General features: G+C 42.4%; 8 protein-coding genes and 5 long non-coding RNA genes across 19 annotated transcripts; 5 read left to right on the top strand and 8 right to left on the bottom strand.

Annotated features, from left to right (window-relative positions):
- Positions 1 to 2,038: 2,038 nt before the first annotated feature.
- PGBD5 (piggyBac transposable element derived 5) lies at positions 2,039 to 67,833 on the bottom strand. The gene is made up of 7 exons (XM_080997723.1): positions 67,137 to 67,833; positions 30,398 to 30,825; positions 21,470 to 21,604; positions 12,745 to 12,925; positions 9,692 to 9,889; positions 9,333 to 9,438; positions 2,039 to 3,053 (listed from the first exon to the last, which is right to left on the bottom strand). Exons 1-7 carry the CDS (start codon positions 67,810 to 67,812, stop codon positions 2,858 to 2,860), a joined length of 1,920 nt encoding a protein of 639 aa, XP_080853849.1. The 5' UTR covers positions 67,813 to 67,833; the 3' UTR covers positions 2,039 to 2,857.
- A 14,319-nt stretch (positions 67,834 to 82,152) lies between these two features.
- On the bottom strand, positions 82,153 to 101,353 carry LOC308472712. Of its 2 annotated transcripts, XR_013983658.1 has the most exons (5): positions 100,531 to 101,353; positions 98,278 to 98,304; positions 93,215 to 98,141; positions 84,324 to 84,442; positions 82,153 to 83,021 (listed from the first exon to the last, which is right to left on the bottom strand). It is a non-coding gene; the product is annotated as an uncharacterized lncRNA (long non-coding RNA). The 2 variants fall into 2 exon arrangements; XR_013983657.1 differs by having other exon boundaries at positions 93,215 to 98,304.
- LOC308473152 lies at positions 84,987 to 86,086 on the top strand. The gene is made up of 2 exons (XR_013983955.1): positions 84,987 to 85,441; positions 85,764 to 86,086. It is a non-coding gene; the product is annotated as an uncharacterized lncRNA (long non-coding RNA).
- A 106-nt stretch (positions 101,354 to 101,459) lies between the features above and the next one.
- Positions 101,460 to 126,219, top strand: COG2 (component of oligomeric golgi complex 2). Its single transcript, XM_080997696.1, has 18 exons — positions 101,460 to 101,653; positions 103,198 to 103,359; positions 104,461 to 104,526; positions 106,193 to 106,273; positions 107,434 to 107,537; positions 108,702 to 108,810; positions 110,431 to 110,610; positions 111,075 to 111,199; positions 114,470 to 114,596; positions 115,106 to 115,245; positions 117,048 to 117,109; positions 118,200 to 118,351; positions 118,658 to 118,855; positions 120,373 to 120,445; positions 122,058 to 122,200; positions 123,014 to 123,153; positions 124,429 to 124,609; positions 125,710 to 126,219. The coding sequence occupies exons 1-18, from the start codon at positions 101,582 to 101,584 to the stop codon at positions 125,809 to 125,811; spliced, it is 2,217 nt and encodes a 738-aa protein (XP_080853822.1). The 5' UTR covers positions 101,460 to 101,581; the 3' UTR covers positions 125,812 to 126,219.
- A 3,713-nt stretch (positions 126,220 to 129,932) lies between these two features.
- AGT (angiotensinogen) lies at positions 129,933 to 141,326 on the bottom strand. Its single transcript, XM_080997765.1, has 5 exons — positions 141,178 to 141,326; positions 137,104 to 137,896; positions 135,066 to 135,336; positions 133,260 to 133,404; positions 129,933 to 131,324 (listed from the first exon to the last, which is right to left on the bottom strand). The coding sequence occupies exons 2-5, from the start codon at positions 137,870 to 137,872 to the stop codon at positions 131,136 to 131,138; spliced, it is 1,374 nt and encodes a 457-aa protein (XP_080853891.1). The 5' UTR covers positions 137,873 to 137,896; positions 141,178 to 141,326; the 3' UTR covers positions 129,933 to 131,135.
- Positions 141,327 to 149,970: 8,644 nt separating this feature from the next.
- CAPN9 (calpain 9) lies at positions 149,971 to 174,420 on the top strand. Of its 2 annotated transcripts, none has more exons than XM_080997698.1 (20): positions 149,971 to 150,468; positions 156,122 to 156,191; positions 156,820 to 156,938; positions 157,297 to 157,430; positions 158,804 to 158,972; positions 160,356 to 160,439; positions 161,596 to 161,681; positions 163,030 to 163,107; positions 163,324 to 163,484; positions 164,508 to 164,665; positions 165,939 to 166,147; positions 167,041 to 167,077; positions 167,339 to 167,419; positions 167,761 to 167,818; positions 168,801 to 168,865; positions 170,014 to 170,082; positions 170,848 to 170,926; positions 171,684 to 171,800; positions 173,076 to 173,134; positions 174,008 to 174,420. In XM_080997698.1, exons 1-20 carry the CDS (start codon positions 150,121 to 150,123, stop codon positions 174,032 to 174,034), a joined length of 2,208 nt encoding a protein of 735 aa, XP_080853824.1. In that variant the 5' UTR covers positions 149,971 to 150,120; the 3' UTR covers positions 174,035 to 174,420. The 2 variants fall into 2 exon arrangements, with proteins under 2 accessions (XP_080853824.1, XP_080853825.1); XM_080997699.1 differs by lacking the exon at positions 149,971 to 150,468 and adding an exon at positions 151,460 to 151,537.
- On the bottom strand, positions 174,101 to 177,544 carry LOC308472724. Its single transcript, XR_013983674.1, has 3 exons — positions 177,359 to 177,544; positions 175,851 to 175,944; positions 174,101 to 174,216 (listed from the first exon to the last, which is right to left on the bottom strand). It is a non-coding gene; the product is annotated as an uncharacterized lncRNA (long non-coding RNA).
- Positions 177,545 to 189,203: 11,659 nt separating this feature from the next.
- Positions 189,204 to 216,743, bottom strand: LOC308473172 (uncharacterized protein C1orf198). Its single transcript, XM_080998455.1, has 4 exons — positions 216,314 to 216,743; positions 202,499 to 202,549; positions 193,538 to 194,065; positions 189,204 to 192,461 (listed from the first exon to the last, which is right to left on the bottom strand). The coding sequence occupies exons 1-4, from the start codon at positions 216,659 to 216,661 to the stop codon at positions 192,405 to 192,407; spliced, it is 984 nt and encodes a 327-aa protein (XP_080854581.1). The 5' UTR covers positions 216,662 to 216,743; the 3' UTR covers positions 189,204 to 192,404.
- Positions 216,744 to 220,403: 3,660 nt separating this feature from the next.
- On the bottom strand, positions 220,404 to 249,349 carry TTC13 (tetratricopeptide repeat domain 13). Of its 4 annotated transcripts, none has more exons than XM_080998622.1 (23): positions 249,093 to 249,349; positions 247,774 to 247,868; positions 247,214 to 247,289; positions 245,673 to 245,743; positions 244,136 to 244,201; positions 243,003 to 243,095; positions 242,023 to 242,139; positions 241,122 to 241,232; positions 240,227 to 240,309; positions 239,567 to 239,708; positions 238,264 to 238,438; positions 236,996 to 237,152; positions 234,422 to 234,552; positions 233,504 to 233,636; positions 232,346 to 232,438; positions 229,956 to 230,039; positions 227,226 to 227,310; positions 225,895 to 226,004; positions 224,899 to 225,034; positions 223,024 to 223,103; positions 222,447 to 222,525; positions 221,306 to 221,385; positions 220,404 to 220,564 (listed from the first exon to the last, which is right to left on the bottom strand). In XM_080998622.1, the coding sequence occupies exons 1-23, from the start codon at positions 249,340 to 249,342 to the stop codon at positions 220,453 to 220,455; spliced, it is 2,559 nt and encodes an 852-aa protein (XP_080854748.1). In that variant the 5' UTR covers positions 249,343 to 249,349; the 3' UTR covers positions 220,404 to 220,452. The 4 variants fall into 4 exon arrangements, with proteins under 4 accessions (XP_080854748.1, XP_080854749.1, XP_080854750.1 ...); XM_080998623.1 differs by having other exon boundaries at positions 225,895 to 226,001; XM_080998624.1 differs by lacking the exon at positions 249,093 to 249,349 and adding an exon at positions 248,179 to 248,953.
- A 247-nt stretch (positions 249,350 to 249,596) lies between these two features.
- On the top strand, positions 249,597 to 268,076 carry ARV1 (ARV1 homolog, fatty acid homeostasis modulator). 2 transcript variants are annotated; one of them, XM_080998661.1, is made up of 6 exons: positions 260,508 to 260,537; positions 261,370 to 261,432; positions 262,734 to 262,853; positions 263,490 to 263,643; positions 265,010 to 265,234; positions 266,497 to 268,076. In XM_080998661.1, exons 1-6 carry the CDS (start codon positions 260,523 to 260,525, stop codon positions 266,601 to 266,603), a joined length of 684 nt encoding a protein of 227 aa, XP_080854787.1. In that variant the 5' UTR covers positions 260,508 to 260,522; the 3' UTR covers positions 266,604 to 268,076. The 2 variants fall into 2 exon arrangements, with proteins under 2 accessions (XP_080854786.1, XP_080854787.1); XM_080998660.1 differs by lacking the exons at positions 260,508 to 260,537; positions 261,370 to 261,432 and adding an exon at positions 249,597 to 249,731.
- Positions 266,833 to 269,534, bottom strand: LOC308473279. The gene is made up of 2 exons (XR_013984004.1): positions 269,461 to 269,534; positions 266,833 to 269,427 (listed from the first exon to the last, which is right to left on the bottom strand). It is a non-coding gene; the product is annotated as an uncharacterized lncRNA (long non-coding RNA).
- Positions 269,535 to 274,624: 5,090 nt separating this feature from the next.
- FAM89A (family with sequence similarity 89 member A) lies at positions 274,625 to 282,862 on the bottom strand. The gene is made up of 2 exons (XM_080998662.1): positions 282,438 to 282,862; positions 274,625 to 275,734 (listed from the first exon to the last, which is right to left on the bottom strand). Exons 1-2 carry the CDS (start codon positions 282,717 to 282,719, stop codon positions 275,576 to 275,578), a joined length of 441 nt encoding a protein of 146 aa, XP_080854788.1. The 5' UTR covers positions 282,720 to 282,862; the 3' UTR covers positions 274,625 to 275,575.
- Positions 282,863 to 283,171: 309 nt separating this feature from the next.
- On the top strand, positions 283,172 to 287,071 carry LOC308473278. The gene is made up of 3 exons (XR_013984003.1): positions 283,172 to 283,836; positions 284,397 to 284,551; positions 284,967 to 287,071. It is a non-coding gene; the product is annotated as an uncharacterized lncRNA (long non-coding RNA).
- The last annotated feature ends 1,287 nt before the right edge of the window (positions 287,072 to 288,358 follow it).

Below are 288,358 nucleotides of genomic sequence, written 5' to 3'. Positions count from 1 at the left end.
AAACATTAGAAAACAGCAGTAAACCTCCAGTGGCTGACCTCCTCCTAAAGGAATCCAAGCGCTATACTGCTGGACCTTTTCACAACTTAGAATAGTTGGGTGAGTGTAATAATATATTTTGGAAACGCATTTAGGAAACCATCACATGCCAATGAGTAGAGTGTCTAGGTGGGAACTGAACAATATCTGGCTGCCATTTTGTTTTTTCTCACTCCAAAGCTGTAAAATCTAATAACCAGTGTTAACTACAAGGGGAAAAAATTATCAGGAGCCAATCCCTGAGGCCAAACTAAGACCTGGTGGAAATTTTTATACAAGAAAATAATTTTGTTAAAACATCTGACTGGCTGTTGCTATAGATTTCTAGTAAGTATATCTTGATCCTATGACCCACACTGAACTCTGTGGAGTCCTTAATTCCAGTGGGAATTTAACTTGTGTCTATGTAAGAGAGAAGCATTACTGGTTGGGTGCAACATATTTGGAAGATTATTTAATACAGAAACCTTCAGAATAAGTAGGGACTCTGCCATGAAGCCTTATTCGCTTCACTCACCTTTCAAATTGGTGCACTGTAGGACTCCAGGGGGAGGAAAAAGAGGGCAGAGGCAGGAATTGACCCTGGAATCAGACACCGCTGAGTTGAGCCTCATTTACTGAATTGAGAAAAACAGCAAGGAGAGCCTTTCTGCATTACTATTTTCTACAGGGAAATTCATATGTGTGTGTATACTCTCTAGTAATCTTATAGGGCTGAGAGGCTGCAAGAACAGCATCCTGTCAGGCTACATCCCTGACTATGCAAAGAATGGGAGGGTAGAACGTTCTCCATAGAAGAATGTTCCATATAATAGTACCACTGTTTTCCTTAAGGAGTTGTAATGCAGCCAGATTTCCTTGCTCTATGGTATGGCCTTTAGGAGAGGATGAGTTCTGGGTAAAACAAGCTACCCCTCCCCATCTCTCAGGAATGTTAGCCCTTAAAAACCACTAGTGCCAGTGAGTATAGAAGAATTCAGGCCCTCCTCGGAAAGCCCATGAATATACTTTCCCAGAGGAGATCTTGCCGCTCTGCTGATGGAAGGTGTTTATACTGAGCTCATGCTCTATGCAAGCGATGGGGAACCTATGGCCCTCCAGGTATTCGTGGTACTATAGCTCCCATCACCACTGGGGCTGATGGGAGCAGAGACCAACAGGTTGGCCATCCCTACCTTAATGAAAGCCTTTTATCGTGTCCTCTTGCAACTCTTGGCCACTAGTACCATAAACTTCCAAGTAGCCTCCCTACTCACAATAATAATAATAATAATAATAATAATTTATTATTTATACCCCGCCCATCTGGCTGGGTTTCCCCAGCCACTCTGGGCGGCTTCCAAAAGAATATTAAAATACTATGATACATCAAACATTAAAAGCTTCCCTAAACAGGGCTGCCTTCAGATGTCTTCTAAAAGTCTGGTAGTTGTTGTTCTCTTTGACATCTGGTGGGAGGGCGTTCCACAGGGAGGGCGCCACTACCGAGAAGGCCCTCTGCCTGGTTCAATCCAACAATCCACCTATTTGTCATGTTGCCCTTGTGAGAGCTATAGGTCCCTTGCTTGGATCGTGGTTGATTTCAAAACCTTGGTACATGGTTTTTACAGATGTGTAATTTCTGCAAATGTGTAACTATTATGGGAAGTCTCCACTTCAAAGAAGTCTTGCAGAACAACACCCTGAGCACACAACAAAACATGTCGAACTATTATTTCCTGCCAGGCTTGTGCAAATATTAACTAAAAGGTATATTAAAACAGTCTTGACCAGGAGGGTGGGGTGGAGGGGTAGTGCATTACATTATGGTCCAAATCCAAAGATGCTCTCGCACAATAGTGCATTATGTGCTGTCAGCAGTATTTTCATGGAAAATTCAGATATGGGATATGCATCTGAAAAGAGAGAGCAGTGGGAAGCCTCTGATTCTGCTTTTTTCATTGTTGCTTGTGCTGTGGGATCCTGTGTATGCTTGCAGATACTAAAAGTTAACGAAAAGTTAGATTATCTTTTGTATTAGTGTGCTTTGATAATGGGAAAAGAATATACTGTGTTTAAAATTAAATTAAATCTCTCGCATTATGGCATCACTGAAGTTAGCCTCAAAGCTCACACTGACTTTAAGGCGAAATGACATTAGCTTTGATAGGCAAAGCCACCAATTTCTGGCTAATCCTTTATATTTAAAAAAATTGTTTTTTTTCTTCCCCCTCCTAAATTATATTCCCTCCTACAATCCAAAAGCATTGCAAGAAAATAAAATCTTCGTCAGTCATCTAAGTCCCCGCTGCCGTTGCCTAACCATAGGCTTGCAAAATAGATTTATACATTTTCCGGTATCTCTTTTTAGTGACCTCTCTGTGACCCCTTGCCAGGCGCTGAGCATCTGCAATCACAGGACACCGCTTGTGTCTACACTGTGTGTGGATCACACATTTTTTTAAAAACTGAATATGCTTTACAGTAATGCCCCGTCTGAACAACTGAGCCACTTCAGTTTGGGAGAGGACAGGGAAAGGGGCCTCATGTGACAATTAACACCCTGTTTAACAAATAGTATTAAGAAACAGCTGCTAACTTAAATTTGCTTCTGATGCGTTAAGTGCCCATGACACTCTTTAGGGCCTTAGGGATACTGGTGGGGCCTTCATGAAAGCCCACCACCACCACCACGTTCATGGCTTCCCTGGTCACTTTGTCACATGGGGGAGCAGCATGGTTGCTGTGATTGCAAGGTCCTCACTTTGGCGTTCCAGAGTTGTCGTCGTCTTCCTCCTCCTCTTCCCCGCTCCTGACCTAAGCCACGGGGAATGGTGCATCAATGGCAAGGTGAAATATCCTCCAATCCCAGTAGCTCTTTGACAAGTCTCTCGCCGAACTGCACCCGGCTGTACTTTTTCACGTGGTAGGCGTCGGACATTTTGTATAGGATGTAGGCGTTGTTTATGGCAATGCTGATGGCAAACCAGAACACTTGCTGCCAGGTCTTGTTTGGTTTATGAGAGATGAAATACCTAGAAAGAACAAAAAAAGGGGGGGAGGGGAGGGAATCCAGCGGTCATGAAAACGTTTCTGAGATAAGGCAAAGGGTCTGTGCCCTAAAAACTACAGAATCTAGACACAAGACAGAAGAATGTTCTGTCTGTCTATGTCTTACACTTAAGAAATCTGGCAATCAATGGCAGTGGGAATAGGGAGTTTGTTGGTTGGTAAAAAAATATATAGAAATGAATCTTGCCGATTTCTCTATAAGCTGGCGAACTGGGAGAGAGGACTTTATTCTGCCACAGCAACATAGCCACCAGAAGGGACGGTATTTGTTTAACAATCCCAGGCGCCTAATGCTTTTTGGACCAACAGGCAGCTTAAACTGGCATGGCAGAGACTGAGAAAAATGATGTTTGATTTTGCTAGATTTTCTCATAGTGCACACTGGTGCATCGGCACTGCTGCTGAAGAGCAGTCCATTGAATTCTGCACCTGAGAAAGCACATTTTGTGTTGCCTGCAAAGCGTCAATGCAAAAACACTGTTCAGTGCCAACTGTTTTCATGTGATTGGCCTTGGACATTTCGTACAGGATTTAGGGATTGTTGGTGACGCTTATTTGACATCAACACAAAACCAAGCCTTCCGTGTTATTGACCCTCTCCTGTGGAATGCTTCTCCAACAGGGATTCCACAAGCACCTTCTGTACTAACTTCCACACGTTTGCCAGAGATTTTTCTTGGCAGCCAGGCTTATGCTGACAACTGAGAAAAGTATTTTCTGAAACAGTCGGCTGGTGATACGGTTTACATTTTTGTATTCATTTTAACTGGTAAACTGCTTTGATTTTTAAAAAATGGAATTGCAGTATACTAACATTTTTTAATAAATAAATATGGGAGAAGATTAAGACTATTTAAATGCCCCAAGGCAAATTATGCGGTTCCTGATCTCAGTGCCCAGCGCAGTACCTTAACTTTGTGCTGTGACTTGGAGAAGTAAAAGGAATCAATTCCCCCGTTAAACATAATTTATGAGCTTTTCTTCTAAACTGCAGTATCCTGACATGACATGTCCTCTCATGACAGTTTTCCTCTCTCGGTACAAAATGTTCTTCAGTCACCTTTCAACAAGCTCCATGTGTAAATAGGTCATGGAAGAGCTCTAGAATTGCAGCCCAACAAAGTCAGCCATGCCTCAAAAGTTCATCTAAAACCAGGATCTTCCTATGTGGTGTCTGACTAGGGATGCTTTCATGGTCAACTGAAAAAATCATGTGCGAAATAAACAGGAATGTTGTATACTGGTGGGTGTTGTGAGCTGCACTGATCTGCTGGGGAGATGAGATAGAGCTGTTATTAAATAACAAATTCATCAGAAGGGTTGAACTACTTCCATGCAATTGCTGTTCAATGTTAAGTTCTGTGTGCTCTCTCTCTCTCTCTCTCTCTCTCTCTCTCACACACACACACACACATATACACACACACACACACACACACACACAAAATATCTCCCTACTGTAAGTTTGTTTCCCCCCCCCCAACACTTTCTAGTTTTAATGTGAGTGAGATGGAGGGAACAAAATTTCCACGTGTCTACGCCCCACTATTTTATTTAAAATGAATGAAGATTTGCAGCAGTAGCACCTGGTACATTGGGTCCAAACTATACTTGCTTTTCGCTCAATATAAAGGATGACTCAAACACCTTTCTTCTATTTGCTTCCTAATTTGTGCAGATTTAGCATTTGCTTTCAAGCGTACTGGGCACACTGTTAACTATTTCGAAGGGCTGCTTTCGATTGCTTACATTGTGGCTCTTTCACTAAGAGGCTGAGGGTATTTTGATTACTAAAAAAATTGCTTCGGGGAAATACTTTAGAAACACACATTCAAGCCTACAAATTTCATTTAAATTGCACGAAATGGGTTCTTCCTTTGGCTGTTTTGAAAAAGTCTTCATCCAAACTCCTGCCATTTGCCTATAATGGGGCCAATACAGAAATCTGTGAGGACTCTTATAAAATGACTCTATAGTTGCTGACACACCATTCCTCTCCCAAAGAATCTTGGGAACTGTAGAGGCACAATTCTCAACTCTGTTGACAAACTACAGCTCCCAGAATTCTTTGGAGAAAGTAATGTGCCTGATGTATATGCAACCTATGTTTGGATATAATTCAACTGAAGTAGCCCATTTGTGAGAAGGTCTGGTCTCTCTTTAGATGAAGATGGCATATTTCTCTCTTTTTTCTAAGAGGCCTTTTTAGGGCATGGTAATGGATTGGTGAAAATAAAATGGCAACGCCATAAAACAAGAACACTTTTTCACTTTTCTACCACTTGTGTATTCCAGACCAATATTTTGGTTGGGACACACCTACTAAAGTGACCACAGGGGAACTGTTTTTTTGTTGGGGGGTTGGGATTCAGTTTCTAAGAGATTGGCATAATGGCCCTTGAAGAAGCAGCCTATAGAAAGGCTGCCCAAATTTGTTTTTGCCAAGTCCTTTCCCTTTCCTGTAGAACCTTGGGCCAAATGGACGCCTTTCCACCCCCATCCTCTGCCCCATTTCCCAGCCTGCAATCCTATTTTCTTCACAGAGTTTCCGGTTCCACTGGCTGTCTTTCACTGCTGTGCTGTCACTATTTGTGTCCTTTCTTTTTCAGTTAAGCCCCCAAGAAAAACAAACAAAACAACACTGAAGTTATGCCAAAGAAGACCCGAGTGAGAACTTTCCTCCCTTTTTTTTACTCCATGAAACAGGGAGGCTCCTGTACTTGGAAACTGCTTGCCGTGGCATTTTATTTGAATTGGGATAGGGAATAGCCTCTGAGCACAAAGGCTGGGCTTAACTGCCCCAGATACATCAAATAGCTAGTTCTTCTATATGAAAAGGGGATACTGGGTAGTTCTTTGAGGACTTTATCACTTTAGTGTGCAGGTAAAGAAACCTTATTTTCAAATTTGAAAACATAACATGCAAAACTAGACAGGAGAAAGAAAATACAAGCACTATGCACTTCCTTAAACACTAAACCACAAATATATCCTTTGTAGAAAAAGTTAACCAAAGTAGCCCTGTTAACAAACTATTACTTTGTTACTCGAGTAGGTTAGAAACCTTGTGAACAGAGAAGAGTGTCAAGTGTCAACTTGGAACTGTAATTCTGGAAGAGACTCAAGGTTTACCATCTCTGCATACAACATCTATTAAACAGATGAGCCTCTCTGACCTGCATGTAACATGTAAGCTTTAGTCATAATTGCCCACATCCACATTTTATTAAATCACCCAGAGAATGTGAAATATACTCAGAGTCGCAAAGTGATTTCATGCTCTTTATTCAGCTCATAGTGGTGAGGAGGAATGAATGAATGTCCCCTCACAGTATCTGCTTTATATACATTATTTACACAATGGGCTGCACATGATTGGCTAATTCTGGAATTCTACTGTAAGCCAATCAGGTTGTGGATTCACTTCTATCTGGAGCAGGATTGGGTGGTTCCTGCCAACCAATCATACTGCTGCATTGTTCTAGGACCAATCAGACTGCTGCATTCTGAATCCTATTGTTCTAGGACCAATCAGACTGCTGCCTTTTGGATCCTATTGTTCTAGGACCAATCAGACTGCTACAGTTTGGATCCTATTCAACTCAGTACATAACAGAATGATTAGGGAACAGTTGAGTTATGTGAACGTAATTTGGATTTTTGAATGAATACGATGGTCACCACTCTGGTCACTTCTCTCCCCATTCCTCATGGAAACAGAGATGAGCATGTGCACACACTTTGCTCTTCCAAAAGAAATGGGTGAAAGTCAGATCCGTAGGATTAATCTGAGTCTTGAACGACACATAGAGCTGAAAGAGGAAGTGGGAAAGAGTGCCACACTTCCAACTTCCTCCTTCAGCTCTATTTACTTTTCAGGAGAGAGAGAAAAGTAATCCTCCTCTCCACCTCATGACCAGTGGGGCAGCAAAAGAGGTAGAGGCTCTGATGCCTTGTGGACACCTGGTGATGGCCTTGGCGGTACCACTGACATCGCTGGTTGCTGTCTAAGTTAATGGCCATTTCTAAATCTGTGTCATCGATACAAAACTGTAAACAATGTAGGAAAATCGTGTCACATGTTCAAAAGATTTGCTGAAAGATTTCTTCCAGGCTTGTGTGGAAAACTGGCTAGACTTCGATACTGTTGTTACTGACTCTTGTGTTTTCACCTGCTCCTGTACTTATTGCTTGTTCATTGTTTGTAATTGATTTTTTAAAATAAAAAATCTTATCTCACCCTGAGTATGTGATGACAGGTGGGTTGGAAATAAGTTTAAATATATAATCACAGATTATTTAAATGAATAACAAGACAGCACCATGCTGGTAGCTCTTTTAGGGGGGCGCAATCCTATTCAGGATAAAACAGTGATCCCTTTAGATGGGAGAAAAGGGTAGGCTAGTTCTGCATGGAAACAAGTTGAAGCATGGAACAAAAATCAACTAATAAATAAAACTACACTCTCTAATAGTGATTATCTTGAGTTTGCATGTCATGTTTGCTGCCATTTTACAGTGCCTAAGCTCCATTTTGGGAGCCAGCAAACCTTACAAAGCAGCCAATTCTACTAATAGTGTATCTATATGTAGCATTTCTTTGATTTAATTCTTTCTGTCACAGCCAAGAAGCAAAACTGAATTCTGGCCAGGTTGCCTTTCCCTTCCTGGAATTCCCAATTGAAATGCTAATCAGCTTGTTGCCAGGCAGGGGTGTGTTTGCCAACCTTTGGGTACTGAGTGATTAACACCGTGGCCAGTTCCATTTGGCCTATCACAAGCTCCGGTTCTGACTTGTCATATAAATGGCCATAGGCACCCTTGGCTGAGTTGCAAAAGGTTTGCTTTGGTTTTGAAGAGCTATGCATTCTACCTGATAGCTTCTTGTGGTGACAAAGGTTGAGCTGAAGCTGCTCTGGAACCTAGACACCATGTGGCGGAAACCATCTTGTAACAATCTGAAAGAATTGCCCAGCTTGGTTCCTAGATTGTAGGACTAAGACAGTCAAAGATTCAATGCGTTTAAGAAGTCTGTTCGGTGGAAGGTTCGCAGGCTATGAAGGACTTGCTCACAAATTTATTGACAGCTACACAAATTATTATAGCTAGGAAGCGGAAAGGGCAAGCAGAATATAAAATGGAAGAATGGTATAAAGAGGTGTGGGATATAGCTATTAATGATAAATTAACATGTGCCATTGAGGTAAGATGGGGAATATGAAGGAGAAATGATTTTGAGGAGATATTGCAGAATTTGTACTGTTCAAATGGAAGTGGGTCAAACCATTGCAAGAGTTGTTGAAAATTTGGGAGGTTGGATAGTTACAATAGAATGGTCTTGGTGGTGGGGTGCACATTTTTATTCGTATTTATTTATGATTATTACGTCGTAAAAATAAATAAATAAGAAGCTGTCTATTTCCTCCTTTTAACAGCAGCAGCTGGGTTGGGAAGCAGTATTCGAACCATGGAGTGGGAAGGGGGGGGAGTGGCTTTTTAAAACCCCCTTGACAACTCCACCTCACAAATTGCTATAGGGCTCTGGAGGAAAACCACTAACAACACCAATGGAAGTTTCCATCTCAGAACAAAAAGGAACTGTAGTGCTGGTGAAAGCTTTAAATGCACTGTTTCCCTCTTCCTCTACTCTAAACAAAATTCAGATTCCCCATAACTTCTCCAAAGTGGGGAAAATGTTAGGAAACCCAGTCATGGATCTTCCACAGCATGCCTTGAGTCACCTCTGAGTATTTTTATCCTCAGAAACTGAAAAGCAGTTGAAAAGGGTAAAATTTCCTGACCCAATAGTTTTCCAACTACAATAAGCTTTTCACATGGGGGAACATGTAAAAATGTGGTCCCCCAGCTGCAGTGTGAAATAGTACACCCAGGGAGGGGTGTGCTATGTGCCATTTCTGCACATTGGAAATATGCTGTTTCTATGTGGTAGAAACCAATTTTTATTCTTAGCCACAAATCCACAGTGAAGCTCAGGGTATAGCTCTTGAGGGACAGTGCCTATATGTGGTTTTTAGATAAGCTGTTTGAAAAACATCCCCACCATGACCCATCCAGCTCTCTCAAGTTGGGAATGAAGTTCTAGGCTTGACTTCATTGCCCATGCTGGAGTCAGTGAAGGCAAAGTCAGGTATCTACTTTCTTCTGAAAAGCTGAAAGTAGTACCCTTATTCCAACAGTATGACATTCATCCTCAAGTCCCCACCACCCCATGACTTGCTTACTTGCTGTATTTGTCATCATATTTGCAGATATAACTAAGATGAGCGGCAAAGGCTTCTACTGCCAATGGGCAAGGGATCTCTCCACTTTTCCTCTTAATTATGACACCTGTTTCGATGAAAAAGAAACATGTTGATTGTCAATTGTGGTGAGCATGCCGTATGCTCTGATCCTGATAATTACCACCCCTCCAAAGCTGGTGCTATTCCCTTTTGGGGGGGAGGGGGGCAGAATTTGCATGTTAGCTGCAAAGACACAGTTAATGCCCTATCTAGTTTGACCCTTAATTGCCCTGGGTTTGTAACCTGTTTTGGGGGTCCAGGTCCCACCCCCAAGCAACGTAACATCTCTGAGCCCTTACCTTGTTGAATTGGAGAATAAGCGTTGGTCAGAAACCGAAAGTAGCCTTTATTGTACCAGCAGATCAAGGACATGTTTCCTTTCATCTTTATCCTATATTGTCCTCGAGACTGAGGAGCATCTGGGTTATTTAGCATAGATGGAGGCAGGCCTGTGCAGTCACTTTTTCTTGCACTTAACAACCCACAACAATAAATCTCTGCAAATGGAAGATGACAATACATATCTATTAGCAAGACTACCTTGAGGTTTGAGAGTTGAATGGAACGGTCATCTCCTGCCCTACCAGGCTTAGAGGGGGAAAGGTGGGGCAATGACTTACAGTTTCCATGAGGAAATATTTCTTGTCTCAATAAAGAAAGCCATATAAAAGGAAATCCCAGGAGAATTGTGTGCTGAATTGTCTACTGTATGAATGAGATTGCAATGCATTTCCAAGGGGGAAGATTAACTGGAAAAGGAAACTCCAAAGGAGGTGGATCTGCTTAGCTGTGCCATACATCACGACAGTAAAGGCCGCTTTGTCTATAGCAGGAACTGAGAACCTGTAGTTCTCCAGATGTTCAGATGATCTCAACATCTGGAGAACCACAGTGGTTCACCACCTCTAGTTTAGAACATTGCAATTTGACAAGTTTAAAGCATGACATTATCAGACTGCGGTCTGAAGCGCCAAGGATAGCTAACGCGATTCAACAAGACTTCCTGCCATTTTTATTCAGAAACACTAAAGCATTAAAACATAAAATAAAAACCTTAAACATCTTAGCTTTTAAGGACTAAAAGCTGAGTTCAATAGAGAACTGTCTTTCTGTGGCATCTTGTGGCTATATTTCATGTCTAGTGAGGCTTATAGATCACATTGCTAGTCCTACATTGCCCTTGGGGTCCCTTCCAACTCAAGATTCTACAAATCTATTCCTTTTGGTGTATTACTGTTCAAAAATCCAAGCTTTCTTAAGCTCCATTAGACTCTTAAATGGTCTGGTTGAGAAGGAGCCAGTGGGGGAAATTGGATTTGTTCATATTTGTAATTCCAAGTCATTAGAAGGATTTCCAGCTGCAGATCTAGCCACACCTGAACACAAAGATTCACATTTTAGTTCTGGGGCCCCTAAATGAGGGAAAGAACTAAGGAGGGTGGAGCAGATGGATTAACCACTGAGCCCAGTATCAGTTGAAGAACACTAGCTGGTTAATATCATTACTGATAGGCTTATTGAGTTCAAGTGCAACCTCTCTGAGGTTAAGAGAAGGCACAAAGACTCCTCTTGACAAAGACTCCATGAACAGTAGGGCCAGCACAACCATAACACTGGACCAGCAGGTGCAGTTCTGATCACCTCTTAAACCTCTTCTATTTGTCTTTCCTGCCACAGTTAAACTCATAAGCCGTTCACTCCTATTGCGCAGATCCAATTTTCTCCAGTAGTGTGAAGTCAATGCTATTGAGTTTGCTAAGGTGCCTTTAATTCAGAAGCACAAACACCAAAAGGTTAGAGGTAATTAAGGACAATCTTTCTTTCAGTCCAGACAGAGAACTTGTAAATGGAGCGTCACCTTACAAAGGGTAATGAGAACCATATGTCAGCTACCTCTCTAATGCAACAGAACAAATGAGGCATCCTAGATTTATGACCAAGACAAGTGACTGCTTTAACAGTGGCAGCAGATTTAGTGCCGGCACATGGCACATGTAACTTACACAGATTCTAAAAAATAAACCTGTGATGGAAGCTCACAGTTGCTAGGGCAGCAGGAAATAAAAATGAAATAAACATGAAATGAAATCCATCTGGGTCGATGGATCTGTTCTGTTTTCTTACGTCCAAATAACAAGTGCCTTTCTCTTATACAGTCATACCTTGGGATGAATATGCGTCAGCTTAAATATTTTTGGGTTGCGCTCCGTAGTGACCTGGAAGTAATGGAGCACATTACTTCCGGGTTTCGCCGCTCGCGCAGACACTCAAAATGACGTCACGCGCATGCGCGGAAGTGGAGAAATATGACCTGCGCATGCGCAGACGCACAGTCGTGTTTTGCGTTCACTTCAGGATGTGAACAGAGCTCCGGAACGGATCCCGTTCGCATCCAGAGGCAACGCTGTATATGATATACTTGTGTGGTGCAGGGGTGAAGCCCTGGCAGTGACAGCACGTAGGTCAGCCTGGGAGACAACAGAGGGTAGGGCTGCCTATGATGCCCCCAGACAGCTGCGTGACAATTTTTTAACGTTAAGATTTTTATGAAGAGATTCTAAAACGCCCCGAGAAGAAAGCAGAACAATGGAAGCTTCTGTTGAAGGGGAGGAAGGCTTCAAGAAATTCGGATGAGGCATTTCCCTGATTTATATCACACATGCCTCAGGACAGGTAATTTGGGCAAATGGTAGCTAGAGAGAGAGAGAGAAAGAGAGAGAATGAAAATAGGGGATTGGGATTTAAATTCGGACTCCATCATTCCTTTAAAGTGCAAATGGAAAGCTGGAAATCACATTCTCCCAGGTCACATCTGTTTTGACCCAAAATAGAGAGTGACATCTTTATTTGCTCATTTGAGAAAAAGTAACAAGTGCCTCCTAGAGAGACAGATTAGGTCACCACTACCTGCTTATCTGTCTGCATCTCCCACTTATGGGTACAAGTGAAATCTTTTAAAAGTCACACCATATATTCAAAGCATTCCTATATTACTTTAAATTTCCCAAACGTTCCTGTGTCCTGAAGTTTTTTTAAAAAAAATTATGGGCAATGTAGAATTAACACAGGCCATTTCTTTTCCCCATTAATTGCTGAAGGATGGTTGCGGGGGGGGGGGCAGGAGAAAATCTGCTACCCCTAAAATGCCACAGCAATTAAACAGCTATGAATTGCCTCTGAGGTCCACAGGGATACTCCACAGCAACCATGTCAGCCTGTTTTCAGTTAAACTGTCAAAGCAGAAGCAAAACAAGAGAGCTTTGTGCCCCCGAAAGACCAACAGTTCTATTGTTTTGTGAACCGGAGGCCAAACCCCCCCCCCCCACAGGTCAACACGTAGCCTGACACAAACCTTGTTTCTCAAACTCTTCAAAGAGATTCAAGCTGGTGATGCTGGGCCCAGTAAAAATGATGTAGTTCTTCCCTGCCGCGTTCTGACAAAGGCTCTTGGCCACCATGCTGTGGAGCTGGGTTTTGTTCTTCAAAGCATCCAGGCCTTCCGTGCCACTTCCTTCTTTCAGGTGGACATAGATCTTAACAAGCAAGCGGGGGCAGGGGCAGGGGCAGAACAGCAGGGAGAAAAGTCAGTGCGCAGAAAGGCCAGTGGCAACGCTCTCTCGTTCTTCGGGGAGATGAGCTGAATAGTACAAGTGCATACCTAATCAATGCTATAAGGCCTCTTGTGATGGACTATGCCAAAATGGCAAAATTAAGTGGGAAGATCGGAAATCAAGATTTTAATTTTAAGAAAGAATGGGGAAAGTTTATAAGTTCTTTACGAAACCACTGTAAACAGGTTAAAACAGTAGCAGGATTTTAGTCACACTTGTAAAGTAACAGAAAGTATGGATAATTTAGAAGGATAAAAATTTGGATAAGTACAGTGGTACCTTGGGTTACGAACTTAATTCATTCTGGAGGTCCATTCTTAACCCGAAACCATTCTTAACCTGAGGTACTACTTTAGCTAATGGGGCCTCCTGCTGCTGCTGCACCGCTGGCGCTCAATTTCCGTTCTCATTCTGGGGCAAAGTTTGTAACCCGAGGTACTACTTCTGGGTTACTGGAGTTTGTAACCCAAAGTGTTTGTAACCCGAGGTACCACTGTATTGATATGCAGTTGTAAATGTTATCATTAGGACCCATGGAAGGGATGGGGGGGTGGGGAGTCAGAAGATTCAGAATAATCTCAATATTTGGAAATTTTTTTTGTTATGTGTTTATACCTTTCAAAAATCAAATCAAATAATAATAATAATAAATGCTAAGGCCTCTTCAGTCCTGAAGGGGAGCAGTCCTATGCACAAGAAGCTGGCGAGAGGCAAGCTGGTGTAGCTTAAACTGGTGTAAAGTTACACTAGATGCAAGTCCTGTTCAGCAGTGGGACTACTGCTCTGCCTAAACCTGGCAGAGGTAATTTTATGTTGCCAGGTAATTTGATGGAACCGAATGGGCTCAAAATCCAGCCTAAGTTTCTCTTCTCTGGTTCTGCCTCCACCTCACCCCCAGAATGCCCCTTTGCGGGGACTTACTCCAGCCTCAGCTTAGCCAGCTTCTGCTCTGCTCCAGCTATGGCAGGATGAGGAAGTTATACCACTACGTCTGAGCCAGGATTGAAGATTTAATGCTGGCGGAGCATTTAATGCTGGAATTTGCTGCCAAGGAGTGTGGTGGAGTCTCCTTCTTTGGAGGTCTTTAAGCAGAGGCTTGACAACCATATGTCAGGAGTGCTCTGATGGTGTTTCCTGCTTGGCAGGGGGTTGGACTCGATGGCCCTTGTGGTCTCTTCCAACTCTATGATTCTATGATTCTATGATTCAGATGTGCTGCAATTCTAAGCTGCTCATCCTGGCTGCTCTTGCCACAGGCTTGTCCCCCTGAAACCTTTTGTTGGAACTGCAGTAAGAAATCCCATCCCAAAGCTGAATTAGCAAGCATCGTTGCAAGAAACAGCATGTTTAGAGCTGGACTGTTTTCAAAAATCATTAGGTATTCATCCACAGGAAAAGCTACAGAGTTTGAATTGTGAAAGAGACTGATTGTTCATGGTTGTGCAAAGAAAAAAGTGCACACTGGTACTGCTTTTGGACTACTATGGGAAACAAGGAGTGCTTCACCTTACTGTGCAGCTTGAAAAGACATTTGCTTGTCACTATATTTTGTGTCCTTCATTTCTAGAGATGTATCTCTTACTCTATACACACCCATAGTAACGAGACATCAGCCCCGTTCAGGCATTCTTAAGTTCTATCCATGGAGTCCTGTGCCCTGGCATCACTACCCAGCCTTTCCCATACTAAGGGAGAAGATCTGAAGTAGGACAGTAGATGAATTGGACTGAATGTCCAGTCCTCCTTGCAGCTGGTAACCCTGCACCATCAAGCAAACAATTCCTGTTGGTCAGGCATACAATTCCTATTTGGCCCATATGTGGTCAGCTGATCTTACACTGAGCCTGGATAAGGGTGGAGGGTGCATAAATAGCTCACTGAGCTCCCCCCTCTGCCAGCATTGGCACAACATGTTTCTGTGGACACGCTACTTCCACAGGATCTTAAGGCACAAGCCAACCCCAAGCAATTTTGCATTGGTTTCAGATTGAAGTATCAAGTTTTAAGAAAGGGTTAGGCTGTGGCAGAACCAAGGATCAGATACACCCAGAGGGAGCCTGATAGAGAGTTGTAAGCAGCCGGGAGAAATTTGATCATGTCCTAAGACACTCCAGTCCTGTTTGAACAGGAGCAGTTTATGGCATGACTGATCCTTCAGCAGAAACTGCAGATGCAATAAGGTCAGTTACATAGGAAATTATGGCAATCCTATCAGCCAAAACATCCACTGACCACCTTCCAAGCAGCCTGTAGTAAACCAGTTTTTCAGTCCCACTGATTAGACATTTGGATCTATGTAAATAGTTGTAGAGAGCCCTCTGTGTGCATGGCAGAATCACACTGACACAAGGAGATGTAGCTGCAGGCCCATCTGTACCCATCACATGAGAATAGGCCTGCAGCAGAAGGCAGCTATAATGGAAACTAGGAGAAAACCTAAGACACGTCTCACTTGGGAGCACAATTCAGTGGAAAGTTTTCTTGTGCAAACCTCAATTAAATGAACAGTGGTTTGTTTCAACTGGGTTTAGGGATGAGACCTCCTTTGTGGTTACTAGCCTAACTTCTCATGGGCTTGAGCACCCCTCCTCAACACCTCTAGTGTGGCTGCAATACTTCTGGTTTTGATTTACCACAGTTCACTATGTTGTCTAAACCCAACAACAACTGTGGTTCATCTTGCCAATTTCAGACCATGAGTCATGCGGCTGGCTTGTTTCTGCCAACCACTGCTCACATCACTGTTCAACTAACCATTGGTGAACCATAATTGAGGGGTCTGGAATGATGCTAAATTCCCGTTAACAGACAAACAAAAGCTTCAAAACTCCTTCTTGGGCCCACACCAGAGGAGGAGGTAGCAGAGGAGCACACACTCTCGGTGGGTGGGAGAGGTGTTAGGAGCATCCTACTCTCGTGTAGGACCCTGGCAGAGACACATGCCCGACTGGCATGTTCTCTCCCTCCTGGTCAATCGTTCGGGAGCTTCAAAAGCTTTCTTCTGCCCGAACATCACAGCGACTGATGCCAACAGACATCAGCACACTCAGGGATCCACAGAGTGTTCACAGTTTGTGTAACAGAATTCAGTAGCTCAGCATTTGGCTAATCTATGTTTATTTACATATAATACACTCGGAGCATTCTGACTTAGCTCCTTCCTCTTTCTCATCAGACAGCAGAGAGAAAGAACAAAGGACAATAGTCCCATTTCACGGAACACAGTAACACAAACATCCTGTCTCCGTCACTTCCCACTCTGTGAAATTAAAACATACACTGTCATGTGATAGACAGCAATCCCATGACTGCAGACACGGGGAATGAATCTCCAACATCCTCCCCTAATTCATGCACTGTGTTCCAGTCATCAGTGTAACTGCAACAACCATACAGATGTCATACACACAGCATACCCCTGTATCACCCATTCCGCTCTTGGAACTACCTGCAACTGGACTGGCCTTGGGCCTTACCATCTTGCACTTCTGACTAGTCTTGGCATCATAACCCTTCTGACTGTCAGGAAGTCTCACATCTGGCTTTGTTGGGACTCGAACTCTAGTCTCGTTCCTCTCTGAGGAATCGGTGTTCACCCTTACAGCCTTTGGGTGTGGTTTCCTGTCCCTTGAGGACAAATCCTGTACCCCTTTCAAGACTTTGGGTTCCAAGACCTGTGTCGAGCCACTAACCACAGCTAAATCTGCAACAGCCTAGGGTCAATGAATAAACCATGGTTTATAGTGACGTCTGGAGACAGCCATTATGTTTGCATCTATTTTTAGAATGAACACACAGAACTTCCCCGGCATGTAATTGTCCTATACAAAGCAGCCACCAGGAAAGCAACTCTGTCCTGAGTAATATTCCAAAAGCCTATTTTCACAGACGTTTGAGCTGTCTGCCTAACAGCTGCAATAATCTATGCACAAATTGATGTCCTGGCCCTGTGCTTGACAGGGAAGGTTTCCCACATGACCCTCATGAGTGGATATTCTTTAAGCCATGGCTTAATTAATACTTGGGAATGGATTTTTGGGATGCTCAAGGAGAAACAACAGTAAAGCAAGTATTATTTAAAAGAATTAAATGAAATATACTCTACGGGGTGTTGTGGAAGGGAGCTGTCTCAAAAATATGAACAAGGCAACTGATAAATTCAACTGGTTTTATTCCTACAAGCTTTGAACTTTCACAAATTTCAGAGAGAGAGAGAGAGAGAGAGAGAGAGAGAGAGAGAGAGAGAGAGAGAGATATGTTAAATACGGATACCCCTACAAAAACGACAGATGGCTAACCCTTCTGCAACTCTGCCCTTGAAAAGGAAATTCACCCCGGGCTTATATTTTGCTCTCTCAAAGTAGAATGAGTAAATCAATTAGGACTTAATGGGACATCAAATAAGCTTATTCACAACGTGAGGACAGCGAAAGTCATTCTAATTTTTAATGTGGCACCTTACTACTGTGCACAGTCCTGACATTCTCCAACATCAGAAATGGCTCTCTGTTTAGAACTGCCACAGGTTTATCGTGAATGAAAAACAAATGGGTAACAGGGTGACAGGGAGGAGAAAGGAAAGAAAGATGGAAAACTCCAACCCATTTGCATGCATTTACAGTGTGGCCTGATGCCATGTTAGATTGGATCAACATAAGCACATTTTAAGAGTCTAGAATCAAGGCTATTGACAAGACTCAAGATGCCAGCCCCTTTCAGCACCACCGGAACTATTAAGAAAAGACCATACTTGGGCCACAGCTAGGGATGGGTGAATCTGTCCATTTTGATTTCAGTTTTTAATTTCCCAATCTTCACTTCTCCACATTTCCACATCCATTTGCAATTTTCTTTTAAAGAGTCCTCACAACACCACCAGCTTTTACATATGAATTTCTCCTAATATACACATTTTTGTGCACAGTTTTGCCTTATACGCATTTTTGCCAAACAACTTCCCAAATTAGAAGGCATTTTGTGTGCTATTTTCACTAATGTATGCATTGTAAGGCACATTCATTTTTACCCTGTGTGTTTTTGTACACATCACTTGGGTTGAGAACTACACTGCAAAATTCAGAGAAGTGCATATTTTGAAAGTTACTGTATTTTGAGTCTCCTCCTGCTTCCCAGGCAAATTTGGTAAGTTCACCTTTAAATGCTGAATCAAATTTCTCCCCATCCCCAGTCATAGCTCTGACTTCCTGATTCAGTTTGGAAGCTGTGATTTGAGTGGCAGGACCATGAGATGATCTGTCTCCACACCTCTTCATGGCTTAATTAAACTGGAAGCATGCCGTGCCAGCCAGACTGCATTGGGAATGGAAAATTATTATCCCGGCTTATCATTTGGAAATTATTTTCCTCACTTCTGGACACCACGGTTAAAAGAAGGTTATTGATACAGAGTACAGAGATAAAGAGCAGAACTGCAAAGATGATAAAGAGTCCAGAAGGTAAATCCTATCAGAAAAGTGGTAAGTGTTTAGCTTAGGGAAAAGAACCTGGACGGGGGTGGGGGAGTTATTTAAATTATACCGACAAATGAAAAATCAGCTTTGTCTGCATTTTGAGATCTGATGGGCACAAGTTGACATCAAGAGAAGCAACAAGCCAAAAATCAGAATAAAAACACAATTAAAAAGAAAAAGATTAATTAAAATTAAAAGCAGCATAATGAAACAATTCAATCGCAAAGGCTAAAAGGTAAGGTCTATGTCAGGCAACATAGACACCAGGTGAGTTTCTACTGAGAGGGAAAGTGGTGCCATCACAGAAAAGGCCCTCTTCTATGGCTGCCATCTACCTCGCCTTAGTATGGCACCCAAAGGAGTGCCTCATCTGTTGGCTTCAGTGCACTGGTGTGTTGATGTGGGAGCAGACATTCCTACAGGCACCTGCATCCGAAGCTGTGATCCCCAGGTGCTAAGTAAAATAGCTAGTATGAAGGCTGGGCAGGGGGCTAAGAGGTCCCATTGCATGGCTAGAAGTTTCGCGGATGAGACTCATGAGTTGAATTCCACCCATAAATCCCACAGGCTATACCAGTTTTGGCTTTTGTGCAATGAATTGCTTTGCTTTGTCTTTTTTACTCATCTGAATTGCTTTGAGATTTCTTTAAGTGTAAGCTATATGGAAACATTATAAAATCAAAACATAAAGTACAATAAATGGCATTTTGGATTCAAGAACTTGGGGCTTCTACATTCGTAGAAACTGTTTTTGTTAGAAAGATGCTCTCATACAGATAGCTGCAGAGAGTTTACCATTTCTTCTCACTTAAGTCAATTATCTCCATGTTGGAACCAATCATTTAGACTAAACTAAAGCCTCCTTTTGGTGCATTGAGCAAATTATTGTTTTCCTCCTTCACAGAACAGCAGGCAGTCTCCAAATAAGTGATTGACTTCCACAGGGCCTTTGTATAAATGTACTGGAAAGGTCGTCAACATAAAGGTGAATGTGGTATTTAAGTCTCTAGCCACTGGGGGGGAAACATCACACCTGTTCTTGCAAGCTGTGATATTGATGGGTTCACACTTTTTGAAATGTTCATTTTCACAACTTCTTGAACTCCTTTCTCACCTGATCCTTTCAAATATGAACAGAGGGCTGTCAAGAGGTGCATAGACAAAGGCTCTTGAGATTACTTGGGAGTTATTTGGATGCAAGTCAAACGCAAGTGTCAAGTTCATTATTTTGTTCAAGCTGTTGAGCTTGATCCTGTGACATGCGGAGTGTCATCCATTCTCATTGACTTTGACAGTTTGAAGATGTATGTTAATGGAGATGGACTGAGGGCAGAAAATAAATTATATTTGGAGCCCAGAGTAGCTGGAATCTCTCCAGCAAGTCTACATTTGTAACAGTTTTCATTTTATGATCTATAGACCTTGCTCTTTCTCCTTCTTATCCTTCAGTGTGGTGAGAGCCAGTGTGGTGTAGTGGTTAAGAGCGGTAGTCTCGTAATCTGGGGAACCGGGTTCGCGTCTCCGCTCCTCCACATGCAGCTGCTGGGTGACCTTGGGCCAGTCATACTTCTTTGAAGTCTCTCAGCCCCACTCACCTCACAGAGTGTTTGTTGTGGGGGAGGAAGGGAAAGGAGAATGTTAGCCGCTTTGAGACTCCTTAAAGGGAGTGAAAGGCGGGATATCAAATCCAAACTCTTCTTCTTCTTCTTCAGTGCCAAAGTCCATGAAGGCCAAACAAAAAGTCTTATACCGTGGGAACTATCGCCCATGGCTTTTCCCCGTGATACTCCTGTAAGAATCCTGAGGCTGTTATGTAGGAGTTGAAGACGCAGCTACTATGCTAATGGGAAGTGCAGCAATGTCAGCATGGGAAGTAACTGGTTATGATGACAAATTTCAGAAATGGGGGTTTCAGAATGATTTCAACTCAGAAAACCATGATCCATCAGAAGCCAAGACCAAGCCCTCTCTGAAATCTGGGCCCAGTCCATAATGGCTTTACTGCTTGGATAGCTCAGTTGGTTAGAGCATGGTGCTGATAACACTAAGGTTGCAGGTTTGATCCCCGTATGGGACAGCTGCATATTCCTGCATTGCAGGGCGTTGGACTAGATGATCCACACGGTCCCTTCCAACTCTACAATTCTATGATTCTATGACCATCATCTAGTGCTCCCTCCAATGTCCCAAACCATGCAAATGGAAATGTGTGCATCCACTGGTTTTTGTGTTGCTGGGGGGTTTTTTTGGGGAGGGGGGGAGATGTGCAAAGTATTTATTTCATAAAATTGCTTGTTTTTTGTTTTTGTTTTTAAATCGAAGTAGAATACCAAAAAGGGGCAATAGGACTAATTTCTCACAAAAATTGAAAATAATACTTCCTGTCCAGTTTGTCTCAGGTGCTACAAGTGGTTGCAACATAGTGGGTTTTTTTTATGAAAGCTGGAAATATGAGGATTATGGTTCATCCTGGGATGGAGCACCCCCCCCCCTTCATTTTGTCTCTCCCCACCCACACCCTGAAATAGATACCCAGGATTTGTTGAAGGAAAAACTGTATGGGCCACATCTTTAAGGGATGGACAGAAATTGTATCTCTTGCTGAGGTACCTTAGGCTTGCAGTCTGAATTATTCAATAAAATTAGGAGGCATAGAAAACAACCATCTTGAGACTGGCAGAAAGGACAAGATGAACTTCCCTAGGATATTTTTTTTTAAAACCTGCCATACTTTTTCATATAAACAGTGTTAGCTTCGCCCATGCAGGGGGCTGTTGATGGACAGGAAACATTATTCTTGTTACCAGAGGGCTTGGGGAAGTTTCAATTTAACATAAATCATGCAAACAAAGACTTGGGACTAAGGCCTTTTTCTGTACAGGACAGACAGTGGCTCCCCTTCTACCCTCTTAGAAAATGCCTTAAAGTACAAATCAAGGAACTTTTCTGTGCAGATGCCTGACTCAGGGTTGAGGCCAATTCCACAGGCTCTTACCTGGCAGATAAAACCAGTTGATGAGCACTGCCGTACCCAGAGACTGAATTTCCGCTTTTTCCTCTTGCGTAACTCTCGCTCTGTGCAGGTGGCAATGAAAACTGGATCTTCGTCAATCAGAGGTTCATGGAGTACCTAAAATCACAATGGGGTTGTGTTATTCTATCACTGGGAAGGAAAACAGGGTTTTCAATTTCTCTAAAGCAAGCATGTCAAAGTGGATCAAGTGTCGTATTTCAACCAATACCCATTCAGCTGTGAAGCTTACCAGGTGACCAGTTGCTATCTCTGAGCCTAATCTACATCGCTGGGTTGTTGTGGAAATAAAATAACACAGGACTGCCACATTGTAAGCTAAAAAATAGCCAGCCAGAAGAAATGTCCAGAGGAGCAGGAAAACCCTGAAGGCTGTGGTGGACACAGGCGCAAGCTATTGAAAGAGCCAAGAAAGGGGCAACATCCTTAAAGACTTAAAGTGGAAGAGGTAAAAGATAGAATTAACCTGACTCAGCATCACCTGGCATTCGCCAATATTTCCATTGGAACAAACCGATCAATTGTTGAGTTGCACACATCTTTCCACCCCCATTATTTGAAGACCCAAAGGGTGGAGGATATTGAGTTGTATAATGTTGAGCTTCCCCCTGATATTCTGGCTCCGAGCTCCTTGGAAGGGAAAGGAAGACCATGGATGTGATGAAACAAATAAACATGTTCTCTCCTCAAACCCCAATCCATAGCGGAGAGTCAATTGCTGTCCTATGCAACAGAGATGATTGCAAGATGATAGATAGATGATAGATATAGATGATAGATAGATGATAGATAGATAGAATGATGAAAACTTCAGATTATCTAGATCCCAATACATTTTGGATTATAATTCATAGGGGGTTATACACAACCCATTCTAGCAAAACCATGTTGTTCATGTCTGAACAGTGTACCCTGGCCTATTTCAAACAAGCTATGGTGTTATCCAACCAAACCGTGTGTGGTGACTAAGGTTTGTTCTTACTGCCACTTAATGGTTTATTTGGGGAAAACAAATCACAAGCCTGGGTTTAGATGACACAACCCAGATTCTGGCTTCTTTCATTTATGCCATGGCAGGATTGCTGTGAGAACCTTTGAGCAGTGTACACCAGTAACTATGGTTTGTGCACCAACTATAGTTTAATGTGAACTTAATCCATGTTTCCAGGGCATACGTTAACAATCTCCCCAAATAGGAGGAGGTGGGGGGTCACCATCTTTGCTCAGCCCTTATTCCTCTGATTATCGCTAGTCGAAACATTTACTTTAGCCCTTGTGAATTTGTAGACTGCAAGCGGAGCAAAGAACAGCTTGCTTATAATGAACTTGTTGTTCCCTCCTGAGAGCTATGCCTTGGTAATTTTAATTCCCTCCAGAATGTTAATCTTTGGCCGAGTTCATGTTGCTTCTTGCCAGCCACGTTCCACTCCTCCGGCTACCCAACAGCATCAAGCCATCAAATGAGATTTATTTAAAAAAAATAAAATGAAAAGGTTGCTCATTTAAAACATAGGTCTGTTTTGGAAAGCATCTTCAACGCATCACAGGGCTCACCTGTGCAATTATCATTAAAAAGCGAATAGCAGAGAGAAAAGTTTGAAGCCACAAATGAATGTAGATTTTTTTTAAGCAACATATTTATTATGTTCCACATAACCCATGGAATTGGGACATACAATGCCACTTAAAACTGGTGACGAGAGGATCCTCACAGTCCACATGAAAGTTATTTGGAAAATGGGATTAATTCCAGTTGTTCAGCAAAACAATCTGTACATTAAATTGAATCTGTTGTGTACTGAGCCCACCTAAACATGGACATCACCTCATAGGAACGGATTACTTTTAGATGCAGATTGTGTATAGATAAATATAATGATACTTGCGAGTGTGTTTATAAAAATTATAACGACTTGCTAATAATTGTACACTTATTGGAATAACAGTATTATTCCATTGTATTACAGTTTCAAGCACCTTTTCCCTTTTTTTTTTATTTCTTTCACTTCATTTGTCCACTGAAAGTTTTCAAGAAAATATAAATAAATAAAAACGATTACAGGAGACTTCTCCATTGCTGGCAGTCACTGGGGGAACAACATGGTGGGCAACAGCAAATTTGGGGCGGGGGCAGAATTGTTGTGCTCCTTCAAACTGTCTCTTCCTTGTAATGGTTCGGACTAGATGACTCTTGGTGACCCTTCCAACCCCACAATTCTATGGCATACATGCTGTTCAGAATGCCTGAAGAGGACTTTAGGAGAACTCCCAAACTGCACACATTGATCCCTCAGGGGGAGTGCAATCCCATCTAGGACCAGCTGAAAAACAATACCCAGGGTATTTGGACTCCCAGCTTGCAGAACATCTGCCTGGTCTCACTGCAAGGGACATCTATAAGACGTGTAGTGTTTTCTTGAACCACCATGGGGGTATACTCTGAAAGTCGAGTGGAAGCGTGGCTCAGGGTTTCAATACTGAGAGTTTAAAATTCAAATATGCCTGCCTTCAAACATACTGGATATTGTTATAACAAAATTTCTCCCCGGCAGCCTTACATCTATCTACACATCTTCACCTCTAGAGCTGCTGCACGTCTTCATTTATGCAAGCCCTTAATAGCTCATAAAAGATTCACAGCACCACCTGAAAGCACCATAGCAAAACGTGCAGATTATACTAAAAAAACCCAAGAGGCACAGATGTGCGGAGCTGGGCAAAGTCTTTTTGATATCCTAAAGCAGACATGTATAACCAGTTGGCCGCGATCGACAGGTAGATCCCCTGTCAATCGTGGGATCCTTATCGATCGCTGGGTTAGAAAAACTTCAGAATGAATGCTTCCACCCCCCTCCCCCCTCATTCTGTCCCTCCATCGCATCAAGTGGGCAGAGTTTGGTGTTTTATCATTGCGATGTTGAATATGGCAATTGACTTAAGCGCTGTGTGCGTTTGTTATTGGCGGAGTGTGAGATGAGCGAAATACAGTGGTGCCCCGCAAGACGAATGCCTCGCAAGACGAAAAACTCGCTAGACGAAAGGGTTTTGCGGTTTTTGAGCTGCTTCGCAAGACGAATTTCCCTATGGGCTTGCTTCGCAAGACGAAAACGTCTTGCAAGTTTGTTTCCTAAGAGGTGCAGTTGCGACTTGACTTCGAGGAGCAACTCATAGCACGCGGTGTGGTAGCCTTTTTTGAGGTTTTTGAAGACTTTGGTGATTTTTGAAGCTTTTCCAAAACTTCTTTTGCAGCCATTTGGTAAGTTAAACTTTTAAAACTTTTTTGGGGGGTTTTGGATTTTGGGTTGGGGTGTTTGGAATTCAAGGACTTGGTGTTGGGGAGGGGTTTGCAAGAATCTGGAAGCTGGTGTGGTTTTTGTTTTTTTTTTGAATTTTTATGATTTTCTGTGACCATTGGGCCATGTTGGGTTTTTTTAAAAAAAAAAAATCTGGATTTGAATTTCTCTGTGGTGGCTGGCTGGGGGAACAGTTGAGGAGGGGTTTGCAAGAATCTGGGAGCTTGTGTGGGGTTTTTTTTTAATTTTTATGATTTTCTGTGACCATTGGGCCATGTTGTTGTTTTTTTAAAAAAATTCTGGATTTGAATTTCTGTGTGGTGGCTGGCTGGGGGAACAGTTGAGGAGGGGTTTGCAAGAATCTGGAAGCTTGTGTGGTCTTTTTGTGAATTTTTATGATTTTTATTGTTCCTTCAACTTTTGAATTTATTGTTCCTTCAATTTTTGAAATGCTCTTTACAGTATGTGTGACTTTAAAGAGCACTTAATAAACTCTTGTTGTACCAAATTTGGCTTTGTTTGGACTTTTTTTTACCATAGGAACGCATTAATTGAATTTCAATGCATTCCTATGGGATTTCGTGCTTCGCAAGACGAAAAATTCGCTAGACGAACAAACTCGCGGAACGAATTAATTTCGTCTTGCGAGGCACCACTGTATGTCACTCTCCCCTTAAAAAAGCTCAAAAACTGTGCCCACCCAAAGCTAAACAACTCTGTTCTCCCCCCCCCCGAAAATTCAACAACTCTGTTCTCCCCCAAAAAAGCTCAACAATTCAGGTCAATCCTCAATGACAATGAGTAGATCACTGCCAGTTTTTTTACACTGGGAGTAGATCACAGTCTCTTGGGTGTTGGACAGGCCTGTCCTAAAGAATATGGATGCTAAGCCCTGAGCCCCTAGCAATTCTCCTCAGTCACTTACCTCCTCAAGTTAGTTTTAATACTAGAATGGGGCACCTTAACGTTGACACCGCTTTGTACAAGTGGGTTATTGTGTTAAATTTGCCTTGAAGATATCCATCCATCCAACTGCTTATCTAAGAGGAGTTAGGACAAAGTGTTGTAGAAAAGGAGATTTAAAGGCAAATAATTGAAGGTGCTGGTGTTAACCAACAAAACCACACATAGTCTGGGACTCCAGTACCTTTTTCCTTTACCACCTGAACCTTACAAAGGCCTTCCTCAGGGTGGTTGCTCCATCAGAGTTACAGAGTGTGACAATGAGGGGGGTGGGGCTTGTCAGTGGTGCCCCCCCATACAGAATGCTCCCCAGGGAAATTTGCCTGGTGCCTTCTGTGCAATTTTCTTTCAGGGTCAAGCAAATACATTATTCCCTGCCTAGGTTTATAGTAAATTTTAGAAGTTTTATTGGTTTCAGCAGCAGCACAGTTTTAAAGCTTTTAGAGTTAACATCTTCCTTCTGATGACAATTTTAATATTGTTTATTCAGGTTGTTAAGTTTCATTGGTTTGGAAAGGGAAGTGTCTTCCATACAGCTTGGTATAAAGGAGGGGTGGGTTACTGGTGCATGCATGCCATTTTATGTTATTTTTAATTAACATTTTTATTTTTTATGTTGCAAGTTGCCTAGTGACTTTGGAGTAGGCCACACACACACACACACACACTTTCATAGTGGTGACAATGACGACATCAAAATGGTAACAATTTCTAGACTATAAGTGATCACAAAAGAATTCAACTAATTCCTTTAGTGAAATGCGGCGGGGGGGGGGGGAGTGTGGATTGCAAGGTTCAAGCTCAAGGGAATCTCAGCCTTTCGACATCCAGTAAGAGTTTTTCTTAAATCAGGAACAAACTGAAGTATCTTCTCTCACCCCCACCTTTGCTATTTTATGTACCACTTTTTGTATATTGTTAACCTTGGCACATTAGAAAATAAATTCAATAACCAAAATGCTGTCAAGGGAAAGAGGTGCCAAACTTAAAGGTCTCTGAATAATTCATTTGAAATCTGTGCTAAACTACCGCAAAAACAGCTATTTCAGCATCTGCCACTCTGAAATCTGCGTTCTTCCATTAGTACTGGAAGAGAGGCAGACCAAAGAGACAAAGACAATTTAATTTGCTTTAGCAAATCTTCAACATAGGGCCAAACACAGGTATATAGGCAGAGCCAGATGTTCAGCGTTATATAAGGCTGATTCCAGCCACATAAGTATTTCAAACAGGAGCAAAGTATTATTGGCAAAAGGACTTGGAAATGGGGAGATGGATTAGATGGCATTCAGAATTATAGCAGTCAGATATGATTAAGCTTTTAAGCCTTTGACATTCAATGCATTTAAAGGCCAGCTCACATGCATGGACGTCACTTAATGATATCTGCTGGTATCTGAATGCGTGAACTGACACCACTGAAAAACAACCAGCAGATTTGTTGTTGTTGTTTAGTCGTTTAGTCGTGTCCGACTCTTCATGACCCCATGGACCAGAGCATGCCAGGCATTCCTGTCTTCCACTGCCTCCTGCAGTTTGGTCAAACTCATCCTGGTAGCTTCAAGAACACTGTCCAACCATCTCGTCCTCTGTCGTCCCCTTCTCCTTGTGCCCTCCATCTTTCCCAACATCAGGGTCTTTCCCAGGAAGTCTTCTCTTCTCATGAGGTGGCCAGAGTATTGGAGCCTCAGCTTCAGGATCTGTCCTTCTAGTGAGCACTCAGGGCTGATTTCCTCAATAGTCTCCCTCCAGCACCATAATTCAAAAGCATCAATTTTTCAACGATCAGCCTTCTTTATGGTCCAGCTCTCACTTCGAGAGCCAGTGTGGTGTAGTGGTTAAGAGCGGTGGACTCGTAATCTGGGGAACCAGGTTCGCGTCTCCGCTCCTCCACATGCAGCTGCTGGGTGACCTTGGGCCAGTCACACTTCTCTGAAGTCTCTCAGCCCCACTCACCTCACAGAGTGTTTGTTGTGGGGGAGGAAGGGAAAGGAGAATGTTAGCCGCTTTGAGACTCCTTAAAGGGAGTGAAAGGCGGGATATCAAATCCAAACTCTTCTTCTTCTTCTTCTTCCATACATCACTACTGGGAAAACCATAGCTTTAACTATACAGCCCTTTGTCGGCAAGGTGATGTTTCTGCTTTTTAAGATGCTGTCTAGGTTTGTCATTGCTTTTCTCCCAAGAAGCAGGCGTCTTTTAATTTTGTGGCTGCTGTCACCATCTGCACTGATCATGGAGCCCAAGAAAGTAAAATCTCTTACTGCCTCCATTTCTTCCCCTTCTATTTGCCAGGTGGTGTTGGGACCAGTGGCCATGATCTTCGTTTTTTTGATGTTGTGCTTCAGAACATATTTTGCACTCTCCTCTTTCACCCTCATTAAGAGGTTCTTTAATTCCTCCTCACTTTCTGCCATCAAGGTTGTGTCATCTGCAACAAATTCCCACCGTGAGCAATGGGAACCTGGACAACGTCACGGCTAATTTAATTCCATTGATTTCCAGTTAATCTTAGGGTCAAACCAGACGTGATATTATGTTGAAGTAAAAACCTGGCCTCTGATCTCAAGTGGAGCAGCGCAGGTTGGGGGAGAAGGGCTTTAAGCCTTTGCCCCGGCCGTGATTGTCACCAGGGCAGGTGTGCATTGGCAGCCAGGTGATAATGAGGCAAGCTGAGACCATTGTCTTGGGCTGTGGATGAAGTGGAGCAGTAAACTGACACATCCTGCGTCCTCCAAGGCTCGTGCGCCCTTGTCATTGCCTGGTTCCAGTTATTGACACTGGGTGCCCACAGACATGGCAAGTCTCTCTGCTTCCATCTCCACCTCCTCCCTGCCTCACTCTAGTCCATGTATGGGGAACCAGCAGCCCATGGAATTAATTAGGCCCACCAGGGCTTTTAATTTGGTCCATGAAGCCATCCCCCCCCCCCAGCCATGCCCACCTGTCAGGATGTCAGCTGCGGCTGCAAAAAAAGTAAATAGAAGTCTTGGCTGTCCCTTCGCCTGCACAGGTTGAATTTGGCACTGTTTAAATTTGCACTGCTTTCAACAGACATCGGATCCACATGGGAGCAAACAAGTGGATCCACCCCCATCGCCATGGTCATGTTCAAAGAGTGCAGAATGCAATATGCTTCCCAATGAATGATTGGTAGCACACTCTAAGGCCCCTGATGGCGCCTTTGCAAGCACAACTTGTATTCCTTGCCATTTAAATTTGGCACCAAATGCAAGCCATGCTGCTTCAGTAGGGAGGTGTGCGTGTCAAATCCATCTGCTCTCCACCTGTGGAGGGTTGGTCACAATTGAATCCTCTCCACCAGCCGAAAGTAGTTCCTCACAGCCTCTGAAGAAGGGCCATGGGGAGTTCCTTCCTCAGAATAAGGCATTCTAGGCTCTAAGAGCATTTGCCTTGCTGCTCCAGTTTGTCAACGTGGCTAGAAATGTTGTTTTATTTGGGAAAGAAATGCTAAAGTAACAGCATCTTTAGATTTTTGTGGCGGTGGAGGCAGTGGAGAAGACACTTTCCCAGTCTTCTTATTAGCATATCTCTGGTGGCTAATTCTCACACCCGATGCTGCAGTCATCAAGTGGGGATAAAACACATTCCACTCTTTAGTCAGCAGAATATTCTCTCACTAACAGCCTTCCAAGAATATTCTTCACTTACAAAGCATGCTATACCTTCATGTTGGAAAGGGTTAACATTTAATGCTGGGTTCCAGTCTTCAATTCAATTAAACAATTAGCCATAAAGAGAAATAGTACAGACACAAGCTGAATTAATTTATCCCTCTGATTCACCACCTTCCAAAATGAAAACCAGTAGCTCCTACTGGCTAATTCTTTTGGTTTGTTGGTGACTGGTTTCATCTTAATTTGATTACAGCTAAGCTAATCAATTTACTGAAAAGAAATATCATATATGAACTTTAAACCTTAGTAGCATGGCTTATTTTGCGATTGAATTAAGTGCCTGCCTTAGCTCAGGATAGATTTGTACATACTGATCTTGATGTACCACAAAACTGTATGGCATGCATTCACAAACACACCGCTGCACATTCATGCTTTGCACTGCTGGGAGTGCGTGCTAAATGTGCACTTGAAAAAATTCTTTTTTTAATTTATTAAATTCATTAAATTTCTATACTGCCTTCATCTGAAGATCATAGGGCAGTTTACAATGTAAAAACACGAAAAGTGTAACATAGAAAAAATAATAATCTCAGCAGCCTCTTACATGATCCACTTTTATTTTGTATTATGAGAACCTATTACATTAATCAGCTGTTTACAGTAGTACCTCAGTTTTCGAGCATCGGAAGCCGAACATTTCGGTTTTCGAAAGCTGAAAACCCAGAAGTAATTTCTTCCATTTTCAAACGCACCTTGGAAGTCAAATGGCTTCCACTGCATTTTTTTTCAATTTTCTCAGTGGCCTTTGTGCCCCGGTTTTCAAACATTTCGGAAGCTGTCTGGTCTTCCGGAATGGATTACATTCGAAAACTGAGGTACCACAGTATCAGGAAAGTTGGATACATTTATGTTCTGCAGCTTTGGTATAAAAGAGCCTGTGACATAGTAGCATGGAGTAACCAAAGATCTCCCACAGCCAAGGAATCATATCTCACCTGGGTTTGGGAAGGCTTAAAGGCAGAGTCAAAGCTGTGTTGCAGGGAGTCCAGAAAGGGCTGGATTTTGTAGAGGCCATGCGTAGTCTGACTGGAACGGAAGGCCACAATATGGAAGTACTTGAGGATCTTCTCAAATCTCGGCTGAGTCATGATCAGTGCTATGCTCTTGTTGCTATAGAAACCACTACTCCAGATGCTGAGTACAGACTCGCAATGGTGAGTGCTGGTGGATATCATGTACGCGAGGAAAGCCTTGATTTCTGTCAGGGTGACGTCCACCCAGGCATCATCGCTCCCAAACCGCTCCTGGTACTTCTTGGCATACATATTGGTTTGCACGACCACGTTCTTCAGCAAGTTGTCAGGGACAAAGAGTTGGAAGAAGTCCATGGCACTGGCAGTTGGTGGCATTTTGCGAGTGGGGCCTAGAAAACACAAAAAGAAACATGTTGTGCTCATTTCCTTAGTAAGGGAACTGAGAATTATCAGTTAGGCCATCTGGCCCATGGACACTCAAATTCAGAGCTGTTTTCTTACAAGACATATTGTAATCAGTAGTCAGAGCAACATTAAAGGTAAAGGTAAAGGGACCCCTGACCATTAGGTCCAGTCGCGGATGACTCTGGGGTTGTGGTGCTCATCTCGCTTTATTGGCTGAGGGAGCCGGCGTACAGCTTCCGAGTCATGGGGCCAGCATGACTAAGCCACTTCTGGTGAACCAGAGCAGCGCACGGAAACGCCGTTTACCTTCCCGCTGGAGCGGTACCCATTTATCTACTTGCACTTTGTGCTTTCGAACTGCTAGGTTGGCAGGAGCAGGGACCGAGCAATGGGAGCTCACCCCATTGCGGGGATTCGAACTGCCGACCTTCTGATCGGCAAGCCCTAGGCTCTGTGGTTTAACCCACAGTGCCACCCGCGTCCCATTTAATAGGGTAGAACATTGTACCCTATTAAAAAGAAGAAAAATAAATAATTATGTACCAGGGCAATCCAACTTTGGTGCCACGGAAAGCTGGATTTTGTGGTATAAAAGATGCAGATTCAGCATGTTAACATAGCAGACAATCTTATTTTGTCTATTTTAGTCACAATCATCTTTTCTGAACATATATATAAGAACATAAGAGGAGCACTGCTGGATCAAACCAAAGGCCCACCTAGTCCAGGTTTATCTAATCTAATTCTCACAGTGGCTAGTCTATGTGAAGCCCATAAGCAGGACGTAAGCATGAAAGCACTCCCCTGATCATGAACCCACTATTCAAAGCCATTCTGCCTCCTATACTGGAGGAAATATATAGCCAACATATATATTGGCTTCTCTTCCATTTCTGGCTTTGCTAGATATTGAAGGGGGAAGAAACTCAACCCTCAACTGCTAAAATATGCAGGATGATCACTATTCCTGTTTATTTATTTTATGCATTTATATACCACCCTTCAACCAGATGGTTTGTAAGGTTGTCCACAGCAGAACAACAACAACAACAAAAAACAATCTAAAATCTGAATCAAAATCAAGAAGAAGAAAAAGCATCCCAATAAAAAACAATTCTACAGCATGTAGTCAGAAGTGAGTCTCACTAAGCTCAATAAGCAGAATCAGCCTCATATAACCAGCAGCTCTAGTTAATGCATGAAGGGGTTAAGAACACTGAGTAAACTGGTTTCCTAGACTTAGCTAAAAGGAGGCATTTTTAAGCCTATATTTCCACGCTTTACTTTCCTGCATGTTTTGTGATTTTAATCTCTGCTGGGGTTTTTTCACCAAGAGAGAATTGGCCCCCAAACCTGGATCAAGGCATCCAGGGAATTCTCCTTTTATCTTTTACTAAACTGTTAAATAACCACAAAAGTGGTTATCACACATCCATCAGCATTAGGAATACAGATAAAGGGGTGTGTTTTTTTGTTTTTTGTTTTTAAAAGGTAAAGGACCTCTGGATAGTTAAGTCCAGTCAAAGGTGACAATGGGGTTGCCGGCGCTCATCTTGCTTTCAGGTCAACGAAGCTGGCGTTTGTCCACAGACAGCTTCCCGGGCCATGTGCTAGCATGAACCGCTTCTGGTGCAGCATAAACCGCTTCTGGTGCAACAGGACACCGTGACGGAAACCAGAGCACATGGAAACACTGTTTACCTTCCCGCTACAGTAGTACCTATTTATCTACTTGCACTGGTGTACTTTCGAACTGCTAGGCTGGCAGGAGCTGGGACAGAGCAATGGGAGCTCACCCCGTCACGGGGATTTGAACCGCCAACCTTCTGATTGGCAAGCTCAAGAGGCTCAGTGGTTTAGACCACAGCACCACCCATGTCCCTGTTAGGAATACAGCAGTGATACAGGGAGATGGTATCTGGCCCTTCGGCATTTATCATTTTGGGTTGCATTTATATGTAAAATCAACTTACTTTGCTTCGAAGATACAGATAATGAAGTTTCCCAAAACAGCAAATTTCCATTCCTAATGCACAGCACCAAAGGCCAAAGAAATGAAGTAAATATATAAAAAGTACATGCTAGAAGTTTCAGAAAACCAGGTTGGTATAGAATATTCCATTATTATGATTTTTCGCACAATTATATTTTCAGCAGCTAGCACTCTTTAAAGTGCAATTTTTCTGAGAAGTGATTATGTTAAAGTGGTACTCATTTATTCAACAGACGCATTTCCTGAGTGCCGTTATCTGCTTTAATGCTCAAAAATATTTTTCCTTCTTATGTAATACAAGGGCATGTTCCACCCCAGCACAGGTAAAGCTTAACCCATTGTGGGCAACCAACATAGGCCTTATCTCTTCCCCCTTCTTCAGTCTTGAACAGCAAGAAGCAGCAAGAAACACATAGCGACCCACCAGCCATGGGTCCCTGGTCTGCAAGTTATTCTACAAGCAACTTGTTTGGCTGGGGCTCTGAAAAAGAAAGGAAACAGGCAAGACAAAAGGTGTGCCTGAGTTCTGGCCAGTGTGCTACAGCTTGCGTGTCTCCATATATGTCTTTTCATGCCCTCCAAATGTTTTGGACAACAACTTCCACCAGGCCCAGGCAGTATGATCAGAGATGATCAGGCTGGGGAAGACTGAAAAATTGTATTCTGTTGCTTCATATATTGCTGAACCTGTTCAGGTTAATGTGTGTGTGTGTGTGTGTGTGTGTGTGTGTGTGTGTAGGTATTTTGAACTTGCAAATGAAGCAATGCTTCTTTTCATGCTATCCGACAGATGTTTGAGTCCTCTCCAGCCCTCCTCCATACAAAATCCACCCAGCTGTGGTCAGCATTAAGTCACTTGCTATTGAAGTCTCTGGTGATTTAAATTCTGGAATAGACATGGCAGGAGTCTGGTATGCCTGTACTCGGCACACTGTGTTCCAGCTCTGATAAGCACGACTGCTTACTGCAGGAGTCTCGCTGAATCCAGCATCCAGAAACAGAGAACACGAGAGGAAACCACACATCCAATCTGCCAAACAGCATTACAGTTAAAAAAAAAGAAGTCAGTGCGTCATAGGGAGCTTAGAAGGATGCACATTCACAAATCATCAGAGTCAATCAAATGCTGCAACAACTTTGTCCTGCAAATTAAGGTCCTGCAAGTAGTTAGTTATTTTGCGCTATTATATTGCTTTGGCCAATCACTATTTGCTTCAAAACAAGACCGAAAGCAAAGAACTTTTGCTTAGCCTCCAGGTTCTCATTGGATTTTAAGAGTACCACAGATTCTCAAATTTTTAAATACATATGTTTTTTGCAATGATGAGCTTGGAAATAGGATGGAAACGCACCAAATCACATTTCTCAGATCAGAAGGGAACAATTTCAGAATAAAAAGAAATGCTGGTGAAGAGTGTCAAACTTTCCATTTACTGGGCTTACCCCAAAGAAAGACAGAGTCAGGGCACAGCTTCCATAAAAGAATAATAAGGTGGGCATCCTAAAAAAAATCCCAATGATTTCAGTAGCATTTAGACACACCATAGTATTTCTAGAGTGTGCCAAGATACACAATATTGTAAAAGGCCAATAATAAAGAAAACATTTTTATTTTCTTCTCTGGCAAGACCCAAACCACCCCTTATTTGAATATTCCCATTTGACTATTTACCATTTCTATTTCTAGGAGGCCACTGTGAAAACAAGATGCTGGACTTGGCCTGAAGCAGCAGCCTCTTATGCTCTTATTTTGGAAACACGGCACAAATTTCCTTCTTCAAAAGCAATCTAAGCATGGCTTCTGGGCCACAGGGCATCCCAGTTTGATCTGGGGGTGCTTATACAGATTGACTCTGAAGAAGAAAAACTGTATTTCTGAGATGTGTTTGGCTTTAACAAAAGAGGTGTCCACACATTACATTGGGTGAGTGTATATACTCTGTGGACCTGTGTGTACATAATAAAAGAGCTGTACAAATCCAGTGTACACTTTCTCAAATACTTGCACATGTGTCGAAAGAAGTCAGCTTGCCCCTGTGTTCAGTACAACATGTGACTAAGCCTAAACTCAGGTACAGTGGAGAATTCCTATTCCCTCTTGCCTTTCAGCTGTGCCTAGTTCCTTCTATTTTTGCTTCTCTATGTCTGCTCATGTTCTTGAAGCTGGCGAGTGATGGTTGAAAAGAATGTGGCAGGATCACATACTCACACATTACTGCCCCCTAATCCCTACTGTGATCTCTTGTCAAACAGGTTTTTTCAAACACGGCAAAAACCTGTTTACCAGAAGTGAGTATCTATATCACATGCTGTGATGTCCTTTCTCTCACTCCACCTTCAACCATCTGGAAAAGCTATCATCTGTCCTGCTACCTGAAATTGACAGAGCTAGACGTTTCATTCACAATTATGGGTTTATACCTTGCTGAAGACCATTGTATGCAGGTAAGAAAATAGTGCTTCAAGTCCACACATTAATTTTCCAGCAGGGCTCTGTGATACATGATGAATCACATTTCAGCCAGTCACAATTGCTCATAGGTGGTGCAAGGGATGCTAAAAGACCTTCATAGCATCAGCTGTGAAAATATGCTTAGCTAAAGCTAAATCTGTTGCATGGTGACTGGGAGTTTATGGGTAAAATGCAAGTGACATCCTGTCCCTTTGTGCCATAAAATAAAGAAATAAAACCCAGCCTATATTTCTAAAAAATATTTTCTGTTAGACCATACTCAAATCTCTTTGTCCAATAAGAACTGGGTGGGAGTGGAAGGCTACAAGCCATAGAGAATTTCCTGGCAAATGCCTATAGTTTTATTTTCCCCATTTAAAAGCCTCACAGTGATTTGATGGTCCATCAGATGGTTCCCTTCAGTAACAGTCCCAACAGCTAGCAATTAAAAGCAACCCTACACAATACATTTCCTTGAACTTTGGGGCGGCTTAATACAACAGAGAAGCTACAGAAGTGATTGGTTAATGTGTTTACAGCAGCTGGAAATAATATTAGAAGCTATGCAAGATCCTAAGTGGCAAGTGAATGGGCAGTACAGTACAAGGAGGACCAAACCAATGTTCCTTTAATTGGGATTTCCCTATGGGTCTACTATGTAGCATAGTAGAAAATACCGGTACGTGCTAGAATATAGTTTAATCCTCATAGATTCTTAAGGTGTAAGTGGTATTTTTCTAATGGGTGCATTCTCAGCACAGAATCAGAGACACCCAAGCGGAAGAACACGGCTCAATAGCTGCAATTCACCTGCAGTCTAGCATGAATTCGTAGTCCCCGAGGTAAAGGGTTCGGCACAGGGAAAGGAAAGAGCAATAAAAAATGCCACTCTAGCCTACATTTCTATTTATGCAGTCGCTGTCAGATGCCCCTAGCATAGAATAGCTAGCAATTTGGAAGGACCCCAAATGTTTGCATTGGTCTTCAACCAGTGGGTTGCCTCAGCAGTATGGATGTGTAATTACACAGCTGTTATATCAACCATCTTTTGGGGAAAGGAGAAGGAATAGGCAGCAGAAAGAATGGCACAGGAAGCTTACTGATACTGAGTCAGACCTTTGAGTCATCTGGTTTAGAAATGTGACTATGCCAGCTGCTGCAGATGTTTCAACTACAACTCCCATCTGCCCCAGCCGGCACAGTTGGGTAGGGGTGATGGGAACTGTCCAAAACATCTTGAGAGTTTCAGACTGGCAAATGCAGGTCTACAGTGGCTTTCTTGGGTTTCAGATAAGAGCCTTTTTCCAGCTGTATCTGGAAAATGCTGGAGAGATGACAAAGGGGGGAGGGGCAAAAATGAGAACGTTAATAAGAAAGAGAAGTTTAGAGCTAGAAAAATATAGGAAGGAAAACAACATGGAAGTTACAACAACAATAATAATCCCATGTTGCTGTTTGTATTTAAATGGAGCCTTCATTTAGGAAGTTTAATGACCATTAACTAAATATTTTTGTAAAACAGTGTGTGTCTGATTACCAATACACATGGACAATCTAGCACAATACAAATCACAAACTGCCAAAGTACATAAAACAATTGAATTCATCACAAAAATATGCTGAAAAATGTCAAAGCACCGCTGCAAACAGTCATGCCACAGTTTAAAAAAATGTTCTCATGCTACTGTTGAGGATCTAATGATTCGACAGTATGTACCTGCTACAGGTTTGCAAACAGAAGACACAGCACTTCCAATTTCCTCATGTACATTCCACCGAAAAGAACGTTCAGAGAATATCTCCGTGAATTGGTTCTATTTTGTCAACGAACATCAAACCAGATCATATCTTTTACAGTGCTGGCAGTAAAGCGATCCACACATGGCACCTCAGGGACTATCCATTAATGAATATTTACAGTCATCTTGCACAGGCGAAGTCTGATTGCAAAAATGCATGCTCAGAATCTGATACCTGGCACGGTATCATGACCTGCAGTTGTCTTCCACAGGCTAAACATTTCAATTCTTATCTCCCTGATGTCATAAAAACAGCACTGCAGACCGAGATATGAGAACATATACAGGATAAGTCTGCTTCTTCACTAAGCTCATCTTTTCCTTATATGCAGGCATGCTCTTATTATATATCTATTTATGGATTTAAACACGAAACTGAATTTCACCATATTTCCTCATTTATAGCCTTGTGATAAACTTAAGATTTCATGCTGTGACCAGTGAATTGAGGTGGGATGTGTGGAAGGCACACAGTTAAGCGCATTTCAGGCATTAATTATATGTGCAGCTGGCTTCTGTTGCAAGTTCTGCCAATCAGTATTATCGACACCCAAACAGCCACTAAGCTGCCCACATTTTGTGCTGGTGCATTATGGATAGCAGTGTAAAGCTGGAGACAGCATAGCATTGCTCAAACCCAAAAAACAAAGTTCCACAACTTGCACAATTATCTGGTTGAGATAATTGGGAAATGGAGGGGGGTATCTTCATCAGATTTTAGTCTCAACTTTTTGCCACTGTGTTTTCTGCTTATCATTCCCTCTATTTCTGACATTCATGTATGAGTGCCATTCCTTATGGAATCATGATGACATCACAATCTAGAGGTGATATTAGAAGGCTTGGTGAACACGAAGATTTTTAAAAAATACAGCAAACCTTAAGGGGGAAAGCCTAAGAGCCCCCACCCCCACCCTGGCAAAAAAACCCAACCAGTCTAGTAAGGTATGTTACCACAGAAAGCTGACTGTTAGATGGAAGGAAAATTGGGGGTGAGGAATGGCATATCCTGGAGTAGGGTAGATTTGATTTGACTAACTGTGTTCCTCTTGAAATTCAACATTTAAAATAAAGCCTCAAAATATGTGTCAGAGGACCATGACAAACCACAACATATTCAACTCAAATAATTTATTTATCAGGCTCATAAGTCATAACAACAAAGATAAATCATAAACATTCAAATGAATTCTACAATTCAATAAATCCCAATACCATTAAAACAATCAATTACATGTTTTGACTGGCTGCCCTTTAGTTTAAGTGAGTGATTAATAATCCCTTCCTAAAAGGTAAAAGTAGAATGTCCAGATATTTATTCAAAATGCTTATGACATTTGGACGGGACTACTATCTCATTAGAGTAGCAATAACCTTTACATATGTCTCTTTACACTGATGTGAACTAGGGATGGAAGGATCTGTCAATTTTGGTTCTCTGTTTCTCATTTTTTCCTATTTGAAATTCAGTTCTTGATATTTTACAGCCATTTGTGATTTTTTTTTTTTTAAAAAAAGAATCTTCAAAAGAATTCATCAGTGTTTTAGTTCAAAGTTCTCCTAATAAACACATGCTTTGACTAATGTACACTTGTTTGTAAGCCATTTCCCCATAAAAAGCATTTTTGTAAGTTATTTTCACTAATATTTTCACCTTTATGCACACTTTCCCCCAATATATGCATTTTAGCAAACACTGATTGGAGAACTGTATCAGAATATTCAGATAAGTGCGAATTTAGAAAGTTAGTTGTGCTTGGGTTCGCATATTGCTCTGGAAAGTGCAAAATTGATAGATTTGGCCTTAAATGCATATGAAATCAATTTTCTCCTCCACCCCTAGTGCAAACTGGAAATCATATACCATAGTAAAACAAGAAAAGGGCTTTGCACACAGTCAAGGTACAGAGCAGGAGATAATACGAATCAATGGGTTAACATTTCCTGTTGCTATTAAGTCAGAGACATTTGCAGGTATAACATATTATTTCCCACAATGACTTTTTAAAAAGAATCTGCTCCTTCAGCCATTGCCAGACATTGTTATACAAAGAAACAGTAGCAGCAGTACTAAGGGTCAAGCTGCTGAAATAAAAGCAATTCATGAAATTGAAGTTATCAGCTGACTGACCTGCATAACACCACTGAAAGCACTAAGGTTAATGCGTACTTTGTATGCAAAGCATAGGGCAGAGGAAAATGGGCTTTGTTAGTGAATCTCAAGAGAGACCTGTGTGAGGGGCTTTGTTCAACAACTGATTGTTAATTCATGCAAAGGGGTTTTAATTTATTTTTTTTTAAGCATTGGGAGAGAGGAGATCCAGATAGTCGGAAGCACATTAACTGCAAGCCAACGTTCCCGACTGTCTAAGAAAACAGAAGGAGCAATGCAAACTCTTTAACAAAACCTCCACAGTGATCTAACACATTTCACGCCTGTGTGACTTGTGTCTTCATCAGAGAAATGCTACAGCAAGAAATGTTTCTTTCTCCTCTCGCAACTTCCTGATTGCCTAGGGTTGGAGCCAATGTTTGTCAATTGCTCCATGCTGAACGGCTCTAGACAAACAGCCAAGTGGAGGAAGGAACGACTAACCAAAACAGAGGACACAACTGCTGTTCTATCACATTTCCACCCTGCCCCTTCTCAAAGGAACTCAGGACAGGAGAAGGAAACACCCCAAAACACATTTGCGTGTCGAGACCCCGCAGCCACCCCCTCATTGGAAATAACTCACACAAGGACACAGATATTAAGTTTATGTTATTGGGCAAATTTTGGCCACAACTTTATTGAAATTACAGAATGTGAGTGGTATTGACTTAGGCATTGATTGGACTTGACTATATCTGACTCCTGCCCATTGTGCAGGAAGTCCAGTAAGGGTAAGCTGCAGGTAGGGGGAGCCCTGTCGATGCAAACCAACTCAAGCTCCCCCTGGCGTTCCCGTCAGGGTCGTGTCAAGGCCTTAGCCCCCCAGCTGGGCTTCAGACTAGATCAACACCCCCTGATTCCTTTAACGGAATACCCTTAAGCATGGAGGGGCATGTGATGGCCACACCTCCCCTCCCCCACACAAGGTCAAACAATGCCTAACCACAACCCTAACAAAGTTGTGACGAGGAAGTCCTCTGCCTCGCTCCTCAGTTTAAACGGCCCCGGCCACGCCCCCCCAGCCAACGGATTGGCTGGCCGGGCTCTGACGTGGCCGGGATCCCCCAGGCAACGGTGGACTGAGAAGTGGAGCGGATTTATGTGTGTGCTCTCCCCACCCCAACCCTCTCACACGATACACCACTTCCCTGAATGGTGAGAAGTTCCTGGGGCACAGCACTTACCTAGCTGAGGCTAACTGTGCCCTGGAGGAAGTAAATGTGGTACCCTCTGAGTGTTGTTGGACTTGCTTCCATCAGTTCAGCCAGCATTGCCAATGGACGGAGATGATGGGAGTTTGAATCCAGCAACATCCATAGGGCACCCCCTTGGCTCTCTCTGCCCCACTGCCCAACCTTCCCCAACCTAATGCTTTCCTCCAGATGTGCCATGGGTCTTGTAGTGCCAGGTAGGATGTGGTGGGAATGGCAGGATCCGTCCGAGGGAAGGAGGTTGAGGGTGGGAAAGTTCAGGCAGAAATGGAGAAGGTCTCGAACTTCTGCTGCCCAACGCTTCGCTAAAGGACTTAGCTGAGCCAGTTCTGACTCTGCCTCCTGAAAGAGAAGCTCCCAGAGTAGTGGAAGAGTGACAGGTTAATAAAGCAGATCTGGCTGAGTTAGAGGCAAAGGGAGAGGCGGAAGACTGGACTCTGGTCTCATCACTAAAGATACGTCGTTGCACCATCGCAAACAGACTCAGCAAACCCCCATGGTAAGCACAGTATTTCCACTTGGGACAAGACTGTGAACCATTGTTGTAAATAATAATAATAATAATAATAATAATAATAATAATAATAATAATATTTCTACCCTGCCCATCTGGCTAAGAGTATGAGTTAGCAATTATGGGATTATTCGCCTGTGGGGTATTTTGAAGCAGTGCTTCAATATCATAACTGTACTGGCCAGAAGGGGTAAAATGGGAACCAGGGACTGGACAGGGGAGGGGGCAGTTTTAGCTGAGAATTCTTGGCTCAGGTTGAAAAAATGCCCCCCCCCCCCATACACACACTTGAGAAGCTGTTATATATAGATAGCTAAACAGATTTTTGTTAGAAAGCATTTAAGGCAATGCACAGATGTTTGAAAAGCTGGATTTTGGGGAAGAAGCATTTAGGCATCTGCAAAAAAAAAAGGCAGCAGCAAACTCCAGCAACTAACAACCTGATGGAGTCAGAATATACTCCAGAAATAGCATTAGAGTCCCTCAGCGTCAGAACACTGCCTCTGCAAACTGCTCTCCAACAACTGCATGCAGGAGGCATAATGGAGTAGCACCTATTAAGGAGTCAGTGTTAAGGACTCAACCCTGCAGTGCAGGAATGAAAGAGGACGGGGACAGAGCTGGAGACTAGTCCATTTGTGAGAACAAATGGTAGGAAAATGTTCCTATACTGTGCCGGCAGGCAGGATCAAGCATCGGGGGTCAGAATTCTGGGGCACCCCACATAAGGAGGAGACCTATTGCTGATTAACCAGACTTCCTGGTCTTGCTTCTCCTCCTCACAGGCCTTGAAACGAGAATGCATGGGGGATGGATGGAAAACATTTTGTTTGGAGACTTTTCCATATTATTTTCCCTGTTTTCCAAAAACTTGGGTGGGGGGAAGTGGGGAGGGGAACCCAATTTTTCGTCTCTACACTGGCCTGCTCTCTCCCTCTGGGCATGGAGGAAAGCATAAGCAAACACTAGGTGCAAATAGAGGGAGCAGAAGTTGCCATTGCTTACTTGCTTACCTCCCCTTTTCCTCTAGATCAGTAATCTTCAGCCTTGTCTGATCCAGAACACACCAATAACCAGTAGAGGCTGCTGCCCCTTGGGACTGGTAGGGTGGAAGTCAGGGAGGCCAACAGTAGGTGGCACCAAATTTAACTCACCAACTGAAAACCAATGCTGTAAGTGACAGGGGAGATCAAACGCCCAGTGGAGCGAGAGCCAAAGTTAGGAAGAGAACTAATTCAGGTTTTGTCCCCCTACTCCTCCCTGCTGAAGTCTGTAAGGGCAACACAGAGACTAAGGATGCCCTTTAAAAAAAAAAAATGGGGGGGGTATTTGGTTGTTTCTTTTTTATTTTGCTTATGTATTCTGCGTTTTTATATTGTAATTTTAGCCTGTGAACCACCCTGAGACCTGCAGGTATAGGGTATTATGTAAATTTAATAAGTAATAATAATGAGGAGGAGGAGGAAGAAGAGGCTGACAGCCAGTGCCAGCCCCCAGATAGACAGGTAGGGGCTGCCTGAAGATAGACTGAGGTTGATGAAGCAGTGCCCCACTTAACCTGATGGACTAGCCTCCTCTACTTTTAACCCAAACATTCATTTGGGATAGGGTTGCCATATTCTGGGGATCATAAATCCGGACACACCACCATCTGGACACACACCCCACCATTCTGCATCTCCCTCACTCGCCCCCTATCTGCCACTAACCCCTTCCTCACCCACATGCTCTCCTCTTCTTCCCCTCCCTCTCTTACCTTTGCTGTCTTTGGCCTCCTGCTCATGATGGGAAGGTTGTGCAAGGCCTGGCAACCAACATGGGGCGACCAGACACAAGGTCTGGTGGCGGCCAGGAACAACACCAGGCCTAGTGCGACCCCCAGCAGGCTGCTCCAGGCCACCCAATGAGCACTATCTCTTCCGAGGCACAACGCCTTCTGAGCATGCAGGTGCCCCCCCCCCACAAAAATAAGAACCCCCAAAATCTGGACATTTAATCCAAAATGCAAACATCCGCCTGGATGGGGGTGCTGGCCCCCCAAAAGAGGACATGTCTGGGAAACCCTGGACATATGGCAGCCCTAATCTGGGAATCTTCTTCTTCTTCTTCTTCTTCTTCTTCTTCTTCTTCTTCCCATATAGTGCTGCTGTTGAAACACACCTTTCATCAGGCCATGACCTGGTGGTGAGTCCTGACCAACCAGCTGAAGACCAATGCTCTAGGTGGTAAGGTAAAAGGTAAAGGACCCCTGGGCGGTTAAGTCCAGTCAAAATTGATTATGGGGTTGCAGCGCTCATCTCACTTTCAGGCAGAGGGAGCTAGTGTTTGTCTGCAGACAGCTTTCTGGGTCATGTGGCCAGCAGGACTAAACCTCTTCTGGCGCAACGGGAGATCAAGTACAAGGGATGAGGGGGGAACCCATTCTAGGTATCCTGCCTGAGCCCACCCCATCCCCCAACCTGAAGCTGACACTGTGTGCAGGTGAAGGTCTTTCCTTTCAAGTGACACAGAAGGATACTGATCCAAAATTGTCTTTCTTCTATCTCTGATGCTGTCATCACGCAGCGGTCCCAAGGGTACGAAAGTGAATCTCATCATAGCAGAGAAGTTAAAATGCAAAACATGCCAGGTGTATAATGAGCTTCTGATTAATGCAATGCCACTTAAAAATGGCACCATTAAAATTATAATAAGCTCCACACCTCTTTTGCGTAGAATGTTTGCTATACTCTAAAGGATCCCTGAAATTTTTAACTTGAGGTTGCTATGCTGAAGAAAACACATTCTATGTATTCTAGCAAAGGGCAGCGTTTATCTAAAAGTCACTCACATGTCTGCCTGCAATACTAAACACCAACCATCTCTACTCAGTCTCAAGATGGTGATATAAGAAATAAGTCCAGCCACTAATTTCTCAGGAGCTCTTTCACTCATTTTCAATTCCCTTTAGCTCCTAAATACTCCTTTGCTCGAGCAAACATGAAATAAATGAGACCTGGAGGCCTATTAATACCCTGACAGATACACGTTAGAGGGTTGTCATAAAATGGGCTGGTGGGTGGGAAAAGCCATGCAAAGTGTCTTGTGTTGTTTCCAGGAAGGATTGGAATTGAAAAGGAAAGGAAAAGAATCGTGAAATCCCATTCAGCTTTTGTGCTTCTTTGAACCACCCACCTTCCTCATGTCCCTGTTCTCTCACCTCCTATTCTGATTCTCGTTTCATCTGCATCTTTATCGGATTCTGTTTGCAATGCCTTCCCTCCCACATCTTCCCTGCCCATCTGTTCTCTTCTCCACATTTGCCCTATTTCTCGAAACAGGCCAACTCCAATTCAGGGGCCCCTAATGCCTAATGAAGACCCTGATGTCTTCAAATGGACTCCTAGAGCTAAAAGGGAGGAAAGGGCATTTCAAAGGAGGCACAGCTGATTCCACAGATTTTATGCCGAGTCAGAGGAGCAGCATTAAATAAAGTGTTGTGTCTGCCAGATTTTAACTGAATGATCACATTCATCAGTCAGGTCAATATTATTTATGATCTGGAGAGGAGATAAATGCTATTTCAGATCTGGCTATTTATAATACCTTACAAATCTCTGGGAATAGACCGTCTTCAAACTCTTTGACGTTGTCCGTGGGTATCTTCAGGATGTTGTGTTAATGCCAAAGATAATAAAGGTAATATTTCATTATCTTTGAGAAGCGAGACGGGCCAACATTCAAAGTGAGACACACACACACACACACACACACACACAGTCATGAGAATGTAGTGCACTCATTATCATCGCTAGTAGAGCACACAGAAGACCATTCAAAAGTGGCACCACCCATTTTCTGTCTAAATTGGTTCAAACCCCTCAGCCACTATAGTTCTCGGGATTCTACTACCTCATTCTGAGGTGTGTGCATATGGACTGCACACCTGCAGTGCTCAAATCACAGGGAGGTCAGATGGTACCACCCTCCTTTTGAGGTGAGTCCCCAAAGTCCTGTTTGTTTGTTTGTTTGTCTGTTTGTTTTTAAAAAGCTCCAGGAAAACTTTGGTTTAAATTGAATGGATAGGACTTGTGAGTTTCATTTAGGACCCTCCTTACCTCTTCCCTCATAATTTAAGTACCGGGCTGTGATGTGACCCAGCAGAAGTAAGGAAATTTGAATTTTCCACACCACAGATAATCCACAGATAATTATATAATGTAATTAGATGATTATATTATCTGCTCCGGGGGCAGTGGCATCTTGAAGGGCAGCCTTGTACTGTTGAGTTATGGAAAATATGCAACGTAAGTTGAGATAGTGGACAACAAGTTAACGTTTATGTTTTCGTTTTGTAAAAAACCAATAAATTAACTTTGAAGCGGGAAGCTGGGGGATGCCTGAAGAGGACCTAAATCGGCCCTAGATCTGCTTCACGGCTTTTCAAGCAAAGGTCACATTCACACCATACATTTAAAGCATATAACTTCCACTAGGATTCTTCCCAGGATTCTTAACCTGGGAACCATAGTTCTTAACCTAGATTCTTAACCTGGGAACCTGAACAGACTAGAGTTCCCAGAATTAAGGGGGGGGGGGTTGTGTGCTTTCAGTGTATTGTGTGGATGTGTCCGTAAGCAACTGAGACTGCTACAAGGCTGAGGGCTCACCAAAACTTCCCTTTCTCCTGTGATTTCTTCTGCTTGTCACACAGTTTCTAGGCATGGGTCCGAGTTTTTCTTTCATCCTGCCACTTTCTCTGGGCAAACCCATGGTTCACTGCTGAATCAGAACAAACATCAGTCCACAGAATACCCAACTGACGTTTGTTCTGATTCAACCGTCAACCGTAGGTTTTGTCAGGGAAAATGGTGGGACAAAAAGGAAAACCTCTTGGACTCTGTGCCTTAGAAATCACAACTGGAAGTCTGGATGAGCCCTTAAAATGCTAGACCTCCTTTTGCTGCTCCTTTAGGTTGCTTTTCTTCTTCTTTTGAACTTCCTTCCTTCAAATGAGTTAGTTTAAAATACCTTTTGAACAAAGTAGAAGACAGCAACGATCCCAGGCTGCATCTGCTAGCCTTCCCCCAGCCGAAGGCAATCTTTATAGGAACAGCATAGCAAGAAAATCATCAAAGGTAAAGAGAAGAAACAAGCCAGAGCTCCACAGGGGTTTTGGGTGCCTCTTTTTATATTATTGACCATTTTTATTGCTTTTGTGTTTTCTCTTTTTTTTCTTGAGCCTTTCAGTATGATGCTCAAAAGAAATTTCTTGGTTAAGCAATAATTTTCTCAACTAAGCTTTTTATAGTTTGATATATATATTGCTGACCATTATCTCCCCAGAATAAACTAACAAGCAGCACCTGCTGTCTCCATTCACCAGCCCCAGCTTTGAGGCAGCTTTCTGCTTCCTTACAATGAAATGGCCTGAATGAGCAACGCTGTTTCTTTCAAGCTGGGGAATGGCTGCAGAAGTCTCTGTTCTAGGATTTGGACTTGCATCATTTGGAAACTCCTTGGTTACCACATCGGTTCCTCAAGCCAGTGGTGGAGGAAGGGGGGTGCGGTGGGTGCGGGCCACCCTGGGTGTCACCACTGAGGGGGGGGTGACAGAATGCTGGGCGGCACTCACCGCAGGGCCTTCAGCATGCCTGAGCCACACGTCTCTCCTGGGAGAAACACTGTGGCTTGGGTGCGTGCAGGCTCTGCGCTGCCCAAATGATCTGCCCGCTGCCCCCCCCCCAGCTGTAGGGTGGCTGAGTGGGAGGAGGCAGGCAGGCTCCAGAGGCCCCGCAGTGCACCATGCCCTGCCCCTATGGGCGGCACACGCCGCCCCAAGCGTCCGAGTGGCTTCCTCCGCTGCTGCCTCAAGCTGAAGTGTTGGTTGTGGAGAAGGAAGAATGCTCAGGACTAGCACTGGGAGATATATAAACATATCGTCCAAAACCAGTTTGAAGTCCATGTTGTTATGTCTGTTTCATTATTTTTCACCTGGCAATAGATTGCAAATCATGGTGTGTGTGTACGCTATGCAAAAATCACAATGAGCACATATATCCATGATCAAGGCCCTTTTTGCCACAGAAGGCTATGGAGTTGTAGAGATTGGTGGATTTCTCTTGAAGCTTTAGATGTTTGTTTCTTTTTACTCATAATTCATTTCCAAGGTAAGATGGCCATTGACACAAATGTGAGCATCTGCTCACAGGATGCTCCTGCCAAAGAAGTGGAAGGAGATGATCTCTGCCAATTCTGCCTTCCTCTTACAGCTTATTGGAAAGCTGCTCTGAAGAACTGAGGAACCCTCTGGGACAGCATGGAAGATGCAAGGGGAAGGGGGAATGGAAATTGTCTTCTTCTGCTTCCACACTTCCTCCAACAAGTGCTGGTTCTCAGTCCCTTCTGCCTTTCCATTTGCAGAAGGTGTGCTTCTGGATCTAACCCATTGTATATGTGCATTCTGCAGAATTAAAGCACACTTCATGTCAATGGCTCTAAATGGACTACTTCCAACACACACACACACACACACACACACACACACACTGCAGATTATATAGTATCTTCCTTTCATTTTGTACAATGAATCTGCCTCCGACCCCCAGCCCCCACCCCCCACGTACTTCTTCCATCATCCACATCTCTATGGGGTCTTTGTTCTTTGTTTACTTTCTGTTGTTCCATATTTGAACACACATATTTGGAGCATGGCTCCAAGGAGATCTGTGAGACAAATATTTGGATTTAAGAGAGAGAGAGAGAAGAAAATTGGGCATCATAAAACCGGGGGGGGGGGGATTTTTGTGCCCAGTTGGTAGCTCCACTTGGGAGTTTTTGTTTTTTTTCATAAGATGATGGTGTAGCAACTGTTCAGATTTGTGTTTGTCAATTTTTTAAAATACTTTCACAAAAAATAAAGTTTACAAATATGGTTTGGGATTACTGTACTGATGGAGAGAATTAGAGGTACTCTCTTCCATGAAGCAATTCTAAATAAGCTTGAAGAAGGAAGCCCTATTCTAAAATGGAGGGCAATGAGATGGTAAATGACAGGTGTCACTCCGAGTAGGTCAGTAGTCTTTCCTCATCATGAGAGGTGCTCAAGAGGGAACAGGGGGACAAGTGAAACAATAAGCTTGCACAAACAAAACAACATCTTATTATTTTCCCGGGCCTGATTAACTGAATTGTCTTTTTTAGATTTCCAAAAATTATATTTACTAATAACAACATGATCTCATCTAATCCAATATCCAGGTCACAATCTACAACCAACTTCTGGTATGACAGAAGATTGTTTCAGCAGAAGGTTTTCATTATTACATTCCTGTTTTCTTAACCACAGGGCCACCTGAATCTGCTGTAAACTCCCTTGGTAACCACAGAATGTTTTCTCATTTCTTCTGATACAGAAAACTGACACTTAGAATTTTAAAGAAAATGCTCTTTTTATGGCCTGGTAATTTTCCACTCAGGTTTCTATAAGTATGATAGCTGGGTTCCTTACGCCTACAAAATCAAATAAGCTTACATGCAGGTATATATGTTGCCCTAAAATGCATAAATCATAACACTTTGCCTACAGTTCTTCTGCCATTTCCTTGTGACTCTTGGTATAAATAGGATCTCTGATGTGCAGAGCAAATTTGTGGACATAAAAACAAGGCCTTCCACCTTCAGTACAAGCAAAATATTAATCTGCTTCATTTTAGGGCATTAAGAGCTGTCAATCTAGTCCTGAAAAATATTAATTAATACTTCTAACCTTGTCCTAAAACTGCCAAACAGCTTCATTAAGACTCCTGAGAGGTATATGCCTAGGATTAGATGACCCCAGGCTCCTACATACATGAGATCCCAGGCTGCTATTTAAAATCTCAGACATACACATATGGAGATTCCAGCCTTACACTGCACAGCTAGGCCTTGAAACACACATTCATCTTCAGAGCTGAATTGGAGTCTGTGACGGAAAAATACTGTACAAGTTACTGTGCAGCTACCAAAGAATACAGCAAAGACTGTTTTGGTTTAGGCTTCACAGCTGATGCTAAGAATGAGGTGGAGAATGCTCAGTCATCAGCAGTTACTCGTGCACAAAACAGCACCTGCAGCGATAAGAGAATGTTCTTCCTCAGCGTTCCTCAATTTTTAAAGAGCGGCAATTCTACAAAGATGCCGCAAATGACCTCACATTCCTGGAAAATGGTACACATGACCCAAAGTTCATAGACAACATGCAGACTTTAAAAGGACAGTAGAATATAATGGGCTAGATATTCCCGTAGCAAAAAGTAAAGGAATTGGGGCAAGTGGAAACCTTACCTTTCCTAAGAAAATGGCGGTGTCATCCTACAGAAGTATAAGAAGCCAGGAAAGGAGATTTGTGGCCTGTAATGTTGTTTTGCTTTGGATTCTTCCCCAGAACCAAGGGACTAAGGACTTTGATTTTGCTGGTGAATGGAGAATTCAACCCTGTTCCCAACCATCTGGGGTGAAATGGCACTGTCTCAACTTGATCCAGCCAAAGCCTACCCACTATCAGCCCAATTTGGTTCAGTATCCAGGCTTTGGACAGAGCACAGGTCTCCTACAAACCCAATAGGAAATTTAGTGGTGCTGCCATCTGTATCAACTGGTCCAAAAGAACTGGACACAATTCTAGAGAGAACTTAGAGTTGTGTGTAAATCCAGGTTACAGTGACAACACAGAGAGCAGCAAAGTACCCTCCTGAAGATCAATAGTTCCAGAACACTCAAGCAAGCAAGGAAGCTAAGGTATGCAAGCTGTGTTGGAAAAAACGATTAGGTTGTAAAATAACATTAGCATTTGGATCAAGAGAGCAATTTGGTACTATTAGTCCCATCCATGTACATATTAGAGGGCCTTGCTCGGAGAAGCTTCCCTTCTAAATGTTGAAGGCACCAGGGGAGCAAAAGAGAGGAGGAAAGGGTGAAGCAAGGGTTTCACCCATATAGCCTTAATTCTCATGTGTGGGTTTTGTTCTGGGCTGGTTTGTTTTGCTGTTGTCAGAATAGCATCCTGTGCAGCAGTTTGGCAGAGGTCCAGCAAACAAGCCTAATGAGCCATGCTGTTTTTCACTGAAATCCGCTTTGCTCTAAGACAACTGTGTTCTCTTTTGGGGAACAGGTGCGCCTAAGTCCTGCTCTCCAAGCAGGTCTTTCTCAGAAAGCAGCTGCTTTTTTGCTTGCTTATTTTGGAAGCAGGGATAATTGGATAGTTGGTTCCCAAGAAGCAGGATTCTGCATCTCTTCCACCACTCGTCCCTTTTATGGTTCTGCTTGGGACAGTGGTGCTTGGGAGGCAGTTTCTGCAAAATGCTGTAGAGGAAAATGAGGGGCAGATGGGGCTCATCAACCTGGGAAGGTAGCCCATCTAGGACAAGGAAACTCTAATCCTAAACCTCTGCTGCCTTGTGGGGTATCTTTGGCAGAATAAACCCTACACAAATCCAGAGTGAAGTTGCTAAGGTGGTTGGATGGTGCCATATATGCCTCCTTCTGGCAACTCCTGTAGGCAAGCTGGTCCCAAACATATTGCTCTGCTTTCCTTTGGGAAACATCAGTGAGGCTGGGAAAGAGGTCTTGTTGTTTGGGCAGCCCAGGACCTCCATGCACACTGCCCAGACTTGCGCCCCAGAGAAGTCACTTCAGTGCTGCTAACACAGCAGTTTGACCTCACCCCTGGAGGCACACTCCAGTGTCTCTCAAGACATATGGATGCCAGCAACAACTTTTGAGTAAACATGGGCTGAGCTGAAGTTGCTCAGTGGAAGGCTGTGGAGCACAGGAAGAGTAAGGGAACCAGCCACCATCACGGAAAACTGAGAAATCTTTGACAGGCAGTCATCCCAGTTTCCCTACTGTGGTTGAGCTGCCCCAGTTACACATTTCCTGAAGGGGTAAGAATTTCCTCTCCAAGAGCAGTAAAAAGGAAGCAGCATTGATGAATAAAGTCAGGTTGCTAGCTGCACATTTCAATCTTCCATTCAAATTGTTAGCAAAGGCAGAATCACAGGAGGAAGACTGTGGCATTCCAGTATTTCAGATTGTTGCTGAGTCAGTGCCCAGAGAAAATGAGTGGCAATTCTCCTTTTGAAAACACCATTTTTTATTTATGTGGCACTCAGACAGAACCCCAAGTGACTGTTGTGACTCACATATCTTCTTTTACCAGAGAGCCAAGAAGAGTCGCAGTTACTACCTAGCACAGGGCTCCTTCTTTTTAAAAGAACCACAGTGGAAATGTCTGGTCATATGCCATAGAACAAAGGCCAGGGGTCCCACAGAAATCAATGAGCTTTGCTCTTAAGACCTCAGTGCTGCAAGTCAGTCCTTTTTTGTGATTTATGAGAAGATGAAAGGAACCATCTGATGAAAAAAATAGTGGAAGAAGCTGAATTTCTACAGACTATACCTGCTGAGAATGGAACTCCACTAACTGGGTAGAAGGGGGATATCATGTTTGATTATGTCCCTTTTTTATTATTAAATTTATTGGACACTTTTTCATACCACAGGCAATTTAAAGTGACTTTACAGAAAAACAAGCAAACAAAATAATAAATTCATTAAAACCGGTGGGGGGAGGGATACATTAAAAGCAACCACACCCCATTTTAAAAGGCCATGGATTGTTAACATCCTTTTTCCGCTGCAGCCCCATCTGCCCCTCAAAAAATCTGCTCTGGGTGGCAGGAGGACATCCTGCACCTTAAAGGAAACCTTTGAGAAGGGGTTTACGACTAGTGGTGTCTAAATTTTATGAAATAATAAGGAATAAAACAATGATGGAAGTTGTACTTCAAAGCATCTGAAGGACACCAGGTTGCCGGAGTGCCCTACATCTTCATAGGTGGTGCACCTATTTTGAGTTAAGTCCCGCTGAACTCAAGTAAGTGAAGATGCAGAAGATGGGACTGAAAGGAACATGATTTCGGTTAATGGCTCATGATATTGCTGTCTTTTGTGACAAGGGCCCCTACTAGACATCTTTCTTATTTTGCATCTATGCTGATTTGTGCTCATGACGGTATCAGGGTGGTTATGTTCAACCCCTATTTTCAGTACTCTTCGTGCCTGCAGTCATTTTGGGGCACACATACTGCTTTGTTTCCAATCAGTGCACGTCCCATCTCTCCCTGCTGAAATCCTGCAACTCTTAAATGGTCCTGGGCTGGGTTGTCTACTTTTGTTGTGCTCTGTTGCCAGAGTGCGCCCCGCCAGACAGCGATAGTGCCGCAACATTGGGGAAACATTGCATAACAACTGATTAGATAGATGGGCCAGCATAAATTCACCACTACTACACTATTATTGAATCAGCAATATGTTGCAGAATACATCCATAAAAGGATCCTCAAAAGTGTAGAATGGTAAGGAGAAATGGCCATTTCTTGCAGAAGCATGGGCTCTGTGAACTGTGCCTGCCTTAAGGTTCACGTAACTTCTTTTTCCAGATCTACTGACTGTCTTTTAAAGGACCCCAGCATTAATTAAGGGATAGTCATCTCGTCAAAATCTATCAACACTCTTTCTATTACTGTTCTGAATATAGCATATATGTCAGAGAGATTAAACTGCAGTGTTTGTTGACCTTTGCTTTCCTTTCCAAAGTAACATGGACTCTCATTCTCAAACCGGAAAATCAGGCTTCCATGCCAGCTTAGTCTCCAGGCTCTGCCTTTTGTCACCAAATTTGAGCTAAGTGAATAATGCAGAGTTTGCAAAGAGAAACCAAACTGTTAAATAAACTGCACATTATTATTTGGAAAGCAGCTGGGTAGCCACAAGGAAGCAGTCAGATCTGAGGTGCATGTTCTGATTTCACAAAATGATAAGGAACTTCGACTAAGTCATTCTGAAATGACAGCACAGAGGATACGTCTTAGAAATGGTGATAGCGATGTCTCTCAATATGTTGGGGTGAGCACAGAGGCCGTGGTGGCTGAGGCACAGGGGGGCACCACTAGGTGTGCACACTTGTGCTGCTGCCACCATGGCAACCATGATGCCAGCTGTTCACCACCAGGCTCGTGTCTGCTGCAGCCACCCAAGGGCTTGCTCTGGAGCTTTTGAAGAGGGTCACATGCATGTTTCCTGTTCGCTCACTGTCTGCGTTTGTGCCTTCAGCCATGTGTATTTCATACGGAACTTTCAACGATACGATATGATACGATACGATACGATACAATACAATACAATACAATACAATACAATACAATACAATAATCTTTATTGTCATTGTCCCATGCAGAACAACGAAATTGAAAAAATCTACATCAGACATTCAAAAACCAACAAGCCTGCTATCCCAACTATGCCAGCCTGGTTAGCCCCTAAAAAATCTGATACCCCATAATTGAATACAATATACTCACATAGAGACTACCTTACACTGCATTTAAAAACAAAATCACATTTGGATAGAAACTGTTTCTCAGGTGGCTAGTCCTAGTCTTTATAACCTTGTACCTTCTACCAGAAGGCATAAGCTGAAAGAGATAATTTCCAGGGTGCGCACTATCCTGCACTAATTCTGCAGCTTTCTTATGGCATCTGGAAGCATAGATTTGATCCAAGGTGGGAAGAGGGCCCCCAATTATTCTCTCCGCAGTCTTTACAACCTTGGACAGCATTGTTTTTTCCCTGACCGTGCAGCTCCCAAACCACACGCACAGACCATAAGTTAATACACTCTCCACAGTACAATGGTAAAATGCCATCATGAGAGATTATTTTTCCAGAGGATTCTCAGAAAATATAACCTCTGCTGTGCTCTCTTCACCAGGTCTTTGCTTTGCCACCCTTTAGCATCTCCCTTCTGTTGGGGTGTGGGGTTGCCACTAGCATCCTGTGTGCATGCCTGGTGTTTTTGCAAGGTTTATGTGTGTGTGATATGGGTTGCTGGGGCACTGCAGCGCTCCAAATGCCTTTTGCTACCCAGTCTTGCTGTTGTTGCCTGTGGGTGGGTGCTTCGCGTGTGCATTCCATCCCCTGGTTGTTTGCTTTCCCATGCTATCAATTGCGTGCTGCTTCCCAGGAGCCCTCTCTGTGCGGCCTTGTCGTTCCTACACATCTGATCAGGGCACCTGGGAACTCGTCCCCGCATGTCAACAGGTGGGCACAGTTCCCATACTGATACCAGCTGAGCCGGTTCTTTGTGTTTTGCTGGTTTATTTCCACCCCACTGGTCTCAGGCTGGCCCAGCCAACATTTCCCCCCTCCCTGAACCTCCTAAACTAGCTCTGGATCTGTCCTGCTTTATGCTGGTTTAACTTAAGCCTGTGCTTAGAATGGCCTAGTAAATCTATAAAACATTGCAGATGCCTCAACGCATTCACCCTGAATGAAACAGCTGGCTTTTAAAGATGATGGGTGCACATATTAGCATGCACTATCTTCATAGCTGTCAACTTTTCCCTTTTTTAAAGGAAAATTCCCTTATTCCAAATAGGATTCCTCGCAAGAAAAGGGAAAGGTTGACAGCTGTGACCATCTTTGTAGAGACATTCTGTGTGAGAGAATGGGGAATGCCTCTTCTAATCAGCCCCTTCCCATTTTCAGATTTATTTATTTTAAAAAACCAACACCCTGGTTTCTAAGAAACTGATCTTTTAAAATTGACCCAAGATTTTAAAATCAATTCATCTAACTGATTAATTATTGCATCCACTTAATTCCAGTGTACTTTTCTGTGATGTATGTAGCGGTCTCAACAGCTCAGATTGCAGCCACCATGTCTCTTTAGAATATACACACATGCATATGAGTGGAAAATAGGATTGCCACCTTTGTGCTGGCAAAATACAGGACAGGGTGGGGCAGGGGTTGGGGGGCAATTTTTCTCCCATCTCGTGCTGAAATGTATTCAGAGAAATCCATTCTAATCTATTGCAGCCTAAATGCCCCCTCTGGAATTTTACACACACACACACACACACACACACACACGTAAATCGGTTTGTGCTTTGCTACCCAGAGCTTAAATACATGACCTTTTGCACACCCTTTCTCACAAGCGCATCTGGAGAGGATCCCTAACTTGGCAGAGTGGGAGGGAGGAGTGGAAATACAGGACAAACTGTATCCTGTATTGAGTCAATACAGGACATAGCATCTTACATTGAACTACAGGCTGATCCAATATTATACAGGATGGGACAGCAGGTCAAGGGTCAACTGGCTCACCCCATATAAGGTAGTGGCACAACAGCATTGCGCTAAAGTTCTGAACCAGCTCTTCTTTGCAAGCCATCCATTCTAAACTTCTTAACATTTCCCCAGGGAAACATTTGATGAATGAAAGCCAAAAGTTCCCTGCATAATCAAGGACACCAGGCGCACGTCCTCTGTGCTTGCTCAGTGCATTTCTACTGCCACTCAGAATATTTTAACTGCAAAGAAAACATGGCCCAAATGAGCGCTGGAGTCAACATAAAACAAAGTGGTTCTATGGCACGAGGGGGAAATAACCTGTCGTTACGTTTGCTATGTTTTTCTTCTCTTTGGCCATCATTTAGGAAAATAACAGCATTTTTAAAGCTAAAACTGTCGACGCTCCACACTCTGCTCAGCAGTGCACTGCAGATCTTGCAAACATGGCCAGCTCCCAAAAGGCAGGTCCAGCTCTCTGCATTAATCAAGTTATCTCCTTGGTTTCCTGGCATAAATGTCTAGATTGTGCTATAGCAGGGCATGTGGGCCTGATTAAAATCTCTCCAGCTGAGAGGGATTTTTTGGCAGATGGGGGCACAGTGACATTCTCTTGGTAAAGGGGGGTTGTAACGTTCTCTGGGACGGTTCCCATCCTTTTCAAAGGAGACTTAGCACATAGGATTTCCCAGTGGATTGTACAAAAAGGTTTCCAGTAATCTAGCAGTTTACAGGTGACGTTTCCTAGAAATGTAGGTCAAAAACACCTTCCAGTGAAGGCAGATGCACTTTGGGGTCTTCAGAGGTCTTTAAGAAATTTGGTCTGTCATTTCAGACCAGTGCTAGAAGTGGACACAGAGGTAACCTATGATTTGATGGTGGTTTTGACAGCAGCACTGGTTATAAATGGTGGTTTTTATTTTATTTTTAGCAAGGATGCATGAGATACTTACAGTTACCTTGACAAAGGCTACCACGGAAATGCCATTTTATTTTTCATTCCCTATTACAAGTCATACACTATTACCAAAATAGCCTCAAAAGGAAACAAGCATACTCTTAAACTTTATTTATTAATCTACTCAGAAGTAAGGCCCATTGGATTCAATAGGGATAACTCCTAGGTAAGTGGGAAGAGGAATGCAGCCATAGTGGGTTAATCAACTAAGACTGGAATCCTACACCCACGTACCTGGGAAAAAGCCCCACTGAACTCCATTGGACTTCTGCACAGACATACTTAGGATACACTTTGTTCCATTTGTAACAAATGCTTGCAGCCCTAATTAAAAGCAAAGGGAAGTGGTCATGTAACCTCAGCCTTTGTTAGAACTCCTGATCAATTGGTCACAACCAAGGATAGGCTAATCTGTCAACTTTGGTTTCTCTTAGTTTCTCATTGTTCCTGTTTTGGTCCTTCACATTTCCACATCAGTTTGCAAAAAAAAAAAAGTCCTCATGAAAATTTAGCGTGCTAGTGCAAATTTCTCCTAAAACACACGTTTTTATATGCAATTTCTCCTAATATATGGATTTTTGCAAATCAATAATGCATTCTTGTATTCTCTTTTCAATAACGCATGCATTTATATAAACACTAGTATGTGCATTTTCAGACATTGAATAAAGAACTGCACTGCAAAATTCTGAAAAGTGCAAATTCTGAAGGATGGCTGTTTCAATGCACTATTATTATTATTATTATTATTATTATGTGCAAATCATGTAGATTCACCTTGAACTGCATCAACCGCTTCTCCTATTCTTAATTACAAATCCATTAATTCCTCCCATACCCAGAATTCCCAGGTTTACATCAGTAGCAACCCCTTGCTAAGGTTTTAAGGACTGGATCTCTCCATTGTTCTGCATTTAGTCCCACAGAGCCATTCTAGATGCTGAAATGATTGAATGGATTATCCGCAAGGGAAAAGCAGAGTGTGCTCATTCAGACTCATCCTGGATTAAACTTGGGAAGTATCTGTAAGAGCATCACTCAAATGATTCATGCCTGTGTAAGTGCATATACAAATAATGAAGGGAGAATAAGGCCATGATCCTCTCCAGCATTAATAGGGTTGCAGCCCTTTCCTTCCTCCTACTGTATTATCTTTATATCCACTTATACATCAATGGGTCCCAGTTTAATCCTGGATAAATCAGAATGCACACTGTCTTTCTCTCCCTCCCAGCTACACACACTTACCTGAGGGTAAGTCCAACTCCCAGGGGCTTCAAATGAGGCTGACTTCGATATATAGGATTGTACTGTCAGTACTGCATGTGGCTTTTGCTACGTTGAATGGAAGTTGGGCTTCCATTTTGGTTCCAGTTTGGTTTTGAGTGCTTCAGTGACTGAGCTGAGGGCACGGGGGCAGGAAGCACAGAAATATGAAGGGAGAGAGCATCACTTTGCAGTTATCAGCAAGAGCCTGGATGACAGGAACATAGCTCATTCCTCTGTGTCGAGCAGATCTGTGATGGTGCTTCTCCAAAGCTATTCCAGAAAACTGAAGTACTGACCGTTCTACCCCTTACAAACCTGTGTATGCATGGGTTATTATAATCATATAATGCAACCATCATGAACACCTGCGAGGCAGCCAACTGAGGAGCAGAGGGCTTGCCAGGCAGGGGAAACCTGATTGGTGGCATCAAAGAAAAAGAGATGTTTGAACTTGTAAAGAGCAAACTTGCAAGTGGGGCTGTGTACTAAGAAGAAAGAGCAGACAGCCCACCTAAAGCGTGGGGGGAGATGCAAGACAGACGACTCCATCAGCATTCAATTTATGATAATTATGTCTTTTAGAACCATTACAAAGCCAGGGGAAAACAAGCTTGCTCTATGGCAGAAAAGACAACATGCTCTTGTTAACAGCCAAACTTTGTGGGCATATTATTTAGCCACAACCTTCTGAATTCAGTATCACCGCCATCATCAAGTGTTAACCACAATGAACATTATTAAAATTAGATCTTTTTATTCTCCCCTCGCTTCCTCCTGCTGCTGCAAATCTATCCCGATATATGATAGGATCTGTTCTGTGACTCCAATGTATATACTACTTTTTCCCACTGAAAAAGACAACCCTGAAAAGACTCCTGTATCTGTATTATATCCCCTGGCACTGCACAGATATCCTCATGCTGCTTTCCACCAGTGTCTGCTAGTTGCCCATGTCTGATATCTCAAGCTTAATTTTAAAAAGTCAAATGTTTTCAAAATCCTGCTATAAGGAACAGGGCAAATACAGCAGCCTGAGAACTGAGCACTCACAGCCTGCTTTTTAAAAAAGCAAACTTTAAAGGTAGCTAACATATAAAGCCCTGGAACAACACACCTGAAATGTTGGCAGGCCTAACCCCCTCTATAGTGGCTACCATAACCACAAAGTTCATGCCGCTGTGTCAGAAACCAAGAATGTTATAGCCATTTACATGTTGCAATGCAAGTCAATGGGATTTTTAGAGTTGTGTAAAACTCAGGTGCAGATTAGGTCAAACTAGGTCCAGATCAGCCTGAAACAGACAGGGCCTCAGCAGCACTTACAAATCAGATTGGGTTGGAAGCCCATGCACAGTCTTATTGCTTACCTATAACGCCAGAGCATTTCTGAATAAGTTAAACAGAACAGATCCTGATACTTGACGATCCCCACTGCTTACATACTTTAAGTGTGAAAGCTGTCATTTATTCCCAGCATCTGGTTTCTGTTCTTTAACCAATTACAGATCCCCAAGAGAGCATGTCCTCTTATCCGATGACTGCCAATTTCACCCAAGAGCCTTTGGTGAGAGACTAAGCTTTTTGAAAGCCCAGTGTGAAATATCTACTAGTTATTCCTCTCTGCAGGTTTGTTGATACTCAAAGATACTAATGCCATTTTAGAAAAATCATAATATTCTTGATAAATATTTCTTAACTAACTTCCTCTTGAAGAATGTTATAGATGCAAAGGAAAGAACTGCCTGACCAAAAAATAAACCTGGGGAGGGGGGAGGGTCTGTGTACTGATTTTATGCTAAAATTCCTTCATATCTCAATTGCAATAATACATGCCATCCCTTAAGAAAAACTGGTATTAAAATTTTGCAATCTCTATTCTGCAAGACAGATATCATGCATAACTAGAACATTTTTTAAAAGAAAAAGCTAAGAAGATTTATAACGTTGAAAAATCACAAGTGTTAAATAAGCAGAAAAGGGGGGGAGACATGTTCTGTCGCACTTTTGAAAAGCTTTATATAATAGAGATGGTCTAGAATTTATATTATTTATATTATCTCTCTGCTTCATTGCAATGCCTCCAACACTGGAAAAAGATTGACAGATTCACTGAGCCCAGCTGTAAGATCCACGAGATTTTCTTCTCTGAAAGAAAAATTATCCTTTTTTTAAAGGCACTTCTCTGGAAAAGGAATGACTAATGCCATTTGCATCAAGAGACTGACTCTGTGACTAACTCTCCTAAGGATTTTTTTTTCTTTTTGCTGAGATCTCAATGTACATTTCCCGGGCCTATGTAAAAAAATAGACAACTTCGCCTGCTGTTAGCATTGCAACATTTGGCTCCCATCCCACCTCCGTTGTACTTCTTGAGATAACCCACAGAGGTCTGATCAGGGAGGTAACATGGCCCCAGTACTGTGCTTCTTCCAAGTCCCATTGCCTTTGGAGGTCATAGCTCAGTGGCAGAGAAGCTGCTTTGCCGACAGAGGGTCCCAGCTTCAATCCCTGCCACTGGGGAAAGACACTGAGACCCTAGAGAGTCAACAGTACTGAACTAGCTGGACCAATGGTCCGATGTGTTTGAGATCAGGCAGCTTCCTAAATGCTGTGGTTGACCGACACACAACACAGACTGGCTCTAGACTGTGGAGCACACTTCCTCCAGAACCCTGTTTGACTCCCACCCTCCCCTTTTCTGCAATTTCAGCAAACTGAAAAGATGTTTTTTCTTTTGCCAAGCTGTTGCTTTGCTTGGAGTTTTTCTCCCCTGCTGCTGCTGCTGTACTTTCAGGATCCTTCTTATTTTTAACTCTGCTTGTTTTTATTATTGCTTTGTTATCATGAAATGCTCCCCCACCACCACCTTTTCTAACATTAGCAGCCACTTTAGGGACAAGTGATGAAACAATGTATTAGTAAATATTAATAAATATTATTTGCAGTGGGGGTGGGGCAGATATTTGTATTCACAGCGATTCTGCAAGAATGCACTTTCATGCAACCGTAGAGTTGGAAGGGACCCCATCTGGTCCAACCCCCTGCAATGCAGGAAACTCAACTAAAGCATCCATTTTACCTTTCCTTTTACATTTTCTGGCACAGGAATATAGGAAGCCTTATACCATGCCAAACCATCTACCTCAGAATTATTTACTACGCTGAATAGCTGTGGCTCTCCAGTGTTTTAAATACGCGTCCTTTTCACTGACCTATCTGTAGAAGTAGGGGATTGAACCTGCGACTTTTGACACACAAAGCATTTGCTCCCCAACTCAGAGCTCCTTCCCATATTTATTGCACTCCCTGCCCTGTCTGATGGGTGAGGGGGAAGTGTCCCCACATCCAAAAAGCCCTTTTCTTTTCACACACCTTGTCCCCCATTTGCTTTTGAACCTTCTAGTTTTAAAATATAAGCAGCAATACATAGGGTCTGATCTAACTAAGACTCACAGTCAATGGACCCAAGTTAGTTACATTCAGACTTTGAGTTTGATGAATGCTGGATGCAGTCCCTGGTGTTCCTCTCAAATGTCCTTTTCACATGCAATTTTCCCCCGGGACAAAATTGGTTCTCTGTACGTGTTGCCAACAGCTTCCCTCTCTCTTACTTTTAAGTTTCTGAAACATTTGCATCATCCCCCATATTAGATAAATTGTCACGAACAGGATGCTTCCCAGCTCCTGTTGGCTTTTCCTTAGGAATCTTCATCCTTAGCTTTGCATTTCCAGAAAATAAGACTTCAAACCTACAACTGCTTAAAGGCAGAAATAGCAAGAATATGTCTTCTTATCCATGCTTCCATGCCATTTTTAAAAAGAGATATTCATCCTTTGCAGAACAAAGGTCTACATTTTGTTTAGGTTCTAGATTCAAACCAGTAATTTGCTACCACTAGAATATGGCAGCCCAGAAGGTTCCCTATGAGGGAAAGCAGCTCTCAGGTTGAAAAGGTTCTTTTGCTCCTTATCTAGTCCAGCATCCTTCTTCCCACAGTGGCCAGCCAGACACCTCCACAAAGTCCACAAGCCTGCTAGGAGGCAATAGTCCCTCTCCTGCTGATATTCAGCCAAAAACTGTCCCCAGGCCTGGAGGTTCCAGTTAGCTGTCAGAACTAGAAGCCGCCAATAGCCTTATCCTCCATTAAATTTGCCTAATCCCATATTAAAACCCGGCCATAGGTCCATCACCACATCATATGGCAGAGAATTCCATCAATTAAAACACACGTGGTACAAAGTAGCATTTCATCTTGTCTGTCCTAGAGTCGCCTGCAGAGCATTTTCAATTTAGGGCACTGTGTTGTAGCAAGCAGGTCAGCCTATTTCTCCATCCATCTGACCCAGGACTGTCTATTCTCATCAGCAGAGGCTCTCCAGGGTCTCCAGCTCTGGTTTTTCCTGTTGCTTGCTACCTGGTCCTTTTAACTAGAGATGCTAGGGATTGAATCTGGGACCTTCTGCATGGAAAGGATAAGCTCAAACCCATTTGTTGCTCTCCCTTGTCAGTCCCTCTACAACGGAGTGGTGGGGACAAGGGACTTATTCCAAAAGCCAGGCTTTACTGCATATTTGGAAATTTTCCTCCCATCAGCATCATCAGGGACCTTCTGGATCCAGCCATTTTGGTGCCCAGCACCTCCATATGCCAGCAACCAACTTTTATTAACAGGAAGGATAATAATATTCACTCCAACAGAAAAACTGATCTGGCAGAGGCAACATGTGCCTTAGACTGGGCAGGAGTCCCGGGACCATAAATTCACGGAAGACTGGAGTAAATTTACAGACTATTTGAAAAGTATTTGTGAAGATCAGATGACGTTTGTAGGTTTGCAAGAAGTTTTGTGAGGAGTATTATTGGAAGTATTGCAAAAATGGAGAAGGGGAAGGATGATTTGTTAAGAAATGTAAAGGCAATATAAAGTTAAGAAATGCATAAGAAGTGGTTAAAATGGTGGATCATCAGAGGTGCTGATGGAAGTCTAAAAAGATTGTATAAGTGATAAGTTTTGTGGTACATTTTATAATTTATATGTTAAAATCAATAAAATTATTTTAAAAAAAAAAAATAGACTAGGCAAGAGTGTCTCACCTTACTGTGCCTCCCTCCACCTCCTCCAAATCCGCTCTAGGATTGCAAGAACCCCCATATCAGTAGTTGCGGGGGGGGGGGAGAGATGAGATCTGATGGAACAATCTCCTTGGTGCTACATTGAAGTCCACTCTTTATTTTTAACTCACAAGCTAATGGATTATGGAACGAAAGTATCTCACAAGGTAGACTGTGGTTTTCCCAACCCTACTCTATGAAGCAGTCTCATGTTCTTAAATGGATTTATTCTTAAGTGAGTGTTTTGAGATGAGCAATCTAAGATGGCTATACAAAATATCGAGAGAAAATAGATCTTGGCAACTAGTTAGATTGCTGAAGTTTGTAGTCACGTGGTCCAGAGTATATATTTGTCTGACTTCTAGAGCTCAGATGTATTGCAAATTCAGTGTCTCTTCCCTGCAAAATTCTTCTCCAGCTCAGGACATGAAAAGAGTTAAATGTACGACTAGGGGCCAGACTGTCTTACAGCTAAATGTACAAAAATTGAAAACGTTCATCTTTTTTTTATTCAAGACTAGGACACTAAATCACAGCATCAGTGGAGCCACTAAGGGGTGGATTTTAGAGCTCTGGGATCCCTGAGTTATTGGCCCATTGTCTTGGGAGAAAATGAGCTGTTCAATCTCTGAACCTGCCTGATGTATCATAGGGAAGCTCCCCAACCAGAGTGAGTTAAAGCCTGGGACTTTAGGTTCCATTTATACTGGCTTGTAAATCTCCCCTCTCCCCTGCAACAGCTCAAGTCACTGTAGACCTGGGAGCACAACTAGGGCAAAGGTCATACCAAACACATGGGCTAAATACAAGAAGTGTACAAAGTATATCAAGCTAGTCTTGTCTCCCTTTCAGCTCATGTGGCTCAAGAATATTCCCTGAGCTTGATCAAATAGTTTGTCAATTTTGGTTTCTCATTTTTTCACCCCAATATTTTTTGTTATTTTCACTAATGTATGTATTTTTATGCATGTGCTAACTTAGTATATTCATACAGTGGTACCTCAGGTTAAGAACAGTTTCAGGTTAAGAACGGACCTCCAGAATGAATTAAGTTCTTAACCTGAGGTACCACTGTATTTTATACACATAACTTGGCTGGAAAGTTGCCCTCCAAATTCAGCAAAGTGCAAATTTTGAAGGATAGCTATGTTTTTTTGTTTGTGTAGTTATGGAAAGAATGAATTAGACAGGTTCACTGCAAATGCAAACTGAATCAAAATTCCCTCTCCATCCCTATAGTCAAACAAGCTCAGGCACCACAGCCTTTCCAGAGCTACGCCTTGTGCCAGTAGCTCAGGTATTATGCAAATCCTTGAAGCCTCTAAAAATAAAATAATCATCCTTTGGGTGGTCTTTCTTGTTTCTTTTATTTGCTTTGTTGTTGTTGTTTTACACATTTCTATCTATAGTATCCAGGGCAAGTAAATTTAAAAAATGGAAACTGAAAAAGCGAAAGAGAAGAAAATACTTAAAGGTGGAGAAAATAAGAAGCAATAAACAAATAAGAGAAGCTCTAACAAGAAGTAAAATAACTTGGTTTAAATGTATACAACTGGAGCAATGTACAAAGAAGTGGTTAAGGGAAAACAAGAACTGCAAAGAATATACAAAATGTGAAAAAAAATTATAAAAAGGGGGGGTAAAGAAGAAAAAAAGTTATAAAAGGTATTTTACACCAGTCAGATTAAATCAAATAAACAAGGCATATTCAGTGTTACTTTGGAGGGGATGTTCACATGTGGTGGGGGTGTAAATATAGTATCCAGGGCTTAAACAAACTGAGAAACCAACATACAATTTTGAGAACCAATTGAAGAAATTACAAGCTAGACAAGAAGTCTCCGAAAACAGACAAACTCCCCCACCACACATACACAGATAAATCATTCCAAAGCCATTCCAACTGGAGCAACACCCACTCCTACTTGCTACACAGCTGTTGCCAACTTCTGCTCACATTGTCCAGTTCTTACAATTCAGTGCAGTGAATGCATCCACTATAGCGGTGGGGTTCTTCATTAAGAAAATGGTAAAATGCTACAATATAATTTTAACCAGGCTACATCCAACATTTTTCAGCACCACATACTATAAAACCTGGTATTTCATATTTTTAAGAGCCACACATTTGCCAGCACACTTTTAAAAAAAAAAGTTTATTCATCAACTTTGAATTTCCTAGTCAGACTCATTAGGAGTCCCATCTGACATAGTCATCAATCCACAACTCATAAATGTCTACCTAGACCAAGGATGAAGAACCTGTGGCCCTTCAGATGTTGTTGGATTCCATCTTTCATGAGCCCCAGCCAACACGGCCAATGGCCAGAGATAATGGGTGCTAAAGACCATCAACTTCAGGAGTGTCACAGGTCTGGACATTGATTCTCTGATTCTGCAGACTAGATGAAAGCAAGTAGATACAGTATGTGCTTCATGAGAAACGCACCCCTCCCACTCACTGCAGAATGCCAGAGAGCCCTGCATCCTTAGGGCTGATTCACACTTGCACCTTTGTCACTTAGAACTTGTCACCTACTGGCTCTCGGTAGAACCGTCTCTATGGGCAAAAATTACTGTATTTGAGCAACACAAAAGCAGATTCTCACATGCACAATGTATTACCATTTTTTACAGTCAAGTCATCGCTTGCTGTTGCAGTCACCAAGTGGTGAACATTCATTTGTGAACTCTCCTGGAATCAAGAAGGGCTTATGATCCTGCTAATCCAATCCCTGCCCCTCCTGGGATCCCAGGAGAGAAAGGGACAAGGCAAAGACCATCTCAAAAGACCACCTCCAGCTAGACTTACCTCCACCTGCCACCAACGGAAAAATCCCGAAATATGTTGATATGTTAATATGTTGATATTGATTATTGCTTTTAAAAATGTAATTTATATGCTACTTGTAAGCCAACTCAAAAGGATTTGTATCGTAAAAGGTGGGATATAAACCATTCTCATAAATAATCAATCATAAACAAGAGGCAGTTGTCATTTTCCAAAAGTAGCCAAGCCCTGCCTGCCAATGACTAAGCTTTCAAAGTTTCTGACTGGCATGTAGATCTGCACTTAGTTAAAGTGATATCCAAAGAAAACTTAGGAACCTCTGTGCATCCATTCCTGAAAGCCACCTCACTCCTTTCTCCTCCTGCACAGCTGATTTCCCAGGCCCCAGCCTAAGAAAAGCTTGTTCCCCTAATGACTAACAGGCATGATGAAGAGGAGTCTGCCCTACAAGCTAGTCTTTTAATGAGGCCAGGATGCAGCCAGACATTCAGGGCTGGGCTGTCGCACTAGCTCTGGGGATCTTGCAGCTCATTTATGTCTGCTGACCCACTCTTTACAAGATGCAGTGAGACGGCTTGGCTCAGCAGCTGAACACCCAAGGCTTCCTTGTTACTAGTCAGGTTAGATAGAGAGGGATTCTCTCAAGCAAACATTTCCAAAATGCTCTGTTATTTGAAAGGATGACCATTTTACTGCACAGGGTGGTCCCTTTTTCAGGAACACACTTCCAAGGTGCTCTGTTTTTAAATGCTCCACAGCTCCCTCAAACTCTACAGATCAGACCACACGGCCAGTTCTGAAACTGGAAAATGTAATGGATCTGAGACTTTTTGAGGCTTTGCCCTCTAAACAGATGGAATGGGATGGAGCCTGGCTTAGTTCCCTTATTTTTATTAGTAGTCATTATTATTTCCTCTCGATACAAGGTCCCAGGGCAGGTTACAACAATGTCAAAATACAACATCATAAAAACCGGTTTCCCATTCCCCTTTTATATTTTATTTATAATTTATATTTATTATTTATATTTTATTAAAGAGAACAATAATGGGGAGGGACCTCAGCTGAGTGGTAGAGCATTCGCCTTGCATGTAGAATGCCCCAGGTAGAGCTGAGAAAGCCACTGTTTGAAACCCCCAGCAGCCGCTGCCAGTCTGTGTGGACAGCACTGAACTAGCTGGATCAACTAGCTCTGACCTGCGCTAAGGCAGCTTCCTCTGCTTCCCGGAGAACGATGCGCCTTTTCCGCATCTCCTCTCCTCTGGGCAGATCTAGGCAGCAGCGGTGACTGCAGTCTGGCACTGGCGAGATCAGCTTCCTTCCTCCTCTCCTTCGAGCTCGCACAGAAGATGGCTCTGCTCAGGCAGGGTCACCCCACTTCTTTCCCCGCCACCCCACAATGTGGAAGAGTCACTCGATAGAAGAGCATCGCCGTTATCCATTTATAAAACGCACACATCTCTTGACACTTTCCTGGCTAGGCACAGCAGCAGCACGGATGCAACAGGGGACCATCCCATTACAGATCGAGCCACACTTTCGATGGTGCCGCCGTCTTTGGGAATTAAGCGGGGCGCTCCTCGCAAGAAGAACCGGCCAACAGAGCGAGGAGGAAGCCATGCACCTACCCGGGAGCCCGTCCAGACGTGCTCTTCCCTAAGTTCGCGGGCCTTTCCCTAACCAGGAAGTCTTAGGCACCAGGGGCTGCGCCTTCCCCGCACCACCCAGTAACTCCCCACTTCTCCCCACTGCACTTTATAGAATCCTCGGAACGAGGGGCGAAGGGTTGCTACTCCCCACCACGCGCACACTTAGAGACCCACGCATTTCGAGTCACCGAAGCTCCCCCACCGTCACACACACACACACCCGAGCCGATTTACCGCTGCTATCCTTGAAGAAAGGGGTCGCGGTGTTTCTCAGGCTCTGGCTCCAGCCCCTCTTCTCGTCCTCCACCTCCTCCTCCTCTTCCACCTTCTCTTCTTCCTGCTGCTGCTCCAGGGAACCCGGGCAAGCCGCCTCCGAGCCGCCGGGCACTTGCTGCTGCTCGGCCGCTGGCTTGGCTCCGCGTCTCGGCGCCGTCCTTCCCCGCTGGCTGCGTCCTCCGTCCGGGGCTTCGCGCTCCTCGTCGGCGTCCTCGTCGGAGGCGGAGCGCGACTCGGCCGTGGTGCTGTAGAACGGGTTGCCGCCGCTGCTGTCCTGGCCCGACTCGCCGAAGACGTCGTCGGAGATCTGCAGGCTCTCGTAGCGGCAGCGGGCCGCCTCCAGCAGCGAGAGCGCCTTCAGCCTCTGGCCGCCGCCGCCGCCCTCCGCCATCATCTCGCCCGCCGGCGCCAGCAGCAGCCCCCGCTCGGCCGGGTCGTCCGGCCGCAGGCAGCAGCCCAGCAGCAGCAGCGGCTCGGTCACCGAAGGAGGCAGGCAGGCTGCGGGAGCAGCAGCACAGCCGTTTTCTCCTCCTCCACCGCCTCCGCCGCCTCGGAGCCCAGCCTCCCGTTCTCCCCGGCACAACCCGCCCCTGTGTGTGTGCAGAGCCATGGGTGGAAGCAGCCAGCTCAACATCTCTCCCAGTGCCTCATCGAGCCAATTGTAGCTGCAGTCCTGAAGCGGGAGGTGGGGTTTTATGCGCGCTCCGGACGCCCGGAGCCCGCCCCTTCCCCGCCCCCGAAAGGGGACGGTCTCCGCCGCTTAAAACCACAGGCTTGCCTGGGAGGAAGGCGAGAGAGCGGCTGCTGCGCACAGAGCAACCGCCCAGCCAGACCAAACGCCAAGCGCCTCGCCGAACCCCTCTGCGCAGCTCAGGCTTGTGGAGCTGTCCAGCGGCGCTGGTGCTGAAACCCCACCAGCCTCTGGACTCCGTCCCCCAGAAGTCTGGAATGAGCGAGTTCAATGCAGGGCGAGCGGGATCAAGCCGCCTTTCCACTCGCAACAACAAACAGATGTGGCACATGGTCTGAAAGGAAAGTCGGCAAGCAGCAGGACCCAGCAGGACTGGTCGGCTGACCGGAGCCGGAAAAGAATTGGGGAAAGGGGGGGGGGGAGAATTGCACGCCTTTCTGCACAAACCTGGGACATGACAATCGGCTGGCCATAATAAGCATCCTGTCACAAATAGCAAATAGCATCTGCAAGCACGCTTGTTGCACTCAGCTGTGATGAAGGTCTTCGAGTCGCTTTCATGTCGGAGAAAATTGGAGTGGCACTAATACATCCTAAGAGCGCACTTTAGAGCATGTGGGAAAGACTGCAAAGAGGGGAAGAGTCGTTGCTCATCTGCAGCTCTGGAAGGTCGGAGACCAAAGTATTGGGAAGTCAGACTTGTTTTCGAAATAGCTGAGACATACAATGATCTCGATCATGCCAGCATTGCTTCAGCTCCTGGAAAGGAGAATTTTGGTTCTCTGGACATACCTAGCCCAGTAGCTGACACTTGCTTTGCTGACCTCAGATTTCTAATATTGCTAAAGGTGCATGGGGAAGCCACCCTATTATGGTCTTGAGATTTGTTTTGTTTTATTTAAAGTATTTGCACAATTACTAATAAAAAAAAATGTTGACAATAATAAAACAGGATAGAATAGGAAACCTCCCATAAAACTCACGACATTGATAAAACCAGAAATACTAAAAGCACGTCCGGCCCATAGATAAAACAAACAACTTACTGGAATCTGTTGCAATGTCAGTTTGCCTCCTGGGATTTATAGGCCTCCCAAGACCTGGGTTTGTCATGATGCCACATGTCCACAGCTGCACTATGTGTACACAGGGAAGCCAGCATTTGGGGCCTCTGCACAGTTCACCTCAGGGCAGGGCAGGGCAGGCTGCTACCTCCCAAGGTCATTTCCCAGAGCAGGGAGGCCCTTATCTGTGAAGTGCAACTCATGGCCGGCCCAGATGCCTCTAGGCACCATCATGTACCACTTAAATATAAAATAAAAGTGCAAGAGCACAAGCTCTGAGTAATGCAGCAAGAAGGAATCACATAGTATCAATTTTGCACAAACTGCACTGGCCATTCATTTGTGACTGTACACAATTCAAGGTGCTGACTTCAATGTAAAGTCAGAAATGACTTAAAGCCCAGCTACCTGACAGAATGCCTCTTCCTAGGTTGGCTCCCCATGTGATCTGCAGGGGAGTCCTGCCTCATGTCCCCATCAATAAGCATAGTTTGCTATGCGCTGAAAAGGGATAAGAACTTCTCTGTGTTGGTCCCCATTTGAGAAATTCTGTACCTATAGAGGTAAAGCTGCCACTCTGATTAGTTTTCCCTTTAAAAAAAAGGCAGTTGAAAACACACACAAGCATTTGGGTATGGCTATTTTTTATGCTACTTATGAACTGGTTTCATTGGTTGAATTAACTGTTTAATGGTTTTGTTATGTGTGTTCCCCACCCTGAAATCCTGGGGCTGAGGAGTGATTTACAAATGTAACACACACACACACACACACCCCTACCTCTACATTTAGAGGTCCAACAGATTCAGAAAAGGTAACTAAAGTATTTCTATTTCCACTTATGCACCAGAAAAATAACCCAATTTTACTGGAATATTTCCAGCTTGAAACCAGTAAAATGCACCCATCCCTAGTGCTGGAATAAATATGACAATACACTCCTTTTAGTAGAGCAATGGAGTTAGGTGATGAGGGTCTGCAGTTATAGTCACAACCTGCAACTTAAAGGGCAGGTGCATTCAGTGCACATTTACAGCACATGACTTTCCTAAAGAACCCTGGAAACTGTGTTCCCCTCACAGAGATACAATTTCCAGCACCTTTAAACTACAGTTCCCAGCATCTTTTGGAAAAGCCACATGCTTTAAATGTGCATGGATGTGCTTAAATGTGTTGCAGATCTGCCCTTTAGCCAACAATCCTTAATGCAGACTACTTACCCCTATAATTAGGGTACTTAGATTTAAGAGATTAACCATGCAATCACATTCATGTCTGCTCAGGAGTAACTCCCATTCAGTTCCAGGGAGCTTACATTCAAGTAAATGGGTGGGGGGGTACAGTCTAATTCTGTCCATTCTTTCCATGTTTTTCTTTGTGCGGGAGAAAATTATTAATATTCCAATTCAGGTGAAGGGTGCTTCTGAGTGTAGAACATGCCTCTATCATCTTCTGCTCATGTTTACATTCCCTACTCTGGCATGAAGCCTTAATAAGGCTATACAGAATGAGGGGGTGACAACTTAATTCATTTAGGATAGGGTTGTAAGTGTATTGCAGAGTGATGTTCAAATCCGTAAGCAAAATGGTAGTTTAGCTTCAGCTCTCAAGCAAATTATGTGGCTGGATGTTAAAAGAAAGAAAGAAAAGGAAACCTAGTATCTATGAATTTGCAAAGTACGTATACAATTTATTGAGCAACATTATTACTGAAGTCAGTACTCCAAAGGCAAGTAATCACAGCACTGCAGTTCAGCTAAACCTAAATCTGTCTTAATCTAATGGATGATTACATATCACATCCTGCTTTCATGATAATTACTTTACCTATGTTTGGATAGTCAGACAAGAGTTGAAACAGTGAATAGAATATTGTAGCCATGGCAACCTGAAGTAGAGCTTTTAATTTCTCCCAAATATAAAGCTCTTCCCACTTTTATATTCTTCCATTTTGGGTCAGCAAAGATTCAGGGTGGAGTTCCTTGATCAAATGGCATGTCGGCCCACAATTTCCAATTCCTGCAATAAACAGCCAATGATCTCCCTGTGATATGTTATCAGGTTTTTTTAAATAATAATAAAACCCTCTAAAAGTAAAAACAAAACACATTCTTAAAATTTCTATATCAAAACAAGAAAGAGGAACAGCAGGGACAGGATGTGATTAAACCAGACAGACCACACACATTTTAAGTATCAAGTTAGAACTCAAAATCGTGTTCCACCATCATTCAATGGGATTACACATCATTAACAGAAAGTCTGTTGTCTAAAACAGAGTAGCATTATAGGACTAAAAGGTATAAGAAAATTTCCCAGTTCTAATGCTTCAGTGAGGACCCTCCATTTGTCAGTTCCCTGCAGGGGAAATCAGTCCTGAGTGCTCACTGGAAGGACAGATCCTGAAGCTGAGGCTCCAATACTTTGGCCACCTCATGAGAAGAGAAAACTCCCTGGAAAAAACCCTGATGTTTGGAAAGATTGAGGACACAAGGAGAAGGGGATGACAGTGGATGAGATGGTTGGACAGTGTTCTCAAAGCTACCAGCATGAGTTTGACCAAACTGCAGGAGGCAGTGGAAGACAGGAGTGCCTAGCGTGCTCTGGGGTCCTGAAGAGTCGGACACGACTAAACGACTAAACAACAAATTGGAATCCATCAGCCTCAGCCAACATGACAAATGATTAGGGATAATGGGAGCTGTAGACCCATAACAGCTGAGGTCACAGCCTCCCCACCCTGTAGTAAATCGGTCCTGGTAAGAATGAATTACTATGGTCTGATTCAGACACTTCATTTACATGAAGGAGTGAGCAAGTGCCCCTTCGTACTCCTTCTGCTGATGCTAAATGAATGATGATGATGATGTTGTTGTATGAGTACTAAAAGGTGCAACACAATATTATTGTGTTTAATGTTGCCAGGTTGTTTTGATACCAAAGGCTCTATTTCCCCCCAGTCATTTTTCTAATGGCTTGATTAGGACTGCTTCTGGAGTGAGCTTAAAGTTGCTGCCAAAACCTTACTTTGTGACAACTCATATTTGACATGCTCCTCACAGCCCAGATGTATTTGCTGTTTCAATACAGTATTTGGGATCTTCTTTCTGCTTCACTATGTGATCCCATCCAATCAGGAACCTGTAATGAACTTAAGGATGCTATGGCATCATGGAGCTAATCAGATTTGGCTATGTGATGTCAGAGAGCAAGGGCAAATCAAACCAAACACATTGCCCTCACTTTGAAGGGGTATCAATCTGTAAATGTTCCTTGGACTGATATAGGTTTGAGTAATATTATTGGAATAATTGGTTTATTTCCAAGTTCATCTCAAAGAGAACATATACACTTTGTCTATTAAACATGAACAGTTTGATGGGTTCTTGCTTCTATATTCTATTTGTATAGAAACATAGCTATATCAGGTCAGGTCATCTAGCTACCTATGTTGACTGGCAGCAGTTTTATGGCCCAGGGCCTCCTAAGAGGCAGAGGTCTTGGAGATCGGTGCTGAAGATGCCAATGATTCTGTTTGGGACCTTCTGCATGCAAACCATGTCCTCTTCTCTAAGTATACAGTGGTACCTCTGATTATGTGCTTAATTCGTTCTGGAGGTCCGATCTTAACCTGAAACTGTTCTTAACCTGAAGCACCACTTTAGCTAATGGGGCCTCCTTCTGCCGCTGCGCCGCTACTGCACGATTTCTGTTCTCATCCTGAAGCAAAGTTCTTAACCCGAGGTACTATTTCTGGGTTAGCGGAGTCTGTAACCTGAAGCATATGTAACCCGAGGTACCAGTGTAGTCTATCTGGTTGCAAGGATAAAATGAGGAGAGGGAAGAGCCATGTATAGATTCCTTGACAGAAGGGCGAGATATAAATGCAACAAGAAATAGGGAAACATAGATCTTGTTTCTTTTGAAAAACAAGGTTTCTATTTACCTGGAACAAAAGTTGGATTTTAAAAAACCCAGAAAAGTCACAAGTAATTAAGGTGCCAGCTACCTTTGCTAAAGCGGGAGCTAAAATTAGGACCGAGACAGGAATACGTTTGCAGCATACATCATAAAGTGTGCATTTATAATTAATTTTCAAGGTTTTAAATGCTGGTTTGTAGAGAAGTACATCTAAGCCCCAGATGATTCAGAAAGAAACAGAAGTGGAGTCTATTTTAACCATTGTTAAGACTTGGGAAATTGGCTGCATGTTTTAGTCGTCTGTTTTTGCTATTGTCCTCATGAGATGTCATGTGCTCATATATGAGTGAATGATTACTTGCCCAATGGTACTTAAACTGAGATGAAAATAAGCCATTCATTCATGTACAAATGCAGTATTCCAAAAATATTTCAAAGATGTGCACTTTAAAAAAAAGATATGTGTTACTAAATCCACATTTTACAAAGAACAGCGTGCTTGGTTCATGACAATCATTTGTGGTGCATAGCTTAAAACAAGCAGTAACGGAGCAATTCATTTTTCATCCAAAGAATCGGTTTGAGAAATGGGTAAATATATAATTCTGCAACATACCAGTCATTTGAGCAGGAGTGGTTAATCCCTGAACTGGGTCCTTGATCTATTCCACCCCAACCCCCAATTGGTGGGTTCCCAATACTCCACTGATTTTGGTGGTGACAAAAAGTGGGGAAATTAAAGCAGTAATTAACATTAACGTAGCATGTTAATCTGTGCAGCTGTTAGCCTGCTGTTAAGCATTTTATACAGGAGTGTGCACATTCCCTATGATTCTGTGCATTTAAAAAAAAATCTGATCTGTTTCTGAGATACTGTATGCTCTCTCTTGTTTCAGGTTCTGAGCCAAAGCTCTGTATATTCCCATTCACTATCACAGGAAATCCACAGCTATAACCTTTCGCTTTGGGGATGAAATTTACAGTGGATGAAATTTACAGACACAGAAGCCCCTCCAGAGTGGATTAATTCTCCCAAATTTCGAACATATAGGTACAGGAACATTTTCTAGGAGAATGAAGGAAATCCTCCACATTCCCTTACAGAGGAGTGGGGATTTATCTCTTTCTCACCTTAAAATAATTAAGAGTCGGTCAGGTGGTATCTATTCTTGCTTGTACATTTAAAAAATCAAACTTTGTAGCTTCACAATGACCTTCTTTTTCTCGTGGACTGAGTTTTGTTTTTCGTCTTCTACACTTTAATGTGCTGGTAATGACCGCTCCCCACATTAAAAGGGGGGAGCCCTTTGCATGGTCGCGTGCATCCCCCTGTACCCTATGCTGCACCATTAGCGCAGGCTTGACTTCACCTCCCCCCAGGTGGAATACCTGGAGGTCTCCGCCTACCCCAGTCAGTTGCCCAATCCCACCTGGGTAGGCGTTGCCAAGGTGATCAGGCCAGGTAAGGGGAGGGACTACCTGCCCACACAATAGGGGAAGGATCTTACCTGGGAATGAATCATCAGTTGGCTCCAGAGCTGGTGATGGAAAAGCATTTTCAACTTTCCACTGCTGGATTTAAAAACTCCAATAAAGAAGAGTCCACCACCTTCCAAGGGAGTCTGTTCCACTGTCAAGCTGCTCTTAGAAGAGTTTGGATTTGATATCCTGCTTTATCACTACCCGAAGGAGTCTCAAAGCGGCTTACATTCTCCTTTCCCTTCCTCCCCCACAACAAACACTCTGTGAGGTGAGTGGGGCTGAGAGACTTCAAAGAAGTGTGACTGGCCCAAGGTCACCCAGCAGCTGCATGTGGAGGAGCGGAGACGCGAACCCAGTTCCCCAGATTACGAGTCTACCGCTCTTAACCACTACACCACACTGGCTCTCTTAATATCAGAAAGTTTCTCCTGATGTTTAGTCAGAATTTCCTTCTTATAACTTGAAGCCATTTGTTTCAGAGTAGGAAAAAACAAGTTTGCTCCAGCTCCATGTGATGGTCCTTTAGATATCTGAAGATGGCTATCCTATCTCCTCTCAGTCTCCTCTTTGTCAGACTAAACATACCCAATTTCCTCAACTCTTCTTCATATGGCTTGTTTTGCAGACTCTGGATCATGTTGGTTGCTCTCTTCTGCACACATTCCAGCTTGTCAATAGCCTTCTTAAATTGTGGTGCTCAGAACCGGGCACGGCACTCTAGGTGGGGTCTGACCAAGGCAGAATAGAGTAGTACTATGACTTCCCTTTATCAAGACACTATAGCTTTTTTGTTGTTGCTGCATCACACTGTTGACTCATGTTAAGCTCATGAAGCTTGTGGTCTATTAAGGCGCCTAGATCCTTTTCACATCTACTACTGGTGAGCCAGGTGTCCCCCATTTTGTATTTGTGCAGCTGGTTCTTCTTGCCTAAGTGTAAAACCTTAGTTTTGTCCCTGTTGAAATTCATTTTGTTAATCTTGACCCAGTTCTCCAATCTGTTAAGGTCATCTTGAATCCCAATTCTGTCTTCTGTTGCATCAGGTACCCCTCCCAGTTTGGTATCATCTGCAAATTTGATGAGCATCCCCTCAATTCCTTCATCCAAGTCATGTATAAAGGCACTGAACAACAAGGCCAGGACAGGATCCCACTTGTCACTTTTTTTCCTGGATGATGAGGAACCATTAGTGAATACTCTTTGGGGTCTGTCAATCAACCAGCTACAAATCCACCTTATATTTACCTCATCCAGCCCACATTTTGCCATCTTCTCTACAGGACTATCATGGGGAACTTTGTCAAACACCTTCCTAGATGACCATATCTGGTATAGATGGATTTCTATACAAATAGAATAGTAGCAAGTGCTTATCAAAATTGTTCAAGTTTAATAGACAAAGTACCATTAAAAATATCCCACGACTGCGTCATGTGCTCCACTAGCCATATTTGCCAGGTTTTTTAAAAAGTGTTAGGAAGTGGGACAAAAACATATATTTAGCACCACTTATGTACCTTTCCTGTGTCCTGGCCTTTTGCAACAAGAACATCATGCACAGTGTCTGGTTTTTTTCTTTAGTTAAAAAAGTGTGGGTCGCCCCCCCGAAAAACATAAGCAGTTTCCTGCACACCCATCTTCCAAATAGATTCACACTTGCCTCTATTTAAAGATCGCTGTGCCAATTTCATTTCCCTGGAAAAGTTAATGTCCTAGCAAGATAGTAATTAACTACATCAACAGCAAACCAATTTCTTTTCTGCCGATTAATAATTTGATAGCATTGTTCTATAAGGACTGTTTCTTGACTTTTTTGTTATATTTCCAGCCATTTCTGAGCCACCAAATGAGACACATTTTATCAGAGACATGTTCTAAAGTAAGTCTCAGAACATTTCAACCCAATTTTCTGAACTATTATGATCAGAGAGTGAATAGAGTCCAGATCCTTCTCTGTTGACTGTAATAATGTCCCTTTTTGCCAATTCAGGGATCTCAAATCCCATAAATCTTTCTGATCTTGAAATCCACACAAAGGTAGAGAGAAAGCCAAATGAGGAAACAAATCCTGACTGTTTATCTGTCTCCAAAATGTCTTTCCAGATATATTTCTTGCAGGATTTATGTGGAAAAGCTTCTTAGCCTGTTCTGCCTGGCACAGAGAACCTGACATCTGTGGAGTTTAAATAAAGAGTCATTGATTCCACCGTGGAGAAGAATAGCTAAAGGCAGCAAATAAATTAAAAGACATTGTGCTAGTGCCTATCCGTAAATAAGGGTAGCCTGGAAAAAAGTACCTTATATAACTGTTGAACTTGAAAAAAATACCCCAGCCAGATGCTATATCAGGAATGGACTAATATACCACCAATGTCATGGGCAGTACAGGAAGCGCAATATGTAATAACTCTCTGCCCACAACAAAAACAGAAAAGTCAATAGTGTACCTGAAATATACTCAGAGTCGCAAAGTGATTTCAGGCTCTTTATTCAGCTCATAGTGGTGAGGAGGAATGAATGGAAGTCCCCTCACAGTATCTGCTTTATATACATTATTTACACAATGGGCTGCACATGATTGGCTAATTCCGGAATTCTACTGTAAGCCAATCAGGTTGTGGATTCACTTCTATCTGGAGCAGGATTGGGTGGTTCCTGCCAACCAATCATACTGCTGCATTGTTCTAGGACCAATCAGACTGCTGCATTTTGGATCCTATTGTTCTAGGACCAATCAGACTGCTGCAGTTTGGATCCTATTCAACTCAGTACATAACACCCCTCCCCTCTAAGTTCCAGTCCTGCCCGGGAGGTCGCATTCATAGTCCTCAAGGTATGCCGGCGGCCTACGTGTGCGTTGCGGCCTGGGGTGTTCCCTGGTCCGGGCTCCAGGTTCTGGCTTGTGTTCCAAGGATGCTGGCTGTGATGGGGCTGTTTGGTCTGGTGCAACCGGCTCGCTCAGTCGTGGTTCTGGTTCCGGTGTCCTTTCGGCCTCACGGGTCCTCTCTGTATTTATTGATTCTGCCTCTCCTGCTGGCCCCTCCTGCTCTATGGGCCTCACTGCCCCGCTGTTCGCTTGGGACTCCTCTGACCTGTCCTCCTCCTGGTTTTCTCCTGGGAATCGTCGCCGTATCTGGTCGCAGTGGCGGCGCCAGCATTGCCCCCCATCCGTTAGCACCTCGTACGACACGGGGCCAGTGACCCTGGTGACTGTGGCGGGTACCCATGCTGGGTCTGCCCCAAAATTCTTTGCGTACACTGGGTCCTGGGCCTCGAAGGTCCGGGGGTTCCTGCCTTCCCCCACCACTACCTCATCCTGAGCTCTATCGGGGTGAAGGCGGTCCAATCTGATTGCAAGGCGCCGACCCATTAGTAGTTCAGCGGGGCTCCGGCCAGTCGTTGAGCTGGGGGTGCTGTGCTGTGCTAGAAGGAATGTGGCAAGGTGGTACTCCCAGTCCCCTTGCGTCATGCGGCGAAGGGTGTCCTTGGTGGTCCGCACCATGCGTTCTGCTTGGCCATTGGTGGCAGGGTGGAACGGCGCCGAACGGATGTGGCGGATGGCGTTCTGTGCTGTGAAGGTTTGGAATTCTCCTGACGTAAATGCAGTCCCGTTGTCTGAGACGAGAGTGTCAGGGAGCCCATGGGTTGCAAACAGCCTGCATAGTACCCGGATGGCTGCGGACGTGGAAGTGGACGGTACCAGTGCGACTTCCAGCCATTTGGTGTAGGAGTCCACCACTATGAAGAATGTTTTCCCCTGAAAGGGGCCAGCGAAATCCACATGCAGGCGTGACCATGGTGCTCGGGCGGACTCCCAGGACTGGACTGGGGCCCTTGGGGGATCTGGGCGGGATTCTTGGCAGGCCTGGCAGTGTTTGACCCAGGCCTCTATCTCTCCATCGATCCCCGGCCACCACACATAACTCCTGGCAAGGGCCTTCATTCTTACTACCCCTGGATGTGTCTCGTGTAGGGCTGTGAGGACCCTTTTGCGGAGGGGCTGGGGAACAACGACTCTGCTTTCCCATAACAGGCACCCCTTGTGGGCCAACAGTTCACGTTTGCGGGTTGTGTAGCCGGCGAATTCTGGCCCGGGGCTGCTGCTGGGCCATTCCCTCAACACCCAGTCCAGGACCCGGGAGATGACCCTATCTTTCTTGGAATGGTGTGCAACTTCTTGTGCCTGAATGGGGCGGTTGGGAAGCAGCTCCAGGCTCATAACCTCTTGTGCAGGTGCTGGGTCAGGGCCTGTTTCCGGTAGTGGTAGCCTGCTGAGGGCGTCCGCATGGCCCATCGCCTTCCCAGGTCAGTGAATCAGTGCATACTGGTAGCTGGCAAGGAAAATTGACCACCTGAGGACGCGAGGAGACAGCACTTGGGGGGGTCTGCTTTTCGGGGGCAAACAAGCCAAGCAACGGCTTGTGGTCAGTCACCACGGTGAAGGGCCGCCCATACAAGAAATCATGGAATTTTTTTACTCCCTTCACGATTGCCAGACCCTCCTTGTCGATTTGCGAGTAGTTCCGCTCGGTTGCGTTGAGTGTCTGGGAAAAGTACGCCACCGGTACCTCTCTTCCATCCGGGAGTTGGTGCCCCAGGACAGCGCCAATGCCATAGGGTGAGGCGTCGCATGCTAGCACCACCGGCAGCCTCTCGTCGAAGTGTGCCAAGACCGAGTTTGAGACAAGCAAGTCCTTGACTGCCTGGAATGCGGCCTCCTGGCACTGGCCCCACACCCAAGGGGCCCGCTTGTCCAGGAGTCTGTGCAGGGGCTCCGCTACCGCCGCCTTGTGGGGAAGGAAGGAATGGTAAAAGTTCAATAGTCCCAAGAAGGCCTGAAGTTCAGTCTTGCTCTTGGGCGCTGGGGCATCACAAATGGCCCGTACCTTGTCCCCAGTCGGGGATAAATCCCAGAAAGTCCACCTGAGGCACTCCTAGTAGACATTTTTCCCGCTTCACCTTGAGACCCGCCGTCTGGAAACGGTGCAGAACGGTGCGGAGGTGGTCCTCAAACTCCTCTGGTGTGGGCCCGGCAATCAACACATCATCGAAGAAGGGGGTGACGCCAGGAATCCCTTTAAGGAGAGAGTCCATTAGATTCTGGAATATGCCTGGTGCCACGCTGACACCGAATTGCAGCCGCTTTACCCTGAACGCTCCTCTGTGCATCACAATCGTCTGTGCCTCTGCTGTGGCCTCATCTACTGGCAGCTGTTGATATGCTTGGGCCAAGTCCAGCTTGCCAAAAATTTTCGACCCAGCCAGGGTGGCAAGTGAGGGCCTTGTTTATGGTACATTTGTAGTCTGCGCAGATGCGGACCGAACCTTACAGAGGACAGCCCTCTATTTGAAGGTGTTGTCAATTTGAAGGGCTATTTGGTCCAAGTCCAGTTTAAAAATAAAGAACCCTGGGATTGCAATTGAAACCTCTGGCCAGCTGTGTCAGGGCTTAATGGAGCCACTCATGCCATGCCTGTTTGCTTGACTGAACTGGGCCCATTGCCAACATGTGAGAGCACAGACCCAGCTTAGGATCCAGAAGATCTTGTGCTGGCATAACTCCATTCCCCATCCCAAATCACACCTCTTCCGGGAGGGTCCACTGGCTATTGTGACAATGGTGACCATTTTTTGATACCCCTTGATGGCAGAGCACACCTGCCATTGGAGTCCAGTGGAGCTGGGCAGAGGGGCACTTCTGCCTCATGCAAGCCCCCTCCAGCCTGATAGATTGGGGGTTTGGATTGCTCTTTCCAAAAGGCAAGGAGGAGGGGCCTTGAAGTTGCCCTTCATCAGTTAACACATAGGTTGCAGACTGAGCAGACACAGCAGTCACCTGGCCATAGTCTTCCTCATTAGGATGACTCTTACTTTGTTTCTTTTTATATTATAGTAATCATTCCTCGTTATTCATCTACACCTATAAATTTGCCTATGGAAATTTTATGCAAAACTGTGTCCCCTTTTTATAATGAGCCGAGGTTCTCTTTCCATGACCTGCAAATACTTGTGCACACAAACTGATTGCCGCGACTGCTTCTATCACTGACATATACTTCAGCTTTCTAAAGATGTTTCTTGGAACTGGGTGGAATAAAAAACACACCATTCAATTCTGATGTTATGATACTCAAGATACATCCTTTCTGCACTGCAGCTTAAAACATGAGCAACACTATTAAACCACATTCATCGACAGGATTAAGATGCTTTTCCCCCTCTGCCTTGTGCATTTGGAGTGATACAATCCTCAGTGGCCAAGAGTTATTTAAAGGTCCAATCTGGTAGAAACTGCTCCCAGACACTCTGGCCATGTGAGACAAATAAAGACGCTGACAGGCAGCCATCTGAAAATTAGCACTTTCCTGAAATGTTCTCATTGCTGAGTACTCACTGTTCTTTTGTAATGAAGCTTTCAACATATACAATTATACTAACAAATGCTGCTGCACATAGTTTCTTGGCCAAAGGATGCAAAAGTCTTTAAAATATATATATATATAATTCTATATTTCATTTTCTCTCTCTCTCCTTTCCTCCCACTCTCTCTTTCTGCAAAAGCACAGCTTCTCTTTTGCTCTATATGAACAGCTTCATAGATAAGATTAAGGTAAGCCACATATACTCAAGGCCTAAATTTTTTTACTTGAAATTCATCCCTGGTGGGACTTACTTCCAAGTAAGGACTTTGCTTACGGTTGCACCTTCATCTTAAATAAAGCTGCAGGTTATGTAGGGTATGTTAGCCTATCCATGTTGCCTAGCAGACAGAGTTTACTCATAATATCCGGCATGTAAAGGTATGGTAAAGGACCCCTGGATTGTTAAGTCCAGTCAAAAGCAACTATGGGGTTGCGGCGCTCATCTCGCTTTCAGGCCGAGGGAGCCGGTGTTTGTCCACAGGCAGCTTTCTGGGTCATGTGGCCAGCATGACTAAACCGCTTCTGCCACAACGGAACACCATGACAGAAACCAGAGCGCATGGAAATGCCGTTTACGTTCTGCCGCAGCAGTACCTATTTATCTACTTGCACTGGCGTGCTCAAACTGCTAGGTTGGCAGGAGCTGGGACAGAGCAACGGGAGCTCACCCAGTCACAGGGATTTGAACCGCTGACCTTCTGATCAGCAGGCCCAAGTGGCTCAATGGTTTAGACCACAGCGTCACCTGAGTCCCTGCCTGGCATGTAGAGATAGATGGGTTTGGCTGGATTTGTGGTGATCATACACCAGTGTGAGAGCCAGTGACACAGTACAACTGAAATGCTAAGCCAAACTATGGCTTAGTGCAAGTGAGCAACTGTGCAGGTTCTCAGCTGCATGCTAGAATAACACAGACGTGAGTAGTAGCATTCTTAGTGGTAGACCTGTCTGTAAGGGTTGTGCATCACTGTGGGTGTTTAATGTACACTTGACGGCTGGCAACTGAGTGCATGAACTCAGCCTACTGGAAAGCCCAAAGTGATGTGAGGTAACACAGAATATCTCTCTGTAGAACTTAGTTGTCAAATATAAAGTGTATATATGTATAAAGGTAAAGGACCCCTGGACTGCTATTTTTAAAAAAGAGAGAAAAAGGCATCCTTTATTAATGCCGGCTCCTTTGTTCTTCCTCTGTAGCTCCCAAGGCTCCCAAGGCTAAGTTGGACCATTGCTCTGACCTAGCAAGGCTTTGTGGATCTGAAAGCACATATGATCATTGTATGCCCAAAGAATGGAGACAGAGCTGGCAGACTTACACAGCAGCAATGGCATGTTTATTTATTTAATCAAATTCAATAATAGAAGCAACAACGGTATAAAAGCAAACAAAATAACAGCAGACTGTTATCAAATCGACGCAGCCTAATGTACTATCAGATTAATAAAGCTTTGGAGCAAAATTTTATTGAATCAAGCATAACATGACCTATATTGGAAGCTGAAGGAATTATGGTGATTATATTGAGATTATGGCAGAAAGCAGCTTGGCTGCATTATTAAAACTGGAATGAAGCAGCTTTAGCTACAAAATGCAATACTAAGTAGCCAAGGACAGAAGCAAATTATACTAAAGAAAAGGGAAGGAGGACTTTTTCCTCCCACTGCATGCTGCCTCTTCTGCCAACAATCCCCATTTAACTGTTGATGAGAGTATGGAAAAACAGTGAGATGCTCTAGTCCAGGCATCCCCAACCTTCAGCCCTCCAGATGTTTTGGACGACAATGCCCATCACCCCTGACCACTGGTCCTGTTAGCTAGGGATCATGGGAGTTGTAGGCCAGAACATCTGGAGGGCCGCAGGTTGGGGATGCCTGCTCCAGCTGGTCTTTTTCAGGAACATAGGAAGACACCTTATACTGAGCCAGACTCTTGCTCCATCAACTGCAGTACTGTCTACACTGATTGGCAGCTGCGCTCCAGGGGTTCAGACAGGAACCTTTCCCCACCCCTACCTGAAGATGCCAGGGACTGGACCAAAGACCACCTGGATGCAAAGCAAATGCTCTCTTCTGAGATGCAGCCCTTCCCACATACAAGGAATAAGTACAAGGCTACTTTGGGGAGAGGGATGATCTTTTCCTGATCTAGTGGAAATTAAATATGTGACAGCAGAAGAAGAATCAATATAGTTATTAAGATGAATGGGATAGAAACTTTCTGGGAGATGACGGTCCGTGGCCACATCCTGTCCTCTTTTAATCCCTGTAGGAAGCAAACAGAAGTGGGAAGTGTTTGTGCTGGCACCCTCCTTCCTTCAAGCTCATTTCAAGGGGCTGGTCACAAGGTTGGCCCACCTGAGCAGAAGGACAAGGTGGGCACCTTCTCTGCTCCAAGTGCAAAAGCCTGCCAGGTATTCTAGATCAACCTAGAATATTTTTGCATTTAGCACCCATGTGTCAAGTTAGCTTAACTGCTGCTATTTCTAACAAGACAAACAACCATATCAATAATAATCTTAATAAGTCTGATGTGGAAGCTTCCATCCTCTTACTCCCAAGGGTCTCCAGAGCACCAGGGACTCTTCTACCTTCGGAAAACACCCGGTGAACTCTTCTGAGATCTGCTTATTTAAGCAGCCTTGCTTCCCTGTTAATTTCTCTGTCATCTGGAGTGCAAGCAGGCTCTTCCTTCCTCCAGTTAACTTTCCCCTACTTGCCACTAGAGTGGTTGGCAACAGAACTGCTGCTTTTTCCTTCCTCCTACATTGTGTGCCAAGTCACTGTGACAAGTTTTCCCATGGCCTACCCTGATGTTGGGAAAGATGGAGGGCACAAGGAGAAGGGGACGACAGAGGACGAGGTGGTTGGACAGTGTTCTCGAAGCTACCAGCATGAGTTTGACCAAACTGTGGGAGGCAGTGGAAGATAGGAGTGCCTGGCGTGCTCTGGTCCATGGGGTCACGAAGAGTCAGACACAACTAAATGACTAAACAACAACAACAAGCTCTTTACTCGTCTTTTGTTTCTTACTATTTCTCCTTCCTTGGTCCTTCTCTGCCAGCCACCACACCTTTATCCTCTGATTGGCTGAGTATCTCCCCTTCTTTGGTGAGGCCACCCTGCCCAGTTTGTTTTGATCACTTCCAGAGATCACCTCCAGAGATGCTGCTGCCCCAGATTTTATTGTTTTGTTAATTTAATTGCACTCCTTGCTCATATTATGTGCTGTAGCCCACTCTGGCATCTATATACATGAAGGCATGGGTCATAAATGTAAATAGGAAGGAACAAAGGAAGGAAGATGATAGATAGATAGGTGATAGGTAGATGATAGATAGATGATAGATGATATAGAGATGATAGATAGATAGATAGATAGATAGATAGATAGATAGATAGGATAGATAGAGATGATAGATAGAGATGATAGAGTTTGCTATGGGGCACTCATAGGAAGCCAAGAGAGGCAGATTATTCAGACCTGTTAATCAGACCAAAGACTGTCCAGTTTGTTACTTTTCTTTTCTCACCAGTTACCAATAAATAGTTCAATAAACTGTCCTACCTTCAACAACTGCCTGTGTGTCTTCCTTGGGGAACTTTGCTCAGCACTGTTCACGCTTCTGCTGTCATGCAAAGTGGAATGGAAAAATCTTCTCTCTTGAGCATGATGCAACCCACAAGCTGATGGAGACAATGGAAACTAAATAATAGGCAATTAACTATAAAGGGGGGGCACACCACACCCAGTCCAATTCTCAAGGAAGGTATGTAATAATAAATAATAATAATAATTTTTTATTTATACCCTGCCCTTCCCGGTTCAGAAAACCGGGCTCAGGGCGGCTAACAAAAATTTAAAACACTTAATTGTAATACAACATAGAAGCAGCAGTCATTCGCATCTACCTGCAAGTGGTGAAACCTTGAATAATATGCCTGCCATGGGGGCTGCTTCACACATCACCCTTGAAAAATTCCCAGACATAGTCTACAAATAAATAAAACAGTGTGCATTCTTCTACTCATGTGATGTTGCTGCAGATGTGCCATGCAGTAGCTGCTATTATGTGTCATCATCATACACTTTAAACCCAGCTCTTGATTTCTGTCTCTTGGGCACATTCTAGTGTCACCAAGAATTGGAATGTAGAACAGGGCCAGCCCTAACAATAGGCAAGATGAGGTGACTGCCTCAGACAGCAGGTGCTGGCAGGGAGTAGAGTGGCACAACAACCCTATGAGGTAGATTAGGTTGAGAGGAAATGACTGGTGCCAGGTCTTAGTCCAACACCGTAACCACTACAACACTCTGGCTCTCAATATTGTACTTGCTACCTGGAAGAACAGGTTTATTTGGGTTGTTATTTCTGCTTGCAGCTGGCCAAATGGATCAAGTGGCCTAACGGCTGTTGAAAATGCAAGGAAACAATAGGATTTAAATATAAACGTATTGCGGGCTTATAAGTGCTCTGTCTCCAACCAACCACACCCTTTCTGCTCGGTGGCAGGAAAACATTGTGGCAAATGAAGCATGAGATGAGATATGTCTTCTCACAGTAGGAAAATAATAGCATAAAATCTGCTGCATTGACGGGCTGACTGAATCATTGCCACACCCAGGGGTCAGAGAGAGAGAGATAAAATATTGTATCCTGATCTGATGCCAAGCAAGTAAGAATGGTAAGTTGGTTTATATCATAAACATGAGAAATTACTTTAGCTTTTATGAGCTGAATAAATTCTTTTGAAGACGTCCTATCCAGCGCCTTGAAGATGCAAAATTGTTCCCTTCCCCTTTATATATTATAATGACAGGCTGGATAGGGACAATGTTGTAAGCTGTTTTCCTCCAGATAGGACTCAAATCAAATTTTCCTTTGAACATTTCCCTTTGTCAACGCAAGAAATCAGTTTTGAAAACCCCTTCAATTTAAAAAGTGTTTTGGTAAGTTTTTGATCTTTTAGGAGCAGGTGACGCTTTTTTATGAATTCTTTCCAGCAGCAGATGGCATGATGGGGCAGCAGTACTTCCCAGTCACATTGCCGCTGCTGCTGCTTACAGGGAGATCGAAGGAGAGGAGTGAAGTCCTGGTGAGGCTGATGCAGTGCAAATGCACCACTTTAGTCAATCGGGTGTTTCTGCCTGTGCTTTTGCACCGTCCATAGGTCAAGTGAGAACAGGCCCCTCCATCAACAACAACAACAACAACAATTCATTATTTATGCCCCGCCCATCTGGAGGGGCTTCCCCAGCCACTCTGGGCGGCTTCCCCAAAAATATTAAAATACTGTAAAACATTAAACATTAAAAGCTTCCCTAAACAACGCTGCCTTCAGATGTCTTCTAAAAGTCTGGTAGTTGTTGCTCTCTTTGACATCTGGTGGGAGGGCGTTCCACAGGGCGGGTGCCACTACTGAGAAGGCCCTCTGCCTGGTTCCCTGTAACTTGGCTTCTCGCAGTGAGGGAACTGCCAGAAGGCCCTCGGCGCTGGACCTCAGTCTCTGGGTTGAACGATGGGGGTGGAGACGCTCCTTCAGATATACTGGACCGAGGCCCTTTCGGGCTTTGAAGGTCAGCACCAACACTTTGAATTGTGCTTGGAAACACCTCTGCTACTGGTTCATTCTGTGGCATGGCTCTGTAATGTTTAAAGACCACTAGTGGTACATGTGGCAGGACAGAACTTGAGTGCTCCGTTCCAGCACCAGCTTCACTGCTGCTTACCTAGATGGGAATTGGGAGGAGAGTTGGTGGAACTGCTGGATTGGCACAGGGGTGGACCTTGTCCCTGCCCACCCCTGAAGAGGTCAACAGCAGCTACAGTAGGTATATGCCACACCACACCACAACAATGTGGGTGAAACTAACTACACAAAATGTTAGCATGAAATTGTCAGTGATTTCAGCTGTATCTGGGTGTGTGTGAGGAAGAACTGCAGGTCCACTCCCAGGGACCAAACTCTCCAGCATGTCATCTTCTCATATTTCTGAGCCCTCCATGAAATGGAAGTCAAAGTTCTGAAGCAGAGGGACTCTTCCAGTCTCAAAGGATCCCCATGCAATATTGCACCCTGATTTTTCCCAGGTTCCACACACAGGGAGTCTCCATGAGTTCTAGCTGCTCTCTGCGCCAGAAGGTGACCCTCCATTGTACTGTGGAGAGTGCATGAACTCATGGTCTGTGTGTGGTTTGGGAGCTGCACAGCAAGGGAAAAAACAATGCTGTCCAGGGTTGTAAAGACTGCACAGAGAATAATTGGGTGCACTCTTCCCACCTTCAATCAAATCTATGCTGTCAAGTGCCATAAGAAAGCTGCAGAGATAGCGCAGGATAGTACGCACCCCGGAAATGATCTCTTTCAGCTTCTGCCTTCTGGAAGAAGGTATAGGGTTATAAAGACCAGGACTAGCTGCCTGAGAAACAGCTTCTACGCAAATGCAATTCTGGTTCTAAACACAGCATAAGGAGTCTCTATAGTATATTGTATTTTAAAATGGGGTTTGAGTTTTTAGGGGGTTTTGCATGTTTTATGTAGATTTTCAATTTCATTGTTCTCTATGGGACAATGACAATAAAGATATTGTATATCGTATATCCAACTCATGGAGGGATAAGGATGAGGATGAAATATGAGAAGATGACACAGTGAAGGCAGCAGGGGTTGGCACCACACACGTGGCTTTCTTTCACATCATCACATGCAAAAACCGATTTCCCAAACAGGGCTTTTGCATTAGCCACACTCTGATCACTGCAAGCCTTTCAGTGTTAATTGCTATGCTGTGGGATGCACCACAGCTGAAGTGACACCCCCTGCAGTGGCAGACTTTGTACTCTCAAATTTTAGCAGCACCCTGTGCAATGCTAAAATTTGGCGTCCCCTGCAGCATGGATCCCAGTACCACCACACCCATTGCACAACCATAAAACCGCCTTTGGTCCCATACTATGACATTTTAGAAGATACTTGCATCACTGGGAAGCTCAAAGCCCCCTGGATGTAAATAGCTTTGGATCTGGGCCTATATTTATTTGCAATCTGGAAGAACAGCTGGGCTTTGTTTTGTTCTTACTAGGAAAATAGATTAAGAGAGGACACATGTAAACAATCTGGACCATTTCTTCCTTGTTGTTTGCCAAATATGGTTGCTCACGTCCCATTTTTTTCCAAACAATGAGAAATTTCAGTTCAGGCAGGGTCAGCATGAGCTGGGTTGGGTTTCCTTTGGAAGAAAAAACACTGGAGAATGATGGCATTTTTAGAACCGCAGCTCTGTAGCGTTGGAAGAGACGCCAGGGGTCATCTAGTCCAACTCCCTGCAATGTATCCAAGACGGATGGCTATGAACCTTGAATGAAGGGGAGTCCACACCCTCCCTAGGGAGTCTGTTCTACTGTCAAACTGCTCTTACCATCAGACAGTTCCTCTTGATGTTTAGTCGGAAGCTCCTTCCTTGCAACTTGAATCCAATTCCATAACATTGTGTAATCCAGTATGAAAAACCATGTTACTGTGTACCCATATTGTACATCGCTACTGAGAATGGGCAGGAGTAGTGTATGCTACAAAGTATCTAAAAAACCTAATAAAATTGTTCCCATTAAGTACTCACCAATGATCTGTCCAATCATGACATGACAGATTTGGAATTGGATCCTGGAGGGTTTCTTTTTAAAACTGATATTGGATAACCTCCTCCCGTGGGCAGAAATGAAAAGCTTTGTGAGTTACTTAGTCACAACCTGTCTCCTTAGCTTCTAAATGTGAAAGGCGTGAGGTGGGGAGTCTAAAATATGGAAATCTCCATCCAGTGAGGTCAAGAGCAAGGCAAAAAAATATGGCGTGGAAGTGTGTGTGTGGGCATGCACATGTAGACAGACAGACAAAGGGTGTGTGTGTGTGTGTGTGTGTGTGTGTGTATGTGTGTAGGCAGAGGCACAAAAACCATGTGGGGTTTTTCATATTCTTGTGCAAGATAGAAACAGTGGAATTTTTTAAACTAGCTTTGGTGATCAAATCATATATTCTATTCCACACTGAAATGATGAGCTGATGCTGGTTTCAGAAGAACTATAAATAAAACTGAAGCACTTTAAATACACAACATCACATGGTTGTGACTGAGGCTGGCTATTATGTGTGTGCATGGAGGGAGGGGAACTGCTGGCATCAACTAAACTTGAGAAATATGAAAGAGGAAATGTGTGCTGTGTCAATGAGAACTATGCTCAAAACTGAAGGGTGACAGAGCTTCCAAATTTCCTCCCAAACAATCCACCATTCCCAAATTTATTTATTTTTTGTATGAATAAGAGTGTTGGGCCTGGGAGATCTGGTCCCTAATTTCATTTTAGTCCTAGACATTCTGTTGGATTTTCGCTGCTCTTCTCCTGGGTCCCTGCCAACCCCGGGCAGAAAGAGAGAAAACACACACATGTGTGCAAGCTGTTTTTCTGTGGGATTCTAGGTGAAAGTAAAACCCTGTAAAATTAAAATGGCTCTTCTTGAATTTGCATGATTTTACACGGGGCTCCCCCTTCCCAAACCACCATCAAATTTAAGCTGCACCGGTAGACTGCATAACAGAAATCATAAAGTCAGTGCTTGCTAGAATTTTAAAAAAATCGTGGAAGGCACAGATTCTCATGGATCTTCCTGATTTATTTATTTTTTACATTGGATGACAACAAAACCACCGAATACAAGTGATTCTGGTTTTGAGGGGATCCTTTGTAAACTTATTAGGACTCTTAAGGACTCGTGCTTCAGGTTCATGTTTTTGTGCTGCGGCAATGCTGGAGAGAGAGAGAGATTTACAATTAAGGCAAGGAAGACAGATGTGATCTGTGATTTGATGCCAGTTGAGGAGAGATGGGAAGAGGGGTCTATGAAAAATATATGCAGTTTTGACAGGATTGATTGGCTGCTACTCATTTACATGTTCTCTCTCTCTTTCTCTCTTTCTCCTGTTGTATCCAACATTCTGTCCTCCCATCTGAGCCTTGAAAAGCAGATAAAGCTAAAAGAGGAAGCGAAAGACAGTGGTGCTTATCTTCTACCTTATGTGCTTTCTGAGGCTCATATTAGCAGTTCAGGTGCCAAAGGGAGCCTTGGACAACACCTAAAACTAAAAGGAGAACCGGGAAATGGTGCTGCTTTCTCAGCTTCCTTCTTCAGCTCTGTGTACTTCCATACCATCCAACATTTCTCCAATTAAAATAGTCTCGTCCCATCCCATAATCATAATTTTACTACAGTGGTACCTCGGGTTAAGTACTTAATTCATTCCGGAGGTCCGTTCTTAACCTGAAACTGTTCTTAACCTGAAGCACCACTTTAGCTAATGGGGCCTCCTGCTGCTGCTGCGCCACTGAAGCACGATTTCTGTTCTCATGCTGAAGCAAAGTTCTTAACCCGAGGTACTATTTCTGGATTAGCGGAGTCTGTAACCTGAAGCGTATGTAACCCGAGGTACCACTGTATTTATACCCCACACATCTTACTGGGTTGCCCCAGCCACTCCTGGCAGCTTCCAACATATATAAAACATAATAAAATATTGGACATTTTAAAAAAAAAACTTCCCTGTACAGGATTGCCTTCAGACGGTTCAGGGGTTGGATAATTCCATATCCTCCAACATTTCTCCAATGAAAATAGGGACGTCCTAAGGAAAAGCGGGACATTCCAGGGTCAAAACAGAAACTGGGACAGATTCTCTAAATCAGGGATGTCCCTCATAAATAGGGACACTTGGAGGGTCTGTACAGTGGTACCTCAGGTTACAGACACTTCAGGTTACAGACTCCGCTAACCCAGAAATAGTACCTTGGGTTAAGAACTTTGCTTCAGGATGAGAACAGAAATCGGGCTCCGGTGGCGTGGCAGCAGCGGGAGGCCCAATTAGCTAAAGTGGTACCTCAGGTTAAGAACGGTTTCAGGTTAAGAATGGACCTCCAGAACGAATTAAGTTCTTAACCTAAGGTAGCACTGTACTTCCCATGGGGAGGAAGTTAAGTTCCTTCATCATCACCACAGGATGAGGGGGGCAGGGGTAGCTGAGAGGCTTTGTGGGTGCCTGAAGAAATCCTCCAGGGTGCCATTGTGCCCATAGGTGCCACACAGGCAATCCCAAGCTTAGTCTAATATGATCTCCATGTTCTTCTCATATTATTCCTTATCCCTTTGCTGTTATGTTCCTTGACAAATGATCTGAAGGTTGCACAAATTACATTATGCATGATATGTCACTATATGCAAGAATTCTTGTTTTGTGTTGTTTATTCTGGGCTCAAAATTCTGAAGTCTCTTTTTTAAAAATAAAATAAAAAAGATCAAACTTAGGCTGCAAAAATGTTGTTTTATACTGCTCTTTGTTTTTATGTGCTTTTCTTTTATCATCCTCACCCTGAGGCTCAAACTACATGCTAATCACAGTTTGGTGTAACTTTCCTCCAGAGATTTACACAAAATAATCTCACTCAGCTGGGAGTAGAGGTAGAGCGTGGAGAGATAAATAGTAGGTTTTTTTTTTTACTATTACTACTAATGCTACTGTGATTATTTATTTATTCTTAAAATGCCTTATACCAAGACAAACCTCAAGGTAACTTACAGAAAATAAGCATACTGAATTCGAAACAGGAACAATGCAACATTAAAAAGCATCTTAACCCACAAATATTTATACCTCAAGACAACAGCTCATCTCGGTCTCAGCCCAGTATACCTGAAGGAGCATCTTCACCCCCATTGTTCAGCCCAGACACTGAGGTCCAGCTCTGATGGCCTTCTGGCAGTTCTCGCCCCATGAGAAGTGAGGTTACAGAGAACAATGCAGAGGTAGTGGCGCCCGGCCTGTGGAACACCACTCATCAGATGTCAAGGAAATAAACAACTATCTGACTTTTAGAATAATAATAATTATTTTAGAAGACATCTGAAGGCAGCTCTGTTTAGGGAAGTTTTTAATGTTTGAAATTGTATTCTGTTTTTAATGTTCTGTCGATATCCACCCAGAGTGGCTGGGGAAACCCAGCCAGATGGGTGGGTTGAAATAAATTATTATTATTATTATTATTATTATTATTATTATTATTATTACTGCTACTGCTACTACTACTACTACAATGTTCAACAGAAAAAGTAATTTTAAAAACCCAACAGCTACATCAAATACTGTGAAATGCCTGGGAGTATGAAAAGATGTTAAGGTTGGTGCAAGATGGACTTGAAGGAAAAGAGACCACTGCCCAGAAGCCACTACCAAAAAGGCTCTTTATTTTGTCACCACCTTCCAATCATCTCTTGAGGGAACATTCAGCTGCTTCACCCTTTCTTCTTTTCTACTTCAAAATCACCTTCTCCTTGATGCAGCTTTTCATATGATACGCAAAACCAATTTTACCCTGTTCAGGAATCAGTGGTTGTGCGAGTTCCTCCCGCCCTGTCTGAAGCATAGTCCAGATCCATATTTAATACTTCACAAAGTACGAGGCCTTTAATGCTTAGGTTCACTTGTTGCTCAGAGTGTATTTAAACAAACAGAAGGGTTTCCTTTTGAAGCAGCAAGGGGAAAAGGTGAACTGGCTTTTATATTTAATACGAGCATTGTTGTGCTTTTCTGTTCTCTTTATAAAATTTCTTTCATATTACTTGAGCTCTTGCTTCTGAAGCTGTTCATATCAGAGAAGGAACTGTTTTGCAAAAATCAATGTGCCACCCTCATTTTTTTTTTGAAAAAAGAAATTTGAAAGGGGGGGGGGAAGCAATGGTTCTGCTATGGTAAAATTAATCACTTGTCAGGAAACCCAAAGTTGCCATGTGAAGCTGGCTCCCCTTGACTTCCCATAATCATTCCTACAATAATTGGCTTCCCTTTCGGGCTTTGAAGGATAGCTTTTCAATGCAACACTACATCACCGATGATTTATGCTTGTCTTTAATGTAAGGACACTGTAGGGGCAAATAATAGTTAAGCTTCTGTAGAGATAAAAATAGATACCACTTAATTGCGAGAACTTTTCTCAGCCACTTTATGAAAAATTAAGGAGCGAGGAGACAATACTGAATCATTTTAATCAGCCACGCTTAAGGTGCTCATGTGCCAAACTGCCATGGCAACTCACAATAAATAGGTATGTGCATTAGCCCCTGGGTAACTGTAAACTACCCTAGATTTTAAAAAGAAAGAAAAAGAACATTCTGGTAGAAATGTCAGTGATGTGCAGCAGCAGTCTGGGGTTTTGTCAGCCATGGGCACATTGGCAGAGACATGCTGGAGCTAAGCATGCTTTTGCTAAGCAGACAGGACATCTTTTTGACTTCTCCAATGCCATGCCCTAAGGCATCAGAGTCCTGGCTTTTTCTGTGCATTGTTGCACATGCACACACTTCTTGCACCAGGATGATGCATGACATAAGATGCACCCGCTCTCTGGATAGACTTACATAAAATCTGCTGCTGTTGCTGCTGCATGGATGGATGGATGGGATGTCTGAATCATCCACATACCTGATGGGGCTCAAGCTCAGGGGGGAAGATAAAATGATGTACCACTGTTATGCCAAGCAAATAAAAATGTTATAAGTGAGTTTCTATCAAAAGCAGGAAAAACCACTTTAGCTTTTATGAGCTGAAAAATTCTACTGAAGTGCTTTGATCCAGTTCCTTGAAGAAGCATGTTGTGTATTTTTTCCTGTGCATCTTAACTAGTCTCTGGGAGAGGAGCTAATGCAAGGATTCAACCGGGTTTCTTTGCCCACTTGCCAGTTTCCGTCTTGATGGTCAGCACCGCTGTCTGAAGACGTATGTCAGGTTCAGACAACTGTGTCATACGAAATGAATGTCATACCAAATGAAGCCATTTTGGTAGCTCCACTCAGGAGAGTTCAGGAAAGCTGGCTTTTCTGGAGTGTTGCTGTTCCATTGCCTCATAACGTTGTGGTTTTAATTTTTAAAAGAAATAGAATATTTTAATTAATCAATGTAATAAATATCCTTTGGTCATTTGAACACTGTCAGCTTGCATCTCCCCTGGAGATTCATGCCGCTATCTGCAGGTATCGCACTCTCTATTCTTGGGCATTCAATTCCCACAATAAATAATCAATCGCACAGAGTAGGGAAGGCGCATCTGCTCCCACACTGTCTATGTGCCCAGGAAGTCTCTGTCTGAAAAGGGGAGCCTTTTCCATGCACCCTGTGATTTAGAACCTTGTGCAATTAGAGCACTAGAGGGGAGTCTCTACACATGAAGAGTGCACCTGTTTTAGAGGTTGTGCCCTGACGATGGAGGAAAATATCACCTTTGCACAGAAGGCTAGTTCCTGCACCCTCACACACCCCTCTCTATCCTCCATCTAGGCAAGCAAAGGTCACAATCAGAGTTCAAAGATACATCCCAACCTGGCAGGAACACTCAAGGAGGGGGCGAAGCAAGGTTGGTGTGGGCTGTGGCCTGAGAGTGTCAGGCACCAGACAGAGATGCCTGGAGGACCACATTGGGCCCTCAGTCCTGAGGGTTGCCATCCATGGGCCAAAGGAACAAGAGTCGCCAGCTGCTATTCAGCTGACAACACTGCCCTTTAAAAAAAAAAATGATCTCCCCTCTTCTTTGTAAGCCTGATGAGCATGAGACTCTTAATCTCAGGGTTGTGGGTTCAAGCCCCACATTGGGTCAAAGATTCCTTCAATGCAGGGGGTTGGACTAGATGGCCCTCACGGTCCCTTCCAACTCTATGAATCTATGAAATTCTATGAAAGATAGTAAATAAATGAATGCTGCTTGGTAGCTTTCGAAGCTGTAGTTACAGAGAGGCAAAAGGCACCAAAGCCTGACATCACTTCCTTAACGGGTAAAAATTCATCCAAGTTCCCAAAAGAAATTACAAGGATTAAAAAAAAAAATCTAATTCAAAATCAGTTTCTTAACTAATTTCCCAATATACACTGTCATACATATTCCTGCATTTGTTTTAGTGTCATATCATTTAAGCTACCAGAGAGGCCAGCAAAACTAGGTCAAAGCTCTCGAAAGTCAGGCTGTATATACATTTCCTTTTATGTCAGAATAAAAGATTCTGGAATAAATGTCTGGAATAAGGGGGGGAGAGAGGAAGAGAGATTATTATTAAAGTAATGATGGAATGGCCCTCTCCTTGGCCTTAGCGCAAGAAAAGCTAATCACATCTCTTAGGAGCTAAGGTATCTAGCATTCCTCAAAAGAGCAAATAAGAGAAGCTGGGGGAAACCAATTACAGCTAGCAAATTATTTTACAACTTCCATTCCACAATGGTTTTGAAGTGTCAAACCAGGACTTATTTTAAACGGGAGATTGACAGATTTTGCTGTTAGAATTGGTGGGGTGATTTAGGCTGCCTGACCCAAATCTACATTTCTTATTGCAGGGTCCAAATAAAATGTTGACCCAAAGGCTTCATGTTTTCTTCAGAATGAGGAACAGTGGAGACTGGTGTCATTATGATATATGGTTTATTTACACATACATACAACCTGAGCCTGCAGTGGAGGGGTTCACAACATTAATACCCCAAGAGGCTCTTGCTTTTCCCACAGCCACAGCCTTGGATTCCAACAGAAATTAAGCATAGCTCTGGATTTCTGCCCAGCCTGCAGCCTGCCTTCCAGCTTCTAACTAACCATTATCTTTCTACCAGAGAGTTCTGGGAAGGTCCACCCATTTGTTACCTAGCACGGAGCCATTTCCTTTGTTACCTTAATGGCCCATACTTAGAGGTTGCTTGGGAAATAGGAAAGCTCTTCTGTTCATAAAGCTGTAATTTCAAATTGTTTCAGTTTTTGCTTACTAGGAATCTGTAGCCTCCATAATCTTGTTCCTACACTTGACTACCTTGGGGGGGGGAATCCTGTGTGTTGGTACTCACCAATATCCTATGTATGCTCATTTTTTCCTGTGCAAGGATAAATATTAACGATAGGATGAACTCCCACATCCTGGTGAGCTGTGACAATCTCTCAGGCCCCTCCAGGGCTTGGGCTTCCCTGCTCTTCTGATCAGGTACGGCTCCTGCAAGGATGACTACTCATATCCCAGTATGCTAAAAAATGTCCCTGACACTAAGTAATTCCTATTTTACATCATGAACAAGTAGGTTTTTTAAAAGAGGCTTTGATAGAAAACCAAGCCGTCTTATGGTCCTCTAAGATGAGGGCTTAATATTGTTAATGTGCTGTACAAAAATTGCAAATGAGTCATTGGCCGTAGGGACTCCCGCCCCCTTTTTTTAACTTATCGGATTTCCCCAAAAAAGAGTAGATCTGAATAAAAAGGGCGGGGGGTGGGGAGAGAACTGACTGACATTTTGATGCCAACAACATTGTGTGGATGCTGCAAAACATCTGACAATAAGCGTCTATCTGGAAGCACCTTCATAGCAGCAGCTGGATAACTGTCATTCATGTTGATTGACATTGCCAACATTCGGAATGGAATTGTGAGGCGTGAATTAATTTTCAGATTTCCATATTGCCTGTTACACATTTACTGGAGTGCATATTCATGTTTCTTTAATTATAACAGTAAAAAAGGGACTTGGGAGCTCTTCCAGTAAACAGGACCTTGATCCCTACTGGTTATAGCAACCCACTGTGAAAGCTCTCTGCTGATGTTGTTCACAGCCCTTCTGCTACTATGACGGATGGTGGTAAAGCAGCTTGTCTGGCTTAATATATCAGTTTCTCCAGCTCACAAGACTGAGCTGTATAGGAAATCAAACATAACACACACATTTTTAAAACCCAAGATTGAGCACCAACGCCAGTATGGCTTAGAATGTTAAGCAAGTTTTTGTGCTTGTGCAAGCAGCGCTCGGCAGGCCAGGTACCTAAAACCACAAGCTTTGTAGACTTTGTGTGAAGTTGTTCTTTAACATTCTCCTTTATCTCAATGATGTTCTCGCTAACTGCCATATGAAATATACAACTATGCAGTAAGGTGGGGAGTAATGTAAGTAGGCAGCAGCCAAATCCTTAAAAAAAAAAAAAAAAAAAAAAGGAGCACACATAAGAGGAGAAAAATCTTCTTACTGCCCTCTTCAGCAAGCCAAAGGACAATCACCAACTCAATTTAGGCACTAGTGTTTACTAGACATCTGGCTTTGTGCACAGATGCAAGTTTATATTCATTTATCTAATCAGCCCAGCTGAATTTCGTCAGAAACCCGAGCTCATTTTGCCTTACGGATCTGACCTACTTTTGCACGAGCCGATTGTGACAGTGTAGTTGCAATAAATGTAGCTGCAGGTATCATATTGCTGCCTCTGTTCCTTTCTTACCAACAAAGATACCAGCAAAACTGATTTGTTATAAAGGCATTAGGTAGTGCTCAATGCTAGTCGTACTCAGAGTAGACTCACTAAAGTTAGGATTCATTCATTCATTCATTTCAATGGATCTACTCTGACTACTCTGACTTAGTTGACTACAACCCACTCTTTTTCTCCCATTACTTTATCAGTGAGAAGAGTCTATTCTTGACAAAAACTCCATGGGCTATCCCAGTTTAAAGATAACACTAGACAAAATGCCCTGATCCAATTGGTTGAAAGTGATGTTTTCCATCCCATTGTTTCCAAACTAATTCAATTAAATCCAGTTGTCACCTGGATTCAAATATATTTGTTCCTGATGTTTCCACTTTGGGGGCAGGTGTTACAGATAACCCTAAATCTCTTCCACCTTTCTATGAATTTAAGTTTGATACAATGGGGTTTGCAGGGTATGTGTGTATGTGCGTGCTGGCTGTGTGCTTATTTAGAGAGGTCAGACCTCAGTAATCCATGCCCAAGTCAGATCCAGGTGAAACTAGTAAAATGCTGTTTTGTAGGGCTACCTTTGAAGACAGTTTGGAAACTGGTACATAATGTTTCTGGTCATCTGTTATTGGGGCATTCTGCACCAATTTAATCATTAAAGTTCTAAATGATTTGGGACTGAGTTATTTGAAGCACCACCTGCATATATACGAGCCTGGTTGTCTGGACACTGAGATGTGCTTTGGAAGCCTCGCTCATGAGATCTCCAGTCAATTTGCTTTGGCTGATGACCACTAGAGACATGTGCATCATCCTAACACCAAAAGTGGCATACACATACTTTCATAAATAAATAAGTGGGCCAGACATACCGGTACTTAATGACAAGTAAGAATGCTGGTCTCAATTTCCATTGAAAAGCAATGTCACTGAAATTAATGTGAATTACTGCCATGTAATGGTAGCTAGCTATCCAGTAAGTTCTTACGGTACAGAAAGCAATAAATTTAATGACAAGGCTTTTCAGTATGTTCTGAATTTGAACCTGAAAACTACATAGGAGTGAGCAGGATACCTACCTATAAGTAAGAAAGGAATAAAAGTGAGATAAAAGATTTGCAACTGTTGAAAATCAAGTCAAAATCTGGGATTTCAATTAAAACTATTTTTGACTAAGATGTCCTACATTTCGGAAACAGCATTTCAACTATTTACCTGTTTTGTAGGTAACTGGCAGTACAACTGAAAATAATGGATAGAAGGGAAATCAGTCTCAAAATATTTTGAACCATAACAATTATGAAAAATATGTCAGGGGAAACTTTGTGAGGCCAGAGGCAAAAGATAGTTATTTGCAGTCTTATTTAACTAATGTCTTTGGACTCAGAGCTTTTCCAAGATAGGGAATTAGTCTCAGGGAGCCTTCAAGAGAAGGGCAACTTTATCACATGGAAGTTGTTCTAAGACCAATTCTGGTCTTTAAAAACTAGTATTCTTCAGATTGTTTATCAATCTCTCCTCATTTTCACACTAATTTGGTAATGGTTCCGCAACCAGAAAATCATTTCTAATGACTTTCAGATCTTCCACCTGTGGCCTTCCCAAGGGCTTGCAGAAGGACAGGTATCTATTAATCCAGTGTCAACCAAGGACTGCAGATTAAGTACTTGGAAGGTCCCCTAAGAGGTAATTAAAAACACAATTTTCCCACAGTTTGAAGGGATTGTGTGAAAGAGATCTCTCCACAGAGTGCAGCTGAGCCAGCAGAAGACAGAATAAACAACTGTAATGCTCAGGGCATACAGGACTTGCCTGTAACGGAAAATCAGAAATAAAATGTGATTGGAAAAAATTATCAGTCCAGAGTATAAAATTAATGAAAGAAGTATCTAATTCATTGTGTGGGACTAGATGCAAACACACCAAGTAACAAGGGGGCATAAAAGAATGGACATAGATTAGGTAGATACAGATTGGATATCCCATCTGCCAACCTTCCTGCGACACAACAAATGTGGCTGAAAGTACATTAATTGTGACAACACAGAACTAGGAGACAGAGTACCTGGGGCAATTCCTCATGGTTGGCAACCTTCAACTTTTGGGAAAAATTTAATCCAACCATTAACTACTAGCATGCTACTTTATCTCCATCCTCCAACCTTATTTGCTTGACTCAGTTCTGATAGCCCTTGAAAACCATGGGAATGTGCCAGAGACTCACATCATCTTCTCCACTCTTGCACACTGATTGTCTCCTCCATTTTCTGGTTGATTTAACCATAGTTTGCCGTGATGTTTGAATCAGGCAGTTGGTTAGCTCTAATCTCCAAGCCACGGTCTTAAATCCTGATTTGGAGGTCAGTTTGTCCAATTTGGATGTATGTCAGGGACTGGTAGGATGCTGACAAGTGTGCACTGGGGGAAGGGGGCTGGAGTCTGACTCAGGAGAGGAGGGCAGTGATTTGTGGGAACTGTACCGGCCAGGAGGCAAGAACCAGAGGCAGGGGAAGCTACAGAGCTGGAGGGTGGAGCACAGGATGGGCTGGAAGAAGAGGAGGAAGAGGAGGTCAGGCAAGTGAAGGAGCTGGGTGCTTCCCCAGCCTCTCCTGCACCACTGTTTCCCAGAACCAGGAGGGGATTGAAGAGGGATGAGCAGAGAAAGCTTCCATGCAGATGTAGTCTCCAGCTATGAGTGCAGCCTCTTGTGGGGAGGTACATAAACTGGTGGAGGAGTGGCTCCCTGTTACTACTCCTTAGAGTGTGGATCTGGGAACAGCTGCCTAGGTGCTAGACTGGTGTGCATGGGTATTCGGAGCCATAGAAACTACTGTGCTGTCTTTGACAATAAAGAGTTATCTGCCGTGTGCATTCCTTTGGCTGGGGAGCATCTTTGACTATGTACTACAAACTATGTTTAGATGGAAACAAGCAATGCCAGTAAACGGCACACTGTCCAGAGGGAAAGAATGCGCTTCAAATGTGCTTTAAAGGTATTGTGTGTACCTTTACTCGGTACATCACAGACAGTGTGATTCTATGCATCTTTACACAATAGCAAGCCATACAGTGTTCAGTATGTTTCCTGCTTCCTCTGGACTTCAGTCAGAGTTCCAAGTGATACTGTTATGAATTTGGGGGACATGCTTGTAGGCTGTACGACAAGACCCTTCTAATCCCAGCAAGTGTTAAAATATAAGCCAGGCTAGCTTCCTGCTTTGGGGCGATTGCCTGGGTGATGGGCCATTAAGGGAAACAAAGGAAAGGGGCTCTGTGCAAGGTGGCAAATGGGTGGAATAGTTAAAAAGACAGAGGCAGAGTTGAGGGCAGAGTTTTTGGTAATGTGAGCTAGAAGCAAAGCAGGAAGCTGGAGAGAGGATCAGAGCAACACACTTCCCATGGTCATGAAAATATATCTGCCTTTTAATTAGCATGCCACAATCTGCTACCTGAATGGCGTAACCTTACCTGGCCTACTTTGATCCTACGTGTTCTTTCAGGCAGCATCTCTTCACAAGCCCAGCAGAAATCCATCTACAAAGATGCTCGCTATAAATCCCCACCCACCCCACTTCTAGCAGCAATGATAATGATGACAGTACTTTTAATTGCTTGTCCCTCCATTTATAACCCTATGGAATTTAGGGCTGTACTAGATTTACATTGTGAAGCAGTAATCCGATCTCTGTCATGTTCCTTATTAAAACAACTCAACACTACCACACACACATATCCAAAATCTGCAAACTTTTACAAACATGGTACCCTGCATGTGTGTAGCCAAAAATTATTCAAAAGCATTCCTCAATTAATTGAGGTTTTGCTCCCCCCTCCCCACAAAAGCCTGCCCCTTTTGAGGTGGTGATTTTTACTCACGATCTCCCAAAAACTTTTTGGGGGGGCCCCTAACAAAAATCCTGGCTACGTTCATGGTTCTCTATATTCTTTTTCTCATATTCCCTGTCGGCGGAGGCCTGTTTCCCTAGTTTAGGACGTTCCGGACACCCATAGCCATGCTTAATTTTTAATCCTTGCCGTATTTTTGTATACTAAAGCAAGTGGCTTCGCGTAAGGAAACTGAGAAGCAGGAAAGTCTCCCTGCGCAGCACCTGCCCCGTCTGCTTTCCCACCCAAGTCTGCAGCCATGCGGCCCCGAAGTTCTTGCAAGACTCCCCTTCCACATAGGTTGGCGTCAACCTCGGGCCTGGAAAATAAATTCTGGGACCGAGGTCAGACCCTTTTCCTCCCGGTATTCACTTCCCAGGGCGAGAATGAGAAGACGGGACCCCCCGCCCCGGAGGCCTCGTGCGCGCCTGCAGTGAGGCCGGAGGCCGCTGGAGGCCGCCCTCCCGAGCGCAGGAGGCGGCCGGCGGTGCCCGGTCTCGGCGCCGCGGTGCTGGCGGAAGTGTGGCGCGCGCGCGTACATTTTGTGTCGACTGCGAAGCCGAAGCCGAGCGGAGATCCGGGAAAGAGACGTGGCGGCCCCGGGTCGCCGAGAGGGAGCGGAGCCCAGCCAGCCATGGAGACGTGGAATATGAACCTACCCCGGGGACCCGAAAACCTGTGCTTCGACAAGGACGAGTTTATGAAGGTGAGTGAAGAGGCGGAGGCCCCTGGGCAGGAGGGCGCCTGGCTGGGCCGAAGCCGGGGCTGAAGGGAGAGGAGGGGCAACTTGGGAGGTGGGGGGAGATGCTAGGGGGAGATGCGTGTCTGTAGGAGACCCTGGCTGGGCTGGAGTGACTCGCAGGCCTCGCCACCCCAGGGAAGCTCTAGTCCTGCCCCCCCCCAACTCGGAAAGCCCTTCAAAGTAGCTAATTTTTCTCCTAGTAGGGTTGTCAGAGATGATTTATAGGTTGTTTTTCTCCATGTGGGGGAGATAGGGGTATATGCACCTCTTTTTAATAGATGACTATTTGGACTTCCTATTGCTGGCCCCGTTCGCACATTATTCAATTCCCACAAGGAAGTCCATGCTGCCTGTGCATGGCATGTATCTTGTGTAGGTTTTTTATGTTTCGGGTATGTTGCACGCACACATTTTTCAGTCTGAACCTGTTTAAAATCTAGATGCCTCAGCCAGGACGTTTCCTATGGAGAACTCACGCCCGTGTTGGATTTGGGTCCTCTGATCCTGTGAGGCATCCCTGTGTTGCGGCCTGCCAGACAGCTCTTCCTATTTCACCTGTCATACTGCCCATCATACATGGAGACTGGCTCTTTCAGAATGTGCTGCTCCATTGGTTAGAGCATGGTGCTGATAAGATTATGGGTTCAATGGATGCCTATTCCTGCATTGCAGGAATTTGGGTTGAATGATCCAAGGTCCCTCCCAACTCTACAATTCAGTGATTCTAATTCTAGACACATAGCTGTCTCCTTGAAAAACTGCTGTTCAGAATATCTAAAAAAATAAAATAAAAGGGGATTCCTGGATGTAAGCAATTATGCAACTTTAAAACATTCTTTGTTGTTGCACTCATGTCCTACTTTTAGGTTTCCCATAGGGATCTTGTTGGGCACAGTGTGAACAGGATGTTGGACTAGATGGGCCTTTGGTCTAATTCATGAGGGCTCTTCTTATGGTCTTATGCTGTCAGACCCATTATTATTATTAAGCAGGCAGAAGGCCTTTTCGGTAGTGGTGCCCACCCTGTGGATCGCCCTCCCATCAGATGTCAAAGAGATAAACAATTAACATGACCTTCCATAGACATCTGAAGGCAGCGTTGTATCAGGAAGCTTTAAATGTCTGATGTATCATGTGTTCTTTTATACTCTATTATAAGATGCCCAGAGTGGCTGGGGCAACCCAGTCAGATGGGTGGTAGAAGTAATAAATTACTATTATTATTATTATCATCATTATTAATATTATTTTGAATAGTACCAATTAGTTAGGCTTTACAGACAGAAAGCACTTTAACAAACCAATAAGACTGTGTTTATACATCTTATATTTTAGTGTTTCATTTAGAACAAAAACTTTTCCTAGTTAATGGTCCTCATTTTTATCCCTTCACTTCAAGCATGCTTGGAAGTTAGATAAATACAAACTGCTTTTACAAGGAATTGCATTTTCTGTTATGAGCCATTTCTTAAATCATGATTATTATTATTTACCTATTTCATATATAGCCGGATTTTGATGTCGATCACTTTGTGTCGGAGTGCAGGAAACGTGTTCAGTTGGAAGAGCTTCGGGATGATCTTGAGCTCTACTACAAACTTCTTAAAACTGCCATGATAGAGCTCATAAACAAGGATTATGCAGACTTTGTTAATCTTTCCACCAATCTAGTAAGTTTCAAATTGGATGTTTTATATGTACTAATCTTAGTGTTTATGTATACTAATAATATATATTTGAAGATGCTAATATTCAACATACTTCCAAAAGCAGGGTCCTGTGGCTCTACATACGTTGCTGGATTGCATCTCCTGTCAGCCCCAATCACCATGCCAATGGTCAGTGATGATGGGAGTTGTAGTCCAGCAACATTTGAAGGGCCTTACATTTTAAGGAGGTATTGGAAGCTTCTAGGCAAGGGTTTGGTATGTCGATAGGCTGTTTGAGGTGGGTGTGCAGGATGTCATAGGATACTTCAATATACAGAAGGAAGACAACTGGTAAATAAAAAACACCCTTGGATTAAAATCTCTTAGCTGTAATATGAAAAAGTGTGTGCAAGTGCTGTGAATTGATGCATGCTAGAAAAGAGAGGTTAAATAGTCCAGAGGTAAAAAATATATATTAAAAGCTCTTTCTCACATCATATTTGCATCCCACTTTTCCTTCAAGGAGTATGAATGGATAGATAAGATTTTGTTTTTTATAGCATTTGATACTTTTGAAAATAGATAGAATATGCAATTCTTAAAAAGTCTTTTAATGTGCATTAGGATGACTTGTTCCATACCACTAAATGAGTTTCCTGGCTGAGTGCAGATTTGAAATGGGTCCCTTTGGTCCAGATCCTTGTTCTGTCTTCTTAGTTGGCATGGGGTGCTGATAACGGCGCTAAAGATAAGGTACCGATTGAACGCTCTGCACATATAGAGTATGTGGACACACAGTCTTCCATTTTTGTCCAGTTTATGTTGTTTTGATTTCAGCAGTCATTCACAGATAATTCTGTTCAGGATTGGAGCCAGCTTGCCAGAGATTACAAGTTAGCAATGTACAAGTGCCATTTCTGTTGTTGTACCAATGACAGCCAGCCATTAGGAAAATATAATAGTCAGGATTACTTGCTAGTTGGGATGTCTTCTGAAGTACTGGTTGTAAACATTTTTTACATTTGTTTTCAATAGAAATGTAATTTGTTACAAAATATACACATGCACAGTTTCAACTGCTCATTAATCGTAATATGTAATATGTTTGGACAATTTATTTAGGTTGGCATGGACAAAGCCCTTAATCAGCTTTCAGTGCCTTTAGGACAACTGCGAGAGGAAGTTATGGTATGTTCTGAAATAAGTTCTCATATCATTTGTCTGATTTTGAAAATATTGAGAAACCAAATTAATTCTGTATGGGGCTGACATAGGGGATTTCATGAAGCAGCAAAATACATTTTGTCAGAACATTTAGAAACCATTTTAGGAGCCCTAACTGTGTGGTAAGAACAGAGACAAGAACACCACAGGCACACATTTATGTTAACCTATGCATAAAGTAAATGGCATTTCCATGTACTTCTCTGGTTCAGCAGAAGCAGCTTAGTCAGTCTGGCCACATGACCCGGAAGCTGTCTGTGCTCCCTTGGCCAGTAAAGCGAGATGAGCGCCACAACCCCAAAGTCGTACGCGACTGGACTTAACGGTCAGGGGTCCCTTTACCTTTACTATGCATAAAGTATATTTAGCCAAACAAGCAAATACTTGTTTCTAAAAAATAAATTATTTATTTCATTCACCTCTTTTTTTCCTAAAAGTTAATGTATTATGTGTTGGAAAGGAAAGTAGGGCTGTGTTGATTAAATATGCAGATGGTATTAAAATAGGAAATAATATTAATAACCAGCAACACATGCAAGGTGACCTCATGAACTGAAATAATAGAAGCGGGATGGAATGTCTCTGAACCAATTGATTGAAAAGATAATTAGAATAATTTCTAGATATTGAGACATTTCTTTTTCTACAGGATGGCAGTTAGATTAAATTGAAAGCAAGACCTAAAGTGTTGCTTCTGTTTGGGCTGAATTTCCTCATATTTAATTTCCCTGAGCTCTTTTACCACCACTCCTCACTCTCCATAACCGTTTCATTACTAATCTACCTAATGAACCAGGAGCTACACTCCTTTTTTCTTGTCACTGCCTGGAAACTCATGATTATAAGTGGCTCTACTGAAATCTAATAAGGCTCTGAAAATGAAATTTGTAAAGGGTTATGTTCTTCAGAAATGATCCTCCCACACAGAAAGCAGTAGGGGAGCTGCCATCCAGAACTTGTAAGGTGCACTTTACCTTAGATCAGGGAAGGATGTTTCCTTCTTATTCTGACATGGGAATGATGAAAGCCCCAGGTACATGGGAGACTACGTCACTATTGACTAAGCTTCCAAGATGAACAGCATTGCGTTGCCTGTTACCTCAGACATCCTATTTTACTGAAGTAGCACTGGAAAAATACAGTGTTGGCTCCCATGCTGCTAAGATAATATTGGAAAGGGACCTTAGGAATTCTCAGAAACAAACAGAAGTTATATCAACAGTGGGATGGTGCCAGTTGGATTGCAATGTGTCCCTGATCATGCTCAATTGGAAATTGCCTATGGCCAACAAGCCCTGCAATCATGTCCATCTTACTTTTCAAATGTAGCTCAGCAAAGAAAAGTCTTGTTGCAAAAGATAGACGGGTTTGCAATCACTATAGCACAGCCTGGAATGAGTGATATTTCTCCAGGGAAAGGAGCTCCAGCTGAGCACATAATAGGAGGTGTCCAGCACCTGAGATTTGGCTTTGAATAAATATTTTGGCCTCGTTCATAACTTATGCATTTTAGAAAGGCACAAAAGACGTGATTAATCTGTGTGAGAGATGTTAACTCATATGTGCACAGAACTGCTTGTTTTAATTGGAGGAAATAAGGAGTGTGTGTGTATATGTTTTTTCTTTCCAGAGTCTTAAGTCATGTGTCAGTGAAGGAATTCGAGCAATTGATGAACGTGTGTCTAAACAAGAAGATATCAGGGCGAAAAAGGTACAACAGGCAAATCCATTTATTGCATTTTTATGGCAAAAGGGCAAAATGAACATATATACCACAATATGGAAATTTAATTATTAGTTTGAGAGCACTTCATGCAATCTTCTGACATGGCAAAATGAAAAGGAACTAGTAGACGCAGATTTGCCTTACTAGAAGATCAGAGCCTTACTTTTTCTAACACACTTTCTCAAGGCATGACCTATGTCCTTTTGAAGAGTGTTCTAGGAATTATAGGATAGAATACACTTTTCCCTTTGGCTGTAGAAAGGGAGATCCTTCATTGGAGGCTACCTTGTTGTGGCTGTAAGAACCTTTGTGGACAACCTCCCTGTCCTGTCAGTGCTCAAATGCAAGTGAGAAAAAAGAGGTGTGCAGGATGAATTGAAGGAGGCCTTGAATCTAAAGTGCTCTCATGCCTCTAGTACGTTATCAAGCTAAGGAGAAAACTGCACAAGACCAAGAGCAGGAAGCACAGAAACCTATGGGAGGGAAACTAATGGACAGGACCTCAGAGCTAATGGCAAGGGAGGAAAAACAAGTTTACCCTCTCTACATGAGCCTGACAGAGCTTTGGATTTCGTAGTTTCTCTGCCTTTGATTCTTTCTCCCTTCCTCTTTTGAATTGCTCTGCCAACTGCAGTCCTATACACACCTACCTGGGAGTGAGTCCCATTGAACTCAGTGGAACTTAATTCTGAACAGCCATGTGTAGGATTCCACTGTTTAAACTGTTTCCCACTTGCACTGAACAGTATGCATTTAAATGACGGTAAACATGGACAAATGCCATCATAGGGAGTTTTTGGGTTCCTTGTTTTTTCTTATGCATTTCTTTGAATGTGGTAACAGAAGGCACTGTCTTTAATACGTGTTGCAGTTCTGACACAACACACCTCCCCTCCTTATGCCAAGAAGAACCAGGTTTACATGGGAGCTCCATACAGTTATTAACCTCAGCAGTGGAGAGCTGGGGGTCCCTTTGGCATAGTGGTGGACTTCAGAGATCACATTGTAATAGGTTTATTACTTCCAGCTCCTTACCTGTTGAGTCAAATCATTTCCCCAAAATACCTGCAAATTTGTTGGGAAGAAAATATCTCAGATTCAATATGAGAAGTTTTTCTTTTCTTTCTCTCCCCCCCACCAACCAGATGTGTGTCCTGAGACTTATTCAAGTTATTAAAGCAGTTGAGAAAATTGAGAAAATTCTGCACTCCCAAAATTCTAAAGAAATGTCATCACTAGAAGGAAGCAGGTATGGGATGAGCAAGTTGCTTTTGCTTAGTTCTGTCTGTCTTTGAAATCTATATACCAGCATCTTGAAACTCCAAAGTGGGAGGAAGCAACTATTTAAAGAAGTTAGTTCGTGATACACCAATTGCTTCTGTCACGATAACATGCCAAAATAGCAAATGCTATTTTACAGTTAGCAGAGCACCTGTCCTGCCACCTGTGTACCCTTTTGTGGAGCAGTCTGTTGACTTTCATAGGGCTGTTCTGGAGTAAATTAGTTGTAGATTTTCCCTATGGCTCTATGGTTGTTGTTGTTTATCTTGTGCCAGCAACGAAAGGGAGCTATGGTCATGTTTTCCCTGCTTAAATCTTGTTTCTATGTATGGAAGGTGCAAAACACAGTGCCTGTTTCATGAACTGTATATGTGATAGAAACCTATGATTGATCCCTTGCTTAGTGAAACAGTCATGTATGCATTCTTCGTGTATGATGAACAGAGCATGCACTGTACTTACGTGTTGTGATACCACCATAAGAAAAATATCACATATGAAGACATAACACTGGGACATTTTCATAGCCTCTGAAATCTTCTTGGTCTTTGCATTCAGTACATCTTTTTAAAATGCAAATGCCCATTTGTCTTGCCTGTTTTCACAAATCTCCTAGCATATCTCTAGGCTTTGCAAGGGTTCACTAGCTGGTCTCTGAAGATAGGAGATCCACCTGGGATTCTGACACTCCTTGGAATTGACAGAGGAGGCAGGGCCTGGCACAGCTTCCTATGTTCTGGCATTTTTCAGTTGCTTTGAAGCTGGTTTGAGTAGACATGTTGCATTATCCCATGTGGCCTCTATTGTGTTGGAGGTACTGGGTAGGTTTTGCCCAGGCATAAGGGACACAGAATTACCTGTCCCTTGCCCTGAGGCCTCTGAAAGCTTCCGCCATTAAGAGTCAAGCCTGTTCCTAACTGCATAACCCTGTTGCGGGATCTTTTTGGTCACACTAAATGCAAAGGGATTGTTGGGAGCTGGGAGGAAATCACATGAACTTGCGTATATATACACGCATACATATATAGGAAGAGACTGTGTGTTTGTGTGAAGGGGGGGAGAGGGATTATGATTATCTACTGCCATTATTTTATCAAAATCGTATCCTGATGTGTGCCAATTCCTTTGCAAGTCCACTTCTGACCGGACAGATTTTAGAAAGAATTGCCACAGAATTCAACCAGTTACAGTTTCATGCAGTACAGAGCAAAGGAATGCCACTCCTAGACAAGTTGAAACCAGTAAGTATGTTGCCTTGTTTTACAAAAAAATGTTGTCACAATTAAATCATAATAATATTGTGGACTTTCAGTGGTGCCATCATTATGAAAGTTCATACATTTATCTTGGACTGTAGTTGTGATGAACAAGAAGAATGCAAAAATTGTATCTGTTCCCAAACAGTTAGTCAGCCAATGTGTTCTCTTCTCCTTAAAATCCCTAAAATCTTGTTTGTTGGAGACTGAAATGCTTGCGTTTCTGTTTGCCTTCTGGCAGCTGAATCACCGATTATCTCAGCTAAAGAGAGCCAGTGTGGTGTAGTGGTTAAGAGCGATAGACTCGTAATCTGGTGAACCGGGTTTGTGTCTCCGCTCCTCCACATGCAGCTGCTGGATGACCTTGGGCTAGTCATACTTCTCTGAAGTCTCTCAGCCCCACTCACCTCACAGAGTGTTTGTTGTGGGGGAGGAAGGGAAAGGAGAATGTTAGCCGCTTTGAGACTCCCTAGGGTAGTGATAAAGCGGGATATCAAATCCAAACTCCTCTTCTTCTTCTTCTTTTTCTTCTTCTTCTTCTTCTTCTAAAGCTTTAAAAAATATATTTATAAAAATAAGCAAATCATGCCTATCAATTAAAACTGTATGTATAGCAGTACATTGTTCTGATATTTACTGCTCCAGTATGTAAAGAACATGTCATCCTTTCAACAAATTGTTTTATATTTTTACACTTTTAACCCACATGCTCAGCAGTGTTTACCATCCAGAACTCTAACAAATACAGTATGTCAGTTTTGTTGTGAGTACAATGACCAGCACTCTTCAATAATTACAACTTTGTAGGAGTAGTAGTTTTCCTACTGTTAGTAGCAAACGCACGTAATAAATGTAATATTAACTCAAATTATACCTCAACCAATGTTATTATTCCCAAATATTCAAGCATGTTGTTTAAAACAATTTAATTTTAAACAGCCATTCAATAATAATCTATAAAAATCATTAAGGGTTGGGTTTCTGGTAAACTTCAGATTAGAATTTTAACCTACTGTATTTTTTTGTGTATAAGGCTCCCCCATGTATAAGACAACCCCTATTTTTTTTTACCCAAAATTAAGAAATTAAGTTGTTTAGCTTTTTTGGGGGGTAGGGGAGGTCACTGCCACCAATCGCTCACCTGCCTGCCTGCCACTGCCGATCGCACACCTCGCCACAGCCGCCAATTGTCTGCCCGCTCCCCACCACCAACAGCCCACCCGCCTACTTGCTGCAGCCACCAATCGCCTGCCCGTCTCGCCACAGCCGCCAATCGCCTGCCCAATTCCCACAGCCAATCGGCAGCAGGCCTTGCCGCAGCCACCAATCACCCGCCCAATCACCGCTGCCAATCTCCTGCTTGCTGCTGCCATTAATCGCACGTCCCCCTTCTGCGTTCACTATCTGTGTATAAGATGACTCCCAATTTTTGCCTGATTTTTTTTTAGCAAAAAGCATCGTCTTGGAAATATACAGTATATTGGTGATTGGTGGTTTTTGAGGCTATAATGCAGTTCTTAAATGACTAAATAAAACTAGTGGATATTTCTAATTTTTCTGGCACAGCAATAACAATTCTTTTCATTCTTTTTTTGAAAATCATAGCGAATAGTTGGGATAACAGCAATGCTGCAGCAGTCCCTGGAAGGGCTGCTTTTAGAAGGTCTTCAAACTTCCAACATTGACATAATCCGTCATTGCTTGAGAACCTATGCAACAATAGACAAAACACGGGATGCTGAAGCATTAGTTGGTGAAGTGCTTGTGAAACCATATGTAGATGAGGTAAGTGAAGCTGGAGGCAACTGACTCAGGAGAATACATTGTGTTTTGTATATATGTCTAGTACTTCTGGGGCTCTTCCTGACTTATGAAAAAGAACTCAGCAGAAAGAAAGTTAGAGCAGAAAGCAGGTTATTTGAACATTTGTATTTTTATCTTGCATTTTTATGTTGTGAACTGCCCTAAGATCTACAAATTTAATAAATAATATTTGCCACTAGACCTTGAATATGTTCAGGTGCTAAAAAAAATATGGTGCCAGTGTGTTACAACATCGGGAGGCTGTTGCCTGTAGGAACTGAAAGCTAATTTAACTGTTTTATATCTCCTATTAAACAGCATTTTGAGCATTGCTATGATAATGCAGTAATTATTGACTTTGGGCTGTAGATGGAAGATATTTTAATCTTTTTTGCACTGGAATTCTTGTCTGGCATCTTTAATTTGATACTAAATGTTTTTAACAGGTGATTGTGGAGCAGTTTGTTCAATCTCGTCCTAATGGCCTCCAGACCATGTACAACAAATTGCTGGAGTTTGTTCCTCTCCATTGCCGGCTCTTGCGTGAAGTAACAGGGGGAGGTATTTCAAGGTAACACAAACCTTTTTTTGTTAAATGGCATGAGCAATTGTTGTTTCGGTTTCACTTATAACTATGGACAATACAATAATGCCTCTGCAAACGTCCACCTCATCTAGTGTCCGCTTCGGCTGGCTAGCAGCCGGGGGCTCCGGAACGGATCCCGGTCGCAAAACAAGTAGACCTTCTGAAGTCAGTGGACTTGAGTTAGTTGTAACTAAGGTGCATCAGTTTCAGTGGGGCTACTCTTGAGTGTGATTTAGTCTGATTTTAAATGATGCAAGCAGAATTCTTGATCCTCATCTGCAGAAAATCAATATCTTACAGTAGAGAATAGAGATGCTGTAACCTGCTGAGAATATTATTGAAAATGCAACTGTTTTCCACAAAGAAAAAAGATTAAAAGCCTAAATATTCTTTTCATACTCAGTAAACCGTTACCAGAACCACATTCCTGTCTGTGGTCTCCGGGGGGGGCGGGGTGTTCAATAGAATAACCTCAACTCATTCTGAAAGTGTCTGATTTTATTGTCACTTCATTAATGAAATATTTTTCTTTTCATTGCCAGGACCTTTAATTTCTTAATCCAGGCTAGCACATCTGGTATATTCAGGTGTTTCCAAATATGTGCTAGACATGATTTCAACAGCTAATTTCAAATCACCTGCATGTATTTTGTTTGGATTTGATGTTTGTAGTGGTTTGGGGAACTAGAAAACTGATATAACTCAAGCCTTTACAGAATTGATGTCCACCATTCAGCAAGAAGAATCGCAAGCAACAGGAAGCTGTGGGCTAGAGTGTAAAGTCTATGAGCTTGACTGTGGTGCAGAATTAGGGTTACAGTCAGTAGATTCAGGGCAATACTCCATCAAGACATAGGGTGTTGTGTATCTACTGTAGTAACTCTACTGTTGGTCTAAGTTCTGGAATGTGTGTGTACTAGGCTGGTGCTATCTCATATAATGGGTCATTGTGTTACAGCATGTAACAGCAAATTGTTGGAAAATGTAGTTTGCTAATTTGTCTATATAAAATTAAAAAAGAAAAAGAGATTGTAAATCTGACTAGTGGAACTACATGACTGAGCACTTTGCCTATTATTTCGGATTGCTATCTCCTTAAATAAGTGCCTAATTCATATTGCAATTAAATTCAGGCCACCTAAATTGAATCCATTTATTTTGTTCCAGTTAACACAGTAGCCTGCAATTATTGGTGCTTAGGATTTAGCTCTCGAGACTGCAGAAATACTTTCCTAATTATCCAGACATTGTGGTGCTCTTCCTATGACTTAACATTTTGCTAACATTTCAATTCTCTTAATCCCTGAATAGGTTTAATCTTCTTTCATAAGAGAAAATCATTAATATTTTGTTTGTGATGGATGAGAACTATAAAACATTTAATTCCCTCACTCTGCCTCCCAAGTTTCCGAACTATCAAATGGGGTATAAATCCTAATTTGTATGTGATGCTGGTTACATTTAGAAATTGGAACTCAGGGAAGAAGAAAACAAAGTTTATTCTTTCTCCCTGGGGCAGCCACAATAATGTTCAAGTGTGTTTCCCATTCATGTCTATATTATTATGTGTTCTTGAGGGAAACTGAGTCCTGCTTCATTTTCAACGTTACCTCCTTACCTCTTTTCACATAGTTAAGCTCCAGAATGAGCTTGGCAGGGGGTTGGACTCGATGGCCCTTGTGGTCTCTTCCAACTCTATGATTCTAATAAAAATGCTACGGTCAACAGACCACAGGGAGGGTTCAGTTCCTTTGAAACACATGACCTTTTGATGTTAAAATCAGACACATACATGGCCCACTATATGGATGAACACCGAATGTGTCCAGCCCATATCACGTCTATGCACAGGCTCAGGATGTACTTAACTATCTATCAGTAGCTGTTGAGGAAGTAAGCCATGTTTGTTGCCTTTTAGTGTTTTCCTCACTGATACATGCATTTGCTGGAGTGTCCAATAGTGTAATTATCAAGTGCACAATAGGGCTTTCTGCATACCCAGTTCCTTGTCCTGAGCTTAGGTTTCTTTCAAATGAGGTATTTACACTGAAATTGCTACTCCACACAAAGTTGTTACATCATGGACTTCCTAGTATGTTTCTTCCATGATGCTTCCATGTATTCTTATGCCTCAGAAAATACAACTTCAAAAACTACGAACACGTAGCACAAGCCTCACAACTATTGACAGCTTTAGAAAGACTCACCCACCTTTTGAAAGAGGTGTGGTTTTGATATTTGCAGAACCCATTTCCCTAACCTTTAATGCCCAGCACCTCATGTTTAGCTTTGTTCAAGAGACTTGGGAGAAAAGAATGATTCTCCTTATCTTTGCCTGCCCTCTTTATCGCAAGATCCTACCCTGAATCAACCACACACCCATTTGAACAACATCTTTGTGCTATAGATTCAGAAATGAATTAAGTCCTCAAGAGTGCCGATCTGGATATCTGTTTAGGGAAGAGTGGAAATCTGAAGAGTGGAGATCTGGAGATCTGTTTAGGGAAGTTTTTTAATGACTGATGTTTTAATAAATTTCTAATCTCCTGTTGGAAGCCGCCCAGAGTGGCTGGGGAAACCCAGCCAGATGGGTGGGGTATAAGTAATAATAATAATAATTAATAATAATGGAGAGATGTTACAAGCATGCAGTGCAACATGTTCTGAGTGATGTGGAAAGTTGGCTGCAGTTTCATGTGTAGCTTGTAGCAGAAGAGCAACAACTGGATAGGATATGCCCATTTGGAAGCACCCTTAAACTCAATTCTGGGTAGCGATATTCACCTACCGGTTGTGCAGGTTCATGGGCACTATTGGCTAGCTCTCCTGCTGACTGCTTGAGTTATTGGGAACAAGTCACTGACTAACACGTTCTACTGTATTTGCATTAAGTATGAACTAGCTGCTGCTGTGCTATAAATTTTCTTCCTAAATGCCCTCTGCCCAGAATACCAACTCTGTGCTGAGCAGAACTTTTTATATCTATAAAGTTTTCCCAGACTGAGTATATCCCCACAGATTTGTATAATCAGATTTATATGTTTCATAGAAGTATCTGTTAATTAATTTGGATTTGATTGTAGTATCAAAAAGACAAGATGTTAAAATGATAAGAAACCAAGAATATGTTGACATTAAGCTAGTAGAAATATTCAAATGATTTGCTACAAACCTACTAATGTACATTTTTGTATAATTATTGATAATGCTTATATTTTAAGTATTTCTAAGAAAAATGTTTATTTAATTTTGCAGCGAAAAGGGGAATGTTGTTCCTGGATATGATTTTTTGGTAAATTCTGTGTGGCCAGAAATAGTTCGTGGTTTAGAAGTTAAGCTGCCATCACTGTTTAATCCTGGGAACCCAGATGCATTTCATGAGGTAATTTAAAATATGCATATTAACCTTCTCTTTAACACAATGAACCAAGGAATGTGGGCCTTTAGTTTAATATGAAAACTAGAAAATGATTTTTGAAATACAGAATTCTCAAATTCAACAACTAAGAGCAGTGTCATGTATTGAATTTTCTATACAGAGATTAACAATAATATTGATGTAAAGAATGTCAACATGAAGTATCATTTGATACAAGCAAGCATCATTTGATGTGCCTTAGTACTAGGCCTTTTAACCTGATCAGTTGACTAAAAATCTCAATTCTGATTAATTGGAAGTTGTGTTATCTCTGCTCATCATGCTCATCAAAAGATACCCTCAAGGAGCTGCAACAAAACAAAACAAAATATACCGAATAAAAATTAGTTAGTTTTCCAGTTCTGTTGCTAATTATATATCTGGTATTCTGGATTTCAGAGAGCTTGATAAATAGCACTATGTTATTTCAATATTTGTATGTTAAAGATATACCTTAAATATTCCTTCTTCAGAAATACACTATAAGCATGGATTTTGTGAGAAAATTTGAACGGCAGTGTGGCTCACAAGCCAGCGTTAAAAGACTACGGTCACATCCTTCCTACCACAGCTTTAATGATAAATGGAATTTGCCTGTTTATTTCCAAATAAGGTTGGTATTTGAGTTTTATTTTTAGGGGACATGAAATTACTTCATTTAGATAAAAATATTTTTCATGTTTTGAAAGACACAGTCCCTTGCTGCCTGCTGAAACCTACAAAGGCAAAAATGTTGAAAAGTGGAATAAATGTCCTTTGGTCTCATAACATGCTGTTTGTCAGAACAGCATCCAAATATATCTCCATTTTTTGTGCAACAAGTACTGAAATAGAACAGTTTTTCAAATCTTACACATTATCTGTGGTTTGCAGCTGTCTATTCTGTCAGCTTTCCTACTATGAGGTAGAATGTGGATTGAACAGGAACAGTTTCTCCTATTAGGTGTTTGGAAATTTAACAATTACATTCCGTCTGATTTTACCTTTTTGTGATGTCATACGTTTTCAAATAGAAGATAATGTAACCTACAACAGGAATCCATCATCTACAAATTATGCTTCATATTTCAGAATTACTATTTTTACTCATATGCAAATTCAGTTGATTGACTAAAACTCATGTGGTTAATAAACTAAGGTTTTTTTTTTATTGTAACAGCTTGATTTAAAAGTGAAGTGAAGTGAAGTGAAACAAAGCTGTACCTAAAAGAATTAGACTTGTTTATTGAATAAATAATGAAATGTTAGCAGCAAACCCAGAGTAAGGTAACCAAACCTTCCTGCTTAATTGGACTGAAACATTTGACTTGGCTGTGGTGTTCCTTGGACCCTTGGCACTCTGTGGCGTTCCTCCAGATAGACTGATAGCAATTGCCACATGTTCTTTTGAAACACAGATAAGCTTACAAGCTGCTTCTGTTTATATTTCTGAAAACTTGGTTGTGATAGTACTTTTCTTTTTTAAAAAACAAAAATGTTCAGGGTATCAGAAAGAACTATTGATTTCCATCCCCTAGAACTGTTTGCAGAACCTTGTGGCAGTGTCCATTAGCAAATAAAAGGCAGCCATCGGTGCCACAGTCATAAGGCCTAGCCAGCCAGAGGTCATCAGAAGCAACTCTAAGAACTAAGGCACATCCCTGCTCCCCTTCCCCCTCCCTCTTTCAATGTAAAACTTTTCCCTTTAAGCTTCTTAACCAATCTGCACTTCCCTCTAGCCGCAGCGGTTCTCAACCTGTGGGTCCCCAGATGTTGTTGGACTACAACTCCCATCATCCCTGAGCTCTGGTCTTGCTAGCTAGGGGTGATGGGAGTTGTAGTTCAACAACGTCTGGGGACCCACAGGTTGAGAAAGGCTAGTGCAACTTTAAATTTGGTCCCAGCTTGCAAAACTCACAAGTTTTTGTTTTAAAGAGATGCTAAAATAGTGGTGATAACTAGAGGCTGGGGAAACCTCTCGGGGCCTCGCAAGGTCCAGCATTTCTCTACCAGCCCTATCCATTTGGGGATGGCCTTTATTCCTGAAATTTACCAGCTTTCTTACTCATCATAACAGCAAGAACTAACATAGGAAACTACAGTGCACAACCAGGGGTTGAATTGAATGAATGTATATTGGCCTTGCAGAGGATGGGGCAGTCTCTTTAGAGATGACAACATTAACTAACTGCTCTGTCTCTCAGACTCTTCTTCGAACGCTCTTCTGTTTCTACTCCATACCTAACACTCATTCTGATACTGCCTCTCATTCTCCTGCTGTCATTCTTCTATTACATGGGAGCAGTTATAGCTGCTGTGTTATACAGATTCTTATGGTATTCAGGTTTGAAATACATTTGGGGGAATTGGACTACAGCGTGCAGCAGTAAGCTGCCAAATATTAATTTTAATTAGGATTTTATTTTTATTTTTTAGGTTTAGAGAAATAGCGGGGGCCTTAGAAACAGCCTTTTCTGATGACTTAGAAGAAGCTCCAGGTAAATTACATCTTCACTGTAATTAGCATGTGCAATGAGGATTTGAGAATGAATGGCAAATAATCATTTTTCACTACCATAAAGCACTTCACAATTATATCTGTCATGTTTATACTGATGGGAACTTCAGCTGTGCTTTAAGAAAAATAGTATAGTGTCTAGGTGAACTCAAGGAAATAATTCTCAAGAACGATTTCTGCTTTTAGCCGATGACATCAACTATGGCAGAAATCTTGTCTGCTGCACTGCCTAAAAGTTGGGTAGCAGTGATGGCTAGACATAGTGGCTAGGAATGAAGAATGAATTGCACTGGAGAGAAGACAAAAGTTCTTTCGCTTACAGCCCTAAATGTTGTGTCATTTAATGGTGTATGACTGGAGGGACAGTTGACAAACAGGTAGTTCTACAACCTCTGTGTAGCACTGAAATAAAATGTGCACCATCACAGCATAGCATTATTTTGCTTTTGTATCTCCATCCATAGTTCTGTAATGAGAGGTAACCCTCCTTTAAAAAGCTAATAGATTATTAAGGAAACAGTAGCAGCCTTCCTTTCCCCTTCCTCCGCAGCTATGGCTTTGCTACCCAGAATCCATAAGATGTGTCTACCTCTGACCTCCAGCTATCATGTTTTTAATAGTCTGTTGGGAGCCACCCAGAGTGACTCCCAGTCAGATGTGACCCAGTCAGATGGATAGAATACAAATAATAAAGATATTATTATTATTATTATTATTATTATTATTATTATTATTAATCTTGGGTGGCTGTTAGTTGCTTTTCCTCAGAATTAAGTGAGAGGTTGGGGTGGGCCTTAAGTTGGCGAAATATTTGACTCGGGATTATTTATTGTCACTTTGGTTTATCTGTCTTTACACAAGATGTGTCAGTGATCCCCCAAACATTGGTGCTGTACAGAAGTTATGGGGCAGGTATGGGTACAGGATTGGAAATAAGAGAATAAAAGCAAAAATGTATTCATAAACATTCATAATATAGCTGGTCTAATTGGGATAATTTTGAAAACCGCAAAGGGCTACAGTTCTGGATTGTGACTGATAATTTAACTATTCCTGTGTTTTCTTTTCAGCTCAAAGTTCGTACAGCCTCTTGGCAACACATGTTGCATGTGCAAGTCTGCAGAAGTGTTGGTCAGATCAGATATTTCTGCCATTGCTCACACATCGCCTTTGGAAGCTTTCACTGCAGATTGTAGCGCGCTATTCGTTTTTTATTAGTGAGGTGAGGAAAACTACAGGCTTCTCTCAAAGTTCTATGATTCTCCTTTCAACTCTTATAGTTGTTATTCTTAGAAGGTTGTCTAAACCCTGTATGACAAGCCAAAATGCTGTTTCACTGTAGCTTTATCAAATTAGGGCAATATGTTGATAACCTGAGGCTACAGTCTTCTGTACACTTGCTAGGGAGCAATTCCCATTGAAATCAGTGGAACTTACTTATGAATGGACGTTGTGCTGAGATGTGTATTGTTTGGTGTATAGTATGTCTGCAATAACCTCTTTGCCATTTTCATTTTTCGTATCACAGCTTTTACTCAGGCCCATCTCTAACGAAAGTACAAAGGATAAAAAATCATTGGCAAGCAGTAGCAAGGAGTGCCCACTGAACCCAAGCTCTGTTGAAGACCAAGGAAACGACTCTTGTTCAGAGTCTCAGCCTTTAGCTTCCATATCCACCACTCAGCTGGTGCTTGTTGCTTCAGATCTGGATAAGCTTCAGGAATGGGTTAGTATACTTCATTGGTTTGCATGTCAAGTATCAAATCAGGCCTAAGGTTCTCTGAGCCTGGCTGACTCTGATACTGAACTTTTTTCTTAATGCTTATTCTTGTCAAAATTTTTTAGCAAATTTAACAAAGAAGGAAAAAAGAAAAATCAGGAAAAGGAAAATATACTTCAAGCCTAGAAGGATAAACATCCGCCATCTACAGTCATACCTTGGTTCTCGAACGGAATCCATTCGACTTCTGGAAACGTTCGAAAACCAAGGTGCGGCTTCTGATTGGCTTGCAGGAGCTTCCTGCACTCAATCGGAAGCTGCGTCAGACATTCGGCTTCCAAAAAACGTTCGCAGACTGGAACACTCACTTCTGAGTTTGCAACGTTCAGGAGCCAAAACGTTCAAGTCACAAGGCATTTGAGGTCCAATGCCCTAGCTGCATTTGAACATATTTTTAAAAGTGTCAATCTTGTGTTGATACTTATTTGGACATCTGGAGGGCTTATATTAACTAATGTGTTTAATTAAGTTGAGTGTACTTATGGTTACTGTATCTTCAATTTGAGCTAATGGTTGTTGCTTACACACACACATATAATTTCTGTCTCTTAGGCACCGTAAGGGTTCACAAAGTCCACTTTTGTTGTCCTGCCATTAACCCCACCCTGACACCGAACTTTTGAAATATTTAAATGGCAGGCTTCAGTTCAGTAATAGCTATAATTTCCAGAACCTTAAGCATTAGAATGGATGCTCACATAAAGGGTGCTGATACTATCTCTGTGACTGTTGTATGAATAATGGTTGCAGATGCAGAAAATATTCCTTAATCTTTGTGCCTTTGGTTCCATGGAGTTTAGATATATCAAGGTTTATCTGTTTACTTTAAAGTATGTCTCTCTGCAGGGAAGATATAATGCAGTACATTATGTCATAAAGAGAATTATTTCATCTCCTGCAGCCTAACTTGCCATCAATTTGTAACATTCATGGCTGCTGCTGCTTCAGTTTTTCACAACTCTCTATAGAAAGCAGCTCTGTGGTTTTGTGTATCTTTGGGATGTGAGCCATGTGCTTGTTTTTGCAGTGTAAATTTTCATTGATTAGCCTCTCAGCCCTCTGCAAGATTTAACTGTCAAGCTCTCATTTTGCAACACAAGCCTTGTAGCTCACTGGGATGCTGTGAAGTCTGTTTGAGTGTGACTTTTTGATCACTTTTTCTGTTCAAGATTAATTAAATGCTTCAAGGAGCAAATCTGCTATTTTGAATAAAACTGTTTCATGAATTCTAGATGTTTTGCCTTGAGGCTTTCATAGTGTGCCGCATTGAATTCAGAATCACTTGCTGTTGTGTCTGACATTTGCATAGCTGATTTTCAAAATGTTATGTTTTGTGATGTTGGAGTAAAATTTATATTCTGTAGTTGCACACAAGAAACACTTCTGTGCATGGGGAATTTGAATATATCGAGAAAACATATTCAAACGTAGCTGTAATTGTTTGAATATTACTTTTCTTTCAGTTTCCTGAATTGTTGGAAATTATCAAACCAAAACTTGAAACCACTGGTTTCAAGAACCTAGCCTGCATCTCAGGTAAATGTGAGTTCAGGTATCTGCTTATATTTTTTGTTACATATTCATGATATGATATAATGAACATACTCTGCTGGGAAGTATATCGGCAAATGCCTAATGGAGATAAATTGTTTAATGAGAGAGACTATTTTTGATTCAAGAAGATTCACCATAATTTGAGGAAATTTCTAAATTGCACAGTATTTTATACATGCGACACCCTACCCTTATTTGGCAGGCTATGGTTAGGAAATTGCCTGTGGCTTGCTTGGTCCTCTCTCTCCTTCTTCTTGCTTGTTCAGAAATCTTCTTTGCCTTCATTTTTGGAGTGAGCTATCAAGTGACATTACAGCTGCACTGATATTTTTCACTACCGCAGTTTGCAAATTTACTTTTTACTGTGATTGCAACTGTGATTTAGATCTAACGGTGGTAGCAAAAATGCCAGTGCAAGTATAATACATATTTTACTTCTGGTGGTTCCCTCACTGCAAGAAGTGAGGTTACAGGGAACCAGGCAGAGGGCCTTCTTGGTAGTGGCGTCCGCCCTGTGGAACACCCTCCCACCAGACGTCAAGGAAATAAACAACCATCCGACTTTTAAAAGACATCTGAAGGCAGACCTGTTTAGGGAAGTTTTTAATGCTTGAAGTTTTATTCTGTTTTTAGTGTTCTTTTGGGAGTTGCCCAGGTGGGTGGGGTACAAATAAAATTATTATTATTATTATTATTATTATTATTATTATTATTATTATTGATTAGCTTTACAAATGAAAGGGAAAGGAGAAGATGTTTGCATATGAAGAAGGAACATAGAATAGTCATGAACCCACAGGACTTGCTTGATGGCCTAACTTTAATCAGGCAGTGTTTTAGCAACTGCCCTCAAGCCTTTTGTATGTGTATGAACGAGATATATTGGAATATTAATGCATCCGGGCAGAAAGATCCTCAAGCACAGATTCGCTGAGTAGAGGGAGATAGGAAGAACCAGTGGTGTCTTATCTACCAGCGGAAAAGAGCCTGGCAGAGTGGGGCGTCCACTGTGGAGGCCCTTGATATGTCTGTGGATAGCCCTGTGAACATTGAGTTACTGCTAGTTTTTTGTTACTTAATGTTAGACCCCTTGAAAGGCTGCTCCAGTTGTGGGGCAGGGGAGGAGGAGACAGCCTTGGATTTGTTAGATTCCAGGCGCTTTGTTCATCTGAGAGGCCACAGGATTGGCCTAATTAATCCCCCTTCTAGAACCAATGGTGGTGGTGGAGGATGATAAAGAAAAAGAAGATCCACACAGGAAGGAAGAGGGACAACCCCTCCATGCCTCTTGTTCTGGCTGGAGCAAGCTAGCAGGGCTTTGGGTGTGGCAGACAACCAGTCATTTCACGCCCATCCAAACCTCATGGAAGACCGTGCTGTGAATTGTCAGTGTAACGCAGCATAATAAATAGTATCTGTCTTCTTTATTTGATTACATTGGGGGGGGGGGCGGATAAGGGAGTTGAAAAAGACTGTTGCAATAGCCCTGGAATTTCTAATGAAGGGCAGTATACACGTTTTAAGAAATACTCCAAAAGTGTGTGTTCATCTCAGGGGAGCTCAGATTTTACCACAGTTTTTTTTTTCTTAACAGGAGCCCTGGAAGACTCAAAGGACTCTCTACTGGGTTGCTGGCCAACCTTGAACAGTAAGCTTATTCAGGAGTTAAGTGATTCTTGCTTCGGTTGCCTGAAAAGTGCTGTTGAGATTCCAAGGCTATATAGAAGAACCAATAAGGTAACACATCCTTCATATTTAAACAATAAAGGCTTGTGTCAGCAGCATAGAATGTTTTGACCACTTACCTGCAGCTGATAGCCCCCAACCCCATGAAGCACAGTAGCTTTGGCATATAATTTCTTACCTGAGATATCATCAATTAGCTATATGAGATGGAAGAGCACAGTGTTATGCTGATTAATGATGATCTGTGTTACATGCCGTTTTCAACTTCTCCTAGTTTAATTTACACTTTATGGATCTCAATTGAGCCTGCCATGCCCACCTAAGCCAAGGTAGCAGGAATACTGTATGCTTGAATCCTAGTGTATAGCATTACTGCAGACTGGCATCAGCAGACTTCCTCAAACCAAAACCTTCCCCCACTTTATATGTGATGGGAACAGACCTGCTCTTTACACAAACTTTGAGATCTCTAGTTTCCCATTTCCCCCCAGGACCTTTGATAACAGGTCCATTGCTTTTTGTCAAATTCATTTAATTCAGACAAACTACTACTTAACACACTTCAACACTATCAGGCAAGCAGTTTCTTACCCCAACCCTTTCTGTGCATGTTTATGTCTGGTATGGTGGGAATCCAATGAAAATACATTTTTTTTCTGAAAAAGTCAAATGTGTAGGCTCAAAAAGGAACCTAATTGAGGTTTAGGTGATATGTATATGTATTAAAAAACCATTTGATTAACTACCTAGTATTGAATTCTCATGTACTACTTATGTATGAGCATGTTGAGCTTTGCTTGTTTTGAACTCTAAAATAACGAGCTTTTTACTCGTTTTCTTGTCAATTTGTGTAACATTAACCAGGAGGTGCCAACCAAAGCATTGCCCTATGTTGACACTGCTCTTAAACCTTTCCACCAACTGAAGAATGACTACAAAGATACACTAAAACCAGCTGTAATTGAGCAGTGGCTTGAAGGAGCCCTTGGCAAAAGCACACAAAAGTAAGTGAAAATTTACTGCAACTTCACAAGGGTATTTCAGCATTAAAAACTCAACTTTTCTCAAGCCACTGTGGGTTAAGACAATCACATCTTGGGCTAGATTAAATAAGATGTGAGTGAGCACTTTGGTTGCGCGCATAACCCCTTTGCTCCTCCCTTCGTAGTAGAAGCCAGCAGTGGTGTAGTGGTTAAGAGCAGTGGACTCGTAATCTGGTGAACCAGGTTCACTTCCCCGCTCCTCCACCTGCAGCTGCTGGGTGACCTTGGGCCAGTCACACTTCTCTGAAGTCTCTCAGCCTCACTCATCTCACAGAGTGTTTGTTGTGGGGGAGGAAGGGAAAGGAGATTGTTAGCCGCTTTGAGACTCCTTAAGGGGAGTAAAAGGTGGGATATCAAATCCAAACTCTTCTTCTTCTCTTCAAACAATCCAGGTTGTCTTCAGTTAACAGTAGTTCCCAGGAAACTTTGGTGTGGAGTTGTTGTTGTTGTTGTTTTAGAATCTTACTGTTATGTATGCAAAGGCATTTACAGACAATGAACCCACTGGACATGCTTGATTGCCTAACTCCTATTGTTGTCATCATGCAGCCCCTGCTGCATCAGCCAAGCCTTCTGCAGTGATGGAATGCATTTCCCTTCCTCCATTCATGAGGCCTGTACCAATTCCTGCACTAATTCCAGCAGTGCACGTGGGCAAGCAAGCCAACTCCTCCTTCCTTGACCCTTTTCCTCCATAGTTTAGGCCAGCCACACTGATGCTACCCTGGTCTTCTGGCCTGTATCAGTCTCCACTTTCCCTGTTGCTGCTGCTTCCCTTCTCCTTCTACACAGCCCAGCTCTGCAGTGATGGAATGCAGCAGCAGGACTGGCAACAGCATGTGAATGGGTGTTGCAGAGCCCACTGCCTTTATATTGCCCAGAGCCTATAGAAACTTGGAGTTGGCCCTGCAGAAACTGCTACCCATGTCCCACATGGCATTTTTGGTCCCGGATGCTAAATATGCACTTATAATAGTCGATTTTGGGGGTCTGATATCGTATACACAACTTACTGGTAAGGTAAAGGAAGAATCTAAGTATTAACAGCTATGAGATGTTCCAGCCAAACTTTTAAGTCCTGTTGAGTTTAGTGAGAGCGACAAACACACATTTTGTTTGTTTCTATCTGGCTGTGCCCTGTGGGCTCAAAGCAGATTAGAGTTGTTTTTCTGAATGCTAATCACTCTGTCCGTAAGGGGCTCACAGGCTAATGCATTAATGAATCTCTTTATTCAGGTACTTTGAGACAATATCAGATATTCTGAATTCTGTAAAGAAAATGGAAGAGAGTTTGAAAAGGCTGAAGCAGGCAAGAAAAACCGTGATGGCAAATAGCACCGCTCCAAATGGAGGCATGAGTGATGATAACAAAATCCGCCTGCAGCTGGCCTTGGATGTGGAGCACTTTGGAATTCAGGTAAGTTGGATGCAGACACAAATGTATGTGTGTTTTTGCGGGATAACAATTTTCTTTATCTGGGGTATATAAATCTGCCTCCTTCCAAAGCTTGTAAACCACTGAAAACCGCCTTGTGTATAGCAACATAGGAAGGTGGTATACAAATTAAAAGTGAAATAAAATGAGAGGGGAGCGGTTCAGGGTGATGTATAATTCATCTTAAAATCATCAGCAGAATAACAATAAAAGCACAATACCAAGAGAAAAATACCAACAGTTCATTGAAACACTTATTCAGGTATTGTTGCTGAGGATAAAAGTCACCATACAACGAAAGCCTGAGTAAATACAGATGGATCAGAAATAACTGGAAGCAGATATTTCATTCCTTTGAAAGGGAAGTAAGCATTTATTTTAGGCTGTGCAACGGTGTTTCGTTGTCTTGGTGCATGACCCAAATAACTGCAAGAGGGCCTCCTCCACTGTTAGCAAACTCAGTCTTTATAATTGGCACTCACGTGGGTAGGACTCTGCTTGTTGTCCCTACTAAAATTTCGGGCGGGAAATAAGTGGAAGGGCTTTCTCCTTTGCAGACCCCTGCCCCTCAAATGGTCTCCTCTTAGAGGTACATCTTTCACCTTTAGTGTTGGCCTTCAGGAGTCAGCTGAAGGCATTCTGTGAACAATCAAAATGGAATAGATTTCCATATTTGAACCATTGTGTTCCCATCTCTTTACTGCTCTTTTGGTGGGAGTAGCTATTTTGTATTACGCTGCACCCCAGGCAGCAAAACTGAGATCCGTTAGCAAGTATTCAAGTTGTGCACTTCATCAGGTACCAACAGCAGTTGCCCACACACATGCTATTTTATGCTTGGCAAACATCAAAACGTCCCAACCAGCAAAAGTAACTGGAATGTTAGCCAAGTCAAATGATACTTATTCCAGCTGCCTAAAAATAACTTTGTCAAATGCATGCTAAATAAAAGAAGTGGCTGTCAACACAAGACAAGTTTCTATGTGCGTGTCTTATAGAGCTTCTGATCATGCAATGATTAAGTAAGAAATTTCTGCTTTTCCCTGCAAAAATAATAAATGAACTGTAATATTTTGTTTTAGGTACAGAAGATGGGATTGCAGCTGAGCAACATCAAAAGCTTCTCAGCTCTTTCAGAGCTTGTTCAATCTGCCAAGGATCAGATAGCAGCAGAACAAACATGATTTTCAGCTGAGAAGAGAGAGCAGGCCTGGCTTCTGAAAAGAAGAGGGTTTCTTTTTATTTTCTCTCATCAAGTACTATGTAGCAAGGAAGTGCTTCCTAATTCAGCTTCAGCAGCAAGTTAAGTGTGTCTCAAGAGACATAAAAACTTGTTTCACCAAAAAGGAGAGAACCTTATAGAAGAGCATTTACTCTCATTTTCCATTGTATGGAAGAAAGTTTATATATTTCTAAGCAATCTACTACAAAGCTATGAAAGGTTATTATTATTTTTATTATTTTTATTATTATTGTAAATCTTATCATGCAGGAAAACTGATTTAACATGATTAAAATAAACAAGAAAAGCATTGTCTTCCTTTGTAACATTTTATCACTGGAGAGGAGATGTATTAAATATGTAAGTTCAAGTGGCTTTGTAGTATTAATCTTCACACAATGTAAGAATAGTAATTTACTGACCTCTAAGCATACCTTTTCCTGCCAACCTAGCAGTTTGAAAGCACGAAGTGCAAATAGATAAATAGGTACCGCTCCAGCAGGAAGGTAAACAGCATTTCCGTGCAGTGCTCTGGTTCGCCAGAAGCGGCTTAGTCATGCTGGCCACATGACCCGGAAGCTGTATGCCGGCTCCCTTGGCCAGTAAAGCGAGATGACCACCACAACCCCAGAGTCGTCCACGACTAGACCTCATGGTCAGGGGTCCCTTTACCTTTACCTTTAAGCATACCTTTTACGTTAGAACGTTGGGTTGTGTAGAAGAGATTAAAATAAGCTTTGCTATTCTTGAATTTTAAAACAGGCAAGAAAGCATTCTCCTGAGCTTTGTCTTCAAAGAGGTCACACTTCCTTTTTTTTTTTTTTAAGAAGAAAAAGAAACATTTGTTGAGGTGGTTGTCTTGAGTCTTGGAAGGGTCTTAAATCACCTAAAGGTCTGTCTGTCTGTTTCATGAAAAACTCAGGATTACTTTTGGGTTTGGGGTTTTCATTTGCACCTCTTTAAAACCATCATAAGTTACATGCAAACTCCTTAAAACACACTACCTGTTCCTGTTGCTGCTAACATCCACATTCAGAAAAAGCTCATAAGATAGTCAAGTGACCTTATGCATTCCTTAAGGAAGTATATACTTCTCTGAGGTCATTTGAAATCTAATGTACATGGTTTGGCGTATTTGTTTCACACCATCCAAGGCGTTCCTGGTTTAAAAACCTGTCTGGTTTCAAAGCTTGATGTAGTCTGACTTACCTACATTTATTACATGGCTAAGCAAAAATGTATTGTTAACTTCTGAGCTTTTTGAATACGGTGGGATATAGAATTATTTAAATACTTTAAAGAGTTATAAAGATTTTTATTTCCAACTATTTTCACAAAATGGTAGATTATCATGTCTACTTGTTGGAGGAATACAATGATTTTTTTATTGTTGTTGTTGTTTTCAAATGGCACAGCATGCCTGTTTGCCCTGTGATTTTTCCTTTGGGGCCCATCATAAAGAAGGAACCAAATAAATGTGAATTTGGAAAGAAAGCACCCTGCTTATTCATGGTATGTTAGTTAGAGTAACATCAAGCCTTTGCAATTTTGTCCACTTCTTTTGTTTGGGGAATCTGTATAGCTAGTATTTAAATACAGTGGTGCCTCGCAAGACGAAAAGAATCCGTTCTGTGAGTCTCTTCGTCTAGCGGTTTTTTCGTCTTGCGAAGCAAGCCCATTGACGGATTAGCGGATTAGCACTATTAGCGGCTTTTAGCGGCTTAGCGGATAAGCGGCTTAGCGGCTTAGAAAAGGGGGGGGGGAAGGGAAAAAAAACCCGCAGGAACTCGCAAGACATTTTCGTCTTGCGAAGCAAGCCCATAGGAGATTAGTTTTGCGAAGCACCTCCAAAACGGAAAACTCTTTCGTCTAGCGAGTTTTCCGTCTTGCGAGGCATTTGTCTTGCGGGGCACCACTGTACTTCTGGTGAGACTGGGGATGATTGACTGAAGGTTTGCTGATAGCATAACATTGAAGCCACCTCCTTGGGATCAAATTACGACTTCCCCAATCATGCTAAATGTTGGGTGTGTTTTCTGCTTTTATTTGCATTTCCTTCAGTATTGATGCACTGTTACTAAGAAGCCTCTTGGGTTTGCCAATTGGAAGGTCAGCAGTTTGAATCCGTACAACGGGGTGAACTCCCGTTGCTCTGTCCCAGCTTCTGCCAACCTAGCAGTTTGAAAGCATGCCAGTGCAAACAGATAAATAGGTACTGCTGCGGCGGAAAGGTAAATGGTGTTTCCGTGCACTCTGGTTTCTGTCACCATATTCTGTTGTGCCAGAAGCGGTTTAGTCATGCTGGCCACATAACCAGAAAGCTGTCTGTGGATAAACGCCGGCTTCCTCAGCCTGAAAGCAAGATGAGCGCCGCAACCCCAATGTCGCCTTTGACTGGGCTTAACCTCCAGGGGTCCTTTACGTTTAACCTTTTAGCATTTATGAAGTCCTTTCTGAGTATTCAGTGAGATTATTATCTCAGTAACCTGTACAACAGCACCTTAAAGGTAGGATAATATAATATTAGACATTTCCATAATTTTGGGTATCCCCTTTATATAGCTCTAGCCGTTAATCTGAAAAACCTAATTGGTGACAGGATGTGGCTCAATGCTTGGATGAGAACACACTGGGAGCCCCATTCAAGGCAGGTCCTACAATTACCCAAAGGAAAGAGTCTAATTTGGAAGTATCATTAAAGGACAGATAATTGCCAAGTTATATATATATATATATATATATAACATGGGTTTTTTCCCCCGTAATCCACTGATGATACGGCACCTCCATTAGTTATCTTCTGGAGTGCTCTATTCATAGTGCAGGTTGTAACCTTTAATATCTTGAATGACCCCAGACCACAGTACCTTAAGAAACACCTTGTCCCAAACCTATTAAGATTGATGTTGGGTGGCTCTTCGTATTGCTGTTTGAGGTTTGACAAACAGCCACAAGAAGCAGAGCCACTTGTGGGACATTCTCCCAAGGGGCTAGGCTACATATTTAATTTCTTTTCAGTTGGTCTGTTTATTTCAACAGGCTTCTCGTTGCTTCATTTAAACTGATTATCACATTGATGTTTTGAGGTTTAATGATTTTAATTTTTTTATGATATTTAAATGAGATTGCTGCTGCTTTGAGTATTTTATAGTAAAAATGGGGCTATAAATATATCAACAGAAATAAAATGATTTGGTCTGTCTCTTGCCCTGTTTCACCCAAAGAGAAGGATAATAACTGTTGTAGATAGTAAGAGCTGAGGTTGCAGGTGCTTCTGAGGGATGGATGATGTCAGGTGCAAAAATTAGTAGTAGTAGTATAGCGTCCTTCATCCAAAGATCCCAGGGCAGTTTACAACAGAAAAATAAAAAATGAGAATACAAAATACATAGTAAAACAAAAACAAACAAACCAATAACCGCCCCCCAACATATTTTTAAAACCTTAGAATGCTAACTAGCTGAACACCTGGTTGAAGAGAAACATGCCTAAAGCTATATAATGAGGGCGCCAGGTGAGCCTCTCTGGGGAGAGCGTTCCACAAGTGGGGAGCCACCACAGAAAATGCTTGTTCCCATGTTGCCATCCTCCAGACCTCTCCTTGGAGGGGGCACACAAAGAAGGGCCTCAGGAACTGCCCACTAGCAGTGCCTCAGCTTTTTCTGGATTGAGCTTCCATTTGTTGGCTCTCATCCGCCCTTTACTGAGGCAAGACAATGTTTCAACACATCCACTGCCACACCTGCAGCTGTAAAGGAGAAGTAGAGCTGTGTGTCAGCAGCATATTGCTGACGACGTACACCAGAACCCCAGATGACCCCCCTCAGATGTTTCATGTAGATGTTAAATAGCACAGGGGATAAAATTGAGGAACTCCCCATTGAATGCTCCACGAGACCGAAAACACTCCCCAGGCATCACCTTCGGGAAACTAACATCCAAATATGACCAGGACCACCACAAAGCAGCGCCACCTACCCCTTACTTCGTAAGTCACTTCAAAAGGATAGCAGGGGTGATCGTATCGAAAGCAACTGAAAGGTTGAAGAGAATTAATCCCCCCCAAAAAGACTCTTGTGGCCATTATTATGTATTATGTATTAAATTTATTCCACACCCTTTCAATATTAAAAACAGTTTAAAGCAAATTAGACACAGAAACAGAGTGGGTCATGACAGTTATCAAAGGCCAGGGTAAAGAGGGGCATTGCCCATCTCTCTTACCTCACAAAATGGGAAAACTAAAAAGGGTCTCTGGTGAAGATGTGGGCAGGTTATAGGGGAAGAAATAATTCTTCAGGTTTGCTATCCTCAATATATTTAAGGCTTTATAGGTCACAACCAATTCAGCTCCAAAATGGGCTGGAAACTAGTACAGGTGATGAAGCACTGGCAAAATATACTGATATCAACCAGTACTTTTATTTTCATTCCTTATCTGTGTTACCTTCTAGCAGTATCTTCTTTTCCAACCTTTTGATTCAATATTGCTTGATAATCAGAATATTTATTTATTTTTGCTCTGGAGCTGCTTTGGTGTCTCAGGTGAGAAGCCAGCATGCAAATTAAACCTGCAATATGATACACACCTAATATAATTATGGTGAGAACCTAGAGGATTTAGGGAGGGGGGTGAATCTAATAAAAAAGGAAAACCTGGCTTACTAAAAGTTGAGATTAAATAGCATCTACAATAGGGGATGAATCTTGATAAGTGAACAGGAAATTATGAAAAAGAAAAGTGCCGAAAAGAATAGAAAACTATTCTTTATGCTCCCTTTAAAAAAAATCCAAACAACAATTCTTATTTGATAGAAACTGACCTAAGACTATATTTTCACTGGGGTTGCTTAAACGGCACATCTATTAGAATAGCATTATTAATTCAAGTAAATAAGGCATTGGGATAATCCAGTTAATGAATATCCAACCACTGACCAAGTGATAATCAGGTACAAAAGTATGTTGAACTTTTCCTGGCAGAACAGTACAGATGACTGGCTTACTGAGCAGTTACATGCAACAGGCAAAGTACAATATTATGGCATTTGTGTGGCACCCTAGATGTTGGTGTAAACAGATCTACCCTCACGCTATCCCCTTAATGGAATAAAGATGTTGCTAAACACTATTGATAATTTTATCAATATTATAATCGAAAGATACATCAGTTTTGCCATTTCAAAATCTCTAATTAGGACTCAGTGGGATTATAGAAACAGTTGATAAGCAAGGAAAAGATCAAATGAAGTCTGGGAAGCCATTCCCTCCTCCCCTTGTGGAAGTTTATGTTCCTTTCAGGGGATTTGTTATTCTGCCAAAATAAAGCTGTGCGCCTGACATTTCATACACTGCTAGCAAAAATGGCTTGTCCAGTGTTATTTTGAGCGCCTCGGTGTCTTGACTTCCTGCTGTGGGGTCTGTTGCTTCATCTGCTGTCCTGGGAGTGAGCTCCAAAAGCTGCTGGTTTATGATCTGGAAGCAGAAAGGAGCCCAGTGAATTTGAGAGTCTGGCTCAGCGGAGTATGACAGAAAGAGATGACAAATGGCAATCCCCATAAATAAAAAGGTATGAAAAGTGCTAAACAAAAGGACATGGGATGCAGCAAGAAGCAACCCATAATGTTTACAGAAGGCTTGTTGAATCAGCTTTGCCCAAAGACTTACTAGGGCAGTACAGTATGGTCCTGTATTGAAATATGCTTCACATTAGCAATCCATCTTGGCTGAAATTTCCATACTGATCAGTGATCACTCCATACATTTAGATAATAATCCCTGACAATTGGCCAGGCTGGCTGATTCCGATGGGCGCTGGATTCCAACGACATCTGGAGAGTCGTAAGTTCCCCATCCCTGGTTTATATTAAGAGGCAGTAGAATGCCAGACTAGGTCATTGCTTCATATTCACATAGCTAACATAGAATCCACAACTGTTCTTTCTGATATTATTTCCTTCAAGTATTTACAGACCACTAAACATGGCCAAATATCACCGTGGTGTGGTATGGCTACATGCAACTAATTAAAGCAGCTTTCTCAGAAGAATTCAGATACTGCCTGGGAGTCAACACAATCTTCTGGAGAAGCCTTTTAAAATAGTGTTTGTAGCATCTGACAAAACGGGCATAATATTGGAGGGTGTCCAACTTCAGTGGCCTTTGTGCTCTACAAGGCAGGTGTCATTCTGCTGAAGGACCTGAAAAGGAATTTCAGACGTGCCTTTTCCTTTCCTTCCATTTCAAAATATGTAGATAAACAACACTCTGCCATATTTGACAACTTAAAGTATCTTAAAGTGTTGCTTTGAGGGGTAAATGACTGATTATAAGCCTCCTTAGCAACTTATTTGGCGAGAGTGTTATAAGTGGAACAGGCTGAACATGGGGATAAATATATGTGGTGATGACATGACAGTTTTTGAAGGTGAAAAGCATGCTTGGCAGGCTGACATTTTGAATGGAGTTGCAGGCATGCTCAATATGTTCCCTGCAACCAATTTCCCATTAAAAGTGTTCCATGGTCTAGTAGTTTTTTCCCCAGCAGAGACTAAAATGTCTGCTTCTACATGTAAATACATATTTGGAAACCTATAGGGAAGAAGCAAATGGGAAGGGGCTGGTTCTGGGCCTTCTTGGTGGTGGCGCCCTCCCTGTGGAACGCCCTCCCTTCAGATGTCAAGGAAATAAACTATCTGACTTTTAGAAGACACCTGAAGGCAACAGTGTTTAGCGAAGTTTTAAGACTGATGTATTTATTATGTTTTTAGATATGTTTTAAGATGCCCAGAGTGGCTGGGGAGACCCAACCAGATGGGTGGGGTATAAATCATCATCATCATCATCATCCTTCTCCAAAATGTCTGGTGGGCAGTAGTGCTGTTAGGCTACAGTTTGAGACAACACAGAGGGCTCCATTCAGCAGTATTATCTGGATGGCCCAAAATGCAGCTGTACTGGCTTAACATATTTTTAAGAGCAGTAATAACACATTACTATCTAAAAAGTCAACTGCTCAGTGAGTCCAGAGTCTAAAATTGCCTAACAGTAAACACAATTTCTTGCTGGAAAAAGGCTAAGAACCCTTTTTTCTCCTCTCTTCGTCCTCCCTTTCACTCAACACTGCAGTCTTTTGAGGCTTCTTTTCATTTTTAAAATCATTCATCTGTATGTAACGTCTTATCCCCCCCCCCCCCTTTGTGCTCTGATTCCTCGAGCCCTTGTCCTCTCATAGCGTTGTCTTTGGTCCCATGCCTTCCTGGCATCTGCTCCAAATGTTCATCTTTCGCCCACTACAGATTTTGCTCTCTACAACAACTAGCCTGCTCTCTATTCTGTTGTTTACATGGACTTTGTCTCTGTGTGGAAGATGGAAAGCGCCTGCGCTTTTGCGTAGAAAATAGACCCTACCTTCCCAACAGTTATGTTGTTGTCACTTAGTCGTGTGAGGTTGGCTTTATTTCCAAGCAGGTAAGACAGGGGCATTTTGCCAAGGAGTTCCTGTATATCATATGTGCTTTCCAAGCACACCTTTGGCAAAGTCAGCTGGATTTGTCTGAAGAAGATACAAGAAGGGAGAAAGAGAGGAAAATATATTAGCAAATTTGTGTATGCTGATTTATATGTGGAGATCAGGGCTGGCCTGCCCATGAGGCAGACTGAGGCACCAGCCTCAGGCGGCAGAATCTCACAGGGCAGTGTCCCTGTAGGTGCCTTGCCCACCTCTGACACCAGAGAAGGACTCGCAGAAGCTTCCAGTGAGATCTTGCAGAGCTGGCACAAGCTGTCTTGAGAGTTCTGTGAGATGTCACAAGATCTCACTGGAAGCTGCTGGCACCACCATGCAACCCCAGTGAGCCAGACTTTGCCCGGGGGGGGGGGGGAGGGACTTCCTGTTTTGCCTAGGCAAAATAGGACAGGCTGCCCCAATGGATGTGCAAATTTAGAAATGTCAAAGGTGACAAGGCAAGCCAGCTAAATCCCCACTGAAGTCACCCCCAGGTCAAGTCTTCAATTTGCACCACACCCCAAGTGAGCACAAGGCTGGATCTAGACGCATCAAAAAAGTGTTTCAGGAAAACGTGTTGTAAACCTCATTATGGGAGATCACATTGGCGAAAGACAGGACTCCACAGCGCCTTCTGGTGTCACAGTGTTATAACACATAAAGCACTTTTTCTTGACTAATATAGCTGGGTCCTAAATCAGCTCCTCTCCAATCCATTTACTGTACTTCCAATTAATTTCCATCAATTTAATTACCCTAGTCATTACCTCCCAAATCATCTTTAGACAAAATAATGTAATAGAATTATGACAAGCAATAAAAAATACGTCTTCTTGGGGAAAAGTTTGGTGTGATCACGTTTTGGTTATTGCCCTTATTTTTTTTTAATATGTGTTTACTATGTAAGGCACCCTGAGAACTTTGGGTATAAGATGGACACAAATATGGTGAATTTTTTAAAAAATCACCTTACTTCCCCAGATAAATATCCCACCCAACAACTCAGATCACCCCCAATCCATTTTCTTCCAAAGTCAAAATCTACCCATTCAGGGCACTTTAGAAAATGATTTGGGGCCCATGCATCTATTTCTAGCAACACCCTGCTCTTGGGCAAAACACTCTCATGGAAACCCTTTGAAATTTGAGTAAGAGGCAGAACAGAGATGATTCCTATGTCTGCCCTCTCTCATAGTATGCTCATAACATCCACCTAAGTATCAGGGGAAATAGATCTTATTTTGTTCTGGGCCCCTGTGAGGATACTTAATCCCCCACGTATGCCCAGCACAAAATAAGGGAGGGCATGCATCGGTCCCTTTCCCCTCTTTCTTTTAACAAAGTAAAGAAAAAGGGAGCTCGTACCTTCACCAGACCTCTCCTTGGCTTAGCATACAGAGATAATAAGTGAGATTATAAAACAGATTTAGGAGTAGAAAGGAGAAAATTAGACAGCCCTGTTATTTATTTTTTTAAAGGCAGAGGGTGCAAATACTCTTTGCTGGCATTTCTAAATACCTGTTGATCAAGATTTAAATGTTGTTGTCAATGACAGGTATTACTATTTGGACTGAGGTGGCTGAGTTCAACTTGGAGAAACTCTGTCATTACCAGTTCTCTGGCAACTGGATCTAAGTGAAAAGAGACAGCTATCCCACCTGACTGATGCTGGTCCCACAAATATGTAATGTTGCATAAACAAAGTATACCTTGGGGACAGTCCCACCAGCCATTCGTTGGAAAGAACCTTCATGGAATATTGATTTTCAACACTGGCCAGGTCACTGTTATTGGTGGGCTGCAAAAGCAGCAGAAATAAATCCTGGCTGAGAGGAATTTTGATGGAAGAAATGTTCTGGCTGGGATCACATTTATGCTGAAAGGTTCCGGTTATTCTCATCATTGGTACAGGGATTGTTTTGTGTGAACTGAGCCAGAATTCCTGAGGTTCTTTCAGTAGGGAGGCTCCCTTTACAGAGACTGAAAACAAAAATCGGAATATGGTTATAGGGAGAAAGGAGTTGATTTTTTAATCCATTTGGTTGGTTCACAAAGTGCCACACTGGCGGAAATTTCTTTTAATTCATTATTTAAAACATTTACTCCCCACTCTGTTTCTTTAACAGAATTCAGATGACTAACAACAGCAATTTAATATGACTTTTTAAAAAAATGAAGAACAGCAAAATAAAAACAGTAAAATTGACTGTTAAATTCAATTAAACCCTCCTCCCATTTTTTGGCAGAGTGGTAAAAGAGAAAATACATAATTCCTTGGGGTTATTCTAGAAGAAATCACTAATGGGTGGAACAATTAACTGATGCAAAAGTCAGTTACACACTAACGCTACTTCAATGAATTGGGCTTATTGCTTTTAATGCTTTAGTTGAGATTTCTGCATTGCAGGGGGTTGGACTAGATGACCCTTGGGTTCTCTTCCAACTCTACAATTCTATGATTCTATGATTTTTAGTTAAGGAATCTTGAGGACCCTCTTATTCTATACACCTGAAAAAGGTAAAGGACCCCTAACAGTTAAGTCCAGTCACGACCAACTCTGGGGTTGCGAGCTCATCTTGCTTTACTGGCTGAGGGAGCTGATGTTTGTCCACAGACAGTTTTTCCAGGTCATGTGGTCAGCATGACTAAGCCGCATCTGGCGAAACCAGAGTAGCACATGGAAACGCCATTTATCTTCCCACCGGAGCAGTACCAATTTATCTACTTGCACTTTGACATTCTTTCGAACTGCTAGGTGGGCAGGAGCAGGGACCAAGCAAGGGGAGCTCACCCCGTCGCAGGGATTCGAACCGCTGATCTTCCAATCGGCAACCCCAAGAGGCTCAGTGGTTTAGACCACAGTGCCACCCGTGTCCCTTCTATACACCTAGTGCTGTGTAAAAAGAAACAAAAAAAACCCCATTGACTCTGCAAACCTACTAGAAACTTTAAGCATGCACTTGGACTGTTTAGAAGCTTTTTTCTTTTTCAGTAGACTTTGGAGCCCCGTTAGATGCTCCAAGAATTTCCAGTGGCTGTTGTGTGAGCCAAGGCGTATTGTTATAGGAGCACACTACAGATTCCTCACCTATTTGCACATCCCTACTGCTGATTAGCTATCGTTGCTTTGAAAGATGGGGGAAAGGTAGAGAGAGTGGCTCACTGAAGGCTTCTCATGAAAATATCAATGTGCGTGCACACATGTCCACATAACACAGCAGACAGGCTGATTTCATTGCCGCAAGATATTGACTGAAATAATTTTTATGGGAATTGCTTCTGTCCTTTAAACCAGATGAAATCAATTCTTGCTCCCTCAATATCTATTTCCTGTGGTAGGCGGGAACAGAAATTCAATCTGCAGAGCAGTATACTACAAGGCTTTGACTTCCTGTGCCAGAGACAAACTGTGGCAGTAGCTACTGCATGTGATATTGCCTATGACATTTAGCTGTCCATCTTTGAAAACAGCTGGCGTAAAACCTTGCTGGGCAATTCTTACATTAGCACAGTCTTAGGGAAGCATGTGCAAGCCATCAAAGACATGGACTTACCTGTAAGTGTACAGATATAAATTTCCAGACATGCATTAGAGGATTTCCCACGTTAGAATAGAATATTTAATACTCAAAAAGTGAACAGCGTGGCATTATGGGGTACATAAATTCAGTTCACCTGATGAAAATTTGATTCGCTATAGAATTGCTACTGGTTTCAACAAGTTGGAATTCTCCCTGCTCACTTACCTTTGAAATGAGTGTAAGTTGCTAACAGGAGGTTAGTTTCTGGATCAATGTCTGCCAGCAAACTCTTACTTTGGTGGGTGCCTTTGACAAAAGCATTCATTTCTTCTGCTGCCTTTGTGGGGTTTGTAAAGTCCACAGCTCGTACGAAGAGATTCATGTTTGGAAAGACCAAATCATTGACAAAGGACTCAGATAAACGGATTTCGGGGGCAGAGAAAAGCCAGGAGAACTTTGAGAAGAACAGCTGATCATCTTCTTTTGAGTGAAATGGACTTTTAGCAATGCTGCTCAGTACAGAGAATACTTTGCGCCCATCAATTCTGTAGGTGCAGTTTGGATTAACGGATGAGGAGTCAAATCCTAAAAAAATCTGCAATTCCTTTGCTGTTTCACCAGAGGCCCCTATATAGAAGGCTAGCAAGGACTCGTAGCTGAATGTGGGGGACAGAAGAATATTTTCTTCCTTGTGCATTTTCCTCAGTTGTTCATAGAAACGTGCACCAATAATATAAATTGGGTCTCTCAGCTCTCTCCGTAAATGACTTCTTCCCTCGCTCTTGTTTCTGACACCCTCCTCATGGGCCGAACTGATGTGAGATAAATTTGAGACGGGGACAAAATTATTCACCTGCTGTTCCCTGTCTTCCACTTTCTTGCAACCAGTTAGGTTTCCTACGTCGAACAGATAGAATGGGTGGACGTAGACCCGGTCACAGCCCACAATGGTAATGCAGAGAAGGAAGCACAAAAAACTCACTCCGGGGTTCATGTTTGACTGCAACTTCAGCGATGTCTGTTGAAGAAGGAAAAAAGCAACAAAGGGAGGTTTTGTGAGTTTGCCAAGCATTTATTTCTGCCAGGTAAAATGGCTACTCAAGCCACAACCAGTTAACGGGAGGTACTTTGTACCTCCCATCTTCTGCCCTGGGTGGAAATGCTTCTAGTCTGTGGCTTGCTAGGCTTATTGGCCCAGACTCTGAGATTAAAAGGCCTGTGCTCACCCGTATCAGTTAACAAAACCACGATCAGATCTAAGGGTTACTATGCAAAAAAGCTGTAACTGACTGATCACATGGTGTATTTGAGTCACGTTTTAGATCAGTGGTTCCCAAAGGGGGCACTGGAGATGCAAAAGACTATCATTGGATCAAGCTCATCGGTTTTATTGAAATAATCAAACCAAATAGTTTTAATTGGATTATGAAGAAATGTGCAATTAATTGTTAACTGTCTTGACTTTCATTGTGTTGTTAACTTCCCCAGTGCAGGCTGCTATTCTGAATAATGCTTTTTATATGGTAGGGTAGAGTAGGGTAGGGTAGGGAGCACTGGGGATGAGTTTATGGAACCAAGGGGATAGTGGCCTGAAAAACAAGGGGAACCTCTGCTTTAGAACCTGGGAATCTGGCTGCTTTCTATATCACAACTACTAGATGCTGTAAGCTTTCTTCCTTTTCCTGCTCAACCAGGAATCATGTGAAAATATGAAGCTGTCTTATAAAGAATCACGCCATGGGTCTATTTAGCTCATAACTGGCTATTTGGCAGCAAGTCCTAAAGATCTCAGAAGGGATGATGATGGTGATGATGATGAATACTATTATTATTATTACCCTATGACCTGAAATCCAGGGGGTTGGACTAGATGACCCTTGGGACTCCTTCCAACTCTATGATTCTATTATCCTTATTTATGTAGGCTGTACAAGAATGAACTTGTGACTTTCTGTACTCAAAGCAATAGTGAAACCTGGTCACCTACGCAATGGGTAAGAGCTGCATCTCTTTGCTTTTTTAAATTCCCCTTTTTAATTTATGCACGAATTTTTAAGAACATTTTTATAAATTACTCACTGGTATACAAAAACCAGAAATTACTGACTGTTGTTGGAGATGCAAAATGCCTAGAACAAATATATTCAACATTATGTGGACATTATGTACAAAAATCCAGATATTCTGAAATTCAGTATTCTCAGAAATTTCCCAAGAGATTCAATGGTAATACTGTTTGGTTAATACTATTTCTATTATTTCCTCAAACCACTTGGCAGCTGCAGCTCGTTCACAATCCTTGATGATGATGATGATGATGATAATAATAATAATAATAATAATAATAATAATAATAATAATAAATTATTTTCCCAGCCCCTCTGGGAGGCTTACAGTACATATAAAAACATCCTGCTTTATGTTGTCCCATCTGGCAGTAGTTTAATATGACCTTTGAAAAGAGAAGACCCTTTCCAAAATATCTCTGTTAGTGCTGAATATGGTCCTTTGTTTGAAGACTTGTCCAGGCCAAGTCTGGTTTAAAGATTAAAAAAATAAACAAATCTGAGCACAGAGGAGGGACCCTGAAGTTGCACAGCAGGGTCAGCCGGTACATAGGACATCTGGTCGTAGTCTTCCTCCTATGATGAGATGTGCCACATTTCTATTTTAATTAGAAGAACTATTTCTAAACTTGCATCTCTACATTAGCTTGTACAATGTTTTATGTAAATCTGAGTCTTCATTCCCCTACCCCTGTTGCAACACTTTTTTTTTGCAGTGTATAAGGAGCCACTCCATCTACACGCTCTGGAACACTGATCATTGTGGGCAGAGGCCCATATACACAGGGCTTCTCCTGCAGACATCCATGCCTAATAGCTCAGTTGGTTAAAGTGTGGTGCTGATAACACCAAGGTTGCAGGTTTGATCCCCGTATGGGACAGCTGCATATTCCTGCCTTGAACTAGTTACTAGATGATCCTCAGAGCCCCTTCTGTGGCCACTAAGGCAGGGTAGAGAATCTGTCAGACCTCTGAGGTAAGGTCAGAATTACAACTCTGCAGCCCTTTTCTATCCAAGATGCCATTTATTTATTTTTAAATGCATGAAGCAGCCTAGTTACTTTTGTCAGCTGAGAATCTTTCGTTATGCAGATAACCAGGATGTTTTCCTCCTTTTTCTTGCACAGGTCTCAGCTTTTGAGTAAGGTTTGGTTATATTTCCCAGACTGATAGCATAAAGACCAAGAGCACCACAACAATTTCCCACTCAGAACATCCCACACTTCATCGCAAGACTCTTCCTAACTGAAGACCACAGCCTTTTCACCTCTTCTGACACCATCCTTTTCTCTCTTCCCATGACTGTACTGAACATCCACAGTAAATAAAAAAAATTCAATCAGCTTCTTGGCTATTTCATCTAACTTCACATAGGTGTTAAAATATTTAATTCCTTTCCATTTTTACTACCTCTCTTTACATTTATTTGCAATCTGTACATCTCAAGGGCCATTGAGGAAACCCAGTCAGATGTGTGGGGTATAAATAAATTATTATTATTATTTTATTATTATTATTATTATTATTGGAGTTAGCCCTTGACTTCTGCAAAATGTTGATTCTACCTTACGGCTGCAAAGGTATATGTTGCAAATTAATGTACTGCACTAAGCTAACCTGTTTCTTGCCATCTTAGAGAAAAATAATAATTAACCTTGTTAGCTTTAGGACATAAAATAAGGCACACACATTATCTTAGAGCATATAAGAAGAATCCTAGTGGATCAGCTCCAAGGTCTCACTGGTCCAGCATTCTCTTATGACTCCTGCCATTCAGATTCTGCTGGGAAGCCCATAGCGCCACAGTCAGGACATGAGCAGAACAGCATCTCCTACTCATGATCCCCAGCAAGTGAAATTCCAAGGCAGGCTGCCATCACAACTATTTATAGCCTTATATTCCATGAACCTATCTAAATCTCTTTTTTAAGCTATCCAAGTTGCAGCCATGGCTACATCCCTTGTTGAGGTGCAGCAGCCAGAGCTGTGCACAGTATTCCATGTGTGGTCTCAACATACATTTGTATAAATGCATTATTAAGGAACCTCTGTTGGGGGGGACGTCAAACTGTAACACATATGAATTTGTGAAAAGGATAGACACTTATTTCCTACCAACAGGGTGAAATAATAATATGAATAACAGTGCTATTTAGATACTCCCTTTTGCATCATTTCCCCCTCAACAATTATAAGGTCTGCAAATGAGTATATACACCTCTCTCACACTCACTGTCTTGTGAAGTGGATCTCCTGCCGTTTCCTGCGCTCAGGATCTGACTCCAAGTGACAATTTGTGCTCCTATTTTATCCCCCTGATTGCCTAACCTAAGTTACACATTAGCTGCCCCCTCTGCTCTCTGACTCCAATGCACAGTGTCCTGAGATATGTGTTTTTCCATGTATTTGTAATCATTGCTCTTTCCTTTTCCTCGTGAGAAGAGCAAACATTGGCTGAGGAGGCCGCTTCATCAGTTCCGAGTTTGCTGTCTCCTCACAGTATTTTTCCTCATCTGTTCTCTGTCTTCTAAAAGAGAAGCAACTCAAATGAGGACCTCATCCTACAGGGGAAACAATGGGACATAGCAGGAAGTTGTGTAAATAGTCTCTAGCACAGCTTTTGTATATTCTAAACAGGGACGGTGCTCTTCAGGGAAAAGCTCAGGCCTTAAGAGTAGAACTCAGTGTCATGCTAAGGCCATCGTTCTACCGGTGCAAGCATTTATGTTTCTAATATGGAATTATTTCCCCACTCTTCCCACCACACGATACTCTGGGGTTTTTCTCAATCCCCCAGAGCTCACTGGAGTTCAGTGCACAGGGAAAAGAGGGAGAAATGCCCTATTGCAGCAATAGGATTCAATGCAAGTGCAACCATTTAGTTGAATCCAGCCCTTAAAAATTAGGACCTTCAGCATAATTACCGTATTTTTCACCCTATAGGACGCACTTTTTCCCCTCCAAAAATGAAGGGGAAATGTGGGTGCGTCCTATGGGGCGAATACAGGCTTTCGCTGAAGCCTGGAACGTGAGAGGCTCTCACTCTCCAGGCTTCAGGAAGCTCTGCGCAACCCTCTGGAGCCCGGCGCCAAGCCGCGCCGGGCTCCGGACGGTCGCGCAGAGCTGCCTGCCCTCCCGGGGTCCGCGCAGCTCTGCACGACCCTCCGGAGCCCGGTGCCAAGCCACGCCGGGCTCCGGACGGTCGCGCAGAGCTGCCTGCCTTCCCGGGGTCCGCGCAGCTCTGCGCGACCCTCTGGAGCCCGGCGCCAAGCCGCGCCGGCCTCCGGAGGGTCGCGCTGGGCTGCCTGCCCTCCTGGGGTCCGCGCAGCTCTGCGCGACCCTCCGGAGCCCGGCGCCAAGCTGCGCCAGGCTCCAGAGGGTTGCACAGAGCTGCCTGCATTAGGAAGCCTCAGCACGCCCGGGCTTCGCACAGCTGTCCGCAAGCCTGGGTAGAATGGCACGGCTCCCTAGGCTTGCGGATAGCAGGCTCTTCTGGGGGCTGGGGTCAGGGGAAGCTCCAGCCCCGTGCCTGGGGGGAAAATATTTTTTTTTTCTTTATTTCCCTCCCAAAAAAACTAGGTGCGTCCTATAGGGCAGTGCGTCCTATGGGGCGAAAAATACGGTATATAAACTTTTGTTGGAAAAAAACCTTCATTTACTAAAAATTAAATGAACTGTTTGAAATTATATGATTCCCCCCTCTACAGTATTATGTTTTTAAATGAATTGTGTTAGGTAACAAGTGACATAATAATAATAATAATAATAATAATAATAATAATAATACAGTGGTACCTCGGGTTAAGTACTTAATTCATTCCGGAGGTCCGTTCTTAACCTGAAACTGGTCTTAACCTGAAGCACCACTTTAGCTAATGGGGCCTCCTGCTGCCGCCATGCCGCCAGAGCACAATTTCTGTTCTCATCCTGAAGCAAAGTACTTAACCCGAGGTACTATCTCTGGGTTAGTGGAGTCTGTAACCTGAAGCGTATGTAACCTGAAGTGTAACCCAAGGTACCACTGTAATAATAATAGAAGCTTATTAAAAATAATACACTCCATGACACTACACACACAGAGTGCTTTTTTCTTAAAAAAAAATGTTTAGGGGTACATTTTCCTACTCATATTGAAATACTACCCCTCAATGAGGCCAAACATAGATTCACAAAGTGTTTAGGGGTATGCATACCCCTGTGTACCCCCAGAAAAAAGCACGTGCGCACACACACACAATAGCATTTGCAAAACAGAACATTTCCCAGTCACAAAATGATACACTCTCCTGTAGGAATCCGCATGGTGCTATTATTGTTTTCAAGATCCGGCTGGTATGCATGCAACAGGACCTGGAGACTGATTCTTATGATCACCTGTGAAACAACAGATTCTATTAACTCATGATATTTGGCTTTAAGCTCTTTTAGTTTTGTCCATTCATGTTTCATGTTTCTTCTTGCTGCTGTGTTTAATGTAAAATAAAATATATCGTTTAAATGGCACCTGCATGGGGGCTGGGGAGTGTTATAATTCAGCCATGATGTCATGGGCACTGTGCGGCAGGCAACATGACACTAGGACAAGCCCATTTCGCAATCCACACTGCACTTATGACCACAATGCATGCCCTCACTCGGAAACAAACATTGCATTTCCCAAAACACGGATGTTCTGAGCGCTGGGACAATTGTGGTTTCTTCACATCAGAAGTGCAGCCTTGGACAAAGACGTCTGGATTTCGCACAACTAGCAATTTGTCAGGGACTTAAAGAACACAAGTCAACAGAGTGGAGAAGAGGAAATTCCCTCCCAAATTCTGTAACAACAATCAAAGTCAACTTAGTCTGTTGCAGAAAATAAATAGCAGAGAGGCTTGTGGTATCTATGCAAAGGCCCATCTGTCAATTTCTGTTTCTCCGTTTTCCAGTCTTCAGCACTGTTCTCCACATTTCTACATCAATCTGCATTTTTAAAAGTCCTCCTGAAAATTATTCAGCCCTTTAGTGCAAATTTCTTCCACTAAGCACATCTTGCACATTTGTGGATTTTTCCATTGCAATTTTTCTTAGTAAAATGCATTTTTATGCACACTTTATTGTAATATATGCATTTTGTATGCAATCCTTGGCTGGAGAACGGCATTGCAAAATTCAGAAAAATGTGACTCTTGAATAATAAGAATAAGAATAAGAATAAGAATAAGAATAATAATTTATACCCCGCCCATCTGGCTGGGTTTCCCCAGCCACTCTGGGTGGCTTCCAACTGAATATTAAAAACACAATACAGCATCAAACATTGACAACTTCCCTAAACAGGGCTGCCTTCAGATGTCTTTTAAAAGTAAGATAGTTGCTTATTACCTTGACATCTGCTGGGAGGGCGTTCCACAGGGCAGGTGCCACTACCGAGAAGGTCCTCTGCCTGGTTCCCTGTAACCTCACTTCTCACAGCAAGGGAACCGCCAGAAGGCACTTGGAGCTGGACCTCAGAGTCCAGGCAGAACGAGGGGGTGGAGACGCTCCTTCACAGGATGGCTGTGTTTTGGCTTGTATATTGTTTTGGAAAGAGCAGATTAGGTTGGTTCACCTTTAAATGTAAACTGAATTGAATTTCTCCGCCATCTCTACCGATATCTCAAAAGCTAACAGATTTATTGTAGCATAAGGAGAGCAGAGTATCTGAAATGCTGGAGCAAGTAGACCATGGGTAGGCAAACTAAGGCTCGGGGGCTGGATCTGGCCCAATCGCCTTCTAAATCCGGCCCATAGACGGTCTGGGAATCAGCGTGTTTTCATATGAGTAGAATGTGTCCTTTTATTTAAAATGAATCTCTGGGTTATGTGTGGGGCCTGCCTGGTGTTTTTACATGAGTAGAATGTGTGGTTTTATTTAAAAAGCATCTCTGGGTTATTTGTGGGGCATAGGAATTCGTTCATCCCCCCCCCAAAAAAATATAGTCCAGTCCCCCACAAGGTCTGAGGGACAGTGGACTTCCCCCTGCTGAAAAAATTTGCTGACCAGTTTGCTGACCTTTGATCAGATCCAGCAGGGTTCTTTGAGTGTTCTAAATACACATAACTTTGAGTGTACAGAGGTGGCACTGTGAGCCAGTGCGTCTGACTGTTAACCAGAAGGTTGGTGGTTCGAGCCTACCCTGCAGGGCAGGATTCCTGCATTGCAGTGGGTTGGACTAGATGACCCTTGGAGTCCCTTCCAATTCTATGATTCTATAGTCCATTCAGAGAAGATCAGGGAATGCTTACATTTTATCTTCAGAGCTCATGAAGTGATCAAAAGCAAGAGTAGCCAGAGTTTCAAAGTTCCTAAAATCTGACAGGCATGCAGAAGGCACATACAACTTTTGTTCAATTTGCTGTTTCAGCTCCAGAAAATGGCAAAAGCAGTATGGGTTGATTTCTTTCTTTTTAAAAACAAAACCTTAATTCTAATCAAGGAGGCAATTCAGATGAAAAGCTTTTGTGATTTGTTTCATAGCGGTGTTTCAAGTGGCTTGCTTTTTTACTGCAGATAAGGCGCAGGAGTTTGCACCTTTTAACAGCGGATGAAAAATCTTTCTCTTAGCAGGCTTAATGGCTTTTCTTCTTTTCAGCTGATATAATGCTTTTTGCTGGACACTTCCAGGGACAGAAGACAGGATTAGATTCAGAACTAGATACCACAGCAAGCTGCAGGATCAGATTAGAGAATGTGCACTGCAAGGTGGTGAGATACGCAACTCATTACCTGCACAAACTTATCCTACAAGATCCTGTTTGAACACTATAACTGGGGCAATCTCTTGCCTTGGAAAGGTCAGATCAATCACCCTTCCTAGTCTAATAACCTCTGACCAGAGAAAAGTGTTCTCCAACTTCAGATCTGCAATTCCAGTTTGCACATTATACCCAGTGAAGAAACAACAGCATAAATGTGGCACGTTGCACACACAAAGAATAAAATGGAATTTTTCTGCAGATGTAAAGTTATGCTTAATAACAGTTCCCATGAAGAGTTAACTGTCACAACATCATACACAATCACAACCCCTCACATACAAACACAATTGTAGATGAACCACACCCAGACACCAAGTATACTCATGGATGAAACAGGTTTTTTTTAAGGCTCTGATTGGGAGCCACAATAGATTGTTATTCTTTAGACGAGTCTGCCCCCTTGTGAACATGAACTGCAAATACTGCAGGTGGTTTTCTCCATATTCTTCCTTGCATGAAATTGGCAAGTGTGGCTGATAACACTGCCATTTGAGAGCACGTTGCTTATTGTATTAGCATCTTTGAACATTTACACAATGTAATATATTATTCCGGAAACTATGTGATGTGCAGCATGTAGTATCTTGCAACTAATATGAATTTTTATTTTAAGACTTTGAAACATAGATTCATACATTGAGATTGTATTCAAGGTATAGGTTGTAGGTTGCTAAATGGAACTGCTGACTAGGGACTTCACACTTGAGAAACTTGCTGACTAAGAGTCGGAAGAAACTGGCCAAAAAACATAAGCAGGTATAAACGCTCGATGCACATCAACAGTCCGATAGTTCAGTTGGTGGTGATAACGCCAAGGTTTGATCGCCACAAGGGACAGCTGCATATTCCTGCATTGAGGAAATGTCATTGATTACAGAGTTAATACTCTCTGCTTCACGGTTTATTATTGCACTTATAATAAAGGGAAAACAGGGACATAATTAGCTGACCATGGGATGGTGCCATTCTGTTTTAATTGTAATTATTTGTCTGTTTTAAACAGATTTTATATAGTTTTATATAGTTTTAATTCTATTAATGTTTAATTATTTTTAAATATTTTTTCTATGTTTTTAATGATTCTTGATTTTATCTGTAAGCCGCCTTGAGTCCCACTGGGGGAAAGGCAGGATATAAATAAATATATTGTAATATAGAATAATAAAAGCTAGGGTTGCCATATTTCAAAAAACTAAAAACCAGAACTCCCCGAAAGCTGTTGAGGGTTTTTTTTAGGAAACCACCGAAATTGTTGAAAATGCAAACAAACAAAAAACCATGTAATTTTTGGGTTTTCTTGCTGATAATCCAGGACAGTTACCTTCCAGAAATTCCCCCCAGACATCACTTCCGCCTTTGAAATCAACCCTATAAAAACTGACCTGTATGACTGCATATTATGAGCATAGAAGCCACATATGTAGAGAAATCTATCTCACTCATTCTGAAATTAATACAGTATAGACAATTAGGTGCACAAACCATTGATTCTAACATCAAGGGGTTGCTACTCAAACATACAAAGAAACATGAATAGGAGTATTAGGAGAAGCTCTGAAGACTATTTGCATGAGCCTTACCATGTACCATGAAACAACCTATTTTAGTAGCTTTGAGCAGCACATATCAAAAGAAGTGCCATTTTCTTGCCTCTGACTTCTTGGTCTGTGTGTCATAAAACATATACGAGGCGGGTGTGGCATTTTAACTTTTCACCTCAGGTATAAAAATACCCAGGGCTGATTTGACTGTTATGTGAATAACATTACACGGGGTGTCACGACTTTAACACCATCACCTTTTCCATTCCAGTTTTAAGCTGACACTAAATCTTTTTGTAATGGTATTTATGTAGCTATACTTATGATCTCAATTATTCATTTGTTTTGGGTCTTGTCTTGTCTATTTAAAAACGTAAGAAAGGCTTTCTTTTGTTTTCATCCTGTACAGAATTTTGCAAGAGCTGGATAAACTGGTTGAGCTTTTGCCCGAGAGACAACAATGTCTCTTTTTCGTAAGTGGTCTTTAGGGCTGGGTTATTATATTCCTGTCTAGCAGACAATGCCTATTGAGAATTTGCCTTCTCCTCCCTCCATCCACAAGTCTATTACTTATATAAAAGCATTGTAGGGCACCTAATATTTAAAAAAAAAAAAATCTCTAAGGGGTGTTAATGTGCATTTACCTGAATCAGAGATACACCTGGAAGGTATTAAGGGCTAATGTTGACTCTTTCAAATCTACCTGACCCTGCTTGTAGGAGGCCAAGATTTCTTGTGACCTGAAAGGTCTGTCCACCCCAACCCCACACCTTTCACTACTTTGACCTCACAAGTAAGTTTCCGGCTTGGGATCTAGTATTGCCAGACAGGTGAAAATTATAAAGCATGTACAAGAATACAGGGCTTCCATATAAGGTACAAGACCCTTTGTACTCTTATAAAAAACAAGAATGAATGAAATTATCAAGCTGCCCATCTCTGCCCATCACTCAGGAGTGTGGAGTGTCTTCATTCCAGCTTTTCCTATGCATAGTCTCAGGTAGGGAGTTGGTACCCAACTCTCTTCCCACCCCCACCCCCTTTTTACTGTGATTGGTAAGACCTAGCCCAGGGGTGAGCAACGTGCGGCCCATGGGCCGGATGCGGCCCATGAAGACCATTTTACCAGCCCCCGAGCAGCCCTTAACTGAGCCACCCGCTTGGCGAGTCCCCCATGCACTGCGCTAAATTGGCGCAGCGCGGTGTGGTGACTTGCCGAGCGGTGCCGGAAATCACGTATGCGCATATGCAGATACCAGAAATCATGTCTGCGCATGTCCAGATCCCAAAAATCGCTTCTGTGCAGGTGCAATTTTCGTCCTCTGGGCATGCGCAGAAGCAATTTCAAGCGCTGCAGACATGCGCAAACGCGATTTCTGGTGTTGCACTGCGCCAGTCCAGCCCACGGACGATCTCCGTGGGAGTGATCCGGCCCATGGCTGGTAAACCTTGCCAACCCCTGACCTAGCCAATCACAGTGAAGCCCTTTGCTGCTTTTGGTCAATCTACTTGTGCACATAACATATGAGAATCAACCATTGGCCTGCAGTCAGGGGTGGAGGAAGGGGGGTGCGGTGGGTGCGGGCCACCCTGGGTGTCACCACTGAGGGGGGTGACAGAATGCCGGGCGGCACCCACTGCGGGGCCTTCAGCGTGCCTGAGCCACGCGTCTCTCCTGGGAGAGACACGGTGGCTTGGGCACGCACAGGCTCCGTGCTGCCCAAACAGTTCGCCCGCTGCCTCCTCCTCCCCAGCTGTAGGGCTGCTGAGTGAGAGGAGGCAGCCAGACTCCTTGGAGGCCCTACTGTGTGATCCGCCCCAGGCGCCTGAGCTGCTTCCTCCGCCACTGCCTGCAGTGCACCTGCCTGCTGTAGGATCGCACTGCACTGCTCACTGTCGCTAGAGGGGAGGATGTGATTCGAGTGGCAGCTAAGAATCAGCTCAACACCATACTTTTATTTTTCTATTGTTGTCAAATGAACTGGACTACGTGCATGTAGCTAACTGTATGTGTCTTAGGCTGTGATATTGTCTTGGAGGTTTCGTTGGGATAAGGGGGTTGTTGCTGTTATTGATATTATTTTTTGTATCTTTATTTTAGATGTTATGATATATGTGGAAATTGTTCAATGTGTACTTTTGGATGTTTTATTTATAGTTTATGAATGCTTTTGTTACGTATGTAATTATGTATATATATATTTACATATTGTAAGCCACCTTGAGCATGGTTTGGAAAACTGGCATACAGTACAAATAAAATGATTGTGTGTCTGCATTGTGGGCAGCCTTTAACCCAGGAGTATTCAGCATTTTGGACTACACTTCCCATCAGCACCTGCCAGCATGAATGATGGGAATTGTAGTCCATAACATCTGGAGATATTGGCTACCCTGGTTTAATCTATAATAATCTGGTTCACTCTATCATAGGGAGCTGTGAAATTATAGGCAGATAGATTTTCGTGCCAATTAACATTTCTCTGAGTCAGCGAAGGCAGTGCCTCCACACCCTCCCCTTATCACTCAAACATGGGGAAACTGCCCTGACTTTTCCTTCTGGGTGTAGCAGATTCATGATACATAGCCAAACACAAGAGTTATCTCTGTGCCACCCTTTGCGGTTTCTGAGTTAACATACCTGAGGGAAAGGATCCAGCAAACCGGAACACCTGAAGAAGCCAAACAAGTTCCCTTTTCTGTTTGCTCTCAGGGTGTTCCTTTCTTTTATTGTTTCTGGTGAATGTGACTGTCAACCTGCCATTCAAACAGGTGCAAAAAAGGAGGGGCTGCTTGCACAGAAGAAGGTTTTCTCTTTCTTTCGCCCACTTCCCTAAAGGTCTGGATCTTCTTGCATGCCACAAGGTGCAATTGGATCCTATAATCACTCCTTGCTGTTGTTTTGCAGGGCTGGCATTTTCCAGAAGCTGTCCTCTCAACTCTTCAGCCCCTCTACCTCAGTTATACCTGCTACAGGTGGATTAAGAACAATGCCTTACACTTTCCGGAACTCGAGTCCACGGGCTCCCCCCGCCCCCCAAAGCGCTTCTGCCACTCACTCCACTGGCCAGACCTACAAGGAGCTGAAGCTTGAATGCCAGCAGAGGGGGACACTCTTTGAGGATTGTGACTTCCCAGCCAGTGACGCTTCCCTTTTCTACAGTGAGAAGCCTCCCGTCCCCTTTGTGTGGAAGAGGCCTGGGGTGAGTGCGATTTCTCTTTCTGTCAGTCCCTCTCCCATTGTTTAGAATCTTGTGCAAAATGAGACAGCTAAACTTCTATTTACAAAAGACAAGTTTCTCTCCCTCAAGGTTCTAAATATAGATATAATGGCCCAACATTGTAAGAAATCAATATTGTAGTGTGGCAGCAGCTAAGCTTGAAAATCCCTGACATCAGGCACCTTTTGGGCAATTGCTAGAAATATTTTTATTCAGGCAAGCCTATACAGACATGTGGCATGCTGACACGTGTTTTAATCTGGTTTTCAGCTTATTGTTGATTTTAATTATTTTTAATGTTTTCAATAGCTGCTTTTTACTCTTCTGTTTTTACTGATAATTTCTTGTTTTATGCTCTGATGGTTTTTTACAGCCAAGAGGTATATAGATTTTGGGAAATAAATAAATGAAATAAACGTGTGTTTGGGCACAGTAATAGACTGGGTCAAATTGAGACTCAATTCAGAAAAGATGGAGGTACTGTTGTGATTGATGGTTCATGCATCTGGATGGATGAAGTTGAAGTTCATTGAAGATGAGGTTACACTCCGCCTAAGCTCAGGTTTTCAGTATGGGAGTGCTTATTGATCCAGCACCATCTCAAATCATATTTTTTTCTGTTTTAACTGACATGTCAGCTGCAACCTTACCTGGATGGAGGTATCTTGGCTGCTATTACCAAATAACTTATCATGTAGCCCAGAGGACTGCCTTTAAAAATGACCCCCAAATTTCAGTTGGTCTGGAAAACATCCACAAAACTATCAAGTGAGACTAGTGGATTTGACCTGAGCTTTGGCAACTGAACCAATTACCAGACTATTTCTCAGCCCAATTTTAAAGTGTTGATTTTGCCCTTTTAAAGCCCTAAAATCTCAGACCTTCATACTAGCCCGCCTTTGCAGTGTTCAAATCCCCAGTCAGCCTGCCCTGGAGCTCACTGGGTAATCTTGAAGCAACCACCACCTCTCAGCCTAACCTACTTCAGAGAGTTGTAGAGAGGATAAAACAGGAGATGATAATGGTGTGTCACATCTTGGGCTCCTTGAAGGCAAGTGGAATAAAATAATAATAATAAATTGATAAAAATAGACAGAGATAACCATGCAAGTTAAGCCAGAGTATATTTGGAAACATGTTTATGTTTTCTCCTTCTCAGAATGTATAGCACATGTGCATGACTTATTCCCAGCGTGGTGTATAACACGGAAATGCCTGCGTCTATACTGTACCAGCAAACATGTATTTCGAATCAAAACAAATATATTTCACATTCCACACCTCCCATGGGGAAATCTAAGCTCCATTCAGTGGATAAATAACTTGTAACCTACATCCTGTTATTCTTCCTTCCCATAGAAAGAAAAAGTCAACAAACTTTGATTTGCTGTTTAACAGGGATAAACAAACATCACAAATGCATGATGTGGGGTGCTGTTTTAGCAGAGTCCCCCTTGTAGAATTTCATGACTTGATTCGAGAAAGTATAACAGATAGAAACTCTCTTTTCCTCCTTTAGAATAGAGAATAAGCTTTTAGGAATGCACTTTGTGGAGATATTCGATCGCACAGTTGGAATAATTCTCTCCTTTAAGATTTAGGGCCAATGTATATTACTGTTTTTATTTTATTGTATTACGGCAAGGGAAAAATGGATTATACCCCAAGGGTGCAGAAAATTAGGCACAAAGGTAAACATTCTGCAGGCTAAGATTTATGATGACATTTCTATTGCTTGACTGTCAGGTTGAAACCCTTCAGAAAAGGCAGGTGTGGCTTCTCGGGCTCCTTGCTTCCCCGCCCTGTTCTCTTTGCCTCCACCATCTGATCATGTGGTAATAAACAGGATGTCTTCCAAAGTGGGAGGAAGGTAGGCCACAGGACTGAGGAGAAAAATAGCAGGAAAAGCCATAACCTACCTCATTTCTTTCTGTATCAGGGAAATTAAAAGTGCACTACAAATCTCCAGGTAATAAACTGGCGAGTGTAATTGCCCCATATTTCTGCCACAGGAGATGGGACCTTTGTAGCAGTAAGTTACCTCAGTAGCAGGTTACCTCAGAAATCTGCTATTCCCACATGAGCCTTGGTGAGTAGCAGGCTCAAAACAACAAACTCAAAACTAAACAGGGGAACAATCACCACTCTTTCCCCATCCCATCTGTGTCCTCATCTAATCCACAGCTGATCTCCTTTAGGTAGGATGGCCCATGTGCGCCTCACCAGAGCAAAGGCCCCCCAAAAGGCAGTTCAGCATAAAATTTGGAGATGCTAATTTAGAAATGAATCCTATGGATCATCAGTGTGGGGAAAAGTGTGGCCAAGTGTGGCTGCTTAGTGGTGATAACAGACGTTGATCACCTTCAAGGCCTCTCCTATTCTTACTCCTTAGACCAGGCTTCCTCAAACTCGGCCCTCCAGATGTTTTTCAGACTACAGTTCCCATCATCCCTGACCACTGGTCCTGCTAGCTAGGGATCATGGGAGTTGTAGGCCAAAAACATCTGGAGGGCTGAGTTTGAGGAAGCCTGCCTTAGGGTTTTTAATTTTTAAACCAGACTGCCAATGGATGCGTAACAAAATTTCAGACAGTATGCTTTCTGCCTGTGAACAGGGGATGGGGGTTCAGACACCTATATAGCTCTTTGCCCCTCCTCATAATTAATGGAAGCAAGATATATTATGTCTCAGTAAGCAAATAAATGCAAATGTGTTTATTTTGCATACTTGGATTGAAAAAATTCAGCTTTTCCTGGTTCAGATTCTGGATTTTTCGTATGCACAGTTTAGTCCCCCCCCCCCCCGTTGTGCATTATATTTTAGGTGGACCATTCCATGGGTTGGGACGCGGGTGGCGCTGTGGGTTAAACCACAGAGCCTAGGACTTGCCAATCAGAAGGTCGGCGGTTCTAATCCCCGCAACGGGGTGAGCTCCCGTTGCTCGGTCCCAGCTCCTGCCAACCTAGCAGTTTGAAAGCACGTCAAAGTGCAAGTAGATGAATAGGTACCGCTCCGGCGGGAAGGTAAATGGCGTTTCCATGTGCTGCTCTGGTTCGCCAGAAGTGGCTTAGTCATGCTGGCCACATGACCCGGAAGCTGTACGCGGCTCCCTCGGCCAATAAAGCGAGATGAGCGCCGCAACCCCAGAGTCGGCCACAACTGGACCTAATGGTCAGGGGTCCCTTTACCTTTACCTTACTCCATGGGTTACATGCGGCTACCTCAAATTCTGTGTCAGGCTTCAGAAATGCATACAGGCTTACCAGACCACTGCAAAAGAGTGAATATCGCAATAAAGCGGGTCACATATTTATTTATTTTTAAATGTTTCCCAGTGCATATAAAAGTTATGTTTACACTATATTGTAATCTATTAAGCCAGGCTCCCTCCACTCTTGTGGCCAGAAAAGGAAGCGGCCAGTCTGCCTGCAGCTGCACCCTCCTCCTCCTAAGGAGCATGTCTGCACAGTGCAATGAAGCGAGTTGTGCCTGTAGAGCAGGTCTAGAGGAATCCCTTTCTTATCCCAGTCTACAGTATTCTCTAAGGGCAAGCCTGTTCCTTTGTGCTGCATGGTTCAATTGCAAGCTCTGCATGACCCAGTGTGTTGAACAAGCAGGTGGTGCCAGCGATGACTGGGCTGGTTTGACTTGCCTTTTGTTCTCTTTAATCATGACACACCGGCCTAAGTAATGTTCTCCCCCAGTTGGGCATTGAGCAGCAGGAATGCAGCCAGCCAGGTCACCTGCTCTCTGACATTTCCTTTGAAGCAGGGAAATGCTCTGGGGGAGAAAAAATGCCAGCCTCTGGCTCCATTCAATTTTTAAACTACCAGTAGCCTGTGTAAAGCTTGCAGCCTCCGTTAATTGCCTTGGCTGCCACCTTTATCCATCTTGCCCACTGTGTAGACATGGTCGACCTTTGTCTCCCCCGCTGGGGAGGAAGGTTCTGCTCCACAAGCACGTTCCTGCATTGGCTCCCTTCCCACAAAGCCTCTGTTTGTCTGAGGCTTAATTTGAGCCCTGGACTCCAGAATCTCTCTGCATCCATTGTGACCTGCAAAGTAATTTTATTAGTACATGTGTATTTATCATCAGCATGTATGGTCCCTTTTAGATAGACAAGTATGCCTTCCCTGCTTTTTAGCTTATTTTTCAAAACAGATATTGGCAACCCAGGGTAACTGCTTGCCTTGAAAGCAGTTGATGCTAAGAGTGGCGTGATTGATGAGGAGGATGGATGAATAGACCCAAAAAGCCCAGTCCTCCGAAGTAAATTGAAGTGTAGGTGGGTTCCCATGAGGCAAGACACAGCAACAACAGGAAGAACCTTTGTTGAACTACATTACTGGGAAACAGGGGCAAAGCAACTGCTTATATACATTCCTGAAGGCCTGGGCCACTCCCACTCCCAAAGTGATTGGCTGTCTAAACTTCCAAGCTGCAAATCACGACTCAGAGTTCAAGGGCCAATGGCAGAGGCCCAAATCCTGAAATGCTCTGTGATTGGATATCATGTATCGAATCAGAACACAGGGGCTCAGAATCCTTAGTCCAGACTCAAGCTCAGGTAAACACAGACCACTGAATACATAACATAAACACTGTAGGCAGTTGTATTTTTCTGTGAAATTCCCTCTGAGAGCAATGGAAAATCCTCCAGTCTTGTAGGCCACTGGGCACCTTACTCTACTATTCAAAGCACACCACTACCTGAAGGAGCGTCTCCACCCCCATTGTTCTGCCCAGACGCTGAGGTCCAGCGCTGAAGGCCTTCTGGCGGTTCCCTCATTGCGAGAAGCAAAGCTACAGGGAACCAGGCAGAGGGCCTTCTTGGTAGTGGCGCCCACCCTGTGGAACGCCCTCCCATCTGATGTCAAAGAGATAAACAACTACCTGACATTCAGAAGACATCTTAAGGCAGCCCTGTTCAGGGAAGTTTTTAATGTATGACATATTAGTGTATTTTTGGTCTTTGTGGAAGCCGCCCAGAGTGGCTGGGGAAACCCAGCCAGATGGGTGGGGTACAAATAATAAATTATTATTATTATAATTATTATTATTATAATTATCATCATCACTATCCTAGCCACTCCAGGCTGTGCATGGCTGGTGAGTAAGCAGAGAGAAGAAGAGAGGAGATATCAGACAGAAGCCCTCCTAAAAGAATCTGCTCTGGATTCTTAAGTGGACTGATTTGAAAGCTGCCCTGGGAGCCTGTCTGGGCTTGAAAGGAGCCGAAAAATATTTTGTTAAAAGCTATTAAATATCCAAATGTAGTATAAAAGTCTTTAATCACTTGCTGTGCCTACGCACGAGTGCTAATATGCCCTATGGTATTCCTAGTGAAGTCTCATAATTCAGGAAATCAACAGCAGTAATTTTCCATTTTCTTTTGGGTCGGACACCAGCAGCACAGGATCTTCATATATTGACAATGATGCCATAGTATCATTATGGAGCCATAAATCTTCCAATGCACAATTTAATAAAGGACAGGACTTGGCAGATCTTAATGTCTGCTGTTTGCCCAAGGCTCCAGGTCTGTCATTGGGCAGAACAGACACACAGTTGCAGCAATGCACAGCAGAATATATTCTGTTCAGAGCACTTATCTTTTTTTCCAATATTCTTCAAGGAAATCGTTAAAGACCCACAGTTTATTCTTGGAGGCGCCACAAGAACGGACATTTGTCAAGGGGAACTTGGTGAGTGTTCTTTCCCACTGAAATTGTAGCTGCCTTGTGCATGGAAACGCGAGTGTTGACGTGCATATGGTCACGCAGCTAAAGTTCATTGGCTCTACTTTCTCATTTGTGTGGGTTCTTTGCTTCACTTGTGTACAGTCTCATCCAATGATTACTGGTAAATACAGAGAGTAGATTTCAGGCCTGCCCTTTTTCACCCAACGTCCATCGTGCATTTGTATGTACACCACAAAACCTCTACCATGCATCAAATATGATTCCTGTGTAGGACAGCTCACCTTACATATTTGATTCCCTATACCCAGTGCTTTTCTTTTAGTAAAAAAGGTGCTGGCACTGAGTACCCTTGAGTACCTCTAGGAAAAAAACCCACTGCCTATATACCATACAACCAATTTTTAAAGAAAATATCTAGATAAACTGGAGTGCTGTTCAAAATAATGCCACACTGATGTGCAACCATAAGAAAAAGCATTGGAAAATTTAATAGCTAAGCAATAAAGGTTTAATGGGAATAATTTAACGGGGAGCTTTGACCTCCACTTTGTAGATGTGAATTCTAAAGAATTCCTGTTAATTGGAACCAGATGACAAGAGGAATCAGTGCTTTGTTCTATTTGATTTCCAGGTGACTGTTGGCTATTGGCAGCTATAGCATCTCTTACTCTTAATGAAAGCACATTAGCCAGAGTAGTGCCACTCGATCAGGATTTTGGACCAGGCTATGCTGGAATATTTCATTTTCAGGTAAGAGAACTCTTGTCATACATGTCCAAATGTCCAAGCCACCCCCCACTACCTTTGTGCGATGGCATCAAGCCTGGTTTGGGCCAATCACTGTACCAGCTCCTGCTCTTTGTCCACCTTCCACCTTCCACCCAGACTGCCATGTGCAACAGTGCCCCCACCACTCTGTGTAGCCCCACTGGACTGAGGGGGAGAGTTTTGATTGTTCCGTTAGTCAAGACTTGCCATTTGACTGCTCCAAGAAAATTAAGTGGGTTTTGTTGCTGGGGTGTTTTTTTTGCTAGTGAAAGAAGTACAAATTACTGTGCTGCATATTATTTCACCTTATCAAATTATTCTGTTTACCTTTACCAAACAGTTTTGGCAACACAATGAGTGGCTGGATATTGTCGTTGATGACCGATTGCCCACTTTCAAAGACCGGCTGGTTTTTCTACACTCAGCTGATCACAATGAATTCTGGAGTGCATTGTTGGAAAAAGCTTATGCCAAGTAAGCCTTGTGGGTTATGTGATCTAGGTACTGTTCATGGTTTCCTTGGCTTTCACAACCTGCACCTCATTGCTATCTGCACTCTTCTCTCACACTGTCATCTGTGTGGTCTGTGAAATTTGATTGTGAAATCAGATATTGAGGCCTGCTATTTTAGCTCTCTGTGTCTGCTACCACTGCTAAGGATCTAAAGAATGCTAATAACAGAATCATGGTAATAACCTTAAAATGGGGAGTATGCAATAACTTCACCTCCAAATAACCCAGGGAATCATAGTTTTCCTCCGATAACACTACAGTTTTCAGCATCCTTAATTAAACCATAGTTCCCAAGGTTCTTTGAAGAAAGGTAATATCCTTAAATGTGTGGTATGTAACAGCTGTACTATAAGTAGCTGCAGTGGTGTGCTTTTTGATTTATACTCCAGCCATAGTTTATTCACCTAGTTCAGAAATGGCCAACATTGTGCTTTCCAGATGTTGTTTCGGACTACAACTTCCATCAACTCCAGCCAGCACACCATGCTGTCCTAGCTAATGGGTGATTGCATCAAGGCACAATATGCTAGGAATCTCTGCTGCAGAAACCTTTCAAAATATATTGGGCATGTACAAGAACTTGGAAATGCTTTGGAAGCAATCTTTGATTTCTGTAAGGCTTGTCTAAGAGACTTTCCTAGTAGATTATCCCAGTGCTTTTTCCCCCCTTAAAAATGTTTGGGGTACTCTCATTTTGACTCAAGAAAATCACCATTTTAAAGTTTGAATTGGGAAAAATATATACAGTAAATGGACAAAAGTACAAAGATTCACAAAATGTTTTGGGGTATGCGTACCCCTGCGTATCCCCCAGAAAAAAGCACTGGATTATCCCAATCAGCAATGCAGCAATTGAAGTGGTATGAATTCCACCCCTATTATCCAAGAGACTTGGACAAGTTCTTGGCCAAACATTCATCATCAGAGGCCCTTCTTCATGGGCTTCCTCCAAGAGAGGTCCAGGGGGTGGCAACACGAAAATGGGCCTTTTCTGCAGTGGCTCCCCATTTGTGGAATTCTCTCCCCAGGGAGGTTTGCCTGCACCTTCATTACATATCTTTAGGCACCAGACAAAACCTTTCCTCTACAACCAGGTCTTTGGCCTTTAGCTATAGGTGGCATTTTAGAAGTTGGTGGGATGTTTTAAATGTATTTCTTTTCCCTCTTGGTTTTAATGTATATATGTGGGGGGTTTTTGTTTGTCCGTTTCTTTGGTTGTAAGTCACTTTGGGTTGCCCTGGACAAGATAAAGCAACTAACCAATTTAATAAATAATGATGATGATGATAAGTTTTGTATATATATGTGTGTGTGTTTTTTCTGGCCGCTGTCAGGTTGAATGGAAGTTATGAAGCTTTAAAAGGCGGAAGCACAATTGAAGCAATGGAAGATTTCACAGGAGGAGTTGGAGAAATGTTTGAAGTTAAAAAAGCTCCAGAAAATTTCTATGACATCTTAAAAAAAGCTCTGAAAAGAGGTTCAATGGTGGGCTGTTCTATTGATGTAAGTAAAATGATAAAGCTGAGTTTCAGGGGTTTTATCTGTATAGATCTGTTTCGTTGCTCTGAATGAACAATTTCTCCAAAGTACTGAGTTCCCTGATGCATAATAGGGATGGAATATGCTGTTGGTATATCATATCATCTGCTGGATGCTGCCATGATACACAGAATAATAGAATTGTAGAGCTGGAAGGGACTCTGAGAGTCATCTAGTCCAACCCCCTGCAATGCAGGAATCTCAAATTAATCACCCATGACAGATGGGCATCCAATCTCTGCTTAAAAACCTCCAAGGAAGGAGAGTCCACCACATCCCGAGAGAGTCCGTTCCACTGTCGAACAGCTCTGACTGCCAGAAAGTTCTTCCTATTGTTTAGTTGGAACTTGGATCCTGTTTTGTGTAATTTGGATCCATTGGTTCAGGTCCTAGCCTCTGGAGCAGCAGAAAATAAGCTTGCTCGAATTTCCACAACCCTTAAGATATCTGAAGATGGCTATCTCATATGTTAATTAATTAATTGCACTTACTAAAATCTAAATTTGAGAAAGAGCAGCAGTAACCAGTGTCTGCTCAGAAATCCTGCAGATTTCAGTGAGACTTTCTTCCAAGTAAGCATCCACACAGTTGCAGCCTAAGCCCCATACACCATTCATAGCTAATTCTTCTATGCTAGTCCATCTTCTTAACCCCATCTATATTTGAAGCCATTCACAGTACTCATCCGCAATGTGTTGCATTTGGATTCTGCTCTGAAGGAGCTCAGAGGACTACTTTGGCCTCACATAAATCCTGTAAGAAAAGTTAGGTGAGAGCTAGCAACCTGGGCAAGATTGGTTCATAGCGGAACAGGGATTTAGATCTCCCACAGCCCAGCCCAACATGCTAGCCCCTACACCACACCAGAGACCTCTTCTGGGGATCTATCAATGCCCCCAAGTGTTTGGGAAATGATCACATTTGAGGTCTTACTTGCATTGTCGATTAACCAGCTTTCTAAATATTTTATATGTTATCATTGTACATTATATTGTAGGATTTTGTATTTCACATTCCTCACCTGTAGCTGTTTCCAACTAAATCACTGCATACGCAGAATGATTTCTGCAAGCACAACAGAACATCCTCCCTTCTCCTTCTCCAAATCTGCTCTGGGGTTCCCCCCAAAGCTATGGAACAGATTAGGGGCACGGAGAGGGGGAAAGGGAGGGGAATTTTCATTCTGCTTGCTGAAGATGTTCCACGTACAAAATGTTTTCTTTGGATACAACCCCTTGCTTCTAAATGTGGTCACTCACTCTTCTCACTCTTACATATACATGTGAATAAATACATGATGTTACTTCAATAAGACTAGTATTTTAAACCTATATTTCCATGCCTTAGACCAGCAGTGCAGCTGAGTCAGAAGCTCGTACACCCTACGGACTTATAAAAGGTCATGCCTATTCAGTAACTGGTATTGATGAGGTAAGTGGCTTTTCTGTTGTGGTTTGTCTTGCTGTGAAGAGGACGGAACCTATTTTTATTTAAAGGGGAGGAGTGGTTGGCTTTGGAAACCAAGCCTGTTTATCTTATGCTCAGAGATAGTTGTAATATAATATGCTTTTGAATTGCTGGGGTATTGTTTTAGTTGGCTTCACACAGAGTGGGCAATTCATGCCCATTTTTGTGAATCTCTCCAAAAAAAAGAGATCCAACTTTATGTTCAGGTCTAAAGTACCAGGGGCTTGATGATTTGGTTTGTGAAGAGAATGTCATCTAGATTAATTGAGTTACTCAGCATTATAAAGAAGAACTGCTTCTTAGTTTAAGATGTCAGGATGAATGTGGATGATTAGATTCTCCATAGGCTAAAATTCTCAAAATAGATGCTTTATAACATGGGTGGGGAACCTTTTTCATCCTGGAGGCCACATTCCCTTCCAGGGGCCACTTGCCAATGATGAGCAGGGCAGAGGCAACGGTTGACAGAATAACAGATGCACATTTCGCCTTTGTACAGTAGGCTGATTTTTACACATACACAAATCCATCTCTGTCTTACATCCAGATAAGCAAAAGTAATAATTAGAGTTCAAGTACATATTCTAGCTGAATGAAAAACACTCTGTGTACAAAGCTGAACTAGTAAGCAGTGTGCTCTGAGGACAGGGATGTAGTCTGAGGATAGTTCTGGCTGCCAGAAATGAGGGCCTTGAAGGCTGCATTCAGCCATCCAGCTTGGGGTTTCTCACTCTGCTTTATAATCCTACTAAATTCAGTTGAACGTCTTAGTTCAACTTTTTAATGTTTGAAGTTTTGTTGTGTTCCTTTATATTTTGTTGGAAGCTGCCCAAAGTGGCTGGGGCAACCCAGTCAGATGGGAGGGGTACAAGAAATTTGTTGTTGTTGTTGTTGTTATATTAAGTCAAGGTAGCCAGGGAATGCTCTAGAATGTTTTCGGACTACAGTTCCCATCAGCCTGAGCCAGCATGGCCAATGGATGATGGGAGTTGTAGTCTAACCATATGTGCTGGGCATCATCCTGGCTGTCCTTGGATTACTCATGTGAGTCTTTTTCTTTTCTTTTTGCACTGGAAAGCTGTTCTGTATTCTTTCTCTTTCTTGCTTCCGTTCTCACTAGGTGGACTACCAAGGCCGGAAGGTGAAGCTCATTCGAGTGAGGAACCCCTGGGGTCAAGTGGAATGGAATGGCCCTTGGAGTGACAAGTTAGTATATTCACTGTTCCAAGAACTTTTAACATACACAAGTTCTGCAAATGGGGTGGGAGAACAGTTATTGAAAACACAACGCGATCATGGAATGATAAGCCATTCTCAGAACACCCACTGGAATAAATGGAGTGCATTTACCTAATTCAATTGATTTCATTGATATCACCCATTATTTAGCAGCTGACATTTTGGATGACACAGTAAAGTACAGGCACTGAAGCGGAATACGCAATGGCTAAACATCACTGGTGTGATAAAATATCCACGAGTGAACGGCCAAGGTCAGGAAATAGCTTCAGCATTAATACTGATGGACAAAGCAATCCTAAGTAAGGGCTGAGAGGTGCGGAGTGACAGATTCACTGCTGCATCCAAGCCCCAGCCAGCCAGAGCAGAAGGTCAGGATCAGGTCCTTCTCTGAGAGCCATAGCTGTCAACTTTTCCCTTTTCTTGCTAGGAATCCTATTTGGAATAAGGGAATTTCCCTTAAAAAAAGGGAAAAGTTGAGAGCTCAACCTACTCAGTGGATCTGTCTAGCCAGGCTGGAGCCACCCACCCTAAAGATGCGTCTTTCAAAAGGGCTTGCTACTGTCAGCATCGCCCTTGAGCCAGTGCCACCAACTGGACTCATCCACTCAGCCCCGACTGGGCCAGGCGAGCTGGGGAGCACTTCTAGAGACCACCTTCTGCACAGGAACAGGTCAAAGTGCTGTGGACTCACAGCTTAGAGTTGTGAGCACCGGATTCACTTCCACAAGAAGACAGTCGTCACACAGCAGAGTATAGCAGAGTAGAGCGGAGCATAAACAACTCGGAGAGCAGCTCTGTAGAATATCTTCTTTATTCTATCTACAACTATAATACACAACTATGTGCAGAGCTAAATGAGGTCTAAACGAAAATGCTGAACTGCACTGAGTGTCTGCAGCTGCTCTTAGCAGCAACCTTATCTATACACACGATCTCTCTCTAACACTCAGTCTCTCTCTCTCTCTCTCTCTTTGATGTGAGGCTGGAGCGGAATAAGTAGAGGGCAGAAACCGCCCCCTTCTCTCTGGAGAATCAGCAGAGAACATCAGCAGATTCTTGGATATGGGAGGGGTGAAATCTCCTCAGCTACATGTGCTACATTCAAAGCACATTTAGTGTAGTTTAAGGTTGCTGGGAACTGTTGCTCTGTGAGGGGGGGAACTACAGTTCCCAGGATCCTTTGGGGGAAGTCATGCGCTTGAAATGTGTGTTTCATGCACCTTGAATGTATGGTGTAAACATGCCCGAGAGTTTGGCATGCACAGTACTCTGTGAGCTCCAGCAGGCTGACGGCTATCTCCTTCTCTTCAAGTTCTCCTGAATGGCGTTCCGTCAGCCCATCTGAGAAAAAACGTTTGTATCAGACAGCCCTAGATGATGGAGAGTTCTGGTAAGTGAATATGCTGATTCAAATGATAACTGCATTAAAGCAAGAGCAAACCAGGGTGCCTTTTTCGTGGTTACTTGGTCCTCCTCACATCTCAACAAACACATGAGGGGAAGCAGAGACACGCTTACAAGCCCCTGCCCTGAGCGTGTAATCTTTAGCATGTTGATATCCTTCACAGTCCTTCATAGTGTGATCTCTCTTTCTTCTCTTATATAGGATGAAGTTTGATGATTTCCAGTCTCATTTCGACAAAGTTGAGATCTGCAACCTGACGCCTGATGCCCTTGAGGATAATGCAGCACATAAATGGGAGGTGATAGTTCACCAAGGCAGCTGGGTCAGGGGGGCCACTGCTGGAGGCTGCAGAAACTTCATAGGTGTGCATCTGAAATTTCTTGCCACGTTTTTCTTCTCCGTGGGAAGACCTTGCTTCTTCATCAGACCATACTTCTTCATCATTGTTGAACAGTGAGGCCCAACTCCTCATAAGCTTAAATAACTGCTCAGCTCCATAAATACTTATGGGGCTTTTGATGCCACTGTTTCTATTTGACATTGGAAACTTCAGAGTTTCATCATCATTATTAAGAGGCTACAGCTTGTCAAAGCTAAGCTGAGCCAACAGTTTGTATTTCCTTCCTTGGAATTCCCCTGTTGACAGCAGCAGGGCATGTGACAGGGCAGTAGTGAGGCTGGGTGCACTTGTGGGACTGATTGACTGGGTAATGGTGATCTTACTGGTGCACAACCCTGGTCTCGCCACCATCACCACCACACAGGTAAGTAGCAGCAATGGCGGTGTTGAGAGGGCGGCTCTGCCCTACGACAACCGCCACTACTGCCCATTGATGACTCATTGATTTTCAGATTCACAACTTTTGACTCAACTCAGAGGGGAGCTGTCAGTTCCAAGCCTTTGTAGATTGTTTGGAAAGAAATATGGTGGGTTCATCAAGATGCTAGTCCACAGTACACAGTGTCTGCAGGCTCCACTGCTGGTCTTCCTGAAAGGCAGGAGGGATGAGCTCTTCTTAATAGTCCAAGTGATGCCCTAGTGGTAGTGAAAATAACTGATCTATTTTATCAAGGGAAGATATTTTATCATTAGGTTCTTTCAGAGGAGGGAATTGTGAATAATTAATGGCATTTTCCAGATTAACATTGCTATGCATATTTCCAGCATATTTTATAACAATGTGCTTGAAGCAGACATGGCAATGTTGAAAAATGCTTTTGTGACTAAACATAAACATACTGATTTTAATAAACAGCCATAGCTTTGAATGTGCTCTCTCTCTCTCCCTCTCCCTCTCCCTCTCCCTCTCCATACCAGAAAAATGGGAACATGCGTTTTCTCTCACTCAGTTTGTTTTTCCATTCTTTTTCTCTCTAATTTCCAGAAACATTTTGGACAAATCCACAGATCAAGCTCCAGCTGACAGAAAAAGATGATGGTCAAAATGAATGCACATTTATAGCCGCTCTAATGCAAAAAGACCGCCGTAAACTCAGGAAGCAGGGAGCTGAAATGCTAACCATAGGTTATGCCATCTATGAGGTATTTTCCTCTCCAGCAATGTGATGGTTTGCTCTGGGCAGGGTCAAGGTGAACACCTGACACAAGACACATCTTTGATGTGGTGATAGTCCCTGAGCCTTTCCCCTCATCTTTTGATGTGACTTGCAGCTGAGTCACTTCATCACTATATGTTGTGTGTTTGTTTCTTAATTTTATCAATGTTTCATTGTTTTTTAATGATTGCTTTTTCCTTGTTTTTAGTGGTTCTTATTTTTATCTGCAAGCTAAACTTGAGTCCCTGTCAGTCCTGTGCGTTTGATAGCTGCAGGTGCTCACTTTTTTCCTTGCTGCACTGGCACTGCACTACCAAGATAGGAAACCCCTCAGAAATGTGGGTGGGGAGCTTTCCAAAAAACCCTGGCTGTGTGAATGCTCTTTGCCCTGGTACAGGAAAAGCATTCCCTTCTTTAATTTTCCCGGTTGTGAAAAAGAATGGCATATAGTGGCCATTCAGAAGAAGATGATTCATGCGGCATGAAGTTAATTCATAGTATGAAGGTTAAGTTCATATCCCTTTGGGTCATTAAGAGCCGCACACTTCAGCTGTTGCAAAAAGAAGGGCAGGAATAAATTGGGGGGGGGGGAATCTGCCTTTTTGCCCCCTTGAGCTCCTCTCTGGAGGAAAGGCAGGGTATAGGTGCAACATATAATAATAATACAATATGTAGCCGTCTCCTATTTAACTTTGAACTGTATAGTTCAGGATTCAGCTAAGTCGTCATGTGCATGGAATGAGATATGCTCTTGCAGTGGGTCTTTCCATGCCTCTCCTCACTCCCCCCCCCAAGTCTGCCCTAGAGAGTTGGGGGAACCCCCAGAACATGTTTAGAGGGTTCTTAAGGGAGAGAAGAGGGGGAAACTCTTTACACAAGCTGACGTTGTTCCCCATGCATATATCCACTTAGTACAACACACTGAAGACCCACACTTGATATTCGTTTTGCTGTATAAATGTATGGCAATACACTAAGGCAGAGGCTGAAATGAAAGGGCAGTAGACCAGCTTCAGAATCTGGAGTTTGCATTCTAATGGGTGTGATTTTGTGCTCCAAACATTGGAGGGGAGAGTGCCCTGGCACTCAGGCCCTGCTGACAGGCTTCTCCACAGGCATCTGGTTGGCCACAGGGAGAACAGGATGCTGACCTCGATGGTCCATTGGTCTGATCCAACAGGCTCTCCTTATGTTCTTATGCTGTTATATCTGCCAAGCTAACAGATGAATAATGGGGTCAATCTGAAATCCAATCACAGAGCCCCAGTAACGACGAACAGTTGACGAAGGATTTTTTCCGCTACCATGCATCCAAGGCCAGGAGCAAAACCTACATCAACTTAAGGGAAGTCTCTGACCGATTTGCGCTGCCGCCTGGGGATTACGTTGTTGTCCCTACCACGTTTGAGCCACACCAGGAGGCGGATTTCTGCCTGAGGATTTTTTCTGAGAAGAAAGCTGTCGCGAAGTACGTACGACCGCCAAGTACAGTGGTACCTCAGGTTACATACGCTTCAGGTTACAGACTCCGCTAACCCAGAAATAGTACCTCAGGTTAAGAACTTTGCTTCAGGATGAGAACAGAAATCATGCTCCGGCGGCGCAGCGACAGCAGGAGGCCCCATTAGCTAAAGTGGTGCTTCAGGTTAAGAACAGTTTCAGGTTAAGAACGGACCTCCGGAACGAATTAAGTACTTAACTTGAGGTACCACTGTATTGCATCCATCTGATGGGAAAATTCCAAGTTCAAGTTTACATTTGCAACCAGCTCCTGCTAAATGTTTGTAGAGGAGCTTCGTGTGTCTGTGAGTGGGTTGGTGATTGGGCCATAATCCCCAGCTTCCTTTTTTTAAAGAGTAAGTTGCTAGCAATTGTAGAACCTGGGACATGAACCAATGTGTACAGACGATCGCTTCCTCTGGAGGCACTTCAGTGCATTCAGAAAGAAAATTGTGAGCCTGGACCGAGGAGCATGGGCCCTTACTCCTGCCCTTGCCTCACCCGCAGCCTGCAGCCCATTGGCTCGCTGGGATGGGGGTGGGGCATCAGCCACCCTGTGACCAAGGTGGGTGGCACCCTGGTCCCAGGAAGCCCCATGCTGGGTCGCAAACCCCGCCCACCTCTTGGAGGGGGTGAGCGGTAATTCCCATTGCATCACTCCCAGCTTTCTACATTCTTACGTTACTGAAACAGTGTGTAATGGAGGTATAAGGACCTACAACCACTCTTTCCCCATAATGTAAGAACCGAGCATGAGGTACATTTACATTGTACACAGTACACTGTCTCTGGTTGTTGTTTTTTATAATGTTCCAAATAGAAAATCATATAAAAACTTGGATTTGCATTTGTTTCTCACAGGGAGATGGATGGAAATGTTGACATTGATCTGCCAGAGGTATGTCACCACATTTAAATTAATAATTGGGCCAATCACCATACTCAAAGGCATTACTTTGTACTAAGGTTACTTGTTATTGTTTTGTTGCATCCGAGATTATGGCAACACCAGGTGAAAATAAAGAAAAACTGAGTCCATCAAACCCAATGTTAACAACATGCCTCTTTTTCCAAGGTGCAACCCCAAAGACAGTAAGCAGAAGCATTAAAATACGCTCATTGTTGTTTTTCTCCAATAATAATCTTTGGGTTGTTTTAGCTTCCTGAACCATCTCCACCCCAAGAAGAAACAGAAGAAGAGAAGCAATTCCGGACATTGTTCCAACAGATTGCAGGACAGGTAACAACATCCAAACAAAAAAAATCATATTCAAGCAGAACTCTGGATGATCAGGAGGGCTCAGTTCAGTGGCAGAACACCACATTTTGTATGCAAAGGCTTCAGGCTCAAGCCCCAATGTAGGGCTGAGAAAGACCCTTGTCTAGAACCCTGCAGATCTGCTGTGTGTATAGATAATACTCAGCTAGATCCCCTAATGGGCTAATTTGGCATAAATTTCTGCGTTCCTAATTTGGACTACATTGTCTTGATTCAGAGCAGATTTCCATGAATGCACATTACGGGTAGATTGCATTTTAAACCCGCAAACCTGCCAACTGCCTTCATTTCTTCCACTGTAGGACATGGAGATCAGTGCAGAGGAACTTGAATATGTTTTGAACGCCGTACTGAAAAAAAGTAAGTGCTGTCAAAGCCCAATTGGCAAATGATTTCTTATGCCGCATAGTGATGGGAAATCCCGTACAGTGTGTACAATATTAGGCGAAAGGAAAGGGGCATCGTTCAGTCGGTACGATATCTGCTTTGCATGCACAATGTGCCAAGTTCAATCCCCGGCATCTCTAATTAGGGCTAAGAGATAAACCCGTCTGAAATCCTGGAGAGCATCTTAAGTCCTTAAGAAATGGAAGGAAAAGAAGGTCCCAACTAAGGAAGGATGGATAACCAAGACGATGGACTATGCCAAAATAGTGAAAATGACCGTGAAGATCAGACACCAAGATGACAAGAAATGTAGCAAAGAGTGGGGGGAATTTATAGAGTACCTTAAAGAGCACTGCATATATTTAAAAACGTTAGTAGGATTGTTATAACACTTATAATGTAATAAGACTAAAGTTAAAAAAAGGATATAAAATGAATTTGAAAAATGTAATTAGATGCAATAGGGGGGGAAATAGATAAATATTGGAAACCACAGGTAGGGGTTGGGGGGAAGTCTGTGGATTCAAGTAATCTCAGATGTAAAAAATTGAAAATGATTTAAATGTATAAGAATACTGTTAAAAATTGAAAAATGAAATATTTAAGAAATCCTGGAAAGCATCTGCCAATCAGTATAGAAAGCTAGGTTACAGTACCACCAAACTGCAGCTCTACATAAGGAAACTCCATACGTTCACCTTTCTGCTTAGTAACCATACATTTAAATCACATGACTTCTCCCCAAGAATCCTGGAAACTGTAGTTTCACCCTCGTAGAGCTACAATTCCCAACACCCTTAAAAAACTATGGTCCATGGGATTCTTTGGGGGAAGCCATGTGCGTTGAATGTGCTTTCCATGTACGGTATGGATCTGCGCTCTTTTAGCCTTGGGTGGCAGAGAAGGGCTGTACAACAGTGAATTTGATTTTATGATAGTGATTGTTCTCTTGCAGCAAATAATGTCAAATTCAAGAAAGTAACTCTCCTCTCGTGTAGAAACATCATTTCCCTAATGGATGTATCCTTTGAAATCGAGTGTGGGAATTCCCTTCGGTGAAGCTGTTACAAAGTTTTAGAATAATCTCTACAAGATTTTGCTTTTTCCAATATCTAAAAATATGTTGGTGTGCATCGGAGGAAAACTTAAGCAGGGCATGTCTTTGGAAGTCCTAATGACTTTGCAGCTTTTCTTATAAAAATTATAGAAATGAATTTTAACAAAACTGTATTCACGAAAGCATCTTCAAGAGCACTGGAATATTTGTGATTCAGACCCAGCCCAGGTTTTTTTTATTGTTTGGCATCTCCAAACATTTCCATTCTACCATAATATCATTTACAAGTAGGATTGGTTGCTTATTTAAATAACTCAGGACAAGGGGATGCAGGGTTCTGTTGTGTGTTTTCATTCACTGAATTATTTGAAGACTTAGAGAGGGCATTGGTGACATTGTATTGCATTATATTGTTGCATGCCACCTCAATCTCCAAGCCGTGTGAGATCCCAGGGGTTCTAGGTACTTACCCAGGATTCATGTCTCCTTTGGAATGAGGGACAGCGGAGACTGTGGTGTCTTTATGATATATGGTTTATTTACACATATGTACAACCTGAGCCTACGATGGAGGGGCTCACGGCAGCAACACCCCGCTAAAGTATTGCTTCTTCCATAGCCACAGCCTTGGATTCCAACAGGTCAGGTGTAGCTCTGTCTCTCAGCTGCCCAGCCTGCAGCCTGCCCACTTCTAGCTCACATAAAGCAACTCTCAACTCTGCCCTTTGCTTTCTAACTACCAGCTCTAGTACAGAGCTACTTCCTTTGTTACTTTAATGGTCCATGACCTCACCAGGAAGCTAGCCTAGCTATTCCAGGAATTGAATCTAGGCTGGATCCTGGAATTAGAAGGGGGCTCAAGCATACAGCCTACACCCCACCCCAACACATAACTATATGTTAGCAACAGGGCCTGTCTAGGCTGGTGGTTTTGTGCATGCGTTTTCTGCAGCATGTCCTTGATGCAGTAATAGTGCTCTGCAGCAGTTAATGCTGATAGGACAAGGCTGTTAGTTCAAAATGTTTAACTGCATTAATAAAGTAATAAATGTAGGCTGGTTTTGGTACTTGACACAACTAGCATTGTTTTCCTTAATGTGGACTGCATCAGGCCAGTGGAAATGGGAAACTCGAATTCAATGAGTTCAAAATTTTCTGGGACAAACTGAAGAAGTGGATTGTAAGTTAATATAGAGTCATAGTTTTCTCGGTTGTTTGGTTAGGCATTTTTGAAGTAACTACAAAGCAATTTTAAAGACCCATAAAACTTTCATATTAAATCAGTGCTCTTAAAAATAAAAAAGCTGTTTCTAGGAAACATTCTTTGTTTGCTTTTGTGCCAAACCACAAAAAGTTTACAGGAAACATTAGCAATATTTTTTAAAAACTTGAGCAAAAAAAAGGATTTTTTAAAGGTAATAAATGTCAGAACAAATGTTCCTCAGAAGGAGGCCAAGCAAAATAAATCTTTAGCAAAAGACATTGCTTGAACATAATATACTGCTATTGGAACATGTAAGATGAAAGTGCTGATTCATGATGAGGAGAAAACACTGGTGACCTGCCAAGTGCTCCGGGAAAAAAGGGTCATCCCATTTTTCCTACAAAATCTCAGTGGCCATTTTGGGTGCTTTCATCTCATGTCATCTCGGGCCACACTCCAGCCCCGAAAAGGTGCTTTTTTGAGGCCAGAGCATGGGGCAGGTTACGTGATGTGCCCAGGAGCATGTCCCAGAAGCCGCATGTCCCAGTTTTGGATCTGAAAAAGTTGGACAATATACAATCAGCAAGAAATGAATTTTTAAATAGCCAGTCAGAGCACACAGGCTGATGAAGCCCAAATATAAAGGAGCATTTGGATGTCTTGAAACAATTAAGTGACCCATCAACACTTCCTTTCTCAGAGGGGTTACAAATAATTTTCTCTTTTTGTTCATTTGTTCAGGGTATTTTCCTTCATTTTGATTCTGACCACTCCGGCACCATGTCTTCCTACGAACTTCGTCTTGCTTTAAAAGCAGCAGGTACCAATTTTTTCCTCAAAGGCTGGCCTTGGCAGTAGGTGAACTTAGGTGGCAGAGGTGGCAGGAGAGGCTAGGAGAGCAGGAGCAACTGTGTTGCTGGCAGGGAGCCCACACAGTGAGTGAGCAGCAGCCTTTCAAGATCATCCTCACTAGATGTGATATGAAAGAGTCCTTATTAGATCATCTGTTAAAAGCAGGCATACAGGCCCAAAGTGGCACTTGGGAAGAGAGTTAAGTCCCATGATTTCAGTGGGGCTTACTCCCAGGAAAATGAATATAGGGCTGTGGGCTCACTTAAGACAGGATAGTCAGGATTTTTTGTACACTTCCTTTGAACAAGTTCCTTGCTCAGAATAAATCAAGTCAATAAGATTGAGGTGGCTGCAGAATATACTTTAAAGAATCAGGATTCCAATGGAAATTCTGACCAGAACTGGCTGGCTGAGATCAAAGATTAAAAGAAATGATTATGATGACTGGTTAAAGTAACAGTTAGTTATATATGGAACTACAGGGAATCATGAAAGGCATTAAAATCTACATTTTCAGAACTCCAGATTAATTCCCCCCCCCCTTTCACCCAATCAGTTCTTTACAATCATGAGGGCTGGAAGCTTATTTAAAAACTAAAACCACAGTTCTCAGGATGCATAGATCCTGCATCCTATACTTAGTCTTGGATGCTTTCAAACGGCTTGCTGGAAGAGTGGCAGTTGCGGTGAGTTATTAAAGAAGCTCAAATTTCTCTTTCCTGAAGGGTTTCAGCTCAATAATTATCTACTGCAGTTGATGGTTCTGAGGTACTCTGATGATCAATACCAGATTGAATTTGATGACTTCTTAAACTGCCTCATTCGCCTGGAAAATGCAAGCCGTGAGTATCTTCTTCTTTTATCTTTATTTGTTCTCTTTGAAAGCTTTTTAATTCCCATTGACATGTGATAGACACAATAGGTGGGTTTCCAACACCTAACTGCTTTCATAGTTTTTGTTCATCATTTGGTTTTGCAGCAGTTCATTTCCTACAAGTGTTCTACAATTATTGGATTTGCTATTCTGCTTCATAATTACGACACTATTAGTTTGAAAGCACGTTTATCTTGTGTCTCAATGCCATAATGAGCTGAAAGGGCAAGTGCTCTGCTAAGCAGCCATATTTGCCACTGCTGCAGTAAGCGAGAGACATTTGATGAATGCCAACAATGACCGGTCGTTCTTAAGCTCTGAAGAGTTGCAGGGAAAATGACAGAAAATTCTGACATTTCCCAGTAAAGCTCAAGGTCAATTTAGTACTTTCAGTAAATGCTTGAATGTCACCTTTATTTCTGTCACTTATTAGTAAACGGCACTTTATCATGTCATTGGTACAAATGTGAGGTGAGGGGAAGCCACAGTGATGTTAATATTTCTGTCATTACTCATTGGGCCTCCTAAAACTAACCTGTAAATGTCAGCATTCACCATGTTTCTGACATTTACTGCAACAGAGTTTTTATGTAAGACACTGATCATATTGGCAAGGTGTTTTTGGGGGATGGCCCAAGGGGTCTCAGCCACAGATATTTTTTACTTGGCTTCCAATCTATAGCCCCTTTCCCCCTTTCATATATTTAACATTGGTGGGGGTTTTTAGATTCTTGTTATTAGTATTTAACTGTGCTCACATAATACACTACAAAGCACATTGCCAGTGAGACTACACCCACCTGTCATCTTAATTTGCCCAAGGACTTCTTTTTGTTTTAATATATACAAAAGAGCAGCTCTTGCTAATAAGTCATGGGGTGGGGAGATAGGAGGCCCAATCCACATACAGTGAACTGAGCCCAGTAAATTCTCATGATAGCTCATATTAAGCCCTAACAGCCGGAGGTTGTTTTTCCCCTCTGAAAGTTATGGCATTTATACATACAAAATATACATGTGCTAATTTATGCAAATTTGCATCTTGGCCCCAAAGCTTGCATCCAATTAAGTTTTGCAGATTAGGCCCATTGAAATTAAAGGATCTAGCTTAGTCATATTCATTAATTTTAGTGGGTTTACTCTTAAGTATGAGTACCACTAAATGCCTCAGGTCATTTACCTTGCATTGTCCCCACATATTTGTATGAATCAGATCAACATCACGTGTTGATTTTTTTTCCAGGAGTGTTCCAAGCACTAAGTGTGAAAAACAGAGACTTCATTAACCTGAATATAAGTGATGTAAGTACCCAAGATCCTAAAGCTCATATGTCCTTAAGTAAAAAGTGTAAAGGTAAAGATAAAGGGACCCCTGACCATTAGGTCCAGTCGTGACCGACTCTGGGGTTACGGCGCTCATCTCGCTTTATTGGCCGAGGGAGCCGGCGTACAGCTTCCGAGTCATGTGGCCAGCATGACTAAGCCGCTTCTGGCGAACCAGAGCAGCGCACAGAAACGCCGTTTACCTTCCCACTGGAGCAGTACCTATTTATCTACTTGCACTTTGACGTGCTTTCAAACTGCTAGGTTGGCAGGAGTAGGGACCAAACAACGGGAGCTCACCCCATTGCGGGGATTTGAACCACTGACCTTCTGATCGGCAAGTCCCAGGCTCTGTGGTTTAACCCACAGCGCCACCCATGTCCCAAAAAGTGTAGAATTCCCCACTTCTTCCACTTTTTTATGGACACATTTTACTACTGGCATAAGCAAATGAAAACCCAATGAAGGGCCTCCACTGGGTAATTATTTGACTTGAGGATGTCTCTCCAAGCCTATGGCCCTCAACATTTAAATAGTTTAAAACCAAATAAGTGACAGAATATGGAGAGGGCTCCCGTTTCCCTTAAGCTAAAATAACCACCAGATTTTAGAGCCACACCTCTGTTCCAGAGGGTCTTGTATTTCTGCCATTCTGGGAGGTTCTCATCTTACACATGTTACTTTGGGATCTCCTTTATCATCCTGTTTGACCGCAGTGCCTCCTCCACAAGACGTACATACTTTGGTAGTCACAAATTCAGAATATGAAGAGGCTGATCAGATTTATGGCCCAAGAGTTCTGACAAATCGGATATTTCAACGGCAATGTTTGGTCTTTCTTTCTCCTGTTAGTTTATCAACTTGACAATGAACATCTGAAGACATCCAGTCTGGGTTTCAGCCAGTGTTCAAAGTGCCTCTCAAAATAAGTTTGGAATGTTCCTCCCATGGTTGAAAACATCACAGAATTCCTGCATCTTCTACCCTTTCTTATATTGGCCCTCAACACTACCAGAACTGCTTTGAAGCCATTTTGGCATAAAAGGGGTGTAATAAAGTACCTGTTTAAAAGAAAACAACAAATATAGATAAGTATTTAACTTGTGTGTGGGGTATGTGTGTATCACAGTAAGCATGGATATGTTTTGAAATTGAGTGCAATTCACATCAAATGGAATGACTGGCTCCAAGCAATCATTGTTTTTTTTATGACACATGATCATGTCAGTTTCCAATGAACTTGCCGCATGGCTGAACTGCTCCCATTAAGTGTCCTAATTTTGTTTTGCCTAAATTTCTTCAAATATGCATAAGAAAAAAGAAGCTCACAAATAATCCTAACAATGTCCATGTCACTGATGGCTAGTGACATTTGATGCTGGTGGATTATAAAAAGACTGCCCACAATAAGTCAAACCTGTAGTTCAGAGGATTGCAACCTTTTTGTGTCCATGGCTCCCTTGACCAACAACATTCTTTCTGCGGCACCCCTGTGGGGCCACACTCCTTGCTTGCCGAGCTGGCAGCCTCTCACCCATTTTTGAACACCCTCCCTTGTGGAGTGTTCCCTCAGCCTCTTCTCCTCTCCCCTCTCCTTGGGAGACCTCTGGGCAGTAGCTGTTGCTACCCCTGGTCTCTGAGCTGCTCCCCCTGCTCCAAAGAGAGGTGCCTCCTCACACTGTCCCACAGGGGCTTGGGAAGAGGATGCCCCCAGTCTTAGTGGCACAACAAAGACTGGCCAGAGGTGAGCAAAAGGCCAGTACCTTACCTGGGGAGGCAGCAGTGGCAGCAGCGGGCCTGCATGGTGGAAATGCTCCCCTTCAGCACCAGGCACTCAGCTCCCAGGCAGGCCTTCCATGCAGCAAGCCCAAGAAAAGCCAGTACAGCGCCTGTCTGCCTGCTTGCCTGGCTTCCCACTTATCTGCCCATTCCCAACAGCAAGGGCTGGGCTCCCTCGCCTGCTTGCTTGCTTACTCCGAGGCCACCTCAGTTCCTGGCAACCAGCATCCACTGGTCAGCCCCAGAGGCACCATTTGCACAGCTGTGCAAGCCTTTGGGAGGCAGAGACGCAAGAGGGCATCAGAGGGAGGGAAGGAAAGAGGGACAGAGGCCAGTACAGTGGTACCTCAGGTTACATACGCTTCAGGTTACATACGCTTCAAGTTACAGACTCTGCTAACCCAGAAATAGTACCTCGGGTTAAGAACTTTGCTTCAGGATGAGAATAGAAATCGTGCTCTGGTGGCGCGGCGGCAGCGGGAGGCCCCATTAGCTGAAGTGGTGCTTCAGGTTAAGAACTTTTTCTGGTTAAGAACGGACCTCCGGAACAAATTAAGTACTTAACCTGACGTACCACTGTACTGCTTGTGGCGCCCCTGACTATCATTTAAGGCGCCCTAGGGTGCCACAGCACACTGGTTGAAAACCGCTGCTGTAGTTGTTCTCCTTCCACAACAACCCAATAAATGAGTAATGCTTCAGGGTACTGTGATTGGCATGAGGGTGGGCTGACAATCCCTCAGGGGTCAAAGGACATAGAAATCTTTCCTTATCTCACAAAACTAACAACCTTAATCCAACCAACTAATGAACACTTAAACCACCCCACAACGACCCAACTCCGCATCACTACATCACTTGGCAATGGTGAACTTCATGGATAAATGAGTCAACTGTATCCATTAACTGTTGATACCAATGTAGCCGTTTCTGTCTTTGGTCTTTCAATTAACAGTCTTCACTTCTCTTCCTGCTCTCTCTTCTGTTTGCTTCTTTCCCTTCTGGAGGGGCTATAGTGCAACACGAGCACAACAAGAAAACAAACCAGAACACTTGTGGGGTGGTGGTTGTTGTTTTTTTAAAAAGTTCTAAGATTTCAGCAGGAAGTTTAGGGATACCTACTGATTGGAAATAAAGCAGTGTGACTGCCCCAAAATATTTGCAGGTACAAACCATGTTGAAAGCAGGATCGCGTGTGACCTCTCCAAGACCATCATGAGCACAAATAATTATGAATGCACAATGAAGAGGATGGCTGGAGGGGCACTGATTCTGGCTTTCTTTTTTCATTGTTCTGTGTTCTTAAGTTCCTCAAGGAGATAGGCATTACAAATGTAGTTTTGGTTTCCTCAAGCAAGAACTGGAATAGTATCAGAACCTTAAATATGTCATTGTACCCTGCTGGAGCTCCTTAGCTCATCTGCACTTAACTCCTCTTTGCAGGCCCCTGGGGCTTGGCTGTTCCTGTTTCTAAACAAATCAGGACAGGAGTGCTGTGCATCAGGAGCTATCACCCAGCTTTGCAAGACACATTGTGCTTTCTTGGCAGAGACAACATAACAAAGCAGCCAAATGCATCCTTCCTAACTCCAGGTCTATAATACCAGAGGACTGAAAGTCAAGCAGATTTCTGCTGCGTTCATCAAGATTGGTGGTAAAAGTTCATCTTAAAGTAACAGAGAGAATAAATGAGCTCCCGTGGGTTTTTTCTTCTTCATCCCAACTCTTTCTTCTTCTTGGCATTCTGTTATCCTTGCAACCAAAGAGCCCCATAACAGCATCCAGGGCTGCCTGAAGACATTTTGGCACCTGAGGCAAACCACACAATGGCACACCCCCTGCCAATTTAGTGAGATGGAGGCGATGGTGTGGAAGAAAAATGGCTTTATCTGGAAAAAGCAGAAAACCAGACTCCTAAAAAACAACTCCAATACACACTACTCTGTAGCTCGCCTCCCCCCAATAAAGCTGACAAAAATAATGTAACCTGACCTGAGGACACTGAATACTTAACAGGTGCTAAATTGTCCCCACCAAGCTCAGTAGCTCTGGCTGTGGAATACATTAACCGAGGAAAAATAAATGTTTTTTGTCATTTCAACAGAACTGAGCACACACGCACTGCACCCTGAACCACAAGAATAAGAAGTCCAGGTAATTCTCTCTCTGTATTGGAACCAGGGGTGAGACATGTGGGAATGTGAAGGATAGTAGGAAAGGATATATTGAATAAATATTATCCTTCCTTCACACATGCTAGTGAGTGATGTAACAGAGCAAATTCCACTTAATATAGCTGGAAGCTAGTTTGCAGATTCGTTTGAATCTCTTAGTTAAATTATTTCCTGGTGTCCCCTTTGATCCCTCTTAAAAGAATAAAGACACAAATGTCTTTCTGAGTAAAGTAACAAAAAGTTTACTCACATTTCAGTTCACGATATGATCCCTGAAAGGCAGGCTTTACTTGGTAGTTACATGAAGAAATTGTGAGTTTGTCTCATATGGAGACTGAACTCATGTGCTGCTGGCTGAGAACCAGCAGACAGCAAAATTTACATTAATGGAACAAAATGGCTGCAGAAGAGCAGCATGGCAGCAAGACAATGGAAAGACAAAAGTAATTCCTTGTTGCTCCTGGCAGCAGCAAACACAAAATAGGTGGAATCTTGGGAAAACAGACCCAATCAGAAGAGCCAAAAGCAAGAGGTGAACCAATCAGGTGAGCTGGAAGCCGGAAGACCACTGAAGAAGCTGTGGCTTGGTCTTTGCGTTGCTTCTGCTCCAGCTGCTGCTGTTCTCCATCCTCAGCGCTGCCGCTGGGGGCAGAGAATGGCCACAGCTGGAGCAGAAGTCCCAGGCCTAAGCACCGGTGCCATTTTGGAGACAGTGGCCACTTCAACACCAGAGGGAACTGGAGAAATAGCTGTCGTGGCCGCCTCTAAAACTGGCACCAAGGCTGCAGGCTTCAGAAACAGCAGGCGCAGCAGCAGAATCTACCACTCCTGGATCCTTCCAGGATTCCACCGCCTGAGGCAACCATTTCAGACTGCCTGATGGTAACACTAGCCCTGACAGTATCTTGATTATATCACTCAACTGACTCCTTTTACCAGTTCCACAAAGACAGGGAGATGTATGATGGAAGGATTTCCTTCTAATTTGTTTACAGGAAAGCAAAAGTCCATCATTCTGCTAGGCCATTAAAAGCTGCCTCTTTATTTTGGGCTTCACAGTAGATGGATATGTGAACCCCAAATTTCTTGTCATCATTATCCATCATGCTTTCATGAGGCCCAGGTCCAAAGGATGAAATATCAAAGTTATGAATACCTCACCATGCCTTTACGCCTTGATTAACTGACCTCTGAAACACAGATTGCAGACAGATAATAGCTGTATTGCCTGAGACCATTTTAGCTTGAAAACAGATTGCCTGGTGCCAGAGAGAAGTGAATTTCCATTTCGTAATACTGATCTGATTCATTTCCTAGAGGACAAGTGTAACTGAAATAGAAAGGAGGTCAGATTAAGAGTGACCTGTCAGAATAATATCCTCTATATGTTGATATTGCTGTATGGAAGAACTGTGTGCTTATCCTAGGGTAAAAATAAATGAAAAGTACTAGTGGGCAAATTTCAAAAGCTTGTACAGAACAAATGAACATTTGGCAGCAGGTTATGCAGAAAAAACAAAACAAAAAAACAAACCAGACTTGGAACATAGCACAAACTTAATTTGGAAGCAAAATTGTAATGTACAATTTGCTTCAGGGATGGGGAACCTATGGCCCTCCATCTGTCATTGGATTACAAAACCTATCAGCCCTGACCATGTGTGGCAGATGGAAACTGGAGTCAAATAAGATCGGGGTCACGGATTCTTCATTCCTGATTTACTTGGCATAGCATCAGACGTGGTATTTGTGTGACTATTTAATGGGCACCGCTACCAGATTCCAGTTGTTGCACAGTGAATCTTCCATGCCACAAATAGTGTGGAAATCTGGGCTCTACTTCTAGCATGGCTACATCAAGATGAAATTCAGAGGTGCAACCTCAACCCCCTGGCTCCATCACAATGCAAAGGGTTCTGGGGCCAGTACCAGTACATCTTATAAACCAATGTTGTACATGGTGGATGTGTGCTACACTGGGGAGGCTTGGAGCTCCATTCTGAAAAGTTGCCGGTTCTGCTGCTCATGTGGAACGAGTTGGATGATCTATTTGCTACAATGAGGGCTGCATAAACCAACCCGCTGCTGCAAAAAGGACAGTTGTGTGCTTCAGCTGTGAGCGCCTGGCTGAGTCTGCAGGAAACAAGAGGATTTATGTGTTCCAAAACACACGCTGCTCCTAAGTTAAAACACTTTTTAAAAATAGTAATGTCAAGCACTACTCAAATTAGCTGCTGAAATCCTGATTCTCTCTTTTGACATGCAAAATTTAACATTGCATTCCTTTTTCTTTCTTTCTTTTTTGTACTGAACTTCCACTCACCTCACCCCCGCCAAGGGTTTATCCACAGTGGACTGAAAGCCTTTTGTTAAGGCAAGCAGGCTTGCACCTGTTTTTGATCAAACATTTGAAACTCTGCTTCCCTTGGCTCAGAAAAGAAGCTTTTATGTGCTTAAAATTTCCAGTATCTGGAAGAAATAAAAACATCACTGTAAGGGAGCACAGGGGATCGTTTGGGGAAGATGCAAACTGTTTTCACCCTAACAGAGATAGCTTTCACCAGGTCCAACCCTATGCTGAAAAACATCAGTTTGCATATTCTTTGTAATAATAGCGTACAGAATTGTCTTCTTCCTTGGTTTTTGTTTTTAAATGGGCTTTTTATAGCTGGATTCATAACAGCTCTGAAGAATCTAGTAATCGATAGACCTTATTGTTCTATTTTTGTTTGTGCTCATCTAACACAACTGTCAAGGATCTATTATTATCTGGGGAAAGCCAGTTAGCACAAAACATTAAAGCAAAATAATGTTGCCGCGTAGTTCTCCAAACAAACAATGCTTAACAAAAGAATATACATATCTTAGGGGAAAGTGTGCATAGAAACGAATCTATGCATGAAAATAACATACAGTGGTGCCTCGCAAGACGAAATTAATTCGTTCCGCGAGTTTTTTCGTCTTGCGGTTTTTTTCGTCTTGCGAAGCACGGTGTCGGAAAAGTTTTGGAAAAGCTTCAAAAATCACCAAAGTCTTCAAAAACCTCAAAAAAGGCTACCACACCGCGTGCTATGAGTTGCTCCTCGAAGTCAAGTTGCAACTGTATTAACGGTTTTAAGAAAAAGGAAACAAACTTGCAAGACGTTTCCGTCTTGTGAAGCAAGCCCATAGGGAAAATCGTCTTGCGAAGCAACTCAAAAAACCAAAAACCCTTTCGTTTTGCGAGTTTTCCATCTTGCGAGGCATTCGTCTTGCGAGGTACCACTGTATACAGATGCATCGTATTAGGGGAAATGGCTTGCAGACATGTCCACATTAATCAAAACTACATACAAACATGTTACTTAGGAAAAAATTGCACTGGAATGCTGATTAATTTTTGTGAGGATTGTTTTTTTAAAACAAACAAACATAAATTGCTGCAGAAATGCAGAGAACTGAATTTAAGGTGGGCAAAATAAGAAATGGAGAGAATCAAAATGGACAGTGTCGAAGCCAGGCAGACTTCCAAATCTTGGGTACCACGGCTGAAAACATTAAAGGGGCCTAATACATTTTGGAAGCACTGCAAGTGAGCGCTATTAAATTTAAATTGGGTAGTTGTTGTTGTTTCCTCATGTTCCAGCAACCTCTCAATATCTCTTTGCTGTTTCTTTAAGTGGTAAAGTGGGAGTCAATATCCATTTGACTCCAAGTGAACAGTCATGTTAATTGTTATTTATTTTTTTTAAAAGCTGACAATAAACTTCATCAAATGTCAGGGTCACTGAATAAAATATTCAAGTCAGCATGCTTATGCAAAATCAGCACAGTTATACAATTTTATTACAGATGCTAATAGTACCTTTTTGCTACTGAGGCTTTTTGGGGAAACTTAAGTTTTCTTGGCATTGCTATTTGAACTTTTGCCAGTGAATATAAACAAACCTGCAGAAAGAAGGCTTCCCAACTAAATTAATTTGTCGTGACCAGGATTTCTCTTGGGTGGAATTGTTTTTAAGCCCCATAGAAAACTGTTTTTGCTTGGAACAGCTAAATATGACTACATATGAGGAAGGCTACGATATTTGGTGCTAGAAGAGACATTGCAGAAGTACATCTCTCTCTCTCTCTCTCTCTCTCTCTCTCTCTCACACACACACACACACACACACACACACACACACACCATAACATGCAAAGCTATTTTTTTGGATAAGTGGTTGCCAGATGGGCAGTTACACATATTTTCAAGTCTTTCTAAAAGTGGAAGCAACAGCAGATTGACATTGTATTAGGGGATTTCATTGTATTATGTAAAATAAGATGGCTTTTTCCCCATTCTAAAAACAGCTTTCCTGGATTCTCTTGACCCCATGCCCCATCTTTTGTAAGAAGTTCCAGTTCGCATCTGGCTGACACTTGGCGTCCCTGCTGTAAATGTGTTTTTGTTTGATTTACAAAATGATCCAAAAATGGAAAAAGCTTTCTAAAATTGCTGAGCAGGAAGAAAAGGGGAAATTAAATAAACCTATAAACTATTATTTCAATCCTATGACCACAATCCATTTAATAGCTTGGAAGAAAAGTGGTTTTGTTCTCAGTTGGCTATTCAGAAGCATTGAGATTATTTAAATCTCTTCTCCACTGTATTATGTTGTTATTAATATTTAATTTCAGTATGTAATTTCAGCCTTATTGGATAGTGGAAATGTGTGGCACTCTTTTTTAGTAGAGTAATTCAACCAGTGGTGCTGTTTTTAAGAAAGGCAAATAAATAAATAAAAATGGAGAAGGCAATGTTTTTGGAAACAACCCTCCTCCCTCCCCAGATGTTCATCACAGGCTTGAAATATAGACCAAGGTATATTCAGTTTAAGAGTGAAGATGCATCTGAATTAACTCACACAAAATTGATATAAATTGTAAACAAAGCTACCACCCAAATGGTCGCACATCTAGGGGTGGAGAACCCAGGGCCCTCCTTACACTGCTAGATTACAACCTCTATCATAGTTGACCCACTGCCCATGCTGGCTGGGGCTAATGGAAGTCCACCAATACCTGGAGGACTACATTTTTGCATGCTATTTTCACTAATATATTCATTTTAGTGCACTTTTGCCTAATATGTACACGTTGGTAGACATTGTTTGGCTGCAGAACTGCCCCACGAAATTTGGTTAAGTGCAAATTTTGAAGAGCAGCTGTTCTTGAGTTCACAAAATGCTTCAGAAAGTGTAACTCAGATAGATTCACCTTTATATGTGAACTGAATCAAAGTTCTCCCTCATTCCTGGCTGATACCTTCTCATGCCTCATCTTGCTATAGCTTTGTTTCTCAGCATCCAAAGCAAAAACTGTTGTGTGTCTTTCAGGAGTTGTCAAAGACTTGATAAACCTTGATGAGTAGAAATAAACCAGACTTTAGAAAGGGCCATAGGAAGATATCTTATACCAGTATTGTCCATTCTGATGGGCAGAAGTATTTTCCATCAGTTGCTTACTGATCCTTTTAACAGGAGATGCCAGTGATTGAAGAAGTGCTGCCCCACCATCTCCCTTCTCAACCCCCCTTCTCATCTCGTCTTCTGGCTCATCTCCCTTCTCAAACCCCTACCAGCCCTATCTACATAGAACTCGACTGCTTTGTAGTCTCATAATGCAACTGACTCATATCGGAGGGCTTTGGAGAACCTGTCCTTAAAATCACTGCACTATAAACAGTGGCGTAGCGTGGGTTGTCAGCACCCGGGGCAAGGCAAGTAATTTGCGCCCCCTAACCCGTGGATTTTGCGCCCCCTAACCCGTGGAGCGCGGCCCCCCAGATGTTGCGCCCGGTGTGGCTGGCCCAGCCTGCACCCCCCACGCTACGCCACTGTAGCACAGAACACCATCCCTAATCCTGCAACTGCAAAAAGTTCTGCAACACAGCACAACAGACCGTGCAAAAGGATCGTTGTTGATGCTTTTATTAAAAAAATGTAAACAACAGCCATCTTTATTTACACTATGAGCTAACTGTCTGAGATGGGTAAAACCAATCCCAAAGGGCCCTTACAAACAGTAGATTATGCTACATTTTCCTTGTTTAAATCCACAATGTTTTGGTTTTTTTAAATGCACTCTACCTCCCCACCCTTATACCCTTTCCACTCAAGACGTACACCTGATGCCTTTGTCACACATTACATGCACCCAACCCCTTCCCTGCAGTCAGCTAGATTTCCCTCGCAATAAACGTGGGTGGGTAGGTACCGGAGAAGGGAAACCTGAAAAGAGGAAGTGGCTGCTTTCCTGCATTCTGCCTCAGGGTCTTACTGCCCACCCTGCTCTGTTTCGTTGCTGTGTTTGCTCAAACGGAACAAAGAGCAGGGAAAGCCCCTCCCCTCCAGGCAGAGAGAGAGAGAGAGAGAGAGAGAGAGAGAGAGAGAGGCGCCCTCCACGAGTTGTCGAGCTTGGGCAACGGCTGCGCCGCCGACGGCGAGGCGCTAAGGCGCCGGCTCCCCAGGCTGCAGCGCTTGGCCAGGCGCTGCGCTTGCATGCCTGGCCGCGCCCAGCTCGCCTCAGCGCAGCGGAAAACAGAAGCAGTGGCGGAGACGACGACCCCCCACCCCAACCAAGCCTCGATTGCTTGTCCCTTCCCTCTGGACTCGCGCCCCCCCCAGGTGTTGCGCCCGGTGCGGCTGGCACCCCTGGCACCCCCCACGCTATGCCACTGACTATAAAGTCCCAACAAATTTAAGCTGACAAGCTCTGTGTCTCCTCCTGATGTAAGCAGTGCACTGTCTGGGTTTCATCATGGAAATTTATGGAATGATTTGATCAGTTTGACCAAGGAAGTTATTTTCATTAGATTCCAGAGATAAGGATTCATGGATGGGTATTTATGTAGAATAATTCAAGTAAAGAATTAGCCAGTTCTATTTATAGGCAATAGATGAGAATCCTACATGTTTTAAAGTTAGCCTTGCCGACTCCACTAATTGCTGCAGGCCTCTCTTATAAACTGTTTTTTAACCTTGTTTTTTCTTATTTCTTATAAACTCAGATGGATGGACCAATCTGTCAAACAGAGTACGGTATGCTAGTGCAACTAGTGTGGATTAAAACTTGTCATAGAATGTCGTGTAGAACCTTCAGGGGGATCATATGATCTAAAGGGATTTTGTCATCAAGGATGCTTCCAGAAGACATACAGTGGTACCTCAGGTTACATACGCTTCAGGTTACATACGCTTCAGGTTACACACTCCGCTAACCCAGAAATAGTGCTTCAGGTTAAGAACTTTGCTTCAGGATGAGAACAGAAATAGTGTTCCAGCGGCGGCGGCAGCTGGAGGCCCCATTAGCTAAAGTGATGTTTCAGGTTAAGAACAGTTTCAGGTTAGGAACAGACCTCTGGAACAAATTAAGTACTTAACCTGAGATACCACTGTACAGTGGTGCCTCGCAAGACGAAATTGATTTGTTCCACGAGTTTTGTCGTCTTGCGATTTTTTTCGTCTTGCGAAGCACGGTGTCGGGAAAGTTTTGGAAAAGCTTCAAAAATCACCAAAGTCTTTAAAAACCTCAAAAAAGGCTACCACACCGCGTTCTATGAGTTGCTCCTCGAAGTCAAGTCGCAACTGTATTAACGGTGTTAAGAAAAAGGAAACAAACTTGCAAGACGTTTCCGTCTTGCGAAGCAAGCCCATAGGGAAAATCGTCTTGCGAAGCAGCTCAAAAAACAAAAAACCCTTTCGTCTAGCGAGTTTTTTGTCTTGCGAGGCATTCGTCTTGTGAGGTACCACTGTATTAGGTTTCCATTCTGATTTGCTTGCAGTGAGATTAGGCTAGATGACATCTCAAAGCAAGTGTTATCACTTTCCCAGTGCATTTCCCCATCGTTTTCCTTATCCCAGAAGTCCAGTATTTGGGGGAACAGTTCCAAATCAGCTTTAATCAATCGAGCAACTTAAATCTGTGATTGAATCCCTCTCACAAAATAGTGATCATCTGAAAATGCTGTAAGATTGCATCAAACCACTCTGTGCCAGGCTATTATTATTTGGGCACCATTCAGGGTCGTTGAACACTTCCAACCTGAATTGCTTTGCACAGCTTTGGGCTCATCCATACTTTGCCCTGTTCTTTCCAGGCACAGGTCTGTGTCAGAGCATTTTTGTGGGGGATTTTTGCCCTGGAGCTTTCCCTGCAAAATCTCGGTCTTTAGCGCTCAATCAGAGCAAATGTCAATTCGGGTCTTCTGTGGATTTTTTTTTTTTTTAATTTCTCTTTATTAATTTTCATACACACATATACACACATATGTACAGAAAATAAATTCTTCACGGGAAAAAAACAATAATAAGAACAACATAACTTAATTATAAGAAGAAGAAAAAACAAAGACAAACCTGTAAGTTATTGACTTCCCTCCACCTCAGTTTTGGGTTATGTAATACATTTTTCCCCGCAGTTTTTCTTTAAAACTTTTGTATGTCGAAGGGTTATATTAAGCCTACTGTGATCTTTGGATTTTTTAAATCTACTTCAATATAGGTTATGAATTTATTCCATTCTTTAATAAACTTTGTTTCTTTCTGGTCTCTAATTTTTTGTGTTAATTTTGCCAATTCTGAATATTCAAATAATTTACTTTGCCAATCTCTTACTGTTGGGATATTGGTTGATTTCCAATTTTGGGCGATTAAAATTTTAGCAGCTGTTGTTGCGTACTGGAATAAGGTCTGGTCCTCTTTCTTAATTTCATTGCCAATCATTCCCAGAAGAAAATTTTCAGGTTTTTTAACAAAAGTATATTTAAACATTTTTTTTAGTTCATTATAAATGAGCTCCCAGAAGTTCTTGATTTTTTCACATGTGGTAAAAACTACCTTCCTTGTTTTTACACCTCCAGCACATTTTATCTCTATTCTTATAGATTTTTCCTAATTTTACAGATGTGATGTACCATCTGTACATCATTTTTTCCATGTTTTCTCTTAAGGCAACACAAGCAGTGAACTTCATATCTTTATTCCAGAGCTTAATCCAACTATTGTATTCCAAATTATATCCCAGATCTATCGCCCATTTCACCATAACTTCTTTTATTTCCTCATCCTTAGTATCCCATTCTAACAGTTGATTATACATTTTTGATAAGAGTTTTGAATTTCCTTCCAGTATTTCTATCTGGAATCTCGATTTTTTTCGTTTAGCCCGATCTTTTCATCTTCTGTCCACAGTGCATTAATTTGATGCAATTGTAACCAACTCGTTAATTTATCTCCTAGTTCTTCATACGTTTTGATCTGCCAACCTTTTTCTGTTCTCACCAATAAATCTTCATATGTCCATCTCTTACCTTCTATGTTTGTTTTTTTAATTGTTAAAATATCTATTGGTGACAACCACCAGGGAGTTTTCCTTTCAAGAAGATTTTTATTTCTTTCCCAAACCTCTAGCAGAGGTCCTCTAATGATGTGACTGGAGAATTCTTTATGTACATTTGCTTTATTATGCCGCAAATATGCGTGCCAACCGAATCTGGTGTTAAAGCCTTCTAAATCTAGTAGGTCAGTGTTTTTTATTACAATCCATTCTTTAATCCAGCAGAGGCATGAGGCCTCATAATACAGTTTCAAATTCAGTACCGCAAAACCTCCTCTTTCTCTTCTATCTGTAAGCAATTTAAATTTAATTCTAGGCCTTTTTCCCTGCCAAATGAATTTAGATAAAATTTTCTGCCAATCTTTAAATACTTTGTTTCCTCTTATCACCGGAATATTTTGAAATAGAAATAACAACTTTGGAAGTATATTCATCTTAATTGCGGCCATTCTTCCTGACCATGATAATTTTATTCTGTTCCATATATCTAAATCTTTTTTAATTTCTTTCCAGGCTGTTTCATAATTGTCCATCATTAAATTTATGTTCTTCATAGTTAGCCAAATTCCCAGGTATTTTACTTTTTTTACCGCTTTAATTCCAATTTTAGCCTCTAGCTGGTTTTTCATAGCTTCTTCCATGTTCTTCGTCATCATTTTAGTTTTTGATTTGTTTAACTTAAAACCCGATAACTTTCCAAATTCTTCTAACAATTCTATTACCTTATGAACACTTTTTTGTTGATCTTCTAATGATACCATCAGATCATCAGCGTATGCTTTCAGTTTGTATTCTTTTTTCCCAATTTTAATTCCATGTATTTCTGGAGTTGTTCTTATCTTATTTGCTATAATTTCTAGTATCATTATAAATAAAAGAGGTGATAGAGGGCACCCCTGTCTCGTACCCTTTGAAATTTCGAAATAATCAGTTAAATCATTATTAATAATCAATTTTGCTTTCTGGCTTTTATCCCTTCCAGGAAGGCGCCCTCTATCCCTACTGTTTCTAAACATCTTACAAGGAATTGCCAAGATACATTATCGAAGGCCTTTTCGGCGTCAATAAAAATTAGTGCCACAGATATTTCATTCTTGGCCTCTAGATATTCAATGATGTTAATTATATGTCTTATGTTGTCTTTTAATTGTCTACTGGGTAAGAATCCGACTTGATCTGTATGGATAAGGTTTCTTAAACATTTCTTAAGACGGTTGGCCATTACTTCCACAAATAATTTATAATCATTATTTAATAATGATATTGATCTGTAGTTTTTCATATCTAATTTACCTGTGTCAGGCTTAGATATTAATGTAATATAGGCTTCCTTCCATGAGTCTGGTGTCTTTCCGCCGCTTAAGATGTTATTCGCTACTTCGCACAGCACCGGGGATTGCTGTTTGCTCCGACTGAGCTTCAAAAAGCGGGCCGGGCTTGGAATGAGCAGAGGAAAAGTAAGTGAAGACAAGCCTGTTTCCTTTCTCGTGATCTTATAAAGCAAGAGGACTTACCTTCTTGATTTTACTATGACTCAAAAGTTGGAACTACAGGATAGTAGTTTGGAGGCAGATGATGTTATTTCGTTCTGCAGCTAAGAGATCCAGCTGCTAACCCACAAGGGAGATCATGAGAGAATCTCCTATGGGCTCCATGAAAGACAAGCAAGATACAAATGGAGAATTACTGTATTTTTCCGTGTATAAGATGATGCTTTTTTGCTAAAAAATTTTTGGCAAAAATTGGGTGTTGTCTTATACACGGGTAGTGAACGCAGAGGGGGGACATGCAATTAATGGCAGCTGCAAGCAGGAGATTGGCAGCTGCGATTTGGCGGGTGATTTGGTGGCTGCGGCAAGGCCTGCTGGCGATTGGCTGTGGCAAATGGGCAGGCAATTGGCAGCTGTGGTGAGGTGGGCAGGCAATTGGTGGCTGCGGGAAGTGGGCGGGTGGCCTTTGGTGGCAATGAGTGGGCAGATAAGGCGGCTGCATCAAGGTGTGCGATCAGCAGTGGCGGGCAGGGAGGTGAGCATTTGGTGGAAGTGACCTTCCCTAGACCCCCAAAAGCTAAGCAACTTAATTTCTCAATTTTGGGTAAAAAAAATATATGGGGCGTCTTATACATGGAAAAATACAGTATTGTAAAAGACACACCCCTCTACAAATGTAGAGCTCCCTTATGCTTAGACTTGGCCCAAACAAGTAGTGATGAAATACCTTTCAGGAAGAGAAGGGGGTAATTTATAATAATAGGCGTTAGACAAGTTTGATAGACAGATACTCAATTTTCACAAGATGGGCACAAGTTTGATTCTAGTTTTGGGAATTTGGAATAGTCTTTAGCACTCTAAGCTCAAGATGTAGAAACAATTCTAGATCTAAACATTTTTGTCTGACATGGTAAAAACCAGCTTTCACCCCATGAGAGTCAATTTTGTGCAAAGATTTGCAACAAATAACCAATATAGTAATGTTTAATTTTCTCAGCAACCTTAACAAACTACAGTTCTCATGATTCTCTGGGGGAAGCCAAGTGGTATGATACTGCTTTAAATTCTTTTTTGTGAACTGCTTTAAGGTTTTGTTTTTGTTTTAAAAAATCAGCTGGGAATAATTTTTATGAAAAAATAATAAAAGTAAACATATAATGCAGATGAAGCCCATACCAAAATGTCAGAACCATGACAGTCAAGGAGGAAGAGGCAAGGACATCAAAACAATAAAGGCAATGAAACTGGTTTATGTCAGGTGCCTTTAATTAAGAAGTAATTTTATACAAAATGTGACCAAGTATTTTGAATACGAACTTCAATAAAAACATATCTAAGAAAGGGAGAAGCATCCGATTTAGCCATCAAAGCACAGTAAAGGGAAAGGGGAGAGTAAAGGTTTCTGCAGTAGACATTTGCTGGCTGGTTGCACTGAGTACAATCTATCAACATCTTCTGAGTTAGCCTCACTGTAGTGAATAGGCTGTGTACAAACACTTTAGAGGAAGTAAACCCTAAGTGTATAAGATGAAAGACTCCAAAACAAGAGAACAGAAGAAGAAAATAACACAGATCCTATCTGTTTATCCATTGTCAGTGCATGAAAGCAGAGATTTTAAAAAGATGCTTCTCTAGGCCTTAGGGCATTCTCTTTCATGGGCAAAAAAAATATGGAAAGTGACATTACTTGTCTGCTAAACTGAAAATATCTGCTTCTTGAAGTTGTCAACACAGAGAAGAGGACCTGAACTAAAAAAAGTCACACTTCACATTATTCAGCTTTTATAAGATTGCAAATATTCCCTTTCAAATGCCAAAATGTGAATCAGAAATGCCTTCATGCATGTAGAACTTGTGCTCAATCATAGCGTTTTGTTGCTTTTAAAATACCAAATGTTTTTTTCTAATTTAAAAAACCATTCTGAATTTATTTTACAAATATTAAAGTGACTCAAAAAACTTGTAAATAGATCACTCACAAACTGTTACCAGAACTTCAAGAGGCTTTCTTCTGCTAAAAATCTCTTCAGCCTCTTGCCATTTTGAACTGCCAGTATCCCGAGTTGAACAACTAGCAGTGTCAGGAAGCTGCCTGTTACTCAAGAGTCAATTCACATGGAACATGGCAGCACAGCGACACAGCATGACAGGTGCTACCACGGTAAACACCGTGTGATGGAGAGATGCATCGCCAAAGATGCCACAAGTTATCCTGAGCTCTGGAGTGTGCATCTGAGTGTTTAGAGATGCACATATTTAACCTGCCTACATTGCTGTTTTACCACAAACACCCATGTGTGAGAGAGATAGGGACACAGGAGCAGCATTTCCTTTAGTGTTCCCCCATATTTTCTTATTTTCCATAGCAACACAGATGGACGTGTCTTTGGAACAAAGACTTAGAAGAAGTCTCTTCATTTGGTTTGATTAATTAATTAATCAATCTATGTTTCCTGCAGAGTACATTGAGAGAACAGGAGATTGGATGTACAGAAAGTGGACTGAAGTAGAGCTTATGTAGATGAAGAGGAATTTTCAGGTTTTAGTTTATACACTAGTGTGAGGTCAAGCAAACAGAAATCTCAAGATTGCGATAAGCTACCCGGAGGAGGCTACTAGCAAGTGCTGTTAGAAAAAGCACTGAAAATAAAGAGAGGATGTAAGGTTTGCTTTTTTTGTCCCACAGAAGTAGTCCGATGCAAACTTTGTGGGATCTCCACGAGTTGGCACAAAGAACCACCACCTTGGGTCAATACTCCAGAAATTCAGTTATTGGGATTTTAAATTGCAAGAATTTAAAATCAGAGCGTCAGTCACCTTTGGCTTTGGATTGGACAGATCACTAGTTGTGCGTAAAGGGAAATTAAGGCTCGAAGGTGATAGGTATAGCATTGAAGCAAAATGGGAAACCACAACGCATTGTCAGGCAGCAGTTTTACTCACACACGTACATTTTAAATAGCTGACAACAATGAGGCCTGGTCTAAATATGCAGCAGAAAGAAGGAGGTGCTACAATCCTGAGGTGGTGGATTGGACTGTATAATTTCAAGCTATAGTGGAGGGGTGTCATTTTTGAATGACCAACCCATCATATAAATAGCTCTCTGCAAGTTTAAAAAAAAGCAACTAACAAAAACTTAGCACATCAGGGTGTGTGGGTGTGACATGTTGGGAATTCTAGCCTCACTAAGGGATGCAGCACCAGAAATTAGTCAAGATACCTTCAAGAGAAGCTTATTACTACCACTACTACTACCATTATTATTATTACTGAAACAATTTTTAAAAAAACCTCTCGGATAAGGTGGCTGGATTCAAGAGGACAGAATGCCAACACCTTTGACCGCCTTGTCATACAAGGTACACCTGATGAAATCCCCTCTTCTACACAACTAATAAAGGATGTAGGACCCCTGTCCTCTTTTGAATTTGACCACCCTACAAGTTTCAAACATGGTGGATTACTGTAGAGTTTTCTTTTGCGGGAGGGGCAGGGAAGAGGCAATTGACACTCCTACAGATTGGTGTGCAATGCCACTGTTAAGAGGAATGCTAAGAGGTCTCAAGAGAATCAGTTGTTTTGCAAGGTTGTATTCACCCAAAATATTCTTACCGAGTTATTTTTCAAAGATAAAAGAGAAGAGAAGCTTCACTGAAATGTATTTGTGGGGTTTTGTCTTCTCTCTTGCCATGTCCCTCTCCGCATTGGCTTTGCATTTAGGCAAATTATTTTCCCAAGTACAGCTATGGTGCTGGTTTGAACAGCCTCCTTTGTAAAAGCTTTTCCATTTCAAAAATATTTCATACCACACTACCAATATCAGCATTAGAAATAAGTTGGTCAAACTAAACATACCTATACAAAAATAAAGTGTAAAAATCTGTAGCCTTAATTTTCTGTGTAGTTTATTTGAAACAGATAAGATTAATTTTGGTTTTTGAGCTTTGTGCTTCAGCAGAACCTAGGCCTACGGTGTTTTGCCGCTGCACCATCTCCACATAAATTGCTTTCTTTAAGTCATGTTGCAGCCCATAAGGTGTAGTTTAATTTGTATATGAAATGAAAATAGGTGCCTCTGTCAGGTGGCTTCAACTTCTCTCTCTCTCTCTCTCTCTCTCTCTCGCTCTGATCCCTCAAACCTTGTCCTTAAAACACATAACACTAATTAGGAAATGTATCCTGTCCCATCTCCAATATAACAATTCACCCTATAGAATCATAAAGAAAAACAACCATATTTCTAACACTGGACAATTCCAAAATACAAATATCCATATGGTTTTACAAAAAAGTGTAAATACAAAGGCAACATTTAAAACAGTTGGAAAAAATATTAGTTTGAAAGATCAAATAGAAGCCAATACCAATAAAATAAAATAAAGTAGACTGGAAGAGAGATGTTCCTTTTCTCTTCCTCCAAAACTGAGCTGAAGCTATTTTGGTCCTTTACCAGTTGTCTAGAAAATCAAATCCGGTCTTCAAGATAACGTTATTTGCATTGCTCTGCAGAGACACAAAAATTAGACAAAGTGAATACTTAAATCATTGAAACTAAATTAACCCTAATCAGTAACATACACTTATATACAATAAAAGGTGCTTCCTGGCACAGGTTTAATATTGCAAGCAGGTTGTTGGGAAACAGATCCTTCCCCCACCCCGTTTTTTGATTTCCCCCAGAAAGGATAAATTTAGATTAAATTGGGGTAGCTGGCATTTTGATAGCATTATATGGACACTGTAAAACAAGAACAAAAAACCCAAACCCCATAAAAGCACCCAAAAATACATGTGAGCATCAGAGTCCCCCGTCACCGCAAGTAGTGCTATGGAATTCGAAATTCGCATCGAAAAACTTACAGGGTTGGATTTGGGGGAGGAAGATTTCAATCTCTGGTTGCGTGTGTGCGTGCTAGCAGAAAAACTAAACCTCAAAACCAGGTGCTGGGAACATTAGGCCTACCAGATTCTGCTGAACTACAATTCCCACCATCCTTGGCCACTGGTTATGCTTGCTGTGTCTCCTGGGAGTTGTAGTTTAGCCATCTGAAGGGCCAAAGGTTCCACTTCCCTGCTCTAAACCAAGTCATGCAGGGACACATACAGGATTTCAGACAATTCAAATGGCAAATGTGGCTACTATATCTACAGTTGTACCTTGGAAGTCGAACGGAATTCATTCTGGAAGTCTGTTTGACCTCCAAAACGTTCAAAAACCAAATCGTGGCTCCTGCAGCCAATCAGAAGCTGCGGAAGCCGCGTTGGATGTTTGGCTTCCAAAAGAACGTTAGAAAAGCAGAACAGTCACTTCCGGGTTTCGATCATTCGAGAGCCAAAACATCCGAGTTCCCGGGCGTTCGACAACCAAGGTACGACTGTATATTAAAAACATATTGAAAATGCATTAGCATTTATGTTGGAGCTGGATTTAACTGGCAGAAGAAAAAGAAACAAGCTTAGTGTTTAGAATTGTATGAACTGCTAATCTTCTCGAACAACATTTGCAGAAGGGTGGACTTTTGTTTTGTTTTGCAAAGCACTCAAATAGACAAAGCAAGGGATGAAAGACCAGCTTTTACCTGCACTTCTGAAAGGAAACCACTATCAGCCTCCTCACTTTTGGTCCCAGTTGATGAGAGTTTTTCCACTGGCTCAGGACAAACATCAGGAGGACTCAGCTGGCCAGGTTGAGGTTTTTCCCATTCTATTGAAGTTGCAGCAAGAACGGGGGTGGTCAATTTTTCAGGTTTGCTAGCACTAGGCTTCTCTGCTTTGGTTGCCTCTTTTGGACCAGATTCTTGCCTGTAGTAAGGCTGGAGGGTCTTCTCTCCTTTCTCCATGGACTTGATCTGGCTTGGGGTCAGAGAACAGAACTCAGACTGTTCTCCATCACACTTCGAGCGCTCAGCATTGATCTTCCAGAATGACGACTCCTCCTCTTTCCTAGCTGGCAGAAGCCCCTCTGAGTTAGGTGTTTTAGCACCTTGTGCGGGCTTGGGGGCTGGGGGCCCTGGAGCGGTTTTGGTGGTCTGCTTTGGTTCGCTCTGCAATGCCACTGCACTTGGCTCTTGTATGGACAGAGAAGCAACGCTGAACTCCATCTGACTCTGTTGGGGATTAGAAAGAATTAATGCCAACTCTCTTTGCATGAGAAAACACACGTAGTGGAGAGGTTTATGGAGGGGTGGTGGTGGCTGTTTTAGAGGTTATGGGTGAGGATCTGGCAGACTGCACCACAGCTACCTGGTACAGGGGTACCTCGGGTTACATACACTTCAGGTTACAGACGCTTCAGGTTACACACTCCGCTAACCCAGAAATATTACCTCGGGTTAAGAACTTTGCTTCAGGATGAGAACAGAAATCAAGCAGCAGCAGCGCAGCGGCAGTGGGAGGCCCCATTAGCTAAAGTGGTGCTTCAGGTTAAGAACAGTTTCAGGTTAAGAACGGACGTCCGGAACGAATTAAGTTCTTAACCCGAGGTACCACTCTACTTACTGCCTGCTGCAGGTAAGCTGTGGGCAGAATCTGGGATGGGCACACAATTTTGACGGTTAGCACAAACACAGTCTAGGTTTTGTGCCAAGTAAAGGGGGATTCTGCAACCTCTAGAAACTGTGCAAATAAAACAGATTTGCCATGCACTTGCTTATAAGATGCAATCCATTAGGCCCAACGAAGAGCCAAGCAACTGTTAGAGATGGGATACCAGATACTACAGATTTAGCTTCCTCTGACGAATGGCCCATAATTATCTAAGAAGTACACAGCATTAAAGGAACTATCACAAAGGGGCATGAAACAAACAAACAAAAACACACCACACATAACAGAGAAAACATATTTGGATGGTAATCAATTTCACTCCTACGCAAGGTTGGCCATGCGCATTACTACGCAATTCAGGTTTCAAATCTAGTCTGAACATCAGGACACTCTCCATCATGCTTGAATTGACTGGCTCCACAATTGTAGAAGCATTGCTCAAACCCTAGTTGAGAACATGCAGGAACAAACAGATATACTGTATTTTTTGCTCTATGATTCTATTCTATGCTTGAATTGACTGGCTCCACAATTGTAGAAGCATTGCTCAAACCCTAGTTGAGAACATGCAGGAACAAACAGATATACTGTATTTTTTGCTCTATAAGACTCACTTTTTCCTCCTAAAAAGTAAGGGGAAATGTGTGTGCGTCTTATGAAGCGAATGCAGGCTGCGCAGCTATCCCAGAAGCCAGAATAGCAAGAGGGATCGCTGCTTTCATTGTGCAGCGATCCCTCTTGTTGTTCTGGCTTCTGAAATTCAGAAATTTTTTTTCTTGTTTTCCTCCTCCAAAAACTATGGTCTTATGGTCTGGTGCGTCTTATAGAGCGAAAAATACGGTAGCTTAAAGAATAGGGTGACTGACATGTGATTCTTGAGATGCTGTAGAACTACAACGCCCATCATCCCTGGCCACTTGCCATACTGGCTGGGACTGATGAGTGTTGGAGCCCAACAACATCTGGAGGACCACGGGATAGTCATCCCCAGTTTAAAGTAACTTGAGAAAACTTGTGCCAGTGGCTTGCAACGTTAGAGGCCAAATGACGTGTTTTCTTGGCAAAGAGGCAATTCAAGCTCAGCTTTTGCTCAGCTAATGGGGAAATTCTAAGATGGCCTTCAAGGAAGAATGAGAGGAGGGAGGAGAGGAGACTCACACCCATTCCAACTCCACTTTTACTCTAACCAGGCTCACTTCTGCTTTTGGAGTCTAGATTTACATGATGGAGAATGCTGGACCTTTTCGCTGCCCATCATCTTATCCCTTGCAAAGCCTGCTTCCTATCCCACCAGCATTATTATGTTTCACTAATGTTCCTTCATAGTACGTAACAGCTCAATCAGTTTTCAGGAGGTCTTTAATGTAAGATATAGGAGTTGGGTCTTTAGAGTGGTGGCACTGACCCTTTGGAACTTCCTCCCAGAGTTCCATTTCTTTTGTCTTTCTGACCCCTATTGAATTATTTTTATTTCATTTATTGAATTTGTATACCACCGTAGATATCAGGGCGGTTCACAACATAGAATAGGGAACCAGGCAGAGGGGTTTCTCAGTAGTGGCGCCCACCCTGTAGAACGCCCTCCCATCAGATGTCAAGGAAATAAACAACTATCTGACTTTTAGAAGACATCTGAAGGCAGCCCTGTTTAGGGAAGTTTTTAATGCTCAATGTTTTATCGTGTTTTTAATATTCTGTTGGGAGCCACCCAGAGTGGCTGGGGAGACCCAGCCAGATGGGTGGGGTAGTATTATTATTATTATTATTATTATTATTATTATTATTTAGACCTTCCTTCTTCAGGAAACCTCTTAAGTGGGTATCTTTATCTCATACCAGATTAGAAATTGTTTTTCTTGTTGATGTTCTTATTCTGAAATCACTTGGAAATATTTTATGGGAAGTGATTCATAAACAGAGACCAAAGAAAGAAACAAATAAAATTAAAAAGTGAAACAAAGCATACAGAGAGGGGGAAGGAGTGGATGAGTTAGTTCCCTGGCAGAATGAGTTTCAACAGCTTCCAGATATTCCAAACTGAAAGCACACAAACCACATGTCCTGTTTCTGGCCATGTGCTCAAGCAGCAGGACGTAATGTATGGCTTGGGCGATGAAGTTTCCGGCCTGGCAAGATTTTTCCCCACTAGAATAACTGGCCAGCAGGAGCACTTCCATGCAGTGGCAGTCTGGGGTTCTGCACACTATGGGGTAGGGAAGCTCTGGCAGACCCAAAGCTTTATATTGCTGAGTTCTGAAATTACAAAATTCAAGGTCACGGTTCTGGTCTTCTTCAAAATAATCTGCCTAAACACTGATTTCATCCACAACTTTATCCCTTTCTCTCATGTTTCCCTCTCATATTTCTGGCCTATTCCCAAGGCAGCTGATTTAGATCCACAGTCCAAAACAGCCAGAGGGCACCAAGTTGGCAATGGGTGACCCAGTGCAAATGGAAAGGCACAACGGGCTTCAGTTGCCACTGCTGGCAATGAAGAATTGCCAATATTTTTAAAGCTCTGACCCCAAGGCAATTCAGGTTCTGTGGACAGAGGGGAGAACAGCAGGATCTGACTAACTGACCTCTTGGTTTTGCACTTCATTGTACATTAATGAAAGGCTTATTCCAGTATTGGCTATCTACAACCATTTATTACTGCATTCATTTATTTAAGGCATTTATGTCCCACTTAATCATTATTTACTGATTTTATAATTATTTTTATACCACCTTTTAATAAAACTCTCAGGGTATTTTACACCCGCTAACTCTAACGTGGGATTGGGCAACCTGTGGCATGCCAGATGTTGTTGGGCACCAACTCCCACTGGATCCAGCCAGCACAGCCACTGGCCAGGAATGATGGGAGTTGCAGTCCAGAAACATGGAGTGCCACAGAGTCTGCTTTCTTTGTTCTAATGGCTAGAAAGGAGGATGTGGAGGCTGTGCCAGGGTTCTCAAGAGAGGTTTCTGTGGCTAGCTTCTTTTGCCCTCACTGCAAAATGGTGGCAAATGCCCTAGGCAACCAGGCGAAAATTATAAGGCCTTATAATTTTGAATTATAAGGCTGGCTCCCCGTCAAACTGAATGAAAACTGGATCTCTGCTAACCAGCTCTCAACTATGCACTAAAAACAGAGAAGGCCACAAGAATTCACAGAGTTATTTTTATAGCTTATTCACTGGTTGGGAATGTGCAGTATTTCGTTAAGCAGATAGCGCGCACAGCCAAAACAAGCTGTTTGGCTTGGCAACCTCAAAATAGAAAAAGGAAAAAACCCACCGGCAAATACTGAAACAAAGCCTGTAGGACAAGAGCTTACCACACCCACTCAAAACTCTTTTAAGCACAACCTGTAGTATTTCAAGAAACAAAATTGCTGAGACGGAAGAGAGGAACCTAAAGTTGGCTGACTGACAAGAGTGCACCTGCAGTGCAATCATATACGTGTCTACTCCGAAGTAAGCCCAACAGAGTTCAGTGGGACTTACTCCACGTAACTGTGTCTAGGATTGCGGCCTAAGTCTCAGCTGATTGGACAACCACTAAAGTATGAGGATTTCCTGCAAAGAACACAACACCCTGCACCTTAGAACTTCAACAAAACCAAGATTACAATGCATCACTGAAACGGTACACAAAATAGCCTCTGACCTGCTGCTAGCTCCATACAGTTTCACCTTGGATGTCGAACGGAATCCGTTCCGGAAGTCCGTTCGACTTCCAAAACATTCGGAAACCAAAGTGTAGCTTCCGATTGGCTGCAGGAAGTTCCTGCAGCCTATCGGAAGCTCCGTCGTACGTTCGGCTTCCAAAAATAGTTTGTGAACTGGAACAGTCACTTCCGGGTTTGCAGTGTTTGGGAGCCAAAACGTTCTAGAACTAAGCTGTCTGAAAACCAAGATATGACTGTATTTCATTACATTTATTATTATAATTTTATGTCACCTTTTCCCCCAGGAGCTCAAGGTGACAGACATGGTTCTGTCCCCTGCCTCTTATGCTTATATAACAATTCGGTGAGGTAGGTTAACCTGAAAGACTGTGACTGGCTCAAGATCACTCACTGATCTTCATGATCGAGTGGGGACTTGACCTCTGTTCTTAGTACAGCACTTTAACCACTACACCACAATGGCTCTCAAATAGTTGCCGCAACAATGAAGAACCCCTTCGTCAATCACTTCAGGCATTTATATGCAGGCCACTCAGGGAACTTAAGACCATCAGACAGTTTGAGCCACCGACTCAAACTACAAATAAGATGATACTGCAGCTCCTTAGGCTGTTTGCCTTCAGATCCAGAAATTTAACTGGGCGTTGGGAGTCTCCCCCGTCCCATGCTGTCTCCTTGTGTGAATGTGAGCACAGCGGATAAGCACTGAGGTGATACTAGGATGGAGATGTGCAGCTATTGATGCTCTTTCATGTGAATCTAAGGGTCATTTCTGCCAGGCTGAGACTGCCTCCCTGCCTCCACATGCTGTGAACTGGTCTAATGTTCGCCACACAGACTGGATACCACTGCCTGCATGGCTTCTTGCCATATCGAGGCAAGTTGCTGCCAGGAAAAATGGGCAATAGTACTGGGGAAGTCGCTTTGCACATGTGGGAATTCAAACAGATTCCAAAAATCAGAGAAAAGCTTGCATCCCAGAGAGAAATGGTAACTTGAAAGAAGGAAAAGATTTCAATACACTGGTGCTTCCTACCAAATCAAATCATTCATCCATCTGACCCAGGAGAGTGTGCTCTGACTGGCAGCAGCTCTCAGGCAGAGTTTTAAGTCGATTTCCTGGTCCTGCTACTTAACTGGAAGTGGCAGCAACTGAATTCTGAAGCCTCATTCCCAGCACATGCTCTCCCACAGAGCTATGGGCCCGAATTACAGCCAAAACCAATGTTTCCATTTCACCCCCTCAGTGTCATTCATCTTTTTTAGAAACCTTCAGTCTACACCAATCTCCCCAAATTGTGGGACGTCGCTGCTCATATTTTTGAACATGTATAACCACAGCTAACAACCAGGTAGGCCAAGCATTATGTTTTGAAAGCAGGAGTGACAAAAACATATTTGCAGTAAAAGGAGCAAAGAAATAAATTAAAAATTCCAACATTTCTCAAAACAAAGAAACGGTTCTATCTTTGGCCAGCTCTCTTTTGAACGTGTTGGTTTAGTAACATGATCAAGCTCCCAAAATATGGACAGCTGTAGGAAATTATGGGTTTGGGGTCATGACTTGCTGCAGCCCAAGCCCTGCTGTGTGAGAACTACACAGCTGGCATGCTCTGGAGGACCAGGCTGGCATGAAGGGGGAAAGGGGTTCAGGAGACCCTCCTCGCTCGCTGCTTTTCTGCTCCTGGCTGCACTCTCCAAGGCTGCTTCTCAAGGGGGGGAGGAGTATGCAACTGCTTATAATGTGAAGCTTGGCTCCAAAACTGGAGATCTTTTGTGCCATCGTCCTCCCCCAAGCAAAATGGATTCAATTCAAGCAGGGAGCTCGGGGGAGGACATTCTCTGTGGAATTTCTGGTGCCTTCCATTATGTAGTCTCCACTGTATATAGATAATATACCCCTTCACTCTGGTCTTTGACCCCTGAGAGAGATATTTTAGGATCTAACCTATTCTCTTGATTGTGATTTGGTTTAACTGTGAAGGGCTGGTAAGAAATCTAAGTAATAATATTGATAATCTGGAACCAAGATGATCAAGGGACTGGAAACCAAGCCTTATGAGGAACGCTTGAAGGAGCTGTGTATGTTTAGCCTGTGTATGTTTAGTTTCAATTATCTAAAGGGCTTCCATGTTGAGGATGGAGCAAGCTTATTTTCTCCTGCTCTGGAGGGTTGGAACCAATGGAATCAAGTTACAAGAAAGGAGATTCTGACTAAACATCAGGAAGAACTTTCTGACAGTAAGAGCTGTTCGACAGTGGAACAGACTCCCACGGACTCTCCCTCTTTGGAGGTTTTTAAGCAGAGGTTAAATGGCCACCTGTCATGGATGCTTTGGTTGAGATTCCTCATGGTCCCTTCCAACTCTACAATTATATAAAAATAAAAACAGTAACTGCATCAGCCACAGAGCTACATATATATCGCTGCTTATAAAAGGCAAAGGAAGGGAATGAAACAAAAATGGAATAGGACATACTGGCACTCCTTATGCCTGCTCTTACACTATGCATTCTGTAGAAACGTCAAAAAAGAACTCTTGGTGTATAAATGGAAAGTACCACCTAAAAAGGTAAGAAAGGTAGAGCAGAACTTTTCACACTCAGTGGCTTTTCGGGGTCCTCCATCCGCCCCCACCACCACAACAACAACAGTGGTATATAACAAATATTCAAAGGTGGGCTGGCAGATTGCAACCTGGAGAATATGCATGCCGGGTTCAAATGCCCTGATTTGAAGGAGCAAAACAAGGCAGGCATGGCCTTTTCCACCCTTTGCTTTCCCATGCCTTGTGACCACCCATCCACACCCTTCCGGTGGCGATCTGCTCTTGCAAAGTGCAGAACAGGACTAACAGGTGATTTGGGGAGAATTGTGGCCACCTCTTTCCAGCTATATCAGGCAATTTTAAGCAATTACATTCTGCTGGTGGCAACCTGGAAACAACATGTGGAAGCTCAAACAGGTGATCTTTTCACTCAAGGTGTAAGTTGCTTTGAGAACTAAACCCAGGGTGGCACTCATTAAATTTCAGTCAGAAATTAATGGACCTAACGTAGTCATGTTCATGAATTTCAGTGGGTCTACTCTGCATAAAACTCAGTTGAATGCCACCCCCACTGAAGTCAGTTCCTTTTCATAAAGACTATTTATTCCCTGGCATTCCAGCTACCTGCTGTCAACATCATATTTATAAAGTGACACCAGAAATTTATTCCATTTGGTGAGTGGGGGAAGCTTCATAGGAAGGACAGCAAAAAGGAGTCTACAACTAGAGCTATATTATTTTTCCATTTTAAAGAATCCCATTAAAGGGACCTTTAAACAAGATGAATTCTATCCTCCCACATCCTCAACATTATGCAGTCATTTTCCAGGTCAGTCTTTCCACGGAATAATAATATACTTGCCATTTAGATGCTGCTTCCTGAATGCCCAAAGCTCTCCACATTTATTCTCTCAGTGATCCTTATAGCCCAGTAAAGCGCAGCAAGTATTACTGTGACCGCTGAGCAGAGGGAGGGAGAGGCTTGCCCAAGGTACAATTCAAACCAGGGACCCTGCTTGTTCACAACTTGCCAGTTTAACCACCATGCTGCACCAGTTTAAGTTGCGAGCAGGTTGCCAGTTATGCCAAACACATTTTTTCTAAACCATAGCTGAACTACTTAGATTTCAAAGAGCACATTCTAAGACAGGCTTCCTCAACCTCGGCCCTCCAGATGTTTTGAGACTACAATGCCCATCATCCCTGACCACTGGCCCTGCTAGCTAGGGATCATGGGAGTTGTAGGCCAAAAACATCTGGAGGGCCGAGGCTGAGGAAGCCTGTTCTAAGAGCTATAACTAGTCACACTGAACACAATGGCATCCAGTTTTGAGAGCTAGACACTGTAGATAACAGCATTAGAGAGTGTTAGACTTTGCCCTTTGAGATCTGGGATCAAATCTTTGCTCAAGCATGAAATTCCTCGGCCTTGGGCTGGTTAGCCCCACACCTAATCTACCCTGCATGGTTCTTGCGAGAATAAAGCAGGGGATTATGCTTACTTCAGCGGGCCTAACTCTGACTTGGTTGGCTGCAATGCAGTATTATTAAGAAATCAATATCCATTTTTGTATAGCGTTGCAAGAAGTGATATCCATTGAGCTCTCACACTATATTAAATGGCCTGCACATTAACTGCAAGGGGAAAAAACTACTCTTCTTTTAAACTACCATTAGCATGGTATAACCCTAACCATGGAGTGTCAATTAGGCTTAGTAAAACTTCCAAGGTGAACCAACATGAGAATAACATAAGTTAGCGAAATTACCTTGGTTTCCCAGGAGAAAGGAGCAGAGTGTTCATCTTGCCAGGTGATATCCTGGAACACAATGGAAGAATAATTATGCACAAGTAAGCATGTAGACTTTTAAATGCCAAAGGGATGACATTTTATAGTAGACCTTAATAATATGTAATACAGTTGAAGGATTTTACAAAATGTCTGCTTTAATCAGCTAACAGATAGAGAAAGACACAAAGTAAAATAAGAGACACTCCCTTGATGAAAAGTCTGAACGGGACGGGCTCTCACTTCGTATGCTGATTTGTAGAATAAATACAACATCACATGCTCAAATATCTGAATGTGCTTTTATGACAGAATATTCACTTTGCTCTAAAGTGGAGATCTAAAGAGACACTTGCTGATTCATCTTACATCAAAAAAACTTTATACACTCAAAGAATTGTGGGATTTGAAATTGTGGAAGGATGTTGATGCAGCCGGCATTCCATGTTTACTGCCTCAGATGCTCCCTTCCAAACTGACTCGATTATTAAGAAGCAAATATTATTCCCCTTGCTTTTAGCCTCTCTATGCAGAGCCCATCTGGGTTATTTCTGGCTCACATGTCACCCTTCATGTGAACTCAAAATAAAAAGCTGGAAGCCAGTTAGAACTTCTGCTGCTGATATACAAAACAGAACAGAATTCTTCTCTAGCTCAACTGCACTGACAGGAAATGTTATTTTGGCCTGGATCTAGCATACTCTCTCTATTGCATTAGCTTATTGAAGTCTTTTGACTGTTACACACAGCACTACAGTGTATGTCTGTGAGAATGTGTACAACTGCTGAATAAGGGCAGCTATCCACAGGAGAGACAGCGTTTTGGAGCCCCATTTTTGCATTGTAGTGTATTACTTTTCAAAACAGGATGGGGCAATTATTATGTTTGGTTTTAAAAAATGTTGCCCCCCATCCCCTAGTTGTATGTGTTGGGAAAAAGTAGTTTCTCTTCACACGAACAAAGGGGTAGGCTTCTGCCAGGCGTTTGTGTGTGTGTGTTTTGTATTGGACTTTCATACTGGGGGAAAATAATCTTTATGTTTGAGAGTAACCAAACTTCTGCGTAGACCTGCCCACGTTTGGGAATTCTAATCAGAGGTTATCTTTATTCTGGATTAGAAAACTTTTCTGCTGACTTCACCATCATGGGCTCAGACCCTAGGCCCTGACAGAACACAGCCTTCGAAAGATTATTCAGGTTTTGGTGTGTCTCCAGGGAAAAGGAATGCCAACGTTATGGGGCAGCCACTGGGAACACCTCTCTGCACCTTTGTACACTCACGATAATCTTAAAAATTGTATTCCTGGCTATTTTAGAGGTCATGCTTAGACACAGATGTAGTCTCTTGGGTTGGGTATGCTAGCTCCATGAGATTTATTTATTTGTTGGAAATGCGTTGAGATCTAACACGGCACACAAGTGATTAGCAGAATAAGAGAAAGGGGAATATATAAATGCTTTGATTAATGTTCCAGCACAGCTTAGAGTAAGTCTCTTGGGAGGAGTATAAGCCATCAAAATTGAATCCCTTTCCCCACCTCCCCCGCCCGTGCTCAAGAAATGGAGCACTTTCTCTAAAGAGATGCCAAGGATTTAGGCTTTCGTTCACCCGGCAGCGCATTTAAGGAGCTGGAGTCTTTGTTGGCCTCTGCTTATCTGAATTCATGACAAAAATGCCATCCACAAACAAGAATTCGGTCACAGAGCTAACCTCAGCCGCCAGCTGCAAAGCATCAAATGCAGAAAAGTATGCAACTAACAGAGACTTCTTCCAAGCAGCTTGTTTTGAAAAAGACACTGGAATTCTAAGATGCGAGAGACAGTGGTATCGTTCGTTCCCGATGGCCAATGACATAAGCAGGGATCTGACCATTTATCAGCGCTGAAGCGCCAAATGACTGCTCTGTTATCCAAGTCACCACAAAAAATTACTCTGTTGGCAACTGAGGCTGTGCACACACGCCAGTTTACTCGGCATCCAGTGTACCCCTGCCACTGTTTTTGGACGGAGTCTACGCATTACTTTAGCCACAATCCATATCAATCCTGTTGTTTCTTACGAAATCTTGCATTTTGAAACGTGTCCCCCACCCCCAAACCAGCTTCAATCTGAATTAAGAAAAAGAACAACTAAGCTGTCTTTAAGCCAGCAATTTGCTCACAGCCTATAAATGCCTTACAGCAGCAGTTCATAACATAATAAAGGACAAATTTAATAAATAAGAAGGAGTATTATAAAAATAATATTGAGAAAATGTGAAAGAAAATGCTACAAAGGAGTCTGGAGAGCAGAAGCCAAGGGTTCTTCTGCCTCTTCTTTTTCAAAAAAGCAATTTATTCCAAAATTTACTTTCCCGGTACTCAATTGGTTGTTACACACACAGGTTTCACTACAAACACTGGAGGGAGTGGGAGGCTGTGTCTATCATCATGTGCGATTATGAAAGTCCCAGCTTGCCAGGAGAACCTTGAATGGGAAATGGCAGTAAGTGTTGCATTATTACAACTTCTCAGCACATAAGCTCGTTTTGCCACATGCGTGAGCCTAGACTCATAGACTTGTAGAGTTGGAAGGGACCATCTAGTCCAATCTCCTGCAATGCAGGAATCTTTTGCCCAATGCGGGGCTTGAACCCACAACCCTGAGATTAAGTGTCCCATGCTCTACCAACTGAGCTATCCTAGAATATAAGCCTTAACACTCCATTACCTAGCCTTCACTGCTCTTTTTGAGTAAGTACCGTACTTCCCTGTTGACCACATGGGCAGGATTGTTGGCTCCTGTGCAGACAGCAGACTGCTAAATGCATTTCAAGTAACCGTACTTGCTACCTGTTTGAAAGCAGTACAGTGGTACCTCTGGTTATGAATGCTTCGGGTTACGAACTCTGCTAACCCGGAAGTAGCTGCTCCTGGTTGTGAACTTTGCTCCAGGATGCGAACAGAAATTGTGTGCCAGCGGGAGGCCCCATTAGCGAAAGCGCACCTCAGGATAAGAATGGTTTCAGCTTAAAAATGGACCTCTGTAACAAATTAAGTTCATAACCAGAGGTACCACTGTATCTAGAATATGAAAGCTTTCTCCATCTTATGAAAACAAATAGTTAACAATAACAGACCCAGCAAAGACGAGTTAGCAATATGATGTGCGGAAGGTGGTGTATTTCTGTTGATAGTTAAGAACAGGCATAGCCAATGTTGTGCCATTGACAGAGTATAACTCCCATCAGCCCCAGCCTGATATAAAGCATCTGGGCAAAATACCAAAACAACATAACCATCCTAGAACAATATACAAACACACAAAAATCTTCAAGCTGGTGTAGACTGAAACATTCACCACAGAGAGTTTCTGACCTATATCCACCTAATCTAGCAGAACTCACAGAATGAACTAAGACCATCACATAATGGAATGTCCTCATCCATTTTCTTCAGAGGATGGCTTCCAAAGTAATCTTATTTCAATCCAGTTCCCCCTACTTGGAAATGGCATTCCTCTTATTTAATTCAACCTACAGAAACTCAAATGTAAGAATATATTAAACTGGTAATAATAAGCTCTGTGGAAATAGAAAAGCAAGAACTGCTGCTTTTCTGCCTCCACATAGATCCCCAGGGCAACCCAAATATATTTTTCTACACTGCGTTCCAACTGAGGATCACAAAGAGCTCACTGAACATTTAAGAGTACCACAAATGGATTTGCCACATATGGTCAGGGGTGTTTGTGCACCTTAGCTGTACAAGCTTGAGACGTGCTGTCATGTTGTCCCACCTTACAACATTTAGGGCTTCTTAGTTTAGAAAAAAATGTGAGTATCTTTTCCCCACTGGAGAGTCCAACCAGATGATCATTTCTGTTGTCCTTCTCCAGCTCTACAATCTCATTCTGCCCATCTCTCAGAGACTTAGCCTTAAACATGAATTATTTAAAATGGAAAAAACAACTTCTCCTCAGTTCTTCATATCATGGAAGGCGGGGGAATTACTTGTTCCATATTGGTTTTGACTTTCAGCTAAGTAACAGAAAACATTCCAGGGGTTTTTTTAAGCATCATTTTTTAGATACCCTCAATTCTGATCTAAATACTTCAAATAGCACTTGGGGGCGACGGGGACGATCCTATGCAACAAGACCAATTTGGAGTTAATTCAAGCTCCACTCACTTTAAATCACATGTGATTACAAGATGCAGATTAGTTTGCCATGCGACTGGAGAATTGGAAAAATAGTTCTGACAGTGGTTGCCTGACAGAATTAAGAGTTACGAAAACCAAGTCATAATGATGCTGTGCAGCATGCAGATAATCAAGAAGCCCAGTGGATTAAATGTGTATGCCTGTGATGTATTCAAAATATACTTTTAAGCAGGGGCTGAACAATAGCCCTGTTATCTTGCAAGCAAGATGCGCTCAAGTCATTCCTCCCAGTGTTGGAGGAGTAAATAATCTCCTCCGCAGCTCCAAACAAGGGTGGGAGCCTGTCATTTGTGCTAGCTCCCTGGATGCAAGCAGAGTACCAAACCCAACCTCTGCCTCCCCACCCCACTGCTCCCCACCAAAGGCCAGTCTCTTCTGCGTCTCACTGGCTCCAAGCTGGAGAGGGTTGGCTGAGATTCACTGGCTTCTTTCTGTACCTGCTAGGTTGCTAGAACTTCAACCACTGTGTGGATGCAGAGAAAGCCAGCACATTTTAACCATGCTTTACAAGCTCTAAGCTGGAAGGGAATGGCCGGGGCCCATTGGAGTGCAGGAAGCCGCCCTGTACAGGGACCACTGGTCCATCTTGCTCAGAATCATCGACTGCACTGACTGGGAGTGGCTCCCAATGGCTTCAGACAGGAGTGTCTCCCAATCCTACTTGCAGAAGCTGGGGATTGAACCTGAGATCTTCTACAATGGTGCTATGACTCTCTTCCTATAAAGGACAGAGAGAGCTGCTTTATACCAGTCAGGACACTGCTGCACTTATCTCAGTATTGCCTACACTGACTGGCAGTAGCTCTTTGGGGTTACAGACAGTGGTCTCTCCCAGCCCTACGTGTCTCACCACCACTACCAATTCCTAGTTGCATTATATGCCAGCGTTTTAAGGGAGGAGAAATTTATCAGCTTGCCCCCAAGTACAGAGGTACCTTGGTTCTCAAATGCCTTGGTTCCCAAACAACGAAAACCCAAAGTGTGTGTTCCGGTTTTCAAACGTTTTCCAGAAGCCGAACATCCGATGCAGCTGTTGGCTATTGTTTCCACTGCGCCTGCACCAATCAGAAGCTGTGCCTTGGTTTTCGAACATTTTGGAAGTCAAATGGACTTCTGGAACGGATTAAGTTTGGAGATTTTGTTTTTGCTATTTATTTTGCGTTTTTGTTTTTGAGGCTTTTTCGGTTAATTTGTTTTTCTGACTGTGTGGAACCCACTTCAGCTACTGATTGATTAATTGTGTGATTGCAGAAATGGATAAAAGTCCCCCATCCAAACAATGAATATCATCAGTGCAGGTAAGGGAAAAAAATAATTTTAATTTTTATCATCTACACTACTGTCTTATTTATTTTATAGTACAGTACATTGATTATTGCTTTCATTTTATGGATCAATGGTCTCATTAGATAGTAAAATTCATGTTAAATTGCTGTTTTAGGGGTTGTTTTTAAAAGTCTGGAACGGATTAATCTGTTTTGCGTTACTTTCTATGGGAAAGTGTGCCTTGGTTTTGGAATGCTTTGGTTTTGGAACGGACTTCCGGAACAGATTAAGTTTGAGAACCAAGGTACCACTGCATCATTAATCCAGAGTTTTGTCTAATTATTGACTATATAGGCATAAGACTGTAAATGCAAGGAGGAAAGATTTATTATTTCTTTTCACTGCATTTGAGCAGGATGGGGGGCACAAGTGAACCAGGACTCAAAACAACAGGCTTTTAAAAACTTTTCTGGGCACAATAGTTTGTTTGTTTTTTTACTATAATTTTGATGCGAAGTTTTTGTAAAACACCTGTTTTTCAGGGACATGCAAATGTTTTTTTTGTGCCCTAGGCTCCTTGGGGAGAAAGGGTGGAATGTAAATTCAACAAATAAAGCAGGGAATCGCACAAAATTGATTTTGTTATTAAGTTGCACAGTACAATAACATGCTATAAATTACATGCCAACTTTACACAATTCATGTGATAGTTTCGGAACTTTCAATGAGATAAGACGTCAAAAATGAACACCATAAAAAATGCATGCATTATATGTCCTACAAAGGTGCAAAAAATGCTCCTTGCCAAGCGGCTGGCTTGGGACATCCAGTATACAGAATGCAGAGAGGAAGCTTATTAATCTTTCTAAGCCTTTGGAGAACCAGGAAGGTGTGTTTGTAAGGTGGGGAAAATGCATTGTGAGCATATTCAAATTCATGCTCTGCATTTTAGTGGTAACACTTTTTAAAAAAAAAAAAAGCAGTGCCAGATGGACAAATTTGCATCTCTTTTGTTGTTTAATTTGTATGCTATTTCCAAACTGATGAAATCATTTGCTATTAGCAAAGAACTGCCAACATGTATACCATGGGTAGGTAGGCAAACTAAGGCCTGGGGCCGGATCCAGCCCAATAGCGTTCTAAATCCGGCCCACGGACAGTCCAGGAATCAGAGTGTTTTTACATGAGCAAAATGTGTGCTTTTATTTAAAATGCATCTCTGGGTTATTTGTGGGGCATAGGAATTCGTTCATTCCCCACCCCAAATATAGTCCGGCCCCCCACAAGGTCTGAGGGACAGTGGACCGGCCCCCTGCTGAAAAAGTTTGCTGACCCCTGAATACTTTTCCTTCTTCCATTCCTCCTTCCCATTCCCAAGATCTGGACACCTGTTTGCCTTTTTTTTTTTTTAATCCAAAAGCAAAAATTCTCTGACATACTACTTTCTGGTTTATGTACAACCACCATGCAGATTTTCAGAGTCCGTTTTTATCACTTTGATTTGCAAGGCCAAGAAACTTTGCTATAATTAGTCTTTATACTGGACTTCCAAATTAGCATCCACCTAGTTGCCTGAGGCATTGAAAAAGTTGCCTGCAGGCAGCATAGCAGGAAAATTCAAAAAAGGCAGAGCTGGGATTCAGAAAGCCATGCAGCCCATTTGATGTGTTTTGGGCTTATGTTTCCCAAACAACAACTCCCTAACTCCAACACAACATGGCAAATCACTTATTGGACAGGAGATTTTCCAAAGCAGCTTATGATAAGACATGGGGTCTTCTACTCAATGACAAAACATTGACAAATCAATTGAAAAATAAAGCACACATGTCCAAAATTCCCCAGTATGTGTAACGTAAATCTTTAGATTCCATTCAAATTCCCCTTCCCTCCCTGCACAATTCAGTTGACTTTACGCAATCAATAGCCAAGCCGCCTTGTAGTTTGTCATCTAATTTAAGGCAGCCTATCAAAGGAGAGGCCACGGTGCCTTAGAGCTCAACCCAATTCACATACCCATCTTCAATCACCTAAACCTGCGTCAAGTAAGGGGATGACTTCCCCTCCCAACCTATAGCTCTAATGAAAATCAAGCCAAAATCATAGACTTGCACTATCAATTACATATTTAGGATACACTTGGGCATAGTGACAGTCATAGAAGAAATTACATTGGTGCATTTTTGGTAGGGGTTGTATCCAGATTACTATTATGCTACTACAACTACTAAATGGTGGCACTATGGTCTAAACCACTGAGCCTAGGACTTGCCGATCTGAAGGTCGGCGGTTCGAATCCCCGCAACGGGGTGAGCTCCCATCGTCTGGTCCCAGCTCCTGCCCACCTAACAGTTCAAAAGAACGTCAAAGTGCAAGTAGATAAATAGGTACCACTCCGGTGGGAAAGTAAACAGTGTTTCTGTGCACTGCTCTGGTTCACCAGAAGCAGGTTAGTTATGCTGGCCACATGACCCGGAAGCTGTCTGCGGACAAACGCCGGCTCCCTCGGCTTATAAAGCGAGATGAGCGCCGCAACCCCAGAGTCGTTCGCGACTGGACCTAATGGCCAGGGGTACCTTTACCTTTACTTCTAAAGGTAAACGGCATTTCCGTGCGCTCTGGTTTCCGTCACGGTGTTCCATTGCGCCAGAAGTGGTTTAGTCCTGCTGGCCACACGACCCGGAAAGCTGTCTGTGAACAAATGCCAGCTCCCTCGGCCTGAAAGCGAGATGAGCGCCGCAACCCCAAAGTCGCCTTTGACTGGACTTAACCATCCAGGGATCCTTTACCTTTTTTAAAATTATTACTACTAGTACTATTAAGCATCTGCTCCATTTTCCAGCTGCTTTGCCACGTGTATCAACCATCAAGAGATTAGCAAAACCTAAAAACAGTTATAATTCGGACCATTAAATTTTATTTTTCCACACTCTTGTTTTTCCTGGCTCAACAGCAGCAGTGGAAAACCTGATTTAATCTTTTTAGAAGGTGTCTTAAAAACATCAACTCTTGGAATAGCCACAGTTATTATACCACCAGACTTCCCTCAAGATACGTGGAACGGCTTGCCAGATTCCGTGCGTTGAATGTAAACATTTCCTCAGCTCTAATTCTTATTTTAGCAGTAACTTCCTACTGCCTTTTGCTAAACTTATTAGCTGTTAGTAAAGACACACACATCCTTCTAAAATAAGATAGGTCATTTTTATGAATGAACTTTTAGGACAGGCCAACTAGAGTATTTCCATTGGTTCCTTTGCATTCCTTCCATTGTTTCCTGGTTATAATGTTTGTTTTCTCTTCAGTATTTCACCTAATTGAAAACCGCTGGCTTAGTTTATCTGCCACTCAACAACCGTAAGAAGAGGGCCAATTCTCTAACAGCTAATCATGAGACTGTTTTGATGGACCATTATTTGTAGATCTTTTTTCCCAACATCCAAACATATCTACATAAAGAACACCCTACTGAGAAGACAGTTACTTTCAAACTGTGATTAGGAAAGCCATAAGATTACTTGGAATCTCAGGGGCTCCTTCAGTGATGAGGCCTTCCTTTCCTTCCTTTCCAGTGATGAGGCCAATGCCAGTGGACAAGTTTCTGTGAAAAGGTATCTTGCTCACGGCAGCCATGGGAGAGCACTGGGAATTTTAGGTCACACTCAGCCGCACGCAAGACCCCAAAAGGTGACCAATTCCCCACACAAACTGAGTGGAACATCCTACAGCAGACCGTCAGGATTTTTCAGAGTAAGTTAATGAACAATTGCCTGACATCTCAAAACCCTTGAACCACGGGTACTGTACACTGAGGAATTTCTATGAGATTACCCTGCTAACCCAGTATTGATTTAGGAATACTTGAATGAAGTCCATGCTACAGTGTGTGTATGTGTGTGTGTGTGTGTGTGTGTGTATGCATGTTCGGGCTATATGTGTCCTGAATCTCTTGTACATATTTTATACAAAGAAATTACAATTATAATCATTTATTATTTATTTGCCGCCCATATGACAGGGTTACCCCAACCACTCTGGGCGACTTCCAACAAATTAAAACACACCGAAGAGGGGAGAGTGTCAGAATAACTTTCCACCCAAGGCAAAGTGTCATGGAGTTAATATTGTTTCCTATCCTATATATATCTGTAACTACCTTGTTATTGTTTAATGAGCCGGGGCTTTTATAAATATAAATAAAATAGCTTGACCCTGACTATTCAAGACCACTGTTGTTTAATGACTTTCTGACATCAGTGTTAGGCCTATACATAGCAGTACATCTCATCTTGACTATCCAGTCCCAATCCAGATTTGCACAGGTAAGAACCACTGGGGACCAAAGGAAGTAAAGGAAGTAAAATATTGAAAATCTAATACCTCAGAATATATTTACTGTGGACAGTCAGTCATGTTAGCTTATTGCTGTCCAAAAAATGGAAAAGAAAAGATAAAGAGTTCTGCGGCACTGTGAAAAGTAATGTACATTCTCTCTGTCTGCAAAAACATTAAATAAAGAGTGTGGGTTATAAACGCACATGGATGGAAGTACGGCAGGGAAAGGTGGCAAAACTGGCAATAGGCCAAGACCTATGGTTATTATTATTGTTGTTGTTGTTATTATTATTAATTTATACCCTGCCTTTTTACTCAAGGCAGCTTGAGATGGTGACACAAGCACAAGTGAAACTAAGGCTTTCCACTCAACAATCACCATATTTTTCTTCTTGCTTTTATTATGTATTTTCTGTTTTTGGTCTTGTATTTCCATGTCGATAACCGCCCTGAGATCTACGGATTAGGGGCAGTATACAAATTTAACAAATGAATAAACAATCCCTCTTCCTTTTCAATAATGGCAAGCATCTGCTTGAAAACAGCATCTTGAAATGAGGTCAAATTCTCCAAAAGACCCCAAACAAATGGCTGGATCCTCAAAGCCTTTGTTTTTCAAAAAGCAACCATGATAAGCATTTTCCTATGAGGAAAGGTTGAAGGTGCTGTGCATACTTAGCCTGGAGGATAGATAATTAAGAGACAACACGATAGGCATCTACAAATATTTTAAGGGTTGTGACATTGATGATGGGGCACATTTATTCTATGTCACTCTAGAAGGTAGATCTCAAATAAAGATAAGGAACAACTTTCAGAAAGTATGAGCTGTCCAACACTTAGACAGAACACCTAGGGAGGTGGTTGGTTGACTCCCCGATATTTTTTCTGGCGGGGGGGGCGGTTCTGTAGGAATTGAGTTACTATACTGACAAAGTGTGCCTACTTTAATGTATTTTCCACATCAGGCAAAGCCCTATTTATTCTCACAAGCTTTTTAAATGGCTAAGTTATTTGGTGTTGTACAGTTGTCGTTTTGTCATCCAGTTGTCTTATGTGTGGCTTGGTATGATTTATTTTTTTCTAGTTTAAGGTTTCCTTTCTGTCAGTTACATTGTTTCTGTACTGCACTGCTTTACTGAATTGTATTTTTTAAATCAATGTGTGATTTTAAGTGGCGTTTTTAAACAAATATGTACACCACCCAGAGAATTAAGTGTACTGGGTGACTACTATGAAAGAACCAACAGACATGTTTATATTTTTATTTGAAACTTCTATTGAGCTGTGTTTGGCTCTCCTGACACAAGTTAGGTTTGCCGCCTAATGTTTTGGGTTTTTCCCTCCATCTCTACAAACAGGCAAATTTTAAACATGGGGTAAATACACCTACCACCTTCTCAGCCCAGTTCATGTCTCTTACATTGGTCTTGCCTATGCCTCTGAAAGTTCAGGCCAAAGTTAACTAGTCCAAATCAGCATTTTTTAAAAAGCTACCGTTAAAACAGTGGCAGCCTAGACAATGCTACTTTGAGAAAATATTGTCCATGCTTGAACATATGCAAGTTTGCCTTTGCCTGCTCAGGATGAGGTAGCAACCATGAAGAACAAATGGCACTCTGTTTCACTACTGCTTCCAATGATCTCATTATGACCTCATGAACTGCCTTTGTACAGTGATGTAATGGCATGTTGCACAAATGATTGACTGGTTTCATTTATTTATGCGCTGCCTTTCCACAGTTAGCAGTGCCCAAAGCGGCTTACAACAAGCACCCACTTGAAGCAAAATACAAAACAGGTTAGGGGGAGCATTGTGGCGCAGTGGGTCAGTGCATCTGGCTGTTAATGAGAAGGTTGATGGTTTGAGCCCACCCGGGGACAGCTGTGGGCAGGATCCCTACCTTCAGGGTCTGTTCTGACTCTATAAGGGAGAGAATAATTGGGTGCACTCTTCCCACCTTGGATCAAATCTATGCTTCCAGGTGCCATAGGAAAGCTGCAGAGATGGTGCAGGACAGTGCGCACCCCGGAAATGTTCTCTTTCAGCTTCTGCCTTCTGGAAGAAGGTACAGGGTTATAAAGACTAGAATTATCCACCTGAGAAACAAATTCTATTCAAATGCGATTTTGGTTTTAAATGCAGTGTAAGGTAGTCTCTATGGGAGTATATTATATTTAATTAATTATGGGTTTTTAGGGGGCTAACCAGGCTGGGATAGCAGGCTTGTTGGTTTTTGAATGTCTGATGTAGAGTTTTTCAATTTCGTTGTTCTGTATGGGACAATGACAATAAAGATTATCGTATAATTCTAACTGGACAAAAATAAACAATTCAGCACACATGGAATGAATTCACTATTATGAAAAAATTAATCTAGAGCCAAAAACAAAGCAGAAAAAGTCAACAGTAAATGAAGTTCTTGGTGCTGGTCTCTTCAGCAGCCCAGTTTCAATACAGTTCAGAGGGGAAGAGGTCTTCTCTCCAGGTTAGGTGATTTGCAGCTGGCTCCCGCACCTCTCCTGCAGGGGAACCCAAAAGCAGCAAAAGGGAAATGCTGGGAAGGGCAATGAAGACAGAATACTCTCCCCAGCCTCCTGGACTTTCCAGGCGTTGGTGCTGGTCTTACTGCTATTAGCTTTGACAGCTGCAGATGTGATGCATGAGAAAAGAGACTCTACAGCCAAAAGTAAAAGCACATCACCTACACCACTGACAATAAAATGAACAGTTCCATTGCTAAGTACTTTCCAACAATAAAAAGCAGCAGCAATAACAAAAATACTAGATGAGTTGGTCCCTTGTTACATAAGGTCTCCAAGTAACTTAAAGCATATTTTGAAGCATAAAGCTAACATTATAATAATATATATTTGCACACGCAATTCTTTTTGAAAAAAACACACAATTCCAAATAACAGCAGCAGAAAGCTAACAACAAAAGTTGCACCAGTTTTAAGTGGTTAAAAGAACAACACTCTTCAGTTATCAGCTGATAACTGATAAGCTCATCAGCTACTGAAAATGCAGCAGTTTCTGCTGTAAAAGCAGAAATTTAAACAACCCTGTTAAGTTGAAGAAGCAACCACTGTAATGTCTTACGTTGGAATCCTAAGCACCCCTTTCATCAGAGTCAATCCGACTGAACGCAGTAGTATTTACTTCCAAGTAAGCATGGCTAGGATTACACTCCAGCACTGTGTACACATTACCGGGTTTTTCTCAATTCAGATCGAAGCTAGTCTGGGGGGAAATGCCTCAAAACACATTATTTCCTAAGAAACAACAGTATAAAGAATTGTGGCTTATATTGTTTTTTTCCCTCTCTCTCTCTCTCTCTCTCTCTGTGTGTGTGTGTGTGTGTGTTTTTACACCGCTTCCCAAACCAGCCTAGGTCAGAGCACAGGGAATCTTTGGTCATCCAGGTGTTGTTAAACTCCATTCCCATCAGCACAGCCAACAGTTTGAAATGCTGCAAGTTCAGACTCCAGAAACATCTGGAGCGCCAAAAGCTCAGCAGCCCTAGGTAGAAGTCCTTTAGTACTTGGACGACATGAGATACCCAACCCGCAAGTCTGCCAAGGAGTGATACATGCTTCTCTGCCATGTCACTGCAAATCTCAGACTTGGGGGAATCTGGCTATGCTCAGTAAGGAGTGGAACCTACACTCTGTACATGTCTAAATGAAATCTCTCACTGCAACACATGTTCCACCGAAAACTACTTCTAGAGAGGAATTCTTCAAACCCCTGCCTTGAATAAACAAATATGCTTTTTTTTTAAAGGAAAAAAAATCCTGCCTCTGCTTTATATTCTTTCCCCTGCAAATCTCTTTTTCCCAGAGGCTACCCTCCCTCGACACCATCACAAGTGGGCGTAACACTGGACGCCAAGCAGACAGATCCCCGCAGCGCAGGCCCGGAACCGACAACAAACCGTGCTCCTGAGCGTGTGCAGAAAGTCCTTTCGCTCGGGGCAGGATCTCACCTCGTCGCCGAAGTGCACCACCTTCTGGCCGGTGTTGAGGCGCAGGTTCGGGTAGCAGACCGGCGGCGGGGGTCCCCGAGTGACCCCTCGGTGCGCCGCGTAGCGGGCCTGGATGTGGGGCTCCACCAAGGTCTGGTCGATGATCTCGTCCTGCTGGCGGGGCGGCAGGCGCTCCCACTCGGGCCCGTAGCGCTCGCGGATGCGCTCCTTCTCCGCCATGATCTTGCGCGCCATGGGGTTGAGCGACGAGAAGTAGCTGAAGCGCTTGCGCTCCCGCTCATCCAGCGGCCGGTTGCCGTTCAGGGCCGCCGTGCGGGAAGCGGCGATCGCCGCCGCCATCGAAGCCATCGCCGCCGCCCCCCGGGGCCCTAGCGCGCGCTCGGACGCCGGCGTGGAGCGCAGCGGAGCCGGGGGCACAAAACAACTCGGTCGCCCGCCGCCGCCGCGCCCTCCTTCTCCTCGGCTCCGCGCACAGCTCCGCTTTCCGCCTCCCGGAAGCCTTTGGCTCCGCCCCTGCTCTTAGGACCGCCTCCCGGGCGTCCTCCCCTTAAAAACAAACACACAAAAGACACACACACAAGCACACGAGCCCGGGACGAGGCATCGAGGCTGCTGCCAACGCGGGGCGCGTGGGTGTTGTGCCGCGTAAAGAGCCAGGAACCCTTTCCAAAGCAGCGCGCTTTGCCATTCACAGCACAAAATTACGCGTAGCAAACGTATACGGGGGGCGGTGCTCAAATCAGACGAACTAAGCGAGTGTAGTGGACGGATTGCATCTAACACCCTGCCGGCTTTAGCCTGGATCCACCTCGCCCAAGAGGGATGGTGTTACGGGCTGCTTGGAAGCCGAGGAATGGCGAGAGGAACTAGCTGGGGAACCACCAAAGGATGAAGACTCAAGTCTGGGGAGTGGAGGTGGGAGTCGGATTTACGTATAAGCTAAACAAGCTATAGCTTAGGGACCCACTCTCTTGGGGCCCCAAAAAAAATTTAAAGGGGAAAAAACCCCAGGATGTACATTTCCAAAATATGTTTAAAAAACAAATAAAATAAAACCTACATACAGCAACAGTGTTTTGTTTTGTGTATGGACCTATTAAGTCCATAAATTACCATATAGCATATACTCAACACAAAAAACAGCGACAATTTGTTGTTGACAAAGGGCAGCTGGACATATAAAGGGCCCCATTACCTTCAGTAGCTTAGGGCATCATCAAACCTAAATCCAGCCCTGGGAGTGGAGGTGGAATGGTGTGTAATCAGAAAGAGGAAGGTGTGGGAAGTTGGGAGAGAAAAGTCCAGAAGCAGGGCAGGAGAGTGAAATGAGGGAGGCCAAGAGGCAGAGATGAGTCAGACTGCTGAAGAAGCATGGGTGTCTCCCTGCCACCATCACTGTTCCCAGAACCAGAAGAGGTATGAAATGGGAGGAGCCAAGACAAACATACAGGCTTAATCTCCAATTGCTTGGAAAAAGCCCTGGAGAGGAGGAGACATAGATCGCTGTAGGGAGGTGGGGATCTTTACTCTTGGTAACTTTCATGGTAAGACACACAGGAAATGAGCTGCTGGGCTCATTCAGCCTGACAGCCAAGTCTGTGACTATAGTGTTTTTGCTAATAAAGAGTTAACACCAATTTTGAACTGTGTAATTTACTGTCCGGGTAGCTCTGTGAAAGATGGGGAGGATTCATAGTTGTGTTCAGATGCTCTGCAAGGCAGGACCAGGAAGACATAGGGCACTTTTGGTGGTCCCAGACACTCCATCCTCCTTTCTGCGTTTGGGCCTGAAAGACCAAGGGAGAGGGTGTGCATGTGGAGGGTAAGATGGAAGCAAGTGTAATTGGTGACAGTGTACAGCAGCATTGCTGATCGTTGGGGCATGGGGGTTAAGGCTTCCCAGTTTTGTGGTGCTTGAATGGACTTAACTCTGGTGGGTTTTTGGTATTTGAACCAAAACTTTAGTCGAGCATATTTGAAATTATTGTATTGTCAGGCAATATGAGTAACCAGATGCTTTATGAATAAATTACCAAGTAATCCTATACTGTAATCTATACTAATTTAGTAATTTAATATATTCATCCTATATGTTTGTGAGGGAGAGACCTCCTGTGACACTCTAGCAACCATCAGGCCCCACCTGAACTATACATTTAAAGCAGTATCATACCACTTTAAACAGTCTGGGAGTTGCTAAGGGTGTGGTTGTAGAAAAGTTATGAGCACCTTCAACAAGAAAGCAGCAGGTAAAAGATTCATCAGTCAGTGATGCATTTGATGAAACTGGATATAATCCCTGAAGGAGTTTGTGGCTAAAACTCTTCCCAAGGACTCTAGATTTGGACATGATAGAAAAAGATGCTCCATTTTCCGTTATATCTTATACTTATTTTCCCACTGTACTGTTTGTGCCCTCATACAATGGTACCTTGGTTTACGACCATAATCCGTTCTGGAGGTCCGTTCGTAAACCAGAACAGGTCATAACCCAAGGTGCGCTTTCACCAATAGGGCCTCCAAAAAACTCCAGTCGTAATCCAAAATAATTTGTTCGTAAACCAAACCAGAGTTTGAAAGGCCAAGGATTGTGGTCAAATTGCCCAGCAAGGCATTTGCATCTTCTTCCTGAGCTAGTCCGAGAATTACGCTTAAAAGTTTGTGCTCATTCTGAGCAAATGCCAAGTATTTTGTTCCAGTACAGTGGTACCTCGGGTTACATATGCTTCAGGTTACAGACTCTGCTAACCCAGAAATAGAGCCTCGGGTTAAGAACTTTGCTTCAGGATGAGAACAGAAATCATGCTCTGGTGGCACGGCGGCAGCGGGAGGCCCCATTAGCTAAAGTGGTGATTCAGGTTAAGAACAGTTTCAGGTTAAGAACAGACCTCCGGAACGAATTAAGTATTTAACCTGAGGTACCACTGTACATAAATCCTAGTATAAGAGTATACTAAGACTTCTTTATTACCAGACCTTTATTACTGCACCTGCTGACTAATGGGTAGAGAGAACCAACCAAACTGGTCTAACAAAGCAAACTGGGTATATTATGACAAATGAAATGGTGTCAGAAGACTTGGAAAAAACTAATTACTTGCCAAAGATCCTTCTGCAGCCTGAATCTGATTGCCTGGCTCCATCTCAGTTGGGTTTTAAGCCTGGTTTTGGAATACACAACTTTGGCTGTGAGAAAGATAGGGAGTGTAATCCTGATGATGCTCTTGGATCTTTTGATACCAACCATAGTATCCTTCTGGATAGGATGTCCAAGTTGGGTGTTGGAGGTACTGTTTTGCAATGGTTCCTTTCTTACCTAGAGGCCACTTCCAAAAAGGGGGGGGGGGATTATACTTTTGTCACACAGGGTTTCATCTCCATGCTATTTAACATCTACATGAAATCACTGGGAGAGGAGGTGTCACTAATATGCAGGTGACATTCAGCACTTTCATCAAATACAGGAGAGGAAGTGGATCAGTGCCTGTATGCAGTAATTGACAGAATGAGGGCTAATAAGCCATGCCTGCCTTTTATAGATATTTAGACTTTTTGTTGTTGTCGTTTAGTCGTGTCCGACTCTTCGTGACCCCGTGGACCAGAGCACGCCCGGCACTTCTGTCTTCCACTGCCTCCCGCAATTTGGTCAAAATTTAGACTATACATCCAAGTAATAAAATGGGCTTTTGTGCCAACCTATTAAATCATTCTTTTGGGTGACTGTGTGAAATTTAAACCGGTGCAGGGAACAGGCTAAAATTACACTACAGTGCATACAATGTGTGGCAGATGTATGTGTGATATTCAACTAAATTTTACTCAGAGTAGACCAAATGAAATAAACAAGTCATGTTCAGTAATTGGGGTCTACTCTGAGTAAATCTTAGTTGAGCAGCACCCTGTGTTGCCACTTTTGCCTTCTGGCAACTGGTTCTTCACTGAAATCAGCTGTATTTCTTCTGGATATATCCAATAATTCTCAGTTATAGAAAAGGATTTTGTTTTCTGTTGGGTTCCTAAAAGGAAGTGATTCAATTATTTAGAATCCACAAAAATAATCAGGAACAAAGGACTTGCACCATCAACAACATACAAAAGAAGTGGTCACTGCTCTTTATTGAGGTAAGTTAACACAGCAACTAAAGCCTTTTCAGGCAATGAGCTGAATCTGTACTTAATGCTTCAATCATGGTTCTTAATGTTGGAAAGTATTCTGATACCAGTGGGAGACTCTTGTAAGAAGGCGAAATGCTGGAAAAGGAAAATGCAAATATTAATAGAAACATAGTCCATGACTTAAGTTTGAAATAAACCTGATATTTTGTATTTTTGCTTAAGCACTCCAAAAATGCTAATTTAACTCAACTGGAACTTTATTGCTCAAGTTTTGGGGCAAGTGACTACCTATGCATTTTGTCTTCAAAATGTTCTAGCATTAAAATACCAAGTTTCACAATAGTATGGTTCATTATTTCAGACATTTAACACCATATATTGTAGAAGAACTGTCAAGTACATTGCGATGATAACTATCAATGAAGGAAGCTAATTATCACCATGGTTCTAATCCAGAAAACCACAAAGAAATTTAATGTATTAGGTTATTTTTCCCTTCCGCTAGAGAGTAAAATGCCACACATGCAGACCTCTATGGTGTGCCAAATTCAAACAGTTCTTTCTAGTTTGGGTCTATTGCTTCATGTAACTTTAGTACTACTTAAATTTATAATAGGAACCAGGCCTTTTAGATGTGGTGGTTTAAGTTTAACAAGAACTACTTTGTTATCACAAACTATATTTGAGTAGTGTCACAAGCAGCAGCCATAGATATATGGGCAGAGGGTGAAATGCAATAGCTGCCATAAGTTGGAATTTGTGAAAGCACTCTTCTGTTAACTCAACTTTTCAAAGTAACAAAGACTGCCTTTCTGAGGAAAGCTGGGACTTTTTTTTAGGACATGCAAAACCTTGAGCCAACATTAACAATTTTACCTTTTCAGATTCAGCCAATCTTTTGCCACTTTACTGAAGGCCTCTGATCCAGCTGCTGTCATAGCTTCAAAATCAATCAGCTGGAACACACATTAAATATAAACAACTAAATGCAAAAATAAGTGCACTGTCAGAACATACCCTCACATTTAGCACCATCGAAAAGGTATTTGTAATGGAAGTTGGAAGACGAGAAGAGCTGAACTGTATGCTTTGGATTTGTTTGCTTTAAATATGCTATTTTAGCAGTTGTGGTATAACAATGAAAGGCTAGTTGGAAGTTGCTAGTATGATTTAAAGGGGGGAAAGATTTAAAATTTAAAGAAAACCATCATCACAAGAGACTAGATGAGTGCGGTATAAATAATAAAGTATTATTATTATTGATGATGATGCTTCCTGTTGCAAGACACAAAGTTCCAAACTATTTTGAAGCAAAAAATGTGAAAAACTTCATTTGATCATAAAGAGAAGTTACTATTGTCCTAATCACATAGAAACTTTCATCTCATTTACAACACACTCCATCACTTCTAGCATCTGCCAAGAACAATAACAGGAACATTACCTAATGATAGTTAAATCTAGGAAATAGATTTACTAGGAAGCTAGTTCCACTGGGTGATATATCCAACACTGCACAAGAGGAAGTTCACTCATGCAATGGAAGTTCTTTTCCTATTCCCCACCCCACTGCCAAATGCAAATTTCCAGTTAGTTCTAGATGGTACCCTAACCCTCCAGAGCAGGTCAGGGGGAAAGGGTAGGGTGAAGAACTTCTGCAAACGGTGCTCATTCCATTTGCAGGTAGACAACACTGGACATCACCTTCTGAGATTAGGATTGCTGCTTTATTTAATTATTTTGCTACACCAACAGTTTCCAGTCCATAGGGCTACTTCTCACATTGAAACAAGAATGCTCTCTCACACATCTCACTTCTTTTTCAAAATAACATGTCTTTATCTTTTGAGAAGTTGCAGCTATTCACAAACTGCTTCCTGAACATCTGCATTACTTCATACCTAGCCCCACATTATGCTTTAAATAACTTTTTGGACACAGGTGTGACCTGCGGGAAAAACTTGGGTGTCACAAGCTGCTCTTTTCTAAATTTCAGGGCATTTTATTCAGAGTGTACCTTTCCTTTCGGAATCTTTCCTGATACTTCTTTTCCACTTGCCATTAGAGCTCCCATGACTATTGAATAAGCCACCACACTGAGAAACAAACAAAAACAGAAGAAATAAAATGCACACAAAGCATTCCATGGAAACACAAGAACATATTTTACTGCTTTTAAAGGTTAAGAGATTCTCCATTTTCATAAATATTTAAAATCAATGCAATGTACTTGTGACCTGGCTGTATTAACTTCAATATTGCTATATCGAGCTTAATAGTGCAATCCTGCACAGAAGTAAGCTGCATTGAGTGCAACAGGATTTACTTTCAAGTGTATTTTTAAAAAACTGCAGAGTGTAAGACAAGTTTTAAAGTTTTAACATGTCAAATACAAAATGAGAAATACATCTACTACAAAATGGAGAAAATGTTCTCTCATTAAAGATGCACACAAGAATAATATGACTGCCAACATTTATGTAAAAGTGTTTAGGACTTGGGGCAGGAGAAAGAAGAACTGGTAAGATCTCATATCACTGTGCACAATGTAATCTTTATGGATACAGTTATTACATAAGAAGAAAGATACTAACCTGGACCCTCTGGACAGAGGCATTAAGTTATAGAAATAATATACGAGAGACAGGATTAGACTGCACACAGCATCCGACTCCTAAGAAAAATAAAACCATGTATTTAACATGAAAAATCAAAATACCAATAGAAAACTGCATGCACCAAGCAAATTAAATTAAATGAATGGAATTTATGGAAATAAACTGTTTTCATTCTGCAATATGCAGTATTTTATTATATGTATAATTCTTTATTAAGTTGGTAGTTGTAGCATGACAAGAAGCAGCATTCAAGCAGGAAAAGGTGTATATAGGACAGTAAGCCATATAGACATGTTTCATTTGCTAAGGCCTTCTAAGCTTTGTATATAATGTGGTTGTTTCTCAAGCCGTGCTAAAAAACATTTTTTTTAAATCTGCCATGTTAATTTGGGGGGGGGGGGTGTCAGATTGTGAGTTACCTTGAATAGTAATGGAACAGAAAGGACAGATAAGAGATTTTAAAAACGGGTTGGATCCAGAGCTCCTGTGAGCAGAATTCCTGCTGGAAGAAGGTAGGGTGGGGATCAGATTTTAGCCAATAGCTCTTGGGAGGACAAGGCATCCTTGTGTGGGAGGTGGCATTTGGGGGGAATGAGAGAAAGGAGCCTCCCCTTTCCTTCCGAGGGAGCTTCTGTTGTATCTCAGTGCGTTCCACAAATGGAAAAAGGCTGTTCACAGAAAGGACACTCTGGATCCAGCCCAACAAAAATAAATTTTAAAATGTTTAAACAATGCATTGCATTTAACCATAAATAGGAGTAATCTCTTAAATATTTTATAGTGATGGCATGCGTTTTAACTAATACTTTGTGTTGGACTGGTGCCTGGAAGCAGTAATGGGCTGGATGAGGGCCAATAAACTGAGGCTGAATCCTGACAAGACACAGGCCCTATGGGTAGGTTGGTTCTCAGGTTTGAGAATTGGCTGGACATATAGCTTTAGATGCATAGTCTGGGGTTGTGCTTGACCCAGCGCTGTCACTTGAGGCTCAGGTGACTTCAGTGGTGTGCTTGGCCTAACATATATACATAATTTTATTTGCATGCCGTCTTTCCAGAGTTAAAACCATGCTCAATGTGGCTTACAACATGAAAAAATACATAATGATGAACGTAACAAAAGTAGTCATAAACAAAAAATAAAATAAAAAAGTAAACAACCAAATTGAAACAATTTCTACATCAACATCCATAACAACATCTAAAATAAAGATACAAAAAACTAACAACAATAACAGCAACAACCCCCCACCCACCCATTGTGTTCATTTTGGCCCTAAGAATATTGGTCCAAAAAACACTGACATGCGGAATTTTGAAATTTGCTTTTACAGAAAGGATATGGCAATCCCTTTCAAATGATACCTTTCCTCCTCATGCACTGCTCTCTAGAGCAGCTAGTGAGTCATTTGATGAACAGACCAAAAGGGTCACTTTTTCTGGTTCACCCAGACCAGAATAGCTTGGCCACGATGGTCACTGGTTTGGTAACTTCCTGGTTATAACCTGGTCTTACATGATGTTGCCCTTGAAGGGGATACAAAAGCTATAATTGGAGTAGAATGTGGCTGACAGAATGTGAACTGGTATGGTTTGTTGAAACATTTTGAAAAGCTGCCTATATGCTTCTGAGACAGTATTCAAGGTGCTGATGTTGACATGCCAAGCCTATGATGATGGTGATGATGACAATTTGCATACCACCCTTCAACCAGTGATCACAGGGTGGTTTACAAATGCCTTGAGATGCAAATATCTGAAGAAACATCTCTCTGTGTATCAGCCTGCCTGTGCTCTTAGACCTTTTGGGCTCATGATACTAAAAACTAATTACATAATGGAAGATCTTACCCCAGATTCTGCAGATGAAACAAGTAGTTTTCCTTTGGTAGTTAAGTCTTTATAAAGAGCATCTATTTCTGCATGATACAGTTGTGTTCTTTCTTCTGTTGTCTGCGTTTCAACTGAAAATAGTATGTTCCCAATCCTGAAAATATATGTCTGCATCAGAGGCATGTTTTTAAAATAAACAAATACATTCAACAACACATACATAAACAAACACATACAAATGCATACAGATTATATACGATTGGTTAAGTTGCTCTAAAATGTATTTCAATAATTTCCAGTTGAATATAGAAATGAGTGCAATGTTACTTTGGCTTCAGAGACCAAATATCAAAACTGAAAAGGCAACATAAAAAGACAAGGCAGATTTTTTGTTAATTAGTTGGTAATATTTTTAATCTTTTTAAAAACACACACTCACACAAATATGGCGAGATGATTATGAATGGGCAGAAGCAGGACCTGGTGGAACCTACCCTTTAGCTACTACATTGCCCATATAAAAATTTAGTGAGTATCCCTGAAAAGGAAAAATACAGAATATTGCTTTGATTCCCTCCCCCCCTTTTTCACAGAAGAAGAGTTGTTATACTAGTATATTAACTGGGGAGCATAAGCAGCCAGAACAAGGGTGGGTAACATGTGCCATCCAAACTGTATACCTGAGAAGCTTCCAATATGGATAAGGATAAAACTATAATAAGTGTATACAACTTACAAGGTGTTAGTAAAGTCAGATTTTGGTTAAGTGTTAGGACATGTTTGCATGGATTATATGGGTGTAAATATTTTAAATTAATACTACATTAAAGCACATAAAATGCAGCTTTGCTGACAAAGTTTACTACAGAAGGAAAACCAAGCATATTTGAAATCTGCCTAACCTTTGAGTGCTATAACACTGTCTTCAATTTATTTATTTTTTAAATAATTAAAATAAAGACTAGTAAGCTTTTGCCTGTAGTTTACATGATATAAAATAGAAACTTAGCTTACTTATCTCCTGTTATGGTGATAGTAAATCCATCATACTCTTTTCCTGGATCTTTGAGGCTTGGGACTTTGGTGTTTACCGTGAATCCATCTCTTGTTTTACTGTGGAGCTGCTTTCAAACAAATATCAAAAAGTGGATTTTGTTTGTTTGTTCCATATTACAATTAAGACAATATAAGCTTTCCTTTATGCTACATAACTAGGTAAAGGGTAAAGGGACCCCTGACCATTAGGTCCAGTCACAGACAACTCTGGGGTTGTGGCGCTCATCTCGCTTTATTGGCCAAGGGAGCTGGCGTACAGCTTCCGGGGTCATGTGGCCAAAAATATAGCAAGGTTTCTTTCCCATTAAAGTTTACATCTAACATGCATTTTTTTCTCTCACTGCTGAAAGAATTTCACCTATCGCACTCAGGGGAGCTCTTAAAAGTAAGGAAGGTTTACTATTTGTGGACTATGGCCTCGCTAAACATATGCAAATATGTTAGAGCTCTTTTTAGGCATACCACACAACAGAGATGTGCTAAAAACATAGAAGAGATAATAGTTTTCCCTAGTTGTTGATACTTGGGCTATTTCATATTTTCCTGTTCAAATATCAGATGCATGTTGACATTCTTCTTCCGACATGGAAGTCAGGACCTACACAGGAAAACCATTTTGTCAACAGCCTTTAGAGAATTATTGAATTATTCAGCTAACCGCTTTCAACTAATAGAAAACAGCACCCTCAAGGTTATATATTCAATCTCAGAGGGGATTATTTTTAGCTAAAACGGTTGCTAAATTGTGAAATTCTGCCAGTTTGACCATATGAATAAGTAACACATGACCCACTCTGACAAATGAAGTGTTGGCTTCCTACTCAAAGTTATTCACCTCTTTCATTTCATGCTATTTGTATCTTTTCATTTATGTGGTATTTGTTAAGTCTTCCTTGTAATGAGTACTTAAAATGCAGTAAGATCCATTGAGCTTATTTTCTTTACTATGGACAATTTTGCAATTAAAAACCCCTTCATCATTCCAAGAGACACTAATAAACACCCACAATTTGTTACAAAACACTGTAATACACAGAAAACTAGCTTGGAGTTTAGTGAGCTTTCCCTTGCAAAATGACCTTCCTCAGCAAACCCTCATTGTGTACTAGAAAAAAATCATATCCAAGTTTAAAATGGTAACTTTAAGTCCATTTCCACTTTCACATGAAATTTGAAGGATCATCACTAACTAATGTTATTTGCATAATCTTATTTCCAATATTAACAAAAATACAGTTATTTTGCGGGATGGGAGAGGAATTGGGGGGGGGGGGGGATAGAAAGACTACCTTCATTATTGGGAGAAGATCTTCTACTTTTTGCACTTGCTCCAGAGCTTCTCGAACGTCTACTAGTTCTTTGTGGTTATTAGCACTAAATGGTTAGACAAAAGGGTTCAATAGAATTTCAATTAAATATTTTGTTCTAGTTTTTATATTAATGTGAACATATTCTAACAAGAAAACACAATAGCTTTTTAGCATACCTAGGTTATGTTACTGAGAAAATAACCTATACAAGATAACCTATTTATATACAAAGTTAAACCTGGTTGGCATCCGTGTGTCTTGGGAGACGATGGAAAAGTGTGCTGTGGGTGTAGAGAGAGATACAGGAGAGACATGTTTCACTGAAGCTGGGGCAGATGAAGGTGTCTGGTTGTGCTGATGCAGATGCACCACGGGATTTCTTCTCTTTGCGCTCTTCCCAATGGTCATTCCTCCACCAATCATCATTATGGATACTGACCTATCTGTCTGTCTCCAGGCACTGCTGTCATCTGCAAGGGATTCCCACATGGCAGGGTTCATGCATATCACTTTTGTAGACATTGTTGGCAGAGTTGGTCTGCCAATGGGCCTAGTGACTGAAGCGGGCTCCCTTTAGAGCATGCCCTTGGAGATCCTGCCATCTTCCATTCTGTGGACATGACCTAGTCAGTGTAGACGCTGCTGAGACAGGAGTGCAAGCATGCTAGGAATGTGGGTTTAGGAAAGCACATCTTTGATTGAAAATGTGTCCTGCTATGTGGTATCCAAAATCTTCCTGACACAGTGGATATGGAAGGCATTGATGCATCACTCCTGATGGTTGTAAGTTGCCCACAACATACTTCCATAAAGCATGATGCTCAACATGCAAGTCTGGTAGACCTTGGTATTTGCAATTTCCTAGGATGTTAGTCTTTGTCAGGTAAGGCCGAACTCCCTGCAGGCTTGGGCAAAACGGTTGATGAGTCTCAGTAGTGCACTGTCAAGGCTGTGTCATCTGCAAGCAACGTCTCTCAGATAAGGACCCGCTGCACTTTTCTTGGTGCAGGGACGTGCCAGATTGAACAGACCCCCATTGCTCCTTGAATGAACACACCGTCTTCAGTCAAGCTGAATGCATATGAGAGCAACAGGGAGAAGAATATGCTAAAGAGAGTTGGGTGAGAACACAGCCCTGTTTCACACCACTCTTTATAGTTTAATGTTATAATGAGCCCGTGTCCCCTTTTCTGATGTGACTGCAAGGAGACTGAAAGCATTTGCTTCCATTTTCAACTAATCATGGTTGTCAGTAGGTATGAAAGGGCTAAACTGCCCTTAGTTTTACCTACAGTTTATCTGATTAAGGCAACCTCAACCATCATTAAAACTAACCACAGTCTACCATTATGTCCAAACTGGGACAAACACATCTGATCTCATCAGAGCTGCTCCACAGGAGGAGCATGGGAACTTGAGGCTCATCCATGATTATTTCCATAGCAATAACTAAAATATAGTTTAGAGTTATGTTGAACAAGGCAGACTGAAGCAGTACATACTGTTATTACTACACCTTTCCCTTTCTGATATTGTCCTGTGTTAAAAATATATATGTAGACCTGTTGTTCCGTCTTTCTATTTTCATTTGTAATCTTAATATATATGTATGTTCTACCCCACCCTTAAAGGATTCTGGAACAGTGACTGACTCTTAGGGTGAAATAAAGTGGCATCTTCATAGTCACTGAGTGAGCTTCAACACTGAGAAAGGCATTTCCCATATTCAACTTGACACTCCAGCTGCTCTTCAGCTTTTACTCCTTACACATTCATGCTTCCATTTCTTTACTCTTCATCATCTTCTCTCCTGTTAAGACTTTTAAAAAACAATTATCTCAATAAATACAGATTAGTTTTCTTCTCCTTTTCTTCTCCTTCTCTTTTTTAGTCTTCTTTCCCCTTCTGCTGCTACTCCATTCTCTTCTATGTTGATAACAAAAATAGATCTTCTAAAATCTTCTTCTTCAGCATTCTCATTGGCCTGGCTTTTCCTGACCATAGTTTACACCTTTCCTTCATCATCTTCAAACTTGCCTCAGCCTCCTGGCTGCATACAGTCAATCTGACAGTCAGAACTGCCAACGTCCAAGTTTTCAACGTTGCTAAATTTTGATAGTTTTGTCTCCTGCTACTGGAAAAGCATTTGTTTATTCTCTCATGCTTCTTTTTAGTTTGCCAGTTTTTCAGCTTCACCCTCTCCTCTCTGTTCTTAACTCTGTTGCCCATTCGGTTTATTCTGTATCTCAATTTGCCCATATTTTTCCTGCATTACATCCATTTATTGAAATTCATCTCCTTATCAGAAATTATTCGTTACTATGCTTTTACCTTTCGGCCCCTCCTTATCTGTCACCCTTTTTCTTTCTCTCCCGCTGCATTATTATCTTTGCTCAGCCAATGCTTTCTTCTTTGAAAAATCTCAAGTCATTTCTATTTCACGTTTCCATCATCACTTGCTCTCTTTTCTCTGAACCTCACTGACACCTGAAATCTGCACCCTTCTGTCTTTTCAATTGTTTATGCAATGTTTCAAACCATTTCCTAAATATTTGGTTCTAATCTCTTCTTTCCCTCCCCATGGTCTCATCTTGTTTAGATTGTAAGCCTGCAGGCAGGTTGTTTTAAATATTACTGTGCAGCACCTAATTCTTGAACACTATATAAAAATTTGCCGTATTAATGCAGGAAAAGGAAGAATTTATTTACCTATGATAAACAAGGATCCTGTCTTTGATAAAATGAAGCATCTTTTCAAAATATTCCAGATATCTTATGTTAACAACTTGTCCCCTGCAGAGAAGAACATTTTTAAAACGGGACATTAAATAGATAGCAAGCATTTACATACCATTTGTGAAAGTACATATATGATTTCTATGTGGTAAAACACTGGAGTTCAAACTTTGTTCAAGGGACTCTACTTGCCAGAGAACTTTTGTGCATTGCAAAACATTATGGACATGTTACAGCAAAAATCTGTGCGTTTCTACTTAGAAGGGTTCCATGAGACTCATTGGGTTCAATGAGACTTTGAAATAATGGAACTTACTGCTGAGTAAATTTGCATAGATTGCACAGTTAACAGAACATTTTTCAAGTGATATTTACAAGGCAACTTTGACAAATAGCAGATTGTACCACACAGTTTTAATCTTTGATAATTTGTGTATTCTCTTTAAAAATATTAAACTGACAAGAGTCATTGTTAGCATTTAGAAGAAAAAGGATGTAACTATATAAAATTAAAATTCATTTGAGTTTTATTTTGTTTCTGTACTGAGGTTGTCTTTACAGGCAAGCAGACTCCTACATCTATAAAAAAATATTTATAATATTGAAGTCTTAAACTTGAGCCCTTTGAACTTATTGAGCTACTCAACATTATGCATGCACTGGAAAGCTGTAATCATTTTAGGAATGGGAATATTTCACCTAATACAACTTTTCAGCCCTGCTCAGGATATGGTTACACAGACTGCCCATAATTCATCAATATTTTCCCCCAAACCAGAGCCATTGAAATGAAATGAATGAAAACTCATGCACTGATCATTCATTTCAAGATTTATGCCCACTGGATTATATTTGCTTATATCTATTTAAACTCTCCAGCTAAATTTTCATTCTGAGCACTGCTTGCAAACACGAATTTTTGTTTTCCATCTAGAATGTTGTTGATGTAATTGTCCAAACATTCATGAACAGTAAAAAGATATGTCTAGGGCGCAGCTAGCCACACAAACACATATACCAAAGGCAAAACTACATACCATTATTGCACTTGTTGAAGTCCCTTCTCGTTTCCAAGTCTACAAAACAAGATTTCATAGAGCAAGCTTTATAGCCGCAAATACCAAGCGACAAAGCTACTTGTCAATCACAGGGGTTAATTAGGCCACTTGTCTTTAATTTCACTTACCTGAGCCAGTGGTGCTTAATTAGTTTAATTAAACCTGCTATGACTAAACAAGAACTGCATAATAATAGTGATGAAAAGAAGCCTGGAAAGAAGTGGCAGCTTAAGGCAGATTCATCAATGCAGTAAATGGAAAAGCAAGAATCATATTAGCATAAGATTTTTTTTTCTAAAAGGAGCAGAGAAATCATAGTTCCAAATTATTTATTCAAACTTTCCACTTCTAGCACAACCCACTGCTGCCTGTCAAACACTTTCTATGCTGATGACAAGACATTTCACACTACAAAATAAGCTATGATGGATCTAGTAAGAATGCAGTGAGTCTACAAGTGAATTAGAAGTTACCACACTTTCATGGTAGGCCTTGTAGTTATGCAGTCAGCATATATCTATGCCAAGCAGATTTTAGAACTTGACTTTAGATTTTCAGAAAAGTTTTATATGGATCTAGTTAAAGAATATAAATGAAGTCAAGGAAATAAAAATCGGAAGGACCCAAACTGAGTGTAAAATATCCAGCTTGTACAGTGAAAGGTTGATGCTATTGGTAAAGATTGGACAAAGAAATAGAAATAGAAGTAATTGGTCAAAGCAAGAATGCAACAAGTTCTTACTAGGAAACTTACAAACTTTGGCAGCTTAAATATATGCTCCTTAGTCTAAACCCCTGTGATTGACAATATTTTTGTAGTGTTCCCTGCCTTTCCTTCTTTGTGGCTGCTCTAATACCAGATATCTTGTTTTGTAGTATAGGAGAAGAGGGAACATACAACAATTGCTAAGCTATGCTTTGAAGAGAAGTGGGCTTGTGATGAAGCATAATGCAATAATGAATCAGTTGTGCTGCATATATTACCTTTCAGAAATGCCTGGCAAGATTTTAAGTGTAGCTGTGGGTTTCTGTGTAGGAAAAATACCTAACAGAAGGCAGTACTGAAAGATATTGGATTTATTTGTTGGACTCCAAAACAGTGTAGATGTACAATTCCAGCTCCTCAGGAAAAGGAAAAGAAATATCTAAAGGGGCTATAAAACATGCAATACATTACATACTCATTTGAAGAAGAAAATGTCAGAATACAAGTTCAGAAATCCCAACACTGAGAACTCCTATGTGCAAAATGTGTGATTCTGGCACAATTTCTTATGCAAACAAAGTTTCACTAAAGCATCATACCTGATTAGATTGATGTGATTATTAAAGCCTCTGCTAAGACTTCGAGCTGGCATTTGGTCTAACCACAGTACAGGCTGGTCTGGGTCAGCTATCCTGAAAAGAGACACAACATCAACACTGCTTACAGATTTGGTAGTTGTATTAATTCAGGTTTAATTTTTTCATCTATTTTTAAAGAAAGCTTTTATTGCTTTCTTCCACCTACAATAATGGGCTAACCTCAAGAGTTAGAGGAAATTAACTTGGAGATCAGAATCAAACTAATTCCTAAGGGATGTGGGGCGGTGGTGGCGGCAATCTGGGCAACCAATCTGGTCTTTGGGGGGGGCACCTCACCATAACACAGAACCAATAATGACACCCATGGCCAGCAGCACTGCCTGGGAATGCACCCCAAATGCTGACCTGGAAGCCCTCTTACAGTTGCAAAAACATAAGCATAGGAGGAGGATTGGGGCCCGACTGCAACACGTCCGCATTCATAAGGCAGCTGGCAACATTGCCAAGGAAGAGAATGGGAAGGACAGAGAGAATGGAGAATCACTGAGCCTTTACATCTTACAAAACTGGTTAGCTCTTCAGGAAATCAAGGTTATCTTGGTGATGTTCTGTACAACTATTGCTATAACCAAATCTGAAATGTTAAGAGGAATGAAATAATGGACTTAACTTTATTTACTTTAGTTTGCAAGGAGAAAGAACTTTTGTTTCTTGATCTAAGAAGTTGGATTAAAGATTCAAGTTATGCATCGCCCTATATGATACACAATGTGCATACTAATATGAAATGTAAAATTAGAATTTGCATAAGGGGTGAAGCAGGGGGAGGAAAGCATTGTGAAAGAGAGAAAAGAAAAACTCAACATGCCTGGATCAAGCAGTATAGGAAGGTCCAAACACTATGATTTGCCCTGTGGCCTCCAGCCTCCAGGGATGGCCCTTATTAGAAGAATTAAATAGGTTTTGTGAAGTAGTCACATAGACAGGGCTATAAATCATGTAATCAACAGCAGAAGTAAGGATGTAGGAACCACAAAAATCTATAAATACTTCCTCAGTTCACTTTGCCTCTGCCTTTATAAAGTCGATACTTGCTTAGCCTACAGTTTAGTACTCTTGATAATAATAATTCACAAACTAAATTTCCTCCTTTATTACCTTCGCCATTTCACAGCAATGTCAAACATATCTCTCCACTGCATCAGCCTGGTTTTTCCATTAATTCGTACTTTCGAGTTCACCCACGTTCTCTGTACAGCTTGCATTACTTCTATCACAGCTAGCCCCATTGCTGAACAAGAAACAGAAGTAGGTTACCAGTGAAGCCCATTCACATTTATACTTGACATCTAAACGTGAGGCAGAAGCTGAAGCAACAAAATAGTGCAATTCTATGCATGCCCTTGAGGGATGCGGGTGGCTATGTGGGTGAAACCACATAGCCTAGGACTTGCCGATCAGAAGGTCGGCGGCTTGAATCCCCGCGACAGGGTGAGCTCCTGTTGCTCGGTCCCTGCTCCTGCCAACCTAGCAGTTCGAAAGCACGTCAAAGTGCAGGTAGATAAATAGGTACCACTCTGGCAAGAAGGTAAAGGGCATTTCCGTGTGCTGCTCTGGTTCACCAGAAGCGGCTTAGTCATGCTGGCCACATGACCCGGAAGCTGTACGCCAGCTCCCTCAGCCAATAAAGCGAGATGAGCGCTGCAACCCCAGAGTCGGTCACGACTGGACCTAATGGTCAGGGGCCCCTTTACCTTTACCTTATGCATGCCCTTACTATGTTCAGTAAGGCTTACTCTCTAAGTAAGTGGGCATAGAATTGCAGTCTAAGAGATGCAAGTGGATGACTGCATAGGATCTAATATTTAATATCACTGGAGGTTGCTGCCTCATTAAGTATTCACACTTTACAGTACATAATGGACTGTAATAATTATTAGTAGTTTTCTTTTATGTATGAATAAGCTGAACTGCCATATGAATAGAGCATGTTTTATTGCTGAATATCCAATGCTAATCACAGCAAGCGCCATTATATTTTTAATTCCATATTTCAATAAAGTTTTTCCAGTTTACCTCTATGTACTCTCTTGTTTGGAAGAAATCCAGGGGTCTCATATTGCATTAGGGAACCCAACTGATCAGCAACACATATAATCTCTTGCATTTCGGGTTTATAGTTTTCAAATTTCTGAAGTAGTACATCCCTTAAAATCACAAATAAAGCCAGGATTAAATATCAAGATGATTTCTTACATAGATTCTATATTAGTAGCAACCCGTGAGATAGACAAACATTAGAAATATGGTTTAAGATTACCAACCCCTGCCAAGGTTTATTGCAGCTTTCCTTTTTATAACTCTATTTGGGCATAAATAAATAAATAAATTTGTCCACTAGCACCTTAGAGACCAAATAAGTTTGTTCTGGATATAAGCTTTTGTGTGCATGCACACTTCTTCAGATACACTGAAACAGAAGTCACTAGACCCTTATATATAGTGGGAGGGTGGGGTGGGTTTTTTCTCATAAGGGTAGTAGGAGATGGGTGATTGACCCAATGGATATGGTAAACCTGTTGACTGTTAACGACTGCAATTAGTCCTACAGGAAAACTACTGTGCTATTTCTTTTCTGATTGAGTCTTACTTACTTTGCCAAACCTTTATTAGGCATTGCAAATATAGGCCATCATAAAACATCCATATATATATTTATATATACAAATCAACAGGCATGTAAAATATTTAATAACGAGGATTTTCGGTGGAGTTTCTTCCCACTCTAAGAGATACTACTGACAAAAACTCAGCCACCCTGGCAGTTACTTCTGGGTTAATGTCAGACCAATAGAATGTGATATTTTCATTGTGCCATGATGTTAGACTACCCAAAAAAAAGAGGATAGCAAGCATTTACATAGCTGGTTGTACAATGGACAGTAGAAAATAATACCTTCTACAGTGTCCAGCACATTCGAAAAACATCCGCAATGTCTATCATTTCTGGAGATGTTTAAATATCTGCCCTTGATGAAAGCTGAGGGGAAAATATTCAGTCGGGGTAACATAAAGGCTCTGTGTTGGACTGGAATTATTAATTTTGTAATATAAGTGACCCTGTTATCTGTTGTATTTAAACCATAGAAGTCACAGGATCTGATGGAGTCCAACAAACATATTGAAAGGTCAAGGACCGCCTGTTCACATCCATCTAAAGGAGTCTTAACTTCTGCTTATCCTGCCAGCGAGAATACCAAGATCACAACTTCCAAGTGCCCTCTGAACAACCAATAGTTAAGCAGCCTCTAACAAATAATCTAACAAATTCTGTTTCAGAGATCATCGAGTTGCTTTCCAGAATTCTTTCATTTGCAGGAATGTCACATACTATACAGAGTCCTCAGCTTCTGAGGAAATACAACTGGGGGGAAAAAGAATAATCCAGAGTTGCCTTTCTTAAGTGAAATGACAGCTCCAGAGCCACAACACACCATAAAATTTGAATTGTTGTGAAAAATAAGAAAAATAAATAGAAACATTTGCAGAAACTGTTCTTTATAGTACAGACTAAAAGGCATACTGTAGAACAATGAAGCCACTTTCTGCACTAGCTTTTCATTATTTTGGACCTCTAGGATTGTTGAGGTACTTGGTTTTCCTCAGTTTCAAGAACAAAATGGACCATAAATTAATATTACTTATTATGCTGTCCACCAACTAAGTCCCCTTGGCAGGTTAAAAAGTTATGGATCAATAATACAACCAAACAACATATATTAAACATCATAAACCAACTCAGTAAAACCAACATAAAACCCAACACCAGTACAAAACCAGTATAAAAGTAGTATAGAACAGCAAGAAACTGGTATTGGGAAATTGGTGCTAGAAATCTGAAATACAACAAAAAACATAAAGGGTTATGACTAAGTCATACTCAGAGTAGTTCATTTATTTCAATAGGTCCATTTTCAGCAGAACACATTTTTGGAGTTGGTGCAGGCTAGAAATCAACTTGTACCTGTTACAAACACATTCTATAAAACCATAGACTGTATTTGAAGCCATGCGATTAAAGTTAAACCTTGAACTACCACTAGCAAACATTTCCAGTAGAGCCCAAGAATTGGTAAATTTAGTTACCATATTTTTCGCTCTATAAGATGCACTTTTCCCCTCCTAAAAAGTAAGGGGAAATGTGTGTGCGTCTTATGGAACGAATGCAGGCTGCGCAGCTATCCCAGAAGCCAAAACAGTGAGAGGGATCGCTGTGCAGCGCTCCCTCTTGCTGTTCTAGCTTCTGGCTTAGCCGTGCGAAGCCTCCTCGGGGTACGGGGAGCCTCTGGGCTTTTCTGGGAGGTGGGGGAAGGGATAGGGCAGCCCCTCTGTCCCTTCCCCCACCTCCCGCAAAAACCTGGGATAGCCGCGCTCCCTTTAAAGAGCTTTCCTCCTTGGGGAAAAGCCTGCAAGTGCCTCACACACGCTCCTCGCAGCTTGTGAAAGGAAGCGCTGAGCAGAGCCTGGGATGCATATAGGCTCTGCTCAGCGCTCCCTTTAAATAATTTTTTCCCCTTGCATTCCCCCTCTAAAAACTACACACATCTTATGGTCAGGTGCATCTTATGGAACAAAAAATACGGTACTTACTTTATATGTGGTTGTAGTCCTGGCTGTTCTTCATAGTCTTCTATGAGAAAAGGAAGATTTTTGGCCCAGTGATCTTTAAACTTCCCAGGAAGATCCATATCTATATTGTATTCTGTAAGTGGGGTATCAAGGTGGGCATGCAGATAGCGAGAATATTCTGTGAAGGAAGTAAATATCATTTAGCCCCTTTACCTGCAAGTCAGCTTAAATGATCTCTAGGCGAAATGCTTTTCAAGCGATCTGCAGTGCTGAAGAAAAATACGTAAGGAGCTCATATGAAGTTGCTTTATACTGAGCTGGATTCATCTAGCTTTGTCTTGTCTACACTAAGTGGCAGTGGCTCTTCAGGGTTTCAGAAAGGCATTTCTCCCAGCCCGACCTGGAGATGCTAGGGATTGAACTGGGACCTTCTGCACATGCTCTACCACTGATCTATGGCTCTCCCCCAAATCCACACACAAACTACAACCATGTCACTGTTTACTGTTTACATGCTGTAACTGGGGACCTTTCCATACAAAAGCACTATACTTCCTTAAAGTAGTATAAACTTGTGGATCATTTCCCTAATATTTCTTCCATTAGCAGAGATTCTTTAAGTGAGGAACTTTCATCACTGCAACCACTAAACCTTACAACTTCACAATGCCATTTCAATGTACTCCACTTTAGGAATTTTTTGGGGGATAAATTTTCTAAATAATTAAAATAATATGTCTCCTTTTCCTTGAAATACATACTTAACTCTTTGGCAAACTGTATCCAATTGATCAGGGTACATATGGACAACTGCACAAATTCAGTCTTTATTAAGGAAAAAATATCCTGAGCCAATAGTTACGTAAGTAGTCATATACATAACTTTATATTTTCAATTAAAAACAAATCTACAGAAAGGGCATGCCAATTAGCAATAAATTTCATGGATAGCTAGGATTGATGTACAAGCCTAAATATTTTTACCACCGTATGTAAACCTGAAAAAAACTTTCTGCTATGTTTTCTTTGAGGTAAGAAAGCTGTAAAGAATTTCACAATACAGTACATACAGCAATTTTTTAAAAAATGTGCACAAATTTGATACTTAAGTTAACATAGGTTTCAGCAGTGCTATTTTTCTAGAAAAAGAGGTACTGGAACACACCATGAACCTTGTTCTCTTATAATGGCAATGGTGCCCACCCGAGAGGTGCTGGAACTGAGTTCTAGCTGAAAAAAGTCCTGGATCTGGGTATGAAACAATGAATATTTCATTAGCAGCAACTTACCTCTGAGGTATTTCACTTTCAGGTACTCTGTACTAGCTTTCTGACCAGGCAAAGGATCATTTAACATAACTTTAGTTTGAGCTTTTATTCCTTCATAAAATTGCCCCATAGCAACGTGACTAAGACCCTTCATATACTGGCACACCTCATTATATGGTTCGAGTTGCAGACACCTCTAGAAAATTGAAAAGAGAATAATCAATACATTTGTGAGATTGCAGATAAACAAACCACAGATCTTTATTTACTCTTTATCCACACATCCACGACAGTAGAAAAGTACAGATGGGTAGCCGTGTTGGTCTGCCATAGTCGAAATAAAAAAATTCCTTCCTGTAGCACCTTAAAGACCAACTAAGTTAGTTCTTGGTATAAGCTTTCGTGTGCATGCACACTTCTTCAGATACAGTGAAACAGAAGTTACCAGATCCTTCTATATATTGAGAAGGTGGGGAGGGGTATTACTTAGAAGGGTGGTGGGAATCGGAGATTGGCAGATAGCTGAGATGAGCCTGTTGACGACTCTTCACGACTGTAATAGGTCTTACAGGAAAAGGCAAGGGGTGAGAAGGTGAGAAATGGCTTAGTCATGTATAATGAGATAAGAATCCGATGTCTCTGTTCAGACCAGGTTTCTCCATTGTTTTAAGTTTGGTAATGAGTTGTAATTCAGCAGCTTCTCTTTCCAGTCTATTTCTGAAATTCCTTTGTAGTAAAACAGCTACTTTGAGATCTTGTATAGAATGTCCTGGGAGATTGAAGTGTTCTCCTACTGGTTTCTCTGTTTTGTGATTCTTGATGTCAGATTTATGTCCGTTTATTCTTTGGCGTAAGGTTTGGCCTGTTTGTCCAATATAGAGAGCTGAAGGACACTGTTGGCATTTGATGGCATACACAATGTTAGACGATGAGCAAAGTAGAAAAGTAATTTGTCCCAGCCATCTTGAGTCTATGTGGAAGTTAGAAGAAAAGGAGAAGCGATGTGCCAGTTTTTAAAACAAACAAGCAGAAACCTTCCACAGGGGAAAGGTTTTTGTCCAGTCCATTTCTACTGTTATCCACTGGACAGAAACTTCAAGACAGTCTTTCAATCTAAAGGAAGCCCTCAAGAAGGCTGCAACTTTTCTTATATATGACAGTGAACATGAAAGTCTTTGTGATTGTATGCACATTTGAGAGCTTAGTAGCCTAAAGGTGTCTCATTTATGTATCTATGTTTGTTTGCATATATAATAACCACACACAGCACAGACAGATATGAGTATATATGATGGAACTGCTGTAACTCGTCACAATTGCTTACCTTAAAGTTTTTCAGAGCTTCATTCAGGCTACCATGATGATAAAGCATCATTCCCCCAAGTTGTATTGTCTGAACGTGATTTTGATTTAGCATCAGTGCCTTTTGAAAGTTTTCTGTAGCAGCTTCAAAGTTACCAAGCTCTCTAAAGGGATTAATAAATAGCAAAAAACAGCAATTAAAATGTTTATTTAGCTAAGTTGCTATTTACTGAAATTAACCAACATGGGCTCTAAAAATCAGTATCATATTAAAAAGATTTTAAACAATAAATCTGTGATTTTTTTCAAGCAGCAATCCTACATGCATGTACTGAAGATTAGGCTGCAATTGTTCCTACTCCTTAGTAGAGATGTATCTGACTGTATTATCTAATTTAATCTGTTTAAGATATAAAAAGACCAGTCAGGAAAATGACTTTGAAAGTATATATTATTTAAGGCAAAGGAAGTCTTTTTACTCCAAAGTAATCTTAAAATAACTTGCCCCCCTCATTAAATTATTGGAATTACGTTTCAGTCTCATATTATATCACTAAAGCGATATCCGAACATTTTAACAAACCAGCATAACACAGTCTGGATGAAAACCTCCCTTCTATATGTTCCTTAAACAATTCACATTTGAGGGTCAAAGAGTGAAATGTAAAGGCATTTTGCTTACCGATAGGCCTGCCCCAGACTTTTATATGCATCAATAAAATCTGCTTTCTGCTTAAGGGCTTCTTTGAATGATTCAATAGCTTCCTGGGTAAAACACAACCATTTACTCTTGTTAATTAAACTATTGTGCTATTAAGATTAAGATTAAGATTCCTATTGGGATTTTTTTAATAATTATGGAAATACTTTGTGGGAGATCTGTACAGGTAAACACAAGGCAATACATTGGGCAATATATTTATAACTGCATGTGCAAAAATGTCCTCAGAGACTGAAATATGAAATGTCCAAAAAGCTTAGTCTCTCTTAGGATCACACAACCAATCTACTAATATACATTTCTGTTATCACAAATTTGCCTAAGGTCTATCAACCAAATGATAAACTCAACAAATAACTAACATCAGGGACAGGAGGGGGGGACTAAACAACTTTAAAATCTCTCTACATTGTTCTATATTTATTTATCAGATATTTTAAGCACCAATCCAAACACTCAAATAGATGTAATGCCAACTGATAAATTAGATACATGTAATTATTTGATACAATTATGTTACTGTGAAGTCTCTTAGATACAAATTAAGGTAGTTACTGCTGAAACATTTTGAATCTGACATGTCAAAAGTGTTCCATTCTCATTAAACAACTCTGTTATAACTAACAGCTGTGAAAAGCTATGTAAAGGCCCCTGTCTGGACCTTTGGAAAGACACCTGGAGTAGATAAGGCTAAACACTCTGGGTTGGAACAATCATAAAGCAGACTTTGTTAATTGCTAATGGTAACATACCTCCAGCTAAAGGGCAGTATATAAATTCAATAATAAACAAACAAACAAGCATATGCATTCATCACACATATAGTAGAAATTGCACAGTTATTCAAAATAATTACCTTTAGAAGTCCTCTATGAAAAAATGTTAAACCTTTGTAAAGCATAGCTATAGGCTGGTTTTTGTTTAGTTCAAGGGAGTTCTGAAAGTCTTCATGGGCACTTGAATAGTCCTGTGACAGAAAAACAACTTCCATCAGACAGAAAACTGCTAGATCTAACACAAAGGCAACACAAACAATGTTGTAGTTACAGGATACCAAGCCTTCCATATCACAAAATTATTAACTCTTAAAATGAAAAGAACAGTTTATGGTGGTCTTGGGCTACAATCCTAGACCTATTACTTGGGAGTTTCACTGAATTCAGTAGGTTGCAAAAGAAATTTGTTCCCTCTATTTTTATAATGGTTCCAGGGGAAAAGCAACCTAAATTATGGTAACTGAAGAAACTGGAGTGATAATAAGTCAAGAAAAGTCCCCAGAAATAATCTGCTGCCAAAATCTCTACAGATATCAGCTGTTCCTTCTACTTTTTGAAATAATACTTTTGTAACCAAGTTGGTGCTCTAAAAGAATGAATTTTTTTTTTAAAAAAAATGTGTTCTGCCTTGAACTTTTTAAAGAAGTAGTAGTGTATACGTGCCTTAAATAAACATATGCTTTTAAAAAATCATCACAAAAATTGCTTTTGTACACCCTTCCTGCAAAAATAGGTGCTGAACAAAAATATGTATCAGCAGTTTCTCTCAGTCTAAAATACTTGAATCTGTTTCCTCAGACAGATTCTGTAAGGCTATCTTGTTGCAAGAGAATAGGTGATCTCCCTCTGCCTCCCAAACTCAGTTCTCTTTAAAGGAGATAGATAGAATAGCTTGTAGCTTATAATACATTGCAAATATGACCCTTGAGACTAAGCACCTATCCCAGCTCATTCTCTGCAGGTGCTCAACTGAAAACTAACCTCAGATATGAAGTAAAGAGTACCTCTGTGTCGGTAAAGTCGTGCAGAGGGTTTTAGCTGAATAGCTTTAGTGAGGTCAGCCAGCGCTTCACTCATTTGACCCAGAGGAGACAGTATCTGTAAAACCAAGATAATACTTTGAGCAAGATTGTACAAATAATCCTTCATTTTCAAAATGATTTTAGGTTGCAATATGTAATAACTATGCACAAAAAATTAATTTTGCGTTGAGTAATTAAACAAGTGCATTATTTACATTAAAAAGTTGTACATTAAAATTGATTGGAGCACATGCATATATTACATTACATCTATTTAACTTTAAAAAGCAGACTAAGACCTATTAATTTTGTCAGGTATTAAGGGGCTGAAGGAGAAAAAGTGGGTTTGGGTTTTACTGAAATGACGTATTTCTTCCTACTAACTTTTTTCTAAGCCCATCTGTATAGCTTATAAGAAAATTGTTGCATTTATTATTACAAGCATCCTTCTATACAGTAACAAAGAAAATGAAGAGTTAATGACATTCACGGACCCTCTGAAGGCTGACAGCTACAAACACTAGTGTAATTATGCTTTTCAATAGAAATAAAATACCGGTAAACAATAGAAAGTGTCCTTTCATACTGCATCACGGTGTGGTACGCTGGTTTGACATCATCTGATAGGAAGCGCCTACATAGCGTGGTGAATACAGCACAAGATATTATGGGCTGTCCCGTGAATCCGCTGGATGAAATAGCGGAAGAACGTTGCCTCAGGAAAGTGAGTAGCTTTGGTATTTTATTTTTGTCTTAATGTATTGATAGCTGTATATTGATTAACATCAAATCTTAATTCATATATTATTAGGAATATGACCAAGAACTTTCAACAATAAACATATAGAAACATACAGAAAATAACTGGATAAACAAAATAACAATAAGGTATAGATAAGGTATAGACATCAGAAAATCTTTTAAAAGTGGAAGAAATACCTCTGCTCGCTGCTCAAACACTTCAGCTTGATCTGGGACCAGACTAATGACTCTGCTCAGCTCAAACAAAGCTAGCTCTGCATTTTTTATATCCTTAAAAATGGGGGGGAAATATGTAAGTAACAATGTATGCTTAGTCATAGGGAGGTTATGGTGACAATTTTTAAATTGTACAACACTCAGTGAATCAAAATTCTTGGTTTCATCATGGAATATTTTGATGTGTGCTAAGAGTCATATACATGCAATATCAGAACAAACAAGGCTAAGTATTCCAGTTACTATGGGACCATCATGAATCTGCTATTGCCAGGGCTGGCCTGCCCATGAAGCACCATGAGGCAACTGCCTCAGATGGTAGAAGGGAAATAAAAATCTTTATATTTTATCATTATTGTAGTTGCAAAAATAATATGTATCCTAAAAAGCAATCGGAAGTGAAGGGACTGTACAAATAACTTCTGGGTTTGGAATAAGTACATTCCTCTTGAGCAAAAAATCATTGGCTAGAGCAGGGGGTGTCAGCCTGGTCCCTACCGCCCACTAGTGGGCGTTACAGGATTCTAGGTGGGCAGTAGGGGGTTCTACGGCACAAGCTGAATCCTCCTTCCATCGAGCACTGGTGGGTGGTAAGGAAATTTTAACATCAAGAAAGATGCATTAGTGGGCGGTAGGTATAAAAAGGTTGACTACCCTGGGCTAGAGTGCCATGACCACTGCTGGGGGAACTGCTTCCCTGGAAGTGGAGAGTATGGAGTCATGGAGTTGAATAGAAGGAAACGTCACACAACTGATGTTGTCCATTAAAAATGTGCAGAGAGTGACAGCAGTGTCTGATCCCAACAATCCTGAAGGAAAAGAGAATCCTTCACACGGCTGTCTAGAACCAACCAATACCAACCCCCGCCTCATTATTGCAAATCTTCTGTCTTAGGCAAAGTTGCAATTCTAACCGCTTACTGTAAGAAACAAATAGAGGCCCCAGGTTCAGGAGCAGTCTATCTCTGAGTACCAGGTGAGGTGACATTTTTTTTGTTCATCTCAAGCACCAAAATGCCTTAGGCCAGCCCTGGTGAATGCATATATATTATGAAATTCATTATCATGTGCGGCTTTTAAAATGTTATACTCACATGCAGCCCTTTCTTTCCATATGCTATCCCTCGTCCATAAATTGCACTAACAAGCTCTGGTTGCTCCTATTTGAAGCAAAATAAAATAATCTTTAGAAGGTTCCACTTGTCCTAATAGTGAATGCTACATTCCATCATACATAACCAAAGCCAAAATTCATGCATTTCATCCACATTCATTTGCATTTCTAAGGAGTTACTTTGGGCTTATGCATACAATTAAAGAGCAGCTTGGTGGGCAGTTTTACACAGAAGATGCTTAAAAGGGGAAACTACTATAGGAGTGGAGTGTGTGTGCTCCTTTAGTCTTTGCACTGTCTCTGTAAACTTATTAACCTCTGCATTTTTATTACTTTAAAAACCATTGCTCATTTCAGACCTCTTCTTTGCTATACTGTAGTTACAAATCTCATTTCATATTCATATATTAAATAATACATTCTGGTACATGAATGCATAAATTACAGCTACACAAAATTTCCATAATACAACAGGAGAAGTGAAAAGTGTTCTGGTGATTGGGTCAGCAGAGCTGCTTTTCAAAGTCATATAGTTTGAGTCTGAAGGAATTGAACTTATATGTGATGTGCCAAGTTCTACTGACATTTCCCACTGCCACTAAAATCAGCTTTAGGTGGCTGTGAATTTGAGTAGAAGAATAGTAGTACTATTGAACTCTTTCTCTGCCAGCCATTTTCCCCACTCAAAATCATACATGGACACACGTGTCATATCTAGTTTGAGACTTGCAACAGTTATGGACTAAGGAATTCAACCTACCAAAACCTTCCAGCCTGAACCTTTACAATAGTGTAATCATATTGGGCTGTGATTTGGAGTAGACATGCCTGTTCGATTATAGTTTGTGAAATTTTCCTATCAAGACCCCAAGAAGTTGCATGTCAAGTTAAGCTAAGTTGCCTCCCCATGTAACATTTCCATAACAGTCATATCCCTCTTCACATCAACCTATATCCTTCTGTTTACATTTTTAACTCTGTTACCTTCAAGGAGTTCTGCCTCAGACCCATTTCCCTTTTATAGATTCAAGTTTCCATTCCATCCATCCATCTGTTACAGTATATAGGCTAAGCCAGGGGTCAGCAGACTTTTTCAGCAGGGGGCTGGTCCACTGTCTCTCAGACCTTGTGAGGGGCCAGACTATATATTTTTTTTTGGGGGGGGGGGGGATGAACGAATTCCTATGCCCCACAAATAACCCAGAGATGCATTTTAAATAAAAGCACACATCCTACTCATGTAAAAACACCAGGCAGGCCCCACAAATAACCCAGAGATGCATTTTAAATAAAAGGACACATTCTACTCATGTAAAAACACACTGATTCCCGGACTGCCTGCGGGCCGGATTTAGAAGGCAATTGGGCCGGATCCAGCCCCTGGGCCTTAGTTTGTCTACCCATAGGCTAAGCAGTTTCTGCCATCTGTCACTCTTCTCTAGGAAGGCAGGTATTCTACCTTGGGGAGTTCTATTATCTAAGTCTAAAACTACAATGTAATAGGAGTGAAAAATCACCTGGAGCATTGTGGAGAAGTGCCGCACAGCTTCATCATAAAGGCCACTGCCAATCAATACATAAGCGAAAGCTGTCAAAATAGTGTTACGGGTTAGTGTTATGTTATGAATTCCACATTTGCCATGCATATAAGAATTGCTGAATACCTGCCAAAGAGTTTAATTGAGGGGTATGATTTCTGAAAAGAGAGTTTTGAATACAAGTTATTTCATAAGCTATCAAATACAACATAATAATAAGGAAATAGTTTCATTAAAGTATCAACATTTAAAATATTCAGTGATTTTTTTCCTGTAAAGCGTAGTCCAAGGCTTGAAACCACACTTTGCATCACTGTACACTTTTGGGTAATTTAAAATTTCCACTTGGTGGCAATAAGTAACAAAGAAAAACATTCCAATCCCACCCATTTAAATGGTCCCCGATTCAATCTCTGGCATCTATGGGGGTAACTGAAGTGCAAACAGGCAATCTGGATAAAGCCATAGAAATATTCAATAAAGATATTAACCTAGCTTCTCCACATAGGACTGAGAAAGCCTGGAAAGCCACTCCATCTTAAAGTCTGTGTCTTTAAGTCTTTAATGTGGTTTCCCATTAAACAGCATCACTACTGCAAGGAGTTTTAGCTGTGCAGTGGACCTTCCCTGCGAGCCCTGTAAATCTGCTCCAGAAGGCAAGTCTATAAACATTTACCTGGGAATAAGTCCCACTGAAGTCAGTGGACTTGCTTCCAAGTAGACATACTTACAACTAGTTGACTAAAGTACCACTGAAAGCAGAGAAGTCCAGTGTTATGTGTAAATAAAAATGCTCACAGGATAATGACAGGGTGGCAGTGCAATGCCACTAGACTAGAAGACCAACTCCAGGATGGATGCTATAACCAGCTGGAACAAGCAAGATTGGTGACAGGTTAAAAGTGAAGCTGGATTCACATGTGCAGGCCTGTGTTTGTGTTTCACCTTTGTGGTTATCTCTACTATAAAGATAAGATAAAAGTCAAATGGTTAACACATCCAACTGCATGTATGAATCTACCCACAATAATTATTACATAAAGACTCAGCATGAGCATAACACTGGAGAATTCAGGTTAAGAGGACAGAATGCAAAAATGAATTATTTTATAAGTGTCAATGGGCAGAATCCAATGTTACACAAGCAGCCTTCCAAACCTGTGACAGGAATTTCACCATCCTCCAAAATCTGTCCTCCAGCACACCAACCTTCTAGAGCAGATTTTTCAGGCATGTGGAGGGCTGCCAGGAAGGCAGGGTGAAGCGGGATGAGGGGACCATGAACTCCCACTGCATAAGTAACAGTCTGGTCCACTCACACAGAGACAGGACTGAATACAACCTAATGCTCTTCATCTTAATTTTATTCTGTGGACAGTCATGGTCAAGTATTTAAAAATGAATTAGGATTATTAGATATCAGTACCACTATTTTCGGAACATTTTGCAGCACTCATAAGTGATATAATTCAACTATATATAGCTACTACCGATCACCAACCACACACAGAACCTCTTACCTAATTCTTCATTGGTATTGTCATCATCTGTGGCAAATGGAAATCTTTTTTGTTCTGCAAGTGACTTTGCTTGACTCTGCAAAACATTTACCAAATTAAACTAATACCACTAAAATAAAAATTGAGGACATGAACAAACCAAAGTTAAATTAAGTCTCAATGACTTCCCTGCAACAGTGTCAAGCAAAGGCTTAATTCTACCACAGAAATCATGTGACTTAAAAATGCTTAGCTAGATTGGGTCCAAAGTGCTTATCACATCAAAATTTAACACCAGATAAAGCAAGAACAGCTGGTTCTAATGGATCTGGAAAATAACATATATTCTTTAAAACAAGTTAAAATATTTATAGTTTCAGTGATATTCATAGTTCAAATACTGTTAGCATCTTAACCTCTGCAGTCTTCAAACAGTGTATGTAATCTAATAAATTTGATTTCCTTTCCTTTGGATTGATAAATACATTTCTTAAGTATTATGATCATTGTAATAGATATGTCACTTCAGCAAAAATTCATCAGCAGTCTCCTTGTTATACACAGTGAACAAATAAACATACCAAAAGTTTTTCAGTATTGAGGGAAAGCAGGGATTCACAAGAGGGAGACCTTTGTAGTTCACAGTCTGAGTCATGAAAGTGCAAAAAAGAAGAATCTAAAATGGAAACATTTTCACTGTTAATTGGTATGCTCAGCTTAAAACGGCTACAGAATTTGGACACTAAGGAAGGCAGTGCTAATTATACAACTGTTCACATGGAAAGAACATTTCTAGGCTAATCGTTCAAATATTGCACCTTGTGTTATGGGATGCCATACAACGGCTAAACGTACCTTTTTTGTGTATAAGACTATTTTTTCAAGTTTAACACGGATATTGCATATGGGGGATTTCTTTATTTGGAGTCTCAAAAAATAGGGGGCGTGTTATACACGGGGAAATGCAGTAAATAAAGAACACTCACGCTGCATTCACTCTACATGTTTAGGTGTGCACCTAGATGAGGTAAAATGTGCAAGGAAACTTTAGTTCCTTGCTCTTGAATGGAACGAAATCCAAGTACGTAGGTGTACTTTAATTTGCCCTTGCCTTCCCCTTCTGCTGCTGCTGTTTAACTGTATACTAGGTCCCCGCAATGAAACATCAGAAGGGGAAGGCAAGGGCAAATTAAAGTGCACCTACGGAGTTGGATTTCGCTTCACTGAAAGCGCCTCAGGGCTTCGGTTTATGACACTGTGCAGAGCGCGGCAAGCGAAGAGAAGAGTCAGGAAGAGCTTTCCGCTTCTCCGCCGCTACTCAAAAGAACTTGACAGGTGAATTTGCACGAGCCGGCTTGGCCCCTTGGGAGAGGAGGCGGCGGCAGCAGCAGGAGCAGCAGCAGCAGCTCATCACTCAACACAGCCGCTTTCTAGCCAGCCGAGACTTGCCGCCTCTCCCTTAAGCAAGCGGAGCGGAGAACACTTCGGAAAGAGAAGCAAAGGGCGCGCCCTGCCCTTCCTCCCCTCAGGCCCGGTCCACACATGCGGCGGAATGAAGTGTCAAGTCATAAGGAGGCGGAGAGCCGGGCTGTACCACTTCAAAATGCAGGCGCGGAATATGAAATTGCTGGGAAGTGGGGTCGTCCTCTAGGTAGATAAGAGCCAAAGCAAAGCATGGAAGGGTCTAGCAGAGACCCCTCTGCCTGTTGGGCTGAGAGAGCTTCTTATCTCCTCCCCCTCACCTGCGCCCTGAAATGGTACAGCCCACTCAGCCACCTCAGGATTCCGCCGCCTCAGGCAGGACCCCATTTGGGAGGAGGGCGGCGGCGTGGCTCCCCCTCCGCGCCAGAAAGCCGAGCAACCGCCGCTGGCTCTTTCCTCCCTCCCTCCCGTCACTCACCACAGTCGCCGGCTGCGGCCGCCGCGTACTGTTCCCCTCCCCACTCAGCCGCCAGGAACTCCGGGCAGCCTCTGCTCCCTTGGCCCTGCTGACGGCGCGGCTCCTGCCTAAGAAGCGATAACGACGGGTACTGCTCCGTCAGGGCGAGCGCCAGCCGAGTCGCCGCCAGCAGCCACAGCAGCGTCGAGAGCAGCCCCGACGGCGCACTGACACTTGGCCAACGGCCCCCGAACGCAGCGGCAGGTGCCATCTTCCCAGCGCGCCTGCGCACAGTAACTTAACTTTTTTGCGTTTCCCTCTTTTGCGCCGGGACCCGGCGAGGAACGGGTGGACCGGGTTGCTTTCTGGGAATTGTAGTTTGTAGCCGGCCGGGTTTCCGCGGAGCTTCGACAGGCTCGTGAACTACGAAGACCAAGATGCTCTGCGGCTGCTCCTGTTTCCCCGCTTCTGCTCGCGGAACCCGGAAGTGAACGAGGCCGAGGAGAGGGGACGGCCGTTTCTGTGGCAACGGGATCTTGCGACTCAGGGCTACCGAGGGAGATGGAAGAACCCGGAGCTTATAGGTGCATTGAGTGCAGTAGGAAGGCTCCTGAGCTGTACAAGGATTACCAGCGTGGCGTGCTGCGTATTTCTATCTGCGTGAGTCATGTTTTGAGAGAGAAGTATCGGGCCGAGCGAGGAGAAATAGAGGGGGGCTGACTGACCAAAAGGAATGTATCGGGGTGGTAGAGATACTTGCCCATGGAAGGGAGACGGGGGTGGGGTTAGTAATAGATTGCAATGTATGCGAATAGTTTTCCGAACTCTTCAGTAACTAGAATGTGGATTGGCTGCACTTCAAATACAGTAATAACAACAACAATAACGTACTTGTACCCGCCTTTTATGGGTACGTATTAGGATTGCTAATTCTGCAAGTAGGAAAAGGCATGTGGGTTGTACTATGGCGGTCCACGTGGGGGGTTGCACGTGGCTGTCCACGTGCGTGGAACTGAAGTGAGGTGTTTAGACTTTGCATAAGTGTTATGTACTGAGTTGAATAGGATCCAAACTGTAGCAGTCTGATTGGTCCTAGAACAATAGGATCCAAAAGGCAGCAGTCTGATTGGTCCTAGAACAATAGGATTCAGAATGCAGCAGTCTGATTGGTCCTAGAACAATGCAGCAGTATGATTGGTTGGCAGGAACCACCCAATCCTGCTCCAGATAGAAGTGAATCCACAACCTGATTGGCTTACAGTAGAATTCCAGAATTAGCCAATCATGTGCAGCCCATTGTGTAAATAATGTATATAAAGCAGATACTGTGAGGGGACATTTATTCATTCCTCCTCACCACTATGAGCTGAATAAAGAGCATGAAATCACTTTGCGACTCTGAGTATATTTCACTGGCGACGAGGATGGGATCCCGCTGAGCTGACTGCCACACACAGCACCGCAGCACCGCCAACTGCCGCACCGCTGCCTCGCACCGTGTATCCAGGCTTCAGCTCCGGGGCACAAGGAACTCAGAATGGCAGCCAACAGCAGCTTCTCGCCATTCAACCCAGCATCTGGAGACTGGGAAGCGTACGCCTCCCGTTTCACCTTCCTCCTAGAAGCCAAAGGGGTCACCGACGAAGAAGACGCCAAGAAGAGGGCGATATTCTTCAGCGTCTGCGGAGAGGAGACGTTTGAAATCGCCCGGGCTCTCCTTGCGCCTGAAGACGTCGCTACTGTTCCATACAAAACAATAATGGAACAGCTGAAGGGGCACTTTTCGCCGCAGCCCTCAGTGGTGGCTCGTCGAAATGCCTTCTACGCAAAGCGGCAAGCCCCTGGGGAAACCATAACTGGGTTTGTGACCTCTCTCCGCCAAGCCGCCCGGTTCTGCAACTTCTCAGAGCTGGAGAACATGCTTCGTGACCGCCTCGTCGGTGGCCTGAAGGATGAGAAGCTGCAACGACGCCTCTACGCTAAGAAGGACCTAACGTTCCAGGTCGCTCTGGAGGAGGCCCTGGCAACAGAAGCTGCCGAGAGGTCGACCCAAGAGGCACGGCCGAGCCTGCCATCCCAACCGAGGGTCCACCATGAAGACCTCACCGACGACTCAGGATCCGACAGGGAGGAGGTGCACCGAGTACAGCAGCGCACTCAAGCAGCGCACAGACCACAGCTGCCTCGACGAGAAGGAGGGAACTGCGCAAGCTGCGGGGAGAGTCACGAGAGGAGGACCTGCCGTTTCCGCAACGCAGAGTGCAGGCAGTGCAGAAAATCGGGACACATCGCCCGGGTGTGTCGGGCTCGGCCCACCCGACACCAGGCATCAGATGACCAATCCAAGAGCCCCAGGTCCCGGGGCCCAACGCACCAAGGCAACTCGACGGAGCTCACGGACTTCCAGGTATACCAGTTGCCCCACCCCAACGTAGAGAAAATTTATGTAGAGGTACAGATAGAGGGGGCCCCATGCCGCATGGAGCTTGACACGGGTTCAACTCTATCCATAATCTCGGCAAGGACCTTAAGGAAACTGTGTCCCACTGGGGGTCCCAAACTCAGGCCGGCCCCATTCACCCTCCGGGACTTCCAGAAACGTAAGGTCCCCACAATGGGGGTGGGGACCTTCAGGGTGCAATACCGAGGGCGGACGCGGCAACTGGACTTGCTTGTGGTCAAGGGCCCCTACATTAGCTTACTGGGATTGGCATGGTTTGGACCACTGGGGCTAGCTGTCACCGGGGTGAACCACACTAGCTTACAAGTGGACGTGGACGCCATATGCAAGGAATTTCCAGGGGTTTTCGATGGGAAATTGGGACAGTATACGGGCCCCCCCATTGCGCTACAGCTTGACCCCGCAGTACGACCGGTCAGGCTCAAGGCCCGCCGGGTCCCGTTCGCCTTGAAACCCCGTATAGACGAGGAATTGGACCGACTCGTAGAGCAAGGAGTGCTGGAGCCGGTGCCTAATGCTCCCTGGGAAACCCCAATCGTCACACCCGTCAAGCCTAATGGTTCGGTCCGCATCTGCGCAGACTACAAATGTACCATAAACAAGGCCCTCACGGCCCACGCATACCCAGTGCCAGTGGTCAGCCATGTCCTTGCCACCCTGGCTGGGTCGAAAATTTTTGGCAAGCTGGACTTGGCCCAAGCATATCAACAGCTGCCAGTAGATGAGGCCACAGCAGAGGCACAGACGATTGTGACGCACAGAGGAGCGTTCAGGGTAAAGCGGCTGCAATTCGGTGTCAGCGTGGCACCAGGCATATTCCAGAATATAATGGACTCTCTCCTTAAAGGGATTCCTGGCGTCACCCCCTTCTTCGATGATGTGTTGATTGCCGGCCCCACACCAGAGGAGTTTGAGGACCGCCTCCGCACCGTTCTGCACCGTTTCCAGACGGCGGGTCTCAAGGTGAAGCGGGAAAAATGTCTACTAGGAGTGCCTCAGGTGGACTTTCTGGGATTTATGGTGGACGCAGAAGGGGTCCACCCGACTGGGGACAAGGTACGGGCCATTTGTGATGCCCCAGCGCCCAAGAGCAAGACTGAACTTCAGGCCTTCTTGGGACTATTGAACTTTTACCATTCCTTCCTTCCCCACAAGGCGGCGGTAGCGGAGCCCCTACACAGACTCCTGGACAAGCGGGCCCCTTGGGTGTGGGGCCAGCGCCAGGAGGCCGCATTCCAGGCAGTCAAGGACTTGCTTGTCTCAAACTCGGTCTTGGCACACTTCGACGAGAGGCTGCCGGTGGTGCTAGCATGCGACGCCTCACCCTATGGCATTGGAGCTGTCCTGGGGCACCAACTCCCGGATGGAAGAGAGGTACCGGTGGCGTACTTTTCCCAGACACTCAACACAACCGAGCGGAACTACTCGCAAATCGACAAGGAGGGTCTGGCAATCGTAAAGGGAGTAAAAAAATTCCATGATTTCTTGTACGGGCGGCCCTTCACCGTGGTGACTGACCACAAGCCGTTGCTTGGCTTGTTTGCCCCCGAAAAGCAGACCCCCCAAGTGCTGTCTCCTCGCGTCCTCAGGTGGTCAATTTTCCTTGCCAGCTACCAGTATGCACTGATTCACCGACCTGGGAAGGCGATGGGCCATGCGGACGCCCTCAGCAGGCTACCACTACCGGAAACAGGCCCTGACCCAGCACCTGCACAAGAGGTTATGAGCCTGGAGCTGCTTCCCGACCGCCCCATTCAGGCACAAGAAGTTGCACACCATTCCAAGAAAGATAGGGTCATCTCCCGGGTCCTGGACTGGGTGTGGAGGGGATGGCCCAGCAGCAGCCCCGGGCCAGAATTCGCCGGCTACACAACCCGCAAACATGAACTGTCGGCCCACAAGGGGTGCCTGTTATGGGGAAGCAGAGTCGTTGTTCCCCAGCCCCTCTGCAAAAGGGTCCTCACAGCCCTACACGAGACACATCCAGGGGTAGTAAGAATGAAGGCCCTTGCCAGGAGTTATGTGTGGTGGCCGGGGATCGATGGAGAGATAGAGGCCTGGGTCAAACACTGCCAGGCCTGCCAAGAATCCCGCCCAGACCCCCCAAGGGCCCCAGTCCAGTCCTGGGAGTCCGCCCGAGCACCATGGTCACGCCTGCATGTGGATTTCGCTGGCCCCTTTCAGGGGAAAACATTCTTCATAGTGGTGGACTCCTACACCAAATGGCTGGAAGTCGCACTGGTACCGTCCACTTCCACGTCCGCAGCCATCCGGGTACTACGCAGGCTGTTTGCAACCCACGGGCTCCCTGACACTCTCGTCTCAGACAACGGGACTGCATTTACGTCAGGAGAATTCCAAACCTTCACAGCGCAGAACGCCATCCGCCACATCCGTTCGGCGCCGTTCCACCCTGCCACCAATGGCCAAGCAGAACGCATGGTGCGGACCACCAAGGACACCCTTCGCCGCATGACGCAAGGGGACTGGGAGTACCGCCTTGCCACATTCCTTCTAGCACAGCACAGCACCCCCAGCTCAACGACTGGCCGGAGCCCCGCTGAACTACTAATGGGTCGGCGCCTTGCAATCAGATTGGACCGCCTTCACCCCGATAGAGCTCAGGATGAGGTAGTGGTGGGGGAAGGCAGGAACCCCCGGACCTTCGAGGCCCAGGACCCAGTGTACGCAAAGAATTTTGGGGCAGGCCCAGCATGGGTACCCGCCACAATCACCAGGGTCACTGGCCCCGTGTCGTACGAGGTGCTAACGGATGGGGGGCAATGCTGGCGCCGCCACTGCGACCAGATACGGCGACGATTCCCGGGAGAAAACCAGGAGGAGGACAGGTCAGAGGAGTCCCAAGGGAACAGCGGGGCAGTGAGGCCCATAGAGCAGGAGGGGCCAGCAGGAGAGGCAGAATCAGTAAATACAGAGAGGACCCGTGAGGCCGAAAGGACACCGGAACCAGAACCACGACTGAGCGAGCCGGTTGCACCAGACCAAACAGCCGCATCACAGCCAGCATCCTTGGAACACGAGCCAGAACCCGGAGCCCGGACCAGGGAACACCCCAGGCCACAACGCACACGTAGGCCGCCGGCATACCTTGAGGACTATGAATGCGACCTCCCGGGCAGGACTGGAACTTAGAGGGGAGGGGTGTTATGTACTGAGTTGAATAGGATCCAAACTGTAGCAGTCTGATTGGTCCTAGAACAATAGGATCCAAAAGGCAGCAGTCTGATTGGTCCTAGAACAATAGGATTCAGAATGCAGCAGTCTGATTGGTCCTAGAACAATGCAGCAGTATGATTGGTTGGCAGGAACCACCCAATCCTGCTCCAGATAGAAGTGAATCCACAACCTGATTGGCTTACAGTAGAATTCCAGAATTAGCCAATCATGTGCAGCCCATTGTGTAAATAATGTATATAAAGCAGATACTGTGAGGGGACATTTATTCATTCCTCCTCACCACTATGAGCTGAATAAAGAGCATGAAATCACTTTGCGACTCTGAGTATATTTCAATAAGTGTGGCAGCGCAAGCCCTTAGATAGAGATGGGTGGAGGGAGTCTTTTAGTCTCACCAGCAAGCAGAGTTCATAGTGTGGTTTATGAAAGTCAGCCTTCCTTGTCTCTCACCTGGCAGTGGAATTCTCACCCCTTCAAGGCACAGGTGTTCTCAGGGTTGTTCAGCCTGCCATGTAAAAATGTATCTTATTCACCTAGACTTTTGTAGAACTTGATCATTCAAATCCCAGTATAATTTGGATGGTTGCTGCTGTGTTTACATGGCAGAGGGCCTTCTCAGTAGTGGCACCCACTCTGTGGAATACCATCCCATTAGATGTCAAGCAGATGAGTAATTACAGTGGTACCTCAGTTAAAGAACAGTCCTGTTTACGAATGATTCGGTTTACGAACTCCACAAAACCGGACGTAGTGTCCTGGTTTGTGAACTTTACCTCGGTCTAAGAACAGAATTCGAACGGTGGAAGGGCACTGGCGGCAGGAGGCCTCATTAGGGAAAGTGCACCTCGGTTTAAGAACGGTTTCAGTTTAAGAACGGACTTCCGGAACGGATTAAGTTCGTAAACCAAGGTACCACTGTATATATATATTTAGGAGACATCTGAAGGCAGCCCTGTATAGGGAAACTTTTTAAGGTTTAGTGTTTTACTATGTTTTTATATATGCTGGAGTGGCTGGGCCAACACAGTCAGATGGGCAGGGTACAAATAAATTGTTGTTTTTGTTGTTATACAATCTGCACACTCAGCTTTCACAAGTGTTCTAGCTGCTGCATTCTGTACCAGTTGTCATTTCTGAACAGTCATCAATGGAGGGAACAACATACAGTGCATTATAGTAATCCAACATGTATGCGGTCAAGGCATGTATCAATGTGGCTACTGACTAGGCCACAAAGTCAGCTTCCTCTAGGTAGGGCCATAGTTGCTGAACCAGCCTAACCTGCTAAAAAAAGCACTCCTAGCAACCAGCACCACCAGCGCCTCAATAGATAGTACTGAGGCCAAAGTCAGATCTCAGCCTCCATCAAAATTGGCATGTTTCCTAAACCATAACCTTCTATGTGGATGAAGCTTCATCTTGTTAGCTCTGATGCAGCCTACTATCAACCCAAGACACTTGTTTAGGGTTGAAACTGTCATATTAGGCGGTGGGGAAGAGTGGTAGTTCTGCTTCCCCTGATAGCCTATCAGCCCAAGCCTATGTATTGCATATAAATGTTGATAAGCATGAGGGAGAAGACAGAACTTGAGGCACTAGAAATTTCAGTGGCCAAATAATAAAGCAAAGAAAGTCCCCTAGTACCACCTTCTGGGTCTGTCCTCCCGAGAAAGATTGTGCCTTTAAGTCCCATTTGGCTCTCCATCATCCTCCGTGGGTTTAAGTCATTCAAGGCAGATTTTGTCTCAGGTTGGCCTGGAATAGAACTAATAATTGGTGTCCTTATTCAGATATTGTAGATTTGGAACTGAATGGATTCCCCAAAGCCAAGGAATCTAGACTAGGCTTCTCAGACAGTGGTTCCACTACTGTCTCCTTAAGGAGTACAGGAAATACCCCCCCCCCAAAAAAAATATATCTTGAAGCATTGATGAGTTCTGATATCTGAAACCTCTAATTTCCTTTTTTCAAAAAAGGCATTACTGATCCATATTTCTCTCTTATTTTTTTGCCTTCCTTAATTTGTTTTTAAATAAATTGTATCTAGTTCGTCTTTGTGTTCTAGTTTTTACATTTTGGATTAAGAATACAAAAATCATTTTCTCAGGAGTGCCCCATCCCTTAGGTGAGAAGAATATCTCTCACGTACTGTGGTTTGGTGAAGGAAAGATACAACAGAAGCTCTTCTACTGTCTCCTACTTTCTTTGTACCTCTGTGCAAATGAAATAAATCAACACTGCATGTGGGGGCAGGGCAGAAAGCAACCAAAATCTTTCCTATTTCTTGCCATATCCTGTTTTATGTTTTCATCTTACTGGTTTGTAACCTTTTGGGCAGTGGCTGTATTTTTGGTTTTATTTATTTAAATAAAGACACTGTATAAACGGTAAAAGATGATCCACTGGCCTTGAGCTAGATCCACTGCTTTCCATTATGCCAGGAATTTGGTACCCACAGGCACACATGCACTCACAGAGGCTTTCCCAGATGCCCACTGTGCATGTGTCCCAGGTGAAATAAGACTTGGAGGAAACATTGTATTGTAACCAGTAATATAGACAGTAGTGTATATGGCACTAACAACAGTTTTTTCCAGTTTGCAGATATGTCCATAGGCCTCCAAAAATTGGCAATTCCTTCATTATGCTGACTTCAGGGTACAGCTCTACTGGCACTATATTGCAGTTACAATGGGTTGTATCCAATGACGTTATTTGTGCTTATGGATGGCTCTTTTGTACAGTGTAATGGGGAGAGAAGCAGTTTTTGCCTATTCCACTTCCTTGCAACCTGCTGTGTGTGCCCCCAAAATTTATTCCATAAGCTTGAGGAACCTTTCTGCTGATGGATACAACTGGTCTCTCTCCCCCTTGTCCTTTTTATATCTTCTAAAAATCATTCATTCATTCAACTAACTGACTAACTAACTAACTAACTAGGTGCTGTGGTCTAAACCACAGAGCCTTGGGCTTGCTGATCAGAAGGTCGGCGGTTTGAATCCCTGCGATGGGGTGAGCTCCCATTGCTCGTTGCCAGCTCCTGCCAACCTAGCAGTTCGAAAGCATGTCAAGTGCAAGTAGATAAATAGGTACCACTCCAGCAGGAAGGTAAACGGTGTTTCCGAACACTGCTCTGGTTCGCCAGAAGCGGCTTAGTCATGCTGACCACATGACCCAGAAGCGGTCTGTTGACAAATGCCGGCTACTCGGCCTATAGAGCAAAATGAGCGCCGCAACCCTAGAGTCATCTGTCACTGGACCTAACAGTCAGGGTCCCTTTACCTTTAACTAACTAACTAACTAACTAGATTCATATATCACTTGAGTGTAATAAAACTTCAATGTGGTTTGCCTTGGTAATCAAATCACTGCCTGAACAACCTTTATTGTTCATGACAATAAAGCCCTGAGCCCGGCCTTGGCTGGGGAGGGCGGGGTATAAATAAAAATTATTATTATTATTATTATTATGATGACTGCAGTTCAGAAAAAGAAATTGGGGTATTGGTTCATCTAGACATACTTGTTACACAATTATTTGAGTGCAGTTCTTTATCAAAGACTGATAGAATACATCTCTGACAGGCTTATAGCATGAATTTTGCTTTGTTGATTTTATACACAAAACGGGGACTCAAGTGTAATATATGTCTCCATAAATTGTAGAATGTACTTAATGCACTGTTATTTAGAGAATGCCCTATTGTGTGTTTAAAGGGGTGGGGGAGAGGGGGTTCCTTCAACTTGTAAGCCTTATGAAAAACCATGTAACTTTGTGTATGTACTTAAGTAAGCTTTATGCCTGCGTATTCCAAAAGCATCTGAATAAATTATTATTATTATTATTAATCTCAGGGCAGTTCACATAGGATAATTTTTTTATAACCAAACAGCTAAACTTCAGTAATCAAAATATATTTGAATTTTTGCTTATTCAGTTTCAGATATTTAACATACAATGCAAATAAAGGATCTGAAGCTGAATAAGGATGAAGGACTTCTTGAGTTTTGCATCCTGTACCTGTTTTTCATCTGTTGTTCTTAGAACATGCTTTCTGATTTTCTGTTTTGAAAAACCAGCATGACTTCATTTAATTATAGTTATAATCTGTTCCTTAATAGAGTTCATGCTATATTTAATTAAACATGTCCTTAGTCCATCTCTCTGTTTCAGGCTCATAAAGCGCCTGGCTAATTGGCTTTCTCTTTTTATTTTCTTTTAACTCTTTCTTGTTTCTACCTCCCAAAGGATGAATGTTGCAATGAATTTTTATCCAAGCATTCTTCATTATCTGTCTTGACTACAAACATTTTTAGAAATAAAATTTAATATAAACTGCAGCTTATTTTGTCTAGCAAAGCAAAGGATCTTCAAATTGTCTTGTCCCTTGCTGTACTACTCATCTATGGACATCTTTCTAGTTAGATTTGTGGGGCTTCAGGATGCCTATACCTTGTGCTTTCCTTTCACTTACCTCTTGTACTTCTCATGGTATCTGATGCTGCCATTTAGCGTTTTCTGCCTGTTACTTTAGGAATTTTGTTGTGTTGCTTGACAGCAGCCAGGTTTCTAAGGTAAAGTTGACACTGGCTTTTTCTTCTGTAGAGCTTGAAGGCACATACCATGAACATAGAGAGCCTCTTTATCAAAACTTTGTAAAAAAAGAAACCTGAGCAACTTGTGCACATTTTCTCTATGAACCTAGTTGTAGTAAAGAGCTGTCTAAACAAATATCTGCCTCTCAGGGTCTGAAAATATTGTCTTACTCTTGATGAACTATTTGTGCAGAAAGTTAATAACAGAAATAAAAACTCCTACCTTTATGTATCCTTATTTATTCCCCATCTGTACAGCACATTTAAAGGTACAGTAGTATCATACCCCCTTAAACAGTCATAGCTTCCCCCAAAGAATCCTGGGAACTGCAGTTTAAGTGTTCAGAGTGTTGTTGGGACATCCTATTCCCCTCACAGAGCTACAGTTCCCAGAGTTCCCAGGGAAGATGATTGGATTGTTTAAGCACTCTGTGAATTGTAGCTCTGTAAAAGCACATCAAAGTACAAGTGGATAAATAGGTACCACTCCGGCGGGAAGGTAAACGGTGTTTCCATGCTCTGCTCTGGTTCGCCAGAAGCAGCTTAGTCATGCTGGCCACATGACCTGGAAGCTGTCTGCGGACAAACACCGGCTCCCTCGGCCTATAGAGCGAGATGAGCACCGCAACCCCAGAGTCGGCCATGACTGGACCGAATGGTCAGGGGTCCCTTTACCTTTTTAAGGAACATGGGGGTTGCCTCTCCGAACACTTAACAAACTACAACTTCTAGGATTATTTGAGGAAAGGTATGACTACTTAAAGTGGTATAATAGAGCTGTAAATGTATGGTGCAAATAGGGTATCAGTTTATTTCTCTTGATCTTGCCTCTTACTCTGCTCTTTCTTGTATTTCCTCTGTCTTGTATTCCTACTGTCCTGGCTGTTTCCTGTACATCCCTTTATTTCTGAATCTTCCTCACCCGAACATTCTAACACTCTGCTTTCCCTGTATTGTATGACGTTTAACAAATGACTCTCTCATCTCATCATCAACTTCAGTGCAGCATATGGTCTAAAAACACCAAGCAATAATAGAATTTGAAATAGAATGCATTTAAGAATATTGTATGGCTAGGGTTATGATGGCATTTAAATATATATAGTTGTCATGGTGACCATTATGAAGTGTTCTAAGTCCCAGTATGTGGTGTGGAATAAAAAAGTAACAGGGAAACAAGCTCAGACAACATAAGAATGGGTTGCAAAATAGTAATAAAAATAGTTTTTATAGGAGGGGCTTTTCCCTCATATCCTTTCTTATTTGTATACAGTGGGAAGGGAAATATTGGCAGATGAGGCAGAAACATAGGTGCTGTCCTGGTCTGTTGGCATTCGCTGATTTTTGGCATGGAATGAGGTTTTGGCCTAGAACACGACCAACATTCCGATAGCAGCAAAATGATTAGTTAGCCATTGCTAACTAATCACTGAAGAATCTTCAGAGCACAAGTTTAAAACCACTTAAGCATCTCCCCAACAGTGATCCACCATTCTGAAAATGGGGAATAGTGTGGACACCAAGTTGAGGCTGATAAGCTCTTATTTGGATGGGGAAAAGGGTAGAACCTAGATAGCTGAGGTCCTGCTCAGTACATACCATAATATAAATTGCAAAATGGATGTCCTTAAGGCTTACAGCATGATGTAAAGCTCGCTTTTTTATTAATAATAACTGGCAGCCAAGGTAGTTGATGGGAAAGCTAGATAAAAGAAGCTGTACTGAAAGATGGTAATAAAACACATTTTAACTACTGTCACATCTTTTCAATGTCAAACTATCCTTTGGCAGCATTTTATTATCATTTAACTACTAGGAAAATGTATTTTCCTCACATAAAAACTAAAATGGAGGTGCTATTTTATAGTCTTTGCTTCATGTTATCTGTCTTCTGGACAAAAGCAATTCCTTCAGCAGAAAGTATACAAAATCCAGTATTTGCTTGCATAAAAGAAGTTGGCAGATTTTGTAAATTTTGCATGAACATGAGTGCTTTGATATGACTGATTGTTCTTGCTGTTGGCACATACTTTTCATTTTCAGGTAACAAGTGTCTCTTTCTATTTTGCTGGGTACAATTTAACATCTTTGTCAAAGAAAATTTTAGTGAGTAGCAATACCACAAGAGAGAAATTATTCCTATCAGTGTACATTGTGATATGCTCATGAGTTTATCCAACAATACAGCAGCCAACCATTATTTCTAGTGACTGGTGAGGCATCCTTGCTTCCTGATGCAAGGAGGCAAATATAATGTTTCTGTATCATCATTACCTGGCTAGGAGTTTTTAGAACGTTGGGCAGTATATACACATTTGGGGTTTGTAACAACCCTTCTCCTCCAGCACATAACACTAATAAAAAAATCCAGTACAAGTGCACTGTATTGCTATTTTGGGGAAAAAATTACTGTCTGCTATGCTTTGTTGCTGGTGGTTTTTTGAAAATGTAGATACTCCAGTCATAGTGTATACATGGCAGTATAATCTGTCACTAGTTATAGTTTTCACTGCTAGCTACTTGGTGATGGTGTTTGTGGACCCCAGCCAATTACACTGAAGAACACAGACTTTTGTTCTGGGAGGGAAAATAATTTGTTCCTACACATTCTCTCTCCATCGTCCATAATTTTATGAGCCTCTATCAGTCTGCCTTTATTAGTCTTTTCCAGCTCGACAATACTTTTGAGATGATGGTATCAGGAACAGATTAACTGTATGTGGACATACCATAGGCATATAATATTAATTTGGCATTTGCTATTTTATTTTTTAGTCCCTTTCTAATAATTATTAACATTAAGCTTGTCTTTAGTGCTGCTGCTGCTACAACACACCACCACCCCATGGGCTATGACTACTGCAATTCTGGAATGCATCTGTGCCAAACATTGAAGGACTGGATCATCATCATCATCAATTTATGCCCCATCTTTTTCATTGACAGGGACTCAAAGAAGCTTGCAGATATTTTTATGGTCCTTGCAGATCATCTTGTATACCACATGACTGTTTCGATCTAATAAGTAGTATAGAATTAAGCCTAAAATATCTGTCTTTCAACAGTGTATGATGAAATATTGAAATGTAAATTCCTGTTCACGTGGATAAAAATAGACAGCCTTGGTGGTTATATTTTATGAGCTTCTATGCATTTTTCTATGTCTGGCAGTTCACTGCAACTTGGTGTGCTGAGTCAAAAACATGCACCATACCCAGCACTATGGTTGGATGAATTGTGAAGGTATAAATATTTTGCTATCAAGGCAGCATTTTCAGATGAATGTTTTTTGTTATATTAGACTGAAAATGAGGCTACATGGAATTATCAAGAGGTTTAATGGTATCTATATCACTGCAATATTACTTTGTGATGTTTTTAACTTGCTCTTGCTCTGTTGCTTTCAGAAATCCTGTCAGAAACCGGTGGACAAGTATATAGAATATGATCCTGTTATCATCTTAATAAATGCTATCTTATGCAAAGCACAGGCTTATAGACATATATTGTTCAATACGAAGATAAATGTAAGTTCCTGGGGGCTTTCCCTTTTTATCTTAATTTAGTGTAAGATATGCGGTTCTTGTTAGAAAATTATGAGACGCATAATGAAAATATTTGGTGTGAAACTGGTCTTTCCTTCTTCCTTTCCATGTAGTACTTATATTAACTTCAGCTTGCATCCTTTTCTGGAAGTTTTTTCTTGTCCTGTTCCCCACGGCAAAAAATAATTACAACTCTTGAAAGTCACTCTAAAGCCCATATAACATATTAACTGAATGAATAATAATTGAGTTCCTTGGGTAGCACAGTGTGTAGCAGTGCTCTGGAAGATGTTCTGTTTTTCAGAAGTCTGATTATGAGCCAAGTAACATTTAGTTATTCTTGCAGTCAGCGTATTTCCATATGTATGTTGCAAGTCCCTGGATGGGAAAGATGTGTGCACCATCACATCTCTGTGGAGGCAGCGCTCAGTTAGGCTCCTTCAGTCTTTCCTTTTTCCATTCTGCATCTTCTAGTATGAGAGAGCTGACTTCTATGATGACTTATGCATCTAACACCAATAAAACTTGCAAAAAACAACATTGTTTGTAATGGTAAACAATAGTGTTAAATGCCTGATGTCCATTGGCCTCTGAAACTAATGCTATTTCATATTTCAGATTCATGGGAAGCTTTGCATATTCTGTTTGCTTTGTGAGGCTTATATCAGATGGTTGCAGTTACAGGATTCAAGCCAAAGCACTGAACCTGATGATTTAATTAGATATGCCAAGGAATGGGATTTTTATCGAATGTTTGGGATAGCGTCTCTGGGTAAGATCCAGTATAATTTGTCATTGCTCCAAATATTCTTTCTAGGTTCTTTTTATCTAAACATTTTAAACTGGTTTGAATGCATTGTAATTATTAGTGTGCAATGGATGTGTTGTATTGTTAGTTTATTTTTCCATAATGTCTCACTTGACTTCACATAATTTGCTTGGAGGATGCTCAACAATCAAGAATTGACAGTATTCCACCAATCTGAATGGGTAGTTATGTATGAAAAAGTATTGCAGGCACTTGTGAGTGCAAGTATTTTACAGCAGAGAATGTTGGGGTTGGGTCTGGGAGACAGAGCCCAAATCTATTTTCAGCCAAAAGCCCCTTGAATAGCCTTGAAAATCACTTGTTTCTCAGACTCTTTTCAAATTGGAACAATAGCGACCTGCATTGAGGAGGTCAGGTCTCAGGCTTCCAGTTCTACTGTTTTCCCACTAGAATCCCAGGAGCCACCATTTGAAGCCAGTTGCAAAATTGTGATGGGGAGCAGAACTAGGTGGTGGTTCAGTAGTGGGTTAACCTGCACTGGGATGACTGGTGGTGTCTAACAGGGTTCAAGGCTGTGCCTTATGCTCTTTAATATCCACCTTAAAACTCATAGGAGAGGTTACCCAGAAGTTTGAAGTTGGTTGTCACTAGTGTTTGAATGGTATGCAGCTCTCTATCAGCTTAACATTTCACAGGGAGGGTGTGGAGGCTTTGAACCATTCCTTGAGGTTACTGATAAGCTACATACATACAGGCAAACAAGCTGAAACTCAGTTTGGACATGACAGAGGTACTATGGAGCTGTGCTCCCTTTGAAAGATGAGGTTCAAAATTTGGGAGTGCTCATGGGCCCAGCTTTGCTCCTGGATATTCAGTGACGGTGTGACCAGGAGTACTTTTGCTCAGCTTCAGCTGGTGTGTCAACTGTGCCTGTTTCTGGCCATTTCTGATTTTAGTCATGCCTAGCTCCCCATTTCTAAGCACAGTGCAAAGTGTTGGTTATCACATCTTAAACTTCCACAAAGCATGATGCCTAGGGACTGCCTCCTTCCCCATGACTCTGCTCATTCTCTGAAGTTGATGGGGTTTCCCCCTCCCCTCCGCAACTGGTTTTAATGTATCTATGTGGATTTTTTTGTTCATTTGTTTGTAAGTTGCTTTGAGTTACCTTGGGCAAGGTAAAGTAACTAACAAATGTCATACATACATGACAATCCAATCCAAAATGTAGTCTTTTCTGCAGAAAACTACTTAAAGGCACCTTGCGAATTTATGTAGTAAAATGTCTGGTATACCTTCTAATGACTGTTTAAGAAATGCCTTAATCTCTCTCTCTCTCTCTCTCTCTCTCTCTCTCTCTCTCATTCAGAACAAACTGCCTTTTTGATTGGCATCTTCACTGCTTTGTGGCTAGCAAGAGCTGTAGTCCTGACAACCAAGGCAGATTTCACCTTTCTTCTGAAAGCATTGCTGCTATCCAGCTATGGAAAACTTCTGTTGATTCCAGCTGTTATTTGGGAACATGACTATACTCATTTATGCCTCTTGCTCATTAAAGTGTTCGTCTTGACATCAAACTTGCAAGCAATTAGAGGTATTCCTAATTTTACTCTTGCAGTATAGTAAGTTGTAAAGCAAGTCAGGATTGGGACATTTGTTCAGCCCAGATATAGAAGTGCCACCCCATCTTCATGGTTTTGACTGCATGAGGCAGGCATTCAGCATTAAGATGTAAAACATCAAAGAAGGAAACTTTATTCAGAGAGCGGAAACTAGAAAGAGAGATTGGCGTGCCTGACAGCAGACTTGAATAAATGTGAAATCTGTACAGTGTGCAAAAGATAGCAAAGACTGAAAGCTTAATCTTTGACTCTAGCAAAGCTGACATTACAACAATAGTTGCACAATAATCCAAAGGAATAACAGTTTTTCATTTTGCCTTGAACATGTACTATTATGTTAGTTTGTTCATATGCATTACATCCCATACTTGGGTAAACCAGTCTCTTTGCCCTTGTCTGTTCTAGCAAGTATAGAGGTGTTCTGTATCACTGATGCAGTATTTCAGGAAAAGTGGGTTCCTTCCCAATGATCTAGCTGGTGGCACAAGGACAGTGTTGCTTCTTCACTGCCCCCAAGTAATGCAGTTCTTGCATAAACATCTAATTGCCACAAAAAAGAACAAGAGGCAGGTGCCAAACCGCAGAGCATGGTAGGTAGAGTAGTACAGTGGTCTAGTACAGAGTAGTACTGTGCTTTGTGGTCAGTCTGGACTGCCTCTTTCTCATTTTCCTGGCAATAATGGTGTAGGCTGGATCACTGAGAAGGAACTGGGTTGCAAAAGATCTCAAAGAAATGACTAGATTACTAGAAAGGAATGCTGGGCCAAAATTGTGCCATTTTCCCTTAGTGCGGTTGTGGTCCCTTGGAAGGCAAAAGTGTGGTGGCAGAGGGAGAAAGAGAGAGGGGGGAGGGAGGGAGGGAGGGAGGGAGGGAGAAAGAAAGAAAGAAAGAAAGAAAGAAAGAAAGAAAGAAAGAAAGAAAAAGATTGGAGGGGGAGGGATAGAGGGATAATGTGAGGGAGGGAGGTTTTGGGTGGTGATAGTATTAACAGATGGGGGGGGGGTGATAAGTCCTGACCCCCACAGCATGCAGCCTTGAGAGATTAGCTCCAAAAGAATTCAGCCCTTGATGGAACAAAGGTTGCCCACTCCTGCTTAAATGATTAGTTTGCAACTGTGATAATGTTTAACACTACCTGTTCCTAGTCCTGCATATTTTATTCACATAGCCATCACATATTAACTAGAAATGTGATTTTGTCCAGACTAACCCAATTTTTCCTTTCTTTTGCAGTTACCTTGAATACAAGCCGAAAACTTTGTCTGGTGGCTATTGTGAGTGGATTAATTTTTGAAAATGCTATCATCAGCTTGTTCCAGAGGATAGGATGGAATGTTTGAAGCAATCTTGATTTAGTTTGTTTTAGGTGGAATTACTTGAAGATATAAAGGAAATGATGTTTTTTTGAGTCATTTATTTTGCCACTGTTTACTACCTGTTTGTTATAAATGCAGTGGTAAAGAGACAATGAACATAAAGAAAACGTTCCATGCTGAAGAGGAGATAGTAATATGAAGAGTGCAATGACGCACTGATGGAATGTAGTTAGTTCTATAACGTACTTCAGTATTTTTATTTGTCAAAAATGTATTGGACTGGTGGTACTGCTGTCCTAGATATTTATGGATCCAGTTGTGGTCCATTTTTTCTACTACACTATTTAGTGTTTTGTATTTTAAAAAAGCCTGATTAGTATAGTAGTTTCATTATGAGGGGGGGAAAGCATATGTGGAAGTGGAGACAAAATGATATCCTATGACACCTAGTCTGACCACCTTTTGAAAGCTATTACATCAGAATGAACAGCAAACCAATGCTTATGACATGGCATACAGATTGCAGTAAAGTTAAGGCTGAAATCCTCTACTTACCTATGAGTAAGCCCCATTAAATTTGGTGAGGCTAACTTCTGAGTAGACAAGTATAAGCCTGGAGCACTTGCTTCCTTTGCAAGGGCATTACTTTGATATTGCTGGCAGCTGCGCTACTTATTTGAGGGATAATCACATTTTAAATTTGATGTTGATACATACTCAAATAATAAAGATGCTTTGTGGGCTTCATTTCTAAATCTCTTGATATTGATGTTTATGTAAGAGGCATATTTAAAGTTATTTTTGAAAAGATTTAAGCGGCGATCCTATACCCACTTACCTGAGAGTAATGTGATGGAACTTAATTCTGAGTAAGTGCATAAAAAATTGTACTGTTCTTATGCTTCCCTGAAAATGAACTTGACAGCCTTATTACATGTTTACTCAAAAGTAAGCTCTACCTGGGTACATATGAGTGACGCCTATGTATGATTTAAGTGTACAGTAAAACTTCATTCTGTGGACGATAGCATATTTAATTAGGGCAATAGTAACAGGAGGTAGCTGGAATAGATAATTGTCTCCCAAAATTAATTGTAATTAACTGCCACATTGGGAAACAATAGCTTGTACTTGGAAAGTTATATGCTATTAATTTTTTTTTTTACCCCAAACCAAGTTGATTAGGTAGGATGATTTCTGGAGCTCCCCACCCAATATCTTGGCAGTTCTGTTCCATGGAATTGTGTTCATAGAAGCTGAGGCATCTGTTTTATTTATACTTAATTATAAGGTTCAAACATGAAGGTGGTCTAGGTGAATTTTGGTGTTCAATGAGAAGCCCTCTGATATATTTGATAAACTTTGCAGTGAACTCGATGACTCAGAACTAGAGGTATTAGGAATCTGTGTTGATGTTTAATATCCTTACTTACCCTTGTTTTGTTGGGTAACATTTCTGTACTGCCTTTCATTTCAAAGAATATTTTATTTTGAGAATTTATATGTCACTTGTCATTTCTATGATGAACTATCAAGTAGTTACATATGAAATGTAATATAATAAAATTCAGTTATTAAAACCAAATCGGAAAGCAGAAGAGAAAAATGGAAAGCCAATACCTGGTCAGAGGCAGGTTCCTCACATAAGTTTTGCCCCATTGCAGGGTTGTTCTCAAGTGCAGCACTCCCAGCTCTACACTTCTATAAGTCTATGATCTTCTCACATAGATAAGAATGTCAGCTGTTCTCTATTATGCTTAAAGGCAACAACTAGGCTAAAGACTAAATGTTCCTGGTGGTCCCTGTATCTAGAGTGGCACAGGAATCCTCTTTTTACCACTGAACTTGAGGGAATTTTTCTGTAGACAGGATATCCACAGCCTATACTACAATCATCTGTGTCCATGCCATTAATTTTTTAAATTTCATAACATTTATATTCTACTTGATTGTAAAAAAGAGTGATTTACAAAAGGAATAAAATAATGAAATGGTCACTTTAAAATGGCTAAAAACAACTATTTAAAAATGTCAAAAATATTTTTAAACCAATAATAAACTGCCACTTCTAGCCTGTGCCAACAAAATGCGTCTTCCCAACCTCCCATCTGTTGTTCCATCCTCAGCAGCTTTGAGGACAGAACTCGGTCAGCCCCACGCTGGGCTGGAAACTTTCCATGGCCTACATCTTTGAGAGAACAAAACAGAATATATAAAACAATACTACTTCTTTTAAAGAAATTATATAACACAGTGATGACAACAAAGCCATATAAGAGCAAACAGTAAAAGATCACAACCAGTCATCTCTCTCCTCAGCACATAACTGTAAAAGCTTTTGCTGGGATCTAAGAAACGGTTGGTATCCTTCAAGGGACTTGTGATGACCCTGTATAATCTTTAACCTTCAGATATGCTAACCTGACCTGATGTGCTGTTCAAACTGCTTTTGAAGCTTTGTTCAGTTTCAAAAGCTGTTTCTCAGTGATATGGAGGTGGGCAGGTTTGCTGTTTAAGTGGGAGGGGGAGTTGAAAGCCCCCATCTTGAAAAATCCCCTCTAAGAAGATGTCAGGAAGAAGGTTATAATCTAGCCACTACGGCTGGGCAATATCAGCTTTTCAACAATATCGCCAGCCAAACATCGGTTTGTCGATATACCACGGCACTGAAAAAGCAAGCTGCATTGGCCTGCACCAGGCACCTGGTGAAACAGCCCCAGCTCTCACCTTGGGAACTGGTTTCACCCAGGCACTCACAGGCTGGGGCAACACAGCTTGTTTGTACAGCTCAGCTGGGGATCAGGAAGGTTCCCCCTCCCCAGCTGAGACAGCCCCGGTGCTCCCCCCACTCATGGGCAAGCGGGCAGAGCCAACTGCACGCCCCTCAGCTGAGCAGCTTCATGAAGCCCCCACCAAAAGATGCAGAGGGAGGAACAAGCTGTATCAGCGCCTTGCCAATACAGCTTGTTTCTCTCTCTGCATCGGATGAGGGCAGAATGCTATGACGGTTTCACCAGCGATATATTGCTGGTGAAACAGCCACCACTCCCGAGTCCCTCTGCTAGCAGCGCTGCTGGCGGAAGGAACTCTAATGGATGCTGCTAGCAGAGAGACTCGGGAGTGGTGGCTGTTTCACCAGTGATATACTGCTGAGTGAAGCCGACATCACATTCTGCTCCTCATACCGGTCTTGGGCGATATATCGCCCAGGCCTACTAGCCGCCTCTCTGACATTCTACATTTCTGTTTTGGAACTGCAAGTGGAGGAGCTTTCAATAAAATATCCCACCACTTGCCATTTGAAAGCAGCACTGCCTACCAAAGATCTACAGCTACATGTTAGGTGAATTACAAATTACCTGGATCCCTACAGCCTGATCCTACCCATGTTTACTCCAAAGTCACACTTCAGGTGAACTTACTTCATGTATGTGTGCCTAGGATTGCACCTCAAACCAAATTGCACAGGAAGCAAAACAAAGTTCAATTATCAGTTTGCTGATTTTCTTCCCCCAGCATGCCAAATTGTGGATGAGCTTGTGACCTAATTTCCTCCAACAAGGACAGAAGATTGCTGTTGGCATAAAACATTATATTATTCCCTACCACCACCCCTTTGGACACCTAAACTTACTTCAAAATATGGAGTTCAAATGCTTTCTTCCAGGTTTATAGACTAGCTGGTTCAATAAAAGGTATTGTATCAATTATGCTGCATTTCAGCTTCTTGAAAGGGTAGCTTTTAGTACCATACCAGAAGTTCCAAGTGTAAGTGTATTAATCTTACATTCTTTAATATATCCTAACATGTCATTTTAATTACCAATCTAGCAAAGTTTCACTAGATTAATTTAAAATCTTCAGCTTGATTCCCATTAAGTACATTTTAAATCAGAAGTGACTAGGCTGAATGAATTTGAACAAAAAGAGCCATAGACGGAGTTAAAAATATATATTTCTCCTCTTGGAATCTTGATACAGCCATTCTGGCTCTACCGGATTCTAAATGATTCAAAAGGCTCTTGTGTTTAACCAGTCGAAACAGTTTAAGCGATAGCTGGCACAATTCAGACAGGCATAATTATTGTTTGTGACAGAGCCTAGCTCCGGAAGTCTAAAATGAACCCATGAATTACTGCACATGGGCCAGTCCTCTCAACTCCACTGAATGGTTTCTTTGACCCTTGAGGGGTAGCACTATGTGCTTGGACACTGGGCTGATGAGATAAATAAACATTTTTTTGAGGTGAGGGAGGGATCCTGCCCAAAATAAAACCTCACAGACTTAAGAGCAGACATGCTATATACAAACAAGAGGTCATAACACAATAAAACATGCATTATTAAATCTTGAAATTTTGACTTTGCAAAAAGGGACAAGATAGCATTTAGTGTCAAAACACTTTCTCCTTCCAAAATGTTTGCTGAGTGCAATGAAACTTACTTCCAAATAAGGGGAAGTGCAGTGAAATACTATGCATGACTGCTGAGAAATAATCCTGCTGAGTTTATAAGGATTTACTCCCAAGTATAGGAATTCAGCCTTAGTACATTAATTTGTACTATAGTTAACACCGGCCTGTTTTGCATGAAACTCTAAACCAGGAGTGGGGAACCTGTGGGCCTCCTGATGTTGCTGAACTATCAGCCCCAAGCAGCATGACCAGCGGTAGGCAGTGATGAGAGCTGCAGTCCACTAACATCTGGTGGCCTTGCAGAAGAAAATGGGGCCTTCCACGGCTGTTAGGTCCTTGGGACTCTCCCCAAGCCACACCCCTCAACAGCCCTGCTTTGTACCTCCAGTATTTTTCCTGCCTGGGATGTGTCCTTGAACTCTGATGCTTCTTGCTGTCTTAGATTGAAGATTGAGATGGATGTGTATAGAAACTAGCCTACTATAAAGGTAAAATTCACATGCTGTCAGGAGCCGGAGTCAGATGTAGGTCAGCGATAAAAAACACAATGTCAGGTAAGTTAATGCTTAATTCAAAGAAACCAAAACAGAGCAAGCCTAGTGATCCCGGCAACTCTTCCCAGCGAGTCTTGCCCCAGTGAGGAAGTTGCGAGGACTGAGTTCACTCCTCTCCAGGTTATTTCCCCAGCAATCTGAGACTGTGTCTGTGCACAATCAACTTCTGCTCTTTTGATTTCTCTGCGTGTTCTGGTAGACCAGGAGGGAGAGGTCGCAGCAGGAGGGGGGGACTCCCTGGATTCATCAGCAACCTCTACTCTCCCTCTTGACCACTCTCCCCTCTAGCCTCCACTTCAGAGTCAGTCGGAGCTGCTCTCTGCCACAGCTTCTAAACCCTGGGTTCACTAAACCTTGTCACCTCTTCTGCTACTGACACCTCCTCCTCCCAGTCTTCTCCTCCGTCTGACCACACATTGTCTTCCCACCACCAATCCCCTGGCTCGGAGCCTTCTTCCCTTGGGGGTTCCCTAGAGGGGTTCCCCGCACAACAACTCTGCATTCGGCCATTCCATGACAACTCATCTGTGCACTGCAGAAAAGGAGGAGAAAACAGACAGGTTCTTCTCTCTCAGCTGGGCTGCAGGGAAGGCCAGAATAAGAGAAAGACATACACGGCATCTGGCTTTGCCAGGAATCCCATGCAAAATTAAAATGGTATCATAACCAGCTCAGTGAGCAGTTTACTGGTTTCCAAGTCTTGGTGTTTGACTGGCCTCTGGCATCAGCCATAGCTGTTTCTTCCTCTTTGCTGTCCTGCTACTGATCTATGCATGTTACTCAGAAGTAAGCCCCACTGTATTTAATGGAGATTGTCTGTCAGAAAAATGTGCGTAATATTGTAGCCTTAAAAGCATATTTTGGGGGTGGGAGGGGCAGGCTTCTGGGTGATATTGAACATTAAACTGGCATTGTACGATACATTTTCCCTGCAGTATTTTTGCTTCATGAGAAAAACTGGAGTCTTTACATCTTTTTAAATTGAAAACATCTTCATAAGTCTTTTAACTGCTGAAGACATTAATAAGGCCATTAAATGTAGCTTATCCCAATGAATTCTCTGTAGCTCGCCCAAAATAAATGTAACTACATTTCAAAATATTGACACAAGAGATATTGACTTCTTTTTTTTGGACAACAGAGGGAAGCCCACAGCAGGAAGCCATTTCGTTGCTTCCCTGAGATCCTGCTGTTTTTGTGAATCTCCAAAGAATGCTCAGTATATGTGGAAACAGATCAAAACAACGAAGTTGAGCAATCTGAACTTTGTGTAGTTTCATAGGAATCTCAATAGCAGGATTTACGTTTTGCAGATATGTCATGAAGAACAGTTCCCTTGCTTTCTTTGGTAATGCAAAAGCCTGCATAAGTTCAAGGCTTTCCTGAGTAAACAAGTGTGTATCTTGGCACATAGTCTAGCTAAAAATACTATCTTGTTAAAAGACTATATCCCCCTGCAGCTTGGTTGAATATACATATGTAAAGTACAACAGATTGCAAAATTCCCCACCATCAACTCTGGAAAGAGCATTCTTTCCCAAGTGTAAGGCTTTTTAGAGTTGAAGAAGGGGGTATAAATACCTGTAAGTGAATGTAAAACATCTGTCATGGATGCTTTAGTTGAGATTCCTGCATTGCAGGGGGTTGGACTAGATGACCCTTGGGGGGGACCCCTTCCAACTCTACAATTCTATGATTAAATCCCGCAATGTCCTTTGGCTATCCAGAAAACTTAGCCAGATTGGGTCCAAACCCAGTCTTGCAACAACATGCAGATTCCCTGTGAAGGGGCATTTATCTCAGAATGTGTAAATAAGGTGTATGCTGCTGTCAGAGTGCAGGAAGCAGTTGCAGTGGGTAGGAGGGAGGAATGAAGTATGCAGAAATGTGGACTGCTATCCAGCAAGGCTCACCTATCAGGCAAAATAGCAAGGGTGGTGGGGAAATTCATCACATGGGTTGACATGTGGTTGGAATGGGCCAAATGCAGCAGAGAGGGTATTGGTTTATGCAGCAATCTTCCCAATTGGCTCAGCTATGTGTGCATATTCCTTACTTCCCAACAAGCAACAAAGCCACAAGAGGTTGTTACTGTCAGTGTCTACAGCTGCTATTGCACCTCTCTCTGGTTACTTGACGAATCTTTCTCTCCCTGGATAGAGCTTCAGGCTTTGTCCCAGGTAGATTGTGCACTGCTCTAGAGGCTACATAAGTGCGTTGTAGCTTGGGCTCCACTTCCTTGCTGTGTGAATTGTGCTCCAAAACAATGCTTGTGTGAAGCATGAAGGAGATTCAGACCACTGTCTGCAGGTAGCCCTGGGGACATGTTGCTACCCAAGTTACTGATGGATTGGGGACACTGTGGTGTCTGCAATACAAGAATCAGTACTAGGTCTGTGCCCTCATTACAAATTCATTGGTTGCATCCGTATGTAGGCACTGTCACCAACAAAGGCCCTACTTGGTGGTGATTGCAGGGTCACTAGTTAAACTAGCTATTCAAGTGTTCATGCTGTTATATATTTTGTGTACATGGTAGAAAGCCAAAGCCAAGCAAATTCCACCACCTTTACACATAGTAAGAATTTATAAGTTACAGCCAGATTAAAATAGCTACACTTAAGTCCCATTGCAACTGACTTATTCTGTATCTAGTCTCACAGGTGACCATCCTGGTATGGTTGTACCTTGGTTCTCAAACAGAATGCGTTCTGGGAGTCCATTTGACTCCCGGAACCATTCGAAAACCAAAGTGCGGCTTCCGATTGGCTTCAGGAGCGTCTTGCAGCCAATCAGAAGCTGCGGAAGCCACACTGGACATTTGACTTAAGAAAATCGTTCAAAAACCGGAATACTCACTTCTGAGTTTTGATTGTTTGAGAGCCAATTTATTCAGGAGCCAAGGCGCTTGAGATCCAAGATACGAATGTACTGGTTTCCTGAAAATTCCTTCATGGAAGCACTCTCTGTGCAAAACCTGACAACATGACTGAGGTGGCAGTTTGTGTTTTATTTGTGAAGGAAGCAGGCTTGGCTGTACTTAGATAATTTTACTTATTTACATACACACACCATGTTTGGTATAAAGTTTAATAAATTACAGGTCAAGCTTGAGTTTTCTGTTACAATAGTATAAAAAAACAAAGCTGCATAGAATAACCTACAAATAATTTGTACACATCCTTTGGATTTATAAGATACAAAGTTCACAGCTCTCTTCCAAGCATTAAGGAGTATAAAATACTGCTGTTGGTCTCAGTTTGTGTGAAATTTATATTACTATTCACTGAATAAGCAATCTAATTACACTTATATAAGCTCACAAAAAGGAAGACCCATTTGCTTTCAGTGTATTTGTGTAAAAATATACCAAGTGTTACAAAACTTTAAATTGATTGGATTAAAATAGCTAAAACGTATGTGAGTGAAAGAGTGAACTGATCACTGGGGAAAGAGGGTAGGATTCCTAACATTTGTAAACTTTGGAATGGAAAAGAATATGGTAAGAGGCTTTCAGAAGTGTATCTGAGATTTTTAAAAGTCTATCTAATACAGTACTGGAGAAGGTACATGTTGGTCCTCAATGCTCTGAGTTTTTAACAAGATTTTCTATAAAAAGTCAAAACATCAGTTCAAAGACTATTCAAATGTTTACAAAATACATATATAATTATTACTAATAATGTTTTACATGTCAGAACACTCCAGATGTCATTTCTTCCTTGCATGAACCCAAGCCACAGTTAATAGAAAGTTATTTTCCAACATGTGCAAACTGGAAAGACCCAGTTCACAAATTATACTGACATGGCCTGTCAAACATGCTTGAGGACGCCTTAAAATTTGTCGCACATGGCTTTCCTTAAAGGAGGATTCACACAATGTGTAACTCTGGTTGACAGCATGCCAGAAATAAATGGGCTGCAAAGTAGCTGAGCGTCTTTTCTTCAGCACAAGGCAGGAATGCACTTTAAGTTCCAATTAGACGCCGATGATCTCAGCTCTACTCCAGGGAACGGCTGTGTTCTTAGAAATATTCCTCCTCTTCATCAAAAAAGCCATTTTCCAGAGCATATGCACAGTCTGCACTTGATACAGCTTGGCAGGCACCTTTATATTCTTGAATTGACTCATAAAGGGAGTATAGTTGACATAATAATGACATATCTAGCTGCCGGAGACCAACCTTGTAGAAGAGAACACACACACATATTAGTATTTATGGCTTAATTTTACTTCGAAAATGCTGGTGCTTGCACATTTTGCTCCCCACAATGACTTCACTCAGAAGATCAGTGTTGTACCTGACAATTACACAATATGAGCAAGGATAATTAAATTACGTGGGAGATTCCACCCTGCCGAAGTAAGGAAGAAACAGCTGTGGGGGAAGCTGGAGTATGCAGGAAGCAGCGTGGCAAAACATTCCTGATGCTTAAGTCATGTTACCATGCCCTCTTTAATAGCAGAGGATCTGTGTAACCATAGGCTGATGCTGCATTAAGGAGAAACCAGATGTGATTAGCACAGACCTGTGTCAGAAGTGGCTCACTGCCAATTTCTTATAAAGTGGGGAAATAAATGTAGTTTAAGGTGCACCTTGGGCTGGTGGGAGAAGGGGGACTGAAACTCCCTCCTTTTTGTTTTTCACTCCACTGGGGGAAGGTTCTAGTCAGTGTGTCCCTATGGGAGAGAAGCAACTTCATGGGAACGAAAGCATGAATTGAGGAAACATTCAGTGTTCTCTCCCTCCTCCCTCGATATGCTTTGAATTCTACTTCATAGGAAATCAACAGAACCCAATTCTGACAAACTGGTGCAGGGATGACTGCTGTATCAGGCCCAGCTCCACACTTTCATTTGATTGGTTGGCGGGGGGCGGTTGTCTCTAGCCCTTGTAGAATGAAAATGATGAAGCAAAGTGTGTAGGTACCATTCAAAGCAATCGCTTTGTGAGATATGATACTATTCCTGCCTTTCAGTGGTGTCCCCCCCCCCCCCATGCATGAAGCAGAGCTCTGATTCACAAGTGCTCTTGAGAAATTAAGGGTCGATGGGAAAAGACTTCCACATTCATTTTGAAGCCATGTTGGGGTCTTTCTTCTCTGGTACTTGTATGACTCAACTGTTCTCCAGAGACTGTCTGCTTCATTCTGAGGGTGCCTGTTCATCTTCCTTGGTAAATAAGTGGTTGTTGCACAAAGAAAATAATTGAGAAATCCAGGATTTTAGCATAGCTGTGATTGGGCAACAACATGTCTACCCCAAAGCAAAAAGTACCAGCAAAGAAAAGAGTCCATTCTCTTTTGAACTCTAGTTTATTTTTCCCCTGAGTATGCAAACTTTAAAAAATCCAACCAATGCAAATATAAATACAACCCATCATTACTCTATCCATATTGCCTCAGGGGGAGGGTGTGGTGAGGTTGGGAAAGTGTGGGTTATAGCATCCTTGCAAAAAGGTTGTGTTGCTGTGCTGATATTGCTTGGATAGCGGGGAGGCGGAAGATAATACCGTATGACAACCCTGCAGTGTAGCTCAGTGTATTCTAGTCTCGTAAAAGTGTGTGCCTCTGTTTTTACAGAAATGAAGCTGGGGAGGTGTAGCAGCAACATGGAAGGTGATTGCTTTTCCACTCATGGGGGGAAGGAAACGGGGATTCTTGGGAGCAAGGTGCTGCACTTAATACACTTAAATGAATATATTCATGTCAAAGGATCAACTACTCCTTTTTGCTTAAAAAGAAGAAAAGATGGCTGTTTCACCTTGGCTGGTAATATTGTTGTAGTTTTTACTAGGTATAAATAAATAGCTGTAACATATGCTCCTAAAAGACACTCCTCCTTTAAAACAATGTACGGTAATCTTTACCCAAGAATAGGCATCTGAACCAAAATAACTGTAAATTTAAAATCTCTTGTGACCCCCACTGCCAGCCGGCTGAAACACCATGTCTGGTCTTGTACTGAATGAGGTATTGCTAGCCTAAGATTAATTGATGACAGATATACAGTATCATAAGGGGTTTACAAATCATGGAACATGAGTTCTTTGCATGGTTTAGGGTTAGCATTGAGGGAGAACTGAGCTTTTGTGCCTTTAACGGCTATGTGGCAAGCAGTAATTTAACAGGTTATGCCTTTCCTTATATAGAAATCCAGAACTTCCCCATCTCCATTCCTTACACCCCTCATATCTGTTCTGGGGGTTCCCAAAGCAAATTTGGGGAGTGTGGAGGGGGGAAAGAAACGGAGAAATATTTGCACTAATGGAAACAGTCAGCTGGATACCACCCATTCTGTTGGACAGACATGTTATTCCTGTATGGCCCCCGATTTATCTTATGGTCCTCCACCCTACAAAAGAGAATGCAAATTTGCGTATGACACAAAACGTATGCAAATGTATGCCCTCTTTTGCAAGTAGGGCAAAATCCATAATCCACATGGGCCCAGAAAATCTTGAGTGGGCGTGTCTGCCCCTTGAAGAACACTCAGTTTGATGCTTGCTTGCTGTAGCACTTGTGGAGGGCAGCCAGCTACTACAACAATTTCATCCTATTTACTCCGAGCTTTTCACACAAGCATTTTAAAAGAGAGCTCCATCAGAAGCTGGGTAGCTTAAAGTAAGGACAGGAATGAAGTACAAAGCCAGGTTGTTCTGAACGCTTAAATTCTTGAATTAAATACAGAAACTGCCCACGGTATAACAAGAGTCTTTGAGCATTTTACAGAACTTCTTTCAGGGCTTACTTCATCATATATTACCTGCCTCCTTCCTTCCTACACAGTAATGGAGAACTGAATGAATGTGGAAGACAAGAGTACTTTGTATTATCTGCACTATGCCATAAATGTTCTTTTTAATGTATTTAACTTTTTGGTCCATAGGACTTCTGTTTTTTAGCCATATGCAACTACCTTCAGCTTATACGGGCAGCTTTTCACAAGGACATTTAGGAAAATAATATGAATATAATCAAACACCTCACATCATTCATTCTTGCCTTTCACACAACTCATGCCAGGCTCCCCCCCCGGCCCCGAAGTAGAGAAAGAAAAATAGCATAGGCATTGCAGTGTCCAAGATCATCATAGCACATTATTTTATTCTGCCTTTCAAAAATGATATTACTACCAGAAATTAAGCTTGCTTTTCTCCCCTTAAGGTGGATCTAGTGATGACTTCTCATTTGCCCTTCAAAGCAAAACACTCACCTCCCACTAATGGGCAAAACTAACTTGCAAGGCTAGCCGTGTTACAGTTCAACTAGTTATTCATAAGGAAAACAGAAATGAATCATAGGTAAAGAAGAACTGCAGGTATTTGTGGGGGTGGCAAGATTAAGAATTATAAGTAAAAGTGGGTGAAGGATGAGCAAGACAAATATGCAGGCTAGGTATCATCAGAAAAGCAATCTAAACAATTGGGTTTATATCTCTTACCAGAACATACAATTTCATTTTCTATCCAAAAGATACAAGTAAGATTTATAGTGGAGGGTGTGATACCATCTAATTAGGGTTTGTTTGTTTTTTACCTTTGAGATATAATCTCAACATTAAATAGAAACCACACAGCCAGGCTCCAGATTCCATAAATACACCTTCTGACTAGCAATGGCATTAGTGAAGTCAGGAATATCTACAGTTTCAAATTGTAGTACAGTAATAAGCTATGCACCATGTACTGCAGATGAGAGGGGTGTCAAAATGCCAGTCGGTTTCTTTGCACTAGCTGATGATAGACAGTGGTGATGGGTATTGACACTGGCATAGCACCAGGCTTACGGGGTGCAATTCCACCAGCAGAGTGATAAAAAATGGGCAGTGTGTCAGGAGGAGGAACAACAGGTTTTCAAAGCTTCCCCAAGCTTGGCTGTGTGTAAATTAAAAACATTCCTACTGAAGCTAATGGAGAGCTAAAATCCAGCTCCTCTTACTCTGTTTACACACCCACCACCTGGTATCTCCATTCCTTCTACCATGCAAAAGATCTCTTTTCTTTCTCACAAAGGCACTCTTTCCCCATCAGGGGCTGAACGGTTGCCAAGGGGAGGCCAAAGGTTCACCATGCAAAAGTGAGGCTGGGTGATATGCCAGGAATGCCCATCCTTCCTGTATGTTTTCCTGTCCAAAGGCTGATCTCCGGCCCATGTGCATGGTGCAAGGGCACCTGCAGGGATCCCAGTTATGGGATTTGGACTTGATGCACCAGAGTGGTTCACAGTGGTAAGGGCACTCTAGTATGTGTTTGCAGCGCTGCATCTTATCTGTGTGGTTGGGCAAGGTGATGTTGATGTTTCACCATCACCACACATAATTTCTTCCTTGTGCAGCGAAGCTGAGGGTGTCATCTGTATGCAACATTGTGATTGGTGGGCACTGTCATGAATGCAAAGAGGACATGTGTAAGAGAAGGTGTCTGACTCTAATACTCTGTATTTTAAAGTGATACTTTGCTGTTTTTTGAAGGGAGTTTACAGGATCCTAACATACAGTGCGCCATACGTACACCACATATGGCCCGAGCTAGACAATGCTATGATGCTTTCATGTTCTGTTTCCAAGGACCATGTGCAGATTGATAGCAGTATCCCACAAATACTGCAAAGAGAAAATACCTTTTAATCACATCTTAAAATAGCCAGATTTAGAGTGATCACATGCTGTGCATATTCATGAGCTGACATCCTAATTCTACGAAAACTTGTCAACCATTGCAACTTCCTTCCTACAGCAGGAAAAAAGATAGCTCCAGATTACTTAATCAGGGGTGTGCCAGACAGGCATAGATCTCTGCTGCCTTTGGAAGTTTCATGTTACTGATCCAAAGGAAAAGTTTTGCATACCTAATAATTCAGTCATGTTTCACTAAGAGCAATGTTGCTTGTTTAACCTGAAGCTTTTGTCTCATGAAAGGCATATGTGTACCACTTAAAATGGGAAAACCTTTTAGATTGCGGGTTTTGCAAAAGCTTTTCTGGGACAATGAAAGGATTCATTCTTAACTTGATTTATAGGTTTATAAGACAAAAAGCCATGCTTGATATTCAAAATGAATCTAGCCCATACTTTGTTTGCTTACATGATCTGCTAGTGTAACAATATTTGAAACACTTCAGTTTTTAGTCGCATTTAAAAACCAATGTGAATCTGCTGCTGTAAGCAATCTGGTGCACAGCCCAAGTACCAATCTTGTGCAAAGTAAAAGCCCATTAAGCCAATTAACCTACATTTCAGAAGACAAGTCAAAGGTGGGAAAGAAGCAGCCTGCTTACTAGAAGTCACATTCCAGTTTCTGAAACAGAACAAAACACTTCTGATCCAAATAGTGAATATAAAGAACAGGTGTGTGCTTGTACAATATGCAACTATGACTAGAGTGCAGAATGAAAAATTAGTTCTAACTAAAAGAATTTGTAGAGGAACTGAAAGAATGAACAAGATCATTTTTAGAGGAAATAGCTTTTAAGTACGGTACTTTATTTTAGAAGGAAACAAAGAGAAGGACAGAATGAGAAAAGAGTTTTAAAAGGGAAGATAATAGTGACATACTTCAGATGCTATCAAGGTGTTTTTTTTTTGGTTTGCCAATCTTTTGATTTGAGTTTCTTTTTCTTTTTCTCTCTCACATGAGGAATGTTTCAGTCACAATCCCTAGATAGGTCTTGCATCCATTAACTGCAACTCGGATAACCATCACCGGCTTAGGCCCAAAGAATTGCACAACTAGCTCTATGCATCCTTTGGGTTTGTCATTCTAGACTGGCAGCCCCCCCCCACCCCCCTTTACCTCCTGGCAATTCTCCATTTGAACTCCTCAGTTTCACAACTGTTCAAAGGGTAAATAAATAAGTATAAAAATTCCACAGGGTCTGCCCAAGGTCTTCAGCACAGCTAAGGTAGCCATAGTGATTAATAAGCAAAACAGCTTCCAGTTTCCACCTTTATCGCTTTTAAATCTATCTAAAAATAGATTTTATATCTTTATCCCTAAAAAATGTGTATATACGGCCTTTTGGACCTAAGAGGGAGCCCCAAATGCAATTTACAAGAATTAAAAACTCTACAACTAAAAACAGTATTAAAGTAAGAAGAAGAGAGCAAAATAACGAGTCTGCAACAGGTAAACACTAAGGGCTTGGTGGAAAAGTGTCTTACTGCACATTCCTAACCATATCTCCCCAGAATTGAATGGTGCTTACTGATGGGCATAGTCAGGATTTGGGGGGGGGGCAGGCCTTTCGTGGGGGGGGGGCAGAACCTCCGTTTTTTGTTGTTGATTGGGGACAGCTGACCCCCCCCAGTGCTTTTTTTCTAAAAAAATGTTTAGGGGTACTGTACTCTCATTTTCCTACTCATATTGAAAAACTGCCCCTCAATGAGGCCAAACTTAGATTCACAAAATGTTTAGGGGTATGCGTACCCCTGCGTACCCCCAGAAAAAAGCACTGGCCACACCCATGTGCTTACTCACAGGCAAGGGCTTAGGACTTGCCCCCTCAGCTGCCCACCTAAAAGAGGGCAATCTCACTTCCTTTTGGGAAGCAGATCCAGCAACTGGGGTGCTGCCACCTCTTGCTATCGCAGTAGAGAAGAGCATTTGCCTTTTTTTGCGCAAGGAGCTGGGATGAAAACTCGAATCCTGCCTGCCACAAACAAAAGGTTTCCTTTCCACCGTGTGCATCGTACCGGCATGCGCGCGAGGGGAGCAGAGATCGCCAACAGCCTCCCGGCGCCGGAATTGAACTCTGCACGCGCTCAGAGGCGACGTTCTCGAGCCAGGTCCCGGGACTCAAAACTGAGCAGTTTTAAAAAGGGGGTGGGGCGGAAGACTTGCACCAAGCACAAACACGCGAAAAAAGCAAAAACTGGCGGGTGCTCACCATCTCTTTCCGCAGCAAGGCCAAAGCGGCGTCCAGGTTGGGAGGCTTGGGCGGCCGCGGGGATCCCCTTCCCCCTCCGCCGCCTCCGCTGCGGCTCAGCTCGTCCTGGATGCGGGACTTCTGCGCGTAGAGCCGCTCCAGGTCCCGCCAGCGCCCGCCTGCTCCGCCCGGGCCGACCCCGCTCGAAGAAGAATTCAACAAGCCGCTCAGGCTCTTGGGCAGGGGAGGCAACCCAGACCCGCCGCCGCCGCCGCCGCCTCCGGGCAGCCCCGACCCACTCATGGCACCCGGCGGGGCAAGGCGGCCAGCCGGTCCCCTCAGCCCAGCTGAGCTAAGTCTGCCGCGAAAGAAAACAAGAGCCGCCTCCGCCTCCTTCCCTCGCAGAGAAAGGCTCTCTTCTGTTCGGCTCCGCTCGGGGCCCGCCTCCCTTCTGCCGGCCCCGCTCGGCCCGCCCTCGCAACAGGGACAGGCCGTGAAAGGGAGAAAGAGGCGGGCTCAGGGCGGGCCCCAGAAGGAGGGAAGAAGGCACAATAGACGCAAAATGGTACCCGAAACACTTCGGGGAGTGCGCGGCGGCGGCGGCCGGGAGGGGTTCGCTTTCTTCATCTAGTCATAAAGCGGAGGGAGCGAGGAAGGGGGGCTATTCGGGGCTGCTGAGAAGGACTAGCTTAGGAAGAGAGTACAGTTTAAAAAAAGAAGGGGGGAAAGGCAGTTTGGTCCAAGGTAAATTAAGAGCTGTCGTAAATAAATTAAGAAGGCAGTTTGGTCTAAGGCAGTGGTTCCAAACCTTTTTTTGGCCATGACCCACCTAAGCATCTCTGAAATCCTGACACACACACCCCGACATGTAATTCTTATTATTCAAAAAGTGAACTTCTCTTCACATGGAGGAAGGCTAAAAGGCCATTAACTGTTAATAACTCATTCTCGAATTGCCCTCCTTAAAAATCAAATTGCCCCCCTTTGGGAAGTGTGACCCACGTTGGGAACCACGGGTCTGAGGTAAATTAAGAGCTGTGAGGGCGGGGAATGTGAATGTGAAACGTTTTCTTCTTATTATTTGTTACGTTTCAACAAGGTGGCTCACGTGTTGTTTTTTATTGCTTAAAAAAACAAACCCACGGTAAGGACAAAATAAAATATGGGCCAGGCAGGTCCGAAGTAAAAGATGAGGGAAAGGGGGGGGGGGGTTGAAATATCTAAGGCAACCTTTCTTAATCTTCGCACCCTCAAGATAATTTGGACTAGAAACTCGCATCTGATCCAGCTACATCTGCAGGGGAAGGTTGGGGAAGATTAATTTCTAAAGTGTTATCCTGCGCAGGGATAGCAGCTCTTTCTCTTCAGCGGAGGGGCATGCAGCACTGATAAAAAAAATCTTCAGTTGGGCATATCTGAGGTAAATCAAAAGGGGATGAGGTGGGGAGGAATATAAATTAGATGTAATGGTACCAAAAACACATGAAGGTGATAAGTGAGTAGCTACTTTCCTTTAGCAAGGATTCCTTTAGAAGTTGGGATTGTGGGAGAGGGGGGAAGAAATAAAACAAAGCAGGTGTTGCCTGTGTGCATATGGGTAATGCTATATATGCATTATGCCTTGAGTATTGATGTGTGAATAAATAAACAATACATTAACAACTAATATAAATAATCAAACAAAGCAAACAAATAATGCTAAATAAATGAATGAATGGTGCTGGGAGAAAGGGGATTATTCCAAGTTGACTATTCCATTAGAAGGGAGTGTTTGAAGCAGGGCATGCTGTGGGTAAGAAATTAAAGTATGTTGCCTTTGACAAAGCAACATGCAATGCTCCAACTAAAATTGTAGAAGAGAAGCAATTACAACTGCTTCAGGGAAATAAAAGGGCAAGTGTGACTCTGAATCTTTTTACGCACATTTAGCGTTCAGTTGTAAGTATGTGAAGCAGGACCCAACTTTCTTTTCTTTTAAAGATACCATGTTGCATCATCTTTCTACCACATGGACACTGTCACATTTGCTGACTAATCCCACAATTAGGATGTGAGAAACTTCCTGATAAATTAGACTGAGCCATGCCATTGTTCTACTAGCCAAGGACTGCCTAATTTGGCAGCAGCTATCCAAGGTAAGGCAAGTGAAAATATCTGTATACTGTATTATTTAAAGTAGTTGAATGTGGTACCATATCATCCAAGTTTAAATTGTTTACGTTTGGCCCTATTTTGCTACTTGAGATTCCCCAGCCTGTTTGAAAGCAGCAAATTACTAAACATGGGAAACTTTTCTGAAATAAAAAGGTATTGAGAAAAGATCTAAACAGAAAATGAAAGGGAGCTAGTAAATCTTTATGAAGGCTTTCCACTATTTTGGCATCACCACTGAAAAAGCTTTTTAAATTGTTAGCTGAAATTGTTTTTAATTTGTTGCGTTGCTTTAAAATCTGTATTTACTCATTTTTTTTAATTTTAAATGTAAACTGTAATATGATAAAATTCAAAAATACATTTTACTTTATCTTACAACAAATAATTTTGCATTAGGTCACTGAAAGCAATCCCAGAGACAACAGTGTCAATGTTCAGTCACAGGAAACAAAGGAAACAGGATTTCAATGACACATTTGGAGCCCAGATGTTTAGGCGCATGAAATAGATAAAAGTTCAGGAAACTGTTTTCTAGGCTGAGTAAAATATGCATGCAGCAGCATAGTACTTTCATAAGTGGGCATTTCAGTGTACCTAAATGAGCAGCTAGATTGAATGGATATTGTGAAAGGAATAGTGAAGAAAATGGAAATAATATGCAAGATAATAGAAAAAAGTGAAGGTGAAGCCAAGTTTGTTGTTTGATGTTTGTGTCTCATCCCAAGGTGAGATATGTTAGCAATTTCCTCAGATTTTCTGGAGGCAAAATGCTTTATGCAAACCATTTCCAAATAGTTCCTTCGCTGTGTCACCACTGTTCTAAGCATGACTCTAGCCTATTTTATCTATTCCATCTTTAACTATATTCATCAATGCTACATCTGCATTGACAGAGTGCCCCACCATTATATCTGAAGCTTTGTGCAGCTGTATCTGTCATCTAGTGTTGTGCAGGCATAGTGGGGCTTCCAATATATCACATTACCTCTCATCTAGTGTAACAAGTATAGGACTGCATCCATAGTGCATCAAATGAGCATGTGGATTGGCTGTTAATATAAATACATTTGTATTACCATTTTTGGTCCAAGACATAACCTTGATGCAACCTATGTAATTCTATGTATTGTGTTCATTCCTACAACTCAGACGTAGTTGTTACAACTGCTTCAGAGCAGAAAAATAACAACTGCCCACAGAGCAACTGAGTTCTCCCATTCCCTTCAGAACTTTAAACTAAATCCTGAGAGTGATGGAGACGATATTACAGATGACAGGGAAGCACCTGATACTGGGGATAATAGTTTCATTGATGCACAGGAAACTGAGGCAGTGCTACAGAAACCTGATAAATGGCAAGAAACTACAAGAAGGAAACAGCTGGAGGGAATGACTCATGGTTTCAGTTGTTTCTACCAATGCACAGAGTATGGGAAACAAGCAGGACAAATTTGAGCTCTCAATAAAGTATGGCAAATATGACCTAATAGGCATTACTGGAATGTAGAAATGGTAAGGTATATATCAGAACAAACAGACCAAACAGGAAGGGAGGAGGAGTAGCATTATATGTAAAGAATGTGTACACTTGTGAAGAGATCCACGACTTGGAGCATGGAAGGCAGATTGTGGGTGTATGGGTAACATTTGTAGGAGAAGGAAACTACACTAGCCTTACTGTGGGTGTCTGCTATAAACCTCCAAGCCAGACTGAAGCCTTCCTGGAGCAGATTACCTAGCATTCAAAAAGGAGAGATATAGTAGTTTGGGAGACTTCAACTACCCCATATCTGTTGGAACACAAACTATGCCAAGAATTCCTCCATTGCCTCACTGACAATTTCATTTCCCAAAAGGTGGAAGAAGCGACAAGGGAATAATCTATCTTGGACCCGGTTCTCACCAAGGGGAGAACTAACTGATAAAGTGGAAGTACTAGGAATCTTGGGAGGAAGTAATCATGTGCTACTGGGTTTCATTATACAAGGGCAGGGGAAAGCTGAGTACAGTCAGACATTGTCATGGACTGGCTGGATGCAGAGAAGTAATGGGAGGCACTAGCTGGCGAACTCCCAAGGGAACCTCCAGGCAAAGAAAGCTCAGAGCCAGGGGATTGGTGGTTGGACAACAATGAGAAGAGAAGACTGGGAGGATGAGGTGTCAGAAGCTGAAGAGGTAACGGTTTAGTGAACAGGAGGAGGCTCTGGCAGAGTGCAGTTGTGACTTCTGATGTAGAAGCAAAGGGGAGGTCAAAAGGCTGACTGGAGGCAGGCTGCTGAATAAGCCAGAGTATCTCCCCTTCCTGCTGTGACCACCCCCCCTCTCCCAAAACACACAGAGAAATGAAGAGGGCAAAGCAAAGAGAGGCAAGATGCCAGAGCCTTAGGCTGCTGGGGAAGGAACCAGGGGAGGAACCTTAGAAATACCTACTGGGAAGAGTTGCTGTGATCACTACGCCTGCACTGTTTTAGTTTCTTTCAATAAAGAGTTAACTTCACTGACACCAGTGGTTTTTTTATTGCTGATCTCTGACTCTGGCTCATGACAGCTATGTACTCTGGAGATATGATAGCCATCTTCAAATAGTTGAAGGGCTGTCACATGGAAGATGAAGCAAGCTTGTTTTCTCCTGCTCCAGAGGCTAGGATCCCAACCAATGACTTCAAGTTAAAAGAAAGGAGATTCCAACTAAACATCAGGAATAACTTTTTTATGGTAAAAGCTGTTCAACAGTAGAATGGACTCCCTCGGAAGGTGGTGGACATTCGTTGCAGGTTTTTAAGCAGAAGTTGGATAGCCATCTATTATCGATGCTTTAGCATTGCAGGGGGTTGGACTAGATGACTTTCCAGATCCCTTTCAACTCTACAGTTCTATGATTCTATGATGTAGTATAATTTCTTTCCAGACATAATTACCCTCTCCATTTCCACAGTCTCACTTTACACAAATGAAAGTCACTGGCAGATGCAGGGAAGTGCTCAAGATAACTGTCAGGAAACAGGACATTGTTTACAAAGTGGGAGCAGGATAATTCAGCACATTTTCTGAGGAAGTCCCGGCTTCTAAGGTGCATTTCTACCCTAAGAGTGTTTATGTTATCAATGCAAGCACAACAGTTCTTAGTGGTTTTTAATCTGGTGGTACATACCTATTTTTGCATGTCACTAACCAAGAACTAGAGTGAAAGATGAAGGCTTTATCATCATGATCATAAATGGCTCCTGCCAGTCCAATGGTATACCCAGTGTGGGTCTAACATGGCATTGGCAGTGCTACTAATTCAGTGCAGACTCTGAAAGCATGATTCAGATTGTGTGGATCTATTGTGAATCAGTGCACCTCTGGATTGTTGTTGGAAAAAGTGAGTGGGTTTTTGCTGGAACCTTAGACTGCCTGTGTGGGTGTGTGAAGACAAATACCTGTAGAACCAATAATTTTATCCTGACAGACTCAGGGGGAGACCCATGTATGGCACCTTGAGCTCCTTGGAGAAAAGATGGAATATGAATATAATAATAAAGAATGATTTCTATTATTACATTTATACCTCACTTTTCTTCCAAATAGCTTAAGTTGGCGTACATGGTTCTCCCCCTCTCCATTTTATCATCACAACAACTCTATGGAGTAGAGTAGGCTGAGATATGGTGACTGGCCCAAGGTCACCCAGTGAACATCATTGGTAAATGGAGATTTGAGCCCTGCAGTAAACATGCATTTCCTGAGATAGCTTGCATTTGCTGAGAAGGCATAGGGTAGGAATAGATGAGTGGGCTCGTAGTTTT

The sequence above is a fragment of the Podarcis pityusensis genome (assembly GCF_964106645.2).
Source record: "Podarcis pityusensis genome assembly, chromosome: 3".
NCBI classification, from domain to species: Eukaryota; Metazoa; Chordata; class Lepidosauria; order Squamata; family Lacertidae; genus Podarcis; species Podarcis pityusensis.
This window is presented reverse-complemented; position numbering and strand designations above follow the sequence as displayed.

Bases quoted from the DNA above. Each gene is read 5' to 3' on its own strand.
- PGBD5 (XM_080997723.1), bottom strand. From the start codon at position 67,812: ATGTTGAGCTGGCTGCTTCCACCCATGGCTCTGCACACACACAGGGGC. The intron at 21,605-30,397 runs GTGAGATATGAT...TTGTGATTTTAG, and splicing joins TTAAGCCTTCCCAAACCCAG to GTACTCCATGAACCTCTGAT. The intron at 3,054-9,332 runs GTAAGCAAGTCA...TGTTCTTTCTAG, and splicing joins TATGATGACAAATACAGCAA to GTATTTCATCTCTCATAAAC.
- COG2 (XM_080997696.1), top strand. From the start codon at position 101,582: ATGGAGACGTGGAATATGAACCTACCCCGGGGACCCGAAAACCTGTGC. The intron at 108,811-110,430 runs GTAAGTATGTTG...TGAAAATCATAG, and splicing joins TCCTAGACAAGTTGAAACCA to CGAATAGTTGGGATAACAGC. The intron at 118,352-118,657 runs GTGAGGAAAACT...TTCGTATCACAG, and splicing joins ATTCGTTTTTTATTAGTGAG to CTTTTACTCAGGCCCATCTC.
- AGT (XM_080997765.1), bottom strand. From the start codon at position 137,872: ATGAACCCCGGAGTGAGTTTTTTGTGCTTCCTTCTCTGCATTACCATT. The intron at 133,405-135,065 runs GTATACTTTGTT...TATCTTCTTCAG, and splicing joins CTGGTGGGACTGTCCCCAAG to ACAAATCCAGCTGACTTTGC. The intron at 131,325-133,259 runs GTAGGGTCTATT...TTCTGCTTCCAG, and splicing joins ACAACATAACTGTTGGGAAG to ATCATAAACCAGCAGCTTTT.
- CAPN9 (XM_080997698.1), top strand. From the start codon at position 150,121: ATGCCACAAGGTGCAATTGGATCCTATAATCACTCCTTGCTGTTGTTT. The intron at 156,192-156,819 runs GTGAGTGTTCTT...TTTGATTTCCAG, and splicing joins CATTTGTCAAGGGGAACTTG to GTGACTGTTGGCTATTGGCA. The intron at 167,078-167,338 runs GTATGTCACCAC...GGGTTGTTTTAG, and splicing joins TTGACATTGATCTGCCAGAG to CTTCCTGAACCATCTCCACC.
- LOC308473172 (XM_080998455.1), bottom strand. From the start codon at position 216,661: ATGGCTTCGATGGCGGCGGCGATCGCCGCTTCCCGCACGGCGGCCCTG. The intron at 202,550-216,313 runs GTGAGATCCTGC...ATTGTGTTCCAG, and splicing joins TGGTGCACTTCGGCGACGAG to GATATCACCTGGCAAGATGA. The intron at 192,462-193,537 runs GTAAAAGCTGGT...GTGTCTCTGCAG, and splicing joins GTTTCCTTTCAGAAGTGCAG to AGCAATGCAAATAACGTTAT.
- TTC13 (XM_080998622.1), bottom strand. From the start codon at position 249,342: ATGGCACCTGCCGCTGCGTTCGGGGGCCGTTGGCCAAGTGTCAGTGCG. The intron at 237,153-238,263 runs GTAAGTTGCTGC...CTTCCTTCACAG, and splicing joins GAAAGTGAAATACCTCAGAG to AATATTCTCGCTATCTGCAT. The intron at 227,311-229,955 runs GTAAATAAATTC...CTAACCATTTAG, and splicing joins AGGATCCTTGTTTATCATAG to TGCTAATAACCACAAAGAAC.
- ARV1 (XM_080998660.1), top strand. From the start codon at position 249,633: ATGGAAGAACCCGGAGCTTATAGGTGCATTGAGTGCAGTAGGAAGGCT. The intron at 249,732-262,733 runs GTGAGTCATGTT...TGTTGCTTTCAG, and splicing joins TGCTGCGTATTTCTATCTGC to AAATCCTGTCAGAAACCGGT. The intron at 265,235-266,496 runs GTATTCCTAATT...TTTCTTTTGCAG, and splicing joins AAACTTGCAAGCAATTAGAG to TTACCTTGAATACAAGCCGA.
- FAM89A (XM_080998662.1), bottom strand. From the start codon at position 282,719: ATGAGTGGGTCGGGGCTGCCCGGAGGCGGCGGCGGCGGCGGCGGGTCT. The intron at 275,735-282,437 runs GTGAGCACCCGC...CTCTTCTACAAG, and splicing joins CCTTGCTGCGGAAAGAGATG to GTTGGTCTCCGGCAGCTAGA.